The sequence below is a fragment of the Myxine glutinosa genome, chromosome 12 (genome assembly GCF_964187855.1).
Source record: "Myxine glutinosa chromosome 12, kmMyxGlut1.1, whole genome shotgun sequence".
Taxonomy (NCBI): domain Eukaryota; kingdom Metazoa; phylum Chordata; class Myxini; order Myxiniformes; family Myxinidae; genus Myxine; species Myxine glutinosa.
The window spans coordinates 477,501-737,500 of record NC_136272.1 but is presented as its reverse complement, the minus strand read 5'-3'; the positions used below and the strand labels follow the sequence as shown (position 1 = coordinate 737,500).

The following is a 260,000-nucleotide window of genomic DNA, read 5'->3' as shown; positions in this document are numbered from 1 at the left end:
TAGCAGTTTCAAGTTCAGCAGCCGAAACTGACATGTTCAATGTGCGTTGCTGGTCTTCCTCAAGTCTTGGAAGCCCGGTAGTCAGCTCCTGCAAGGTCTCATTACTTATGCTCTGGGGGGAGTACAAGTTTGTATAAAAAACCTTCAAAACAGACTTAATCTCCTGTTGGGAGGTCACTATTGGCCCATTAGCAGCACGTAGCCCATGAATCTGTTGTGATTTTTTAACAGAGTTCTCCAAACCAAACAAGGCCTTATTTGGCATATCCAACGTTAAATAACTCATTCTCATGCGTACCAGGGTGCCCATTGCTCGCTGCCGTACCAGTTCAGTCAACATTGCCTTTTTAGTCCATAGCAGCCGGTCACCTGTAGTGTCTTTCCCAGCCGTATTAATGTTTTCCTCCAGGGCTGCAATTTCAGCCTTTAATGAATCAATCGAGAGATTTTGCAATTTAGTGGCATAAAGACTATATTGTTGACAGAACGATTTGACCTGACCCTTTGTGAGGTCCCACCACAGTCGAAGGTTAGCATGTTCAAATTTGGAGGACCGAATTCTTTCCCACACGGCTCGAAAAGCCTCTTTGAATCTCATATCATTCAGCAGGTGGGTATTAAGTGACCAATACGCACTACCCCCTGAGGTCAGAGGCAAATTAAAACCCATTGAAACCAGGTAATGGTCTGTGAAACCAGTTGGGAGTATCTGGGTTGTGGCCATCACATTTAGCATTGGCTTATTCACGTAGAATCTGTCTAGCCTTGCCATTGATATCCTCCCATCATGGCATCTGCACCACGTATAGCACCGTGAAGTTGGGTGTTGCAACCTCCAAACATCTTTCAAATGCTGATTTTTGATGATGTTCTCCAAAATCCTCATAGAAGCTGGATGGGGTTCATGACCGGTCCTGTCTACGGAAGGATTGATAGTGCAATTGAAATCACCAGCAACACAGATGAAAGCGGTTGTATCCAGTCCTTTTACAAAGTCATGCAGAGTGGAAAAGAACACTCTTCTTTCCATGGGCTCACTCGGTGCATATACGTTCACAATGATGATCCTTTGCGTGTTGCAATAGAAATCCACCGCTATCAGATGTCCCTTATAAATTTCCTTAAAGACAATCTTCCGAGCAGGGATTCTATCACTCAAGGCGATGGCAACACCAGCTTTGGGTGTGGTAAACCCACTCAGCCACCACTGCCCTCGATAAAGTTTTCCCCATTCAGCAACCAGGGTGTTCGTAGCATGAGTCTCCTGTATCAGGATGATGTCGGCTTTCACCCTCTCCATCGCCTGAATTGTCTGAATTTTTCGTAAGGGGGTACAACCCCCATTGATATTCAGGGATGCGATACATATCTTTCGCAAAGCCATTTACAAAGGTAACTCACCCTCCGCCTGCAATTCCTTATTCGCCTTTGTGACCGCTTTCCGAAGACGCTGAAATTGGGCCTCCGAGATTTCCATTGGGTCATTTCTTTGCAGGAGGGGTCTTGCAGCCCTGATGAAAGTTTTCACATCGGGAAAATGGTCTTTGATCACAACGTAGCGTTGCCTAAACGTCTCGTTTAGGAAACTGATGACGTTTTCCTTTGTTGCTTCCATCTGTTCTTCTCCCTGATGATCATTCACAGACACAAGGCTTTGAGCTTCCTCATCCAGCTCCCTAACCACATCAACGTTGAAACTCCTTTGTTGTGTGTCAGGAGCAGGCACACCTTCTGTGTCATCACCACTGCAGTCTTCTTGTTGCTTCACAAGGGGCACATCTGTGCCACCACTGCTGCCTATTATAGGTCTGCTTGGACCATCATCCTTGGTCGTTTCAACCGGATGTGAGCAACAACCGTTGTCACTCAGGCCCTGGGACTGCTCGTTGTCACAAGGGACAATGGTGCCATCATCACAACCAATACTGCTGCATTGATTTTCTTCAACAAGAGCAAGGGGTGAAGTCCTACTCTCCTCTGTTTCGTCACCACCCTGCCCAGCTTGCTGAGAATCATCAGGATAGTCTGAGATACTGTTTGTTTGTACGAGTATCACTTTGCTACCTTTGTCTTCCACCTCGGCGCTCAAAAAGGTACGTTTTAGGTTCCTCTTAGCCTCGGTGCCTTTCATCAATACCTCCTCAAAGACCATATTCTCTTGAGGTTGCAGCCTCTTGTCCTCATCGACTGGGTGCACCCCTGCTGCACTAACCTCAGCAACACCGCCACCACTTTCCACACCCTGGTCTTCTGGTGTGGGCGTCTGTACTCCACCAGGCTCATGAACGGGGGGCACTGCATCAGTTACAGGGGGGGCCGACCCAGCTGCTGTAGCGTACGTCTTCTTGGCGTCTGGGCAATACTGCTTAGTGTGTCCGTGTGCTCCACATCCGTAGCAGATCAAGGTCTCGGTCGCCATGAAGATTCTATATTCATGCTCGCCTACTTTAAAGGTGTGGGAGGTGTTCAACTGCTTCGCTGCGTCTTTTAGAACAACAAAACAAAAACGTCTAAACGATTGTACGTGCTTCAACCTGCCGTTTCTCGTACGTAGAGGAACCCTAATGATTCGAGAGACGACAGTGCCAAACTCACCTAGCTTGTGTAGGATTTCCTCGTTACCTAGGAAAGGCGGAACATTGCTCAGAATGACTTTAACTGCCGGCGTGTCCATCGACGACACAGGAACAAACAGATCGTTTCCCAAGGTCAAACCATTCTGCACAACAATATCGGCCAGACTTATTTGCGAAACAAAAACCACAATTTTGTGATTCATACGAGACGCGGCACGAATGTTACTCACGTCGATCAAATCCCCAATCGCAAGCAAAATGTCATCCATTTCAACTCCCTCCGGTGGGACAAGGCACAGCCCGTGCTTACGCGATAAACCCTCATCGGTAACACGATCGGCAGGCCTTTGGCTACTCCTATTAGCCATATCGTCAAAGGAGAAACGAAGTGAAAGCAAATAGATTTGTATAATCCCAAAAAAAAAAAGAATAGAAAAAAATATATATATATTAAGTAACTAGAAACGAAAGCACGGTTTAAACCACGTTAGGAAAAAACGTGGTTCAAACAAACCCTTACCGTGCTGGCTCTCCCTCTCTCTGTCTCGAAGGAGGAGAAAAAAACGAGGGACAGGTGGTAACGAAGCAGGAAGGGAGGAAAAAGGTCAACATACACGACAAGAGTACAAAAGGAAAAAACCAAAGGAAGGGGAAAGGTAAAAAGGTTGGTGGGGAGAGGATGAAAAACAACACGAGCCAGGAGCTACAACACACAAGCACGAGCACGCGCCATCTTGCCACGCCCAACACACGAAACGGCCAGCAGGGGGCGAGAGCGAGAGAGAGAGAGAGAGAGAGATAGAGATAGAGATAGAGATAGATAGATAGATATAGAGAAATATAGAGAGATATAGATAGATAGATATGGAGATGGATATGGATGGTAGAGATAGAGATGGAGATGGAGATAGAGATAGAGATAGGGATAGAGATAGAGATAGAGATAGAGATGTAGAGGGAGAGAGAGAGAGAGAGAGAGAGAGAGAGAGAGAGAGAGAGAGATGTCGTCCAAAACATATAAAAGCCATTTCCCAAAAAGTCACAGGTGCTCTTGTGGAGATTGTCTGCACTGAGGTGCCGAGCTCAGGTGTGTTTTCATGTACAGAAGTGTTGCTGAACACCATTGTTGATGAGCCAGGGTAGAGTGAGAGAAAGGACACGTCTGAAATGAGAGTCTGCAAAACTTTACGAGGTCGCTGCCACCTTGTACTAAGCCTTGGACACCGACCTCTGTCCCAATGGTGACAATGGCCTAGAAACTAGAGTTTGGCTCAGGTGTCATCGGTATTCTGTTGCTGTGAGGATCCCTCCCCCGATGTCTCTGATCAAATTTGTGGATAACCTCCAACCGATCCTGAAGGTGATAGAGGTATTCCAATCTGAGCTTCTGACGTTTTTTTCTGGATCACCGGAAGTGGATCTAGAGGCATGTTCATTTGTCTTCTGCACACCTGTGATGCAGGGATGAAACCGGTGGACTCTTGGACTGCCGTTTGTGAAGCCATTAGCAGCAGAGGATGTTCATACTCGTGCCGCTGGTGCTGATCCACAAATAAGTACAGGTGCACCAGGATGCTCCCAAAGCTACCTTGCCACTTAGCCATCACGTTGTGCATGGAGTAAACTGGCGAGTCTTACCAATACCCTGCCCTGATCAAGGTAGAAAATATTCCTAACATGATCACTGCAACATTCCAGAGCAGCCAAATGTGAGAATAATCCAGTGAATAGAACATCGATAGGATAGGTGAGAGTAAAATAGATGACGGGGGTATCTTAGGAGTCAAAAGGGTCTGAGAGGTCTTCATGTTTTGGGGTTTTAAGGGTCCAAGGGGCCTTAAAGGGTGTTGGGGTTCTAATGGGTCTTAGGTGTCTTAAATGGTCTGAGGGTTATAAAGGGTCTAAAGACAATGCTGGATGATGTACCCCTGGGTATACCCATCTGCACAGAAAGGGTATACCCAGGGGTACACCTATCTATGGTTAAGGGTCTCAAAGGGTCTATGGGTTCTAACGGCTCTTTATGGTTTTAAGGGCATTTGGGTTGTGAAGCATCTTAGGGGTTAGTGCAGCGGGCTATCTTAAACCCCTTTTGCATGTTATTAACCATATGCAAAGCCCCGCTGCACTAACAGAGGGTTTACGTTTTGTATCCCATTGATAGGGTAGGCTAGATCTGTATCTGGATGTTCACTTACCTTATTCTTGTCACCTACCCAACTCATCCAGCAAGTTTTGTCATAACCCTTACACGTTTTAACATATCAGGTATACAATGTGTTTGGCCCTTTCTCTCAATGCTGAAGAATCACTTAGAAAATAAAAACTTGTCAGATCTGGATTCCGGTGAAGATCCGGGTCCAATCAATTCGTCTTTATCACACACCCAACCTAGTACGTGGTGTTATGTAGAATTATTATACGTAAGTGCAAAATTTGCTACACTAGTGGAACCAATGTTTTTTTGCATCTATATACCCTTGGCAACAAGACCTGAGTTGGTTCCATTTTTTTCAATGGCGTCTTCGGCGGCCATTTTGAATTTCAAAATGGCCGCCATTTTTTGCAATTTTGTATGTATTCTAATTTCTGCGGTCTAAAACGACACATAGATAACTATAATTACAATAATGAAAGAAATATGAACATTTGCTTTATTCTTTTTTATCTTACAGGTATTCATAGACAAGTTGGATTTCAGCTTCACCGCCGCATAATGTCATCGTTTGAAGAGCCGCCTTCTAAAATGCACAAGTTACGAACTTTGTGTATTCTGCCAAGAGAGAACTCCTGAACCTTTGGTTGACGTTGCTCATGCCAATTTCAAATGTGCTTCATATGAAACATTTCTTAGCAGCTTCCACAAAAGAGTGCAACTTGGCAACTTAAGCTTTGCGTCAGCTAGTAAGAGACTATGTGATGTTATGTGAAAACTTGAGAACATCCTGCCAACTGTGACTGAAATGTCTGACTGTACAATTACTGGTAACCCCAAGCCAAGTAGAAGTCCACGCAATGAAAACTTTCAACTTGGTCAGTATCAAGATAAAGTTGTTAATGCAACACAGCAAGACTTTGCATGGCTACTTTCACGGTATTCACAGAGGCACCATGAAGAGACATCAGACGGTATACCAGTTTGGTCAGCATACAATTCTCGTGTGTGCACTCCAGAAGAGAACAAGACACCCAACCTTGATCAAGATCACACAATGCCTATCATCAAGGCACCAGCTCATGAGTGGACAACACCGGTGACAGTTCTTGAGAAGCTTTCGTACCTCAATAGTTTTGTGTGTCCAGAAAACACTGGAACGATCTTAGTTACATTTGACATGGATCTTTACAAGAGGGCCCTAAAGTTAGAATATCTTCATGACCAATATGCTGGGAAATGGATGGTATGCCCTGGTGGTTTCCACAATGTCTTGTGTGCACTAAGGTGCCTTGGGAGGACTGTTGAGCACAGCGGGCTTGATGAAGCTTGGAGCAAGGATCTGTACAGCACTGTGACAGTAAATCAGATACTCAATGGGAATCACCACAATCGTGCTGTTCAAGCTCATGAGCTCACATTAGAGGTATTCTTTGATCTCTGGCTTGCAGAATTTCTGAAAGAGAAGCCTGCAGTTGTAGAAGCTCTATCTGCCTGTATGGATCACTTGATAGAAGCAAACAAGAAAGAGGTAGGCATTCAGGAAGCCCATCACCAACTTCTAATGGAGATTGAACATCTAAACTTGGAAAAGCAGCTGAGTGGTTTTGACAGGAGCCACAGTAAATTCCCAATGTATCAATGGGCACGAATGTACATGAGGCAAGTGTTGGCGCTGATTAACTTCACACGTTCACTGAAGCAGCCAGATTTCTTCCTGTACTTGGCGTCTCTAGAAAATTTGTGCTTATACTTCTTCAGCTACAACCGACTAGATTATGCTCAAAACAAGTTGTTAGCCAAAGATATTTCTCAAAAAACGTCTGTTAACTGGATATAAGTGTTCTGGTGGATTTTCTGTACAATGAATGACAAAAATTCCAGAAAAAATGGTTAATCGAAGTGTTTTATGTGAAAAGATACATACAAAATTGCAAAAATGGCGGCCATTTTGAAAGTCAAAATGGCCGCCAAAGACGCCATTGAAAAAAATGGAACCAACTCAGGTCTTGTTGCCTAGGGTATAAGGATTCCAAACATTGGTTCCAGTAGTGTAGCAAATTTTGCACTACGATGACACAACACCATGTACTGACCTGTCCACCAAGTTTCATCCGAATCCGTCCATAAGTTTTTGCGATACTTTGTTCAAAGATAGACAGACAGAGTGAGACAGACAGACTTAGTAATTCGAGAAGAAACAGAGAATGTTGATATCGGATCATTTATTGAGAAGCACAAATACCGGTGCTGTTGTTATTAGGATTTTATTTGGGGTCATGACTGTTGCATGTTCTTACAGAATGTTGTGTTTCAGGTTGCAAACCTACTTCGACTATTCAACATTCCACAAATCAGTTATGCATCAACCAGCGCAAAGCTCAGTGACAAGTCTCGTTTCGGTTCTTTTGCACGCACCGTCCCACCAGACTTCCTCCAGGCCAAGGCCATGGCCGAGATCGTACATCACTTTGGCTGGACTTACATCGCCACCATCGCTTCGGTGGGGGACTATGGCGTCACCGGAATCGAAGCCTTTGAGCAGGAGGCCCGGCACAGGAACATCTGCATCGCAATCTCCGAAAAGATCGCCACTTCCGGTATGCAGGAGGACTTTGATAAGGTCGTGCAGAATGTGCAAGAAAGAAGCGGCGTGCGTGCGGTGGCGCTCTTCCTGCGAAGCGACGACGCTCGTGGCCTGCTCATGGCCGCTCGGCGTCTCAACGCTTCGTTCTTATGGGTAGCGAGTGACGGATGGGGCGCGCTGGAGGACGTGGTGCTCGGTAACGAGCGTGTCGCCGAGGGCGCCATCACCGTCGAGCTGTCGTCGTATCCGGTACGGGAGTTTGATCAATATTTTCTGGAACTCACTCCCGACAACAGTAGAAATCCATGGTTTGCAGAGTTCTGGGAGCACAAATTTGGCTGCTCGCTCTCCGGCACCGGATCGGAGCCCTGTGAGCCGACCCTGAGCTTGCGGGAAGCGAGTTACGAGCAGGAGTCAAAGGTCATGTTCGTGGTGAACGCCGTTTATGCCATGGCACATGCCCTGCATGAGATGCACACGCATCTTTGCGGAAATGACTCTTCTGGGATTTGTGCCGCCATGATGCCATTAGATGGAAAGAGTTTGTTCAAAGATTTCATCCTGAATGTTGATTTTTATGGCAAGTACACAAACAATTGTATTTCATTTCCTCTTTTTACCTTCTTTGAGAACAACCTCCTTGATAACAGGTGCAGCATTTCAATATTGAGCTTTTACAAAATACATGTGCACCAAAAAAGAAAGAAAACCTAGTAGAGCTACATTGTTTGTGTGCCGCAGAGTGGTATCGCCAGGTCGTCTGTGCCACCGGGCAGCACATAAACACCGTATTGGGACGGAACGGTGGACAATAATTTATTAATTGCACAATAAAAAGAAACGCTAATGGTAAAATAATTAATTTATTAATCGATTGGCTAATAGCATACCTAAACCACCTCTACTTCATCCGAATCTGTAACTATTTGAAAATTAAATAATTAAGTTTAAAAAAATAAAAAATTAATCGATTTGATTGATAAAAACATCATTTATTGCCAAATCGCCTGGTGACTCTCGTGATCAAATATCAGCTTCTTCGCTCAAAATGTGCCTGAGATATCACCCAGAAAAACAAACAAACAAACAAACAAGAAGACGTCATGCAGAGCAAAATACTTGCGAAATACACCTCTCCCCACACCAAAAAAGTTTGCCATTAATACATCAAATCGTCCATTTCATTAAGATTGAAATTGACAATCTTAATCGAAGCTCGGGTTAATCGGATGAAAATTGACGATTTTTCAGATAAAAATTGATTCTTTTTCAGATGAAAATCGATGATTTTAGATGTTTGCCCTTTAGTTGACCTTTGACCTAAAAAAAATAATAGTTGTTTTTCCAATTCTGTAATTAATTATGCAATTTATGTTTAATTTTCAAGTCAATCGGATGAAAAATGATGATTTTAGAAATTTGACCTGAAGATGACCTTTGGCCTCAAAATGAATACACTTCTTCTCAGTTGTGACTACCTCAACAACTTGGTAAAGTTTCATGACGATAGGTTTCAAATTGTCACCTGCATGTGATTGCAGAATAACAAAGTCGAGCGACCGAAATATTTGAGAAATCTTCGATTTTCCAAATCAGAAGAAAACAAACGGAGTGAAAACTGAGTATTCCTTGTCGGCGCGTCATCGCCGGGCCCCATTCAGCACCTGGAGATGATGTTGCGCAGCACCTGGAGACGATGTCACACAGCGCCTGGAGATGGAATAGCGAGCAGCACAGTATATTACCAAAAATATTGGGACAGTAGGAAGTGAGCAGCGTTATTCACTAATAATTTCTCCATATTATTTTTGAATTGGAACGCAGAACCAACTCCCTGTAGAGACCAACTCCCTGAAGAGAAAAACTCCCTGTAGAGACCAACTCCCTGTAGAGACAAACTCCCTGTAGAGACAAACTCCTAAAGGTGGGCGCGATTCGGAAAATTTTAAGTCCGCTTACCGCTTATCCGCTCCGCCAGCCCGTGTAGTCCGATTCGCTTATCCGCTTCAGCGGCCGAAAATCTTAGTCCGCTTACCGCTTATCCGCTTCGATTCGATTTTTTAAAAGCGCTTCGACGTTTTTAAAGCGATTTTTGACGTTTCTAAAGGGAATTTAATGCTTTTTAAGCCTAAATAGCCATTTCTAACTACTACAAAGACAAACAAAGCTTTTAAGATCAAAAATATACATTTTTATTTAAATAAAATTTATTCAAAATTTATTGAAATAAAGTTTTCCACTCGACTCTACTCTACTCTACAGTTAATTTAAATATAATTTTAATATATGCAAGTTACATTAAAGAAAAATCAATTTGCCCGTCCTTTCTTTGACAAGAGAGTCTACTAGTCAACAGACTAGCAGTCTGTTGACTAGTCCTCGTCTTCCTCCTCCACCTCGTGGGCCTTCTTGAGGATTTGGAGGTTGCCCTTCATGAAGACGAGGGCCTCGAAGTTCGGTGCAGCCAGGGCCGACCTCTTAGGCCTGAGGATGTCCGACCCGTAGCTGAACACGCGCTCGACCGTGGCAGAGCTCGGGAGCGGCGTGTTATGCCTGAGAAATAGAGTTACCCAAGCATCACGGAACTCGAGCGGGAAGAGATTGGGCGAGAGCCCCGGGTTCCCCCTCAGCGGCTTCCTCGACCAGTTGTTGACCTCTTCCCTGATCTTCTCCTCGAGGTTCTCCTCCTGCTGCCCCTCCTCCATGGCGAACAGGTAGTCCGTACTGCTCGAGCCGGGCTGGGGTCCCTGCTGGGGGGCAGGGTCCAGGTGCTCGTCAGGCAGGACGAGGGCGAGCAGGTCCCTGATGAGCTTGTCCCTCACCAGGTCGCAGATGGCGTCGTTGTTCTGCCTCCTGCAGATGGCCCTGACCGTGGCGAGCTTGTGCTGGGGGTGCAGCGCCGTGGCCATCAAAAGGTCCATGTCCACGAAGAGGTGGCTGAACCTGAAGTAAAAGAAAAGTTATAAAACAAATGTCAAATAATTTCAGATTTGTAAATTGAAAAATTAAATGTCATTTAATTGATTTTAATTCATTTCAAATGAATCATTAGACCGGCAAGGATTTTTTAATCATTTAATAATAATATAATATAAGAAGAAAGAAGCACTTATTCATTTTCAACTCGTTGCGATAAAATATAATAATAATATAAGAACTAACCTGCCGTCAAAGCCCTTTGTTCCCTTCCTGGCGCAGGACGGCTGACGCCAGCCGCCAGCCTTGGTGCACGTGGCCTTGCTGTCCACGACCTTGAAGAAGGGGGCGATGTGCCTCCACTTCTGGCTGAGGCTGGAATTGTCTGTGTCCATTGTCACGTTGATCTCAGCCGACTCGATTGAGTCCAGCGACATCCTGCTCTCGCTGCGCGCGAGCTGAGGGGTCAGGGCGCAGGTCTCCTGACTGTCCTCCACGTCCCCCATCATGTTGACCGCCGGGTTGTGGATGTCGCTGTGCTGGGACTGCTGGTTTGCGTCGCTTGTGTGCCTGTCCCTGGCACTGCCGCTGGGCTGGAGAGTCAGAAATCTCTCCATCTTGACGTTATTGCCGCTCTAGCGTCCAATAAAATATTCAGTTTTCACTTATTATTCACTTAAATAAATATTCACAATTCTAGAGTAACGGCTCAGGCTAACAGCTGATTTGGCGAATCGCGATGCGCTTTAATTTTTCGGTAGTCCGCTTACGCTTATCCGCTTCGGTTTCCGGGGGTTGTTCCGATTCGCTTATCCGCTTCGAAAACGTTAGTCCGCTGCAGCGGATAAGCGGATAAGCGGACTTTCGAAGCGGACCGCCCACCTTTGCGAAACTCCCTGTAGAGACCAACTCCCTGAAGAGAAAAACTCCCTGTAGAGACAAACTCCCTGTAGAGACCAACTCCCTGTAGAGACCAACTCCCTGTAGAGACCAACTCCCTGTAGAGACAAACTCCTGCAGAGACCAACTCCCTGTGGAGACCAACTCCCTGTGGAGACCAACTCCCTGTGGAGACAAACTCCCTGCAGAGACCAACTCCCTGTGGAGACCAACTCCCTGTATAGACCAACTCCCTGTGGAGACCAACTCCCTCCCTGTAGAGACAAACTCCCTGTAGAGACAAACTCCTGCAGAGACCAACTCCCTGTGGAGACCAACTCCCTGTATAGACCAACTCCCTGTGGAGACCAACTCCCTGTAGAGACAAACTCCCTGTAGAGACAAACTCCCTGTAGAGACCAACGCCCTGTAGAGACCAACGCCCTGTAGAGACCAACTCCCTGTGGAGACCAACTCCCTGTAGAGACCAACTCCCTGTGGAAGCAAACTCCCTGTGGAGATCAACTCCCTGTAGAGACCAACTCCCTGTAGAGACAAACTCCCTGTAGAGACCAACTACCTGTAGCGACCAACTCCCTGTAGAGACCAACTCCCTGTGGAGACCAACTCCCTGTGGAGACCAACTCCCTGTAGAGACCAACTCCCTGTGGAAGCAAACTCCCTGTGGAGATCAACTCCCTGTAGAGACCAACTCCCTGTAGAGACAAACTCCCTGTAGAGACCAACTACCTGTAGAGACCAACTCCCTGTAGAGACCAACTCCCTGTGGAGACCAACTCCCTGTAGTGACCAACTCCCTGTGGAGCCCAACTCCCTGTGGAGACCAACTCCCCATAGAGACAAACTCCCTGTAGAGACAAACTCCCTGTAGAGACAAACTCCCTGTAGAGACCAACGCCCTGTAGAGACCAACGCCCTGTAGAGACAAACTCCCTGTGGAGACCAACTCCCTGTGGAAGCAAACTCCCTGTGGAGACAACTCCCTGTAGAGACCAACTCCTTGTGGAGACAAACTCCCTGCAGAGACCAACTACCTGTAGAGACCAACTCCCTGTAGAGACCAACTCCCTGTAGAGACCAACTCCCTGTGGAAGCAAACTCCCTGTGGAGACCAACTCCCTGTAGAGACCAACTCCCTGTGGAAGCAAACTCCCTGTGGAGATCAACTCCCTGTAGAGACCAACTCCCTGGAGAGACAAACTCCCTGTAGAGACCAACTACCTGTAGAGACCAACTCCCTGTAGAGACCAACTACCTGTAGAGACCAACTACCTGTAGAGACCAACTACCTGTAGAGACCAACTCCCTGTGGAGACCAACTCCCTGTAGAGACCAACTCCCTGTGGAAGCAAACTCCCTGTGGAGACAAACTCCCTGTAGAGACCAACTCCTTGTGGAGACAAACTCCCTGTAGAGACCAACTCCCTGTAGAGACCAACTCCCTGTAGAGACCAACTCCCTGTAGCGACCAACTACCTGTAGAGACCAACTCCCTGTAGAGACCAACTCCCTGTAGAGACCAACTCCCTGTAGAGACCAACTCCCTGTGGAGACCAACTCCCTGTAGAGACCAACTCCCTGTGGAAGCAAACTCCCTGTGGAGACCAACTCCCTGTAGAGACCAACTCCTTGTGGAGACCAACTCCCTGTAGAGACCAACTCCCTGTAACTCCCTGTAGAGACCAACTCCCTGTGGAGACCAACTCCCTGTAGAGACCAACTCCCTGTGGAAGCAAACTCCCTGTGGAGACCAACTCCCTGTAGAGACCAACTCTTAGCTCTTTCACGAGCCTCGATTCAGTATACAAAAAAAACAAAAAAAAAAAAACTCCCTGTAGAGACAAACTCCCTGTAGAGCCCAAATCCCTGTAGAGACCAACTCGCTATGGAGACCAACTCCCTATAGAGAACATTTGATACCAAATTGTAGTTGATGTCACGTGTAATATCAAACAATTACACCTTAGAAGATTCTTATTCTACCTTTCCAATCAGTTTGGCTTTACCTGTCCTCCATTTATTATTTCAACATTGGCATTGCCCGTCTTCCATTTCCGGAGGACGTTACCCACAGTTGGCTTGGGAAGGCCCTTCCTGATGAAAAAGTCCAAAGCTCCAGGTAATAACCAGGATTCCACTTTCAAAATCAGTTACCTGTTTACCTCATGTGTACATTACAACTCGCTTTCAATACCTGCTGCACACCTTTCTAAAGCACATATTGTGGGGAAACAAATATATGTAGATGTGATGATTTCTGTTTCAGGTGTGGGTTACAGGGTTCACCTAATCAAGCACAAACATCATTGTATATATAATCAGGTAATCTTTTTTCTATTACAGATCCATTTGGTGTTGGGGGAAGAACTAGATTTGATACGTCTGGGGATGGCTACGGTCGCTACAACGTTTACAACTACCAGAAGGTGGGCACCCGTTTTCAATACTTCCAGGTAGGTACCTGGTCGGAGACATTGCACCTGGACACACAGCTCATCCCCTGGGCACGAGACCCACTACCTGCGTCACAGTGCAGCGAGCCATGCGCTCCAAATGAGATGAAGAGCATTCTACCTGGAGAGCGGTGCTGTTGGCTGTGCACCGCATGCCGATTGTATCAGTATCGGCGGGACGAGTTCACCTGCGCCGATTGCGAGCCAGGCCACTGGCCGACACCTGACCTCTTGGGTTGTTACGACCTGCCCGTGCGACACATTAACTGGAGCGATAGTTGGGCAATAGGACCGCTGTTCCTGGCTTGTGTGGGCATGTCCTTCACACTTTTCACACTCATAGTTTTTATAAAATACCACCAGACACCTGTAGTGAAGGCTTCAGGTCGCGAGTTGTGCTACATCCTCCTTGCTGGGATCTTCCTCTGTTATGGAATGACGTTCTGCTTTGTGGCTCGACCGTCACCTACAATCTGTGCGCTGCGACGCCTCGGCTTGGGGACATCTTTCGCTATGTGCTACGCCGCGCTTCTCACCAAGACAAACCGCATTGCACGAATCTTTGGGAATGTCAAACACGGCACACAGAAGCCACGATTCATCAGTCCTGCTTCCCAGGTGACCATTGCCGGCGGACTGGTGTCACTGCAGGTCGGGGCGGTGGCCGCTTGGCTCGCGGTGGAACCGCCAGACACTCGTCACGAAACCTTCCCGGAGCGCCCGGACGTGGTCCTGCTCAAATGTGACGTCAGTGATTCGGCGATGCTCCTGTCTCTGGCATACGATGGAATTCTGATTGCCATGTGCACCATCTACGCATTCAAGACCCGTACCTGTCCGGAAAACTTCAACGAAGCAAAGTTCATTGGATTCACCATGTATACAACCTGCATTATTTGGCTCGCTTTCTTACCCATCTTTTATGTGACCTCCAGTGACTACAGGGTAGGTATCAACAAATACAATAATTGGCTGAAAGATACACCTTGAAGGTGATAGAGTTTGGTTTAGATACTGAAATGTTTCATCACACGATATGCCAGGACCATGTGACGATTATTCCAAAAATCTGAACTAAAGCTGTTACCTTTGGTTACAGGTGCAGACAACCACCCTGTGTGTGTCCATGAGTTTGAGTGGATCTGTCGTGCTCGGTTGTCTCTTTGCACCAAAAGTGCAGGTGATACTCTTTCAGCCTGAGCGGAATGTCGCAGGACGCAGGGTCGTCGCCCCTTCACGCGTTGCTCACACGAAGCCCGACGCAGCAACTTCCTGCCGTGAGACTACTCTTAACTCACGCAACTCTCCAACCTTAAACCGCAAACGCACACAGTTGTAGAAGGAATATCTGACACCACCTTGGATCTTAAAAAGAGAAATTAATTGAAAAGTCAGGAGAATGGTATCAAGATATGTACCTTAGATATTTGTCAGAACGTTGAATAAACAATTGGTATTAGTGAAAAATACCCACAGTATTGGGAATATAAATGCAACCATTTGGTATGCAGCTTGTGGCTGCTGCTTGCGACATTGCGGGCTGTCACTGATGTAGTGCCCCTTACAGGTTATAGCAGGAATTTCTAATTTGTTAAGGATACCGGTGAAAACTCACCCACTATTCGTGAAGGACACTGTGCGATCTTTAACGTCCACCAATTGATGTGGGCAGACAGGACAATCGTTTTAACATCCATCCGAGGGACGGCACACACGTCCACGAATCACCTGCATTCGAAACACCGAGGTGGCAGTTGATATGTGGGTCGAGATTGAAACCCGGGTGGGCTAGATGGCTCAGAGGGGAGTGGGTGTACGCCTCGGCCGTCCTGTGCTACAACAACACGAATATCACACAGATAATCATCGAGCGTGTTCATTCACTTGACATCAAACAATCACCTGTCTTCCAAGAATTGTTTTGTTTTTGTTGCTTTTTTTCCCTTTCACACTCTGGTTTGTCTTCCACCTTCCGCAGCAACGGTGAGCCGCAGGTGTGCAGAGACCACTTGTAATGGCAGAGAAATGAGCTCAACTACATCAGCACTGTAATAAGAAAGGAGAAAGAAGCAAAGGGTGAAGAATTTCCTTCTGTTGTGAACGAGATTGTTTAGGCCAGTGTGTTCACCTATATATAGTAGTATGGTCGGTGTACAAGTACATCAATTACGTCACAATTTTAGATTAATATTCTAAAATGACCAACGGTTTGGATCATTTGACACATCATGGAAGAGAGTAGACGCGTCTCACAACTTATCCTGCTTCAAACCTAATATCATGTCACAGTATAAACCTCAAATACTTAACTCCGAAGTTACATAATGACTTATTCAGAAAGTTTTCATTAAAATACTTAATCACAGATCATTAAATAAATAAATAATAACTAGAGCTGCTTGCAACTATCGATAATCCAAAGTAGTAACTCCAAGGGATGAAAGAACAAACTGAGACACATTCAAATTTTCTTTTGAAAACAGCATCAACTACAAACTGATAAAAGTTGTTGTTGTTTTTTTTGCTCAAAATTGACGTTCGTGTCTTGGTTGCTATGGACGCCATCGTGAATTTTGGAACGTGGAAATGCAGTCAGAAGTATTCAAATCCTAATCGCTATTTTGCCGAAAAGTATTATTATTTTTCAACTAAAATCTATCAACGAAAAAGTTGTTTAAAAGGTTTTAATTTGAAAATGCAAACAAGACTCGGTGGTGTAATGGTTCGAGTGACAGCAGCTAGGTGTGCTGTGGGATTTTTGCAGGTGTGGACGTACGAGGACGGATGAGCATGGGTTGAGCAGCTAGGTCTACTGTGGGGGTTTCCCAGGTGTCGACATATGAGGACGGATGAGCATGGGTTGAGCAGCTAGGTGTACTGTGGGGGTTTCCCAGGTGTCGACATATGAGTACGAATGAGCATGGGTTGAGCAGCTAGGTGTACTGTGGGGGTTTTGCAGGTGTCGACGTACGAGGATGGATGAGCATGGGTTGAGGAGCTAGGTGTACTGTGGGGGTTTTGCAGGTGTCGACGTACGAGGACGGATGAGCATGGGTTGAGCATCTAGGTGTACTGTGGGGATTTCCCAGGTGTCGACGTACGACGACGGATGAGCATGGGTTGAACACAGAAGCTATATCCACCAGAGCAGACAAGAAACAGGTCGTTTGTTCCTTCATCACCAGCGCACATTCTAAGCTGCGAAGCTCCGAAGGCTCGGACTTCGTTACAGCTTCATTAACACTCCATTCATCAAAGCTTCGTGAAACTAGAATAAGAAATGAATAACAATGTATCAGACACGGGTTTGAGTTAACAAGCAGAAAGTACGAATCCAAATGGCGCCATCTTGGTTTATCCTCGTTGACAAACATTGAGGAACTCCATCCTCACAGATTTACCGTGGATATTTACCAGGGATATTTACCATGGATATTTACCATGGATATTTACCATGGATATTTACCATGGATATTTACCATGGATATTTACCACGGATATTCACCACGGATATTTACCATGGATATTTACCATAGATATTTACCACGGATATTTACCACGGATATTTACCATGGATATTTACCATGGATATTTACCATGGATATTTACCATGGATATTTACTACAGATGTTTACCACGGATATTTACCATGGATATTTACCATGGATATTTACCATGGCTATTTACCATGGATATTTACTACGGATGTTTACCACAGATATTTACCACGGATATTTACCACGGATATTTACCATGGATATTTACCATGGATATTTACCATGGATATTTACCATGGATATTTACCACGGATATTTACCACGGATATACACAAAATGGATACACACCACCATAGGTCCTCTAAATCGCAAACAAAGGGAGTTGAAAGCAACCAGGTGCACAACGCTTCTCCCGCGTCCACTTCCGCTCTTATTTCTCCTTTCGCTCTTCACATGAGCAGAACATTAACTCGTTAAAGTGTGTGTGCATTAAATCTCATTAAATTGTGTGTACATGTAATATGTGTGTGTTTGAGCGTTAAACTCATTAAACTGTAACATTGCACTATGTGATCTAACAACTAACGTTGGCTCTGTATTGACGTCATCAGCTAACGTCTCAGTTAGAGCGTTCGCTTCTGAGTCGGGGAGGTCGGTGGTTCAAACCGAGTTATACCAAAAACATTAAATATAATATGGTATGTTATTCTTCCTTGTGTTGCACTATAACAGTATTCCGGTGTGATGGTGCAGGGTGATGAGGTAGATGGATCAGAGCAGAGTCGCCATTCCTATTCCAAATTCTTTCACTGGAATAATAATCAAAGATGCACATGAGATACCGGCCTGGTGCATTCAAACACAATATTCGCTGCAACCGGATGTGCTGTAAGAACAGTGGTGTTCACAGCAGATGGTCAGAGGCTGCATCTCCACTCATTATTATTATTCAGACTGGTTTCTGAGTTTTAATATTAATCTCATCATCATTCTGAATTGTATAATAATCACAGATATAAAACAGGAGATGCAGGCTTGGTGCCTTCCGATACGCCGTTCACGGCAACCCGAGGTGCTGTTCGAGCGACGGTGTTGCCCAGTGGTCAGTGGTTGCATCTCCACTCTTTGTTATCATTCAGGCTGCCTTCTGCATTTTAATATTAACCTCGTCATTTTTCTGAGTTTTTTTATGGGGTGGTAGTAATTTTAATGGGGTAGTAGTTTTTCTCGTAACACTCTCCCCCTCAAAAGAAATGTCGTCCCGACATTCACTTCACTTGACCGACTGTTCCTTCTTCCATCACTCGTATGTACTCCCGAGGTTTTTACCACGAGTAGACAGATACTGGTGTCAGTTTCTTGGAAGACCTCCTTCAAAATTTTCAGCACCGTTTCCCAATTCAAGTCTCAATTCAAATTTCCCAATTCAAAAAGTATTTTTAACTCGAAGGTCACAAGAAACTCATTTTGCAATAAATGTTCGTTTCCCATAAATCGTACACTTTCAAAAATCCAATCTCACCCCTCCCCTCCAAATCTTCCCCATTACCCCTCCCCTCCAAATCTTCCCCATCACCCCTCCCCTCCAAATCTTCCCCATCACCCATCCCTTTCAAATCTCCCCCCTTGCCCCCTCCCTCCTAAAATACCCCCTCACCCCTCCCCGCCAAGACGCCCCCTCGCCCCTCCCCTCCTAGACTCCTGCCTCACCCCTCCCCTCCAAATCCTCCAAATCCTATCCCATCCCTTTCAAATCCCTCCCCTTGTCCCTTCCCTCCCAAACTCCCCCCTCACCCCTCCCCTTCAAATCTCCCCACCCTCATTGCTTCTCAATTTCCCCCCTCTCACTCCCCCTCCTCAAAGCGTCCTCCCCGCTTCTTCCCCCTTCAAACTCTCACCTCCATCTCCCCCAACCTTCTGCCTCGCTCTTCCCCCTCCTCAAATAACACCTCATTGTGGCTCACCCAATCACCATCAAACCTTTTGTCCGCCCCATCCTTCCCTTTCTCCGAGCTATTCTGAAATCTCTGACACACCTTCAACAGCTCTCCCTATCTCTTCCACCTCTTCCACATCTTACCCTACCCCTCCTCCCCCCTGTTCTGTATCTGATGCTCCCCCTTCCTCTTCATTAACGGTATGGACCTCAAACATCCGGGGCCTTCGTTCAAACTTAACTGATCTCTCCATACAGGTTGCTTCTGTCAAACCAGACGTGATCTGCTTAACAGAAACTTTCCTCCTTTATGATGTCTCTGATTCCATAGTATCTCTCCCGGGCTACTCCCTCCTCCGGTATGATAGACCTGAGCCTCGTCCTGGAGGCGGGGTTGCTATCTTTATCAAAAACTCTCTTCCTCACTCGCCCTGCACTGCACTCTCTCCACCTCACCCCCAGGAATACCTCTGGCTATGGCTTCCCCTTCGCTCCCACCTCTTGTTCATATGTGTGTTGTACCGTCCACCAAACAGTGATGACTCCATCTACATCTCGCTGTCTGATGATATGGACCAACTTCTATCTACTCATCCCAACTCTCTCTTCCTCATATGTGGTGATTTCAATTGTCACCATGCCAGTTGGCTGGGTGTGGGTACCTCTCTCACCAGCCATGGCTCTTCAGCAAAGGACTTCTGCGACTCACTGGGACTGACACAATCTGTCAATTTCCCGACCCGGATCTCAGTCAACGGAACATCTTCTCTTCTGGACTTGGTTATGACTAACTTCCCTGAAAATGTCTGCTGCTCTTCTTCTGCTCCGATCGGATCATCTGATCATGTCCTTGTTAAAGTGGACATCTCTCTGACCATCCTCAGGGAGCCTGCTCAGCGTCGACGAGTCTGGCATTTCACACAGGCCAACTGGCACGGTCTTCAAGCAGCCATCAATCATCTGGACTGGTCTCCCATCTCTACCACCTCTGACATCAACTCATCCTGGGAATTCTTCCAAAGTAAATTGCTCTCTCTCATGCACAGATTTATCCCATCTCGTCTTCAGTTGTCATACCCTTCCTCCCGTCCATGGTACACGGAATCTTGTGGTGAGGCTGTTGCCCAGAAACAACTTGCCTTCGTCTCCTGGAAAGCAAATCCAACGGAAGGAAATCTCATTTCCTTTCACAAAGCCCGAAACAAGTGTGTGTCCACCCTCAGGAGAGCCAGGAAACAATATCTCTCCGTTCTCAAGACCGAACTCTCTTATCTGTCTCCCTCTTCCAAATCCTGGTGGCGTCTGGTCAAATCCGTTTCTGGTGTTTGTTCCCCCTCCATCCCCTCCCTTACCTCAAACGGCTACACAGCTGACTCCGCACGTGAAAAAGCTGAATGCCTCAACTCTGTGTTTGCCTCTAAATCTTGTGTCCCAAACCCATCCCTCTCTGTACCCACCATACCCAGTCGTACCCTGCTGCTCCTGGACTCCGTGTCCTTTCCTCCCGACAAGGTGGAAAAGTTTCTGTCAACCCTCGACTCTGATTCTGCAACTGGACCCGACGGCATCAGCCCACGGGTCCTAAAATCCTGCTCTGCCGCTCTATCTCACCCTCTCTCTGTTCTCTTCACCCTCTCTTTTGCTCAAGGTCAACTGCCATCTGCTTGGAAATCAGCCAACATCACCGCTTTGCACAGAAAAGGTGCAAAAACAGATCCTACCAACTACAGACCAATCAGCCTTCTCCCAATTATCAGCAAAGTCATGGAATCCATCATTGCTTCGGATATGAAATCTTTCCTCTTCTCCAATGGCTTGATCTCTGATCATCAATTTGGTTTCAGACCAGGTCACTCTACTCTGGACATGCTGCTTCTGCTGTCTCAACAATGGATGGAGGTCCTCAATGCCAAACAGGAAATTAGAGCTGTCTCCCTCGACATATCACGTGCCTTCGACACGGTCTGGCACCCCGCTCTGCTCACCAAACTCTCCTCCTTTGGTATCCATGGAAATCTCCACGCATGGCTGGCGGACTTCCTCTCTAGTCGTCGTCAACGTGTGGCCCTGAATGGGTTTCTCTCATCTCCTCTTCCTGTTCAGGCTGGAGTTCCCCAAGGCAGTGTTCTGGGCCCCGTGCTTTTTCTGGTCTTCATCAATGATCTCTCTGACTCTCTCGAAAATCCTCTCTATCTCTTTGCTGATGACTCCACTCTCTGCCGCTCCATTCCTCTTCCCTCAGATCGGCAGTCTGCTGCCTCCTCACTCTCTGAAGACCTGGACAAAATCACAGACTGGTCAAACAAGTGGAACATGTCTTTCAATCCTGACAAATCTCACACTCTTACTATGTCTCTCCGAAAAGATCGACTGGACAACCCTCCCATCTACTTTCTCAACAATCCTCTCCAAGAAGTTCTGTCGCTCAAGATTTTGGGTCTCACTATCTGCCATGATCTTTCTTGGGAAAACCACATTTCCAAGCTGGCCTCCAAAGCCAGTCGCCGACTGGGCATCCTCCGTCGTGCGAAGTCCTTCCTCGGCACACCTGAGCTCCTCACCACATACAAGGCTTTCATCCGCAGCTCAATGGAATACTGTTCTCCCCTATGGGCCGGTGCTCCTGCCTCACACCTAGCTCGGCTTCACGCTGTTGAAACCAAAGCTTTCAGAATTATTGGAATCTCCCGCGATGAAGCTATCTCTGAGGGCCTTTCACTCACTCACCGCAGGCAGGTAGGTGGTCTTTCTGTCTTCTACCGACTCCTCTCCGGCCTTGCACCCCCAGCTCTCTCTGTGCTCTGTCCCCCAAATATTCCTACAGGTCGCACAAGATCTGCCAGCAACCCTCTGATGGTTAAACTGCCGAAATCTCGGCTCTCTGCTCACCTTCACTCTTTCATTCCTCTTTTCTCCCGCCTCTGGAACAAACTCCCTCACTCCCTTCAATCCCACTCCTCCCTCCAGGTCTTTAAAACAGCTGTTCACCACCATCTCTTATCTTCCCCCATCCAAAACCTTGATCTTTTCTACCCCCGCTAATTCACCCCAGATCCACCTTGTTTGAAATTCCAACTTCTTTCCTGGAAGTCCTGGCAGTGTCCATATGTTTTATACCTCTCCCACCGCCCCCTTCCCATGCCCCCCCCCCAAAGCCCTCGCCCTCTCTCAGATCTCTCGATGTCTCCATGTCTCTCGGTCCCTGCTCTCAAATGTTGTGTTTGTGTCCTTCCCCCTCTCTCCCCATCTTGTCTACCGCTCCCGATGTTATATGTTTTATGTGTCGGTTTGTCTTTCTGTGTGATTAATGTTCGCTCTTTCACGAGCCTCGATCTTGTAAACAAAACAAAACGAAACAAAACAAAACAAAAAAACAAAACAAAACAAAACAAAACAAAAAAAAAAAAAAAAAAAAAAAAAAAAAAAAAAAAAAAAAAAAAAAAAAAAAAAAAAAAAAAAAAAAAAAAAAAAAAAGTCCTCCAACCCACATCCATTCTTTGCCATGCAGCCCTTGGTTATTCCATGAGCAATGCAGTGGTTTTTTCATTGTCTTCAAGCTTTCCTTCAAGCTGGTGCACATTGATCTCTGGTCAGCACTTTCCTTTATGATGAGGTAGTACACAAATCTTGTTCCTTTTTTTAGCACCACACAATCTCCAGTCTTCCTTGTGTGAATGAACAGCTCTTGTATACCGGAGCACTTCTCTTCAAAGAGTGTAAGCATTCCTGCTCCCATGGAGCAATCTCTGCTAATGCAGCATGCAAGAGTCTCTGTTGGGGGGCAGTTAACGATGTCTCCATCAACCAACTGAATCCTGGATTCCTGGGTGCTTACTATCCTTCTCACCAAAGATGGTTTTCCCAGTGACTCATAGGTCAATGTTTGTGGAGGTTTAAGCCGTCTCTTTGGTCGGGAATAGTTGCCATTGGGGGTGTCTTCTTGTACTACTTCTTCCTCCGATTCCAGGAGCTCTTGTGGTCCTTCACTGGTGTGCCCCTCTGCCTCTTCACTGAGGCCCCAGTCTTCTTGTAGTTCTTTCTGCATGACTACCGGAGATGGAGATGGATTTGGCTGTCATCGTACCCTCCTCCATGGTTGAAATGCTATTGCGTCAGGGTTGAGATCCGAGATATCCAGTCCCTCCACTGTGCCCCATTGGGCTTGGCCCTCAAAGATTTTGTCTTCTGACTCAACAACTGGCTCAACCCCTTCCACAACGGAACCTTGACGGCGTGTCCACCTTCTCCTCAGTCCTCGCTCACTCTGTGCTGTTTCCTCCCTGTGCGGTCTCTGCTGAGGTTCTGCCACAGGGAGGGAGTCACATGGCAACAGAAGATTGCGGTGGAGGGTCCTGGCTCCGCCTCTCCCATTTTCAGGTCTCACCTCATACGCTGGGCTATCTGGAGTCTTTCTTCCAACAATAACGAAACCTGGTCCTCTCAGTAGGATCGGATCTTCCCAGAACCTCCCCTCTCACCAACATTCCTCACCAAAACCCGACCACCTGTTTGTAGCTCTACACTGTAGACTCTTTTGTCATGTGACAGTTTTCCCCGAGTGGCCTGCTTGGCTGCAGTTTTGCTCGCGATTTCATATGCATCTCTCCTCCTGTTCCTCCACTTCTCAACATAGTCAGCATAAGAGCACTCTTTCCCCTCAATGTTAAGTCCAAATAGTAGATCTATCAGAAGTCTGGGAGACTTCCCATAGAGTAGGAAGTACGGTGAGAACCCTGTTGCTTCATTGCAGGTGCAGTTATAGGTATGCACCACACTTGCTAATGAGTTCTTCCAATTTTGTTTTTGTTCTTCAGTCAGAGTCCTCAGCCTTTCCAGCAATGTCCTGTTAAACCTCTCTACCTGTCCATTTCCTTGAGGGTGGTATGGTGTGGTGTGGGAGCCTTTAATCCCACTTTGTTGCTTCAACTGGGCCATCAGTTGATTTTTTAATTCTCGTCCCATATCGTGATGGATTCGTGTGGGAAAACCAAACTTCAGCACAAAGTCACTGAATATCTTGTCTGCAACTGTCCTTGCTGACTTGTTGGTTGGTGCATACGCCTGTGCAAATCGAGTAAAATGGTCCATCACCACGAGAATGTACTCATACCCTCCTTTACACGTTTCGAGGTGCAGGAAGTCGATGGACAGCAATTCAAAGGGATATGTGGTTTTTATATTCAGCATGGGTGCTCGCGTGACCCGGCTTGGTTTTCACTTCATTAAGCACTCACATTCCTGTGTTACAAATCTCTCCACATCCCGCTGCATCCTTGACCAGTAAAATCGGCCCCTGATAAGTTCTAACGTTCTTTCCGAGCCCAGGTGTCCCATATCTTTGTGCAGTTCCTTGTATACAAGTGGATGGTAGCAGCGTGGCAACACGAGTTGGGTCCTTGTTGCGGTCTTGCGATACAGGAAACCTTTACCATTTACCTGCAGCTTTGACCACTCCCTCAGCAAGGCCTTCACCTCAGGGCTTTCCTTTTCCACTGTCGCATTGCTTGGGCGCTCACCCTGGGCTTTTAGCTTCAGCACCGGGCCAATGACAGGATCCTCTCTCTGAGCTGACTGGAGGTGACTCAGTGGAATGGGATGTAATGAGGTAGAAGGCTGGTCAAGTTGAATCTCTGTGGCCATTGCATTGATGGCCAATGGACTTAGATGTGGCATGAGGTCTCTCTGTGTGGTGGACACCCCTTGAATGACAGCTTCAGCCACCTCTGGACTCATTTCTTCTGTACACCCATGAACTTACAGAAATCAAGAGGCATGCTAGACAGTCCATCCGCATCTGTGTTTGTTCGGCCTGGGTACTTGACATCAAAGTTGAAGTCCGCCAATTCAGCAACCCATCTCTGTCCAGTGGCATTCAGCTTTGCTGTTGTGAGTACATATGTGAGTGGGTTGTTGTCTGTGTAGACAGTGAAGGAGGGCGCATGGTATAAGTAGTCCCTGAAGTGCTCACATATCACCAATTTTAATGCCAGGAACTCCAACTTCCCTGAATGCAGGTTGTACTTCCTTTCTGGCGGAGTGAGAGTTATTGATCCAAAAGCTATGACCCACAGTTTCCCCTCCTGACGTTGGTACAACACTGCTCCCAAACCCTCCTGTGATACATCACAGTGCAGCACAAATGACTGATCAAACCGAGGGTAACCTAAGACAGGTGGGCCGGTGAGGTGGCTGATTATTATCTGTTCCACTGCCTGTTGATGCTCTTCACTCCAGACAATAGGACATTTACTGGACAACTGGCCTGTTTTTCTTGCGTCTGTATTTTCCTTCCCCCCATCCTCTTCCTTTCTGTCTTTGACTGTAACTTCAGGTCAGGGGCTGCCAGTACATCATACAATGGCTTTGCAATGCGTGAAAAGTTCTGTATGTAAGACCTGTAGTAGGAGAGGAAACCCAGGACCTTCCTCAGCTCCCCAACCGTGGCTGGCTTTCGGTTTTTCAATGCCCGAACTGTTGCAGTTTCTGCTGGGTCCATAGTGTAGCCCTCCTCTGACACCATCTTCCCCAGGAATCTCACTCTCCACCTGAACATATCACATTTTTGGGGGGAGAGTTTCACCCCATGCTGTTGGTATCGCTGGAGTACCATTCAAATGTGATGGACATGGTCCTCAAAGGTTTTGCTGGTGACTAAATTATCATCTGAGCATGGTAGGCAGATGTTGTCCCGAAGACCTCTTAGACACTCCTCCATGTTACGCTGGAACTCAGCCGGAGCAGAATTCAGGCCGAAGAGAATGTGAACCCGCTCATATAGGCCCCATGGGGTGATGAAGGCAGTGAGAGGCCTACTTTCTTCATGCACGCTCCCCTGGTGGTATGCCTTCCCCTGGTCCAGTACAGAGAACCATGAACTTCCGCTCAGACAGTCTAACATATCTTGAATCCGCGGAATTGGATGGCGATCTGATATGGACTTACGATTGAGTTTCCTATAATTACAGCAGAGACGCAGGGTCCCATCCTTCTTCCGTACGCAAACAATGGGCGAGGAGTAGTGAGACCTTGATGGTTTTGTCAAGTTTCAAGGCATTACCATTCACCATTCATTCACCATTGAAAATTGAAAAACATTCAAAAAATTAAAAAACAAAAACAAAAAAATTGCAAAAACATTCACCATTGAAAAAAGATACGGCATGGACAATCCCCATCCATGTGGAGGAGGAGATTTATGCTTAGGAAACGTCTGCGGTGGTAGAAAGGCGGCGCCATTGTTGTAGCATCGCTGGTACCCAGAGTGCACCAAGAAGTGATTTTTTTTGTGTACTCAGCTGAGGCTCGTGAAAGAGCTAATACTTAGAACATATAATAAGGGGAGCAGGAGACAAGAAGGGGGAGACAGAGGGAAGCACAACAACAGTCGAGAACATGGACATCGGGAGATCTGTGGAAGAGAGAGGGCTGAGACAGGATGCATGGCCCACGGGATAACAAGATGGACACTACAAGGACCTTCAGCAAAGATATCGGAATTTGAAGGAGATGGTTTTCAGGTGGATTAACGGGGGTAGAAAAGATCAAGGTTTTGGATGGGGGAAGACAAGAGATGGTGGTGAACAGGTGTTTTAAAGACCTAGACTAGAGGGAGGAGTGGGATTGAAGAGAGTGAGGGAGTTTGTTCCAGAGGTGGTGAAAAATAGGAATGAAAGAGTGAAGGTGAGCAGAGAGTCTTGATTTTAGCAGTTCCACCAGAAAAGGGTTTCTGACAGATCTTGTTCATCCTGAAGGAATATTTGGGGGACAGAGCACAGAAAGAGCTGGGTGAGCTAGGCCGGAGAGGACACAGTATAATACAGAAAGAGCTGGGGGAGCTAGGCCAAAGAGGACTCAGTACAACACAGAAAGAGCTGGTGGAGCTAGGCCAAAGCGTACTCAGTATAACACAGAAAGAGCTGGGGAAGCTAGGCCAAAGAGGACTCAGTAGAACACAGAAAGAGCTGGGGGAGCTAGGCCAAAGCGGACTCAGTATAACACAGAAAGAGCTAGGGGAGCGAGGCCAAAGCGGCCTCAGTATAACACAGAAAGAGCTGGGGGAGCGAGGCCAAAGCGGGCTCAGTATAACACAGAAAGAGCTAGGGGAGCGAGGCCAAAGCGGCCTCAGTAGAACACAGAAAGAGCTAGGGGAGCGAGGCCAAAGCGGCCTCAGTATAACACAGAAAGAGCTGGGGGAGCGAGGCCAAAGCGGACTCAGTATAACACAGAAAGAGCGAGGGGAGCGAGGCCAAAGCGGCCTCAGTATAACACAGAAAGAGCTGGGGGAGCGAGGCCAAAGAGGACTCAGTAGAACACAGAAAGAGCTGGGGGAGCGAGGCCAAAGCGGCCTCAGTATAACACAGAAAGAGCTGGGGGAGCGAGGCCAAAGCGGTCTCAGTAGAACACAGAAAGAGCGAGGGGAGTGAGGCCAAAGCGGACTCAGTATAACACAGAAAGAGCTGGGGGAGCGAGGCCAAAGCAGACTCAGTAGAACACAGAAAGAGCTAGGGGAGCGAGGCCAAAGCAGGCTCAGTATAACACAGAAAGAGCTGGGGGAGCTAGGCAAAAGAGGACTCAGTATAACACAGAAAGACCACCAACCTGCATGCGGTGAGAGAGTCAAAGGCCCTCAGGGTCAGCTTCATCACGAGAGATACCATTCATTCTGACAGCCTTCGTTTCCTACATCGTGAAGCCGATCTAGGTGTGAGGCAGGTGCACCGGCCCAGAGGGCAGAGCAGTACTCCATCAAGCTGTGGATGAAAGCTTTGCATGTGGTGAGGAGTTCAGTAGTGCCAAGGAGAGGAGTGAGGAGTTTCCGACTTCCTTCCTGGAGGTTCCAGCAGAGTCCATGTGTTTTATACCTCTCCCAACCCCCCCCCCCTTCCCACTCCTCCTACCCCCAAGCCCTCTCCCTCCCACAGATCTCCCGATGTCCCTGCTCTCAAATGTTGTGTTTGTGTGCTTCCCCTTCTCTCCCCATCTTGTCTCCCGCTCCCCATATTATATACTTTGTTTGTCTGTTTGATTTGTTTGTGTGATAAATGTTAGCTCTTTCACGAGCCTTGATTCTGCATACAAAAAAAAAAAAAAATCATTGATAAGATTAGTAAAAGCACAGGGCCCAAAACACTACCTTGACGAACTCCAGCCTGAACAGGAAGGGTAGATTCGAGAATTCCATTCAGAGCCACACGTTGACCACGACAGGAGAGGACGTCAGCGAGCTATGCTGCAGATGAAAGGATTGCATGAGGTTTCTTTGGATACCATAGGAGGAGAGTTTGGCAAGCAAGGCGGGATGCCAGACCGTATCGAAGGCACGATATATGTCAAGGGAGACAGCTCTGATTTCCTGTTTGGCGTTGAGAACCTCCATCCATTGTTGAGACAGCAGAAACAGCATGTCTGGAGTAGAATGACCTGGTCTGAATCAAAATTGATGATTAGAGATCAAGCCATTGGAGAAGAGGAAGGATTTGATGTCAGAAGTGATGATGGATTCCATGACTTTGCTGATTATTCGGAGCAGGCTGATTGGTCTGTAGTTGCAAGGATCTGTTTTGCACCTTTTTTTGTGTAATGCGGTAATGTTGGCTGATTTCCAAGCAGATGGTAGATGACCTTGAGCAAAAGAGATGGTGAAAAGAACAGTGAGAGGGTGAGATAGAGCGGCAGAGCAGGATTTTAGGACCAGTGGGCTGATGCCATCTGGTCCAGTTGCAGAATCAGAGTCAAAGTTTGACCGAAACTTCTCCACCTTGTCAGGAGAGAAGGACACAGAGTCCAGGAGCAGGTGGGTACGACTGGGTAAGGTTGGTACAGAGAATGTTGAGTTTGGGACACAATATTTTGAAACAAATGCAGAGTTGAGGCATTAAGCTTTTTCATGTGTGGATGCAGTTGTGTAGCCATTTGAGGCAAGGGAGGGGATGGAGGGGGAACAAACACCAGAAACAGATTTGATCAGACACCACCAGGATTTGGATGAGGGAGACAGGTTTGAGAGTAGAGAGATATTGTTTCCTGGCTCTCCTTGGGTAGACAGATACTTGTTCCGAGCATTGTTAAAGGAATGAACATTACCTTCAGTTGGATTAGCCTTCCATGAGGCGAAGGTAAGTTGTTTCAGGGCAACTGCCTCACCACAAGATTCAGTGTACCATGGATGAGAGGAAGGGTATGACAACTGAAGAACGAGATGGGATAAATCTGTGCATGAGAGAGAGCAATTTTCTTTGGAAGAATTCACAGGATAAGTTGATGTCAGAGGCCGTAGAGATGGGAGACCAGTCCAGATGATTGATGGCTGCTTGAAGACCGTGCCAGTCGGCCTGAGTGAAATGCCAGACTCGTCGACGCTGAGGAGGCTCTCTGATAATGGCCAGAGAGATGTCCGCTTTAACAAGTACATGATCAGATGAACCGATTCACAGAAGAAGAGCAGCAGTCATTTGCAGGGAAGTTTGTCATAACCAAGTATAGAAGAGAAGATGCTCCGTTGGCTGAGATCCGGGTCAGGAAATTGACAGATTGTATCAGTCCCAATGAGTCGCAGAAATCCTTTGCTGAGGTGCCATGGCTGATATGAGAGGTACCACACCCAGACAGCTGGAAAGTTTCGGTTGTAGTTAAGTTTCGTCGAAATCGTGTGTGCTATCAGTGAAGAAAGCAAATACCTATTATGGGGGGTCAAACCCCCACAGACCTCCTAAGACCCCAATTTTTTTTTATGCCGTGAACAAACTTTGGTACATCACGAGTGGTGAAGGTTGTGGTCAAGTTTCATCGAAATTACGTGTAGTTTCAGAGAGGAGAGCAAATACCTATTTTGGGGGGTTCAAACACTCCCACACCCCGTAGATCCCCCTAATAAGTGCAGATTTTGATGCGAACAATACACCTTTATTAGGCATGTGATGAAGCCTTTGGCAAAGTTTCATTGAAATCGTGTGTTTGGTTCAAGTGATGATGACTGAAGTCTTTCACTCACTCACTCACTCACTCATTGACTGACTTACCTGTAGACACTCCTCAATCACATTATCTCACCGGACTAAAGTCGCCGGACTAAAGATGATTTAGTCCGTCTCTCTGGACTAAATAAAAAACCACTCTGTGTCGATTTTTTTGGTTAAATTTCTTTAGTTTGTCATCTTCCCAGTCCCCCCACATGAATAATACACCGCATTCCACGAGTTTTCAATCATTTTTTTTACGACAAAAATCAGTAAAGCATTGACAAATGACAATATTGAAAGTGGAACCGTAACCGCATGCCCAGAAGGCGGGCTGCGAGGTGTGAATACTTTCTGAAGGCCTTGTATACCATCTACGGTAAAATGGTGGTGTAACGTCGGGTGGTGGAGGCTCAATTTGTCTTTAAAGATATGCAAAATATCCTTCTTGTGAAATTATATTTGGCATTAACATTATTCATGTCTGTTCCCCATAATTTTAAAAGTGAATGTTGAGCTCTGCTTGCGTGCACAGCTTTTCAAATGCAGGTTGGGAAGTGGCCGCTGGAAATAGGAGACAGACGAATACACGGACAGACACCACGGTTCGCAATATATAATAGATGACTTGCCTTCCAAGAAACTTCAACAAAGACCCCATTCGGCCCATCATAGTCAGGGCCCTTAGGGATATTTTGAGGCCATTTGGTTCAAATTCTTCCAAAAGCACCAAATTTGGCCCAGATGTTGCCCATGCCATACTCTTTCGATTTTTGACTGGCGCCAAGACGGACACCCCCCCCCCCCCCGGGGGCCCCATATTGGCAAAATACTAAATGGCCGCCGCCCGGATTAGAGGAAAATCAGTTAAATAACCAAAAGGGTTGGAATCATGTATGATACCACTTTTCAGAGGTTTTCGAGGTCGAGGAATCCAATTATGATGTTATTTTGCTGATTCGAGGTCAAGGTCAACCCTCAAGGTCATCTTAAAGGTCATTTTTGAGTCAAACATGTCGGTTTTTGAGTTTTTGTCAAGATTTACGCGAGGTTCACCATTTTATGTTTCTGGGTTGGGTAATCGAACTCTGACCTTATTTTTGACAATTAGAGGAAATATTTACATGTCTATTTCCTAATTTTCAGGGACATGCAGTTCATCAGTCTAATTACAAAAGGTACGGATTTTGATGTTTTATGAACTGTATGCCATATCCTTGTGTTTAATTTTTGTGCGATCATGATCCGGGTTCATGTATACATGTCCATTTTTTGTCTGTGACCATTTAAAAAAAAATAAAGAAAAAAAAAAAGTCATAAGTATGACGTCATAGGTCATGTGACCTGGCGGCCATATTGGATTTTATGAAAACCTTAAAAATGAATCCCTGCCTTCATTTTTCGATCGATTCATTTTGAACTTTGACCACTTATAGTACGCCATGTGATTGGATGCATATCCTAATTATGACGTCATAGGCCAGGTGACATGGCGGGATGGACCGGTATGGTCCCCGGATCATATCGCCCTTGGCACCCGTCAAAAATCGAAAGAGTATGGCATGGGCAACATCTGCACCAAATTTGATGCTTTTGGAAGAATTTGAACCAAAATATCCCTAAGGGCCCTGACTATCAGGCCTGTGCGTGCAATGGCTGTTAACCTATGACAGTTTGTCCATGCTCTATCCTTTTTCAATGTTGAGCATCAAGTAAGGAAGCAACACACACCATTTTAAAGTCTTTGATATAACTAATGACTAACTGGGATTTGTTTGAACTGCCAACCTCCTCGACTCGGAGTGGACGCTTCAACTTTAACAAATCATGTCATCAAGTTCACCGAGCATTAAATTTGTTTATTTTGGACCGCCAAAGTTTATTAAATGTTATTTTTAGGTTAGAATGTAAATGAAGATTTTTCTTACCTAAATGATCGCCATGCACTGCAACCTTTGTTTAAAGACTTTCAGTATAGGCTACTGTTATTAACAACGCTGACATGGTTTGTTCAACTTTGTGATAATCCTCAGGTCGTATATTAATGCACTGTTAAAAACTGCGATTCCATGCTGTATTTGGTGCGTTTAAAAAGTATCTCGTTTGATATCGTGCTCTTCTTCTGCGTGAATGTTGAGCTCTGCCTGGGTGTGCAGCTTTTCAAAAGCAGCACAGGAAGCGGCCGCCAGAAATGGGAGACCAACAAACGCACGAACAGACAGCATGGTTGTCATTATATAATAGATTGCAATGGGTAATTTTTAAATTGAAATTAAATCGTATCTTCCTTCATGAATGAAAAATGTCAGCTATTGCAGATTCCATTTATTCCCTTATGCAATTGTGTAATAATACCCTGAAGTGCATGTACAATATTAGATGGCAATATTTATGAGCACTCTATGTAGATGTGCACATTATGTGGCAAATTGTGTTCAGTAAGGAATCTCAATCTCACTAAACGCTGTTCACAATGTGAAACATGGGATGGTTTGTCTGAATGTTTATTTTTATTTATTTATATATTTTTTGTCATACAAGATCGAGGCTCGTGAAAGAGCTAACATTAACCACACAAAAAGTCAAAGTGACACAGAAAACATATAATAAGGGGAGCGGTAGACAAGATGGGGAGAGAGGGGGAAGGACACAAACACAACATTTGAGAGCAGGGACATCGAGAGAACTGTGGGAGGGAGAGGGCTTGGGGGGAGGTGGGAGAGGTATAAAACGTATGGACACTGCAAGGACTTCCAGGAAAGAAGTTGGAATTTTGAAAAAGTGGATCTTGGGTGAATTAGCAGTGGTAGAAAAGATCAAGGTTTTGGATGGGGGAAGATAAGAGATGGTGGTGAACAGCTGTTTTAAAGACCTGGAGGGAGGAGTGGGATGGAAGAGAGTGGGGGAGTTTGTTCCAGAGGCGGGAGAAAAGAGGAATGGAAGCGTGAAGGTGAGCAGAGAGTCTTGATGTTGGCAGTTTAACCATAAGAGGGTTGCTAGCAGATCTTGTGCGACCTGTAGGAATATTGGGGGAACAGAGCACAAAGAGAGCTGGGGGAGCAAGGCCGGAGAGGAGTCGGTAGAAGGCAGAAAGACCACCAACCTACCTGCGGCGAGTGAGTGAAAGGCCCTCGGAGTTAGCTTCATCGCGGGAGATTCCAATGATTCTGAAAACTTTGGTTTTAACAGCGTGAAGCCGAGCCAGGTGTGAGGCAGGAGCACCAGCCCAGAGGGGAGAGCAGTATTCCATTGAGCTGCAGATGAAAGCCTTGTATGTGGTGAGGAGCTCAGGTGTGCCAAGGAAGGACTTCGCACGACGGAGGATGCTCAGTCGGCGACTGGCTTTGGAGGCCAGCTTGGAAATGTGGTTTTCACAGGAAATATCATGGCAGATAGTGAGACCCAAAAGCTTGAGCGACAGAACTTCTTGGAGAGGATTGTTGAGAAAGTAGATGGGAGGGTTGTCCAGTCGATCTTTTCGGAGAGACATAGTAAGAGTGTGAGATTTGTCAGGATTGAAAGACATCTTCCACTTGTTTGACCAGTCTGTGATTTTGTCCAGGTCTGCAGAGAGTGAGGAGGCTGCAGACTGCCGATCTGAGGGATGAGGAATGGAGCGGCAGAGAGTGGAGTCATCAGCAAAGAGATAGAGAGGATTTTCCAGAGAGTCGGAGAGATCATTGATGAAGACCAGAAAAGCACAGCGCCCAGAACACTGCCTTGGGGAACTCCAGCCTGAACAGGAAGGAGAGATGAGAGAAATCCATTCAGAGCCACACGTTGACTACGACCAGAGAGGACGTCCGCAAGCCATGCGTGGAGATTTCCATGGATACCAATGGATTTCCATTGATTCCATGCATACTATGTTTCAAATGCATATTAGTCCAAACAGATTACAGACCAGACTCGAAAACTGCAAGCTTCGACAAACCAACTTATCCACAACCTGGATAGATTGCAAAAAAGCCTTTGATAGTGTCCCACATTCACGGATTCTAAAATGCATACTATTTTAATCCTAATATAGTTACACTGATAGAGAAAGCAATGACCCTCTGGAATACAACGCTGATACTACCTCACTTGGAAGGAAAAATTGAAATCCTCGGAGTAAAGCTTTGACGTGGTATTGAACAAAGTGACAGCCCTCCAACCCCCCCCCCCCCACCTCCCTCTCTGCAAAGTCTATTTTTGTTTTATTAATTAATCAATCAATCAATTAATCGATTAATTATTTAATTATTCGATTAATGACTAAAAAATTTTTTTCTTTAAGTTACAGATTCTGATGAAATGGTGGTGGTTTATGTGTTCTATGACCGAATTGATTAATTCATTAATTTTTTTAATGATTATTATTTATTTATTTTCATTATTAATCATTTATTTATTTTCTTTCTCATTTGGCCAATATCTCAGGCACCTTTTGAGCTCGGAAGCTAATATTTGGACATGAGTGACCAAGTGATGTGGCTATCAAGGATATTTTTGATTTATTGATTAATCAATTAATCAATTAATCGATTAATTATTTAATTATTCGATTAATTACTAATTTTTTTTTTTCAGTTACAGATTCTGATGAAATGGTGGTGGTTTATGTGTTCTGTGACCGAATTGATTCATAATTTATTTTTTTAATGATTATTATTTTTTTATTTTCATTACTAATCATTTCTTTATTTTCTTTCTCATTTGGCCAATATCTCAGGCACCTTTTGAGCTGGGAAGCTAATATTTGGACATGACAGTGACCAAGTGATGTGGCTATCAAGGATATTTTTGATTTATTGATTAATCATTTAATCGATTCATTACTTATTGATTAATTGATTAATCAATTAATTATTTATTTTTTTATTAATGACTTATTTAATTAAATTTCTAATAGATACATCTTCGGATGAAGCACTGGTGGTTTAGTTATGCTATTAGTCAATTGATTAAGAAAATATTTTGTGATCTTTTATTGATTTTAATTATACAATTAATCAATCAATGAGTGTACACCTCTCCCTCCCAATGCAGCCTCTGTGAGCTGCACTGCGGTATTGCCAGGTGCCCGAGGCGCCCCGGCAATGCCGCGCTGTAGGATATTTAATTATTTGGCATGGGGGCGGTGTACTTTGAATGTATCTGTTCTTGTTCAGCTTTCTTTTTGACGAGCTGTCTCTTCGACTTCTTCGACTTCCTCTGCTCTCGCAATTCAGTCTCCTCTCGGATCCGCTTCATTTCTGGAGTGGATGTTGCTACCATGGTCTTCCCTCTTTTCCTACCTCTGTTGGATACCTTTCTCTCTGGGGCCTGCAAGACAAACAAGGGTATGTATTATTCTATTAGCACTAAATGATTCTACTACAAACTACACGGGTGGATCCAAACTTCTGAAAAAGAGGGGTCTGAAGATGAAATTTGCAACCACCTGTTCATTTTCCTGGACAAATTCTCAAAAATATAAGGGGCATATGCCCCTTACGATCTCCTCTAAATCCGATATTGAAAAATGCTATTAAGAGATTTGGAGATTTACATAGGAGGTCATACCTTTGGGTAACCTTGGATCTTCTCGGGTGTAATGAAAGTTTCATCACTACTGCCATTCATGGAACTTCCAGGCAGTGGCTCAGGTCGGGATGTTGCATCTACTACTTCCTGGGGTGTTGCTGCTCCTTGAACATTCTGACTTGGTTCTGGACGATCGGTCAGTGAAGATGGAAGAAACTCATCCTACCTGAAGACGTTCCTGTTGAATGGCCAGATTACTGTAACATTAAACCCTGAGATAATGTTACTAGGAGTGGCAGCCTTAAGCCAAGCGGCACCAAACAGCTGTCCCATCTGATAGATGGTTATGGTCTTCCCTGGATTTTTCATCATCCAGCTGTTTGCCTCATCATTAAAAAACGTCTTTAGGGGTCCATAGACAGACCTGTCCAAGGGCTGGGTCTTGTGGCTTGTGTGCGGAGGTCGTGTAATGATATGAACGCCATTTTCTTTTCCAAATTCCAGTGTTTCAAATGAAAGCTGGCTTTCGTGATTGTCCATTATGAGAATGATTGGATTTTCCTTGGAGGATTGTGTTGTTTTCACAACATGTTTGATTACATTAATGAACAAGTGTGAGTTCATCCAACCAGATTCGGTGGCCAATCCAAGTGTACCCTCTGAGGCACCGGTCAGAAAGATATCCCTGAAGTTTTTCCTCGGTAAAACCATAACTGGGGGTTAGGCTACCCCAGATGCTGAAACGATTCCACATACAGTTACCAGTTCACCACGTTCACGGGAAGTCACCTGGCCCACCTGCTTCACACCCTTTTCACTTATTACTTTTGGTACTTTGTGAACAGTGGTCAGTCCAGATTCATCCAAATTGAAAATCCCAGCCCCAATGACTTTGGTTGCCAAGATTACACTCTCTTGTAGATCAAAGAATTCGCCAATGGTATGCTGATTGAATGCTGTAGCTCTTGCAAGGGATGTTGCCTCAGGGCTTTGGAGGGATAACGTGGGATTTCGCTTCAGAAAACCAGTTAGCCACTCCTTTCCAGCCAGCTTGTTCTCGGTCCAGGTGGTGGGCACGCACAGAGAGTTTCGGGCTGCCATTTCGTATGCAAGTTGTCTTGTTTGAACGGGCGTCAGTCCATGAAACATCTTTGATGCTGTCTTATGATAGTCAGCAAGGGAAAGTTCTTGTTGTCTAGTAAACACTTGACAATGTATATAATTGGGAGCCATGTAACAATTTTGATCTTTTTGATATTTAGTGACATAACGTTAATAATAATAATAATAATACATTTATTTTATATAGCGCTTTTCAAGAAGCCCAAAGACGCTTTGACAGAGAACAAAAAACAAGTGCAAAAAGACAAAAATCAATAGGTAAATAATCAAAGCAAAAGGAAGGAGAAGGAGAAGAGATAGTCAGGGGTTAAATGCTGTGGGTTAAATGTTGAATGCAGTGTTGAACAAGTGTGTCTTGAGTGATGTTTTGAATGTGGTGAGTGAGGAGGATTCTCTGATGGTGTGAGGTAGTGAGTTCCAGAGGGTGGGAGCAGCGATGGAGAAGGCCCTGTCCCCCCCAGGATCTGAATTTGATCCGGATGGGGGGGGGGTCAGGAGGTTGGTACCAGCAGAGCGGAGGTTGCGGGTGGGAGTGTGTCTGGAGAGGAGGTCAGCCAGGTAGGAAGGGGCCAGGTTATGGAGGGCTTTGTAGGTCAAGAGGAGGATTTTGTACTGGATTCTCTGGACCATGACAAAAGAGAACCATGACAATTACAACTACATGTGGGCAGGGTACAGCCCGAAGTGGAGATCGGTTTCTGAGGTTTGGGACATGGAATGTAGGGACAATGACAGGGAGATCAGGAGAAGTGGTGGAAGTATTGGTCAGAAGAAGAGTGGACATATGTTGTGTGCAAGAGACGAGATGGAAGGGAAGTGGTGTGAGAATGGTGAAGGGTAGGCAGGGACAGAAATACAAGTTTGTGTGGCAAGGGTGCCTGGAGGGCGTGAATGGTGTTGGTGTCCTGTTTTCTGAGGAGTTTGTAGACAGTGTGGTGAGTGTGACTAGAGTGAGTGATAGGTTGATGATGGTGAAAATGATGATTGGAAAGCTCTTGGTGAACGTCATCTCGGGATATGCTCCGCAGGTTGGTCGGAGCGATGAAGAGAAGGACAAGTTCTGGTGTGCGATAGAGAAGCTGATGGAAAACGTGAAAGATGAGGAAGTTGTTGTGGTAGGAGGAGACCTAAATGGACATGTGGGAAGGAGTATGGATGGTTTTGACGGATATGGTGTGAGAAATGGAGAAGGTGAAAGGATTTTGGAGTTTGCTGATGGAGCTGATTTGTTGATTTGTAATACTCAGTTCCAGAAAGAGGATAATAAGCTTGTTACATACACGTCAGGTGGGTCGACGACAACCGTTGACTACCTGATGGTGCGTAGGCGAGATAGGGGGCACCTCCGAGACACAAAGGTGATCCCGGGGGAGGAGGCTGTTTCACAGCACCACTTGGTTGTCTGCGACGTAAGGGTGAAAGGTGCGAGGAGAGCTCAGCGGGTGAAGTACCAACCGAGAATGAAGGTGTGGAGGTTGAAAGAGGTGTCAGTAAGGGAGGCATTAAAAGAGAGGCTGAGTAGGGTTGTGGATGATGTGGTTGAGCTTGAAAGTGGTTGGATGTCAATGAAAGCTAGTCTGTTGGGAGCCGTTGGTGAGGTATGTGGATGGACAAAAGGACCACCGAGGCACTCGGAAACATGGTGGTGGGATGATGAAGTTGGAAAGAGGATTGACGAGAAGAGGAAGAAGTTCAAGGAGTGGCAGAAGGCGAAGGGTACGGGAGCAGAAACAGCAGAGCATGAAAGTTATAAGGCAGCCAGGAAGGCTGCAAAGAAAGAGGTAGCAAAGGCGCAGGAGGCATCTTGGAAAATGTTTGGAGAACGCTTGGATTCGGAAGAGGGTCAGAGAGCGGTATTCAGGATTGCAAAGCAGATAGCGAAAGAGAGGTGTGATGTGATGGGGGTGAGCTGCTTGAAGGATGAAGTGGGACAAATCGTTGTCGACCCAGATGGAATTAAAGGAAGATGGAAAAGATATATGGAAATGCTGTTGAATACAGAGAATGAATGGGATGGCAACATAGAGAGTAACCCAGTGTTAAGACCAGCAGAGAAGATAACTGAGAAGGAAGTTGAGGAAGCGATAAAAGCAATGAAGGGTAGAAAAGCGGGAGGGCCGACGGGAGTTGTGGGAGATACGTTGAAGGCAGCAGGAAGTTGGGGTGTGAAGGGAATGACAGAGATCTGTAATCTGGTGGTGAAAGAAGGCCGCATTCCAGTGGCTTGGGAACTGAGTACCCTCGTCCCTCTATACAAGGGGAAAGGTGACCCTCTGGAGTGTGGCTCGTGCCGAGCGATAAAGTTATTGGAGCATGGAATGAAGGTATTGGAAAGGGTGTTGGAGAGGAGGATAAGGAAGAAAGTGAAGATCGACGAAATGCAGTTTGGATTTATGCCAGGAAGAGGAACGACAGACGCGCTTTTCATTGTGAGGCAGTTGCAGGAGAAGTACATGGAGAAGAGGAAGAAGTTGTTTCTTGGGTTTGTTGATCTGGAGAAAGCATTCGATCGGGTTCCACGCAAAGTATTGACATGGGCATTGAGGAAGTTAGGAGTGGAGGAATGGTTGATCAGAGTAGTGATGGCAATGTACAAAAGAGCGCGCACAGTTGTAAGGACGAAGGACGGGAACAGTGGTGAGTTTGAGGTGAAGGTGGGAGTGCATCAGGGGTCGGTACTAAGTCCACTACTATTTGTAGCTGTGATGGAGGTGCTGGCTCAGAACGTAAAGGAGGGTTTACCATGGGAGTTGTTGTATGCAGATGATCTGGTGTTGATTGCGGAAAGTATGGATGGACTGAAGGAAAAGATGAACATGTGGAAGGAATGTATGGAGACAAAAGGTCTGAAGGTGAATATCGGAAAGACGAAGGTGATGGCAAGTGGTAAAGCATGTGGTGAGGTGGAAAGAACTGGGAAGTGGCCCTGTGCTGTGTGTAGGAAGGGTGTCGGAGTGAACTCCATTCAGTGTACAATGTGCGCTGGGTGGGTTCATCAAAAATGTAGTGGTCTGAGAAGGTCATTAACCAGTGTGGCAGCTACATTCAAATGTAAGGTGTGCACAGAAGGAGCTGCAGATGGAGGAAATGTTGAGTTGGATCTTGGAGACGGTGTGAAGCTGGAAGGTGTGAAAACATTTTGCTACCTCGGAGACATGCTGAATGGAGAAGGTGGATCAGACTCGGCAACGGTTGCTCGAGTGAGATGTGCATGGAAGAAGTTTCGGGAATTGAGTGGCGTGCTGATGATGAGGGGAGTGTCGTTGAAGCTGAAGGGAAAGGTGTATGCTGCATGTGTGAGATGTGTTATGATTTATGGGAGCGAGACATGGGTAATGAACGTAGAGCAGCAACGAAGGTTGGAAAGGGTGGAAATGCGAATGGTTCGACGGATGTGCGGAGTATCGTTGAGAGAGAGGAAGACAAATGATGAATTGCGAAAGATGATGGGAATAGAGCCTGTGATTGATGCTATGAAGAGGAACAGGTTGAGATGGTTTGGTCATGTGTTGAGGAAGGATGAAAGTGACTGGTTGAGAAGAGTGATGGAAATGAATGTAGAAGGAAGTAGAAGACGGGGAAGACCGAGAAAGACTTGGCTAAAGATGGTGGAAGAAGAAATGCGGGCAAGGGGGTTAACAAGGAGAGATGCAGAAAATAGGGCAAAATGGAGAAGATTGTCATGGGGACCGCAAGGCTAACCCCCGCTTTAGCAGGGAAAATGGCCTTTTAAAATGCATGTTGTTGTTGTTGTATTCTCTGGGGGATGGGGAGCCAGTGAAGCTTGTAAAGGACGGGGTTGATGTGGTCAAGGGTCCGGGAATGGGTGAGTAGACGGGCAGCGGAGTTCTGAATGTATTGGAGTTTATTGGTGATTATTGAGGGTGAACCATAGAGGAGGCTGTTGCAGTAGTCCAGACGGGAGGTATGAAGGCGTGGATGAGGGTTTCTGCAGCCGTGGAGGAGAGGGATGGACGGAGACGGGCGATGTTTTTCAGGTGAAAGAAGGCTGTCTTTGTGATCTGTTTAGTGTATTTGTCGAATGAGAGGGTTTGGTCAAAGATGATGCCAAGATTCCGGATGTGAGGGGAGGTGGATACTGGGAAACCGTCGATGTTGAGGGCAAAGTTATGGGTGGATTTGGTGAGCGTTTTATTGGCCAATGATGATTATTTCAGATTTATCATAGTTAAGTTTGAGGAAGTTGATTTGAAGCCAGGATTTTATTTCAGTGATGCAGTTTGTCAGGATAGAGTGGGTGGCGGTGGAGATGAAAAGCTGGATGTTATCGGCGAAGCAGTGGAATTGGAGACCATGACGGCGGATTAAGTGACCGAGGGGGGACAGGTACAGGATGAAGAGGAGGGGGCCAAGAACTGAACCTTGGGGGACACCTTGGGGGAGGGGAGCAGTGGGGGATTTGCAGTTATTGATGGAGATGAATTGGCGTCTGTCAGAGAGGTATGATTTGATCCAAGAGAGGGCAGTGCCGGTAATGTTAAAGGTGGTTTCAAGTCGGGTGAGGAGGATGGTGTGATTGATGGTGTCAAAGGCGGCGCTGAGGTTGAGGAGGATGAGAATGTTGAGGTTGCCAGCGTCAGAGGAGAGGAGAAGGTCGTTGGTGATTTTGAGGAGAGCAGTTTCAGTACTGTGGTTGGAGCGGAATAACGTTGAAGAGTACTCTTTGATATGCCCTTGTCTTTTGCCACTTTTCGGATTCCCAGGCCATGTTCAACGACATCCTTCACGGCATCCAGCATTGCTTCTGAAGGCACGAGACCTGCATCAGTGTTTCTTTTATAGGTCCTAGGCATTGTTGTTGTTCGCCTCTGTAAAAAAGAAAGAACTTCCTTTGATATTTCTGAGAATATTCAAATTCTTTTCAAGATGTGAACTAAATGTAAACCTGTGTGGAGATGTGGGACACCTATGGGGAGAACTGGGACAACATGTCCCAGTTCTCCCCATGTATAGTCTATACAACATATAGTAGCTCACTCCAAAATGCCTAATGTAAACATCATATAACTCCTACCTAAACACACTAACCCAGATAGCAATACAATAGAGGCATCATTCATCATTTAGCTGTTTTGCTTAACAAGCACTTGAAGGAACTGCGCTCCAACGCGAGTCGAAAGAATTGACGCGACCAAAGACGGAATTCGTCCGAGTTGCTTTATTGAAACAAAACAGCTCAGGTATTCTGACAAGCCCGTTTATCGGGCAGCAATATATATACACATTTATGTCGGGAAGTTTGCCCGGCAAAAGCTATACCGGGCATGCCCGGGTGTCAAGGGCGAGCCTTGGAAAGGCGAGTCTGGACCTGCCCGGGCGTGTTTGGCTGCGGCCTGGCAAGTCGAGGCTGGGCGTGCCCGGGCGCTCTGGACGAGCCCTGGAAAGGCGATAGCGGGCATGCCCGGACGCTCTGGGCGAGCCCTGGAAAGGCGATAGCGGGCATGCCCGGACGCTCTGGGCGAGCCCTGAAAAGGCGATAGCGGGCATGCCCGGACGCTCTGGGCGAGCCCTGGAAAGGCGAGAGCGGGCATGCCCGGACACTCTGGGCGAGCCCTGGAAAGGCGATAGTGGGCATGCCCGGACGCTCTGGGCGAGCCCTGGAAAGGCGATAGCGGGCATGCCCGGACGCTCTGGGCGAGCCCTGAAAAGGCGAGAGCGGGCATGCTCGGGAAAGACGAGACCGGGCGTGCCCGGGAGGTTCGGGCGTGCCCGGGAACAGTGAGTCCGGCATGCCCGGGAGAGGCGCGTCTGGCCGTGTTCTGGCCGGTGCAAGGCGATTGTGTGCATCCAGCGGTAACTGCTACACACGCCCCTCCAGAATCGACCTGCACCGGCAGGGTCAATTTAAGGGGGGTCCGGATGACCCGGCCGAAGCGACCCCTGGAGGGTCATGGGGAGGGGTCCGACATGGTGGTGGGTGGTCGAGCGGGGGGAACTGTGGACGGGGGTGGCCTCGCCGTGGAGGAAGGGCCAACCGTGGTGGTCGGTCGATGTCCATGTGCGCCGGTTTGAGGCGGTCCACAGAAATCCGGTCCGGCCGGCCGCCGAAGTCGACGATGAAAGACTTGTCGCCCCGTCGCAGGACCCGGAAGGGCCCGTCGTACGGCGGCCGGAGTGGCCCCCGGTGCGCGTCATGACGCACAAAGACGTACTTCGCTGTGCGAAGCGCCGGGGGGACGTAGGACTGGGGGCCACCGTGGCGGGACGTCGGCACGGGGGCAAATCGTCGGGCGGCCTCCTGGAGGTCCGAGCGCTGGCGAGCGGCGGACCAGGGACTGGTAGCGTCGGGCACGAATTCGCCCAGGACGCGGAGCGGCTGGCCGTAGACGAGCTCGGCGGCGGACGCCTGGAGGTCTTCCTTGGGGGCCGTGCGAAGGCCCAAAAGGACCCACGGCAGCCGGTCAGCCCAACCGTCGTCCTGAAGGCCGGCCATGAGTGCGGCCTTCATGGAGCGGTGAAACCGCTCGCACAACCCGTTGGCTTGGGGGTGGTAGGCCGTGGTGCGGTGCAGCGTGACCCCCAACGAACGGGCGACCGCGCCGCAAAGCTCAGACGTGAACTATGGGCCGCGGTCGGACAAGATGTCCGCTGGTGCACCGAAGCGCGCGACACAGGTGGCGATGAACGCCTGTGCCACGTCGGCGGTGGTGGTGCAGGCGAGGGGCACGGCCTCCGGCCACCTGGTGGTCCTGTCCACCATGGTGAGCAGGTGGGTGAACCCCCGCGAGGGGGGCAGGGGACCCACCAGGTCCACGTGGACGTGGTCGAAACACCGTTCAGGCACGGCGAAAGGTGCCAGCGGGGCCTGGGTGTGGCGGTGGACCTTGACCCGCTGGCAGGCCGTGCAGGCGTTGGCCCAGTCGCGGATGTTTCGTCGAAGGCCATGCCAGACGAAACGCGCCGACACCAGCTTCTGAGAAGCTTTCCGGCCCGGGTGAGAAAGGCCGTGGATGGAGGCGAAGATGCGGCGCTGCCAGGAAACGGGCACGATGGGGCGAGGCTGGCCCTGGGAGACGTCGCAGAGCAGGACGGTGCCCGCGAAGGGAATGTCGGCCAGGCGGAGGCCCGTGTCCACCGCACGGAGTGCCTGCACCGAGGCGTCGGTGGTCTGGTTGGCCGCCATGAGCGCGAAGTCCACGCCGAGGTGGACCGCGTTCGCGCTGGCCCGAGAAAGACAGTCGGCCACGGCGTTGTCTTTGCCGGCGACGTGCCGGATGTCCGTGGTGAACTCCGACACGGCGGAGAGGTGGCGCTGCTGGCGGGCCGACCATGGCTCCTTTACCTTAGCCATTGCGTAGACCAACGGCTTGTGGTCGACGAAAGCCGTGAACGGGTGGCCCTCCAGGAGGTGTCGGAAATGGCGAACGGCCAGGAATAGCCCGAGCAGCTCGCGGTCGAACGTGCTGTAGTTTAATTCGTTCGGCCGGAGTTGCCGGCTGAAAAAAGCGAGTGGCTGCCAAACCCCGTCCACCCATTGCTCATGGACGGTGCCCACCGCGTAGTTGGAGGCGTCCGTAGTGAGGGCGATGGGCGCGTTGAGCACCGGGTGAGCCAGCAGTGTTGCGTCGGCGAGGGCCCGTTCGGCGCTGGCGAAGGCCGCGTCCATGGCTGCGGACCAAACAATGTCATGCTTGGCCGGCTTGCCCCAGAGGGCCTCGTAAAGGGGCCGCATGAGCTGAGCAGCGCGGGGCACGAATCGGTGATAAAAATTCACCATGCCGAGGAACTCTTGGAGGGCCTTGATGGAACGGGGACGCGGGAACGTGGTGATGGCCTCGACCTTGGTCGGCAGCGGCACGGCCCCGGTCTTGGTGATGCGGTGGCCCAAAAAGTCAACGGTCGTCGCGCCGAAGTGGCATTTGACCGGGTTGACAATTAAGCCGTGCTCGCTGAGGCGACCGAACAGTGTTCGGAGGTGGAGGAGGTGCTCGGCGCGGGGCGTGCTGGCGACGAGGATATCGTCCAGATAGACGAAAAGAAACGGCAGGTTGCGCAGCATGCCGTCCATCAAGCGCTGGAATGCCTGGGCCGCGTTCTTGAAGCCAAACGGCATCCGCAAAAATTCGAACAGGCCGAACGGCGTGATGACGGCCATCTTCGGGACGTCGGCCGCCCGGACAGGTACCTGGTGGTAGCCCCGTATCAGGTCAATTTTCGAAAAGATGACCCGTCCTGCCAAACGGGCGGAAAAGTCCTGAATATGCGGGATCGGGTACCTGTCGGGGGTGGTAGCGTCGTTGAGACGGCGGTAGTCGCCACACGGGCGCCATCCACCCCCCGGCTTTGGCACGATGTGCAGTGGCGAGGCCCACGCGCTATCGGAGCGCCGCACGATGCCGAGGTGCTCTAACGCGTCGAACTCGGTCTTCGCCACGGCGAGCTTGGCCGGGTCGAGGCGGCGGGCCCTGGCGTAGACCGGCGGGCCCGTAGTGGGTATCTGGTGCTCGATCCCGTGCCACACCGCGACGGCCGAAAACGTCGGCCGCGTGAGGGCCGGGAATTCCACGAGCAGGCGAGCGAACTTGTTCGCTGCCGGGAGGGCGCACGCCAGTTCGGTCGGCGCGGAGCTGCTCATCGTGCACGCCAGGGAGCTGAAGGTCTCGGCGTTGACAAGGCGACGACGTTTGACGTCGACCAGCAGCCCGTGCGCGCAGAGGAAGTCGGTGCCCAGCAAAGCCATGGGGACGCAGGTGGTCACAAAAGTCCATTGAAAACGCTGGCTGCCGAAGCAGAGGGTGACGACGCGTAGGCCGAAAGTGCGTATGGCCGAGCCATTAGCAGCGACAAAAGAGGGGCCGCAAACGGCGTCCTACCTGTCCTGCTCGGAGGCGGGTATGACGCTCAGTTGGGCGCCGGTGTCACACAGGAAACGCCGCCCAGACGCTTTGTCCCGAATAAACAGCAAGTTGCCCGAGTGGCCGGCGCTCATGGCTGGGAATGAACGCCGGCCCGGCCGTTTCCCGACCTGCCGAAAGTGCACGGGGGCCGGCACGTCCGAGCCTTGTGTCCGAACCTGGCGTGGTAATAACACCATTCCCGGTCAGGTGGAGGCCCCGGCCGTGGTGTTGGAAGCGGGCGGTGCGGCGTGGCAGCCGCCAGTTGCACCGGCAGTTCGGCCTCCAACCGCGCAGGGCGCTCGGGCGTCGCCTCGGACGGCGGCGGGCTCCAGGTATCTGCGCCAATGTGCTGGCCCGCCGAGGAGATCTTATCGGCTTCCCTGGCGAGGGCGCGGGAATCCGTGATCAACATGCCAGCCAGGGCGAGGCGTACCGGGTGAGGCAGCTGGCGAAGGAACAGCTCGCGGAACAGAAAATCCGGAGAGTGCTCACCGAGCAACGAGAGCATATAGTCCATGCGCTCGGACGGGCGCGTGTCGCCGAGCTCGGGCAGAGCGAGCAGGCGCCGTGCACGTGCTGCCGATGAGAGGGCGAAAGCGTCGAGGAGGAGTGTCTTCAGCGCGTCATACTTGTCGGCAGCCGGCGGGTGCTCGAGGAGGCTCAAGGCGCGGGCCACGGTGGCGGAACCGAGCGCCGCCACAACATGGTGGAAGCGGGTGTCGTCCGCGGTGATGCCTCGCAGGGCGAACTGAGAGTCCGCCTGAGCGAACCAAACAGCCGCGTGAGCCTCCCAGAAGGTAGGCAGTTTAAGCGTCACTGCCGTATCCATGTCGGTAGGTCACCAATGAAGGAACTGCGCTCCAACGCGAGTCGAAAGAATTGACGCGACCAAAGACGGAATTCGTCCGAGTTGCTTTATTGAAACAAAACAGCTCAGGTATTCTGACAAGCCCGTTTATCGGGCAGCAATATATATACACATTTATGTCGGGAAGTTTGCCCGGCAAAAGCTATACCGGACATGCCCGGGTGTCAAGGGCGAGCCTTGGAAAGGCGAGTCTGGACCTGCCCGGGTGTGTTTGGCTGCGGCCTGGCAAGTCGAGGCTGGGCGTGCCCGGGCGCTCTGGACGAGCACTGGAAAGGTGAGAGCGGGCATGCCCGGACGCTCTGGGTGAGCCATGGAAAGGCGATAGCGGGCATGCCCGGACGCTTTGGGCGAGCCCTGGAAAGGCGAGAGCGGGCATGCCCGGGAAAGACGAGACCGGGCGTGCCCGGGAGGTTCGGGCGTGCCCGGGAACAGTGAGTCCTGGCATGCCCGGGAGAGGCGCGTCTGGCCGTGTTCTGGCCGGTGCAAGGCGATTGTGTGCATCCAGCGGTAACCGCTACACACTTAACAATAACATCATGACAAGTTTTTTTTAAATAATTTTTTTAAAATTGATATCACTGTACTTGCCTAACTGATTGCAGAATTGTCCTGTTAACACCACTGAATTGAAAATATATAGAATGATCATACTCCGTGAAAAGTGTAGCCGCCGTGTCGCCATCTTGGTTAGCAGGACTCGACCGACTCGCTTCGCGGATCTCGTTTGTTTTGAACGTGTCCCGGATTTTAAAAGCCAGACAACTGTTAAAAACATTTACATTTAACAATTTTAGAATTTTACATTTTTACAATTTACAAAATTTACATTTACATTTAGATTACTGTTAAAACAAACATTACATGTACACACGTTGTACACACGGACATGTACATTCTCTCAGATGCTCACTCTGCCAACCATTTGGGCCTACTTAATAAAGTTGATTACATTTCATCACTTTAGTTTGCATTATTTTGATACGTAATAAAAGGACAGCTCATGTTTTCAATTTTGACCAAAAAACAAATCATTGTGAAATAATTCGGACAGACTCTTCGCAAGTTTCATGAAATTGTCCCGAGTTCTTCACGCTCCCAAATTAACAATATTTGTTCTCGAATTTTTTTTTGTGAAAAGGAAAGGTTAAAGGGAAGTGTTGTCGTAACTGTGATAGGTTTCCTATTGAAAAACGATCGCACAAAAGGTGAAAAAACGCAATCGCTTTTCGCTCTGAATTACGTGCAAACGCATGAGGGAAATCACCATCGCGCATCCTCCGTCGTGCGAAGTCCTTCCTTGGCACACCTGAGCTCCTCACCACGTACAAGGCTTTCATCCGCAGCTCAATGGAATACTGCTCTCCCCTCTGGGCTGGTGCTCCTGCCTCACACCTAGCTCGTCTTCACGCTGTTGAAAGTAAAGCATTCAGAATCATTGGAATCTCCCGTGATGAAGCTAACTCCAAGGGCCTCTCACTCACTCACCGCAGGCAGGTTGGTGGTCTTTCCGTCTTCTACCGACTCCTCTCCGGCCTTGCTCCCCCAGCTGTCTCTGTGCTCTGTCCCCCAAATATTCCTACAGGTCGCACAAGATCTGCCAGCAAGCCTCTGATGGTTAAACTGCCGAAATCTCGGCTCTCTGCTCACCTTCACTCCTTCATTCCTCTTTTCTCCCGCCTCTGGAACAAACTCCCTCACTCCCTTCAATCCCACTCCTCCCTCCAGGTCTTTAAAACAGCTGTTCACCACCATCTCTTATCTTCCCCCATCCAAAACCTTGATCTTTTCTACCCCCACTAATTCACCCCAGATCCACCTTGTTTGTAATTCCAACTTCTTTCCTGGTAGTCCTGGCAGTGTCCATATGTTTTATGCCTCTCCCACCCCCTTTCCCATGCCTCCCCCCCAAAGCCCTCTCCCTCCCACAGATCTCTCTATGTCTCCATGTCTCTCGGTTCCTGCTCTAAAATGTTGTGTTGTGTTGTGTTGTGTTGTGTTGTGTTGTGTTGTGTTTGTGTCCTTCCCCCTCTCTCCCCATCTTGTCTACCGCTACCGATGTTATTTGTTCTATGTGTCGGTTTGTCGGTTATGTGTCGGTTTGTCGGTTTGTCTTTCTGTGTGATAAATGTTCGCTCTTTCACGACCCTCGATCTTTTATACAAAAAAAAAAAAAAAAAAAAAAAAAAAAACCAAGATGGCGCCCGGTAGCTGCATCTCCATCTGTGTGGTGTGAATGGCAATGGTCGTTCTATATATTTTCAGTTCAGTGGTTAACACATGGAGAGGAGGAAGCGAAGGGCAGCTGAAAAATACAAGTATTGTATGGGGTGTCCCAGTTCTCCCCTGTCCCAGCTCTCCCCGGTCTCCCCCTGCGGTCGCTTTGCAGGGGACGGTCTCTGGATTTGTTCGATTTTGTTTTAGGTCTGAATCCAGATCCGGCCTACCAGTGAATATAAAACGTAAAATGTTTGAAAGAAATGTTAAATTAAAAAATGTTCTCGTTTAAAATGCAATCGATTTATTTAATAGATTAAATGGCTCTTAAATGTATTTAACTGTTTTATTTTTTTTTCTGGACCCAAGACACTGGTTTTACATGGATTTTGTAAAATGTCCCCGAATTTTCCTTCACTCCCCAATAGATTTCGCTAATCGGGTAAGTTGAGGAAAAATCGCGGGCATCATGTTGTTACCGACACAAGCTGCGGCTATTGCACCGCCATATAAGCCATCAATGATAGCTAAACGAGAGCAAAACGATTAAAAAGCAGAAAATACAAGTTTATAAAGAGCATAAAATGAGTTTTAATAATATCACAAAAACCGAAGCGTATTAAATAAACTGGATATTTCGGATCAATTCATCTCCAGATCATGGGGCCTGTAAATCGATTAATGACTCTTCATGCATGACATTGAATAGAAATCGGATGAAAATGATGAAATTGTGTTTATAGATTGAAAATACGGACGAGGTAATTTAAAAACGGAAATTGGAAATGCTTCCGGGTTGACCCGCAAACGAGTAAGTCCTCAGACCTCAATACCTCGGCGGGAATTATCATCGGTGCACGTGAGTACGGCCCCGTAGGTATGTTCGCCATCAGAGGTAGGTCGCTGTGGGCATGTTCACCGCCAGAGGTAGGTCGCTGTGGGTATGTTCACCGCCAGAGGTAGGTCGCTGTGGGCATGTTCGCCATCAGAGGTAGGTCGCTGTGGGCATGTTCACCGCCAGAGGTAGGTCGCTGTGGGTATGTTCACCGCCAGAGGTAGGTCGCTGTGGGTATGTTCACCGCCAGAGGTAGGTCGCTGTGGGCATGTTCACCGCCAGAAGTAGGTCGCTGTGGGCATGTTTACCGCCCGAGGTAGGTCGCTGTGGGTATGTTCGCCATCAGAGGTAGGTCGCTGTGGGTATGTTCACCGCCAGAGGTAGGTCGCTGTGGGCATGTTCACCGCCAGAGGCAGGTCGCTGTGGGCATGTTTACCGCCCGAGGTAGGTCGCTGTGGGTATGTTCGCCATCAGAGGTAGGTCGCTGTGGGCATGTTCACCGCCAGAGGTAGGTCGCTATGGGCATGTTCACCGCCAGAGGTAGGTCGCTGTGGGTATGTTTACCGCCCGAGGTAGGTCGCTGTGGGTATGTTCGCCATCAGAGGTAGGTCGCTGTGGGCATGTTCACCATCAGAGGTAGGTCGCTGTGGGTATGTTCACCATCGCATCAGAGGTAGGTCGCTGTGGGTATGTTCGCCATCAGAGGTAGGTCGCTGTGTGCATGTTCACCATCAGAGGTAGGGCGCTGTGTGCATGTTCACCGCCAGAGGTAGGTCGCTGTGGGTATGTTCGCCGCTCGAGGTAGGTCGCTGTGGGTATGTTCGTCGCCCAAGGTAGGTCGCTGTGGGTATGTTCGTCGCCCGAGGTAGGTCGCTGTGGGTATGTAGGCCGCCAGAGGTAGGTCGCTGTGGGTATGTTTACCGCCCGAGGTAGGTCGCTGTGGGTATGTTCGCCATCAGAGGTAGGTCGCTGTGTGCATGTTCACCATCAGAGGTAGGTCGCTGTGGGTATGTTCACCATCGCATCAGAGGTAGGTCGCTGTGGGTATGTTCGCCATCAGAGGTAGGTCGCTGTGTGCATGTTCACCATCAGAGGTAGGGCGCTGTGTGCATGTTCACCATCAGAGGTAGGGCGCTGTGTGCATGTTCACCATCAGAGGTCGGTCGCTGTGGGTATGTTCACCATCGCATCAGAGGTAGGTCGCTGTGGGTATGTTCGCCATCAGAGGTAGGTCGCTGTGGGTATGTTCGCCATCAGAGGTAGGCGCTGTGTGCATGTTCACCATCAGAGGTAGGTCGCTGTGGGTATGTTTACCGCCCGAGGTAGGTCGCTGTGGGTATGTTCGCCATCAGAGGTAGGTCGCTGTGTGCATGTTCACCATCAGAGGTAGGTCGCTGTGGGTATGTTCACCATCGCATCAGAGGTAGGTCGCTGTGGGTATGTTCGCCATCAGAGGTAGGTCGCTGTGGATATGTTCGCCATCAGAGGTAGGGCGCTGTGTGCATGTTCACCATCAGAGGTAGGGCGCTGTGTGCATGTTCACCATCAGAGGTAGGGCGCTGTGTGCATGTTCACCATCAGAGGTAGGTCGCTGTGGGTATGTTCACCATCGCATCAGAGGTAGGTCGCTGTGGGTATGTTCGCCATCAGAGGTAGGTCGCTGTGGATATGTTCGCCATCAGAGGTAGGGCGCTGTGTGCATGTTCACCATCAGAGGTAGGGCGCTGTGTGCATGTTCACCATCAGAGGTAGGGCGCTGTGTGCATGTTCACCATCAGAGGTAGGGCGCTGTGGGCATTTTCGCCTTCAGAGGTAGGTCGCTGTGGATATGTTCACCATCGCATCAGAGGTAGGTCGCTGTGGGTATGTTCGTCGCCCAAGGTAGGTCGCTGTGGGTATGTTCGTCGCCCAAGGTAGGTCGCTGTGGGTATGTTCGTCGCCCGAGGTAGGTCGCTGGGGGTATGTAGGCCGCCCGAGGTAGGTCGCTGTGGGTATGTTTACCATCAGAGGTAGGTCGCTGTGGGTATGTTTACCGCCCGAGGTAGGTCGCTGTGGGTATGTTTACCGCCCGAGGTAGGTCGCTGTGGGTATGTTCGCCGTCAGAGGTAGGTCGCTGTGTGCATGTTCACCATCAGAGGTAGGTCGCTGTGGGTATGTTCGCCATCAGAGGTAGGTCGCTGTGTGCATGTTCACCATCAGAGGTAGGGCGCTGTGTGCATGTTCACCATCAGAGGTAGGTCGCTGTGGTTATGTTCGCCGCTCGAGGTAGGTCGCTGTGGGTATGTAGGCCGCCCGAGGTAGGTCGCTGGGGGTATGTAGGCCGCCCGAGGTAGGTCGCTGTGGGTATGTTTACCATCAGAGGTAGGTCGCTGTGGGTAAGTTTACCGCCCGAGGTAGGTCGCTGTGGGTATGTTTACCGCCCGAGGTAGGTCGCTGTGGGTATGTTCACCGCCCGAGGTAGGTCGCTGTGGGTATGTTTACCATCAGAGGTAGGTCGCTGTGGGTAAGTTTACCGCCCGAGATAGGTCGCTGTGGGTATGTTCACCATCAGAGGTAGGTCGCTGTGGGTATGTTCGCAATCAGAGGTAGGTCGCTGTGGGTATGTTCGCCATCAGAGGTAGGTCGCTGTGGGTATGTTCGCCATCAGAGGTAGGTCGCTGTGGGTATGTTCGCAATCAGAGGTAGGTCGCTGTGGGTATGTTCGCCATCAGAGGGAGGTCGCTGTGGGTATGTTCGCCATCAGAGGTAGGTCGCTGTGTGCATGTTCACCATCAGAGGTAGGTCGCTGTGGGCATTTTCGCCATCAGAGGTAGGTCGCTGTGGGCATTTTCGCCATCAGAGGTGGGTCGCTGTGGGCATGTTCACCATCAGAGGTAGGTCGCTGTGGGCATTTTCGCCATCAGAGGTGGGTCGCTGTGGGCATGTTCACCATCAGAGGTAGGTCGCTGTGTGCATGTTCACCATCAGAGGTAGGTCGCTGTGGGTATGTTCGCCATCAGAGGTGGGTCGCTGTGGGCATCTTCGCCATCAGAGGTAGGTCGCTGTGGGCATCTTCGCCATCAGAGGTAGGTCGCTGTGGGCATGTTCGCCATCAGAGGAAGGTCGCTGTGGGTATGTTCACCGCCAGAGGTAGGTCGCTGTGGGTATGTTCACCGCCAGAGGTAGGTCGCTGTGGGTATGTTCACCACCAGAGGTAGGTCGCTGTGGGTATGTTCACCGCCAGAGGTAGGTCGCTGTGGTTATGTTCACCCCCAGAGGTAGGTCGCTGTGGGTATGATCACCGCCAGAGGTAGGTCGCTGTGGGTATGTTCACCACCCGATGTAGGTCGCTGTGGGTATGTTCGCCGCCCGAGGTAGGTCGCTGTGGGTACCCTGTCCGCCGCCTTTGGTAGGTCGCTGTTTGTATGTTCGCCGCTCGAGGTAGGTCGCTGTGGGTATGTTCGTTGCCCAAGGTAGGCCGTTGTGGGTATGTTCGTCGCCCGAGGTAGGTCGCTGTGGGTACGATGGCCGCCCGAGGTAGGTCGCTGTGGGTATGTTTACCGCCTTAGGTAGGTCGCTGTGGGTATGTTTACCGCCCTAGGTAGGTCGCTGTGGGTATGTTTACCATCAGAGGTAGGTCGCTGTGGGTAAGTTTACCACCTGAGGTAGGTCGCTGTGGGTATGTTCGCCATCAGAGGTAGGTCGCTGTGGGCATGTTCACCATCAGAGGTAGGTCGCTGTGGGCATTTTCGCCATCAGAGGTAGGTCGCTGTGGGCATCTTCGCCATCAGAGGTAGGTCGCTGTGGCCATGTTCACCATCAGAGGTAGGTCGCTGTGGGATGTTCACCGCCAGAGGTAGGTCGCTGTGGGATGTTCACCGCCAGAGGTAGGTCGCTGTGGGATGTTCACCGCCAGAGGTAGGTCGCTGTGGGTATGTTCACCGCCAGAGGTAGGTCGCTGTGGGTATGTTCACCGCCAGAGGTAGGTCGCTGTGGGTATGTTCACCGCCAGAGGTAGGTCGCTGCGGGTATGTTCACCGCCAGAGGTAGGTCGCTGTGGGTATGTTCACCGCCAGAGGTAGGTCGCTGTGGGTATGTTCACCGCCAGAGGTAGGTCGCTGTGGGTATGTTCACCGCCAGAGGTAGGTCGCTGTGGGTATGTTCACCGCCAGAGGTAGGTCGCTGTGGGTATGTTCACCGCCAGAGGTAGGTCGCTGTGGGAATGTTCACCATCAGAGGTAGGTCGCTGTGGGAATGTTCACCATCAGAGGTAGGTCGCTGTGGGAATGTTCACCATCAGAGGTAGGTCGCTGTGGGAATGTTCACCATCAGAGGTAGGTCGCTGTGGGAATGTTCACCATCAGAGGTAGGTCGCTGTGGGAATGTTCACCATCAGAGGTAGGTCGCTGTGGGAATGTTCACCATCAGAGGTAGGTCGCTGTGGGTACGCTGTTCGCCGCCTGAGGGAGGTCGCTGTGGGTATGTTCGCCATCAGAGGTAGGTCGCTGTGTGCATGTTCACCATCAGAGGTAGGTCGCTGTGGGCATTTTCGCCATCAGAGGTAGGTCGCTGTGGGCATTTTCGCCATCAGAGGTAGGTCGCTGTGGGTATGTTCGCAATCAGAGGTAGGTCGCTGTGGGTATGTTCGCCATCAGAGGGAGGTCGCTGTGGGTATGTTCGCCATCAGAGGTAGGTCGCTGTGTGCATGTTCACCATCAGAGGTAGGTCGCTGTGGGCATTTTCGCCATCAGAGGTAGGTCGCTGTGGGCATTTTCGCCATCAGAGGTGGGTCGCTGTGGGCATGTTCACCATCAGAGGTAGGTCGCTGTGGGCATTTTCGCCATCAGAGGTGGGTCGCTGTGGGCATGTTCACCATCAGAGGTAGGTCGCTGTGTGCATGTTCACCATCAGAGGTAGGTCGCTGTGGGTATGTTCGCCATCAGAGGTGGGTCGCTGTGGGCATCTTCGCCATCAGAGGTAGGTCGCTGTGGGCATCTTCGCCATCAGAGGTAGGTCGCTGTGGGCATGTTCGCCATCAGAGGAAGGTCGCTGTGGGTATGTTCACCGCCAGAGGTAGGTCGCTGTGGGTATGTTCACCGCCAGAGGTAGGTCGCTGTGGGTATGTTCACCACCAGAGGTAGGTCGCTGTGGGTATGTTCACCGCCAGAGGTAGGTCGCTGTGGTTATGTTCACCCCCAGAGGTAGGTCGCTGTGGGTATGATCACCGCCAGAGGTAGGTCGCTGTGGGTATGTTCACCACCCGATGTAGGTCGCTGTGGGTATGTTCGCCGCCCGAGGTAGGTCGCTGTGGGTACCCTGTCCGCCGCCTTTGGTAGGTCGCTGTTTGTATGTTCGCCGCTCGAGGTAGGTCGCTGTGGGTATGTTCGTTGCCCAAGGTAGGCCTGTTGTGGGTATGTTCGTCGCCCGAGGTAGGTCGCTGTGGGTACGATGGCCGCCCGAGGTAGGTCGCTGTGGGTATGTTTACCGCCTTAGGTAGGTCGCTGTGGGTATGTTTACCGCCCTAGGTAGGTCGCTGTGGGTATGTTTACCATCAGAGGTAGGTCGCTGTGGGTAAGTTTACCACCTGAGGTAGGTCGCTGTGGGTATGTTCGCCATCAGAGGTAGGTCGCTGTGGGCATGTTCACCATCAGAGGTAGGTCGCTGTGGGCATTTTCGCCATCAGAGGTAGGTCGCTGTGGGCATCTTCGCCATCAGAGGTAGGTCGCTGTGGGCATGTTCACCATCAGAGGTAGGTCGCTGTGGGATGTTCACCGCCAGAGGTAGGTCGCTGTGGGATGTTCACCGCCAGAGGTAGGTCGCTGTGGGATGTTCACCGCCAGAGGTAGGTCGCTGTGGGTATGTTCACCGCCAGAGGTAGGTCGCTGTGGGTATGTTCACCGCCAGAGGTAGGTCGCTGTGGGTATGTTCACCGCCAGAGGTAGGTCGCTGCGGGTATGTTCACCGCCAGAGGTAGGTCGCTGTGGGTATGTTCACCGCCAGAGGTAGGTCGCTGTGGGTATGTTCACCGCCAGAGGTAGGTCGCTGTGGGTATGTTCACCGCCAGAGGTAGGTCGCTGTGGGTATGTTCACCGCCAGAGGTAGGTCGCTGTGGGTATGTTCACCGCCAGAGGTAGGTCGCTGTGGGAATGTTCACCATCAGAGGTAGGTCGCTGTGGGAATGTTCACCATCAGAGGTAGGTCGCTGTGGGAATGTTCACCATCAGAGGTAGGTCGCTGTGGGAATGTTCACCATCAGAGGTAGGTCGCTGTGGGAATGTTCACCATCAGAGGTAGGTCGCTGTGGGAATGTTCACCATCAGAGGTAGGTCGCTGTGGGAATGTTCACCATCAGAGGTAGGTCGCTGTGGGTACGCTGTTCGCCGCCTGAGGGAGGTCGCTGTGGGTACGCTCTTCGCCGCCTAAGGGAGGTCGCTGTGGGTACGCTGTTCGCCGCCTGAGGGAGGTCGCTGTGGGTACGCTGTTCGCCGCCTGAGGGAGGTCGCTGTGGGTACGCTGTTCGCCGCCTGAGTGAGGTCGCTGTGGGTACGCTGTTCGCCGCCTGAGTGAGGTCGCTGTGGGTACGCTGTTCGCCGCCTGAGGGAGGTCGCTGTGGGTACGCTGTTCGCCGCCTGAGTGAGGTCGCTGTGGGTATGCTGTTCGCCGCCTGAGGGAGGTCGCTGTGGGTACGCTGTTCGCCGCCTGAGTGAGGTCGCTGTGGGTATGCTGTTCGCCGCCTGAGTGAGGTCGCTGTGGGTACGCTGTTCGCCGCCTGAGGGAGGTCGCTGTGGGTACGCTGTTCGCCGCCTGAGTGAGGTCGCTGTGGGTATGCTGTTCGCCGCCTGAGGGAGGTCGCTGTGGGTACGCTGTTCGCCGCCTGAGTGAGGTCGCTGTGGGTATGCTGTTCGCCGCCCGAGGGAGGTCGCTGTGGGTACGCTGTTCGCCGCCTGAGGGAGGTCGCTGTGGGTACGCTGTTCGCCGTCTGAGGGAGGTCGCTGTGGGTGTGTTTACTGCCAGAGGTAGGTCATTTGTGGGTGTGCTGTTCGCCGCCCAAGGTAGGTCGCTGTGGGTACGCTCTTCGCCGCCTGAGGGAGGTCGCTGTGGGTACGCTGTTCGCCATTTGAGGGAGGTCGCTGTGGGTACGCTCTTCGCCGCCTGAGGGAGGTCGCTGTGGGTACGCTGTTCGCCATCTGAGGGAGGTCGCTGTGGGTATGCTGTTCGCCGCCTGAGGGGGGGGGGGGGGTCGCTGTGGGTATGCTGTTAGCTGCCTGAGGGGGGTCGCTGTGGGTATGCTGTTCGCCGCCTGAGGGGGGTCGCTGTGGGTATGCTGTTTGCTGCCTGAGGGTGGTGGCTGTGGGTACGCTGTTCGCCATCAGAGGTAGGTTGCTGTGGGTGTGTTTACTGCCAGAGGTAGGTTGTTGTGGGTGTGCTGTTCGCTGCCCAAGGTAGGTCATTGTGGGTGTGCTGTTCGCCGCCCAAGGTAGGTCGCTGTGGGTACGCTGTTCGCCGCCTGAGGGAGGTCGCTGTGGGTACGCTGTTCGCTGCCTGAGGGGGATCGCTGTGGGTACGCTGTTCGCCGCTCGCCGCCTGAGGGGGGTCGCTGTGGGTATGCTCTTCGCTGCCTGAGGGGGGTCGCTGTGGGTACGCTGTTCGCCGCCTGAGGGGGGTAGCTGTGGGTATGCTGTTCGCTGCCTGAGGGGGGTCGCTGTGGGTACGCTGTTCGCCATCAGAGGTAGGTTGCTGTGGGTGTGTTTACTGCCAGAGGTAGGTCGCTGTGGGTGCGCTGTTCGCCGTCTGAGGGAGGTCGCTGTGGGTACGCTGTTCGCCGTCTGAGGGAGGTCGCTGTGGGTATGCTGTTCGCCGCCTGAGGGAGGTCGCTGTGGGTACGCTGTTCGCCGCCTGAGGGAGGTCGCTGTGGGTACGCTGTTCGCCGTCTGAGGGAGGTCGCTGTGGGTATGCTGTTCGCCGTCTGAGGGAGGTCGCTGTGGGTATGCTGTTCGCTGCCTGAGGGAGGTCGCTGTGGGTACGCTGTTCGCTGCCTGAGGGGGGTCGCTGTGGGTATGCTGTTCGCTGCCTGAGGGAGGTCGCTGTGGGTATGCTGTTCGCTGCCTGAGGGGGGTCGCTGTGGGTATGCTGTTCGCTGCCTGAGGGGGGTCGCTGTGGGTACGCTGTTCGCCGTCTGAGGGAGGTCGCTGTGGGTACAAGAAAATCTGCTGTGTTTGGTGCTTACTTTGGCAAAACGTGATCTGCTTGTACCGAAGTTGATGTGGTATTGGGGACGGTTTGGAGGAAGAGTTTGGCATGATGTGAATAAACCCGCTTGTTTCTTGTACTTTGTGCTGATTACTGAGTCTACGGACAAAACAAAATGGTCAAAATGGTTAATAAAAACAAAACTGATTTTTTTTTTCTCCCAACGCCACATTTACTTTTGAAAAATTATGTTTTGAAATGTTGTATCTGTTTGATTGATTGCGTTGTATAATCTACCGTGTTCGAACATTGTGTCGTTTCAAATGATTATCGTTCTGCTTTCTGTAGGTTGGATGCTAATGGGGGCTGCAGACCAGTCCTCGGATGGAGCGAGGTGTGATCGCCGACTTTTTGTTGGGGGATTACACCATGATGTCATGGAGCTGGAGATAAAGAAAAGGTTTCGACCATTCGGAGAGGTTGGCTGCATAACATTGAAGACTAGGAGGGATGAGACAGGTAATTATTGATGTTAGCAGTGTTTTAACCTTTGAAGTTGAGTTTGGATATTCAAGGCTATCAATGACGCTCCAAATTGTCCATACATTAGATGGAGAAAGGTAAAAGGTAGTTAATGAGGGCAGAAAATATTCTGGGTAGAGATTGAGGATTTGAGGATGATGTAATGGTGCGCTGCCATCTTGAAGGGCTGGAGGGAAGCCATAGTGTGAATGAAAAGACTGACGAAGGAGATTCCATGTACAAGTGGAACAAAAAACAATTGGTGGTGAGCATGCAACCTGGATTTTGGAAGTATTATAACGATGCAATTGCTGGAATAATGTGTGTTATATGGACGGACTTTGGAGGAATGAAAACAGCAGGTAGGGGACGAGACCGAAAATGTCACAAGGAGGGGTTGCTGGAAGAACTTTTTTTCATGTTGAAGGCTCCAGTCACAGACTATATAGTCCTCATCGAGGCCAAGCTTGAATAAAAGAACGCCATTGACAGAAAAGTGAAGAAAGAGAGAATAGTCTTAAGTTCACAAAGCTCGGAACAAGTGTGTTTAGGGATGTATGACAGGCGGACTAAGGGTCGCACAATGAAGGTTGTAGCGAACTAATGATGTCATAGGTCACGTGGTTTGGTCGCCATATTGCTTGAAGAGAAGAGCCTTAAAAAGCACTAAAAACCCTTTTTCTCCGAAACAGCAGAACGGATCGAGGCCAAACTTTACAAGCATGACCGTATACCCATGACAAACAAAAATCTCAAGGGTACTGACGTAGGTCACATGGTTTGGGAGCTATAATTTTTTTGAAGCATAAACCTTTAATACCTTCCTTCTCCCTTGCTTTTGATCATATCAAGTGGAAGCTTCACACATATGTTCCCCATGTCTGAATGCTAAAATGACGTTTTGGAATTTGCGATAGGTCATCTGGTTTGGCAACGATAAATAATTCAACAGGAATCTTAAAAACCTTGTGTCTACTGAACTGCTGCATTGATCGACGTCAAGTTAGGAGAGATGGTGGTTGGGGAATTCAAATAAAATATTGTGGGAGAAATCAGGAAGAGCAAGGAAAGCAATATTCACAAATGTATAAGGACATATACATTACCATTGTTCCCGACACGATATACCCACCTTTGGATCCTTCTACCAATTACTTAGCACCTCTACGCTAGTAGACCCAGACATCCAAAGAAATGAGAGTGCGGGAAGAAGGATTAAAAAAAAGGTAGTGAGGGGTCTTCTACGAACCCTGGCTGTGATTGTGGTCGCCCCATTGCCTTGTTGTAAGACGTTCTCGTGTATGCATACTTGGACGGAGTGGACACAGATAAAAGAAGAAAGAGCAATCAGAGATTGCAGACCTTTGCCAGGAAATGTTTTTAGTGGTTTTTAAGGCTTTTGTGTTGAAACAAATGTGGCGGCCAAACCACATGACCGATGACATCATCATCATCATCATCATCATTTTATTTTTTTCTCTGCTAAGTTATCCCCAGATGATGCTCAAGAAATTTTATCTTGATCGGATGAAGTTTTGTACTTGTCGAATTATGACGTCATAATGGAGGCACCTATGACATCATTAACATATGTTGTTCCCCAAGGAGAGTTCTTTACAATGAGCCATGTCTAAATCTTTTCCATGCAGCACTTTCGGAGATATAGAGGTGCAAAGTTTTTGGGTTTTTCCAAGATGGTGCCCATATCACATGATCTATGACGTCATAATTATCATTAAAAATTTATACAGGAGGAGGTGCATTTATGTTGAAAATTTCCTGTCAATCAGACCAACGCTTGCAGAGAAAATCATATTTATTCTGTGCAGAAACAGACAGACAGACAGACGGACAAACAAATAAACAGACTCAAATGCAATACTCGCTCCTCTGGTGAAGGTACCAAGCAAACAAACAGACAGACAAAAAAAAAAAAGACACAAGACAGACAGACAAATGAAAAATCACTCGGAGAGCGACACTTGGCAAAACAGAGCAAAGTAGAATGGCACTCGGTAGAGCATCCTTTTGACCTCTAACATAATTAGTGGTTTAATTCACTGACCTGATATGCAAATCGTCTTCAAAGTTTAAGTTAATCGGATGAAAATTGTCAATTTTTGAAAATTTGATATTGTTGATGTTTGGCCTACGCTGATCTCAAAAATTGCTGGCGGTTGAATTCAGTTAGCTGACATGAAAATCCTATTCAAATTTCAAGTCAATCGGATGAAAATTGAGGATTTTATAAATTTGAAAAAAGTGGTTGACCGTTGGCCTACGTTGACCTTTTTGACCTCAAATATATAGGTTTTAGTCAGACCACAAACTCTACCATTTGGTGAAGTTTCGTGAAGATCGGTTTAAAATTGTGAGCTTGTATAAGTGAGTGGACAGACAAACACACACACACACACACACACACACACACACACACACACACGCACACACACACACACACACACACACACACACACACACACAAGCATCACACCCAAGCATCACACCCAAGCATCATACCCAAGCATCACACCCAAGCATCACACCCAAGCATCACACACTCACAGGCACCCTCACAGGCATCCTCACAGGCACCCTCACAGGCACACTCACAAGCACACTCGCAAGCATCACACACGCAAGCATGCAGACACGCAAGCACAAACGCGCGCAAGCACAAACGTGCGCAAGCACAAACGCACGCACGCACGCGCAAGCACAAACGCACGCACGCGCAAGCACAAACGCACGCACGCGCAAGCACAAACGCACGCACTCGCAAGCACAAACGCACACACGCGCAAGCACAAACGCGCGCAAGCACAAACGCACGTGCAAGCACAAACGCACGCACGCGCAAGCACAAACGCACACACAGGCAAGCGCACACACGCGCACAGGCAAGCACACACGGGAAAACACACACACGCAAGCAAACACACACGCAAGCAAACAAACACGCAAGCAAACAAACACACAAAAAACAAACACACACAAAAAACAAACAAACACACAAAAAACAAACAAACACACAAAAAACAAACAAACACACAAAAAACAAACAAACACACAAAAAACAAACAAACACACAAAAAACAAACAAACACACAAAAAACAAACAAACACACAAAAAACAAACAAACACACAAAAAACAAACAAACACACAAAAAACAAACAAACACACAAAAAACAAACAAACACACAAAAAACAAACAAACACACAAAAAACAAACAAACACACAAAAAACAAACAAACACACAAAAAACAAACAAACACAAAAAACAAACAAACACAAAAAACAAACAAACACACAAAAAACAAACAAACACACAAAAAACAAACAAACACACAAAAAACAAACAAACACACAAAAAACAAACAAACACACAAAAAACAAACAAACACACAAAAAACAAACAAACACACAAAAAACAAACAAACACACAAAAAACAAACAAACACACAAAAAACAAACAAACACACAAAAAACAAACAAACACACAAAAAACAAACAAACACACAAAAAACAAACAAACACACAAAAAACAAACACACAAAAAACAAACACACAAAAAACAAACACACAAAAAACAAACAAACACACAAAAAACAAACAAACACACAAAAAACAAACAAACACACAAAAAACAAACAAACACACAAAAAACAAACAAACACACAAAAAACAAACAAACACACAAAAAACAAACAAACACACAAAAAACAAACAAACACACAAAAAACAAACAAACACACAAAAAACAAACAAACACACAAAAAACAAACAAACAAACTGGAGTGATCAACATACTTGTCAATTTTTATTTTTTTTTGCCAAGTATTGTTTGCCAGATCCCTGGTGTTGGGCTAGCGGCTAGGGTGCCGGCTTAGGATCCAAGGATCCTGGGTTCGAATCTCGGTCGATCGCCGAATTAATGCCAGGGGGGTTGACTCAGCCTGTCATCCTTCCGAGGTCGGCAAATTGAGTACCAGTTCACTGGTAATTCCCTGTTTGTCGTTGAAGGCGGCAAAAAGGGTTGGCGTCAGGAAGGGCATCCGGCCGTAAAACATTGCTTCAAAAAGGGGACCAAAAAAAACAACAACTACCACGGTCCCCGAAAAGGCCAACCCCCGCTTTGCGGGGAAAAATGGCCTCTAAACGGTGGTTTTTTTGTTTTTTTTGCCAAGTAACAAACAGACAAGAGACTCAAATGCACCACCTTATGCTCTGGTGAAGGTAAATAGCCATTGCAGTATGCAATTGTTTGCATAATTTAAGCTGGAGAGTGGTCAAAAGCATATGTTCAGCCTGGTCAAAAGTAGACTTTTTCTCTAGCTCCATCATGCTGGATGGCGCAGCATTCTGGTGGGTGGCATTCCCAATGCCATTCCATCATGGGATTGTTGTTGTTGTTGTTCAATGGCCCTCTGTCCAATCAAATGCTATCACCCATACTTGAACTGTTTAGCAATATAATCAGTTTATTGATGTCTAATTGTAAATCCCTGGTGTTGGGCTAGCGGCTAGGGTGCCGGCTTAGGATCCTAGGATCCTGGGTTCGAATCCCGGTCGATCGCTGAATTAACGCCAGGGGGGTTGACTCAGACTGTCATCCTTCCGAGGTCGGCAAATTGAGTACCAGCTCACTGGTAATTCCCTGCTTGTCGTTAAAGGCGGCAAAAAGGGTTGGCGTCAGGAAGGGCATCCGGCCGTAAAACATTGCTTCAAAAAGGGGACCGAAAAACAACAACAACCACAGTTCCCGAAAAAGGCCAACCCCCGCTTGCGGGGAAAAATGGCCTCTAAAGGTGTTTTTTTTTAATTTTTTAATTTTTTATTTATTTATTGATGTCTAATTGTGCATAAGCTACCCATGTGCAGGCCAACATTATTGCTTGGAGCCTTTGTCAGCAGAAACTGAGAATGAAAATGTAAAAAGTCTGGACAATTAAACAAGCTTAGAAAATGCAGCTTCTCTTTTTGCCACTGAAATAGTCTAATATTGATGTTTTATCCTCTGTAGGACACCCAATGAAGACCTTTGCCTATGTGGATCTTTGTGCAACAGAAGGACAAGTGCGCAAGTGTAAGCATTTCTACAAATCCCAATAGTGATAAAATGGATGTCAGTTTGGGTCTAATATCCCTTTGTGATGCACTCGAGTCTCAGGAAACCTGATCTCATATCGGGAATATATTTTAGGTTTTTTATTTTTAATCTTCCATCACCTTTTCTTCCATTTTTAATAATTATATTTCTCAAAGTGTGGAGATGAAAGTTGATGAAAAGACTTTATTTATTTTGAAAAGACTAAAATAAATATTTGATTTATTTTATTATCTTCTACAGGTATCAGTGTGCTCAATTGCTCAGAGTGGAAGAATAACTCACTGCAGGTGGAGCTGGCTAAAGAGAGCTTCCTGCAGCGGTAAGTTTGATTTGATTGCGCTGCAATTACTTTCGTTCCCTGTTTTTTGTCCCAGTCTTTCACCCCATACTTCCTTGTTTAAAATCTCAACTCAGAAAAAAAAAAATCCCCAAAAAATATTTCCTTCTCTGCTCTAATTCGTTTATTCGTTGTTCTTATTTGTTCATTCGTTCTTCGACCACGTTGTTCGTGATCACGTTGTTAAAAATGTTTAAACTTTCCCCTGAAGAACTGTATTCTGTCATACATTATAACACCTTTTTCTTCTTCCTCTATAAAAGGATGCTTTCGACTTACTCACCAAATCTATTCATTCCAAAAAAAAATTCCATCTCTTACAGTGCCTCATTCATACATTCCCTAAACTCTCCAGCACTCCACCCCTCCTTCAGCATCCTCAAACGTATTTTTGACTCGAAGGTCTCAAGAAACTCTTTTTGCAATAAGTGTTCGTTTCCCATTAATCGTACACTTTTCAAAATCCAATCTCACCCCACCCCTCCAAATCTTCCCCATCACCACTTCCCTCCAAAAGTTCTCCATCACCCCTCCCCTCCAAATCTACCCTCTTGCCCCTCCCCTCCAAATCTTCCCCATCACCCATATCTTTCAAATCTTCCCCCTTGCCCCTCCCCTCCAAATCTTCCCCATCACCCATCCCTTTCATATCTTCCCCCTTGCCCCTCCCCTCCAAATCTTCCCCATCCCTCCTTCCCTCCAAAACTTCCCCATCACCCTCCCCTCCAAAACTTCCCTATCACCCCTCCCCTCCAACTCTACCCCCTTGCCCCTCCCCTCCAAATCTTCCCCATCACCCATCCCTTTCATATCTTCCCCCTTGCCCCTCCCCTCCAAATCTTCCCCATCCCTCCTTCCCTCCAAAACTTCCCCATCACCCTCCCCTCCAAAACTTCCCCATCACCCCTCCCCTCCAACTCTACCCCCTTGCCCCTCCCCTCCAAATCTTCCCCATCACCCATCCCTTTCAAATCTCCCCCCTTTCCCCTTCCCTCCTAAACACCCCCCACACCCCTCACCTCCGAGACTCTCCCTCGCTCCTCCCCTCCGAGACTCTCCCTCGCTCCTCCCCTCCGAGACTCTCCCTCGCTCCTCCCCTCCGAGACTCCCCTCTCACCCCTCCTCCTCAAAGCGTCCTCCCCGCATCTTACCCCTTCCAACTTTCACCTTCATCTCCCCCAACCTTCTGCCTCGCTCTTCCTCCTCAAATAACACCTCACTGTGCCTCACCCAATCACCATCAAAACTTTTGTCTGCCCCATTCTTCCCTTTCTCCAAGCTATACTGAAATCTCTGACACACCTTCAACAGCTCTCCCTACCTCTTCCTCCTCTTCCAAATCTTACCCTCCCCCTCCCCCCCCCCCCTGTTCTGTATCCGATGCTCCCCCTTCCTCTTCATTAACGGTATGGACCTCAAACATCCGGGGCCTTCGCTCAAACTTGACTGATCTCTCCATACAGGTTGCTTCTGACAAACCAGACGTGATCTGCTAAACAGAAACTTTCCTCCTTCATGATGTCTCCGATTCCTTGGTATCTCTCCCAGGTTACTCCCTCCAGGTATGATAGACCCGAGCCTCGTCCTGGAGGTGGGGTTGCTATCTTTATAAAAAAACTCTCTTCCTCACTCGCCCTGCACTGCCCTCTCTCCACCTCACCCCCAGGAATACCTTTGGCTGCGGCTTCCCCTTCGCTCCCACCTTTTGTTCATATGTGTGCTGTACCGTCCACCAAACAGTGATGACGCCATCTACATCTCGCTGTCTGATAATATGGATCAACTTCTATCTACCCATCCCAACTCTCTCTTCCTCATATGTGGTGATTTCAATTGTCACCATGCCAGTTGGCTGGGTGTGGGTACCTTCTCTCACCAGCCATGGCTCTTCAGCAAAGGACTTCTGCGATTCACTGGGACTGACACAATCTGTCAATTTCCCGACCCGGATCTCTGTCAACGGAGCATCTTCTCTTCTGGACTTGGTTATGACGAACTTCCCTGAAAATGTCTGCTGCTCTTCTTCTGCTCCAATCGGCTCATCTGATCATGTGCTTGTTAAAGTGGACATCTCTCTGACCATTCTCAGAGAGCCTCCTCAGCGTCAACGAGTCTGGCATTTCACTCAGGCCAACTGGCACGGTCTTAAAGCAGCCATCAATCATCTGGACTGGTCTCCCATCTCTACCGCCTCTGACATCAACTCATCCTGGGAAGTCTTCCAAAGTAAATTGCTCTCTCTCATGCACAGATTTATCCCATCTCGTCTTCAGTTGTCATACCCTTCCTCCCGTCCATGGTACACGGAATCTTGTGGTGAGGCTGTTGCCCTGAAACAACTTGCTTTCGTCTCCTGGAAAGCAAATCCAACGGAAGGAAATCTCATTTCCTTTCACAAAACCCGAAACAAGTGTGTGTCCACCCTCAGGAGAGCCAGGAAACAATATCTCTCCGTTCTCAAGACCGAACTCTCTTATCAGTCTCCCTCTTCCAAATCCTGGTGGTGTCTGGTCAAATCTGTTTCTGGTGTTTGTTCCCTCTCCATCCCCTCCCTCACCTCAAACGGCTACACGGCTGACTCGGAACGTGAAAAAGCTGAATGCCTCAACTCTGTGCTTGCCTCTAAATCTTGTGTCCCAAACGCTTCGCTCTCTGTACCCACCGTACCCAGTCGAACCCAGCTGCTCCTGGACTCTGTGTCCTTTCCTCCTGACAAGGTGGAAAAGTTTCTGTCAACCCTCAACTCTGATTCTGCACCTGGACCTGACGGCATCAGCCCACGGGTCCGAAAATCCTGTCTTCCGCTCTTTCACTCCCTCTCTCTGTTCTCTTCACCCTCTCTTTTGCTCAAGGTCATCTTCCATCTGCTTGGAAATCAGCCAACATCACCGCTTTGCACAAAAAAGGTGCAAAAACAGATCCTAGCAACTACAGACCAATCAGCCTTCTCCCAATTATCAGCAAAGTCATGGAATCCATCATTGCTTCAGAGATGAAATCTTTCCTCTTCTCCAATGGCTTGATCTCTGATCAATTTGGTTTCAGACCTGGTCACTCTACTCTGGACATGCTGCTTCTGCTTTCTCAACAATGGATGGAGGTCCTCAATGCCAAACAGGAAATTAGAGCTGCCTCCCTTGACATATCACGTGCCTTCGATACGGTCTGGCACCCAGCTCTGCTCACCAAACCGTCCTCCTTTGGTATCCATGGAAATCTCCACGCATGGCTGGCGGACTTCCTCTCTAGTCATAGTCAACGTGTGGCCCTGAATGGGTTTCTCTCATCTCCTCTTCCTGTTCAGGGCTGGAGTTCCCCAAGGCAGTGTTCTGGGCCCTGAGCTTTTTCTGGTCTTCATCAATGATCTCTCTGACTCTCTTGAAAATCCTCTCTATCTCTTTGCTGATGACTCTACTCTCTGTCGCTCCATTCCTCATCCCTCAGATCGGCAGTCTGCAGCCTCCTTACTCACTGCCGACCTGGACAAAATCACAGACTGGGCAAACAAGTGGAACATGTCTTTCAATCCTGACAAATCTCACACTGTTACGATGTCTCTCCGAAAAGACCGACTGGACAACCCTCCCATCCACTTTCTGAATAATCCTCTCCAGGAAGTTCTGTCACTCAAGCTTTTGGGTCTCACTATCTGCCATGATCTTTCCTGGGAAAACCAAATTTCAAATCTGGCCTCCAAAGCCAGTAGCCGACTGGGCATCCTCCGTCGTGCGAAGTCCTTCCTTGGCACACCTGAGCTCCTCACCACATACAAGGCTTTCATCTGCAGCTCAATGGAATACTGCTCTCCCCTCTGGGCTGGTGCTCCTGCCTCACACCTCGCTCGTCTTCACGCTGTTGAAACAAAAGCGTTCAGAATCATTGGAATCTCCCGCGATGAAGCTAACTCCAAGGGCCTTTCACTCACTCACCGCAAGCAGTTTGGTGGTCTTTCTGTCTTCTACCGACTCCTCTCTGGCCTTGCCCCCCCAGCTCTCTCTGGGCTCTGTCCCCCAAATATTCCTACAGGTCGCACAAGATCTGCCTGCAACCCTCTTCTGGTTAAACTGCCAAAATCAAGACTCTCTGCTCACCTTCACTCCTTCATGCCTCTTTTCTCCCACCTCTGGAACAAACTCCCTCACTCTCTTCAATCCCACTCCACCCTCCTGGTCTTTAAAACAGCTGTTCACCACCATCTCATATCTTCCTCCATCCAAAACCTTGATCTTTTCTACCCCTGCTAATTTCACCCCAAATCCACTTTTTTTGAAATACCAACTTCTGTCCTGGAAGTCCTTGGTGTCCTTGTGTTTTATACTTCTCCCACCCCCAGGACCCTTCCCATGCCTCCTCCCCCCAAGCCCTCTCCCTCCCACACATCTCCCTGCCCTTAAATGTTATGTTTGTGTGCTTCCCCTTCTCTCCCGATCTTGTCTTCCGCTCCCTCTTTTTATATATCTTGTTTGTCTGGTTGATTTGTTTGTGAAATAAATGTTAGCTCTTTCATGAGCCTCGATTCAGTATACAAAAAAAAAAAAAAAAAAAAAAAAAAAAAGTTTCATAGATTCTTTTTGATAAATTTATTTTTCGCTCCATAAGGATTCTCATTTCCACTTGAATTTCATTTTGCTTCTGGTTCCACATCCACCCAACTCCCCCACCCCCACTCCCCTTATTTTCACCAAACTGAATCTAAATCTTCTTCTCTTAAAATGATTCAAAATCATTTCAGAAATGCGTTTCAACCCTTGTATCTCCTTCATGAATGCTGCACGTGTTTTCCTTTTCCACCACAATCTCTTCTTCTTCCCAAGGATTATTCTTCAGAACTGTCAAACTCGGAACTTCGTCCACCAACCCTCACCCTGCTCATACAGAGTTGCCACAAAGTCCATATGCACGCAGTTAGAATTTAGTTGGAATTTATCTGTATGCTCCCCTTCATGCTCCACACAAATTTGAATTTTTTGCCATGTTCTTCTGGACATCCTCTTCCATGTTGAGGGTTGGAGGTCATAAAAGCAGCCCCTGACAGCTTTTTTGAGGTCTACAACTGTTAGGTGGAGATGAGAAATTTCCTCTTTCACAATGCCCCAAAGCGAGTTGTCACATGTTGTTAAGTTCGGACTTCAAGGAGGCCACACTTTCTCACATCCACGTCCAATCCATCAAATTTGTCGTCGAGATATTCTCTAACTGTGAAAACATAATGTGCTGGTGCACCATCTTGTTGCATGATAGCTGTTGCCTCAAGACCTTTCTCACGCAGTTGTGGAACAAACTACGTCTGAAGCATGTTCAAATAAGCAGTGTGATTGACACTTGTATTGAAAAAATATGGCCCTATCAATTGATCTTCTGAAATTGCTGCCCACATCATGACATTAGGAGGATGCTGTTCAATTTCCTCATAAAAAGGAGGATTTTCTTTGCACCAAAAATAAACATTCCTGGACCAATTGCTAAAGTAAATAGCGCACTCACCCGAAAAAAATATTATTTGTCTTGATTTAATCGTGGGAAATCGCTGCAGAAGAGCCTTGCTCTAAATCGACTCAAATCAAGGACACTCCCTGTTGAAAAAGCCTTCCCCAATGCCCGCATCGTGTCACGCGTGGGAGCTGGCTTATTGAACCTCTGCGAAAATCTTGTCCTTATGTCTTCAAAACTTGCTCCTTCTCGCATGTGGTCGTGAAGCCAAATATAAGTCATCCGTCTCTCTTCTATCATGTACTCACTGTTTTTCGTCATGCTGAAGCCTTACCTGGGAAATAAATAAAACTAATAAGTAACAGAAGACACACTTATGCATAGGGACTTTGTGGCCACTCTGTACGGTGCCGCATTTCCTTGTTCCTTCAAAAAGTGATCTTATCTCCATCCCATGATCTTTATCTCCGTTTGTGAATTTGGAATAAGAATGAGCATGCACCCCCGTCCCACCCCCCAGGGGTCCCAGCCCTCCTATTTTTCCTATTTATTCCTACTTTTTAATAGGATCCTATAAATCTCCTATTTTTTGGTGGAAATTCCTATTTTTCCTATTTTTTAACCCTCAATGTTCCAAAATTTAAATTGATATATTAATTAGTAGAATTTCTGTATCTAAGCGTCAGAACAGACATTCCTATACCAATCGTCAGCCATGGAATTGCTTTCTGGGTCCATAATCGCAAGACAAATTTCCAAAACGATTTTAAGCTCAAATCCCCGAAGAACATATGTCTCTTTGTCTTTTTCTCGAAAACTGTTTGTTCGATCGATTTCACAAGTGGTGAGTGCATTTTTGAGGACTCAACAAAGTGCAGTGTTGAGGAAAAATTGAGTATGCAGTGATGACGTCACAAATAAATACTGTACGAAGTGGAGGCATGTCGTTTACACCATGGTGTAAAGTACGTGTTGTTATTGATCTCGACTGGAAATGATATGTATATCTTATGTATATTATGTTATTGTTATTTTTGACTTTGTCCTAATATTAAGTATATCCTTCCAAACAATTGTTTTACCTTTATGATTCGTGCTTCATGCTATTCAGTAACAGAATTATAAAAGATAAAATGAGATGAAAATAATATAACTATGTTTATCACGCATTTCTCTTGGATTATCTCATATACTTTGTGAAGAATGACTGAATGATACCTTGACCATTATCATTGTCCTTTGTCTTATTTCAAAAGTTCAGCTGAGCTCAATTTTTAAGGTTTGTACTTTACTTAGAGTAACAAAACCAACTGTGAACTTTGCGGTTATTCAGTTATTACTAACAACCTTTCCCTAAAGATTCTACCTGAAATTGAACTTTTCTACTAATTTGCTAAACATTGACATTTGATACTACATGTTTAACTCAATCTTTCGCTTATTACAATGAGATTGTATTTTGCCTAAAACTAATAGTATTTGGCAAAGAACTAATTCAATCGACAATTCACACATTTCATCATTTAATTGCAGATAATAAAGAAGGACCACGACACAAAATAGGGATTACAACTTAATTCTGTATACTTTCGTGTGGTAGTTGCATATTCAGCTTTTAACAAAATTACAGTAGAATTAAAATTTACATACGCAATGCTGCACAATAGGTAATGCAAGCAATGTAGGACAATAAAAAAACAAAAAAAAAAAAAACAATAAAGACTGTTAAAGTCTTGTTGTTTCATCATATTCTGAAGATAGTACAACAACAATACCAAAGATACATAATTGAATTGTCATCGCTTAGCTTGAACTCAGATTAGTGTTCAAGCTATTCAGCAGTGGAGAAAATGCAATTATCGGGTGGTAAACATGTTAGGACATGTTATTTATCATCTTTCTTGTTTCAGGTATAATCTGCAGACCGGTAAGAAATTTGTTGATTTGCCTTTAAATTACTTTGTTTGTTCTCATTATTTTACTAACTTATGTTTCAGTTTTGAAAAAAAAAACTGTTTGGTTCACAGTTCTTTCCACTTCATGCGTTAACAGGTTAGGATTTTCTATGCTAATTCATTTAATCTTATCTCATATTTGTTTTCTTTTTGACAGGTATACTCCCAGCAGTATAATGCCTGGTGGGAGAACTAAATTTAACCCAGAGTGGTTGAAAAGTGGACATGGATGTAGGCTTTCTGACTGGTGTCAGCCTAGCAAGTCCTCAGTGTTCTCAGCTTACTGCTCGTTGTGCCATTCGGAAGTGAGGTGTGACAATCAGGGTGTGAAACAACTGACACAACATGCCCAAAACAAAGGGCACCTGAAGCGTGCGAAGGAACTGCTGGGTGGGTCACAGACGTTGCTGACATTCGTTCAACCATCAACTTCATCTGCTTCAGCATCAGGGTCAGCTTCTACAGATGAGCCAAGTCGTGCAGCTTTAGTCTGTATGTCCAAAAAAGACGCTATTACAAAAGCAGAACTTCTATGGACATTGAAAGTTGTTCGTTCGAATCTGAGCTACTCTTCCTGTGACGGTTTGAAGGATCTTCTGCAGGCAATGTTTCCTGGTGTTATCCCGGATGGTTTCTCAATGAGCTCATCGAAAGTTTCATATCTCATTAGCGAAGCCACAGGTCCTTATTTTCAGGACATGATAGTCACTGATGTTAAGAATTCAGCTTCTGGCTTCAGCCTCATGTATGATGAAACCACCAATAAACAGAACTTGAAGCAACTAGAAATCCGTGTACGGTATTGGTCTGATGCCGAGGAACAGATATTAGTATTTCACCTCAAAACTTACCTCATGGGTCATGCAACTGGAGAAGATTTGTCCAGGAAAATAATCTCTGCCTTGGATGAATCGAAACTGCAGCTTCAGGATATTATCATGCTCGGCAGTGATGGGCCTAATGTGAGCACCACTGTGTGGAGACAGATTGACAAAGCCATTCTCGACAACAGGGGCCCTGGTCTCCTTGATGTAGGGACATGTACTCTCCATACAGTACACAATGCTTTTGCCAAAGGACTTGCAGAGTACTGTGGAAACCTAACTGAGCTTGCAGTGGACATTTTCTACTGGTTCAAAGGCTCTGCTGCTAGATCTGTTGATTTTCAAGACATTCAGCATAAATTGGGTGCTGTTCGAAAAAAGCCTTTGAAGCATGTCGAGTGCAGGTGGTTGACACTGGGACCTGCAGTGGAGCGGCTGATAGAGATCTGGGAATCTCTCAAAGAGTATTTCTTGGTATTTCTTCCAAAGCAGCAGCCAAAGGACATGTTTAAACCCAGGTACAAAAGAATCAAAACAGAACTACAGCGACCGGAAATAAAAGCTCAACTGCATTTCCTGAAGTTCTTGGCAGCAACATTTGCAGAGTTTCTCACCTTCTTCCAGTCAGAGCAACCACTTGTGCACATTCTATATGACAAACTCCATGACCTGCTCAAAAAACTGATCAGAAGAATTATGAAGACTCCTTCAGTTGATGCTGTGAAAGACATCTCAAACCTTGATGTTTCCATTGTTGCAAACCAGCTGGAGAATGAATCCATGGGTGTGGGAGAGGATACCCGACGGTGTATCGCTAAGTTGAAAGTCTCTGAGAGGGAAAGGATGTATCTTGGGATGAGGAAGTGCTACCAGGCAGCCATAGTACACCTACAAAAGAAGCTTCCATTGACAAACAAAATCCTGAAGAATGCCAGATGTCTGCAGCCACAAAACAGGACTGCTGCATGGTCTCTTGAATCAGCCAAGAGCCTGTCCAGACAGCTGAAGAGGAATATTGACAGTGACAGCATTGCAGATGAATGGAAGGTGTACCAAGAGGAAGCCATTCCTACTGACTGGTCCCAGGAAACACAGGAGAATGAAGAAGAAGTCTGCATGAAGAGAGTGGACAGTTACTGGGGAAAAGTGTTGGCTTTAAAAGGCTGTACGGGAAACTGTAAATTCCCCCAAGTGAGACAAATGATAAGGATTGTCCTTGCACTGTCTCACGGAAACAGTGACGTGGAACGCGCGTTCTCAATCAGTGGGAAAAGTGTCACCAAGGAGAGAGTTAGTCTGAGCAAGGCATCAATCAATGGTCTCCGTGCAACAATGGATGGCATGAGATTGTATGGTGACCGGCCCGAAATGGTCCCAGTCACAAAGGGACTCCTCTCGTTAGGACGTTCTGCTCACATGCACTATATGCAGAGACTTGAAGAAGAACGAAAAGCCAAGGAAGATGAACAGAAAGCCAGGGAGAAAACCAGGCAAGAGAAAGAAGAAAGAGAGAGAACAGCTAAGATTGCTGTAGAGAAGGCAGCGGAGCTGTCTCGTAAGAGCGAGGACTTGAAGAAAACAGAGAAATCTCTGGCAGCAAAAGAGTCATCTCAGCAGATGTCACTGACTGTTAGCAACAGTCTGCTTGATCAAGCAAATAAAAAGCTTAAGGTGGCGCTTAAGAAAGGTGACATGACTGAAATTGCAGTAGCTCAGGCCATGCTTGAGTCTGCTCAGAAAAAGATTCAAGAGACACAGACTCGTATGGTGGAAACCAGGGAGGCGCAGAGAAAAGTGGAGAAGAAAAAGCAGACTTTGATAGAGTCCATGGTGGCTGCCAAAAAGAAGAAGTCATAGTTTTTGTTGTCGATGTTAAGACGGGTGGGCCCAAGTTCATTGGGGGTGTGTCCATGCCCATACATGTACATGTATTTGCATAAATCTTGCAGCAATAAAGCTACCGATGTTGTTCCAATGCTGAAATCTGTGCTATTACTTCCTAGTTTTTTCCTATTAAACTCCTATTTTTTGTGATCAGAATTCCTATTTTTCCTATTATTTTGTCAATCAAAGTGGCTGGGACCCCTGACCCCCTCAAAGCTTCATGAATCCCCTTTCTGCATCCCTCCTCACCCCAACCTCTAAAACCTACCCCATACCCCACACTCACAAGGTCCTTCCCCCATATCCTCCACACACAAACTTTCCCCTGCACCCAAACTTTTCACACAATCAAATCCTCACCCGCACCCCACACACTCAAACCCTCACCTGCACCCCACACAATCAAACCCTCACCTGCACCCCACACAATCAAACCCTCACCCGCACCCCACACAATCAAACCCTCACCGGCACCCCACACAATCAAACCCTCACCCACACCACACACATTCAAACCTTCACCCGCACCCAAACTTTTCACACACTCAAACCCTCACCCACACCCCACACAATCAAACCCTCACCCTCACCCCACACATTCAAACCTTCACCCACACCCAAACCTTCCCTGACACCCAAACTTTTCACACACACTCAAACCCTCACCCGCACCCCACACAATCAAACCTTTGCCCACACCCAAACTTTTCACACACACTCAAGCCGTCATCCACACCCCACACATTCAAATCCTCACTGCACCCAAACTTTTCACACACACTCAAACCCTCACCCGCACCCCACACAATCAAACCCTCACCCACACCCCACACATTCAAACTTTCACCCGCACCCAAACTTTTCACACATGCTCAAACCCTCACCCACACCCCACACATTCAAACCTTCACCCGCACAACCTGCGGCGACAACTATTACTGCCAAGCTAAGTCGATCTCTCTGTGGCCTTAACATCCTCGCCATAGATGGGCAGAGCCAAGTTTGCAGTATCTAAGGTCATTTAAAGTCTGGATCTTGGTCTTGACCCAGGAGACCCGTAATCCCAGTGGCTCTGACTTTTCATTCAGCACCTTGAGGGCCCCCCCATAAGAATGTCCAGAGTCTCTGCAAAGAAGACCATCATCAACTAAATCAAGGTCAGAGATCTTGACCTTCCCAAACGATGCACCACAGCAAATATCTGTCTGACGGGAACAGCGTGAAGCCGAGCTAGCTGTGAGGCAGGAGCACCGAACGGCTCAGATGGGAGAACAGTATTTCATTGAGCTGCAGGTGAAAGCCTTGTATGTGGTGAGGAGCTCATGTGTGCCAAGGAAGGACTTTGCACGACGGAGGATGTCCAGTCGGTGACTGGTTTTGGAGGCCAGCTTGGAAATGTGGTTTTCCCAGGAACAATCATGGCAGTAAGTGAGACCCAAAAGCTTGAGTGGCAGAACCTATTGGAGCGAATTGTTCAGAAAGTAGATGGGAGGGTTGTTCAGTCGGTCTTTTCAGAGACACAGATAGTGAGAGTGTGAGATTTGTCAGGATTGAAAGACGTGTTCCACTTGTTTGACCAGTTTGTGATTTTGTCCAGGTCTGCAGAGAGTGAAGAGGCTGCAGACTGCCGATCTGAGAGATGAGGTGTGGAGTGGCAGAGAGAAGTCATCAGCAAAGAGATAGAGAGGATTTTCAAGAGAGTCAGAGAGGTCATTGATGAAGACCAGAAAAAGCACAGGGCCCAGAACACTGCCTTGGGGAACTCCAGCCTGAACAGGAAGGGGAGATGAGAGAAACCCATTCAGGGCTACACGTTGACTACGACTAGAGAGGAAGTCCGCAAGCTATGCGTGGAGATGTCCATGGAGACCATAGGAGGCCAGTTTCGTGAGCAGAACGGGGTGCCAGACTGTGTTGAACGCATGTGTTATGTCAAGGGAGACGGCTCTAATTTCCTGATTGACATTGAGGACCTCGATCCATTGATGAGACAGCAGAAGCAGCATGTCCAGAGTAAAATGACCTGTTCTGAATCTAAATTGATGATCAGAGATCAAGCCATTGGAGAAGAGGATTTCATGACCTTGCTGATGATTGGGGGCAGGCTGATTGGTCTGTAGTTGCATGGGATCTGTTTTTACACATTCTTTGTGTAAAGCGGTAATTTGTGTAAATTTTATAATCCATTATCGCTTCTGACATCAAATCCTTTTCGGGAATGCTCGGATGACGTTCCCTTGCCGATCGGCAAATGTTGTTTCTGTCAGCCCTGGCGGCGTTGTGAGCGCATGAGTCCCATTACAGCACTATCATTGTTTTACTGAGCCCTCAATTTCCTGGCTGGCCGAATGTAATAAAACCGAAGGGAAGACCACAGGAGGCAAATTACACACTGGGGAATTAATATTTAAGCCCTGGAATTAATTAGCACAACGTCACGCCTCTTATGTCGACATGCAAACGCTCTTACCCGGACAGACGGCCTACTTATGTACATCGAGATGGCTTCTTCGCATCATACGGAGCATGGTAAACCGACACGATTCTAAATTTCCTGAGGTATTTCTTTGTTTACCCCCACAAACGTAACAATATATACATAGTGCTGTGTTCAACTAAAAAATAAAATAAATTCTAATTTCAAAAACTGCACCAAATCTGATCATCAGCAAATTTCTCCTTCCCATCCTCGAGCCTTGTTTTTACAAACAGCCATGGCCAAAAATATTGGCACCCTTGCGCTTTTTTCAAACGTCGCAATTTTCTCTAAAAAAAAAGTTGAAATTGACAAAAGTATTTGGTCTCCACAATTCTTTATTTCACTGTTACCTAATTGTTACACAATTTCACTGTTACCTTACTAATTACAGAACCTTTGTTTTTTTTTTTATTCACAACTTAATATATCCTTTTAAATTCGAAAATAAAAAGAAATGGCATTGACAAAATTATTGACACCCGAGACTTAATATTTGGGAGTACAGCCTTTGGACAAAATAACTGCAGTCAAGTGCTTCCTATAGCCATGAATGAGCTTCCTCCACCTCTCTACTGGCAGTTTGACCCACTCTTCTTGTGCAAACTGCTCCAGTTCTACCAGATTTGAAGGGTGCCTTCTCCCAACTGCTGTTTTCAGATCTCCCCACAGGTTTTCAATGGGATTTACATCTGGACTCATTGCTGGCCACTTCAGAACAGTCCAGCATTTTATCTTGAACCATTCCTGGGTGTTTTTTGAAGTGTGTTGGGGGTCATTGTCCTGCTGCAAGACCCGTGACCTTCGAAGGAGACCCAGCTTTCTGGCACTGGGTTGAACATTGTGCTCCAAAATGCCTTGGTAATCTCCTGATTTCATGATGCCATGCACACATTCAAGGTACCCAGTGCCAGAGGCGGCACAGAAACCCAAAACATCACTGAACCTCCTCCATGTTTGACTGTAGGGAAGGTGTTCTTTTCTTTGAAGGCTTCATTTTGTTTTCTATAAACATAGAGATTATGTGCTTTACCAAGAAGATCTTATTTGGTATCATCTGTCCACAGGACGTTCTCCCAGAAGGATTTTGGCTTGTTCAGGTGTGTTTTGGCAAACTCCAGTCAGGCTTTCTTATGTCTCTCTCTCTCAGCAGTGGGGTCCTCCTGGGTCTCCTACCATAGAACCCCCTTTCATCGAGTTGCCGACAGATGGTGCGAGTTGAAACTGTCGTATCTTGTGTCTGAAGGTCAGCTTGAATCTGTTTGGCAGGTGATTGAGGTGCTTTCTCCACCATTTGAACAATCCTTCGCTGCAATCTTCGATCAATATTTCCGTTGTGGCCACGTCCAGGGAGGTTGGCTGCAGTGCCATGGGCCTTAAACTTCCTGATAACATTGTGGAAGGAGGACACAGGAACATCAAGGTCTCTGGAGATGGACTTTTGTAGCCTTGAGATTGTCCATGCTTGGCTACAATCTTGTGTCTGTCCTCCTCAGACAATTCTCTGGTTTTCTTTCTTTTCTCCATGCTCGTTTCACACACAGTGACACAAAACAGCAGAATGGCTCCTTTTCTCTATTCAAACTGGTTAAATGAGTGATTTTTATATTGCAGGCACCTGCAACTCACCACAGGTGAATTCAATTCCAAAGTAAAGGAGAATCACCTGCTTGAAATCTAATTATTTCTAACAACTTCTAAAAGGTGCCAATAATATTGTCCGGGCCATTTTAGGATTTCTGTGTGTAATAACCTAAGATTTAGTAATTTTTTTCAGCTGTTTTGTTTTGTTCCACTGCAAACCAAAGAAATACAAATGTGGATACCACAATATTTTTTATTTCAACAATTTTTTGGAGGAAATGGTGCATTATTTTTAAAAAGTGCATGGGTCCAAATATTTTTGGCCACAACTGTACGTGTTCTGTATAATTGCTAAAAATAATTTTTGTGCTATTTGTTCCTAATCTTACTGATTTTCCTGTGACTCAGGCTTGCTCGAGAGCGTGCAAATGGTGATCACAGTTCAAAATTCAAGGTGGCATTGAGAGAATCAAGCAATGGATTGTCTCAAGTTTTGGAATCTCCTCAAGGAGCTGAAACTCGAACTTTCCACAGGAAAGAAGTCGTACTGGATACGGATGTGCCGGACACTAAGGTATGACTGACTAAGTGCCACTTCTGTTCTCTTCCTTGGTGTGCAATGTGCATTTACCTATTTTTTGATAATTACTTTTTAAAAACAGACTCTGCATTGTGGGAAGCGGCTTCCTGTGTTATATCTAGAGTAGTCAGTTACCGTTCTCCAGTGCTTCACGTTCAAGCATTACAGCTCCAGTGCGCATTATAATTCCACTAAACGCATGCTTGTTCCTTGGCAGGGATGCGTGTGGGGAAAGTATGGACGTGCGCTTCCCATTGTGAGATACTCAAGAAAGGATATTCGATTTGAGCCTGTCTTGTGATGTGTTGCATCTGTTAAACAGCACGTAGCAAGTCGTGTTTTTTGTTTTAAAAAAAAAACAACGCTATTGTGGGAATGTGACAGGTGTTAATTGGAGTAATACGGCCTCGTTAGGGCATTAGTAAATGTGTAGTGTCGTGAAAATCAAGCTCAGACACGACTTGACCTCTGGGTAGGTTTAATATCATTTTAGATCGGTAATACATCCATTCAACTACTGGATAATGTCACAGTGAGTCCCGCTGAAAATCCGCACGCCCCGGTTGTCCCGCTCTTATAGACGGCCCCTTCCGTAGCGAGCACCCTGGGTTCACCTTGGATTCCGAGCAAACATAATTTCACTACATTCTCCCCGCCGTTAGAACTATACTGCCGCTTGGCAGGTTGCCCAAGCATCAGCAATAAACGAATGGGTCACGTCAATCCATGTCGATGGCAGGGTTACTGCATTTCAACCTGTAAGCCTGGATAGCATCAAGCCCCAGATATAGAAGTATTGAGGAGGATATCCCAGTCAAGAAGATATCGCACCGAGCAAGCAGTGGTCATCCCAGGGAGAAGACGATGAGCCCGTGGGTAGCAGGAGTCTTACCGTGGGGTAGTCGGCATAGCAGCTAGATGGATAAGGTATACCTTAGCGTTACGCAACGCATGGCATAAGGTGCGCCTTGACGAAGAGCGACTGTCCATTCGTCGCAAGGCAACATGTCAGGAAGATGTGTCAATGTGGAAGATGTGTAAACGTGGAAGATGTATAAAGCAGTAGCCCCCTTTACAGTAAGTAAGAATACCTGACAGGATGTGGAAGATGTGTAAACGTGGAAGATGTATAAAGCAGTAAGCCCCCTTTACAGTAAGTAAGAGTACTTGACAGGAGGGCGCTACAGTGAGTCCATTACAGTAAGCACTACAGGAAGTCTGTACCTGCCCTGGCTCCCAAAGGTCCATACGCATTACAAAACGCAAACTCACACGCAAATCTACCGTTGGCAGCGATCGCACGAGACACGAGCGGCCTCTGAAGGCTGTCTGGACGACCGGCATGGCTGATTACGACGACGCCCAAAACGACCGAAGCCAGCGAAGCGTGCAGAACCCCCGGGATGCATATGGCAAGCTTGTCCAGCTGCACCGCGCGCGGAGGATCGGAGAAGATCGGCAGACCGAGAGAGAGTCCCGGCTGGACCATGTTTGTCCCAGCGTCGTCCCGGATCGTTATGATTGATTGTCATGATTGTCACGCTAGACGATCCGGATGGATTGGCCATCCCGGATGTCCGACCGATCCATTAACGCCAACGTGGCAGGGCACGGATCCAGCCGGACCGCGGTTGGATCGTCCATCCACGGACGCAAAACCGCAGAGCAGCTCATTGAGGCTGCATTGGGAGAGAGAGGTGTACACTAATTGATTGATTAATTGTATAATTAAAATCAATAAAAGATTATCACAACATATTTTCTTAATCAATTGACTCATCGCATAACTCAACCACAAGGGGCGAGGAGGGAGTCGCCATACCGGACGGCACCCGGTGCGAGCAACAAGAACCTCCCGGGCCCCCCACAAGTCGCGGTGGCCCGATCACAGGGAGGGGCCATGTCGAGAAAGGGTCGCAGGGGCCATGGGTTACGGTGTACCCCAGCAAACTATCCATCGTGCGTAGGGAGTATGTGCACGTATCCTCGTGCATAGTTAAGTGAGGCCAGCGCGACCTCAAGGAAGCGCGACAGATTAGCTACACAGTAAAGTGAGACCAGCGCGACCTCAAGGAAGCGTGACAGATTAACTACATAGTAAAGTGAGACCAGCGCGACCTCAAGGAAGCGCGGCAGATTAGCTACACGGTCATATCCCTTGGACATACTATCCACAAACCGCAAGAATATCGTGGTAGACTAAACATCTGTTAAGGAGGTGGCTGCAGCGCGCTGCATACCGAAGACAGACGACCTTCACAGTCTGGGTCAGGCTGAGTCACAGTCAGACTGGGGGCAGAGGGAAATGGAATCAGATGAGACGTCTCGCAGTCTCGAAATGTACGAGGCAAGAGCTCTGTCCGATAACAACGAGCCGAGTCAAGGGCTAGCAGGCAGTACGGTGTCACCGTGTACTCCCTAAACGGTGCTGGCGCGCGACCTCAACCCCGAGGTCACGTCGTTACGTAAAGGTCAATTGGTACGTAGTTATCAAGGTACTTTGAAAGGTAAACGAATCCCCGATGAGATCGCGGGAAGCACGCCATTACGTTAATGACGCCGTGAAGCGAACGCGTCAATGACGCTGTCAAGCGAACGCGTGATATAGTCGATGACGTCATCAATTAGGTCGGGTGGGTTTAACGGCGAGTTCTAGCTGAGCGGTATCCCCAGACGGAGTACAGTAGCACACCGTAGTCTACCGTCTCGCGTGCAGCAGCATTCGAGCGAGCTCGAGATCGGCATACGATTCCGGCCGACGGTGAAAGTACAGCTAGGGCGCACCGCGTACGAGGGAAACCGAAAGTTGAGCTCGGCCTGTTGATCCAGTGCGGGTGAGCCCGCCGAGTCGAGGGGCGAGCACGCCGAGCCGAGATGGCGAGCATGCTTGGCAGCGATAGACTGCACGACTAAGGAGCGAATACATATAACGCCCTGAAGTAGCATCTCATTTGAGGTGCATTGAGCATGAAGGATGAAGAGGGGCCTTTCGGTCCGTCAAGCCTGCTCTACATCATCACCACGTTAACTCAATCCAACAGCTTATCAAATTAAATTAATAGGGTGAAACGCGGGACGCGGGGTGTGTGAAAAAGAATGATAGCATTCGGTCCACATACATTCCATGCACAGCATGTTTACACGGTCGCAGGTGTTAAACGAAAACGCCGTTTGAGAGCGGGAACACCAAATCAAGTAAACAAAGGACGAAGATGAACGAAGAAGAACGAACGAAGAACTACACATGGTAGTTCTTCCATCATAACAGAAGCATAACAGAAGCATAACAGAAGCATAAGCATCATAAGCAGAACCCGAGTGCCGTGAAAGGCTATGAAGGTCCCGCTCGACGTCCTTAGAAATTCATCCGTGCTGCGACGAGTCCTCGCATGGTGCCAAGCGAGCCTCCATTGAGGCGATTCCGGGCAGCGGAGTTCGCCGGCCTCGGGACGTAGCCACATGCAGGTGGGATTGCCGGCCGCGATCAGAATCGCCGGTGGGGCCCGCGAGAGGAACCGCAAGCAAAGGGGTTCATCCAGCGAAGATGCGGCGCGCGCAACTGGCGCGTCGTGCATTGTAGTGACTCCATCCAGCGACGGTGCGGCGCGTGACTCGCGCGTAAGAGGGGTTCCGTCGATCAGCGATAGGAATCGCCGGCGTTGGGCCGCAGAGAAGGCCGCGATGGGTGCCACGTGTGGCTTCGCGTAGGTGGTGATTCCGAGCAACGTTCGGATTCGCGGCGAGGAGGTGCTCGGAGGCAGGATGGGATTGCGGGCCTCCCAGAGTACTAGCACGCGATGGGTGCAGTGCACGACGATTCGCGTGGAGGAGGTGGTTCCACCGAGTATCGAGTGGTCGGAGTGAGCCGTTCGTGACGGCGTGATTCCGACGAGCAGTGCGCGATTCGCGCGGAGGAGAAGGGCCACCGAGTAGCGAGTGGTCGGAGTGAGCCGGTCGTGACGGCGTGATTCCGACGAGCAGCGCGCGATCAGCGCAGAGGAGATGGGCCACCGAGTAGCGAGTGTTCGGAGTGAGCCGGTCGTGACGGCGTGATTCCGACGAGCAGTGCGCGATCCGCGCGGAGGAGATGGGCCACCGAGTAGCGAGTGGTCGGAGTGAGCCGGTCGTGACGGCGTGAGTCCGACGAGCGGTGCGCGATTCGCGCGGAGGTGATGGTTCCACCGAGTAGCGAGTGGTCGGAGTGTGCCGGCCGTGTGGAGGCATGGCCGACATGGGAGACGTGATCACTCGCGTGGGAATCTCAACTCGGGCCGAGGCACGCATATCTAGGATGAATCCCTCGGACGGAGCCGTTAGCGCTTCCGAGCTGCGATCGGACGGGTCGGCCGGCGGCTCCAAGCGGGTCCGTCGTTCCGACGGGGTTTCAGCCGCAGGACGTTGCCCAGTAGCATCGTGCTCCAGGCATCGAGCCGGAGTCCGCCACGCCTGCTCTGGCGTTCGGGTCTCATGAGAGCAGGTCGCGTTTTGACGACGCGGTCCCGCAAAAAGGCTTGCGACGTCCCATCTTTCGAGGCAGGCCGGCAGCGAGAGTAGTCGGAGCTCCGTTGCTGGAGCTAGCTCGACGGGTCCTCCGCTGGGCATTCCTCTCCGAGGCGAGCAGTGCAGGAGCGATGTCAGGAGAGGGATTACGATTAAGTAATTTACGACATGGCCCCTGCGCGAAGCGATCGATCGATTCAGTCGGTTGGCTGTCTCCGCTGCGAGAGTTGATGCCGGCCGTGCACAGCGCTCCGTGTCGTAACGTAGAGGCGCTTCAGCTCGGCTAAGCGGTTGCGGTGCAAACGCCAAGGAGCAAACGCCGATGCAGATCCTTCAGCGTGTGGGTCGGCTCCGAGAATCGGCACCACGATCATCCGGTGGTCAGCCATTCGGCGAAATAAAATGATATTAAGTGTCGTGAAAATCAAGCTCAGACACGACTTGACCTCTGGGTAGGTTTAATATCATTTTAGATCGGTAATACATCCATTCAACTACTGGATAATGTCACAGTGAGTCCCGCTGAAAATCCGCACGCCCCGGTTGTCCCGCTCTTATAGACGGCCCCTTCCGTAGCGAGCACCCTGGGTTCACCTTGGATTCCGAGCAAACATAATTTCACTACATGTAGTATAAGCGTTGGTTTATGTGTGAAAATTAGGACCCGTATCGAAGCTTGTCCGTAAAGAGCTAACGGTCTATCCCCGCTATTCTGCATATTGTCTGACAACCCATTATCCCAGTGTACCGTATCTTACAAATTGTCCCTATGGTAATCTGTATATTTGTTTTCTTAACAAAAAATAAATGAACTGCTCCACTCGTTCCAGCGAACCTCCCTCTAACCACTCATACCCCCACCCTCCTCCCGAGGATGACAAAAGCAACCGCTTTGTGGCTGAGCATTGAGGTAAGGACTGCAGCCGTGCCGACAACCAAGGAAAAGCACACACCATGGACCATGACAATGGTGGGCATGTCATGGCTTAGTTGGTTCAAGGGAAGAGCCAATTGGTGCACGGTCACGAGATAATTAGAGCCCACGGGAGCTCAGATCCCAGGCAGTTGGAGCAGTTGTTGTTGGTGGAGTTGGAGCTGGAGAGAGAGACGCAGAGACACAGACAGCTTGCGACAGCTAGGGATGAGTGGATCCCCTCGGAGCCAAGCGATACCATGGTCTTAGAAAGGTAGAAGACTTAGGAAGGGAGTCTTAGGAAGGTTGTAAGGCAGGGTCTTTGACTCAGAGTAGCAAATGCAATGAATAGTTTCCCTGGAAAGTTAATGACCTCAGAAACAGTAGATAGTTTTCAAATTTAGTTTGATAAGGATCTAGAAGTAGTGTGTATAGGGGCTATATGCATATCAGACAGGATTGTTAGTGTTGTGTCAGACAGGATCAGACAGGAAATCTACGTATAAAGCAAGTCGTATAAAGCATCGGGGCCTGGCGAAGCGTGCGGGTGGACGGAGGGCTTCCTCGCGCCGGAGCTTGGAGCTGCGTGTGGACGGTGGACAAGACGACGGACAGATACCACATTTCCCCACACGAGGTTTTGGACAACTGCTGGGCTCTTGGAAGCTGAAGGCCGCATTGGACTTGACGGTAGAGAATCGAAAGGAGGCCGTCTAATCTGCTCGCTTCACGCTTGTTGTGTTTTCGACGCGCGGCGTTCTACACCGCCATTTTGGACCACTTCCCGCATGAGTGGCTACCCCAGTTTCAACAGCCGCCAAGCTCCTGAAAGTACTCTTTGGGAAGCCAAGCTAAGTGCCGGCTGAAGGGGTTTATTTTCATTTTATCTTTCCCTTGACACCACCCCCCCCCCCACCCCCCAGAATTTCCATGTTTTAAACGTTTCCCGGTGTGTACCCTGGATAAGAATAGGTACACCGTATCCCTGCGTGTCGTAAGAGACGACTAAGAGGGTTGGCGTCAGGAAGGGCATCCGGCCATAAAAACATAGCCTCAAAAAAAAGGGAACCATGACAATTACAACTACATATGGGCAGGCTACAGCCCGAAGTGGAGATCGGTTTCTGAGGTTTGGGACATGGAATGTAGGGACAATGACAGGGAGATCGGGAGAAGTGGTGGAAGTATTGGTCAGAAGAAGAGTGGACATATGTTGTGTGCAAGAGACGAGATGGAAGGGAAGTGGTGTGAGAATGGTGAAGGGTAGGCAGGGACAGAAATACAAGTTTGTGTGGCAAGGCTGCCCGGAGGGCGTGAATGGTGTTGGTGTCCTGTTTTCTGAGGAGTTTGTAGACAGTGTGGTGAGTGTGACTAGAGTGAGTGATAGGTTGATGATGGTGAAAATGATGATTGGAAAGCTCTTGGTGAACGTCATCTCGGGATATGCTCCGCAGGTTGGTCGAAGCGATGAAGAAAAGGACAAGTTCTGGTGTGCGATAGAGAAGCTGATGGAAAACGTGAAAGATGAGGAAGTTGTTGTGGTAGGAGGAGACCTAAATGGACATGTGGGAAGGAGTATGGATGGTTTTGACGGAGTTCATGGGGGTTACGGATATGGTGTGAGAAATGGAGAAGGTGAAAGGATTTTGGAGTTTGCTGATGGAGCTGATTTGTTGATTTGTAATACTCAGTTCCAGAAAGAGGATAATAAGCTTGTTACATACACGTCAGGTGGGTCGACGACAACCGTTGACTACCTGATGGTGCGTAGGCGAGATAGGGGGCACCTCCGGGACACAAAGGTGATCCCGGGGGAGGAGGCTGTTTCACAGCACCACTTGGTTGTCTGCGACGTAAGGGTGAAAGGTGCGAGGAGAGCTCGGCGGGTGAAGTACCAACCGAGAATGAAGGTGTGGAGGTTGAAGGAGGTGACAGTAAGGGAGGCATTAAAAGAGAGTCTGAGTAGGGTCGAGGATGATGTGGTTGAGCTTGAAAGTGGTTGGATGTCAATGAAAGCTTGTCTGTTGGGAGCCGTTGGTGAGGTATGTGGATGGACAAAAGGACCACCGAGGCACTCGGAAACATGGTGGTGGGATGATGAAGTTGGAAAGAGGCTTGACGAGAAGAGGAAGAAGTTCAAGGAGTGGCAGAAGGCGAAGGGTACGGGAGCAGAAACAGCAGAGCATGAAAGTTATAAGGCAGCCAGGAAGGCTGCAAAGAAAGAGGTAGCAAAGGCGCAGGAGGCATCTAGGAAAATGTTCGGAGAACGCTTGGATTCGGAAGAGGGTCAGAAAGCAGTATTCAGGATTGCAAAGCAGATAGCGAAAGAGAGGTGTGATGTGATGGGGGTGAGTTGCTTGAAGGATGAAGTGGGACAAATCGTTGTCGACCCAGATGGAATTAAAGGAAGATGGAAAAGATATATGGAAATGCTGTTGAATACAGAGAATGAATGGGATGGCAACATAGAGAGTAACCCTGTTTTAGGACCGGCAGAGAAGATAACTGAGAAGGAAGTTGAGGAAGCGATAAAAGCAATGAAGGGTAGAAAAGCGGGAGGGCCGACGGGAGTTGTGGGAGATATGTTGAAGGCAGCAGGAAGTTGGGGTGTGAAGAGAATGACAGAGATCTGTAATCTGGTGGTGAAAGAAGGCCGCATTCCAGTGGATTGGGAACTGAGTACCCTCATCCCTCTATACAAGGGGAAAGGTGACCCTCTGGAGTGTGGCTCGTACCGAGCGATAAAGTTATTGGAGCATGGAATGAAGGTATTGGAAAGGGTGTTGGAGAGGAGGATAAGGAAGAAAGTGAAGATCGACGAAATGCAGTTTGGATTCATGCCAGGAAGAGGAACGACAGACGCGCTTTTCATTGTGAGGCAGTTGCAGGAGAAGTACATGGAGAAGAGGAAGAAGTTGTTTCTTGGGTTTGTTGATCTGGAGAAAGCATTCGATAGGGTACCACGCAAAGTATTGACATGGGCATTGAGGAAGTTAGGAGTGGAGGAATGGTTGATCAGAGTAGTGATGGCAATGTACAAAAGAGCGCGCACAGCTGTAAGGACGAAGGACGGGAACAGTGGTGAGTTTGAGGTGAAGGTGGGAGTGCATCAGGGGTCGGTACTAAGTCCATTACTATTTGTAGCTGTGATGGAGGTGCTGGCTCATAACGTAAAGGAGGGTTTACCGTGGGAGTTGTTGTATGCAGATGATCTGGTGTTGATTGCGGAAAGTATGGATGGACTGAAGGAAAAGATGAACAAGTGGAAGGAATGTATGGAGACAAAAGGTCTGAAGGTGAATATCGGAAAGACGAAGGTGATGGCAAGTGGTTAGGCATGTGGTGAGGTGGAAAGAACTGGGAAGTGGCCCTGTGCTGTGTGTAGGAAGGGTGTCGGAGTGAACTCCATTCAATGTACAATGTGCGCTGAGTGGGTTCATCAAAAATGTAGTGGTCTGAGAGGGTCATTAACCAGTGTGGCAGCTACATTCAAATGTAAGGTGTGCACAGAGGGAGCTGCAGATGGAGGAAATGTTGAGTTGGATCTTGGAGATGGCATGAAGCTGGAAGGTGTGAAAACATTTTGCTACCTCGGAGACATGCTGAATGGAGAAGGTGGATCAGACTCGGCAACGGTTGCTCGAGTGAGATGTGCATGGAAGAAGTTTCGGGAACTGGGTGGCATGCTGATGATGAGGGGAGTGTCGTTGAAGCTGAAGGGAAAGGTGTATGCTGCATGTGTGAGAAGTGTTATGATTTATGGGAGCGAGACATGGGTAATAAACGTAGAGCAGCAACGAAGGTTGGAAAGGGTGGAAATGCGAATGGTTCGGTGGATGTGTGGAGTATCGTTGAGAGAGAGGAAGACAAATGATGAATTGCGAAAGATGATGGGAATAGAGCCTGTGATTGATGCTGTGAAGAGGAACAGGTTGAGATGGTTTGGTCATGTGTTGAGGAAGGATGAAAGTGACTGGTTGAGAAGAGTGATGGAAATGAATGTAGAAGGAAGCAGAGGACGGGGAAGACCGAAAAAGACTTGGCTAAAGATGGTGGAAGAAGAAATGCGGGCAAGGGGGTTAACAAGGAGAGATGCAGAAAATAGGGCAAAATGGAGAAGATTGTCATGGGGACCGCAAGGCTAACCCCCGCTCTAGCAGGGAAAATGGCCTTTAAAATGCATGTTGTTGTTGTTGTATTGTGCACGCTTTATGGCCCTAATGGCCTCATCTTGCATTGAAGTTACTTGGAACGGTTAATTGGATTCTTGTGAATATCGCTCATTATCCTGGTCTTTGTCTGAGAACCCAATGTTCCTTCATTTGACAATTTTTAAGCAAGTTGCCCGTGCCCGCACGGGATTCTCGGCAGGGTAGGGATTGAGGGTTTTTGCTCTTCAGGCCTCAAACGGCTTTTTTCTCCGAAGCGAATGTGTTGTTGTTGTTGTTGTTGTTGTTGTTGTTGTTGTTGTTGTTGTTGTTGTTAGGGTTAGAACTGTTTATTTTCAATTTTTGCTCTATTGGTGGAGGGTGATCAGAACACTTATGTCGACCTGAAACGGGAAACTTTTCATCATGTAATCATATTTTGGGACCTGTTTCGGGGTTTGTTTGTTTTTTACCATCGGTGTGGAGTTTACAGGTGACCAATATCGGACGTACATGGGGCGCCTTGGCATATTTGCAGACAACCTCGAGATAAAGGCAATTTCCGAGATGTACAATTTGACAGCAATGTTTACTTCGAAATTGAACAGCATTTCGCTGCACAACGTATTTTCATAATAGGAGGATTCAAACACACCTTAATTACCGAGGTACGATTGCATTTATCCCACAGAGCTGTGTATTCTCTTTACAAAGTGCTCCACCACCTCTAATCCTACCCATCTGTTGTGCGGAAAATATGCGGGCTCAACTAGTAATTATAAATATTGCAATGAAAGTGGCCCAAGAGATGACGGGAGGAATTAATAGAGTACAGGAGTTAGTTATGTCCTTCATACATGCATTTAGGTGGATGGTTTTGTATCTCCGTAAATAGGAATGGTTAACCTTGATTTTGTAGAAAGTATTTTTCCCCACTTATGTTCACCCAATCGCCTTTATTACTCTCAATTCAAAACACTCATTGGTTGGTTGACCATTTGTTTCTCAGTTCATGCTGTTGAGGAATTTTGGACTATGTAATTGATGAATCAAGAATTCAATGTCCAAAACCTTTTGTCAGAAGAAGGATCACAAATTTTAATTCCCGAGGAGGATATCACTTTTTGTTTACAAGGAGATACACAGCAAGAAACAATAACCCTTATCAAACCGACAAGAACATACTGCAAATCACGAAAAAGCACATTGCAAGATGCACAACAAAATCCTAAATCAAAGTCCGAAGTGAAAATCCTGGTACAGTAGAGATGTACATCAAAGAAAACATAAGGATACACAAAATACACAGTAGCATGCACAGTATACAGTATCGACAAACCAAGTGAACAATATCAACATACAGTATTTACAACCCAAGTGAAAATCCTAGCATTTGAAGTTGTCCACGTCTTTTTTTACTGGCTGGAAACAAAGAAATAATTGGGAGGAGCAAGTGAAAGGAGGAGCGAAGATGGGATTGGTCGCATGAAGAAAAGGGGAGGAGAGTAGTAGGATTGGTTGAGCAAAGTGTAGGTGAGAGGGTTTAGGGCAGTGCGGATTGGTCGGATGAAATATGAGGGGGGGCGGGGGAGGGGGGAGGGGAGGGTTCGAGAAATGGGGAAATGGGGAAATGCAATTTGATAGGTCCAGTGAATGTTGGGATGGGTAGACTTCCTGCCGTGTGTGTTAGAGATCAGGTCTGCATCTCAAATATTCTTAGTGAGGCACATCTGTTTCTTATGGTCTTTTGTCAGACCTTGTGGAGCCATCATTATTTTAATTATCCTTGAAGACTTCAAGGACATTTGAAGGTCATTCATTGACTATCTCAGTGAAGCATTTGTAAGAAATAAGTGGATATATCTTTACTCATGTTTACTTACCTTATACTATGTAAATGTAAACTACAAAAATACTTTATATATTTTACTTATTAAACTTTTAAATATAATCTTAGAAATACCTGAGTTTTACAAGCACATCAAATTCCAAACCTGCATGTTATCCGTAATTCATTCATCTTTAACATTATTGTTTTCACAGAACCTGAGTATTCTGCTAAGGGTTATCATATTATATTGCAAATTGACACAATAGTAACATGAGAACTTAATAAGTCATGTTGAAACTTGACGGCGAGGTCACGTCTTTTCGAAGCTGCTCCATGCGCTCACGCTCTCGAAGCTAAGTGATCTATCACAATCGTGTTTTTGTCGAGACTGTATCTTTCGGTGTGTGTACCTATAGCGTATCTTTTGGAAAATTTTCGGTACTAATTTTTCATACATGTATACACAATCGTCGGTTAATGGTATCGAGTATTCTGCGGCCTAGTACTCGTAGGCTTAGACTACCATACCGTCTCTGACCTTGTGGTTTTTTCTCTCAGCGATTCATCGAATGCGCTGAAATTATTTTCGTTCTCTGTTTCGTACCAGTCGTTCACCCCGTACCTCCTTGTTTAATATCTGTACTCACAAAAAAAAACAAAAAAAAACCCCCAAAAAATATTTCCTTCCCCAGGTCTTATTCGTTTATTTGTTGTTCTTTTTGTTCGTTCGTTCTTCGTTCGCGATCTCGCGGCTAGAAATGTATAATCTCTCCCCTGAACAACTATTTTCTCTCATATATTATAACACCCTTTTCTTCTTTTCCTACAAAAGGATGCTTTCGTCTTGCTCACCAAATCTATTCATTCCAAAAAATATATATAATACCATCTCTTACAGTTCCTCCTTTCTACATTCCCTAAACTATCCAGAACTCCACCCCTCCTCCAGTGTCCTCAAACGTATTTTTGACTCGAAGGTCTCAAACTCATTTTGCAAAAAATGTTCGTTTCCCATGAATCGTACACTTTTCAAAATCCAATCTCACCCCTCCCCTCCAAATCCTCCCCATCACCCATCCCTTTCAAATCTCCCCCCTTGCCCCTTGCCCCTTCTCCCCCCTTGCCAATCTCACCACACCCCACACCCTCCACACCCCACACACTAAACTCCCCCCACACCCCTCCCCTCCGAGACTCTCCCTCGCTCCTCCCCTCCTAGACTCCCCTCTCACCCCTCCTCCTCAAAGCATCCTCTCTGCTTCTTCCCCCTTCCAACTTTCACCTTCATCTCCCCAAACCTTCTGGCTCGCTCTTCCCCCTCCTCAAATAACACCTCACTGTGCCTTACCCAATCTCCATCAAACCTTTTGTCTGCCCCATTCTTCCCTTTCTCCAAGCTATTCTGAAATCTCTGAAATCTCTGACACACCTTCAACAGCTCTCCCTACCTCTTCCTCCTCTTCCACATCTTACCCTACCCCTCCCCCCCCCCTGTTCTGGACCCGATGCTCCCCCTTCCTCTTCATTAACGGTATGGACCTCAAACATCTGGGGCCTTCGCTCAAACTTGACTGACCTCTCCATACAGGTTGCTTCTGACAAACCAGATGTGATCTGCTTAACAGAAACTTTCCTCCTTCATGATGTCTCTGATGCCTTGGTATCTCTCCCAGGTTACTCCCTCCTCCGGTATGATAGACCTGAGCCTCGTCCTGGAGGTGGGGTTGCTATCTTTATAAAAAACTCTCTTCCTCACTCGCCCTCCACTGCCCTCTCTCCACCTCACCCCCAGGAATACCTTTGGCTACGGCTTCCCCTTCGCTCCCACCTTTTGTTCATATGTGTGTTGTACCGTCCACCAAACAGCGATGACTCCATCTACATCTCACTCTGATAATATGGACCAACTTCTATCTACCCATCCCAACTCTCTCTTCCTCATATGTGGTGATTTCAATTGTCACCATGCCAGTTGGCTGGGTGTGGGTACCCCTCTCACCAGCCATGGCTCTTCAGCAAAGGACTTCTGCGACTCACTGGGACTGACACAATCTGTCAATTTCCCGACCCGGATCTCAGTCAACGGAGCATCTTCTCTTCTGGATTTGGTTATGACAAACTTCCCTGAAAATGTCTGCTGCTCTTCTTCTGCTCCAATCGGCTCATCTGATCATGTGCTTGTCAAAGTGGACATCTCTCTGACCATTCTCAGAGAGCCTCCTCAGCGTCGACGAGTCTGGCATTTCACTCAGGCCAACTGGCACGGTCTTCAAGCAGCCATCAATCATCTGGACTGGTCTCCCATCTCTACCGCCTCTGACATCAACTCATCCTGGGAATTCTTTCAAAGTAAATTGCTCTCTCTCATGCACAGATTTATACCATCTCGTCTTCAGTTGTCATACCCTTCCTCCCGTCCATGGTACACGGAATCTTGTGGTGAGGCTGTTGCCCTGAAACAACTTGCTTTCGTCTCCTGGAAAGCAAATCCAACGGAAGGAAATCTCATTTCCTTTCACAAAGCCCGAAACAAGTGTGTGTCCACCCTCAGGAGAGCCAGGAAACAATATCTCAACATTCTCAAGACCGAACTCTCTTATCTGTCTCCCTCTTCCAAATCCTGATGGCGTCTGGTCAAATCTGTTTCTGGTGTTTGTTCCCCCTCCATCCCCTCCCTCACCTCAAACGGCTTAACGGCTGACTCCGCACGTGAAAAAGCTGAATGCCTCAACTCTGTGTTTGCCTCTAAATCTTGTGTCCCAAACCCATCCCTCTCTGTACCCACCGTACCCAGTCGTACCCAGCTGCTCCTGGACTCTGTGTCCTTTCCTCCTGACAAGGTGGAAAAGTTTCTGTCAACCCTCGACTCTGATTCTGCAACTGGTCCTGACGGCATCAGCCCACGGGTCCTAAAATCATGTTCTTCTGCTCTTTCACTCCCTCTTTCTGTTCTCTTCACCCTCTCTTTTGCTCAAGGTCATCTGCCATCTGCTTGGAAATCAGCCAACATCACCGGTTTGCACAAAAAAGGTGCAAAAACAGATCCCAGCAACTACAGACCAATCAGCCTTCTCCCAATTATCAGCAAAGTCATGGAATCCATCATTGCTTCAGATATTAAATCTTTCCTCTTCTCCAATGGCTTGATCTCTGATCATCAATTTGGTTTCAGACCTGGTCACTCTACTCTGGACATGCTGCTTCTGCTTTCTCAACAATGGATGGAGGTCCTCAACGCCAAACAGGAAATTAGAGCCGTCTCCCTTGACATTTCACGTGCCTTCGATACGGTCTGGCACCCTGCTCTGCTCACCAAACTCTCCTCCTTTGGTATCCATGGAAATCTCCACGCATGGCTGGCGGACTTCCTCTCTGGTCGTAGTCAACGTGTGGCCCTGAATGGGTTTCTCTTATCTCCTCTTCTTGTTCAGGCTGGAGTTCCCCAAGGTAGTGTTCTGGGCCCTGTGCTTTTTCTTGTCTTCATCAATGATCTCTCTGACTCTCTTGAAAATCCTCTCTATCTCTTTGCTGACGACTCTACTCTCTGTCGCTCCATTCCTCATCCCTCAGATCGGCAGTCTGCAGCCTCCTCACTCTCTGCAGACCTGGACAAAATCACAGACTGGTCAAACAAGTGGAACATGTCTTTCAATCCTGACAAATCTCACACTCTTACAATGTCTCTCCGAAAGGACCGACTGGACAACCCTCCCATCTACTTTCTCAACAATCCTCTCCAATAAGTTATGTCGCTCAAGCTTTTGGGTCTCACTATCTGCCATGATCTTTCTTGGGAAAACCACATTTCCAAGCTGGCCTCCAAAGCCAGTCGCCGACTGGGCATCCTCCGTCGTGCGAAGTCCTTCCTTGGCACACCTGAGCTCCTCACCACATACAAGGCTTTCATCCGCAGCTCAATGGAATACTGTTCCCCCCTCTGGGCTGGTGCTCCTGCCTCACACCTTGCTCGGCTTCACGCTGTTGAGGCCAAAGCTTTCAGAATCATTGGAATCTCCTGCGATGTAGTCAACACCGAGGGCCTTTCACTCACTCACCGCAGGCAGGTTGGTGGTCTTTCTGTCTTCTACCGACTCCTCTCCGGCCTTGCTCCCCCAGCTCTCTCTGTGCTCTGTCCCCCCAATATTCCTTCAGGTCGCACAAGATCTGCCTGCAACCCTCTTATGGTTAAACTGCCAAAGTCTAGGCTCTCTGCTCACCTTCACTCTTTCATTCCCCTTTTCTCCCGCCTCTGGAACAAACTCCCCCACTCCCTTCAATCCCACTCCTCCCTCCAGGTCTTTAAAACAGCTGTTCACCACCATCTCTTATCTTCCCCCATCGAAAACCTTGATCTTTTCTACCCCCGGTAATTCACCCCAGAGTCCTTGCAGTGTTCATATGTTTTATTCCTCTCCCACCTCCCCCCAAGTCCTCCCGATGTCCCTGCTCTCAAATGTTGTGTTTGTGTCCTTCCCCCTCTTCCCCCTCTCTTTTGTGTCCTTCCCCCTCTCTCCCCATCTTGTCTGCCGCTCCCCTTGTTTTTTGTGTTTTGTGTGTCGGTTTGTCTTTTTTGTGTGATCAATGTTAGCTCTTTGACGAGCCTCGATCTTGTATACAAAAAAAACAAAAAAACAAAAAACAAAAAAAAAACAGGCATGCAATTAAATAAGAAAGTCCTTATTTAATTGATAGGTATTTATTTCCCAATTTGTCATATTTGAGAAACCATACGTAGTTTTGTCAAGATTTTAAAACTCAGAAGACCAATTGTTGCCTCAGGGAAATCACTCGGTTGCTCTGACAACCGCATTCTTTGTCAAACTGCAAACTCATCTTTTCCCTCAAAAGTCAAAAGATCATTATAATGAATATATATATATCTCGGTCGAAGACCTCAAGGGAAGGAAGAAGAAGAAGAATCAGAGCAAAAATGTTTAATAGAATCGATTATACACACACGTGTGGAGCGAGGCTCGAGAATGTACCGCCTAACACGCAGCGGACAATTCCTCAAGACACTCGCTGAAAAATAAGTGGAAAGGCATTTCATTTATAGCAAAATATTAGACAAGAATCTGCGCTGAAGACATAGCACTACTGGACCATAAGGACAACACCTCCCATTGTCCCGTCCTATAGAAGGTCAAATTTAGACAACAAGATGTAAGCATAATGATAGGCTACGCTTTTTTTGGCTATCTATCTAAACATATCAGACCCGAGCGCAGGCCGAAGTAAATATTCTTATACACTAGGCTAAATGGTAGATGAAGATTGGATACGTCCTTGGTTTAGGAGACATACTAAACACTACGAAGATATATAATTAATTATTCCCTTTGTGAAGGAGGCGTTTGGCGCCATGTTTCCTGTACGTGGGTCGCGAACATTTTATCTACTGTTTGGCACATAATTCAAGGACTAATTTACTAGGCTACCTGCACGTCGGATCCACCCTGCACGTCGAGCCTCGAAACCACATTTTGTCCACTCACCTCTGCCTGCAGTTGAGTTCAAATCAGTTTTCAGAAGCACGATATATAATTTCAGATGTTATGATCAATTGAGTCATGGGGCTAAAACCCTAATGGCTGACAGTTCCTTCCTTTGTCTTTACAAGACACCTCCTTGGAAAGACACCGTATACCCCAGTGGTCAGCATCCCAATTAGTTACCTGCCAGGCACGACATAACGTCACGTATGCTCAAAGAGAGATACCGGCCCTAACTGGTCGTCTAACATTCAACGTATGAATTGTTAGCCATAATTCGCGACGACGGCGCCTGGTTTAAGAGATTGCTGCCGCCCGCCAGATTCCGAATCCACCCTCGCTGCAGCGTAGGTGCGACCCGGTTGCCAGCCAGATTAAGGGCCCTCTTTATGCAGGTGAGGTCCTCGCGAATCAGGGCAAACAATCGACGTCCAATGCCATCAAGCCTTGTACATGTGATTGCTGGGTGGTGTAAGTGGTGGTGAGGGTGGTTCTTCCGGATACATGTTTTGCCATCCGCTCCTTACTGCTGGTATAATAGCAATGACTTTTAAAAGAACCTACACTTTCTAAATCACAGGTTAAATCATCCCAACTAAAATCATAATCATTATCAGAATCCCAAGCATCAATAGGTTCATCGATTATCCCATATACTCCTTCCTTTTCTGCCAACAATATATCCAAAGCCACTTGATTCTGCATCACCATCGTTTGCATATGCATTAATTCGTTTTCCAATTGTAGTTCTGCGATTCAGGTTTCGTTTCCAATTCGTTCCATTACTAATGCGAGACTATCTATTTGCCAATCATTCATAATACATAAGAGGCGTTAGCCAGTACACGCAAGGGATTTTCAACACAAGTATTACAATCATCACAAACATCGATGCAGGCATCAGCCAGTAGCCAGTTCCCACAAGGGATTTTCACAGTCATCACAAAAATCAATACAAAATTCTGAAGCGCTGGTCACATCTGCCTTGTTGAAGGACCCATTCAGATCGACGGCCTCTGTGGTCAAGATCATGGTTTTCCAACGGCGATTTCTTCATCGTCCATCCTGAAAAATACTTTCTTACACACACCATGATCAATTCCTAGCCCCCCGTCCCACTAATTGGCATTTAGTTACCTTATCTCTCAGATGGTTGGCTTATTCATAGCCGCATTTCCTGTGTCGTGTCTGGAAATTCAAATGCCATATTTACTTTCACTAATTTCCGAAAATACCTTCCTTTTAATCATCTTCCCTACATCTAATAATACATGATTTACCAAATTTACCTTGGGAAAAATGGATCCCAGATAACAAGTCCCTCCCCACTGTTCGGGTAGGTATGGATATGCTTTATTTCCGCAAATAAACATTACTCCATGGGGTGGGATAAGGGCCGAGGCCATGCATTTACTGATCTCAACGCGGGTGGCGCTTGGTGTCCCCCAAGATATGGTTAGCTTGGTTACGTTATGCTGGGCTTGGTCATCTATGGTTATTACAAGGGGGCCTCCCTTTTCTCTCCATCTGGTGTCGGATGGCAGGGTATGGGTGCATTCCGAGGTTCCCATCTGAACGTGTCCCTTTCCTATAAGACACACCCGTCCCTTTTGCTCTGTCACCCAGACTGGATCAGGTGGTTTGTCTAACAAAGCCTGCTTAATGGGTGGGGTATATCGAAACTCCCGGGAACACACTGCTGGGTAGATTTGGGCCTATCAGTTCCAAGGTTGTGGTCAGACATGGGGTACGCAAGGGTCCTGAGCACATATCTCGTAGGGACAGGGGTAGCACTACCATTTCTATCCCTGTCGTACTGGTGTGGGGAAAATGCATGCACACCCAACACCGTGATCGGTTCTGTACTTTCGCCATTGCACGGGTCACAGTCCAATACGTATTTTCCTTTGGCTTTTTCTTGCTTTCGATCCGTGGGTGCGGAATTAATATGTGTGAAATGCATGGTGGCCTATAATCGTAGGGGGAGCTCTGTGACGTCATGAATTCACATTGTAGTAATCGCTTGCTTCAAACGACTGAGGGCAGCAAAACCTGTCTAAACCTACTGCCATTTAACGACGCTTCCCAGATGACGGCTCCCATACACCATTCTGGCACAAAATTGTTGCATCCCACAGATGCCACGATTATTTGAACAAACTCATTTTCCTAATCCACCCTTTCAATTTTCATTTCAATTTAAAGTCAATCCAATGTCCTCTTTTAGCATCCCATGCACCTGTTGCAGACACCTGTTTTAGCCTGAAGCGGTATATTAAACTAAATGTGATTGCCACCCCTAACAGGCGGTGGTGCAGCATCCTCGATCTGTGGTGGTGCATTTGAGGTGTCTGTGTTTGTGGGTATGGCCAACTTACAATGTGTGGCATGTACCCAGGACGACTTGCCCTCACAAAACACCGCTGTTGGTGTGATCAGAAGAACTTGGTATGGCCCCGTCCACCTTGGTTCGAGCGCAGTCTTACGGGTGAAATGCTTCACCAGCACGTAATCTCCTTCACCTTCACCTTCACCAGCACCTATGCAAAACTTTAAAAACATGTCTGTCATCCATGATAGGTAATTCAAGTCAAGAATGGTAATTCAAGTGCTGCCATATCCACTGGCGCCGATGCCGTTGACATATAGCGCACGAGCGACAGACCATGGTAACCACAGTCGAAAGGCCTGGTGCTGCCCAGGTGGAAGTGACCTGCCTCATCACCCCCCTATGGCACACATGGCCATTTTGATGCGCCATGCGTGCCAACCATGGCATTAAAGCTCGCGGTGCCACGGGTTTGTCATTAATCGTCCACATTTGTCCTTCTGCGGGGCACTGAGCTCCCAATTTAATCCAATTTTTGATGTTCTACGTTTGAGGCCGCGGCTTGTAATTGTATTACATCGAACTCTGTAGGTGCGGATGTCGGAACGTCTGTCTTGAGGTGCCAAATTAATTATGAACCCTTCATTGTTGTCCAACACATGGACCGTTCGGTGTTCAACATTGTATCGACGCCTTACTGGCGTTTTCCGCAGTCGGTCCATCATCCATGTACGACAGTACCCTGCCATTCCCAAAAATCGCAACGAACACACTAACTCTTCACTGTTATCCTTCACTTCACTTCAAAATTTCACTGTTATCCTATCAATACCTGGACAATTTTTTCCTTTCCTTCCTAGATACGCGAATTTCACATCAGTATAAACCCACTGGAAAAATTATCTGAAAAATAACTAGCCTCCCAAAACCATTTCCCTGCAAGAGCGGGGTTAGCCTTGCGGTCCACATGACAATCTTTTTTATTTTGCTCTATCACCTCCCTTTGAGCAATAATTTAATTGGTGTGATTCCCATATACCCACTCCTGGTGGAGTTCTGTTCACCTGGTCTGCAGAGCCGTGATCCAATCTTCACCAGCCCCCAATCACCTTCTTATCACAAAACAACAGTCCATAACTAACCACTTTTCTTTATTTCCCGTCTTTTCCATCAACTTTTATAATCTTTTCCCCTCCCTTTCTTAGCAAACCTTGCAAAGTCACTTGTCATTGACAAATGATCCATCTAATTCGACTTTCCTTTAACATCTTCGCACTTTCCATGACCTTCTTCACACTTACTTTAAACCTTTTCTTCAGACACAACCCACATGAGTTATGAATACAATTTCCCCTTCCAGGCACGTGTCTAGTCACTCACAAAGTGTCCATAAGACAACGTCATCATATTTCACAGAACTCCACCACTCTATTAAATCCTAAACATGCCCAATGGGCAATCCACGAAAAAATCAAAGCATTTTCAGTCCCCCTTTCAGGGAAGTCAAATCAACCACCATTAAAGCACAAAACAGAAAACGACCATATACTCAGAGTATATGCCATATACTCAGAGTGAGACCCGAAAATCAAGCAGACAGACCGACAATCGAACCTGTCTTTCGACACTGCCGAACGACAAGTTCGCAGACACTGAGGGAGTGACATTCGACCCCCAGTAGATACCGCGGACACCGCTTTGGTCCGCACCAGCAACTCCCTCAAAATCAGTGTTCAGAGACATGACTCCATAGACAGCCAGAAAGCCAGACAAATACGGACACACATACACAGAGATTAATATATTTTTACAGATTAATATACAGAGATTAATAGATTAATATAAACAATTAATATATTGTCCACATTCATCTTGGTCAACCCAACCCATTCTGGCTCTCCCCAAGAGCTCTGTGTCCGGACAGACAGACAGATAAACGGACCGGGTGAAACCATAACCATCCATCCTTCCGATTGGACTCACGTCAGCATCACATGTCATTCTTGCCTTCATTCAACGCATTCTGTCATCCCACGTCGGCCAAATACAAGCCCCGGCCATGCCGTTGAATAAACACCCTGTCGGTTGACAGCCTATTATTTTTGACTTTCACTCCCATTCTCCCTTGCTACATCTGGAGAGCCGTTAATGTGGGGATGTAATTGAACACTTGTTTTAAAGCCCTGTCTACACATGCTCTCCATAACATTCTCATTATTCCCTGCCAATTTTACTCATCCGGATTGCCCAACGCCCGTAGGCAATTTGGGGAATCCCTTGTCAGTCAATGACACACATCAATGACACACACACAATAAACACAAATACACGCTGCAATGACAGATCATTCATTCCCTTATACACAAATACCATGTGACTGACCTTTCATTCTCCATACAATACAGTATAAATTCATGCACACTCATGCACCCTTCAATCCTACTTACCTGTGAACTCTAACACATCCAGTGCGTAGCTTAACTTAAAATACTCATTATTCTACCTTTCTTGGGCTAGTCCCTCCTGGTAGTCCTAAGATCGGGTCGCCCCCCGATTCCTAACCTTAAACGCAGTTCTCACGCCGGAGTAACTTAATACCTATTATCTATCACCCACATATGGGTCTACCTGCTTCCCACGCAGGAAGCTTACCTGAGGGATACCCCTCCTTATCCCGGGCGCCCTGTATAATCGATTCATTACCCACTGCTGCTCTGGTTTAAACTAAATTTGGTTCGGAATGCAAGCCAGGTGGTACAGCCGACAGAGGTCCACACGTCCAAGCAAGGCGGGAGGCTTCAATTTCGAGGTGCAAAAATGCGTACCCACCAAATTAGATGCCGGCAGGCCTCCCTCCCGACCTGGAACGTGAGGATCCATCTCGTCTGCACACTTGGATGTATCCCACTTCTGACACCAAATTCTCGGTCGAAGACCTCAAGGGAAGGAAGAAGAAGAAGAATCAGAGCAAAAATGTTTAATAGAATCGATTATACACACACGTGTGGAGCGAGGCTCGAGAATGTACCGCCTAACACGCAGCGGACAATTCCTCAAGACACTCGCTGAAAAATAAGTGGAAAGGCATTTCATTTATAGCAAAATATTAGACAAGAATCTGCGCTGAAGACATAGCACTACTGGACCATAAGAACAACACCTCCCATTGTCCCGTCCTATAGAAGGTCAAATTTAGACAACAAGATGTAAGCATAATGATAGGCTACGCTTTTTTTGGCTATCTATCTAAACATATCAGACCCGAGCGCAGGCCGAAGTAAATATTCTTATACACTAGGCTAAATGGTAGATGAAGATTGGATACGTCCTTGGTTTAGGAGACATACTAAACACTACGAAGATATATAATTAATTATTCCCTTTGTGAAGGAGGCGTTTGGCGCCATGTTTCCTGTACGTGGGTCGCGAACATTTTATCTACTGTTTGGCACATAATTCAAGGACTAATTTACTAGGCTAAGGATCCACCCTGCACGTCGAGCCTCGAAACCACATTTTGTCCACTCACCTCTGCCTGCAGTCGAGTTCAAATCAGTTTTCAGAAGCACGATATATAATTTCAGATGTTATGATCAATTGAGTCATGGGGCTAAAACCCTAATGGCTGACAGATATATATATATATATATATATATATATATATATATATATATATATATATATATATATATATATACACACACACACACACATATATACACATATATATATATTGTTACGGAATCCAACGTCGGCCTTCCCCACTTACCAAGGGGGGATTAGTCCCCTCGCTTATATGACTGACCGACGTAGTCCTGGGGGTATGACATCACGCCCCGGTCAGCGCTGGGTAGGGTATTAGGCCCAACCGTCCTATGACGTAAATACCAGCACCTACCGGTACGCAAGGAAACACTCCACCGCCCACGGTCACAGCGTAATGGACTAGTTGCGCCGAGCGAAGCGAACTGCACCGTGAGCCGGTTACCAAGACTGACCCGATCCTGAACGTTGGCCAAATCGTGCCACAGGTATTCAATGAAGGAAATCACTAAAGCGACCGAATGTGAAGAAGACGAAGGTAGGAAGAACAAATATAATTTATTACTACTATTACAAGACCAAAAATAACCAAGGAAGAAGGAAGGATAATAAAATAAAGACAGAAAGAATGGAAGGAGACACAGTGCAATTATTAGCTTAACTATACAAGCTTAATTAATACCCCAGGACAACGTGAAAGACAGACGAACGATCACACTTACACGGGGAATGCAGGCAGGAATGAATGGCTGAAGGTGGATGGCTTGGAGAGGCAAGGAAGGTCCAGCGGGGACTGGGCACGGTCGGGCCGGAAGGCACCGCCGTCAAAAAGCCGAGCCGCGGTCGTGCGAACTCCCGTGGTTCCAAACTGCGCGGGCGAAGTTCCTTTTTCCGCACTGCTGCGTCGCGCGCTCCTTGCGTTGCCTCGATCCGTATCTCCTCTGCAGCGCGGCACGTATCTCATCTGCAGCGCGGCATGTATCTCAGCTGCTTGGACTCATCTGAGGTGGGGGCGTCTCCCGTGGGTTATATAAGCCCCACCCTTGGACCTTCGCGAACCTCCCAGATCGTTCTCTCTCCGCCCGCTCAAGCCAAACCCCTTCGTGCTGGGTTGGTTGAGCGGGGGCCGACTCACTCCTCCTTTCTATGACGAGGTGCGGAGACACGCCTTTCTTCTTCCAACCGACCGCGTGCTCAATGGAGTCCATTTGCGGCGAAAAACCGCAAATGGAGTCCATTCTTAGCTCTTTCACGAGCCTCGATCTTGTATACAAAAAAAAAAAAAACCATCCAAACCTGGCACTTTGAAGATGGGACCTACTCTTATTTAATTTGGTGCAATGGAGAGTCGACTATTGGGAAACACAGCCTTAAACTACATAGAATAAGGGAATAACTATTTAAAAGGATATATGGTGCCCTGCGTGTATGTTTATGGAATTAACTACGAGGACGACCTTCGACCTTTCTTTACTTACGGAGGGTGACATTTCCACACAACAAAACCATAATTCTCACATTCGTTATACTTTCTCAAATTCGTTACAATATATATATATATATATATATATATATATATATGTATATATATATATATATATATATATATATATATATTGTTACTGATCGCGGATTAAGATGTTATTTACCGAGCGGTGGTATTGCCGCGACCGTTACAGGATCCCTGACTCACCCGATTCACCCAGAACTTTGGCCGTATCGCGCCGCAGCTGCCCAATCTGGGAAAAAGACTAAAACGACGAAATGCAAAAGGAAAAGGAATAAAACGAGAAGACGGACAGAAGAGTAATTGGATTTATTATTTACACACGCAAAAAGGAGCAATCAAGGTTTATTTACAACACATAAGACGCAGGTGACACAGTGCAAATACTAGCTTATAGTTATACAGACTTAACTTATTCCCAGGACAGAACAAACAAAGACACTGACTCACGCGGGGAATTGCATAGTGGATCGCTGGCAGGAGGTGTGTGGCTGGAGGGGGGAAACGGCACGGAGCTGGCTGGAGCTTGATCCCGCACGGGATGTCGGGCTGGACCTCGACGGCCGCTGATGCCACCGGGCCTGTCGTGTGCGCGGGATCACGGGTCGGAGCTGCTTGGTGGAGCCGATGCGCTGGTGGGGGGGTCTGGCGTGACGGGTTCTCTCCTCCTTACGCGCTGTTGCTCTGATGACCCAGCTCTTTTTCGTCCCTCCTTGTCTCAACTCAAAGTGCATCTCTCCTGGGAACACCCCCGCCGTGGGTTATATAGGCCCCGCCCCTCAACCTTTGCGAACCTCCCCCAAACGTTCTCTCCCCGCCCTCTCAAGCCAAACCCCTTGTTCATGGTTGGTCGAGTGGGGCTGGTTCACTCCTCCCCTCTCTGACGAGGTGGGGACCCGCCTTTCTTCCCCAACCCTGCCTCGTCAATGGTGGATGAAGGGAAAACCGCCCAACCTGCAGTTGGCAATGCGAATTGCAATTGACGGAAAGGGGGGAATGGAAGTGTTGGGAGTGGGAATGAAGGGAATCTATCTCTTTCACTGGTGCAATGGAGTATTTCAATTAATGGGAGACACAGCCTTACTCTAAAAACACATAATAAGAGATAACTATCAAACAGAGGTATTCTATTATTTGGCTGACGTGTATGCTTGTGGACTAATTATGGGATGCCCTTTCACCTTTACACAGCTCCGGAGGCAGGGGGGCGCAGAATAAACAATAATAATAATAATACACAATCAAAAAATATACAGTCCTCATCTCCGCAACACTGCACCCTCCTCCTCTTAGGCACGGTCCGGGCCTACAACTTTTATTTTTAGTGTGACACGTAGGTGTAGTTCCCTCTACTTTTAACCTGACCCTGAGTGCGACAGTTTTAAAACATAAATAAATGTGTCCCGCTGCTCCATTGCACCCTGCCTAACAGACTTACGCCCACAGTTAACCGAATTGCGGAATGGTCTTCAAACTATACACTGACGGTGGGAAGCATTATTTACAATGACGCTATTTTTATTTACAAAACTAACCCAGGACCTGTGATTGTTCTTTCTGGGGGGGAGACAGTCTGCTCTGCATCGACGCACCATGAACGCACCCAAAAACGCACCAATACACGCCCAAGCACCAATCGGTGCAGTCATCACTGTTCAAGAAAATAAAACCAACAACCCCTAACCCTGCAGGTGTCTCTTGCTCTTCGGCTCCCTCTGCTGGTTATTATTATCTGTCTTCCAGATGTTGTCATTTTCATTTTGCTTTGCTTACTGGCGGCCTATTTGTATTAAAACTTGCACCCAATGTGTCCTTTTTATTTATTTTATTTATGGCCCACAGGGCCGACTAGTGTGGTTCACCTGTGGGGCATCGGTGCCCTGTGGCCAAGGTCCGCCAGCAAGATTTCGGGCCCTCATGGCCGGTTCCAGCAGAGGGGCCATGCCCCAACCCATGGGGTCCATAAGTGGTGCTCGGCCACAGGCATGTGGTCCATAATGTGGTGCATCGATGCAGACAGCTGGTTCTGGGAATTTCGGGCGCACAATGGCCGACCCACGCACGCTCCCCTCGGCACCCAATGGCGCACAGGTCATGTGGGAGACAAAAGGGGAAAGACCATTGAGCGAGGGGTAAGGTCACAAGGGTACACATCAATAAGGCAATGCAAGGCGAAATGCGTACGGAGGGCGAAGTGAGAAAGCTCGTCCCTACCGTACGTCACCCCCCTGTCACCTACCCTACCCTTGCCCTTACCCCATATGTACAAAAATCTACACATTTACAAATTCGTCACTACTGTCACGTCTTCCCCATATTTCCTCTATACCAAATTCGTCGCCACAATCCCTCTACTTCAAAATTTGCCATCACCCAATTCGTCATCAATCCTCATAAGGAGGGAGAGATGGAATTACACACAATTTCACACCCACGTCATGATGCGTCTCACAATCCAAACATTCGCACAGTAAAAATAATTAAACATGGCATGGTGCGGAGTACCTGTCACCTCAGGTGAGTGGATGCAGATGGTGCGAGGAGACTTCATCCGAACTACTTTCTAAATGACATTAACACACTTTACACTACCCGGGGTCTCTCCCTGCCAATCCATTGGCCAACTTACACTATGGGTTCTAAAAACCAATTCCCATTGACCAACCTGTGGTGCTTCTCAATTTGGGGTCTCACTCCCCCGATTCATCTCCCGGTGCCTCGCACAATTTCTGGGCTGCGACGTGTAGCTCTCCCAGCAGGTCTACCCACCTGCACACCTCCACCACTGCAGTTGCCACCCGAGCTTACCTAGCTCCTCACCCTAACCTAACTAACTGGGGAAGGCCCTCTCCTGGCTCTGTCACCCCCTGGTGCCCTCTGGCACTGGGCTACCCGGGTCCGTCCTCCGGATCCTCGGGCCGCATCCACAACTACCGGCTCCCAGAGCCCACCTGCGGCCTCACCTGGCCGACATCCTCACAGTGGTGGAGTGCCCAAACCAACTACACACACTAACAGGCTACACGCCCAGCCATTTCCACAACACTAATGCACCCATCCAAAGACCATTCTTTCACCCGCACCACAGATGCCAATATCCAACCACAATTTACCTATACCCTCTACCTAACACTTACACTACCCGCCCCGGGTACTCGTGAAAGGGGTCCACTCTTCCCCCATCCACACCTTCGCACCATGCACACCACTCCGTACCACTTACTCCAACTCTCTCCACACCAGTCATTCTCTGCTCCATATATTCCACACACCTGTACTTGCACACCTGTGCTCTCACACCTGGTGCCACCTGCACCCTTCTCTCCCCAAAGCGCATTCGCGCTGATCCACAACACTCACTACTCATACACTGCTCCACACACCTGTTCAGTTGCACACCTGTGCAGTCACACCTGTTCCATCCTCACACAGCATCATCTCATCTAACTACTCCCCTCTGAAACTTGCGCTTCCCAGTCGTCCCTTTAAACTATTGCGCTCCCTCGTCATTATCATCCACCCTAATCTACCTGCGTCCCCACTACAGGTATCAGTCACTATCTAAACTTAACGTTACCTAATGTCATCTTCGCTAGATCCCTATCAATATCCTAACCCACCCGGGCTAGTTTTCACTGCCATACACCCCATAAGCTATAGCTCCTTTGCCCCACTTGTGAGGGATGGTGGATTTGCCATCCCACCACATCGGGGGTCTCTCACTATAAATTTTGCTCGTCCAAATTCCAACCAATTCAAAAATTTTCCATTTACTGCCAATTCTACCCACTATTATAAATTTCGTATCAAATCACGATCACTATCACTATCACCCGTCTACTTATTACATCCTCTCGGTGCGCCAATTCACGTCTAAAGCTCGGCTTCGTACAGCCGAGCCATGAACGCGGGTTCTTGTGTGCCAGCGGCTGGATACGTCCCGCATTTGTGGCAGGGACGGGGGCTTACCCGGGCCGAGATCCCACGCACCACCTCGGCGTGGAGCCATCCAATGTCCCGATCTCGACCTGCCGGCACGTCTCAATAGAAAGTGGTCGCCATGACGACCCTTCCTATCGGGCTGCCCGCTCCGCCTAGTGGAGCCCGGACGCGGCCGTTCCAAGCGAGGCACAGCGTGGATCACAGCACAGCACAGCACAGCACAGCACAGCACAGTTCTTTCGAAACCGCCGTGGTTCGGATCCCCGCTGGTTCTCGCGGCACGCGAAGCCCGGCACGCACCGAGGGCCCGATTCGGCTATAAGTCGTTCTAACCTTTAACCCGGTTACCGTCGATGCCTTACCTGGATGCTTATACGCATACGCTACCCCTTTCTTGCTCATACATGCAGCCGTTTCCATGCTCCTCGTCGTACCTTTTCTTACACACCTCGGTACACTCATTCCGCTCACCGACTTGGTCACACACCTGACCACCGAACACCTTGGCACACATTCGTCGCTCGCACACCTCACCAACACACCTCTTCGCGCCCCCTCCTCGGTCACCGCCTCTGTGACAATCACAGGTGTGCTCTCACTCGCACACCCAACCACGTGCCTCACTACCAATTCCAGCGTGCATTCCCACTCACGCTCTACCATTCCAGGTGTGCATCCTTCCATTCCAGGTGTACATCCTCGCTGACCTGTCACAACCAACTCACGCTCCTGGTCACTCTCACTACTCTCACCACCACTCTTGACAGCGCACTCACCCTTACTCTCGACGGCACACTCTTTCCTCATGCACCCGTCCGTTACACACCTTTCTCGCGCACACTCTCCCGTTACATCCTCTGTAACATTCACCACACCGCGCTTCCATGTACCCCCTCGCACACGCGCTACGACTGACTCACTCTTGACGGCACACTCACTCCTCGGCGTGCACTTTTTCCTCACACACCCCATGGTCGGACATTCTCGCACACCTCTTTTTGCGCACACCAGACCTGTTGCACACTTCACCAATGGCCTTTCACGAACACCCGGATCCAAACCAATCCCCAAGCCGACCGAAGCTTTCCTCACATCATATACATTGCCACTCACCTCCGTACCTCGTCTCCGCACCTCTTTTGCCACCTGCAAACTCTTTATTCGGTTAGTGAGCATCACATCATGAGTTGAGCACCGACCTTGCACATATTCCATCACCTCCTCCTAGATTTCTCTTTTAGTTTCTGTTCGTCCCTTCTTAATTTCACTCACCTCTTCCTCCACTTCCTCTAATTTTTGTTTAACCTCTTTTATTTCTCGGTGCGTCTCCTCAAGTTCGTCCTCTAAGGCTACCGTGACCGTCTCTATGTGCATCCTCACCTGCCGGTCCTTTGTCTCCATTATCTCTGTCACCTCGTCCACCCTCATTGTCAGTTCCTCCCGTACCATCTGACATTGCCTCTGCGTCGCTATTAATTCGTTTTTAATTTCTTTTTGTGTCGCCTTTAACCCTCCTAGTACCGCAGTGTTCTTTTGAACCTGCTCCACTAGTTCTTTTTGTCCCTCCGTCAGCTGTTCCACCTCCTCCGTCAGATCTTCTATGCCCCCCTGTAACCTAGCCGTTCCATTTCTCACCTCTTTCTCCATACGCTTCTCACCTCGCTTTACCTCCTCGCGTAGCCCCGAAACCTCCTCACCCACACCTCGTCGTATCTCCTCTTTCATCTCCCCCATCTCTTTTGTAGATGCCACCCTCATCTGTCCCAATTCATCCCTCTGAGCATCCAGTTTACTTTCTAACCCGATTTGCACCTCCTCTATCTGGTTCCCCATTCGTTTGATTTCCCGGGCAGATTGTTCCCCTATTTCCCGCAATTTGTCCTCCATCCTATTTTCTAACCCCATTAACCCATTTTTCACCTCTTTTATCCCGTTGTCTAACCCCTCAAAATTATTGTCTAACTTCCCAAATTTCTTGTCTAACTCCTCAAAATTATTGTCTAACTTCCCAAATTTCTTGTCTAACTCCCCGATTTGATTTCCTAGTCGCTCCCCCATTCTGTTTTCCATTCCCTCCATTTCCCTGGCTCTTTTTTCGTTGTCGCACTTCGACTGTGCCATGTATTCGCTAAACTGTGCCATGAACTGCTGCATGTTAAAGCCCGCTGATACAGCGGGCTCGGCTACCGCGCGCTCGTGCGAGGCGCCTCTTTGCGCGCCTGAAACCTCGTGCGCGAGAGCGCCATTTTGTGCGTCTGATACACCCTCAACCACCTCATTGCTCTCCTCCTCCCTTTCCTCCACATACATTTCCCCGAGGTCCTGGGTCGATTCTACCCCGTCTATCTCTCCCACCGGCATCCCGTCGCCTTGACCAGCCATGGCGCGATTTCAAAATTCGGGTTTTGTAAAACGAAACAAATTTCGGCCGCTCCAAATTTTGACCAAATTTTTTCCTAGATGTTTTAAAAATTTGGTTCGGGCCCCGAATCTCACTCCCAGACACCAATTGTTACTGATCGCGGATTAAGATGTTATTTACCGAGCGGTGGTATTGCCGCGACCGTTACAGGATCCCTGACTCACCCGATTCACCCATAACTTTGGCCGTATCGCGCCGCAGCTGCCCAATCTGGGAAAAAGACTAAAACGACGAAATGCAAGAGGAAAAGGAATAAAACGAGAAGACGGACAGAAGAGTAATTGGATTTATTATTTACACACGCAAAAAGGAGCAATCAAGGTTTATTTACAACACATAAGACGCAGGTGACACAGTGCAAATACTAGCTTATAGTTATACAGACTTAACTTATTCCCAGGACAGAACAAACAAAGACACTGACTCACGCGGGGAATTGCATAGTGGATCGCTGGCAGGAGGTGTGTGGCTGGAGGGGGGAAACGGCACGGAGCTGGCTGGAGCTTGATCCCGCACGGGACGTCGGGCTGGACCTCGACGGCCGCTGATGCCACCGGGCCTGTCGTGTGCGCGGGATCACGGGTCGGAGCTGCTTGGTGGAGCCGATGCGCTGGTGGGGGTGTCTGGCGTGACGGGTTCTCTCCTCCTTACGCGCTGTTGCTCTGATGACCCAGCTCTTTTTCGTCCCTCCTTGTCTCAACTCAAAGTGCATCTCTCCTGGGAACACCCCCGCCGTGGGTTATATAGGCCCCGCCCCTCAACCTTTGCGAACCTCCCCCAAACGTTCTCTCCCCGCCCTCTCAAGCCAAACCCCTTGTTCATGGTTGGTCGAGTGGGGCTGGTTCACTCCTCCCCTCTCTGACGAGGTGGGGACCCGCCTTTCTTCCCCAACCCTGCCTCGTGGTCAATGGCGGATGAAGGGAAAACCGCCCAACCTGCAGTTGGCAATGCGAATTGCAATTGATGGAAAGGGGGGAATGGAAGTGTTGGGAGTGGGAATGAAGGGAATCTATCTCTTTCACTGGTGCAATGGAGTATTTCAATTAATGGGAGACACAGCCTTACTCTAAAAACACATAATAAGAGATAACTATCAAACAGAGGTATTCTATTATTTGGCTGACGTGTATGCTTGTGGACTAATTATGGGATGCCCTTTCACCTTTACACAGCTCCGGAGGCAGGGGGGCGCAGAATAAACAATAATAATAATAATACACAATCAAAAAATATACAGTCCTCATCTCCGCAACAATATATATATATATATATATATATATATATATATATATATACATATATATAAATATATATATATATATTATATATATATATATATATATATATATAAATTGTCTTGATCTTCAATGCACTTCTGCATATACACACACACACATACGCATATATATGTATATATGTATATATATATATACTTATGCTAACATTCGGGGTCTGCCTAACAGGCACATAAGACATCCGCCATTATAAAGCTTGCCGTGTTAAGTGTGGAAAAGTTCTGAGGAGATTGCGGCTGGCTCAATAGCACAGTGGGCTGTTGACGCGTTATCAACGGAGGTCCGTGGTTCGAGCCCCGCATTGAGTCAGAATTTTTTCACACTTAGCCCCTCGCAGGAATTTGATTCCTGTTTATAAAAATTGATTTAAACTTCAATGCACTTCTGCATATACAGTCACGTGAAAAAGTAAGTACACCCCATGTAAACTTTTGACTTTTTCAACATATTTCAACATACAGCTATTTGATCTTCATTTCAACAATATTGATAGATAAAGGTGATATAATATAACAAATATCATGAAACATTTACATTTTGTAGTCCATTGTATAATTGAAATAAACATCAATGCAAATTTTGCATGTGGAAAAAGTAAGTACACCCCTACATTTATCACTACAATTACCTAAAATTAGAATCGGGTGCACCAGCTCAGGTGCAAATGATTAGAACATCGTTAGAGAAGATCTTGGAGGAACCTGTCTTATTTAAACCTCAGATATTTAGTTGGATTTGCTCTTTGTTGTTGAAGTGTGCGGCGTCACCATGCCTAGATCAAAAGAGCTCTCTGAGGCCTTCAGAAAGAAGGTTATAGATGCATACAAGTCTGGGAAGGGATTTAAAAAGATCTCCAAACAATTTGAAATCAATCCTTCGACTGTCCGGAAGATCATCTACAAGTGGAGAAGTTTCCAAACAACTGCCCATTTGTTCAGGCCAGGCCGCCCCAGCAAGTTCAGCCCGAGAGCAGACCGCAAGATGCTGAAAGAAGTCTCGAAGAACCCCAGAATGTCACCACGGGACCTACAGGTAGCTTTTGCCACTGTTGATGTCAAAGTGCACGACTCTACCATTAGAAAGAGGCTGCACAAATTTGATCTACATGGGAGGTGTGCCAGGAGAAAACATTTGCTGTCCAGAAAGAACACCAGGGCAAGACTAACGTTTGCCAATGAACACCTTGTCAAAACACCAGCACTTCTGGAACAATGTGCTCTGGACAGATGAGTCAAAGGTAGAGCTATTTGGCCACAGTACCAGAAGACATGTTTGGCAAAAACCAAAGACAGCATTTGACTACAAGAACCTGATACCAACTGTAAAGCATGGTCGTGGAAATATTATGGTTTGGGGCAGCTTTGCTGCACCAGGGCCTGGGCAGCTCACCATCATATAATCCACTATGAATTCTTCATTTTACCAGAGGGTGCTTGAGGATAATGTGAGGCCATCTGTCACAAAGCTGAAGCTCAACCGAAGGTGGACATTGCAACATGACAATGACCCTAAACATACCATTAAATCCACCAAGGAATGGCTGAAAAGAAAGAAATGGAGGGTTCTGGAATGGCCAAGTCAAAGCCCGGATCTAATTCCCATCGAGATGTTGTGGGGGGGATTTGAAACAAGCTGTGCATGCAAGAAACCCCTCAAACATCGCACAGCTGAAAATTCTGCATGGAGGAGTGGGCAAAAAATTTTCCCAGTCGATGTCAGAGACTGGTAGACAGTTAGTAGAAACGCCTACTTGAGGTTGTTTCTGCCAAAGGGTGCAATACCAACTATTAGAGCCAAGGGTGTACTTACTTTTTCCACATGCGAAATTTGCATTTATGTTTATTTAAATTATACAATAGACTACAAAATATAAATGTTTCATGATATTTGTTGTATTATATCACCTTTGTCTATCAATATTGTTGAAATGAAGATCAAATAGCTGTATGTTGAAATATGTTGAAAAAGTCAAAACTTTACATGGGGTGTACTTACTTTTTCACGTGACTGTACACACATACATACGCATATATATTGTTATGAATTTGGGTGGAGGAATATCTAGAGCCAGATAGATCTGTGTATGTAGTTATTCGACTGTCGCGATAGGGAATCAACCTTGTAATTTCTGTGTTTTTGGGCAGTTTGTCAGGATAAGAGTATCTCTGTGAACATACCAGGATGTTCGGGTGTTAAATAGTGTAGGGAATAAGATAACACCCCTTGTGTGTCAGACCTGGTAATCATTCCTTTGTCCCTTATGGCAATGCACTCCTATAAACACTTAGATAGGCCCTTTAGTGCACACAGTAATTAAATCCCCTTCCCTTACAAAGATTGTGGAAGACAGACAGGAAGCCAGATCGGGGCGCCGCCGGCCGCACCACCAGCTGGCCTGACAACATCACGTAAAGACGAGCTGTGACCACGCCACAGGGAACGTGTGATTGGTTGGCGCAGCAGGCGAGAACCTCCAGCCAATCAGGGCGGGAGGCGTGAAGACGCAACTGAGGAAGAGGTTGTTCATTGGAGGGAAGGCGCTGCAAGGTTGGGTGAACGGCGGGAAGCTACGAGGCGCTGATTGGGGGGTGCGCCGAGACTGACATCACAGGCCAGGTTATAAAAGGACGCGCTGCACGACATTTTAGCAGCTCTCTCCTGGCTTCCTCGCGCTCTTGGCCCTGGGTTTTGATGGTGCAGTCGCGTTCCTCTCTCTTGGCGCTGTTCTCTCTCTCGTAGCACCCTCTCTTCGCAGTGGACCTCGTTTTGGAAATCGACCCTCGGTGATTTTGGTGCTGTGAGCGAACAGACCTCGTGTGCAACCGACGAGGGGTTTGGAGCGAGGCGTGCCGTGGAGCGGACGAGGCTGGGGCGAGTGGGGCATTGGCTTGGGCCTGGCGGAGCGCGTGGGCGAAGTGGACGAAGGGTTTCTTCGCGCCGGAGCTTGGAGCCGCGTGTGGGCAAGACGACGAGCAGATAAGGACGCAGCACATTTCCATTACAGGATGAGACATTTCTTTTCGTAATTCATTTGCCCATGTCTCGATTCTGAAGTAAGGTGTGTGGGATCCCAATTTAGGACCGTATTTATTCATCGTCGCATTCCTTGTTATCGGGTTCCGGTCAATAAATCTCTATTTTTGTACATTAAATCTTGTGTTTGTTCGAGTTCATTAATTCCCTGCAGGATCGGAGCTGCCGTCGGTTCGCTCAAGGTAAGCGCTTTTGCAGCAGCTTCCTCTTCCCTTCTTCCTCCCGCGGATTTATAGCAAAGTCCGAGTTGGTGGGCACCTCCATTAAAGTCGTTCTGGTCTTCCGCGGTCCCTGTTATTAACCGGAGGGATTCGCACGACAATATATTTACGCTAACATTCGGGGTCTGCCTAGCAGGCACGTAAGACATCGGCCATTATAAAGCTCGCCGTGTTAAGTGTGGAAAAGTTCTGAGGAGATTGCGGCTGGCTCAATAGTGCAGTGGGCTGTTGACGCGTTATCAACGGAGGTCCGTGGTTCGAGCCCCGCATAGAGTCAGAATTCTTTCACACTTAGCCCCTCGCAGGAATTTGATTCCTGTTTATAAAAAATGGATATATTGTGTCCTGTGTAGTATAAGAAAAAGTACAGGAGAAGTGCAGTGAAGAAGAAGTGCAGGAGAAGAGGAAGAAGTTGTTTCATGGGTTTGTTGATCTGGAGAAAGCATTCGAATGGGTTCCACGTGAAGTAGTGACATGGGCATTGAGGAAGTTAGGAGTGGAGGAATGGTTGATCAGAGTAGTGATGGCAATGTACAAAAGAGCGCGCACAGCTGTAAGGACGAAGGACGGGAACAGTGGTGAGTTTGAGGTGAAGGTGGGAGTGCATCAGGGGTCGGTACTAAGTCAACTACTATTTGCTGTGTGCAGGAAGGGTGTTAGAGTGAACTCCATTCAATGTACAATGTGCGCTGAGTGGGTTCATCAAAAATGTAGTGGTCTGAGAGGGTCATTAACCAGTGTGGCAGCTACATTCAAATGTAAGGTGTGCACAGAGGGAGCTGCAGATGGAGGAAATGTTGAGTTGGATCTTGGAGACGGCGTGAAGCTGGAAGGTGTGAAAACATTTTGCTACCTCGGAGACATGCTGAATGGAGAAGGTGGATCAGACTCGGCAACGGTTGCAAGAGTGAGATGTGCATGGAAGAAGTTTTGGGAACTGTGTGACGTGCTGATGAGGAGGGGAGTGTCGTTGAAGCTGAAGGGAAAGGTTTATGCTGCATGTGTGAGAAGTGTTATGATTTATGGGAGCGAGACATGGGTAATGAACGTAGAGCAGCAACGAAGGCTGGAAAGGGTGGAAATGCAAATGGTTCGGTGGATGTGCGGAGTATCGTTGAGAGAGAGGAAGACAAATGATGAATTGCGAAAAATGATGGGAATAGAGCCTGTGATTGATGCTGTGAAGAGGAACAGCTTGAGATGGTTTGGTCATGTGTTGAGGAAGGATGAAAGTGACTGGTTGAGAAGAGTGATGGAAATTAATGTCGAAGGAAGTAGAGGACGGGGAAGACCGAGAAAGACTTGGCTTAAGATGGTGGAAGAAGAAATGCGGGCAAGGGGGTTAACAAGGAGAGATGCAGAAAATAGGGCAAAATGGAGAAGATTGTCATGGGGACCGCAAGGCTAACCCCCGCTCTAGCAGGGAAAATGGCTTTAAAATGCATGTTGTTGTGTTGTTGTAGTCATAAAAATCATTAGGTGAAATTATATGGTTTAGTCATAAGTATCATTGGGTGAAATTATATGGTTTAGACATAAGGATTATTATGTGAAATGATGAGGTTTAATCATAAGGATTATTATGTGAAATGATGAGGTTTAATTATAAGGATTATTATGTGAAATGTTGAGGTTTAATTATAAGGATTATTATGTGAAATGATGAGGTTTAATTACAAGGATTATGATGTGAAATGATGAGGTTTAATTAGAAGGATTATTATGTGAAATGAAGAAGTTTAATTATAAGGATTATTATGTGAAATGAAGAAGTTTAATTATAAGGATTATTATGTGAAATGTTGAGGTTTAATTATAAGGATTATTATGTGAAATGTTGAGGTTTAATCATAAGGATTATTTTGTGAAATGAAGAAGTTTAATTATATGGATTATTATGTGAAATGATGAGGTTTAATTATAAGGATTATTATGTGAAATGAAGAAGTTTAATTATAAGGATTATTATGTGAAATGATGAGGTTTAATTATAAGGATTATTATGTGAAATGATGAGGTTTAATTATAAGGATTATTATGTGAAATGTTGAGGTTTAATCATAAGGATTATTTTGTGAAATGAAGAAGTTTAATTATATGGATTATTATGTGAAATGATGAGGTTTAATTATAAGGATTATTATGTGAAATGAAGAAGTTTAATTATAAGGATTATTATGTGAAATGATGAGGTTTAATTATAAGGATTATTATGTGAAATGATGAGGTTTAATTATAAGGATTATTATGTGAAATGATGAGGTTTAATTATAAGGATTATTATGTGAAATGTTGAGGTTTAATCAAAAGGATTATTATGTGAAATGAAGAAGCTTAATGATAAGGATTATTATGTGAAATGATGAGGTTTAGTTGTAAGTTATATAGATTATTATGTGAAATGATGAGGTTTAGTTATAAGTTATATCGATTATTATGTGAAATGATGAGGTTTAATTATAAGTTATATCGATTATCATGTGAAATGATGAGGTTTAATTTTAAGTTGTATCGATTATTATGTGAAATGATGAGGTTTAATTATAAGTTATATCGATTATTATGTGAAATGATGAGGTTTAGTTGTAAGTTGTATCGATTATTATGTGAAATGATGAGGTTTAATTATAAGGATTATTATGTGAAATGTTGAGGTTTAATCAAAAGGATTATTATGTGAAATGAAGAAGTTTAATGATAAGGATTATTATGTGAAATGATGAGTTTTAGTTGTAAGTTATATAGATTATTATGTGAAATGATGAGGTTTAGTTATAAGTTATATCGATTATTATGTGAAATGATGAGGTTTAATTATAAGTTATATCGATTATTATGTGAAATGATGAGGTTTAGTTGTAAGTTGTATCGATTATTATGTGAAATGATGAGGTTTAGTTGTAAGTTGTAGCGATTATTATGTGAAATGATGAGGTTTAATTATAAGTTATATCGATTATTATGTGAAATGATGAGGTTTAGTTGTAAGTTATATCGATTATTATGTGAAATGATGAGGTTTAGTTGTAAGTTGTATCGATTATTATGTGAAATGATGAGGTTTAGTTGTAAGTTATATAGATTATTATGTGAAATGTTGAGGTTTAATCAAAAGGATTATTATGTGAAATGAAGAAGTTTAATGATGAGGATTATTATGTGAAATGATGAGGTTTAGTTATAAGTTATATAGATTATTATGTGAAATGATGAGGTTTAATTATAAGTTATATCGATTATTATGTGAAATGATGAGGTTTAGTTGTAAGTTATATAGATTATTATGTGAAATGATGAGGTTTAGTTATAAGGATTATTATGTGAAATCATGAGGTTTAGTTGAAAGGATTATTATGTGAAATGATGAGGTTTCGTTGTAAGTTATATAGATTATTATGTGAAATGATGAGGTTTAGTTATAAGGATTATTATGTGAAATCATGAGGTTTAGTTATAAGGATTATTATGTGAAATGATGAGGTTTAGTTGTAAGTTATATAGATTATTATGTGAAATGATGAGGTTTAGTTATAAGGATTATTTTGTGAAATCATGAGGTTTAGTTGTAAGGATTATTATGTGAAATCATGAGGTTTAGTTATAAGTTATATCGATTATTATGTGAAATGACGAGGTTTAGTTATAAGTTATATAGATTATTATGTGAAATGACAAGGTTTAGTTATAAGTTATATGGATTATTATGTGAAATGACGAGGTTTAGTTATAAGTTATATAGATTATTATGTGAAATGACGAGGTTTAGTTTTTTTTTTTTGTTTTTTTTTGTATACAAGATCAAGGCTCGTGAAAGAGCTAACGTTAATCACTCAAAAAGTCAAACCAACACAAAAAAACAAGGGGAGCGGCAGACAAGATGGGGAGAGAGGGGGAAGGACACAAACACAACATTTGAGAACTGGGACATCGGGAGGACTTGGGGGGAGGTGGGAGAGGTATAAAACATATGTGAACACTGCAAGGACTCTGGGGTGAATTACCGGGGGTAGAAAAGATCAAGGTTTTGGATGGGGGAAGATAAGAGATGGTGGTGAACAGCTGTTTTAAAGACCTGGAGGGTGGAGTGGGATTGAAGGGAGTGGGGTTGAAGGGAGTGGGGGAGTTTGTTCCAGAGGGAGGAGAAAAGAGGAATGAAGGAGTGAAGGTGAGCAGAGAGCCTAGATTTTGGCAGTTTAACCACAAGAGGGTTGAAGGCAGATCTTGTGCGACCTGAAGGAATATTGGGGGGACAGAGCACAGAGAGAGCTGGGGGAGCAAGGCCGGAGAGGAGTCGGTAGAAGACAGAAAGACCATCAATCTGCCTGCGGTGAGTGAGTGAAAGGCCCTGGAGTTGACTTCATCGCAGGAGATTCCAATGATTCTGAAAGCTTTGGCCTCAACAGCGTGAAGCCGAGCTAGGTGTGTGGAAGGAGCACCAGCCCAGAGGGGGGAACAGTATTCCATTGAGCTGCGGATGAAAGCCTTGTATGTGGTGAGGAGCTCAGATGTGCCAAGGAAGGACTTCGCTGACGGAGGATGCCCAGTCGGCGACTGGCTTTGGAGGCCAGCTTGGAAATGTGGTTTTCCCAAGAAAGATCATGGCAGATAGTGAGACCCAAAAGCTTGAGCGACAGAACTTCTTGGAGAGGATTGTTGAGAAAGTAGATGGGAGGGTTTTCCAGTCGGTCCTTTCGGAGAGACATTGTAAGAGTGTGAGATTTGTCAGGATTGAAAGACATGTTCAACTTGTTTGACCAGTCTGTGATTTTGTCCAGGTCTGCAGAGAGTGAGGAGGCTGCAGACTGCCGATCTGAGGGATGAGGAATGGAGCGGCAGATAGTGGAGTCATCAGCAAAGAGATAGAGAGGATTTTCCAGAGAGTCGGAGAGATCATTGATATATAATATATATATATCTCTATATAATTCCAGCAATCTCTGTGTGTGTGTGTGTGTGTGTGTGTGTGTGTGTGTGTGTGTGTGTGTGTGTGTGTGTGTGTGTGTGTGTGTGTGTGTGTGTGTGTGTGTGTGTGTGTGTGTGTCTGTCTGTCTGTCTGTCTGTCTGTCTGTCTGTATGCGACCGCTGTTTCTCGACAACTACCGGTCCGATATACTTGAAACTTGCCAGGTATATTGCTGGGGACCCGAGGATGTGCCTTTTCAAGGTTTGAAATTAATCGGACAAGTGGTTCCCAAGGTATGGTCACCGTACTCGCAAGCCGTTCGCTTTGGCTTTGCAAATGAACCAAACCATTTCATGTAAATAGAGGGGGGGGGGGGGGGTTCTGTGGTCGTTACTGCCACGTGGTTTCAAAGTTTTTTTTTTGTTGTATGCACGCATGTTTTTTTGCACGCACGTACGGGCAAGCACGTACGGGCAAGCACGTATGTGCGGGCACGCCCTAGTATAAATAAATTAGAGATCATTGATAATAATAATAATTCATTTATTTTGTATAGCGCTTTTCCAGAAGCCCAAAGGTGCTTTGACAGAGTGGAAAACATAATGCATAACAATACATGAAAACAACAATTGCAAAAAGACAAGAATCAAGAAAACAAACAGCAGCGATATACGGCATATATATAAGACAAGAATCAAAAAGACAAGACAAGAATCAATAGGGAAATATTTAAAGCAAAAGGAGGGAGAAGGAGAAGAGATAGTCAGGGGTTAAATGCTGTGGGTTGAATGTTGAATGCAGCGTTGAACAGGTGGGTCTTTAGTGATGTTTTGAATGTGGTGAGTGAGGAGGAGTCTCTGATGGTGTGAGGTAGTGAGTTCCAGAGGGTGGGAGCAGCGATGGAGAAGGCCCTGTCCCCCCAGGATCTGAATTTGGTCCGGATGGAGGGGGTCAGGAGGTTGGTACCAGCAGAGCGGAGGTTGCGGGTGGGAGTGTGTCTGGAGAGGAGGTCAGCCAGGTAGGATGGGGCCAGGTTATGGAGGGCTTTGTATGTCAAGAGGAGGATTTTGTACTGGATTCTCTGGGGGATGGGGAGCCAGTGAAGCTTGTAAAGGACGGGGGTGATGTGGTCACGGGTCCGGGAATGAGTGAGTAGACGGGCAGCGGAGTTCTGAATGTATTGGAGTTTATTGGTGATTTTTGAGGGTGAACCATAGAGGAGGCTATTGCAGTAGTCCAGACGGGAGGTGATGAAGGCGTGGATGAGGGTTTCTGCAGCCGTGGAGGAGAGGGATGAGCGGAGACGGGCAATGTTTTTCAGGTGAAAGAAGGCTGACTTTGTGATCTGTTTAGTGTATTTGTCGAAGGAAAGGGTTTGGTCAAAGATGACGCCAAGATTCCGGATGTGAGGGGAGGTGGATACTGGGATACCGTCGATGTTGAGGGCAAAGTTATGGGTGGATTTTGTGAGCGTTTTTGGGCCAATGATGATTATTTCAGATTTATCACAGTTAAGCTTGAGGAAGTTGATTTGAAGCCAGGATTTTATTTCAGTGATGCAGTTTGTCAGGATAGAGTGGGTGTCGGTGGAGACGGACTTGGTGGAGATGAAAAGCTGGATGTCATCGGCGAAGCAGTGGAATTGGAGACCATGACGGCGGATTAAGTGACCGAGCGGGGACAGGTAAAGGATGAAGAGGAGGGGGCCAAGAACTGAACCTTGGGGGACACCTTGGGGGAGGGGAGCAGTGGGGGATTTGCAGTTATTGATGGAGATGAACTGGCATCTGTCAGAGAGGTATGATTTAATCCAAGAGAGGGCAGTGCCGGTGACGTTAAAGGTGGATTCAAGTCGGGTGAGGAGGATAGTGTGATCGATGGTGTCAAAGGCAGCGCTGAGGTCGAGGAGGACGAGAATGTTGAGGTTGCCAGCGTCAGAGGAGAGGAGAAGGTCGTTGGTGATTTTGAGGAGAGCAGTTTCAGTACTGTGGTTGGAGCGGAATCCGGATTGGAATGTTTCATACAAGTTATTGGCAGAGAGATGATGTTTGAGTTGAGTGGCTACAGCGCGTTCCAAAACTTTTGACAGAAAGGGTAGGTTGGAGATGGGTCTGAAGTTGTTTAGGGTGTCAGGGTTTAGACCAGGTTTTTTTAGAATGGGGGTAACAGCAGCAATTTTGAGGGAAGGTGGGACGATGCCTGTAGACAGGGAGGAGTTTATTGTTGCAATGATAAGTGGAGAGAGAGCAGGGAGGGAGGCTTTGACAAAGCTGGAGGGGATGGGGTCAAGAGTGCAGGTGGCAGTTTTCATTCCTATGAGGAGTTCAGAGAGGTCAGTAGGAGAGATTGGGGAGAACCGAGACAGGGGATGGCAGGACAAGGGGGGGCAGGTGGTTGGAGGGGGAGCGGGTGCGGCGGTGGTCAAGCTGTTGTAGATGTTGTCAATTTTGCGTTGGAAGAAAGAGAGGAAGGAGATGCAGTTGTCTACTGTGAATGACTGGGTGGTGGTGTTCAGGGGGCGGAGGAGTTTGTTTATTGTCGAGAAGAGTGCTTTTGGGTTTCCGGAGCCAGAGTGGATAATTTGAGAGTAGTAGGCAGAGCGGGCGCGGGAGAGGGCATCTTTGTAGTGTTGTATGTGGTCCTTGTAGGCTTGGGAGTGAACTGTGAGACCCGTTTTATTGCGGAGTCTTTCAAGTTGGCGAGCACGAGTTTTCATCAGGTGGAGTTCAGGGGTAAACCAGGGAGCAGAATGGGTGAAAGAAACTGTTTTGGTTTTTACAGGCGCAAGCTGGTCAAGGCAGGAGGAGAGAGTGTGGTTGTAGTAGTCAGTGAGGTCGGAAGGGGTGTGGAGGTCAATGAAGGGAGAAGTGGACATTTTTTCAGAGAGGGTGGATGAGAATGAGGTAGGTGAAAGAGCGTTTAGCTTACGGAAGTTGATTGTGCGATAATGCCTTGGTGTTGGGGCGGGGATGTTGATGGTCAGAGTGATGGCTAAGTGGTCAGAGAGGGTGAGGTCGGAGCCATAGAGATGGTGCAAATTTAATCCAGTGGAGCAGACAAGGTCCAAAATGTGACCACGGATATGGGTAGGAAAGTCGACATGTTGAGTGAGGTTAAAGCAGGTGAGTAAATCAGTGAAGTCAGTGGTTATTGTGGAGTCAGTGGAGTCCATGTGGATATTGAAATCACCAAGGAGGAGGATTGAGGGGGAGAGGGAACATAGCTGGGTCAGAAAGTAGGAGAAGTCAGACAGGAATGATGGGTGTGGTTTGGGAGGGCGGTAGACGACAGCCATGACTGACTGCGTGTGACCAGAGAGTTTTAAAGCCAGGTGTTCAAATGATGGAGCAGATGAGATGGAGATGAGGTTGGTCTTGATGTCTTGACGGTGGATAACGGCAATTCCACCACCTCGGCCCTCCGAGCGTGGTTTATTGACGTAGGAATATCCATTGGGTGTGGTGAGGTTGAGTGTGTAGTAGTCCAGATGTTGTTGCCAGGTTTCGGTGAGACAGAGAAAGTCCAGTTTGTTATCCAGGATGTATTCGTTCAGGATGAGGCATTTATTGTTGAGGGACCGGGTGTTGAACAGGGTGAGCTTGATGTTGTTTTGAACAGCAGGGATGAATTCAGGTGATTTAGCCAGGGTTCGTAGGCAAGAGGTGCGATCGTGTGGGTTGCTGTGACCAGGTGCGCTGGGACGAAGAGTGAGAGTGCGCTGAGCCGACCAGAGGACGGGGATGGAGTGACCTGATTGCAAATAAACAAACTTGCGACCGGAGCCACGGTGAATGTACCTGGGTCGTCGGAGGAGTCCATTTGATTTGATGGCAGAGATGCATGATGGGGTGGAGCGGGTATTGAGCAGAAGAAGCCTTGCGGCGGAGTACTTCAGAGCCATGCCAGGCAGGAGCGAAGGGACGAGTCAGAGGGTAGGGCCAAGGTCGAGGAGGCAAAGCGGCAAACGCAGCGGCAAACGCAGCGGCAAACGACTGCAGCCGCTAATCAAGACCACAGCGGCAAACAAGGCCACAAGGCCACCGGCAAACAAGGCCACGGCCACAATCAACGGGAGCGGGCCTTTCGAATTCCGTATTCCGTACCATCAAAAGCAGATTCCGTTATCCAGCCTGAGAACACGCGGCACGTGCGGGTGTGAAAAGGCAGGACAGGTGTGAGATGTCAGGTCAGAAAGGTAGAAGCAGACCCTGTACATCCATCCAGTCGGAGAAGCGGCGAATATGCAACGCCAGCGTCCTCTCGCAACCGAACCCGGAAGTCCAAGATGAAGACCAGAAATAGCACAGGGCCCAGAGCACTGCCTTGGGAACTCCAGCCTGAACAGGAAGAGGAGATGAGAGAAACCCATTCAGGGCCACACGTTGCCTACGACCAGAGAGGAAGTCCGCAAGCCACGAGTTGAGATTTCCATGAATACCATAGGAGGAGAGTTTGGTGAGCAGAGCTGGGTGTCAGACCGTATCGAAGGCACGTGATATGTCAAGTGAGACAGCTCTGATTTCCTGTTCGGCATTGAGGACCTCCATCCATTGTTGAGACAGCAGAAGCAACATGTCCAGAGTGGAATGACCTGGTCTGAATCCAAATTGATGATCAGAGATCAAGCCATTGGAGAAGAGGAAGGATTTGATATCCGAAGCAATGATGGATTCCATGACTTTGCTGATAATTGGAAGCAGGCTGATTGGTCTGTAGTTGCAAGGATCTGTTTTTGCACCTTTTTTGTGCAAAGCGGTAATGTTTGCTGATTTCCAAGATGCTGGCAGATGACCTTGAGTAAAAGAGAGGGTGAAAAGAACAGAGAGAGGGTGAGATAGAGCGGAAGAGCAGGATTTTAGGACCCATGGGCTGATGCCATCTGGTCCAGTTGCAGAATCAGAGTCGAGGTTTGATAAATACTTCTCCACCGTGTCAGGAGAGAAGGACACAGAGTCCAGGAGCAGTTGGGTTCGACTGGGAAAGGTGGGAACAGAGAGAGATGGGTTTGGGACACAATATTTTGAGGCAAACACAGAGTTGAGGCATTCGGCTTTGTCACGTGCGGTGTCAACTGTGTAGCCATTTGAGGTAAGGGAGGGGATGGAGGGGGAACAAACACCAGAAACGGATTTGACCAGACGCCACCAGGATTTGGAGGAAGGAGACAGGTTTGAGAGTTCAATCTTGAGTGTGGAGAGATAGTGCTTCCTGGCACTCCTGAGGGTAGACACACACTTGTTTCGAGCTTGGTGGAAGGAACTGAGATTGCCTTCAGTTGGATTTGCCTTCCAAGAGGCAAAGGCAAGTTGTTTCAGGGCAACTGCCTCACCACAAGATTCAGTGTACCATGGACGGGAGGAAGGGTAAGGCAACTGAAGACGAGATGGGATAAATCTGTGCATGAGAGAGAGCAGTTTGCTTTGGAAGAATTCCCAGGAAGAATTGATGTCAGAGGCAGTAGAGATGGGAGACCAGTCCAGATGATTGATGGCTGCTTGCAGACCGTGCCAGTCGGCCTGAGTGAAATGCCAGACTCGTCGACGCTGAGGAGGCTCTCTGAGAATGGCCAGAGAGATGTCCACTTTGACAAGCACATGATCAGAAGAACCGATTGGAACAGAAGAAGAGCAGCAGACATTTGCAGGGAAGTTAGTCATAACCAAGTTATAAGTGCAGGGAAGTTATAAGTTATATAGATTATTATGTGAAATGATGAGGTTTAGTTATAAGGATTATTATGTGAAATCATGAGATTTAGTTATAAGGATTGTTATGTGAAATGATGAGGTTTAGTTGTAAGTTATATAGATTATTATGTGAAATGAGGTTTAGTTATAAGGATTATTATGTGAAATGATGAGGTTTACTTATAAGTTATATAGATTATTATGTGAAATGACGAGGTTTAGTTATAAGTTATATAGATTATTATGTGAAATGACAAGGTTTAGTTATAAGTTATATGGATTATTATGTGAAATGACGAGGTTTAGTTATAAGTTATATAGATTATTATGTGAAATGACGAGGTTTAGTTTTTTTTTTTTTTTTTTTTTTGTATACAAGATCGAGGCTCGTGAAAGAGCTAACGTTAATCACACAAAAAGTCAAACCAACACAAAAAAAACAAGGGGAGCGGCAGACAAGATGGGGAGAGCGGGGGAAGGACACAAACACAACATTTGAGAACTGGGACATCGGGAGGACTTGGGGGGAGGTGGGAGAGGTATAAAACATATGTGAACACTGCAAGGACTCTGGGGTGAATTACCGGGGGTAGAAAAGATCAAGGTTTTGGATGGGGGAAGATAAGAGATGGTGGTGAACAGCTGTTTTAAAGACCTGGAGGGTGGAGTGGGATTGAAGGGAGTGGGGTTGAAGGGAGTGGGGGAGTTTGTTCCAGAGGCAGGAGAAAAGAGGAATGAAGGAGTGAAGGTGAGCAGAGAGCCTAGATTTTGGCAGTTTAACCACAAGAGGGTTGAAGGCAGATCTTGTGCGACCTGAAGGAATATTGGGGGGACAGAGCACAGAGAGAGCTGGGGGAGCAAGGCCGGAGAGGAGTCGGTAGAAGACAGAAAGACCATCAACCTGCCTGCGGTGAGTGAGTGAAAGGCCCTGGAGTTGACTTCATCGCAGGAGATTCCAATGATTCTGAAAGCTTTGGCCTCAACAGCGTGAAGCCGAGCTAGGTGTGTGGCAGGAGCACCAGCCCAGAGGGGGGAACAGTATTCCATTGAGCTGCGGATGAAAGCCTTGTATGTGGTGAGGAGCTCAGATGTGCCAAGGAAGGACTTCGCTGACGGAGGATGCCCAGTCGGCGACTGGCTTTGGAGGCTAGCTTGGAAATGTGGTTTTCCCAAGAAAGATCATGGCAGATAGTGAGACCCAAAAGCTTGAGCGACAGAACTTCTTGGAGAGGATTGTTGAGAAAGTAGTTGGGAGGGTTTTCCAGTCGGTCCTTTCGGAGAGACATTGTAAGAGTGTGAGATTTGTCAGGATTGAAAGACATGTTCAACTTGTTTGACCAGTCTGCGATTTTGTCCAGGTCTGCAGAGAGTGAGGAGGCTGCAGACTGCCGATCTGAGGGATGAGGAATGGAGCGGCAGATAGTGGAGTCATCAGCAAAGAGATAGAGAGGATTTTCCAGAGAGTTGGAGAGATCATTGATATATAATATATATATATATAAATAAATTAGAGATCATTGATGAAGACCAGAAATAGCACAGGGCCCAGAACACTGCCTTGGGAACTCCAGCCTGAACAGGAAGAGGAGATGAGAGAAACCCATTCAGGGCCACACGTTGCCTACGACCAGAGAGGAAGTCCGCAAGCCACGAGTGGAGATTTCCATGAATACCATAGGAGGAGAGTTTGGTGAGCAGAGCTGGGTGTCAGACCGTATCGAAGGCACGTGATATGTCAAGTGAGACAGCTCTGATTTCCTGTTTGGCATTGAGGACCTCCATCCATTGTTGAGACAGCAGAAGCAACATGTCCAGAGTGGAATGACCTGGTCTGAATCCAAATTGATGATCAGAGATCAAGCCATTGGAGAAGAGGAAGGATTTGATATCCGAAGCAATGATGGATTCCATGACTTTGCTGATAATTGGAAGCAGGCTGATTGGTCTGTAGTTGCAAGGATCTGTTTTTGCACCTTTTTGTGCAAAGCGGTAATGTTTGCTGATTTCCAAGATGCTGGCAGATGACCTTGAGTAAAAGAGAGGGTGAAAAGAACAGAGAGAGGGTGAGATAGAGCGGAAGAGCAGGATTTTAGGACCCATGGGCTGATGCCATCTGGTCCAGTTGCAGAATCAGAGTCGAGGTTTGATAAATACTTCTCCACCTTGTCAGGAGAGAAGGACACAGAGTCCAGGAGCAGTTGGGTTCGACTGGGAAAGGTGGGAACAGAGAGAGATGGGTTTGGGACACAAGATTTTGAGGCAAACACAGAGTTGAGGCATTCGGCTTTGTCACGTGCGGTGTCAACTGTGTAGCCATTTGAGGTAAGGGAGGGGATGGAGGGGGAACAAACACCAGAAACGGATTTGACCAGACGCCACCAGGATTTGGAGGAAGGAGACAGGTTTGAGAGTTCAATCTTGAGTGTGGAGAGATAGTGCTTCCTGGCACTCCTGAGGGTAGACACACACTTGTTTCGAGCTTGGTGGAAGGAACTGAGATTGCCTTCAGTTGGATTTGCCTTCCAAGAGGCAAAGGCAAGTTGTTTCAGGGCAACTGCCTCACCACAAGATTCAGTGTACCATGGACGGGAGGAAGGGTAAGGCAACTGAAGACGAGATGGGATAAATCTGTGCATGAGAGAGAGCAGTTTGCTTTGGAAGAATTCCCAGGAAGAATTGATGTCAGAGGCAGTAGAGATGGGAGACCAGTCCAGATGATTGATGGCTGCTTGCAGACCGTGCCAGTCGGCCTGAGTGAAATGCCAGACTCGTCGACGCTGAGGAGGCTCTCTGAGAATGGCCAGAGAGATGTCCACTTTGACAAGCACATGATCAGAAGAACCGATTGGAACAGAAGAAGAGCAGCAGACATTTGCAGGGAAGTTAGTCATAACCAAGTTATAAGTGCAGGGAAGTTATAAGTTATATAGATTATTATGTGAAATGATGAGGTTTAGTTATAAGGATTATTATGTGAAATCATGAGGTTTAGTTATAAGGATTGTTATGTGAAATGATGAGGTTTAGTTGTAAGTTATATAGATTATTATGTGAAATGATGAGGTTTAGTTATAAGGATTATTATGTGAAATGATGAGGTTTACTTATAAGTTATATAGATTATTATGTGAAATGATGAGGTTTAGTTATAAGGATTATTATGTGAAATGATGAGGTTTACTTATAAGTTATATAGATTATTATGTGAAATGATGAGGTTTAGTTATAAGGATTATTATGTGAAATGATGAGGTTTACTTATAAGTTATATAGATTATTATGTGAAATGATGAGGTTTAGTTATAAGGATTATTATGTGAAATGATGAGGTTTACTTATAAGTTATATAGATTATTATGTGAAATGACGAGGTTTAGTTTTAAGTTATATAGATTATTATGTGAAATGATGAGGTTTAATTATAAGTTATATCGATTATTATGTGAAATGATGAGGTTTAGTTTTAAGTTATATCGATTATTGTGTGAAATGATGAGGTTTAATTATAAGTTATATAGATTATTATGTGAAATGATGATGTTTAGTTATAAGGATTATCATGGGAAATTATAAGATTCAGCCATGTTGTCTCTGGGTTATTTATTTATTTTGAGCTCACCTCTTTATTTACTGTGAAAAAATGTTTCTGGGTTTGAATTATTGCGTTTTTGGCTCTCCCATTCGTTCATGTGTGTATGTTTGTGTTAATGTTGCGAACAAAAGCATCAGTTTGCCTCTCCGTACAGCTGGCACGCAAAACTTCCAGTAGTGTGATAGGTTTAACATTGCATTCGGGATGCAATAATATATTAAGTTAAAGTTAAATGTCGCTTCCTAAATTGATTGGTTTCATCTTTGCAAATACAAATGCTTGTGGGGTGACACGTGATTTCCCATCACCTTAGCTTTCTGGCATTTCAAATTTCCACGGCGTTTTTCTGCACCGTGGGATTCTTGCCACCTGACTTTTTTTCAACTTTACATTGCGTGACATTTTATGCAATCAAAAATTGCTCCATTAATGAATTGTTCTGCTCTCCAGGTTTGTCGTTAGTTTTAATACATTAATGAGTGTACCAGTCTCTGCTGTCTATCCAAATAGGCACAACTACTTTTCATAATTAATGTATTGAAATTACTCTATGTATAATAATTAACAGTATTTTAATAAAAACAAACTAATGTACATGGACAAGGGTTGCTCTTTTAATGATTGCTTACATTGAACTAATTTTATCCTTGACTGTTTCTTGCAGCACATGATGAAATCTGAACCTTCCAAGTTTTGCCACAACCTCAAGCACCTGCCAGATGTTCCAGGTTCTCCACCTATTTCACAACTCACCTGGAACCTGCAGGATACCAATGTCCCAAGAGTAAATTCTGTTGCAATTGGTAAAGAAGGGGAGTCTCGGATAATTGGTTCAGCGCGAGAAGATTATGGTGGATCTCCTCGGAAGCGGGCAACAAGACGAGTGAGAGAGACTTGTCTAGGTCAGAAGATTATTGTGCAAGCAGAGAAAAGGCAAAAAAGACCGAGTGCCGACAGCGATGCTGATTCGCTAGAGGAGCTCGAAAGGTGGGTGACCGATGAACAGTGGGGAAAACGAGGGAATGGTGAACAATTGCAAGTTGTGGCCTCAAATTTTGTTAGTAAAACGACCAAACATGAAAATGAGTACGAAGACTCGAGTGATGTGGAGGACATTGTTCAAATGATGCAGGTTGCAAAGCAGAATACAAATGACTCATTTGGGCCATGTGCAAATATCAAAATGAAAAGTCAGTCTGGAAGCTGGAAAAGTAAGGGAAAGAAGCAAGGAATAGACCTGGCACCACCGTCAAAGCATGAAATTGTATTTGGAAACGAACAACAGATTGTAACCACGGAAAATAATGAATATAACAGGACGTGTGAAAATGATGATATTGGTAAGGGGAAAGCATTCAAAGGACGGAATAAAGGAGATGTGTCAGTTGCAAGAAAGGTAAAGACTGTTGCTAAGAGGAAAGGAAAGTGTGTGATAGAAGAAGAAGAAGAAGAAGAAGAAGGGAAAAAGAGAATTCATCATAAATATTTGGAAGAAAACAAATTGGAGAGTAGGAGGGTTGAGTACGTGTGCGAGGTCAATAATGAAGTGGATATGGTTGAGTTAAGCAAGTTTGAAAATGCAGAAAAGTTTGAGGAAGGAGGAAGTGAAATAACCACGACCACCTCTTCTGAGGGTAGTGATGATGATTCTGAGGATGATGGTGGTGCAATCATTGAAATTGTGCAAAGGAGGCAAAAAGCAAGGTGTGGGGTTGGTCAAAAAGTTGATGTGCCTCCAATTTCTGGAACATCGGTGCTGCTCGGTCAAATTGGTGGTGCTTTGGCTTGCCAACGATTGAGGACTAGTTTTGATTCAAGGGGTGAGGAAGTGACATCTTCATCACAAATTTGTGTGGATCCAAAGAGCCGCCAGAATGCGGCGGACGAAGGTAACAGACGTCGTTTGGATGCATTGGAGGAGCATCAAAGAATGGCAGAAGCACGGAAGAAGCATGTGCGTGGGGCCTTGGATTTCCAGGTGTGTTTCCATTAACGTAACAGAGTAATGTTGGGTGTTTACGGGATGGCAATCTCTGATAAACCCTTGTGCACCCACAATTAACATGGCAAGACTATATTGTAACAATAACAGCTTGAGGCCCTTCTACAATCTTCAGCAATGATGTTGCCATTGAAGTGACTCGGTAAATTTGGAGATCACTTGGATAATAAAAAAAATTACCAATTACCGATAAACAAAAAAATACCAATAAACAATTGCCTTGCGTTTCATTGTTTGATATAATGTACTTGTTTGTTTTGTGTTAGGACCGAATGACTCAGCACCATCCTTCGCACATCATATTTGACACCTCTGAGGTTGACGGTGATGCACAAGATGGTTCTGAACAGTTGGAGACGTCAGAGGAAGAGTGCAGAAAGGTAGCTGAGATGATCACGTGTTGAAAACCGAATTAAATTTGTTTTGTTTCTCAAACTAAAATAAATGAATATCTTTGTACCTGCATGTTTGTCATCTGCTGCAGGCTGGAAAGCTGTTTGATAGTGAAGATGACGATGACGAGCGTTTTGAGGGTGAAGCCAAGAATATACGATCGGATGGAGATTATTTTGACTGCTTCCAAGTTAAGCCACAGTTTGAAGGAAAGAAGGGTCACAAGGTGAGGCTTGTCCATTGTTAGGTTTTTATTACCTTCGCCAGAGAAGAGGGTATTGCATTTCAGACCGTTTGTCTGTCGGTTTGTTTGTTTGTTACTTGGCAAAAGATTTTTCTTCCCCACAAGTATGTTAATCACTCCGGTTTGTGTGTTTGTATGTGTTTGTCTGTGCGCTCACTTATACTTGCCTACAGGTCGCAAGTTTAAACAGATCTTCACGAAACTTCACCAAATGGTAGAGTTCGTGGTCTGACAAAATCCATTATTTTTTAGGTCAAAAGGTCAACATAGGCCTAAGGTCGACCACTTTTTTTCAAATTTCTAAAATGCTCAATTTTCATCCGATTGACTTGAAATCTGAATAGGATTTTCATATCAGCTTACTGAAACCAACCATATTTTTGAGGTCAACATAGGCCAAATTTCTAAAATTGTCACTTTTCATCCGATTATCTTAAAATTTGAAGACTATTTGCATATCGGGTCACTGAATTCAATCGGAGATAGGCCCATCCCTATCTCCTTGAGATACTGATCAAGCTGCTGCAACCAAGTGGCACGCGGTCGGCCCGTTGACTTCCTCCATTCACGAGGCTCCCTTGCTAAGAGTATCTGGTAACCTGGATCAGCGTCCAGAAAAGGATCCACATGTCCATACAGCCACAGTTGACGCTCACTGACCATACAGGTAACAAATCTCATTTGAGTCTCTCTCAGCAACCACTTGTTGGACACAGTCTGACCAGCGATAGCCAAGGATTCTCCGGAGACTTGGTTCCAAAGAAGAACCACCTTTAGAGGCCATTTTTCCCCGCAGAGCAGGGGTTGGCCTTTTTCGGGCACCATGATCCCGGTGTGTACCCCGGTTTAGAAAAGGTACACCGTATCCCTGAGCATCGTAAGAGGCGACTAAGGGTTGGTGCCAGGAAGGGCATCCGGCCATAAAAACATTGCCTCAAACAGGGAACCATGATTGTCATGGGGCCCGCAAGGCTATCCCCTGCTCTAGCGGGGAAAATGGCCTTAAAACGATCATTCATTCATATATATGGTCCCCTTTTTGAAGCAATGTTTTACGGCCGGATGCCCTTCCTGCCACCAACCCTGTTAGTCGACTCTTGCGACACACAGGGAATTACCAGTGAACTGGTACTCAATTTGCCGACCTCGGAAGGATGACAGGCTGAGTCAACCCCACTGGTGTTAATTCAGCGATTGACCGGGATTCGAACCCAGGATCCTAGGATCCCAAGCCGGCACCCTAACCACTAAGCCAACACCAGGCTTACTTGGTTCCAAAGGATTTGTCTTATTCTCTGGCCCTTGGTGAGGGTCCAAGGCTCGCATCCGGAGAGCAAGACTGGATGCACCAAGGACTTAAAGACTCTGTCGGTATCTATGCAGGAGGACGAAAGTCAGCGCCACACCCCATGATTCAGTGAATCCATGACTCCCCAGGCCCGACCCAGACGTCGATCAACCTCTGGCTCACAACATAGTGGATTTTGCCTTGCCATTCGCGGTTTAGTCCTCTCTATTCGCGGATTTTCACGACTCGGGAACCTATCCCTCCCTTTTCCATTGAAATGATGCCCCGCAATTTGCGGTTTCGCAATTCGTGGCATTTTTCAGGAACATATCCCTTGCGAATAGCGGGGTACCACAGTACTGTATTATATATTATAACGCAAATGTGAACTGATTAGATTTTGGCGTCAGAGGTCAAAGATCATGTCAGGTAAAAATGTCATACTTGAGAACAGCTGAAGGAATTTAAATCAAACTTGGTACAATAATGCATAATGATGCAATAATGTGGGGAAGTGTAAAACACAAGGGCACTGCAAGGACTTCCAGGAAAGAAGTTGGTATTTCAAAAAAGTGGATCTGGGGTGAATTAGTGGCGGTAGAAAAGATGAAGGTTTTGAATGGGGGAAGACGAGAGATGGTGGTGAACAGCTGTTTTAAAGACCTGGAGGGAGGATTGGGATTAAAGAGAGAGAGGGAGTTTGTTCCAGAGGTGGGAGAAAAGAGGAATGAAAGTGAAGGTGAGCAGAGAGTCTTTTATCTATTATTATTATTTTTTTGTGTACAAGATCAAGGCTCATGAAAGAGCTAACTGCTAAAGCTAAGCTAAAGAGCTGAAAGAGTCTTGATTTTGGCAGTTTAACCATAAGAGGGTTGCAGGGAGATATTGTGCGACCCGTAGGAATATTTGGGGGACAGGGCACAGAGAGAGCTGGGGAAGCAAGGCCGGAGAGGAGTCTGTAGAAGACAAAGACCACCAACCTGCCTGCCGCGTGTGAGTGAAAGGCCCTCGGAGTTAGCTTCATCGCGGGAGATTCCAATGATTCTGAAAGCTTTGGTTTCAACAGCGTGAAGCCGAGCTAGGTGTGAGGCAGGAGCACCGGTATCTTAGCAGCTGAGCAATGGTTAATGCTCTTTGCTTCATTACGTGAGATTTTGTCCTTCCAGGATCATAAAATGAGGGCAACCAGAGACCGACTGTGCTTGTCAATCTTTGTCGAAGGAGCTAGAAACATCTGACTGACGATCAAACGGGTCTCTGTGAACAATTTTGGCAGATTTCCAAATGTGTTCATCAAATACAAGGAGCGCGTCTCTTCCATCTCAATGAGCATGTATATCATGAAAGTGAGCAAGGAGCCCATTACATCCCCTCGCCTTCATCACGCCTTCATCAAGTCTTGACAATTCAGTAGCATTGGCATGCTGCCAACCTGGTGGATCCTCTGTTATCAGCCAGAATAATGCATCCAGATCTACAGTCTGAGCGCTTTGACTCTGCCGGGCACTGGTTTATTTTAACGTATTGCAAAGGATTTATAGGGACCAGTGTGTGGTCTGTATTCTTGATGTATCAGGCCAATTTGGAGAAGTGCAGCGACAGTCCAATGTGCGTATCACATGTGCGACCCTGAAGTGGTCTATTGCAAGAGTGCTTTAGCATGGAGTTCCAACAACCACCACCAATTAAGATCTGCGTGATACTGCCATGTGAAAGCATAAAAGCATGAATGAATACAACCACTTTAAAGGTGGTGAGGTTAAATGCCTTGCTATAATTGAGTCGTCGACCAGACGAGCTCGGGCACAAATCCTTGAAAGTGTTCTCCATTTTTATGCCTCTGCCTACGAAGTCGCCGGAGGCATTACGTTTTCGGGTTGTCCGTCCGTACGGGCTAAACCTCGTTTTTCTCAGCAAACATATGTCTGATGGAGACGAAACTTTCAGGGTCGGAGTGACACCCATGCAGAATGTTTTTATGATAATTCTGACGTCATAGGTCACGTGGTGTGGCAGCTATCTTGTATCAAAAGCAATTGATTAAAAAAAATTCTCGGAAACCGCTGACTGGAATTTTTTTTGAAACTTGCCACATTGTCAATCTATCTATAATTCCAGTAATCTCTGTGTGTATGTTTGTATGTTTGTATGTTTGTATGTTTGTATGTTTGTCTGTGACCGCTGTTTCTCGACAACCACGGGTCCGATATACTTGAAACTTGCCAGGTATATTGCTGGGGACCTGAGGATGTGCCTTTTCAAGGTTTCATATTAATCGGACAAGTAGTTACCGAGCTATGGCGATTTCTTTACCAAACTCCGCAAGCCGTTCGCTTTGGACCAAACCATTTCATGTAAATAGAGGGGGGGGGGGGGGGGGGATTGTCACCGTACTCGCAAGCCGTTCGCTTTGGACCAAACCATTTCATGTAAATAGAGGGGGGGGATTGTCACCGTACTCGCAAGCCGTTCGCTTTGGACCAAACCATTTCATGTAAATAGAGGGGGGGGATTGTCACCGTACTCGCAAGCCGTTCGCTTTGGACCAAACCATTTCATGTAAATAGAGGGGGGGGATATAATTTTAGATATATATATAGTACGGGCATGCCCTAGTGCTCCCAATGGGGAACAAAAGCATGATACTGATGACATCATCGGTGAAGTAATATACCAGCCAAAAATGTTTTCATCAAATTCCTTATCCTAAATATCTGAAATTGCATGCACATGATCTACGACCCATTTGTATATGAAATATAAAATATATGACATCGTAGGTCACATGGTTTGGCAGTCATATTGGATTTAACCTAACTTTTCACAATTGTGTTTTTGTCGAAACTGGTCTTGTATGTACCTATTGGGGTGTCTTTAATAGTATTCTTGGCGTTGGTTTTTTGTACCTGTGTACAGAATCGTCAGTCTTTCTCATCGTGTATTCTGAGGCCTAAGTGTAGTACTAGGCTACTGTGTCCAACCTTGGCTTTAGGCTTTGTTTTTGTCTCAGCGGTTCTCCGATCACGCTGAAATTTTTTTCCGGTCTCTGTTTTCACGGTCTTTTCATCCCATACTTCCTTGTTTTAAAATCTCAAAAAAAAAAAAAAAAAAACCCAAAAATAATTTCCTTCCGTTTTTATTCGTTTATTCGTTCTTAGTTGTTCGTTCGTTCATTCTTCGACCACGCTGTTTGTGATCACGTTGTTAAAAAATGTCTCATCTGAACCCTGAAGACCTGTATTCTGTCATTTTCTATAACACCTTTTTCTTCTTCTATAAAAGGATGCTTTCGACTTGCTCACCAAATCCATTCATTCCAAAAAAAAATTCCATCTCTTATAGTGCATCTTTCATTCATTCCCTAAACTCTCCAGCACTCCATCCTCCCTCCAGCGTCCTCAAACGTATTTTTGACTCGAATGTCTCAAGAAACCCATTTTGCAATAAATGTTCGTTTCCCATTAATCGTACATTTTTCAAAATCCCATCACCCCAAAATCCCATTTCCCATCACCCCTCCCCTCTAAATCTACCCCCTTGGCCATCCCCTCCAAACCATCCCCATCACCCATCTCTTTCAAATCTTCCCCCTTGCCCCTCCCCTCCAAATCTTCCCAATCACCCATTCCTTTCAAATCTCCCCCCACACCCCTCCCCTCCGAGACTCTCCCTCGCTCCTCCCCTCCTAGACTCCCCTCTCACCCCTCCCCCTCAAAGCGTCCTCCCCGCTTCTTCCCCCTTCCAACTTTCACCTTCATCTCCCTCAACCTTCTGCCTCGCTCTTCCCCCTCGTCAAATAACACCTCACTGCGCCTCTCCCAATCACCATCAAACCTTTTGTCTGCCCCATCCTTCCCTTTCTCCGAGCTATTCTGTAATCTCTGACACACCTTCAACAGCTCTCCCTACTTCTTCCTCCTCTTCCACATCTTACCCTACCGCTCCCCCCCCCTGTTCTGTATCCAATGCTCCCCCTTCCTCTTCCTTAACAGTATGGACCTCAAACATCCGGGGCCTTCGCTCAAACATGTCTGATCTCTCCATACAGGTTGCTTCTGACAAACCAGATGTGATCTGCTTAACAGAAACTTTCCTCCTTCATGATGTCTCTGATTCCTTGGTATCTCTCCCAGGTTACTCCCTACTCCGGTATGATAGACCTGAGCCTCGTCCTGGAGGTGGGGTTGCTATCTTTATAAAAAACTCTCTTCCTCACTCGCCCTGCACTGCCCTCTCTCCACCTCACCCCCAGGAATACCTTTGGCTACGGCTTCCCCTTCGCTCCCACCTTTTGTTCATATGTGTGTTGTACCGTCCACCAAACAGTGATGACTCCATCTACATCTCGCTGTCTGAGAATATGGACCAACTTCTATCTACCCATCCCAACTCTCTCTTCCTCATATGTGGTGATTTCAACTGTCACCATGCCAGTTGGCTGGGTGTGGGTACCTCTCTCACCAGCCATGGCTCTTCAGCAAAGGACTTCTGTGACTCACTGGGACTGACACAAACTGTCAATTTCCCGACCCGGATTTCAGTCAACGGAGCATCTTCTCTTCTGGACTTGGTTATGACTAACTTCCCTGAAAATGTCTGCTGCTCTTCTTCTGCTCCAATCGGCTCTTCTGATCATGTGCTTGTTAAAGTGGACATCTCTCTGATCATTCTCAGAGAGCCTCCTCAGCGTCGACGAGTCTGGCATTTCACTAAGGCCAACTGGCACGGTCTTCAAGCAGCCATCAATCATCTGGACTGGTCTCCCATCTCTACTGCCTCTGACATAAATTCTTCCTGGGAATTCTTCCAAAGCAAACTGCTCTCTCTCATGCACAGATTTATCCCATCTCGTCTTCTGTTGTCATACCCTTCCTCCCGTCGATGGTACACGGAATCTTGTGGTGAGGCTATTGCCCAGAAACAACTTGCTTTCGTCTCCTGGAAAGCAAATCCAACGGAAGGAAATCTCATTTCCTTTCACAAAGCCCGAAACAAGTGTGTGTCCACCCTCAGGAGAGCCAGGAAACAATATCTCTCCGTTCTCAGGACCGAACTCTCTTATCTGTCTCCCTCTTCCAAATCCTGGTGGCGTCTGGTCAAATCTGTTTCTGGTGTTTGTTCCCCCTCCATCCCCTCCCTCACCTCAAATGGCCACACGGCTGACTCCGCACGTGAAAAAGCTGAATGCCTCAACTCTGTGTTTGCCTCTAAATCTTGTGTCCCAAACCCATCCCTCTCTGTACCCACCGTACCCAGTCGTACCCAGCTGCTCCTGGACTCTGTGTCCTTTCCTCCTGACAAGGTGGAAAAGTTTCTGTCAACCCTCGACTCGGATTCTGCAACTGGACCTGACGGCATCAGCCCACGGGTCCTAAAATCATGTGCTTCCGCTCTTTCACTCCCTCTCTCTGTTCTCTTCACCCTCTCTTTTGCTCAAGGTCATCTTCCATCTGCTTGGAAATCTGCCAACATCACCGCTTTGCACAAACAAGGTGCAAAAACAGATCCCAGCAACTACAGACCAATCAGCCTTCTCCCAATTATCAGCAAAGTCATGGAATCCATCATTGCTTCAGATATGAAATCTTTCCTCTTCTCCAATGGCTTGATCTCTGATCATCAATTTGGTTTCAGACCTGGACACTCTACTCTGGACATGCTGCTTCTGCTTTCTCAACAATGGATGGAGGTCCTCAATGCCAAACAGGAAATTAGAGCAGTCTCCCTTGACATATCACGTGCCTTCGATACGGTCTGGCACCCCGCTCTGCTCACCAAACTCTCCTCTTTTGGTATCCATGGAAATCTCCACGCATGGCTGGCGGACTTCCTCTCTAGTCGTAGTCAACGTGTGGCCCTGAATGGGTTTCTCTCATCTCCTCTTCCTGTTCAGGCTGGAGTTCCACAAGGCAGTGTTCTAGGCCCTGTCCTTTTTCTGGTCTTCATCAATGATCTCTCTGACTCTCTTGAAAATCCTCTGTATCTCTTTGCTGATGACTCTACTCTCTGTCGCTCCATTCTTCATCCCTCAGATCGGCAGTCTGCTGCCTCCTCACTCTCTGCAGACCTGGACAAAATCACAGACTGGGCAAACAAGTGGAACATGTCTTTCAATCCTGACAAATCTCACACTCTTACGATGTCTCTCCGAAAAGACCGACTGGACAACCCTCCCATCCACTTTCTGAATAATCCTCTCCAAGAAGTTCTGTCACTCAAGCTTTTGGGTCTCACTATCTGCCATGATCTTTCCTGGGAAAACCACATTTCAAATCTGGCCTCCAAAGCCAGTCGCCGACTGGGCATCCTCCGTCGTGCGAAGTCCTTCCTTGGCACACCTGAGCTCCTCACCACATACAAGGCTTTCATCCGCAGCTCAATGGAATACTGCTCTCCCCTCTGGGCTGGTGCTCCTGCCTCACACCTAGCTCGTCTTCACGCTGTTGAAACCAAAGCATTCAGAATTATTGGAATCTCCCGCGATGAAGCTAACTCCAAGGGCCTCTCACTCACTCACCGCAGGCAGGTTGGTGGTCTTTCCATCTTCTACCGACTCCTCTCTGGCCTTGCCCCCCCAGCTCTCTCTGGGCTCTGTCCCGCAAATATTCCTACAGGTCGCACAAGATCTGCCTGCAACCCTCTTATGGTCAAACTGCCAAAATCAAGACTCTCTGCTCACCTTCACTCCTTCATTCCTCTTTTCTCCCGCCTCTGGAACAAACTCCCTCACTCTCTTCAATCCCACTCCACCCTCCAGGTCTTTAAAACAGCTGTTCACCACCATCTCTTATCTTCCCCCATCCAAAACCTTGATCTTTTCTACCCCCGCTAATTTCACCCCAATTCCACTTTTTTGAAATGCCAACTTCTGGCCTGGAAGTCATTGGTGTCCTTGTGTTTTATACTTCTCCCTCCACCCCCCCCCCCCCCTTCCCATGCCTCCTCCCCCCAGGCCCTCTCCCTTCCACACATCTCCCTGCTCTCAAATGTTGTGTTTGTGTGCTTCACCTTCTCTCCCCATCTTGTTTTCCGCTCCCGCTTTTTATATATTTTGTTTGTCTGGTTGATTTGTTTGTGAAGTAAATGTTAGCTCTTTCACGAGCCTCGATTCAGTATACAAAAAAAAAAAAAAAAAAAAAAAAAAAAAAACCTTAAAAAAAACATCTTCTCCCAAACCACCAAATCGATCGATTCAAAACTTTACGTGTGTCATTGACTAGGCGTGGTGATTAAAAGATGATCACGAAAACATCATTGATCACATGGTGTGGCAGCCATATTGGATTGAAAGAAAATATTAAATAATTATATCTCTGAAACCACTTAACCTATCGATGCGAAATTTTACCAAAATCATCTAACACCGCTGTTGCATATAGTTTGAAAATGATGTCGTAGGTCACGTGGTTTGGCAGCCATCTTGGATAGAAAAACGAACCTCACCCGATCAACATGAAACTTCACAAACGTGATCCGTGTTGAAGCAATTGTTGCTTCAAAGTTTGAATAAATCCACTGTCCAAAGAATTCACTCGATTATTCAGATTTATTATTTGGGCAGATCTCACTCAAGAATGTCAAGTAAATACATTCAAATAACAGCATACACTTACATCAGGGATACAACAAAAAGTACACAGCACAAACGTCTTCTGTGGATCTGCTCCCAGACAGATTCAACGCTGGGATGTTATAGGATTCACAGTCGGACGGAATAATGAGGGTACATTCAATGGCGCCATTACTGTATCTGGTTATTGTCTCACCGTAAGCCGAAGAGATAAAATGCTGGGAGACATGCGTTCGAATCTGGTGTTGGCTGGGAAAGGAAATTGCTTAGCTCTGAGAAAAGAAGTTGTTCTCATTTCCCATGTGAGCCTGTCTCTCCCGGTTGTCCATACAGTTTCAGAAACCCAGTTTATAATGTACGATACATTCATAATTATCGATAGATGTATAAAATAATTATAATAAGTATTCTGATTTTGTGAACAATTCATCTGGAAGATTTTCCAAGTATTAAGTTTGGAGGTCAGCAGGAGATAACTCCTCCTACACTGAACATAGGGAAAGAATCATCTTTATGGCTGGAAGCGACCTTCTAGTAAGGGAAACATATGAAAATCTGTTAACTAAATTGTTACCAAAAAATTTCTTCACCAATATGTTTGTAAAGGTGTGTAATAACATGTGTTAAAATGTTGAAGGTCAACTCCCGTGGGAAACCCAGAAAAAAAGCTGTTGAATTCGGGTACCGAAAAATTATTTTCGAGAATTTTTATTTTTTTACATCGGCCCTTAAGTAACTTATGAGGGGTCAAATAAGGGTTTTTCATGATTCTGAGTTGATTGTTAACATTTATATTTCACCACAGACACTCCTTTGTGGAAAAATAATTTCTAAATATATCTCATTTTCTACTTTGCAGGACATGGAGTCTAGCAATATGGATGAAGACGTTACTCCACCTGTGCTCAATTGCTTCATCTGTGCACGCTCGGATACACCAGCTGAAAGGCTCATACAGGCAACTCCAAAGGGATACTCAACTTTATTGAAACAAGCAGAAACTGTCGAAAATGTTACTGTTGTGGAACGTATGAAGGAGGCTCAAAAGGAAGGAAAACTGAGGTACCACCAGAAGTGTAAAAATGATCTGTACAACAACTTTGTTGCAACCACCAAGAAGTCAGCTCAAGCATCAAAGGCAGAGAAAGAGTCATCAAAGTTGAAGAGAAGACGCACTACTTGTGAGTTCAGTTCATCAACTGGCTGCAGTTCTAGAAGATCACAGTCAGTTGACCTCCTGTATAAGGATGTATGCATTCTTTGCAACCAACCAGCCCAGCTCTACAAAAATAATCCAGCACAAGCTAGAAAGAAATACAGAGTGCCAGATAATTTGACTGCAGATACACTGAAGGCAAGCTTGCTGAAGACAGCACGGAGTCGCGGGGATGACTGGGGCACTGAAGTCACTGGACGCCTGGAAGGGATCAACGACTTGGTAGCAGAAGAAACACTGTACCATTTGCGATGCAAACTTATGTTTGCGAGAGGTGACAGTTTGTCCAAGACTGATGAGGAAGGAAAAAGGAAGAGAGGACAGAGGAGTATTGATGAGGAGCGAGAGGCAGTTTTTATTGAATTCTGCGAATGGTTAGACTCAGAATTAGAGCATGGGGTAATGAACATGGACCAAGTCCATGAAAAGCTGCAGGAGTTTGATCAGTCACCAGAGAAGAGCCTTTCTTATTCAAAGCATTGGCTAAAGATAAAACTTCTAGAAAAATACGAAGACACCTTGTATTTCACAACACAGGAAAGAAGGGCAGATGTACTCTGTCTCAAAGATGGCACCGACAATATTCTGCGAGAGCATCATGCTAATCTTGACCATGGAGATGAGAAGACTCAGATCATAAAGACGGCACTCAAGTTCATATCCAATGATATTGGCTTGATTGATTTAGGTCCAAAGTCATACCCCACCACACACAGTATGACTGACATCGATAGTCAGCTGACACTTGTTCCTGCAAGCCTTCAGATGTTCTTGAGACCGATTGTCAAGACAGACGAAAGAGTTGCCGTTTGGGGGCAGAATTTTATTAAGGCCTGTCGACCTCGGTCTGGAGTATTGCCACACCAAATGGGGCTTGCCATACAACTTGATCATAGATTTGGGTCAAAATGGATGCTCAACAAGTTCCACCGGCTGGGATACACTGAGTCTTACACGGAGACACAAAACTACAAATACTGCTTCCTTAATAGTAGGAGTGGAGATGATGTTCCAGATACTTCTGGCACTCTTGACACCATTGTGGAGGAAACCGATGAACAGATCAATGATGAGGTTGCGGTTGATGCTGCGCTTGAGGATCAATCAGTGATGACAGCCAAAGTGCCAGCCAGTGAAAGTGAATTGTCAAGTAATGATCAGGTGGTCTTTATGGAGGTTGGGGAAACAAACAATGCAGTCACTCAGTTTGTTGGAGACAATATAGATTTAAACATTGTCTCTATTCACGGAAACACTCCCTTTCACTCAATGGGTTGGATCGAAGTCACCTCTCCGGCACCACCTTTGCCAGATCCACAGACAACAGCAGCTTTCCCCCGGGTGAAGTTGAAGGCACTCGACAAAGCTAAGATCCTGAGAGGAACTGAAGTAAAGATTATTCCATTTACGAACAGGAAACAGATAGGAACGAACGCGATCATGTTTCTCCCCCTCGCTGAGCTTTCCTCTTCCCTGGTTCATGATCAGCCACTCCTCACTCCAGGTGACACACTCTGGGCAGCGGGGTGGGTGATCAAAGCCAACGATCCTGAGTTCCCACACTCCAACTGGAATGGCTGGATGAAGAGAATCCATGCTAATGATGCAAAGCAGAGCACACAGATCGAGTTCCTCATGACTGCAGAAACTGCAGTCATGATGTTGTTGAGTCTGAAGAAGACATAGACAATGACTGTTGAAACTTCTGACATTGTGAATGAGAAATAACTCTTGAGTATTATATATGTTTGTGAAATAAAAGCTACTTTGTGTGTAAATGTAAAAGTGAAAATATAAATGTTAACAATCAACTCAGAATCATGAAAAACCCTTATTTGACCCCTCATAAGTTACTTAAGGGCCGATTTAAAAAAATAAAAATTCTCGAAAATAATTTTTCGGTACCCGAATTCAACAGCTTTTTTTCTGGGTTTCCCACGGGAGTTGAACTTCAACATTTTAACACATGTTATTACACACCTTTACAAACATATTGGTGAAGAAATTTTTTGGTAACAATTTAGTTAACAGATTTGTGAAATATCTCATAAAATGCCCTTACTATTCCACATCCCCTACCCATGTATATGCAGAGGGTACATTTTTTAAGGTCATAGATCATATGTCATGTGGTGTGGCAGCCATATTAACTTGAAAGCCGATATTTAAAAAATTCCCTTCTCTGAAACTGCTTCACCGATCAATGTGAAACCTGTCATGGCTGGTGAAAATGTGATACTTGAAAACAGCTGAAGGGATTTAAATCAAACTTTTTTTTTTTTAGGACAGTGAACGATGGCATCTACCTGTTGTGGGACTATGCGGAGGCATATTGGCGACAGTCGCATTGTTCTACTTTGTAATCTGCATTTTTCTTTACAAGACCCTCAGTACTGAAAGGCCGCTCAATCTCATTGAGGTTTATCTTGTCAAGTGTTTGTATTAGTGGGCTTCTGTTATTCATTTTACACCAACAGAAAGCATTACACGTTGCAATGAATAAGCCAATAACAAAATATTGTCCAAATCATTTTTGGAGTGCATGGTTAGAAATTATATGTTTTATGAGAAGGCTTGATACCATGTTGGGCTTTTTGAGAAGTCTCAATATTTGTTTGGGATGTTTAAGAGCTTTTGGAAGACATTGAGTTGTCATAACATGTGTTGATAAATCGATGCATCTCTTGTTTTGTTTTTTTTCCCCTTTCTTTAGCTGCTGGAGTTACAGGCACGTCGAGCCGCAGACCCAAGATTTCGCATCGACTCGAGGTTTTTGGAAGATGGAGGAAAAGGTTGGATCTCCACCTCCATGTTTGTGTAGTCATGCATTAGGTTTTGGGTATTTATGTTTTTGTCGACAAGTCTTTAGTCTGTTTGCTTGATTCATGGTTTTCAGATGATGAAGACGAAGAGGAAAATGTTGGAATGCTCGTGGGAAATGATCAAGTACAATCTTCAAAATTAGAGCGACAAACTCCTCCTTCACTGTGGGCAGCATCAAAGAGAGTCTTCAGGTGGGCTATTAAAGGCTTCATTGTGGGCAGCATCAAATAGAGTCTTCAGGTGGGCTATTAAAGGCTTCATTGTGGACAGCATCAAAGAGAGTCTTCAGGTGTGCTATTAAAGGCTTTATTGTGGGCAGCATCAAATAGTCTTCAGGTGTGCTATTAAAGGCTTCATTGTGGGCAGCATCAAATAGTCTTCAGGTGGGCTATTAAAGGCTTCATTGTGGGCAGCATCAAAGAGAGTCTTCAGGTGTGCTATTAAAGGCTTCATTGTGGGCAGCATCAAATAGAGTCTTCAGGTGGGCTATTAAAGGCTTCATTGTGGGCAGCATCAAATAGAGTCTTCAGGTGCACTATTAAAGGCTTCATTGTGGGCAGCATCAAATAGAGTCTTCAGGTGGGCTCTTAAAGGCTTTATTGTGGGGAGCATCAAATAGAGTCTTCAGGTGCGCTATTAAAGGCTTCATTGTGGGCAGCATCAAATAAAGTCTTCAGGTGGGCTATTAAAAGCTTCATTGTGGGCAGCATCAAATAGAGTCTTCAGGTGGGCTATTAAAGGCTTTATTGTGGGCAGCATCAAATAGTCTTCAGGTGCACTATTAAAGGCTTCATTGTGGGCAGCATCAAATAGAGTCTTCAGGTGCGCTATTAAAGTTGGGCTAGTCTGGGCTAGCGGCCTGGTGCCGGCTTAGGATCCTAGGATCCTGGGTTCGAATCCCGGTCGATCGCTGAATTAACGCCAGGGGGGTTGACTCAGCCTGTCATCCTTCCGAGGTCGGCTAATTGAGTACCAGTTCACTGGTAATGCCCTGTTTGTCATTAAAGGCGGCAAAAAGGGTTGGAGTCAGGAAGGGCATCCGGCCGTAAAACATTGCTTCAAAAAGGGGACCAAAAAACAACAACAACCACGGTTCCCGAAAAAGGCCAACCCCCACTTTGTGGGGAAAAATGGCCTCTAAAGGTGGTTATTTATATATATATAGGTGCGCTATTAAAGGCTTCATTGTGGGCAACGTAGAGCAGCAACGAAGGTTGGAAAGGGTGGAAATGCGAATGGTTCGGTGGATGTGTGGAGTATCGTTGAGAGAGAGGAAGACAAATGATGAATTGCGAAAGATGATGGGAATAGAGCCTGTGATTGATGCTGTGAAGAGGAACAGGTTGAGATGGTTTGGTCATGTGTTGAGGAAGGATGAAAGTGACTGGTTGAGAAGAGTGATGGAAATGAATGTAGAAGGAAGCAGAGGACGGGGAAGACCGATAAAGACTTGGCTAAAGATGGTGGAAGAAGAAATGCGGGCAAGGGGGTTAACAAGGAGAGATGCAGAAAATAGGGCAAAATGGAGAAGATTGTCATGGGGACCGCAAGGCTAACCCCCGCTCTAGCAGGGAAAATGGCCTTTAAAATGCATGTTGTGTTGTATTGTGGGCAGCATCAAATAGAGTCTTCAGGTGGGCTATTAAAGGCTTTATTGTGGGCAGCATCAAATAGAGTCTTCAGGTGCACTATTAAAGGCTTTATTGTGGGCAGCATCAAATAGTCTTCAGGTGGGCTATTAAAGGCTTCATTGTGGGCAGCATCAAATAGAGTCTGCAGGTGGGCTATTAAAGGCTTCATTGTGGGCAGCATCAAATAGAGTCTTCAGGTGTGCTATTAACGGCTTCATTGTGGGCAGCATCAAATAGAGTCTTCAGGTGGGCTATTAAAGGCTTCATTGTGGGCAGCATCAAATAGAGTCTTCAGGTGGGCTATTAAAGGCTTCATTGTGGGCAGCATCAAATAGTCTTCAGGTGTGCTATTAAAGGCTTCATTGTGGGCAGCATCAAATATAGTCTTCAGGTGCGCTATTAACGGCTTCATTGTGGGCAGCATCAAATAGTCTTCAGGTGGGCTATTAAAGGCTTCATTGTGGGCAGCATCAAATAGAGTCTTCAGGTGCGCTATTAAAGGCTTCATTGTGGGCAGCATCAAATAGTCTTCAGGTGCGCTATTAAAGGCTTCATTGTGTGCAGCATCAAATAGTCTTCAGGTGCGCTATTAAAGGCTTCATTGTGGGCAGCATCAAATAGTCTTCAGGTGCACTATTAAAGGCTTTATTGTGGGCAGCATCAAATAGTCTTCAGGTGCGCTATTGAAGGCTTCATTGTGGGCAGCATCAAATAGTCTTCAGGTGTGCTATTAAAAGCTTTATTGTGGGCAGCATCAAATAGTCTTCAGGTGCGCTATTAAAGGCTTTATTGTGGGCAGCATAAAATCGTCTTCAGGTGCGCTTTTAAAGGCTTTGTTGTCGGCAGCATCAAATAGTCTTCAGGTGCACTATTAAAGGCTTCACTGTGGGCAGCATCAAATAGTCTTCAGGTGTGCTATTAAAGGCTTTATTGTGGGCAGCATCAAAGAGTCTTCAGGTGCGCTATTAAAGGCTTTATTGTGGGCAGCATCAAATAGTCTTCAGGTGCGCTATTAAAGGCTTCATTGTGGGCAGCATCAAATAGTCTTCAGGTTTGCTATTAAAGGCTTTATTGTGGGCAGCATCAAAGAGTCTTCAGGTGCGCTATTAAAGGCTTCATTGTGGGCAGCATCAAATAGTCTTCAGGTGCGCTATTAAAGGCTTTATTGTGGGCAGCATCAAAGAGTCTTCAGGTGCGCTATTGAAGGCTTCATTGTGGGCAGCATCAAATAGTCTTCAGGTTTGCTATTAAAGGCTTTATTGTGGGCAGCATCAAATAGTCTTCAGGTGGGCTATTAAAGGCTTTATTGTGGGCAGCATCAAATAGTCTTCAGGTGCGCTATTAAAGGCTTCATTGTGGGCAGCATCAAATAGTCTTCAGGTGCACTATTAAAGGCTTCACTGTGGGCAGCATCAAATAGTCTTTAGGTGCGCTATTAAAGGCTTCACTGTGGGCAGCATCAAATAGTCTTCAGGTATGCTATTAAAGGCTTCATTGTGGGCAGCATCAAATAGAGTCTTCAGGTGCACTATTAAAGGCTTCACTGTGGGCAGCATCAAATAGTCTTTAGGTGCACTATTAAAGGCTTCACTGTGGGCAGCATCAAATAGTCTTCAGGTGCACTATTAAAGGCTTCATTGTGGGCAGCATCAAATAGTCTTTAGGTGCGCTATTAAAGGCTTCACTGTGGGCAGCATCAAATAGTCTTCAGGTGCACTATTAAAGGCTTCACTGTGGGCAGCATCAAATAGTCTTCAGGTGTGCTATTAAAGGCTTCATTGTGGGCAGCATCAAATAGAGTCTTCAGGTGTGCTTTTAAAGGCTTCATTGTGGGCAGCATCAAATAGAGTCTTCAGGAGCGCTATTAAAGGCTTTATTGTGGGCAGCATCAAATAGTCTTCAGGTGCGCTATTAAAGGCTTCATTGTGGGCAGCATCAAATAGTCTTCAGGTGCGCTATTAAAGGCTTCATTGTGGGCAGCATCAAATAGTCTTCAGGTGGGCTGTTAAAGGCTTTATTGTGGGCAGCATCAAATAGTCTTCAGGTGTGCTATTAAAGGCTTTATTGTGGGCAGCATCAAATAGTCTTCAGGTGCGCTATTAAAGGCTTCATTGTGGGCAGCATCAAATAGTCTTCAGGTGCGCTATTAAAGGCTTTATTGTGGGCAGCATCAAATAGTCTTCAGGTGCGCTATTAAAGGCTTCATTGTGGGCAGCATCAAATAGAGTCTTCAGGTGGGCTATTAAAGGCTTTATTGTGGGCAGCATCAAATAGTCTTCAGGTGCGCTATTGAAGGCTTCATTGTGGGCAGCATCAAATAGTCTTCATGTGCGTTATTGAAGGCTTTGTTGTGGGCAGCAACAACTAGTCTTCAGGTGGGCTATTGAAGGCTTTGTTGTGGGCAGCATCAAATAGTCTTCAGGTGGACTATTAAAGGCTTTATTGTGGGCAGCATCAAATAGTCTTCAGGTGGGCTATTAAAGGCTTTGTTGTGGGCAGCATCAAATAGTCTTCAGGTGCGCTATTAAAGGCTTCATTCTGGGCAGCATCAAATAGTCTTCAGGTGCGCGATTGAAGGCTTTATTGTGGGCATCATCAAATAGTCTTCAGGTGCGCGATTGAAGGCTTTGTTGTGGGCAGCATCAAATAGTCTTCAGGTGGGCTATTAAAAGCTCATTTGGTTTCTTTGGTTTTTGCCATATTAATCCAAACAGCTGAGTAATTGTTTTCTGTGAGCTTCTCAACCATAACTTGCTGTGAAGGTGTTTCTAATACAAAGCTGTCCTTTAGTCGTAGTCGTGTGGTCATTATTAGTCTCCTTCCGGTTTCACCGTCCGTCTGTCTGTATTTCCGTCCCACCTGTGGTTTTCCAGATCTTGTCCCTATACACTTTAATATATTGTTATGAATTTGGGTAGAGGAATATCTAGAGCCAGATAGATCTGTGTCGGTAGGTATTCGACTGTCGCGATCGGAAATCTACCCTGTAATTTCTATGTTAGCCCGGGTTGTCGGTGTAAGCTGTATTGATGTCCATGCTACGATAGACGGGTCAATATATGAAAAATAAGGGCCTAACCCCAAAAAAAATTATAATAAAGGTTTTTTTGTTTTAGGTGTATCATTAGGTTGTACTAGACCCCTGAAAAAAAGTTTACCAAAATTTGACTCCAGGAAAGTGGTTAATTAGCATATTTTCAAAATGGCACCCCCAAAATTTTCAATGTACAGAAAAAAAATTTCTTGTTCAATTTAGACCCTATAAATGTATTACAAATAGATAGAAACATGGTTGCTTTACCTAATGAACACATCAGAAAATTTCTATGACGTCATTGTGACGTCATAATGACGTTGCTGTCTCAATTACGTCATATGATATCATGAATCATTACTGTTTTTCCTTACTACCAAGACTTAAATAAATATTTTTTGTTTCAGGATTTGAAACTGGATAACGGAGAGCTTGACGAAGACGTCTGCCCAATTTGCAAAGCGAGTTTGGAAGACGCCAAGGACACTGATGTTTCCAAACTTTCAAGGAAGGGTGTTGAAAAAATCAACAAATCAAGCCAAGAAAGGGGTTGTGATGATGTTGTCGCAAGACCAAACCAACGAGTACACAAGAAATGTCGATCCTCGTGGACAAATGAAAAAGCAATCAAACAGGCTTTAAAACGTTCTTCTGAATCATCATCACCTGTAAAGAAGAAGAGCCGCCGTATTAGCTTAGGGCCATATGACCCTAAAAAGGACTGCCTCTTCTGTGGCCATGAAATTTCTAAGGGTACTCATGGACATGATGAAAGTGCCGGTAAGATTCTCACTGACTGTTTCCCTCAGACGATAGTTAAACATTGCAAAGAAAGACACGATGATTGGGCGCATATTGTTCAGGGTCGAATTGAATATCTTGGTACAAATTTGCAAGCTTCTGACTGTGTTTACCATAAACGCTGCAATACCTACTTTCGATTGGGGCAGGAAATGCCAGACCAGTTTCGATCAGAGGCAGTGCAAAAACCAAAACACATCGGGCGGCCCACAAACGAGGACCAGCGACAAGCATTTGTGACAGTTTGTGAATATTTGGAAAGCAATGATGAAGAACAAATTACGATATCTGAACTTGTGAGCAAAATGGGTGAATACTTACTTGAAGAAGACTCTGTGCCATATGGAAGTCAATATTTGAAGCAAAAACTGATAGAACGCTACAATGATTCTATATGCATAGCGGAAGTAGAAGGGCTTCAGGATATAGTGACGATGAGGGGGAAAACTGCAAAAATACTTCGTACCTATTTCGAGACTTCAAAAGATGGTGATTCCGAAAGTCAGAAATGTGCAATCATTGCTACAGCTGCCAAGCTCCTGAAGTGCGATATAAAGACTGAAATCCCATCAGTCACTGATCGATATCCTTCTTCGCAGAGCCTCAAACTAGACACTACATTAGATTACTTGCCGATTTCACTGCGTACCATGTTGAATAAACTGTTTGTGGGGACAGATAAAGATGAAAAAGTTGCTGCTATCGGGCAGTCAATAATACAAGGTGTTCGCCCGCGGGCACTTGTAGTGCCACTTCAAATAGGACTTGCTACTCAGCTACACCATGTCTATAAGTCACGATTTCTCATTGACACCTTGTCTGTGATGGGGTTTAGCTCTTCTTATGGGGAGGTGCAGAGATTCTTGCAAAATGCTGCTGATGTGGTTGCACCAGAGTTACTTGGGAAAGGATCATCTGGTACAGTATTATTCGCTGCTGATAATGTTGACCACAATATCATAACTCTGGATGGAAAAGGAACCTTCCATGGAATGGGAATGGTGGCAGCAACAACACCAGGACAGGTGACAACCCATGTTGTCAATAGGAAAAACGTTTCCAAATTGAATGTGAAAGAAATGTCACGGGTTGATATCATTGATTATCGCTTCTCCACATTTGCACGTCGTAACATTATGTTTGAAAAACTTCCAGAACTTCACTGTCCTGTCCCAGTTGTAGACATTCTATGGGAGCTCTCATTCTGTTTCCACATGGACACACCCAACTGGCAGGGAATGATGAACATAGTTCATAGCGTATCTGACCACCCTGGAAAATCATCTGTCACATTCCTACCAATGATCGACATGTATCCAAGTGAGCCAACTTGCATACTCTCCACACTTAGTTTCATTTGTGACCTAGCAGCGAAACACAAGATTGCGCCAATCGTGACATTCGACCAACCCTTGTTCTTTAAGGCCTCGGAAATAATCTACAATTCACCAGAGTGGAGCCACCTGAAGAACATTACGTTGATGTTAGGAAGTTTCCATACGTTGATGAACGTGCTCGGTGCTATTGGCACACATCGCGGGTTTTCGGGATGGGAAAGAAAACATTCTTTGAGAAAGTTGCCAAAGGGGATGAACAGTTAAAATCCTGTGCACTTGCTTTTACCAAACCTGGCCAGACAGCGGACACAATAGAACAGCATGGTAACCAGTCGATGGTTTTACTGTTTTCCGGAAAGCAAACGGATTATCTTGCTTCTTTGCGACATTCGGTGTTTAAAAAGAAAGTGGTTTCAGCATCATCCTTTGTTGCGCCTGCTAGACTCCCACCAACTGCATCTGCGACAAAATTCCATTCCCTGCGTGCGTACTATCAAATAATGACATGGCTAGGACTTGAGAGCAATTTGGATGCCACTGACTGGGGTTGGAAAATTGAGGACAATCAATTCGCACCAGTTATGACCGCAAAAAACCCTGCGCCGGACAATTTGTTAAAGATTGTGCATTGCAATTGCACGACCGCTTGCACAACACAGCGCTGTACATGTAGGAGGTACGGTTTACCTTGCACCTCTGCTTGTGGAGAATGCCAACTTGAATCCTGTGAAAACCCAAACAACGTTCGTCCAATGGATCAAGATGACACAGAAGACAGTGACGATGATGACTAATGGTATGTGACAGTCATAACTTAAAGGCTCTTAGTGGTTTCTGATATTCAGTGTGTTATGGACGAGTTTGATTTCATTGCCTATTTCTGTAAGGACAACCAGCTGACATGATATTTCCCTTCATATGGTCATACGGTGATGCAGGGATTTGTTCCTAGGTTGCATGGTGTCATGACGTCACTACCAATAACCATGTATTATTCACAGACCTTTCAGAAAATACTGTATTGTATAGGCAGATCAAATTTTCAAAAATTTTTTTTCACAAAGTGTGTATTTGTTGAAAAAAGTTGATAAAAATGCATGTATTATTCATTGTCGTCATCATTGACGTCATAATGACGTCATAGAAGTTTTCTGATGTGTTCATTATGTAAACCAACCATGTTTCTATCTATTTGTAATACATTTATAGGGTCTAATTTGAATTATAAAAAAGTTTCCTGTACATTGAAAATTTGGGGGGGGTGCCATTTTGAAAATATGCTAATTAACCACTTTCCCGGAGTCAAATTTTGGTAAACTTTTTTTCAGGGGTCTAGTACAACCTAATGATACACCTAAAACAAAAAAACCTTTATTATAATTTTTTTTGGGGTCAAACCTTACATTGACCCGACTATGAGGGAGCAGGGCGTGCTAAATAGTCCAGGGATTATGGATAAGATTCCTTTGTTTGTCATCCCCTCTGTTGTCAAACCTTTGTCCCTTATGGCAACGCACACCTATAAACACATAGATAGGTCCTTTGGTGCACACAGTAATTAATTCCCCTCCCTTACCACGACGACTTTGGAAGAAGACAGGCAGGAAGCCAGATCGGGGCACCTCCGGCTGGCCTCGCAACCCGCCTCGTGCCAAGGCTGGGGGCCACGCCCAGGAGGACTGTTGATTGGGCAGGGGGAGGGGCGAGCAACACCACAGGCGGGAGGCACTCGGCCAATGACAGGGCGCCAGCGAAAGTGAAGATTGGAGGAGAGTCGACGAAGGTGATCAGAGGGCGTGCTGCACGACTTTTCAGCAGCTCTCTCCTGGCTTCCTCGTGCTCCTGGCGTCCTCTCTGGCTTCCTCTCTCGGCGCTGTTCTCCCTGTCTCAGCTCGCTCTCTTCGCGGTGAACCTCGTGTGGGGATCTCTGGCCCTGCATGGACGCGTGGTGCTTTTGGTTCTGCATGGTGCTTGGAGCGGTGCTCGGTGCATCTGGAGCTTGGGTTGGTGCTGAGCGGGCGGGTCCTCGTGGTGTGCAGCGGAGCGAGTCGCATTGGGGCCGAGCGAAGCGTGCGAGGCGGACGGAGGGTTTCTCCGCGCCGGAGCTTGGAGCCACGTGGGGACAAGATGACGGACAGATAAGACCACACACCACATACACTAAACATAACGAACGGTTCTTTTCGTAATTCATTCCCTCGTCTCGTATCCGAAATCTGTCGTGTGGGGACGTCCCGATTAGGACATTTGTTACCGGCGCGTGCTTTTCCTGTCCCACCTCCTTGTGAATAAACCCTTGTATTATTTTTCCAAATATATATCTGAACGCAGTTTCCGTGTGGTTTATTTAACAAGTAAGAATGCAGGGCTTTTGCGCTGCCCCCCTCGATCCTGCGCACTTTGGTGTAGCTTTTTGTTTTTGGAGTCCGCCATTGAGTTTTCGCCTCGAGAGCTAAGGCCTTCGCAATCGGCTTCCGTGACCGTCTGATTTTAATCAAAGGCGGCCACACGACAATATTTAACTGAAATGTTGTAAATGGCTTTATTATGATAAGTTGCAGAAACTTCAACTTATTCTGTAGCTTTTCATACCTCAAACAATTTGGCCGACTGTATATGGTTCACAAATGCTGAGTGCTTGGAGTGTTTCATTAGGACTGGTAGGGGACATGTATTGCAAAGCAACCCTCCCTCTTGTTTAGTCTGCTCTCACTACTTTGTGAATATTAATGGATACCTGTCGCATGGTGTTCACAATTAAGCCGTGCCCAAAATGATGGGTACCTTGTGTCCCACAGCAGATTGAACTCTTGATTTATTAAATAATGCAGACATAATTAAATGGATTTAAGAACAGGGTTGTAATATTTATTTGTATATGTAGGTCATGAAATGACTGAAGCTTTAAGTTCATTGAATGTGTCCGCCATTTCCTCAGTGAACTCTTTGTGCATCATGGAAGTCGGTGCATGCTGCTACAGTTCCTCATAAATGGACGAAGCTTTCACGGATGCTATTCTTAACTTCTCAGATTTGTGGAATCTTCACCGATAAAATGTCTCGTCTATGAAGAAGACGAGCAAGAATATCCTCTTTGGTAATCTAATCTCCAGTGCAGAAAGTGAAGCTTGTGAGGATGCAACGTTCCTTTCAAAATCCTGTAAACTGAGGTGAGTTGATCTTTTTATGTAAAATCTAGACTTCTGGAAGAGCAAGAAGCAAGAGTATGAATTGGCCTTTGTAGGCTGTGCGCAGTTCTGCAGAGAATACCCAATGTGTGGCTGCCACTGGAGGCCATTCTTGCTATATGGTGACCCAATATTGAGAGGTCTTGGTTGGAGTTCAAGATGGCATGGTCGTTACCCAATAAGTTCAAGAGAGTTGACCTCTTCCAGTTGCTGACCATAGAAGTTGATGGGTGGATAAATTTTCCGATCCTTCCAGAATGACTGGTAGTGGGGCGGCTTAGCCCAAATATTCAAAAGAATTGTGCATTTTGTGAAACAAGCACCAAATTTGGCACAAATGTACATTAATATGTTGCGAACATTTTCAGATATTGGGCCACTTGAAATTCCGTCATTTTTTTTTTCAGATTTTTTCAAATTTCGTAATTTCAAATTTTTCGGGTGACACCGTCACAATTTCGGTCTTCGAGGCCGGCCGATAGGCAAAGTGTGACCGGAAGGGACGAGGTTCTCCTGACCACGTGGCCCTCGATCTGGGAAGCGAGAGGCGTTCCATTAGTGGACGCGCCCCTCACGCCCGACTTTTGGGCGGCCCCGGCAGGCCGTTTGTTTTGACGTTCCGTGACAGGCCCCGCACCCCCACCTCCGGGCCGACCGGAAGCTTGTGCTGAGTACATCATACCTGAACAACTCAGTGAGGCAGAACACAGCAGTGCACACCAGGGTGACCCCTTCAGTGCATAAACCAATTAACCTGTCCACTGCAGGGCATATAGAAATGAAGTTATTTTCTGCATATAATAATAATATAAGTTCAGTTCTATATAACAATTTCTGTTATCACCACTACCACTACAACTACCACTACTACAAGCTTTGTCTGGAATTTTGTGGACTAACAGACAGACATACATACAGACAAGCTGGGATCAAAACATTACCTCCTTCCACCATTGAGTGTAGAGGTAAACATCATGGAAATTATATCATGCCCTAGATTTAATTCATGCTTACCCGTGTATTTGCTTCACTGGTTCACAAGGTCTTTTGCATACATGTAATTCAGACTCTCGTCTTCATTGCTGACCACACAATGTTCGCAACATATTAATGTACATTTGTGCCAAATTTGGTGCTTGTATCACAAAATGCACAATTCTTTTGAATATTTGGGCTAAGCCGCCCCACTATATCGTCCGGCCTCGAAGACCGAAATTGTGACGGTGTCACCCGAAAAATTTGAAATTACGAAATTTGAAAAAATTTGAAAAAAAAAATTACGGAATTTCAAGTGGCCCAATATCTGAAAATGTTCGCAACATATTAATGTACATTTGTGCCAAATTTGGTGCTTGTATCACAAAATGCACAACAGGTTTGCTATGCTGCTACACTATGGCTTACAGGGTGGAAACACTTTTTTTTTTTTTTTTTTTTTTTTGTATGCAAGATCGAGGCTCGTGAAAGAGCTAACATTAATCACACAAAAAGTCAAACCGACACACAAAAAACAAGGGGAGCAGCAGACAAGGTGGGGAGAGAGGGGGAAGGACACAAACACAACATTTGAGAGCAGGGACATCGGGAGGACTTGGGGGGGAGGTGGGAGAGGTATAAAACATATGAACACTGCAAGGACTCTGGGGTGAATTACCGGGGGTAGAAAAGATCAAGGTTTTGGATGGGGGAAGATAAGAGATGGTGATGAACAGCTGTTTTAAAGACCTGGAGGGAGGAGTGGGATTGAATGGAGTGGGGGAGTTTGTTCCAGAGGCGGGAGAAAAGGGGAATGAAAGAGTGAAGGTGAGCAGAGAGCCTAGATTTTGGCAGTTTAACCATAAGAGGGTTGCAGGCAGATCTTGTGCGACCTGAAGGAATATTGAGGGAACAGAGCACAGAGAGAGCTGGGGGAGCAAGGCCAGAGAGGAGTCGGTAGAAGACAGAAAGACCACCAACCTGCCTGCGGTGAGTGAGTGAAAGGCCCTCGGAGTTGACTTCATCGCAGGAGATTCCAATGATTCTGAAAGCTTTGGCCTCAACAGCGTGAAGCCGAGCTCGGTGTGAGGCAGGAGCACCAGCCCAGAGGGGGGAACAGTATTCCATTGAGCTGCGGATGAAAGCCTTGTATGTAGTGAGGAGTTCAGGTGTGCCAAGGAAGGACTTCGCACGACGGAGGATGCCCAGTCGGCGACTGGCTTTGGAGGCCAGCTTGGAAATGTGGTTTTCGCAAGAAAGATCATGGCAGATAGTGAGACCCAAAAGCTTGAGCGACAGAACTTCTTGGAGAGGATTGTTGAGAAAATAGATGGGAGGGTTTTCCAGTCGGTCCTTTCGGAGAGACATTGTAAGAGTGAGAGATTTGTCAGGATTGAAAGACATGTTCCACTTGTTTGACCAGTCTGTGATTTTGTCCAGGTCTGCAGAGAGTGAGGAGGCTGCAGACTGCCGATCTGAAGGATGAGGAATGGAGCGGCAGATAGTGGAGGCATCAGCAAAGAGATAGAGAGGATTTTCCAGAGAGTCGGAGAGATCATTGATGAAGACCAGAAATAGCACAGGGCCCAGAACACTACCTTGGGGGAACTCCAGCCAGAACAGGAAGGGGAAATGATAGAAATCCATTCAGGGCCACACGTTGCCTACGACCAGAGAGGAAGTCCGCAAGCCATGAGTGGAGATTTCCATGAATACCATAGGAGGAGAGGTTGGTGAGCAGAGCTGGGTGCCAGACCGTATCGAAGGCACATGATATGTCAAGTGAGATAGCTCTGATTTCCTGTTTGGCATTGAGGACCTCCATCCATTGTTGAGACAGCAGAAGCAACATGTCCAGAGTAGAATGACCTGGTCTGAATCCAAATTGATGATCAGAGATCAAGCCATTGGAGAAGAGGAAGGATTTCATATCTGAAGCAATGATGGATTCCATGACTTTGCTGATAATATTGGAAGCAGGCTGATTGGTCTGTTGTTGCAAGGATCTGTTTTTGCACCTTTTTGTGTGAAGCTGTAATGTTTGCTGATTTCCAAGATGCTGGCAGATGACCTTGAGCAAAAGAGAGGTTGAAAAGAACAGAGAGAGGGTGAGATAGAGCAGCAGAGCAGGATTTTAGGACCCGTGGGCTGATGCCATCTGGTCCAGTTGCAGAATCAGAGTCGAGGTTTGATAAAAACTTCTCCACCTTGTCAGGAGAGAAGGATACAGAGTCCAGGAGCAGTTGGGTTCGACTGGGAAAGGTGGGAACAGAGAGAGATGGGTTTGGGACACAAGATTTTGAGGCAAACACAGAGTTGAGGCATTCGGCTTTGTCACGTGCGGTGTCAATTGTCGCCATTTGAGGTAAGGGAGGGGATGGAGGGGGAACAAACACCAGAAACGGATTTGACCAGATGCCACCAGGATTTGGAGGAAGGAGACAGGTTTGAGAGTTCAATCTTGAGTGTGGAGAGATAGTGCTTCCTGGCACTCCTGAGGGTAGACACACACTTGTTTCAAGCTTGGTGGAAGGAACTGAGATTGCCTTCAGTCGGATTTGCCTTCCAAGAGGCAAAGGCAATTTGTTTCAGGGCAACTGCCTCACCACAAGATTCAGTGTACCATGGACGGGAGGAAGGGTAAGACAACTGAAGACGAGATGGGATCAATCTGTGCATGAGAGAGCAGTTTGCTTTGGAAGAATTGATGACAGAGGCAGTAGAGATGGGAGACCAGTCTAGATGATTGATGGCTGCTTGCAGACCGTGCCAGTTGGCCTGAGTGAAATGCCAGACTCGTCGGCGCTGAGGAGGCTCTCTGAGAATGGCCAGAGAGATGTCCACTTTAACAAGCACATGATCAGAAGAACCGATTGGAGCAGAAGAAGAGCTGCAGACATTTGCAGGGAAGTTAGTCATAACCAAGTCCAGAAGATAAGATACTCCATTGACTGAGATCCGTGTCGGGAAATTGACAGATTGTGTCAGTCCCAATGAGTCGCAGAAGTCCTTTGCTGGGGTGCCATGGCTGGTGAGAGATGAACCAACACCCAGCCAGCTGGCATGGTGACAGTTGAAGTCGCCACATATGAGGAAGAGAGAGTTTGTATGAGTTGATAGAAGTTGGTCCATGTTGTCCGACAGCGAAATGTAAATGGGGTCATCACTGTTTGGAGGACGGTACAGAACACATATGAACAAAAGGTGGGAGCGGAGAGGAAGCCGTAGCCAGAAGTACTCCTGGGGGTGGGGTGGAGAGAGGGCAGTGCAGGGAGAGTGAGGAAGGGAGTTTTTGATCAAGATAGCCACCCCACCACCAGGACGAGGCTCAGGTCTATCGTGTACCGGAGGAGGGAGTAACCAGGAAGAGATATTAAGGAATCAGAGACATCTTGAAGGAGGAAAGTTTCTGTTAAGCAGATCAAGTCTGGATTGTCAGAAGCAACCTGAATGGAGAGAGCAATCAGGTTTGAGCGAAGGCCCCGGATGTTTGAGGTCCATACCGTTAATGAGGAGAGAGGGGGAGCATCGAGTGCAGGACAGGGGAGGGGAGGGGTAGGGTCAGATGAAGGGTGAGAGGGGGATGTAGGAAGAGCAGTTGATAGTGTGTCAGAGATTACAGAAGAGTTCCAAGAAAGGGAAGGATGAGGAGGACGAAAGGTTTGATGGTGATGGGATGAGGCACAGTGAGGGGTTGTTTGAGGGGGGGCAGAGGAAAGTAGAAGGTTGGGGGAGGTGGAGGTATGACATAGAAGGCAGACGAAGTGGGGAATAGGCAGCTTTGAGAAGGAGGTGGGAGGAGGGAGAATTTGGGAGGGATGTTTGGGGGGGGAGATTTGAAGGGGAGGGGTTGGGGGAGAGTTTTGAATGGGAGGGGCAAGGGGGGAGTTTAGGAGGGGAAGAACTTCTTCCATTTGTCAGACCAGCAGAGAGCCAATGTAGCTCGTGTCTGCTGCTAATGTTGGGTGCTGCCGTGCATAATGTGGAATCATCTGCGATTGGCTTTTCCATGGTATCAGAAAGGTCATTTGTGTATTTAAGGATTCAATTTGATGGTACATGACGATATCATTTCACCCCCATCACAACCTATTATCCTTTCCACCCGCATTAACCCAACATAACCTCATCCAACACTCTTACTTGCCCGTTACTGTTTCTGCCCCTCCTTGCTCTCATCTTTTCTTGTTAATTAATTCCTTTGTTTATGTTTCGGCAATGTCTATCTGTTGCTCTTTTTATCTTCTGCCACCTCGCTATTACATGAGCCTAGATGTGGATGCAAAAATATAATTTTATTACTGGGGAGTTGGTGGGGTTAATAAACCTATTGAAAAGCCCTCTAAAAAGGCTTATTTTATTCTGGTAAACCTTCAAGATTGATTCAAAGCTGTGAGTTTCTTGATTTCCAGAAACTCAGTATACACGTATTTGAAACTGCTCCCTTGTAACCAAATTAGAATTTACAACCTTGATGTCGACAGCTGTTTCCTAGTCCGGGACTTTAAATTGATTTTCCAAATTTTATTTTTTTATTCAACGTTTTAAAATTCAACGTTTCACAGCACCACTTGGTTGTCTGCGACATAAGGGTGAAAGGTGCGAGGATAACTCGGCAGGGAAGTACCAACCGAGAATGAAGGTGTGGAGGTTGAATGAGGTGACAGTGAGGAAGGCATTAAAAGAGGCTGAGTATGGTAGAGGATGATGTGGTTGAGCTTGAAAGTGGTTGGATGTCAATGAAAGATAGTCTGTTGGGAGCCGTTGGTGAGGTATGTTGATGGACAAAAGGACCACCGAGGCACTCGGAAACATGGTGGTGGGATGATGAAGTTGGAAAGAAGATTGACGAGAAGAGGAAGAGGTTCAAGGAGTGGCAGAAGGCGAAGGGTATGGGGGCAGAAAAGGCAGAGCATGAAAGTTAGAAGGCTGTAAAGAAAGAGGTAGTAAAGGCGCAGGAGACATGTAGGAAAATGTTCGGAGAACGCTTGGATTTGGAAGAGGGTCAGAGAGCGGTATTCAGGATTGCAAAGCAGATAGCGAAAGAGAGGTGTGATGTGATGGGGGTGAGTTGCTTTAAGGATGAAGTGGGACAAATCGTTGTGGACCCAGATGGAATTCAAGGAAGATGGAAGAGATATATGGAAATACTGTTGAATGCAGAGAATGAATGTGATGGCAACATAGAGAGTAACCCAGTTTTAGGACCGGCAGAGAAGATAACCGAGAAGGAAGTTGAGGAAGCGATAAAAGCAATGAAGAGTAGAAAAGCGGGAGGGCCGACGGGAGTTGTGGGAGATATGTTGAAGGCAGCAGGAAGTTTGGGTGTGAAGAGAATGACAGAGATCTGTAATCTGGTGGTGATAGAAGGCCGCATTCCAGTGGATTGGGAACTGAGTAGCCTCGTCCCTCTATACAAGGGGAAAGGTGACCCTCTGGACTGTGGCTCGTATCGAGCGATAAAGTTATTGGAGCATGGAATGAAGGTATTGGAAAGGGTGTTGGAGAGGAGGATAAGGAAGAAAGTGAAGATCGACGAAATGCAGTTTGGATTTATGCCAGGAAGAGGAACGACAGACGCGCTTTTTATTGTGAGGCAGTTGCAGGAGAAGTACATGGAGAAGAGGAAGAAGTTGTTTCTTGGGTTTGTTGGTAGGGAGAAAGCATTCGATAGGGTTCCACGTGAAGTAGTGACATGGGCATTGAGGAAGTTAATTAAAGTTAAAGTCCACATTAAAACACTCCTAAGTGGAGGAATGGTTGATCAGAGTAGTGATGGCAATGTACAAAAGAGCACGCACAGCTGAAAAGACGAAGGACGGGAACAGTGGTGAGTTTGAGGTGAAGGTGGGAGTGCATCAGGGGTCGGTACTAAGTCCACTACTATTTGTAGCTGTGATAGAGGTGCTGGCTCGGAACGTAAAGGAGGGTTTACCGTGGGAGTTGTTGTATGAAATTCCTGGAACCTGGAAGGTGTGAAAACATTTTGTTACCTAGGAGACATGCTGAATGGAGAAGGTGGATTAGACTTGGCAACGGCTGCTAGAGTGAGATGTGTATGGAAGAAGTTTCGGGAACTGAGTGGCGTGCTGACGAGGTGGGGAGTGTCCTTGAAGCTGAAGGGAAAGGTGTTTGCTGCATGTGTGAGAAGTGTTATGATTTATGGGAGCGAGACATGGGTAATGAACGTAGAGCAGCAACGAAGGCTGGAAAGGGTGGAAATGCGAATGGTTCGGTGGATGTGTGGAGTATCGTTGAGAGAGAGGAAGACAAATGATGAATTGCGAAAGATGATGGAAATACAACATGGATGTTGTGAAGAGGAACAGGTTGAGATGGTTTGGTCATGTGTTGAGGAAGGATGAAAGTGACTGGTTGAGAAGAGTGATGGAAATGAATGTAGAAGGAAGTAGAGGACGGGGAAGACCGAGAAAGACTTGGCTAAAGATGGTGGAAGAAGAAATGCGGGCAAGGGGGTTAACAAGGGGAGATGCAGAAAATAGGGCAAAATGGAGAAGATTGTCATGGGGACCGCAAGGCTAACCCCCGCTCTTGCAGGGAAAATGGCCTTAAAATGCCTGTTGTTGTTTGTTGTATTCAACGTTTTAAAATCATTGTACGTATTTGTCATTTATTGTTTATTCTCCGGCAGGGAGGGGAGTTGTTACCTCTGCCACTGAAGGTGCACGGAGGTTATGTTTTCACCCCTGTCTGTTTGCCTGTCTGAGCAAGATATCTCAAAAAGTTGTGGACGGATTCGGATGAAATTTGGTGGACAGGTTGGACGTGTGACTCGGACGAATTGGTTAGATTTTTGACCAAGATCCAGATCTGGATTCTGTAATTTAAGTGATTCGTCACTATCGAGTAATGACCAAAAACAATATATAGCATGATATTTCAAAGTTATTGATGGATTTGGATGAAATTAGGTGGATGAGTTGGTTCAGCGGCAAGAACAAGCCGATTAGATTTTGGTCAAGGTCCGGATTCAGATCCAGCCAATTAGTAGGATGAAAAACGTAAACTGTTCAGCCTGGCAGAGGTATGCGCTCTACCAAGTGTTCTAGTTTTTATTGTTTTCTTTTCCAACAAATACAATCGCACACTATTACTACATTTCTGAGACTATCCTCTTAAAATGTTGAACCAATGTTACTTTGGTGCAGTACACCGAGAGATGTTTAAAAATACACCTTGACCCTTTTATATGCGGGAGATGCATTCCTGGAACGTGCCACGAATTGCAAAACCACTAATGGCGGGGCATTGTTTCAATGGAAAAAGGGGGGATTGGTTCCCGAATCGCGAAAATCTGCGAAAGTCGATGAACAAACCACGAATGGTGAGGCAAAACCTGTAAATGTCGAGGCAAATCCCACGAATGTTGACGATAATCAACGAATGTCGATAAAAATCCAGCAAATGTGGACGAAAATCCCACGAATGTATGCCATGCCATTGTTTCAATGGCGAAAAGGGGGATGGGTTATAGGTTCCCGGCGGTTCCTCATTGAGGAACATTTTTAAAGTTTAAAATGTTTTCGACTGCAAGTGCATGATTACAGTTTCATAAAAAATGATTGCAAAAGAACGACAACACCAGGTACAGTTTCCAATTCATTGAAGGAATGCACTCAGTTTATTAAAAGTGCTTAACCATAACGTACCGTGAAACTAAAAAACAACACCAGGTGAAAAACAACAAAACAACAACAACAAAAAACAACAACACCTTTTCAAATTTTTGTTTTACAAACACACACAGCTTTTCAAATGGTGATTATATTGGCAATGAATGAAAATCCCATTAATTAATCGAACTCTGAGAACGACCCACATGATGGTGCTGCAAAGTCGTGCACCGAGGGAGAGGCGGGAGTTGGAGCAGGTGAAGACGCTGGTGAGGATGCTGAGAGGTGTAGGAGAGGCAGGACAGGCAGGAGAGGATGCCGATGGCCTGGAGGTGGAGGGAGGAGGGTGGAGGAAATGTGTAATGGAGAGCTGGTTGGCAGATTGCCGCAGGTTTCGATGCAGCTCTTTGTTGGGGAGCAGCACATCACCAAGCCCCTCTTGAACTTGAGGTACTGCTCCATGACTGGGTCAGCGTCTTGCACGCTGTCGGCAATCATCCACATGTCCGACAGCACCTTGCCCTGGAACTGGACTCTGAGGTTGGACCTCAGCACCTCTCCCTCATCACTGCCCGCTTCCTCTTCCTCAGAAACTGTTGTAATGGTCTCAAAATCTTCCTCGGTGAGGTTGCTATTATGCGAGGCAATGAGATCCTCCAACTCCTCAGGTTGCATGTCATCAAAGCCTTCCCCTCCCACCTGCCGCGCCAACCCGACAATCACATGCCTCTCCTCTGTGTTATCGGGAAAGCCAGTAAAGTGTTTCACTGCCTGTGGCCACAGGTTGTGTCAGCACACATTGATGGTGGAGGCTCTCACCTCATCCAGTGACTCCTTGATGGTGCTGATGCAGTGGGAGATGTTGAAATTCTTCCAACACTGCCCGACGGTGAGCCCTGGGTCAGAATCCATGGCATCCAAAATCCGATGAAAGGTGCAACGGGTGTAATACGTTTTAAAAGTTGAAATCACTCCTTGGCCGAGTGGCTGGATCAGGGAAGTAGTGATGGGCGGCAGGAAGATCACCAACGTTTGGGTGAGCCAAGGCCAAGGCCCTTGGGGTTGCCAGTAGAGTTTTCCAGGAGCCAGAGAACCTTGAACGCAAGGTTTTTGTCTGACATATACCTCTCCACCTGAGCGACAAAACAATTATGGAACCAGTCCAGGAAGATTGCTGCCGTCACCCAGGCTTTCCTGTTGGACCTCCAAAACATGGGCAGAGTTTGTTTGTTCTTGCCCTTGAGAGCACGCGTGTTCAGGGAACGGTTACAACATCATGGGTTTCAGCATGAAGTCCCCTTTTGCGTTTACACAGAGGAGAAGAGATGCCCAGTCCTTGGCAGCCTTGAATCCCAATGCTGTCTCCTCGCGCTTCGAGATGAAAGTTCTCATGAGCATCTTTTTCCAGTGACAGGTTTCATCTGCATCAACCACCTGCTCTGGGAGGTATCCCTTCTTTTCGATCAGCCTCATGAGTTGAGCAGGGAACGTTTTTGCCACATCGTCATCCGCAGACGCACACTCCCCTGTGAGCTTCAAATTTTTTAGGCAGTACCGCTCCTTGAAACGATGGAGCCATCCCCTGCTCGCTGTGAATGAAGTCGCGCTACTTGTACCATTGTTCGGCGCATCACTCGTGCTGGCACCACCTGCGCCAGCGCCAGAAAGATGATTGTAAATTCGTTTGGTCTTTGCGCGAATGAGAGGTCTACTCGAAGGCATATTCTTCTGCGTGTTGTCCTCGATCCATATGCTGAGAGCTTTCTCCATCCTTCCTTATGTGACATCCCGGACATGGTTGACCACCTTCGTACTTGATGCAGTGCTCGCTGAAATACTCTCACGAATCGCCCTCTCGTTCTTCCGTATGTAGCAAACGGTGGATTCATTGACGCCGTAATGCCTGCCAACAGAGGCCGCACACTCTCCTTTCGAAAGCCGGTTGAGCAGCTCCGATTTGTTGCTCAGGGTCATCATTTTTTCTGCCTCTTGGTAGTCGACGCATCTCCGGCACTGGTCTTGCGCTTGGGATCCATGATTGAACAATGAGCAGAGCGAGAGGCAAAAACTCAGGTCAAAGCAACGGGACGAGAAGAATGACTGAGACACAGGACACAGTATGTATATGTAAGAATGCGGGCATTGTGGGTAGCTGCAGGAGGGGTGAGTAGTCTGCACATTGTTTGTGGGGGATGTTATCAGATTTGCTCTTGCTTGATTCATCTGTTCTAATAAATATTTTATTTTTGGCTTTTTCAACTCTCCTTTGCTGTTCTATCACTTGTATTTGATTTTGTCCTTGATCATTTTTGTTTCATTTCAATGTACATTTTTTTTTGCCATTGCCCTCCTCAGGGACACTTCGACTTTGCACTTTGATCCATTACAGGAAGGTCATGGTCAATTTGAGATGAAAAATCAAGCGAAGAAGAAAAGGTAACATGTTAGCTGCCCTGTAACATAGAACCGGGGAGCTTATGGGATATCTTATCAATCCGTCCATCCGCTAACATTTGCAACTTCTTCTCCAAAACTGCTGATGGGATTGTGACCAAACTTTGCTAAAATGATATTTGGCATGTTGGAACTCAAGTTTGTTCATGGCAATAAAAACATCGGGGTCTAAGTGTGTCTATTGGGGGTCAAAGTGGGTCCAAGTCCCCATCCGTCCCCCCGGCCCCCCCCCCCCGCCCTCAAAATAGGTATTTGCTTTCTTCTCAAAACTACACACAAATTTCAATGAAACTTGACCACAACCTTCATCACCCATGATTCACTAAAGTTTGTTCATGGCATTAGGAATATTGGGGTCTTTTGAGTGGGTTTGGTCAAGTGAAGGTACTCGGCAACCATTCGTCTTTTGGGTGGGTTGCCCCCGAAATTAGGTATTTTTTTTTTTTGTTTGTTTGTTTGAAGTCTTATGATTACCTTAGTATGATTGTACATGCTGCCCTGTCTCCGAGCAACCATTGAAATTGGTTCAAAATACCGGGATACTGTTTAAAATACATTTAGTCGGTGTCGTATCCTGCTTTATTCTACCATGGTTATTCAGTGGCATTGAATGTCTCCAAGGAATTGTTACCCTGCGCTCGCAAAGCAAAAACCGCAGGGTTAGGCATTTGGTTGCGTCCGTACGTGCGCCGTACGTTTCCACTTTTTTAAATTCATTTTCTCGTCAAACGTTTGGCCGATTGACAAATTTTACCATAGGAGTGCCTCCGCCTGTATAATTTTTTATTCATAATTATGATGTCATAGGTAATTTGGTACGGACGCCATCTTGGAAAAACGTTACACCTCTATATCTCTGAAACCGCTCAATGGCAAAAATTGAAACAAGGCTCATTGTGAAGTACTTTCCATGGGGAATAAGATATGTTAATGATGCTATCAGTGCCTTCATGATGTCATAATTTGACAAGTACAACACTCAATCCGATGAGTATAAAGAAAAAAAAAAAATTCTCTGCAACTGTTCGTCTGATGGACACAAAATTTTTGACCATCGGAGCACCTCCTCCTGTAGAATTTTATAATGATTATGATGTCATCAGTCACGTGGTATGCACGCCATCTTGGAAAAATGGAAAAACGTTGCACCTCTATCTCCAAAACTGCTCCATGGAAAAAATTGAAACGAGGCTCATTGTGAAGTACTTCCCATGGGGCATAAGATGTGTTCGTGAAAGGCTCGTGAAATAACGCTCGTGAAAACTCTTAAAAATGGCTCATGAGTTTGTTTCCGCCTTGCTCTCCTGCATTCAACAACATAGCTCTTCTTTCTGTATCGCTCACCTTCCTTTCCCTATTGTGCAGTGCTCGATGCAATCTCAGACAGCATTGAGAGGTCTATTTTAGTCCACCATTCTGCACACATCATGGCATTTGATGACGTCAACGTTCACCACAAGGAGTGGTTGGTACACTCTCGCAATACTGACCTTCATGGTATCTTGGCCTATAATTTCTCAATCTCTCAAAACCTCACCCAAATTGTTTCCTCTCCCACTCATATTCCTGACCGTGCTTCTGTTGGAAGATACCTGCTTGATCTTTCTGTGTTCTAATCCCGGTGATTGTGTTGCCGATGTTCTGTCTCCAATCGGTAACTCGGATTATTCCACTGTTTCTGTTTGTCCCTCCTACTCCTCATTCTCAACTCCAGTGCATCCTTTTAACCACACTGTTTCAGTTTGGGAAAGCTGATTGGGATGGATTCCGTTCATTTCTTGCTGATGTGCCATGGACCTCAGCTTTCAGCCTTGGGTCCTGATATGGCTGCCGAGGAAATATCCCAATGGATTTGCACTGGTATGGGCATTTATATTCCCTCACGTACCTATCAAGTGAAGGTCCATTCCCATCCATGGTTCACTCCGGCTTGTGCATCAGCGATTGCTCATCGCAACCACTATTTCAAGCAGTACCATGTGCAAGGGCCTCTGGAGTCCAAATGTCTCTTCTGCAAAGCAAGTAACCACTGCAAAAGAGTTCTTGAGGATGCCAAGCAACAATATGCTGCTTCTGTAGCCGATTCCATTGTGACTCAGCGGCGGTCGGCTTTCGGGACTTTTGGCAGATTGCTAACAGTGTATTCAACAGCAATAAATCTTCTATACCTCCTCTTTTTCATGGATCAGAGGTTGTTACTTCACCTCTGGATAAGGCTAACCTTTTTTCAAACCGCTTTGTTTCTAATTCAACACTCAATGATCAGGGATACCCTCTTCCTGATTTTCCATCTCGTACAGACTCTGATATTCTTGTTCCATTTATCATTCCTAAGAAGGTTGCCAGAATTATTCGTACCCTAGATGCCTCAAAAGCGACTGGTCCTGATGGAATCCCTGTGATTGTATTGAGGATGTGTTGTCCTGAACTGTCACCGATTCTTGCTAAGCTATACAACCTGTACCTGTCTGCATCCGTGTTTCCTTCATTATGGAAAGTGCCTTCTGTTGTCCCTGTTTTCCCTGTTTTCAAGGGTGTACGTGAGCATTCTAAACCAAGTAACGATCGCCCCATCAGCCTGCTTCCTGTAATAAGTAAGGTATTTGAATTCTTCATCAATGAACAACTTCTCACCCATCTGGAGGACAATGAACTTCTTACTGACTGCCAGTATGGCTTTCGCTATTCTCGCTCCACTGGTGATCTGCTATCCTTAATTACGGATCATATCAACAGGGCACTGGAGCTCAAGGGTGAAGCTCGATTAGTTGCTTTGGATATCTCAAAAGCCTTTGATAAAATTTGGCACAGGGGTCTGCTCCACAAGCTTCAGTCATATGGTGTATCTGGAGTGATACATTCAATCATCTCAGCTTTCCTTACAAATCGTAAGAGGAAGGTGGTACTTGAGGGTCAATCTTCTCCTACTTGCTCAATCAATTCTGGTGTTCCACAGGGTTCTGTCCTTGGTCCCACATTGTTCCTTGTTTATCCTGATAATGTTCTGTCTCAGCCAGCCATATATGCTGATGATTCATCACTCTACTCTAAATCTGCGGATTCACTCAATGCCACTCGTAGTATTGAGGTTGGAGTTTCTCTGGACAATGATTTGGAGAATGTGTTCAAGTGGGAGCATGACTGGCTGGTAACCTTCAATGCAAAGAAAACTAAACTGTTGTCCATATCTCGTTCTAGAAACAGGTCTTTCCCTTCTATGCACATGGGTTCTTCAACCTTAGCAGAATCATCGGAGCTTCGGTTTCTTAGTCTGGACATGTCTTCTAACCTCCATTGGGATAAGTACAGTCACGTGAAAAATTAAGTACACCCCATGCAAAGTTTTGACTTTTTCAACATATTTCAACATAGAGCTATTTGATCTTCATTTCAACAATATTGATAGATAAGGTGATATAATATAACAAATATCATGAAACATTTACATTTCGTAGTCCATTGTATAGTTTAAATAAACATAAATGCAAATTTCACATGTGGAAAAAGTAAGTACACCCCAACATTTATCACCACTTCAAATACCTAAAATTAGAATCAGGTGCACCAGCTCAGGTGCAAAAGATTAGAACATCGTTTGAGAGGATCTTGGAGGAACCTGTCTTATTTAAACCTCAGACATTTCGTTTGGTTTGCTCTTTGTTGGCTTAGCTGTTAAGGAACCTGGTGTTGGCTTAGCGGTTAGGGTGCTGGCTTGGGATCCTAGGCTCCTGGGTTTGAATCCGTCAATTGCTGAATTAATGCCAGGGGGGTTGACTCAGCCTGTCATCCTTCCGAGGTCGGCAAATTGAGTACCAGTTCACTGGTAATTCCCTGTGTGTTGCAAGAGGCGACTAACAGGGTTGGTGGCATGAAGGGCATCCGGCCATAAAACATTGCTTCAAAAAGGGGACCAAGGTGCCCAAAAAAGGCCAACCCCTGCTCCGCAGGGAAAAATGGCCTCCAAAGGTGGTTCTTTTTGTTTTTTCCTTTTGTTGTTGAAGTGTGCGGCGTCACCATGCCGAGATCAAAAGAGCACTCTGAGGCCTTCAGAAAGAAGGTTATAGATGCCTACGAGTCTGGGAAGGGATTTAAAAAGATCTCCAAACAATTTGAAATCAATCATTCGACTGTCCGGAAGATCATCTTCAAGTGGAGAAGATTCCAAACAACTGCCAACTTGTTCAGGCCACGCCGCCCCAGCAAGTTCAGCCCGAGAGCAGACCGCAAGATGCTAAAAGAAGTCTCGAAGAACCCCAGAATGTCATCACGGGACCTACAGGTAGCTCTTGCCACTGTTGATGTCAAAGTGCACGAGTCTACCATTAGAAAGAGGCTGCACAAATTTGATCTACATGGGAGGTGTGCCAGGAGGAAACCTTTGCTGTCCAGAAAGAACATCAGGGCAAGACTAAAGTTTGCCAATGAACACCTCGGCAAAGACCAGCACTGCTGGAACAATGTGCCCTGGACAGATGAGTCAAAGGTAGAGCTATTTCGCCACAGTACCAGAAGACATGTTTCGGGAAAACCAAAGACAGCATTTGAACACAAGAACCTGATACCAACTGTAAAGCATCGTGGTGGAAATATTAAGGTTTGGGGAAGCTTTGCTGCATCAGGGCCTGGGCAGCTCACCATCATAGAATCCACTATGAATTCTTCATTGTACCAGAGGGTGCTTGAGGTTAATGTGAGGCCATCTGTCGGAAAGTTGAAGCTCAACCGAAGGTGGACCTTGCAACATGACAATGACCCTAAACATACCAGTAAATCCACCAAGGAATGGATGAAAAGAAAGAAATGGAGGGTTCTAGAATGGCCAAGTCAAAGCCCGCATCTAAATCCCATCGAGATGTTGTGGGGGGATTTGAAACGAGCTGTGCATGCAAGAAACCCCTCAAGCATCGCACAGCTGAAAGAATTCTGCATGGAGGAGTGGGCAAAAATTTCTCCCAGTCGATGTCAGACTGGTAGACAGTTATAAGAAACGCCTACTTGAGGTTGTTTCTGCCAAAGGGGGCAATACCACCTATTAGAGCCAAGGGTGTACTTACTTTTTCCACATGCGAAATTTGCATTTATGTTTATTTAAATTATACAATGGACTACAAAATGTAAATGTTTCATGATATTTGTTATATTATATCACCTTTATCTATCAATATTGTTGAAATGAAGATCAAATAGCTGTATGTTGAAATATGTTGAAAAAGTCAAAACGTTACATGGGGTGTACTTACTTTTTCACGTGACTGTATATTTCTGGTATTGCTAAGAGTGCTTCCAAACGAGGTGGTTGTCTTTATCGAGCGCAGAGGTATTTACCTCCTGAGGCCATTTTTTACCTGTAAAAGACAACAATACATCCCCTCATGGAGTACTGTTGTCACATTTGGGCTGGAACACCGGCCTGCCACTTATCTTTACTTGATAGGCTCCAGAAACGCATAGTCAACCTGATTGGTGTGGAGATGTGGTCAACTCTTCAGCCACTCTCTCACCATAGGTCGATTGCCACTCTAGGTTTGTTCTACAGATATTTTCATGGAAAATGTTCTGTTGGACTTTCTAACTTGGTTCCTCCCATACGAGTGTTTGGACGTAAGACTCAGTTTGCCATCTCCGCTCACCCATATGCTACAGCTGATCCAAAGTGCAGAACGAAAGGCTATGCAGGTAGTTTTATCCCTCGTGCTGTCTCGCTCTGGAATTCACTACCTGTAACATGCTTCCCATTATCCTACGATTTACTCTGCTTTAAGAGGAATGTCAATTCATACTTCCTACATCTTTGAGGTTTAATCACATTCTACCCGACCTCTTCTACTTCTGGTGTCTTGGATGTTTTCTTGTTATTTTTAAAATTTATTTATTTTATTTTTATTTTGTTTTGCTTTATCCTTGTATTTTTTCAACTTTCTCTTAGCCACTTACCTAGAGTGGCTGTATGCCTTGTCTGGGGCGATATCCATAAAAACATTGTTTATGATGCTATCAGTGCCTTCATGATGACGTCATAATTCGACAAGTACAACACTTGAGCCGATCAGTATGAATTTTTTTTTCTCTACAACTGTTTGTCCGAGGGGCACGAATGTTTGACCATTGGACCACCTCCTCCTGTAGAATTTTTTTTTTTTTTTTTTTTTTTTGTATACAAGATCGAGGCTCGTGAAAGAGCGAACATTAATCACACAGAAAGACAAACAGACACATAAAACAAATAACATCGGGAGCGGTAGACAAGATGGGGAGAGAGGGGGAAGGACACAAACACAACATTTGAGAGCAGGGACCGAGAGACATGGAGACATCGAGAGATCTGAGAGAGGGCGAGGGCTTTGGGGGGGAGGCATGTGAAGGGGGGGGGGGGGTGGGAGAGGTATAAACATATGGACACTGCCAGGATTTCCAGGAAAGAAGTTGGAATTTCAAACAAGGTGGATCTGGGGTGAATTAGTGGGGGTAGAAAAGATCAAGGTTTTGGATGGGGGAAGATAAGAGATGGTGGTGAACAGCTGTTTTAAAGACCTGGAGGGAGGAGAGGGATTGAAGAGAGTGTGGGAGTTTGTTGCAGAGGCGGGAGAAAAGAGGAATGAAAGAGTGAAGGTGAGCAGAGAGCCGAGATTTCGGTAGTTTAACCATCAGAGGGTTGCTGGCAGATCTTGTGCGACCTGTAGGAATATTTGGGGGACAGAGCACAGAGAGAGCTGGGGGAGCAAGGCCGGAGAGGAGTCGGTAGAAGACAGAAAGACCACCTACCTGCCTGCGGTGAGTGAGTGAAAGGCCCTCAGAGATAGCTTCATCGCGGGAGATTCCAATGATTTTGAAAGCTTTGGATTCAACAGCGTGAAGCCGAGCCAGGTGTGAGGCAGGAGCACCAGCCCATAGGGGAGAACAGTATTCCATTGAGCTGCGGATGAAAGCCTTGTATGTGGTGAGGAGCTCAGGTGTGCCGAGGAAGGACTTCGCACGACGGAGGATGCCCAGTCGGCGACTGGCTTTGGAGGCCAGCTTGGAAATGTGGTTTTCCCAAGAAAGATCATGGCAGATAGTGAGACCCAAAAGCTTGAGCGACAGAACTTCTTGGAGAGGATTGTTGAGAAAGTAGATGGGAGGGTTGTCCAGTCGGTCTTTTCGGAGAGACATAGAGTGTGAGATTTTTCAGGATTGAAAGACATGTTCCACTTGTTTGACCAGTCTTTGATTTTGTCCAGGTCTGCAGAGAGTGAGGAGGCTGCTGGCTGCCAATTTGAGGGATGAGGAATGGAGCGGCAGAGAGTGGAGTCATCAGCAAAGGGATCGAGAGGATTTTTCCAGAGAGTCGGAGAGATCATTGATGAAGACCAGAAAAAGCACAGGGCCCAGAACACTGCCTTGGGGAACTCCAGCCAGAACAGGAAGGGGAGATGAGAGAAATCCATTCAGGGCCACACGTTGCCTACGACCAGAGAGGAAGTCCTCAAGCCAAGCTTGGAGATTTCCATGGATACCATAGGAGGAGAGTTTGGTGAGCAGAGCTGGGTGCCAGACCGTATCGAAGGCACGTGATATGTCAGGGGAGACGGCTCCGATTTCCTGTTTGGCATTGAGGACCTCCATCCATTGTTGAGACAGCAGAAGCAACATGTCCAGAGTAGAATGACCTGTTCTGAATCTAAATTGATGATCAGAGATCAAGCCATTGGAGAAAAGGATTTCATGACCTTGTTGATGATTGTGAGCAGGCTGGTTGGTCTGTAGTTGCAAGGATCTGTTTTTGCACCTTTTTGTGTGAAGCGGTGATGTTTGCTGATTTCCCAGAAACTTAACGCAGAAATGTGATCAACGGTGAAACTGCCAAAACCTAGACTCTCTGCTCACCTTCACTCTTTCATTCCTCTTTTCTCCTGCCTCTGGAACAAACTCCCTCACTCTCTTCAATCCCACTCCTCCCTCCAGGTCTTTAAAACAGCTGTTCACCCCCATCCAAAACCTTGATCTTTTCTACCCCCGCTAATTCACCCCAGATCCACTTTTTTGAAATACCAACTTCTTTCCTGGAAGTCCCAGCAGTGTCCATGTGTTTTATTCCTCTCCCCCTCCCCCCCCCCCTACCCGTGCTTCCTCCCCCCAAGCCCTCTCCCTCCCACAGATCTCTTGATGTCCCTGTTCTTTCCTGTTGTACTTGTGTGCTTCGCTCTCTCTCCCCATCTTGTCTCCCGCTGCCTTTATCTCATGTTTTATGTGTCAGTTTGTTTTTTTGTGATTAATGTTAGCTCTTACACGAGCCTCGGTCTTGTATACAAAAAAACAAAAATAAAACGGGACATTCACCAGCAGTTATTCGACAAGAAGGTAAAATGATGATTTGACATTTGTGATGGATTCTGATTTGGATGTAATTGCTTTTAAATTATATTTTCCCTCATTTCAAAAATGTTAATGTTTCTTTTTCGCTTGAGCAACGCCGGGTACTCCAGCTATAAATACTTCGAAACTTTACTCGAGGTACAAATACAAATACAACTTTGTTTGGGGGGGTAACATCGGCTTTGTGGCCGCGGCCTCATTCGGGGATGTGGGGGCCGGGGGAGGGGCGTACATTCGCTTTGTAAAATGATGTGATGCATTCCCTGATTCCACCTTCTGCCACCAATTTCCTGCCTGGGAGATCACTGTCAGCAGGAATAGTACACGTATTCCGAGGTTTTTATTACTCTTTAATTACCTTTTTTAAATGCATGTCCATTGGAAGTCTTTCCTCTCCATTTGGTCACCTGTCCTTCATCATTTTGTTGGTTTGTTCACCTATCATGTTGCCATAAAGGTATTTCATGAGTCCCAACGTCGTTTTTTTTGAAACAAAATTGAACTCCAACCCTCTGCTGTTTGTTGCCTCACCTATATTACATGTGATGTGCATTATGTCATCAGCACAGCATGAGTGGTAATTGAGGAAATGATAAGTTCCATATCTCCATTTAATAGCTCCCCCCCCCCCCCCCCCCCCCCTCCATTATCTAGGCTGGATCCTTGCACAGATGTGGAGCTGCTGGAAGAAAAGCCTCGCCCTGAATATAGAACACAAACATTGCCATGTGTTTCTTCAGAAACTTTCTACAACGTGTCTGCTGATCTCGAGCAGCTTTTTACCTCGGAGGTCGGAGGCAGGACTGTCAGAATATTATCGGATCATTTAGAAGAGGAGGGGTGGAAAAATGAGGAAGAAAATGCAATGGTTGATGAAGAAGAAGATGGAGCAGTTGCTGAAGTACTCTCTCGTCAAGATGATCACAACGGTGGAACTTTTAAGTTTTCCTTCTTTGACTCAGAGTCGATGAGTAACACTCGGGCAGGTGAGTGAAGATTTTATTTTTTGTGCCGAGTGGAGAGACTTGTGCATAACACCGATGTATAAATAGCGAAATTATTGATGCCCACTCCCTCTCTTCCCCTGTAAATGACTCTTTTTCCCCTCTAAAAGAGTAAAAATTTCAGTGATTATTTGGTGACCTTGTGTTGAGTGCACAATCTCATCCAAACATATAATATAAAATATAAATAACCACCTTTAGAGGCCATTTTTCCCCGCAAAGCGGGGGTTGGCCTTTTTCGGGAACCGTGGTTGTTGTTGTTTTTTGGTCCCCTTTTTGAAGCAATGTTTTACGGCCGGATGCCCTTCCTGCCGCCAACCCTTTTTGCCGCCTTTAACGACAAACAGGGAATTACCAGTGAACTGGTACTCAAATTAGCCGACCTCGGAAGGATGACAGGCTGAGTCAACCCCCCTGGCGTTAATTCAGCGATCGACCGGGATTCGAACCCAGGATCCTAGGATCCTAAGCCGGCACCCTAGCCGCTAGCCCAACACCAGGGTTCAAAATGTAGCTCATTATTACATAAAAATGTGTCTGTTTTAAAAAACACAATAATATTAGTTGTGTGTGTGTGTGTGTGTGTGTGTGTGTGTGTGTGTGTGTGTGTGGTGTGGTGTGGTGTGGTGTGGTGTGGTGTGGTGTGGTGTGGTGTGGTGTGTGTGTGGTGTGGTGTGTGTGTGTGTTCTGCGTTCTCATTTACCATGCTCGGTTATAAAGTGTCGATGCTGCCAAAGTTTTTTGCCAAGAGTTATACTGGGTGGTTTGCCATTGCCTTCCCAAACGTCGTTAGGAAAGTAATTTGTAATTTGTTAAGGATTCCAGCAATAGCTCTTCTACTCTTCACAAAGGATACCGTGGGACTTCCACTAATGCCTAAGTCACATATAGGCGGATATTTTGGCGACTACCGGCGACTGCCGGCGATCAAGATTTTTCGGTGACCACTGGCGATTTCGGGCGGTCAAATATGGTCAGGCGGCAGTATGGCGACTGCAGGCGGCCACATTGCGACTGCATTGCGACGACGCCCCGAGTGGGATGGCGACTGTTGAAGATCGACGACGACTGCATTGCGGATGCACGGCGGCAGCGTGGCGACAGTCTGGCGGCTAGATTACGACCGATAGCGGATCGCGGCGACTGCATTGGGGCCGGGTGGCGGTTTACTCCGACGTCCGCAAGACTGCAATAAGACCGCCGGCGATTGGAGACGATTCACACAACTTTTTAAATCTTTATTTCTCTATTTTACATTTCACTTTATTCATTTCAATGATGTATGACATGAAGCATAAAGATGTTTGATGTACAATAACAAAGTTAATAAAGATGTATCATTGTAATGTAATAATCAAACTTTTCTGCAGGGAGAGAGAATGGAAATAAAGTCCAACAAATTATTTCCACTGGTCCCAAGTCCCATAAATAAAGTTTCCAAAGGACCAAAGTCCCAAAAATAAAGTTCCCAAAAGTCCCAAGTCCAAACAATAAAGCCATATCCTTGTCGGCACCACAGGACCTCACTCCACGGAGACCCTCACACCATCCTGTCTTGCCATGGAATCGTGGTATGTCGTAATGCAGTCGCCAGGCAGTCGTATCTCTGTCGCCAATGGCCGTAACTCGGCCGCCACTAGTCCTACTGCTGTCGTCGTCAGTCTCCCATAGCCACAGGGGAGACGTGGTAGTTCTTCTGTAGTCGATATGCAGCCGCAACAGTGTCAGCCCGTAGTCGGGAAGATGCCGCAGGAAGGCCGTATGGCATTCACATCTCTGCCGTGCTAGCTGGTGGGGCGATTGCGGAAGACTATGAGCGACTGGGTTGCGGCCGCTTTACGCTCTTACGGATACCGACGACAGCATGGCGGTTCCATCACGACAGCATGGCGGATTTTTTTCGAGTGCGACTGAGCGCACCATTTTTAAACATTTAAAAATATATTTGGCCCCTTTGCGGCTCTTGTCGACTGCAGCCGACCTGGGGAGGATAACCACGACTACAGGCGACCGTCTATTACGGTTTCATTACGATTGTCGGCGGGTGGTGGCGATTTTTCCAGTCGTCAGTAGTCGCCGACAAATCCGCCTATGTGTGACTTAGGCATAACAAATACCAGCAGACGGGGCACCCAGTCATCACCCTGCCTGTGAAACACCAGGATGGTAATTCCAGTACTTTGCAGTAATTTATTGCAGAGTACTATAATATTTTGCTGTAAAAATACTTTTGTAGAAATACTTGAGTAAATACACTATCGTATTATGATTACTGTACTTGACTGCTGGTGTAACTTTGCTCCAGCATACTCCAACACACTGTGATTGCTGGTGTAACATTGCTTCAGCATACTCCAACACACTGTGATTGCTGGTGTAAAATTGTTACAGTATACTCCAACACACTGGGATTGCTGGTGTAACATTGCTCCAGCATACTCCAACACACTCAGATTGCGGGTGTAACATTGCTCCAGTATACTCCAACACACTCTGCTGGTGTAACATTATTCCAGTATACTCCAACACACTGTGATTGCTGGTGTAACATTGCTCCAGCATCCTCCAACACACTCTGATTGCTGGTGTAACATTGCTCCAGTATACTCCAACACACTCTGATTGCTGGTGTAACATTGCTCCAGTATACTCCAACACACTGTGATTGCTGGTGTAACATTGCTCCAGCATACTCCAACACACTCTGATTGCTGGTGTAACATTGCTCCAGTATACTCCAACACTCTGATTGCTGGTGTAACATTATTCCAGTATACTCCAACACACTGTGATTGCTGGTGTAACATTATTCCAGTATACTCAAACACACTATGATTGCTGGTGTAACATTATTCCAGTATACTCCAACACACTAAGATTGCTGGTGTAACATTATTCCAGTATACTCCAACACACGCTGATTGCTGGTGTAACATTGCTCCAGTATACTCCAACACACTCTGATTGCTGGTATAACATTATTCCAGTATACTCCAACACACTCTGATTGCTGGTGTAACATTATTCCAGTATACTCCAACACACTCTGATTGCTGGTGTAACATTGCTCCAGCATACTCCAACACACTGTGATTGCTGGTGTAACATTGCTCCAGTATACTCCAACACACTCTGATTGCTGGTGTAACATTGCTCCAGTATACTACAACACACTCTGATTGCTGGTGTAACATTATTCCAGTATACTCCAACACACTCTGATTGCTGGTGTAACACTTCCAACACGGATATGCTCCGCAGGTTGGTCGAAGCAATGAAGAGAAGGACAAGTTCTGGTGTGCGATAGAGAAGCTGATGGAAAACGTGAAAGATGAGGAAGTTGTTGTGGTGGGAGGAGACCTGAATGGACATGTGGGAAGGAGTATGGATGGTTTTGAGGGAGTTCAAGGGGGTTACGGATATGGTGTGAGAAATGGAGAAGGTGAAAGGATTTTGGAGTTTGCTGATGGAGCTGATTTGTTGATTTGTAATACTCAGTTCCAGAAAGAGGATAATAAGCTTGTTACATACACGTCAGGTGGGTCGACGACAACCGTTGACTACCTGATAGTGCGTAGGCGAGATAGGGGGCACCTCCGGGACACAAAGGTTATCCCGGGGGAGGAGGCTGTTTCACAGCACCACTTGGTTGTCTGCGACATAAGGGTGAAAGGTGCGAGGAGAGCGCGGCGGGTGAAGTACCAACCAAGAATGAAGGTGTGGAGGTTGAAAGAGGTGACAGTAAGGGAGGCATTGAAAGAGAGGCTGAGTAGGGTAGAGGATGATGTGGTTGAGCTTGAAAGTGGTTGGATGTCAATGAAAGCTAGTCTGTTGGGAGCCTTTGGTGAGGTATGTGGATGGACAAAAGGACCACCGAGGCACTCGGAAACATGGTGGTGGGATGATGAAGTTGGAAAGAGGATTGACGAGAAGAGGAAGACGTTCAAGGAGTAGCAGAAGGCGAAGGGTACGGGAGCAGAAACAGCAGAGCATGAAAGTTATAAGGCAGCCAAGAAGGCTGCAAAGAAAGAGGTAGCAAAGGCGCAGGACGCATGTAGGAAAATGTTCGGAGAACGCTTGGATTCGGAAGAGGGTCAGAAAGCAGTATTCAGGATTGCAAAGCACAGAGCGAAAGAGAGGTGTGATGTGATGGGGGTGAGTTGCTTGAAGGATGAAGTGGGACAAATCGTTGTCGACCCAAATGGAATTAAAGGAAGATGGAAAAGATATATGGAAATGCTGTTGAATACAGAGAATGAATGGGATGGCAACATAGAGAGTGAACCAGTTTTAGGACCGGCAGAGAAGATAACTGAGAAGGAAGTTGAGGAAGCGATAAAATCAATGAAGAGTGGAAAAGCGGGCGGGCCGACGGGAGTTGTGGGAGATATGTTGAAGGCAGCAGGAAGTTGGGGTGTGAAGAGAATGACAGAGATCTGTAATCTGGTGGTGAAAGAAGGCCGCATTCCAGTGGATTGGGAACTGAGTACCCTCGTCCCTCTATACAAGGGGAAAGGTGACCCTCTGGAGTGTGGCTCGTACCAAGCGATAAAGTTATTGGAGCATGGAATGAAGGTATTGGAAAGGGTGTTGGAGAGGAGGATAAGGAAGAAAGTGAAGATCGACGAAATGCAGTTTGGATTTATGCCAGGAAGAGGAACGACAGATGCGCTTTTCATTGTGAGGCAGTTGCAGGAGAAGTACATGGAGAAGAGGAAGAAGTTGTTTTTTGGGTTTGTTGATCTGGAGAAAGCATTCGATCGGGTTCCACGCAAAGTATTGACATGGGCATTGAGGAAGTTAGGAGTGGAGGAATGGTTGATCAGAGTAGTGATGGCAATGTACAAAAGAGCGCGCACAGCTGTAAGGACGAAGGACGGGAACAGTGGTGAGTTTGAGGTGAAGGTGGGAGTGCATCAGGGGTCGGTACTAAGTCCACTACTATTTGTAGCTGTGATGGAGGTGCTGGCTCAGAACGTAAAGGAGGGTTTACCGTGGGAGTTGTTGTATGCAGATGATCTGGTGTTGATTGCGGAAAGTATGGATGGACTGAAGGAAAAGATGAACAAGTGGAAGGAATGTATGGAGACAAAAGGTCTGAAGGTGAATATCGGAAAGACGAAGGTGATGGCAAGTGGTAAAGCATGTGGTGAGGTGGAAAGAACTGGGAAGTGGTCGTGTGCTCTGTGCAGGAAGGGTGTCGGAGTGAACTCCATTCAATGTACAATGTGCGCTGAGTGGGTTCATCAAAAATGTAGTGGTCTGAGAGGGTCATTTACCAGTGTGGCAGCTACATTCAAATGTAAGGTGTGCACAGAGGGCGCTGCAGATGGAGGAAATGTTGAGTTGGATCTTGGAGACGGCGTGAAGCTGGAAGGTGTGAAAACATTTTGCTACCTCGGAGACATGCTGAATGGAGAAGGTGGATCAGACTCGGCAACGGTTGCTCGAGTGAGATGTGCATGGAAGAAGTTTTGGGAACTGAGTGGCGTGCTGATGAGGAGGAGAGTGTCGCTGAAGCTGAAGGGAAAGGTGTATGCTGCATGTGTGAGAAGTGTTATGATTTATGGGAGCGAGACATGGGTAATGAACGTAGAGTAGCAACGAAGGCTGGAAAGGGTGGAAATGCGAATGGTTCGATGGATGTGCGGAGTATCGTTGAGAGAGAGGAAGACAAATGATGAATTGCGAAAGATGATGGGAATATTGCCTGTGATTGATGCTGTGAAGAGGAACAGGTTGAGATGGTTTGGTCATGTGTTGAGGAAGGATGAAAGTGACTGGTTGAGAAGAGTGATGGAAATTAATGTAGAAGGAAGTAGAGGACGGGGAAGACCGAGAAAGACTTGGCTAAAGATGGTGGAAGAAGAAATGCGGGCAAGGGGGTTAACAAGGAGAGATGCAGAAAATAGGGCAAAATGGAGAAGATTGTCATGGGGACCGCAAGGCTAACCCCCGCTCTAGTAGGGAAAATGGCCTTAAAATGCATGTTGTTGTTGTATACTCCAACACACTCTGATTGCTGGTGTAGCATTGCTCCAGTATACTCCAACACACTCTGATTGCTGGTGTAACATTATTCCAGTATACTCCAACACACTCTGATTGCTGCTGTAACATTATTCCAGTATACTCCAACACACTCTGATTGCTGGTGTAACATTACTCCAGTGTACTCCAATATACTGTGCTGGTGTAAGTTCCTCCAATATACTCCGGTTGCTACTGGAACCATTGCTTCAGTATACTCTGGTTGATACTGGAATCATCACTTCAGTATACTCTGCTGATACTGGAATCATCACTTCAGTATACTCTGGTTGATACTGGAATCATCACTTCAGTATACTCTGGTTGATACTGGAATCATCACGTCAGTATACTCTGGTTTATACTGGAATCATCACTTCAGTATACTCTGGTTTATACTGGAACCATCACTTCAGTATACTCTGGTTTATACTGGAATCATCACTTCAGTATACTCTGGTTGATACTGGAATCATCACTTCAGTATACTCTGGTTGATACTGGAATCATCACTTCAGTATACTCTGGTTGATACTGGAATCATCACTTCAGTATACTCTGGTTTATACTGGAATCATCACTTCAGTATACTCTGGTTTATACTGGAATCATCACTTCAGTATACTCTGGTTTGTACTGGAATCATCACTTCAGTATACTCTGGTTGATACTGGAATCATCACTTCAGTATACTCTGGTTGATACTGGAATCATCACTTCAGTATACTCTGATTTATACTGGAATCATCACTTCAGTATACTCTGGTTTATACTGGAATCATCACTTCAGTATACTCTGGTTTATATTGGAATCATCACTTCAGTATACTCTGGTTTATACTGGAATCATCACTTCAGTATACTCTGGTTTATACTGGAATCATCACTTCAGTATACTCTGGTTTATACTGGAATCATCACTTCAGTATACTCTGGTTTATACTGGAATCATCACTTCAGTATACTCTGGTTTATACTGGAATCATCACTTCAGTATACTCTGGTTGATACTGGAATCATCACTTCAGTATACTCTGGTTTATACTGGAATCATCACTTCAGTATACTCTGGTTGATACTGGAATCATCACTTCAGTATACTCTGGTTGATACTGGAATCATCACTTCAGTATACTCTGGTTTATACTGGAATCATCACTTCAGTATACTCTGGTTTATACTGGAATCATCACTTCAGTATATTCTGGTTTATACTGGAATCATCACTTCTGTATACTCTGGTTTATACTGGAATCATCACTTCAGTATACTCTGGTTTATACTGGAATCATCACTTCAGTATACTCTGGTTTATACTGGAATCATCACTTCAGTATACCCTGGTTTATACTGGAATCATCACTTCAGTATATTCTGGTTTATACTGGAATCATCACTTCAGTATACTCTGGTTTATACTGGAATCATCACTTCAGTATACTCTGGTTGATACTGGAATCATCACTTCAGTATACTCTGGTTTATACTGGAATCATCACTTCAGTATACTCTGGTTTATACTGGAATCATCACTTCAGTATACTCTTGTTTATACTGGAATCATCACTTCAGTATACTCTGGTTTATACTGGAATCATCACTTCAGTATACTCTGGTTTATACTGGAATCATCACTTCAGTATACTCTGGTTTATACTGGAATCATCACTTCAGTATACTCTTGTTTATACTGGAATCATCACTTCAGTATACTCTGGTTTATACTGGAATCATCACTTCAGCATACTCTGGTTTATACTGGAATCATCACTTCAGTATACTCTGGTTTATACTGGAATCATCACTTCAGTATACTCTGGTTTATACTGGAATCATCACTTCAGTATACTCTGGTTTATACTGGAATCATCACTTCAGTATACTCTGGTTTATACTGGAATCATCACTTCAGTATACTCTGGTTTATACTGGAATCATCACTTCAGTATACTCTGGTTTATACTGGAATCATCACTTCAGTATACTCTGGTTGATACTGGAATCATCACTTCAGTATACTCTGGTTTATACTGGAATCATCACTTCAGTATACTCTGGTTTATACTGGAATCATCACTTCAGTATATTCTGGTTTATACTGGAATCATCACTTCAGTATATTCTGGTTGATACTGGAATCATCACTTCAGTATACTCTGGTTTATACTGGAATCATCACTTCAGTATACTCTGGTTTATACTGGAATCATCACTTCAGTATACTCTGGTTTATACTGGAATCATCACTTCAGTATACTCTGGTTGATACTGGAATCATCACTTCAGTATACTCTGGTTTATACTGGAATCATCACTTCAGTATACTCTGGTTTATACTGGAATCATCACTTCAGTATACTCTGGTTTATACTGGAATCATCACTTCAGTATACTCTGGTTTATACTGGAATCATCACTTCAGTATATTCTGGTTTATACTGGAATCATCACTTCAGTATACTCTTGTTTATACTGGAATCATCACTTCAGTATACTCTGGTTTATACTGGAATCATCACTTCAGTATACTCTGGTTTATACTGGAATCATCACTTCAGTATACTCTGGTTTATACTGGAATCATCACTTCAGTATACTCTGGTTTATACTGGAATCATCACTTCAGTATACTCTGGTTTATACTGTAATCATCACTTCAGTATACTCTGGTTTATACTGGAATCACCACTTCTGCCCTTGTTAACTTCACCCAAATCCCTTCTGTTTCCAAATTTTGAGTTTTCCCTCCTAAGAGTTCAAGAGCTCCCTTCTGTGTCCATCTTGTCTACCCCATGTGTCTGCTCCTGCCCCCCATTCCTTCCCACACCCATTGTTTGTCCAAGTCTCCTTCTAGCTTTGACTTCAACTCTGCTGTTGGTGTTTCTCCCCTCTCTACTGTTCGTTTTTCAACCTGTTTTTGTCTTTTACCTCCTGATTTGTTCGGTGTACGAGTTCTTCCACAAGCTTCAACTATCTATAGAAAATGGAGCAAGTGTTTGTATGTATGTATGTGTCAAGAAACAACTCTTGGCTCTTAAAAGAAGTTCCACCAACAGCCTGAGAATGACGGTCTTTATTAAAACCAACTTATACAGATCCGGAGGAAAGCGAACATCTACAGCACGACTTGCCCTCATGCCACGTTCAGCCCTTCCTGAAAATACATTGATTCCCAGTTCACTTAAATAGGAACACGCTTATCAGAAAATCTCCGAGAGAACAAAGGAACTGGCGAGAGTTCCTCCCAGCGTTATCCCCAGCCCCCACCGTTATCCGCTCTGTCATTCGGGGGAGTGCAGCACGCACCTTATATCATTCGGACCAGATGTAGTTTCAAAGCTCCGAGGTGACAGAAAATGTAACTCACAGAGAGAAGAGTGCATGCTTGGCCCAGATAAGACCATTATTCAAAGGTTTGTGTATACAATCCGAGCATTTTACATGAAACTACACATTCCACGCGCGTATAAACGTCCGCCAGCCCGCGGCTCGAGGCGCCATCTGCGGACCGAATGGAGAGAGTTTATGACCGGGCTTATCTTGCATCAAGAGGGCACACGGAGGACGAGCCATCCGTCCAGCACGAAATGCATCGAGTACTTTCCCATTTATACTAAAGAGGAGCGGAAAGCCCTTTATTCACTTATGAAAATAGCATATAAGCAACATTAAAATCATAACATATTATTCAAGACGTCTTATACAGAATTCTTAGCAATAACGAATCTACGACTTGACATTCCTTCCTCTTGTCTCGTCGAGACAAAGTATCTTAAGAGACAACGTGCCACATCGGGCTTTATTGAAAAATAATTGTGTAATGCGGGTATCTCCCAAGGGCATACCGTGCGCCCATAGCGCCTCGCCCGTGCATTTGGCGAACGTGTCGTGTGGTGCGTGCTTGGAGCCTGAGGGCTCAGAACATGAAAGTCCATTAACGTTTCGGATCCACAACGAAGGCGTCTGGTCCAGATGAGGTTCTGCTCCGCCAGGGGGCCCATCACCTCCCCTGCGGAACTTGCTCCCCCCACCCTTTGCAGACTCAGTCCTTGCAGATCTTCGAAGTTAATCAACGATCATGCCCATGAGGTCCCTCACGTGCTGCTGTTCTGGGGAATACATAATATTGTCAGTATCTTGTGTCTCAATTTCCTGGTCAGGGTACAGAGCGTAAAAATCCGATTCACTTGAAGCATTTGAACTTAAAACATATGAAGCAAAGAGAGGAACTTCCTTTATGTCAAAGTCTCCCATTGGCGCCTGGTCGGCTTGCGGGTCTAGGATATCCACGTCGGGTCCCTCGACCGCCAGACCCAGCGTCGCAATCAGATCCATAGTTGGGTCGGAAGGGGGCGTGCAGCTGTCAGCTTGTAATACATAAGCAGCGTTAGCCAGTACACGCAAGGGGTTTATAGCACAAGTATCACAGTCATCACAGACACCATTACAGGCAGCAGCCAGTTCCCACATGGGATCAACACAAGTATCACAGTCATCACAAAAATCAATGCAATTTTCTGGAGCGCTGGTCGCAACTGCCTTGTTGAAGGACCCATTCAGGTCGACGGCCTCTGTGGTCAGAACCATAGTCGTTGTCGGCGGCTTCTTCAATTTCCATCCTGTAAAATACTTTCTCATACAGAGGAGGACTAGAGATTTCATTAGTGCCCCCCAAATTACTACCCCAAGTATCACAGCCAGTGCGGTCAATAACCACTTCACTATGGTGCCCGTCCATCCCCGGAACCAGTCAGTGAGCCAGCTAAATGTATAAGAATTTTCGCGCGCGATCCGATCGATCGTCAGGGCGTGGCTAGTTTCCCTTAGTCTCACTATTGCGGCTGACACTCCTTCAGATGGATCGGGTATGTAAGTGCAACATTTTCCCTCTATTATTCCGCATACCCCTCCTTTCTCTGCCAAGAGCATGTCCAAAGCCACCCGATTCTGCATCACCATTGTACGCATGTGAATCACCGTATCCAATAGTATGTCATGAGCCGTAGCGGTGTCGTTTGCCACCTTTTCTAGGGCCAAAGCCAATTTATCTATCCGGAAACTATCCATGACTGTGCCCGCTCCTGGGAAGAAGAAACCAAACACCTTTTCCCATAGGCTCCCGTGTAGTTTAGTGGTTCCATCTTCGTTCATGACTGACCTCTTATAACGCCTGTCCAAGGACTTTGGGTCTAGCTCATCCAGTATCTCAACGTCAGGAAGGACTGAACCCAGATAACATGTGCCCCCCCAATTATTTGGTAAATAGGGGTAAGCCTTGTCGCCGCATATAAACATTGTCCCATGGGGTGGGACCAGGTGGGTGGATAAGCACCGGAGTCCCTTTACCACCCCATTAATCCTACTAACCCCCCTAGAGAATGTTATAGCCGTTATGTTGTGGTTGTGTTTATCTTGCAGTACTATTCGTAATGTAATCCCTGAGCTCCCTTGTCCCAGCTTCCCGGGGAGAGTGTAGGCGCATTCTGATTCTCCCATACGCAAGTGGCCGGAACCCTGGAGGCAGACCCTCCCTTTCTGTGGTTTGACCCAGACGGGGGCAGGCCTCTCGGCCACATGGGCAATCATTGACGGGCGATAATTAAATTGTCGATTGCAACTCTTGCCGTTGTCAACCCCTTCTCTTTCCAGCGTGGTGACTAAACATGGGGAATCGATAGGTTGTGAGCAGAGGTCATTGAGGGACAGAGGTAGCACTATCATGTGTATTCCTGTGGTGCCTGCTTGGGGAAAGTGCATGCACGACCAGCAGTGTGTCCTATTTTGAATTGTTGCCACCTCCCTGGCCACTTTCCAATATGTGTTTTCCCCCCTCTTTGGGGCCTTATCCTGAGGGTGTGGCGTGAGTATGTATTCGATGCATGGTGTGTGTTTAGTTTCGCCACTGGCCGCTCCTGGGGTCCAGACGCTGCACCGGACCTGCATAGTCATGCCTTTCTCTAGGCGCGTGCGTGTTTGTAGCTTAAAATCAGGGGTTCCCCATTTGTATCCTGGTTGGGCCAAGGTCTCAATGCTAGCTTGCCCGTTTTCCCGGAACTCTCGTTGCTTTTGTAGTACAATGCCAACGCGTCCAGGCCCTGCCGACAGTGCTAGCCATTTTACGCTCACCCAATTTGTGTGCAGGGCTTTCTGTTCGAAACATGGTAGTGATACTCTTTGTCCCCATGTTACGGTGAGGTGTCGGGTTTCGTTTTCGCATCTATTGGAATCGGAGTTTCCCCTAGCTGCTGTCGCTATCAATAGTATTGTACCTATGATTAGGCCCATCCTTACTGTGGTTGCTGTGGTGTAGTGTCTGGTGCTTGTATGGCCAACTTACAGTGCGTGGCGTGGATCCACGAGGTCTTGCCCTCGCAAAAGACTGCCGTTGGTGTAGTCAGCAACACCTGGACTGGTCCCTTCCACCTTGGTTCCAAGGCGTTCTTGCAGGTGAAGTGCTCCACGAACACCTGGTCTTTTTCCTCTGGTGGAACACCTGGTCCACAAGCCTCCTGGGAACACCTGGTCTACAGGTCTCCAATTCATAGATTCAATTCATTCAATTCATAGTTTCATCCAGTCCAATTCAAATTAAATTCAATCCTTCTCTCAGCATCCCATTACCTGTTTCCAACATCAATAAAAATAAAATTATAAAAATAATAAAAATCAATCATCTCAAATCTCAAATCAAATCAAAAAAATCAATCAAAATCATAAAAATCAATAAAATAAGAAAAATAAACGAAAATTACTTCAGCTAGAGTTTCAACTAGAATTAACACAAACAAACCACCATTAACCTCCATTAACACAAACAAACCACCATTAACCTCCATTAACACAAACAAACCACCATTAACCTCCATGAACCTCCCCCTATTATTTATTTATTTTCGCGAATAAACAAATAATAGAAATAACCTGGTCTACTTCCAATTTCAATTCTGGTCAGTTCTGGTGTCTGGTCACACACAATGTTTTTCTCACCCACTGTGATTCGCTCAAAATAGATTCTCACTGTTATGTCTGAAATTCGTCTCATGAAAACCCATTCAAGAATCCGGTGTAACAGGCAGACAAACACATAGACACGCCGAAGACCCCAGGGTACCCATCAAACTAGCTTGTCCCCAGATCCACAACACAGCGAAACATGTAACTTTACTAAAATAATCACTTACTCATAACTAATACTCATAATAACTCATAATTACTTATGTAATTACTCATGCCAATACTTACTCAAAATAATGTAATATCCCAATCTTCACCCCCTATGCAAATCGAAGCACCCCGGACAATCCACAACCAATATCAACCACTGTAGCCGCCTTCCCGACTCCAGGCAGCCACACACAGCCACATACATCTCCACCCACGTCACACAAGACAACAGCCAACGAGTGTGTCCACCACACAGAAACCTTTGGCAATGCAACAACCGAACCCCCAGACAACCAACAACAAAACCCAATCCATCTCCATGGCTCATCAAGCAGTTTCAACTTAATCCAGCTTCACATACCGATTTCCCCAAAAACTCGTGAAACTTCACCCCCATTCTGGAGAAACCCTGGACTAAACCCTGACACCCTAAATAACTTCAGACCCATCTCCAACCTACCCTTTCTGTCAAAAGTTTTGGAACGTGCTGTGGCCACTCAACTCAAACATCACCACTCTGCCAATAACCTGTATGAAACATCCCAATCCGGATTCTGCTCCAGCCACAGTACTGAAACTGCTCTCCTCAAAATCACCAACGACCTTCTCTCTCTCTGACGCCGGCAACCTCAACATTTTCATCCTCCTCACCTCAACGCCGCCTTTGACATCATCAATCACACCATCCTCCTCACCCTGTTTAGACCAGCTTGTGCCTATTAAACCCAAATCAGTTCACTCCCAAGCCTACAAGGACCACCTACAGCACTGCAAAGATGCCCTCTACTCCGCCTACTACTCTCAAATTATCCACTCTGGCTCCGGAATCCCAAAAGCACTCTTCTCTACAATAAACAAACTAAATAAACAAATAAATAAACAAACTTTACAACGTGAACAAACTCCTCAGCGCCCTGGATACCACCACCTGTCATTCAGAGTAGACAACAGCATCTCCTTTCTCCTTTCTGGCACCCAAATAAAATTCTGGCTTCAAATCAACTTCCTCGAACTTAACTATGATAAATCTAAATTAATCTTCGTTTGCCCAAAACCACTCACCAAATCCACCCATAACTTTGCCCCCAACATCGATGGTTTCCCAGTATCCACCTTCCCTCACATCCGGAATCTTGGCATCATCATTGACCAAAACCCTCTCCTTTGAAAAATACACTAAACAGATCATAAAGACAGCCTTCTTTCACCTTAAAACATCGCCCGTCTCTGTCCATCCCTTTCCTTTCTGGTTCAAGATTACTCATTTTATTCAATTAATTGGAGCACGATGCATTTTTTTTTTATGAATTGTGATAAACTGATCATTTGAACACAAATTGAACAAAATTAATCGAACAAAACACTTCCATTAACTCGACATTCTTTTCACAGCACAAAGTTCACTTGAACATCCTTTTCCTGGATACTCCCTCTTTATTTTTATTTTTATTTTTATTATTTTTTACAATAAAAATAACCTAGTTTTATCATCACATTTACAATTTTCATATTTCCACTCTCACCAGTGAATACAAATGGCACCGGTATGTAGATGTCACACGTTATCAAACTGTATGGTGTTGGGATATATATCATCCACTGGATCGTAATTTCAACCATGCTTCTCCACTTGCAACCCAAATATTTTCCATGAAATAAATAAAATGAATTTTATGAATCTTCTCATTATTCGAAAGTTTACAAAATGTCCCAAATCTGTATATTATTTTCTACTGTGGTTATATTAAACCATTATTTTACAAAATCCAACTTTCAATAAACTGAAAAATGCTTCGCCATGGAATAGTCCACCACTCATATAAATAATCATAAGAGTTCTGCGAAACATCTCCATCTTTAAAACTTAGCCAACCATTTTTAAACCACATGTTTTCCCCCCAAAAAACAAGTCACATTCTTTGTATATTGCCAACATTGTTCATCGTTTAAGTATCATCCAGAACTAAATTTTTATAAACCATCAACTTGTAGATGCATTTATTTATATCCCATTAACCCAAGAACTCTCAATTGCTTGGTTATATTTTAGTAATGTCATATATCCATATTTCTTTTCCAAAATGTTCCTGATATACACATTAATCCCATCTGTCTTTGTTTCCAGATCAACTCAAATCAAGAAATCAACACCAATCCTTATTACCTCCAATCAACTCAAAATTAAATCAAACAATTCAAAACCAGATCGGATCAGCGATCAGAAATCACTTTCCAATCAACACATTCCAAACAACAATTCATTCAAAGCCACAATTATTTCAACACCAATGTACCAGATAAATCATACCAGATAAATCAACTCAGGGGCCCTTTAGCCCTTTAGCATTCACTGACACCAAGTCCAGCTCGATATCAGCAACCAAGCTTAAAAACACAACTCTCACCTTACTGTGACAAATAAGCAACCAACCTACTTCACACTAAAACAAATAACTTTTCATCACCCCTTTCTTCTCCACCGCCTCTTACACTTAAACAGATCACAATTACTCACTCATACACTGTTGCACATCATGAAATCCCAGTAGGTTGTTCTTCAATCCCAACCATCATGTGATCCCAACCACCACTTCTGACACCATTGTCGACGTCTCCATTTATTTCGTTCCTCATGGGGTTGGTGTTTTATGGCCTTTACCTCCTACCCAATCACACTGCACATCATTCCCCGTCCTTGATGGATAATTTTACATCCAGATGGGCACAGCATCCCATTTTTGGCGACCCAGCCCTGAAACAAGCCCCTGGACTCCTTGCAGGCTGGACCAAAACCCCTGGACGAGGTTGCATCCCAGTACTGACTCTGCTGCCTTCTTGCAAACCACTTCAACTCCATGAATTTTACATGTTTCGTGAACAGAACAAAGCACTCTGTAATCGTCAGATTGAAACTGCCCCAAACCCGTCCATATAAACTCCATTGTTGTCCTGTCCATCTCTCTGTGTTACATCTACCTTTCCCTGATTCATTGACCTTATATCCCATCCCAGGTCCAAATTTTGTGACTCACAGTACCTGCCTCCATGGAACAATGACGCCTGAGCACTCAATTAGCCCTCCCAGTACCAAAGACTTACAATCAGACCGACAGACAGACAAATAACAGAGGCATGTCGCCAGCCTCCGCACAGGACATCACCTTTCCAGGCAGGCACAATATAATCCACAGCATCGAAATGCCAATTTCTATCCGGAGCCTCGCAAAGCCAAAATCGGGCATGTTCACTGCATTTCAACCTCCAACCACACGGGGTGTTCCACCCTGCGCCTGCTCCACCATGCAACCCGATCTGTACTTGGTGCGCCCGGCGCCCCCTATAATCAGCGAGTTATAATAACCACAATATACTTACTTGATGTACCAATATACCAATATACAGCACCCACCTCTTGATACCACAACTTAATTCATGTTACTTGCATCTCTTTGCATCTTCCCAATTGTCCTCCATTTAACATGACTATCCCCATTGCTCGGTCACACACGTCACTGTGCTCGGCCCGGTTAAATTAAATTCAAGCGTACTGTACCTGACGCTTCCGGTCGGCACCGGAAGTCTGTTTATTTATTGAGTCCCCTGAATCGGGACATCAACGACGATTACAACAACAAAAAAATAAAAGAACTCGATATTCTCTGTTCACTAATTACGTACATGATTTCGGTTTAACCCACAATATAATGTCCCGATATTCTCTGTTCACTAATTACGTACATGATTTCAGTTTATATCCTGCCGTTAAAGCAACCTCCAGTAGACTGACAGCCTGTCGTTCTTCCAAGGTTAGTGAATTATCTCCGACCTCTTTCCCTTACAAATCTCGAACAAAGGTCAAATGAACTTTAAAAGGTCAAACTTCAAACGGAGAAAGGTGGTACCAGTTTTCATTCCACAACTAATACAAGTCCGGCGACATTCCCGTCCTTGCAAGAACTCCACATCCGGACAGACAGACGACCACTATCGTGGCTCCACATCGCAAAATGCTAGCTTCTACGAATCCAACAACCGTATAACTCCACAGACAGACAAACACAACCACATCCTCCTCGCGCCCACACCTTGGCACAAGCCACACCACATACCGACAGTTGAAACCTCGACCGTCCTCCTTCCTCGGATAAGCGTTCTGTTGAAAACGTGACATTTCTGCCTACCTCAATCAGAGATCTCTCTGAATCTCATTTATTCGCACTGTACCTCACTTACTGTATGAACAAGACTTCCTGTTGGCACCGGAAATTAATTACTGTGTCTTGAAATCCTTCATTCGACTATGATAATCACCTCAGTTTATATATACTTCGCGTACTATCCTGCTTGTTTAGTATTCCCCTTATATAAATCCATCTTGAATAACGTATTCCTCCTGTGACATTGCATGGCATGTATGTCGCAGGCGCTCACTATTCTGACATGGCTCATGACTCATGTCTGATTCTGACATGAACGTCTGACATCCAGCAAAGTCGAAATGACCCACAATGCATTTGGGCACACATCCTCCGAGCAACCTCATACAGCACACCCGTGACTCGCGGCTCGCTCGGCTCCTGCCCGAACGCACAATAACTCTACCCAAACTTCCACGGAGCCGCACGGCGGAAACACAGGTTTGTACCACACTTTAATTAAATGAACATCGCCAGGATTCTCGGATAGACGTTAATTTCACAACACACACGACAAAAATCCGATTTAAATTCAGAGATCGCCGATCGGCCTGGCACAACCAACTTCAACGCGACGACGCCACGCCGCCCTCCGTCCTGGCGCGCACCCTCGTGCCTCCACACGAATCCCAACACTCCCGCCTCGCGGTTTCCTGCGAGGCCCGTAGCCGTGGCAACCAAAACTGCGCGCCGCTCTCGAATGAGGGCCGTCATAACATTGAGCCGTCATAACAGTGAGCTGTCAGAACATTGAGCTGTCAGAACTCATCCCTAGCTCGTAAACATCGCAAAAAACAGGATCTCTGACGCTTTACCTCTCTGACCCAAAATGCACTACATGACATCAATTCGCTCCCAAACAACTCCCAAACAGATGAAAATCCGGACTCAGTTCAGGACCTCGCCTGTTCCCTCGGATAGACGCTAAAATGGACATTCCCGGCCTGAATTTCCCGCATGTCAAGCAGACCACTTACAAAGCTTCACACCGAAACCCTCTGCTTTGCATATGTCATACAGACAAATACATTGGCCAGATACACACGTCAATTAACATCCCAATATACATTCATTCCTCATTCATATACCAGTGAGTCTCCCAGACTTCGCGTGACAATCAGATCGACTCAAATCATGCCTTTCTCCAGCCACTCCCATGTACAATCTTTGCTCATTCATGTTACGTCTCTCATTCAAGAAAAAGGATTTTCTCTTGGGACGGGTTGGACGGGGTGGGTTGAGGTAAAAAAAGGAAGGCAGGGCGGGGTGTTGGGGTGTTGCCTAGAGCCCCGGGACTGAGCTCAGGTCTTGGGGGGGTGGGGGGTCCTTTTGCACGGCCCAATTCTGCGGCTGTGGAGGGGGCCCTTGTATGTTCCAGTTTTGGGGAGGGGGCCCTTGTGGGTTCCAAATTTTGGGGAGGGGGCCCTTATGGATTCCTGGACAAGCATTTGCAACATGTCGTCCTTTACATCGGCCTTCTTATCGTCGCCCATGTCCCACTGCTCGGCCGCTTCATCTAATTGGTCGGTTAGCCTCAGTGCGGTGTGTACCCCGGCCAACAACAGGTCGACCAGGGCCCCCCAATCGTCGAGGGTCTGGGCCGGGGTTGGTGCTACATTCGGCCAGCGTGCGTGTACTTTGGCCTGGTCCCACACCCGCGCGGGCAATACAGCCTTTCCCATGTGGCAGACGTCCCGCCAATCTGCGCCTGTATTTTGTATCCATAAACGCATAAGTTCCGGTATGTGACCGGGCTGTTCAGCCAGCAAGGTTCTCACCCGCTCCTGCATAGACGCCAAATCTGGTTCTTTCAAATGGTTTTTTAAAGGGACACATCTCGATTGTAGGCTGTGGGTTCTCCGATTCCGTGAGCCCTTCCACTGAGGGGTACAATACAATACTCCTAGCCCTTCTGGGGCCGCGAACCCGCTGTCCGCCCCACTAATTTCTTGTCCTCTAAAAGGGTTGCCCGGGCTAAGGTGAACCTGAGGGGCGGCTGGTCTAGTTTTCTGGGGGTCTAACCCCTGGGGGAACAGGGGCGGGGGTGGGAGAGGTGGCGCCTGTGGCCCGGGGACAGGGCTCAGGGCTTGGGGGGGTGGGGGGTCTTGGTCTGGCATCTGGTCCAGCGGCATCAACCGCTGATTTACTTGTTTAACTGCTTACTTAATTGTCCTCTGTCCTGTAGCTTCAATAACCATAGCTGCAATGCTTAAAATTTCAATATTTCAACAACCACTTCTGTCTTTCCTACCTGTGGTCACCTGGTCTTGGTTTGTTTCCATCTGGACCTACAGCTTAGTCTCGAGCTTCCTGGCTTGACCTCGTAGTCGTCACTACCTTCTTGTCAAGCTTACCTGGTACCTGCGCATTTCCCTTTTCCTGGCCATGTCCCTTTGGCCCTCTAAGTTAGCCACAGCCCTTCGTTCCCTGGCATGCAATGGCATACCCCATCTTGTCTCTGGGCTGTTCCTTCCTGGAAAGATCTTGGCTTCAACCTATATGGCTGTCCGACCTCACTTTCCCCTCCTGGTGCTAACTGTAACTTTAAGCTTACTGTTAAATCCTTACTGGTATCCTGCGCAAAATCTTATCCTTAGCTTTACCCTTAATGTTTATCCTGGCTTTAACAAAGACACGTCATTCTGTTTACCTTTTCTGTCCGGAGTGCAGGCAATACAGGTGACAGCGGAGACGAACTGTGCCTGTTCGAGGAGGGGGGTACGAATTTGGATTGCCCTCTGATAAAAAAAACAATGCTCACCTTAAACGAATCAGCGTACCGGCGTCCCGGCCTCAGGCAGCCCCCCTCGGATCGTTCAGGATTCGCCTCGACTGTCACTGTCGTTTGCTGCACCCCACTCCTGGTACCAATTGTCAAGAAACAACTCTTGGCTCTTAAAAGAAGTTCCACCAACAGCCTGAGAATGACGGTCTTTATTAAAACCAACTTATACAGATCCGGAGGAAAGCGAACATCTACAGCACGACTTGCCCTCATGCCACGTTCAGCCCTTCCTGAAAATACATTGATTCCCAGTTCACTTAAATAGGAACACGCTTATCAGAAAATCTCCGAGAGAACAAAGGAACTGGCGAGAGTTCCTCCCAGCGTTATCCCTAGCCCCCACCGTTATCCGCTCTGTCATTCGGGGGAGTGCAGCACGCACCTTATCATTCGGACCAGATGTAGTTTCAAAGCTCCGAGGTGACAGAAAATGTAACTCACAGAGAGAAGAGTGCATGCTTGGCCCAGATAAGACCATTATTCAAAGGTTTGTGTATACAATCCGAGCATTTTACATGAAACTACACATTCCACGCGCGTATAAACGTCCGCCAGCCCGCGGCTCGAGGCGCCATCTGCGGACCGAATGGAGAGAGTTTATGACCGGGCTTATCTTGCATCAAGAGGGCACACGGAGGACGAGCCATCCGTCCAGCACGAAATGCATCGAGTACTTTCCCATTTATACTAAAGAGGAGCGGAAAGCCCTTTATTCACTTATGAAAATAGCATATAAGCAACATTAAAATCATAACATATTATTCAAGACGTCTTATACAGAATTCTTAGCAATAACGAATCTACGACTTGACATTTGTATGTCTGCACTTCACCCATTGGTTGATGGCTGATGGGGGATTGTGATGGGATGGTGGAGGAGGGTAAGGTGGTCATGAGTATTTTTAGCTTGGGTGATAGTTGAAGGGGGATTGTGGGGGGAAGTGGAATGGGGAAAAGGGGTGTGGGCTTCACCCATTGGTTGGACAGCTGATCTGACTTCACCCACAAATGCAACCTGAAACACTTAATCTAAAGTACCCAGCAGACCCAAAAGACCCCATCACCCCCCCCCCCAACTCCCCCGAGGACTCAAAATACCGAGAAGACCCCGAGAACCCAAGATACCCCAATGACCCTAAATACCCCAAAAGATCCAAAATACCCAAAATACTGAAAATACCCAAAACACCACAAAGACCCAAAAGACCCCAAAGACCCAAAATAATCCAAAGACTGAACAGACCCCAAATACTGAAAAGACCCCGAAGACCAAAATGATTGAAAATACCTCAAAGACCCAAAAGACCCCAACACCGAAAAGACCCCGAATAACCCAAAGACTGAAAAGACCCTGAAGACCCAAAATACCCCAACAACACAAAAGACCCTGAAGACACAAAAGACCCTAAATACCCTTAAAGACCCTGAAGACCAAAACACCCAAAAGACCAAAAAGACCCTTAAAGGGGAACCCAATTTTTATTTCTTCTGAAAACCATTGACGAGCATTCACAGTCTAATTTGAAGGGGATTTTATTTTATTTGTGAATCGCAAAGTGCCAAAAATATCCCTAGAGTGTTGATTTTCGAGTTTGCCAGTGACATGACATTGTGAACTCACTGCGATCCTGCTGGCGACAGTACATAGAGACAGTGCATTCCGAGCTGCTCGGATTCCGATAATGATTGGGGATGTTGGAGGGGGCGGGGTGTGTGGGTTGGTCGTTGGTATTGTTAGCTGCGGTGATGGTTGATGGGGGATGGTGTGTGGTGGTCGTGAGTATCGTTGGTTACAGAGATTGTTGATGGGGTATTGTGTAGTGTTGGTGAGGGGTGGTCGTGAGTATTGTTGGCTAGGGTGACGGTTTTTGGGGGATTGTGAGGCATGGTGGAGGGGAAGAGGGAAGGGGTGGACGGGGGTGGACATAGTGTAGGTTGGTCGTGGATACTGTTAGCTGGGGTGATGGTTGATGGTTGATGGTTTGTTTGGTTTTTTTTGGAAAATTGGGATGCCTCAAAACCCAAGGCCACCCAAGTTGAACAGAGAGATGGTGTGGGATGGTCATGAGTTTTGTTAGCTCGGGTGATGGTTGATAGGGGATTGTGAGAGGATGGTGGAGGAAAGGAAAGAGAGTGTTGTGGGGTTGTCGTGGGTACTGTTTGCTAGGGTGATGGTTGAAGGGCTATTTTGAGGAGATGGCGGAGGGGAGGTTGGCGTGGGAGGTGTGGGGTTGTCGTGGGTATTGTGAGCTAGGGTGACATTTGATGGGAGTTTGTGAAGAGATGGTGGAGGGGAGGAAAGCGAATGGTGTGGGGTTGTTTTGGGTATTGTTAGCTAGGATGATGGTTGATGGGAGTTTGTGAAGAGATGGTGGAGGGGAGGAAAGAGAGTGGTTTGGTCGTGGGTATTGTTCGCGAGGGTGGTGGTTGAAGGGGGATTTTGAAGGAAGGGAGGGAGGGTGGGAGGGAGGTGTGGGGTTGTCGTGGGTATTGCTAGCTCGGGTGATGGTTGAAGGGGGATTTTGAGGGTGGGGTGGGGGGAGAGGAATGGGGTTGTCATGGTATTGCTCGCACAGGTGACAGTTTAAGAGGGATTTTGAGGAGATTGTGGAGGGGAGGGTGGGGGTGGAGGTGTGGGGTTGTCGTGGGTATTGCTAGTACAGGTGACGGTTGAAGAGGGATTTTGAGGAAATGGTGGAAGGGGGGAGGAGGTGAGTGTGGTTTGGTCGTGGGTATTGTTAGCTCGGGTGACGGTTGATGTTTGTTTGTTTTTCTGGAAAATTGAGATGCCTCAAAAACCAAGGCCACCTAAGTTGAACAGAGATCCAGCAATATTACCAAAGGAAATAATTAAGAAATCCAAGTCAAATCATTTATATCAGCAGAATATATCCTCCAATAAGTGATGGCGGAAAATGTGTTGTACGCTTGGAACAAGAACGCCCATAGGGTCGCCCGTAGGGTGGGTACTCTGCTTGTGTATACAATAAAAGCAATTTATGGACCTGAAGTTGGAGATGTCCAGAGAAGTTCAATGCAGTACATACACAGAGCAAGTGGAAACTTCAACGCAGGAGGAGCGTTGGAGGAGGAGGACGCAGGAGCACCATGATTGTTTGTCTATACACCATCCTTTTTAAATGTTGAATTAAAAGCAAATGCTTGGTATAATTCGGCTGGCTTCCCAGACTTTGGTTCGAACCATTGACCTCCCAGACTCGGATTGGACGTTCTAACCATTACACCACTGAGCATGCGGGGGGAAGAGAGTTGTAGGAATGGCATAAAATGGAAACCTCACCCATGATGATGAAAATGAGTGTTTCCATCTGCGTATTCCAGTTGTGTTAGCCCCTCCTCAGGAGGATACGTCATACTTGGCATGAACATCCCCAGTTTGAGTTATCTTTTATTAAGGCTACTGATGTCATTTCAGTTCCTTACTGACATTTAATAACTGCACATTTAATTTTCTTGTCTCTTAAATAGTCAATGTATTAACGTTTTCTTCGATGAATCTGCACAATAATTATTCACAACTGTTAGTTTTTAATATTTCAAACTATTGCTGAGACCAGTGAAGAGTAGCATTCCTCAGATTTGGTTATTCCTCAGGTGTGTCCACCCTCAGGAGAGCCAGGAAACAATATCTCTCCGTTCTCAAGACCGAACTCTCTTATCTGTATCCCTCTTCCAAATCCTGGTGGCGTCTGGTCAAATCTGTTTCTGGTGTTTGTTCCCCCTCCATCCCCTCCCTTACCTCAAACGGCTACACAGCTGACTCCGCACGTGAAAAAGCTGAATGCCCCAACTCTGTGTTTGCCTCTAAATCTTGTGTCCCAAACCCATCCCTCTCTGTACCCACCGTGCCCCGTCGTACCCAGCTGCTCCTGGACTCTGCGTCCTCTCCTCCTGACAAGGTGAAAATGTTTCTGTCAACCCTCGACTCTGATTCTGCAACTGGACCTGACGGCAACAGCCCACGGGTCCTAAAATCCTGTTCTTCCGCTCTTTCACTCCCTCTCTCTGTTCTCTTCGCCCTCTCTTTTGCTCAAGGTCATCTGCCATCTGCTTGGAAATCAGCCAACATCTCCGCTTTACACAAAAAGGTGCAAAAACAGATCCTAGCAACTACAGACCAATCAGCCTTCTCCCAATTATCAGCAAAGTCATGGAATCCATCATTGCTTCGGATATGAAATCTTTCCTCTTCTCCAATGGCTTGATCTCTGATCATCAATTTGGTTTCAGACCAGGTCACTCTACTCTGGACATGCTGCTTCTGCTGTCTCAACAATAGATGGAGGTCCTCAATGCCAAACAGGAAATTAGAGCTGTCTCCCTCGACATATCATGTGCCTTCGATACGGTCTGACACCCCGCTCTGCTCACCAAACCCTCCTCCTTTGGTATCCATGGAAATCTCCACGCATGGCTGGCGGACTTCCTCTCTCGTCGTAGTCAACGTGTGGCCCTGAATGGGTTTCTCTCCTCTCCTCTTCCTGTTCAGGTTGGAGTTCCCCAAGGTGGTGTTCTGGGCCCTGTGCTTTTTCTGGTCTTCATCAATGATCTCTCCGACTCTTGAAAATCCTCTATCTCTTTGCTGATGACTCCACTCTCTGCCGCTCCATTCCTCATCCCTCAGATCGGCAGTCTGCAGCCTCCTCACTCTCTGCAGACCTGGACAAAATCAGACTGGGCAAACAAGTGGAACATGTCTTTCAATCCTGACAAATCTCACACTCTTACGATGTCTCTCCGAAAAGACCGACTGGACAACGTCAGGTTCACTTTGTCAATAAATTATATTTCGTTCAAAATCATGGTAGATTAGCAAACCTATACATTTTTGGAAAGGTTGTAGCACAAGGAAACTAAAAATCAATGTTTGCATTTGGAGAGATACCTGTATGGCGGCCATTTTCGATTTTCAAAATGGCCACTGTAAAATACATATTTTGTTCTATTTCTGCCTCTAATTACCCTAAAAACTTTTTAAAATATACTAAACCTATATTTTCAGGGACAAGGAATCCTATGAAAGTATCAAATTAGTGCTATGGGGAATGGTAAGACACGAATCAAAGGTTTTGAATTGCAAAATACTGTCTTTATATTCGCGATAAGTTGCATAATCAAATACATGTTATCATTTTGTGCAGGCAGTTAATAACATCAAAATGTGTCACAATAATTCATATCACCAAACATACACAGGCAGTCAGCAAAATCATATATACACATGCAGTCAGTATAACTTCACATCTACACAGGCAGTCAATGACAAAATATACACAGGCAGTCAATGGCATCAAACATACACGATTACAGAATATGCCATTTAGAGTTCGTCATCACTGTCCTGTGTGTCGTATCCGACAATATAGTCCGCATCGTTTTCACAGTCCGTTCCACGCAAGCAAAGGTCGGTCAAATTGATTGGCAAATCGAATTGGTCGAATGGTCGATCGAATCGAATTCGATGAATCAAATTGAATTCGTCGAATGGTCGTTTGAAGCGATTGGTCGAATGGTCGAATTGGTCGAATGGAATTGGTCGAATTCGTCGAATCGACTTGGTCGGAATTGGCAAATGTAAACATTGATTTTCAGATTTTCCATGTAATAACGTTTCCAAAAATGTATAGGTTTGCTAATCTACCATGATTTTGAACTTAAAAACATAGTGAACCTGACTAAACCCTCCCATCCACTTTCTGAATAATCCTCTCCAAGAAGTTCTGTCACTCAAGCTTTTGTGTCTCACTATCTGCCATTATCTTTCCTGAGAAAACCACATTTCAAATCTGGCCTCCAAAGCCAGTCTCCGACTGGACATCCTCCGTCGTGCGAAGTCCTTCCTTGGCACACCTGAGCTCCTCAGCACATACAAGGCTTCCATCCGCAGCTCAATGGAATACTGCTCTCCCCTCTGGGCTGGTGCTCCTGCCTCACACCTAGCTCGTCTTCACGCTGTTGAAACCAAAGCGTTCAGAATCATTGGAATCTCCCGTGATGAAGCTACCTCCGAGGGCCTTTCACTTAATCACCACAGGCAGGTTGGTGGTCTTTCTGTCTTCTACCGACTCCTCTCCGGCCTTGCTGCTCCAGCTCTCTCTGGGCTCTGTCCCCCAAATATTCCTACAGGTCGCACAAGATCTGCCTGCAACCCTCTTATGGTTAAACTGCCAAAATCAAGACTCTCTGCTCTCCTTCATTCCTCTTTTCTCCCGCCTCTGGAACAAACTCCCTCACTCTCTTCAATCCCACTCCTCCCTCCAGGTCTTTAAAACAGCTGTTCACCACCATCTCTTATCTTCCCCCATCCAAAACCTTGATCTTTTCTACCCCCACTAATTTCACCCCAAATCCACTTTTTTGAAATACCAACTTCTTTCCTGGAAGTCCTTGGTGTCCTTGTGTTTATACTTCTCGCACCCCACCCCCCCCCCCCCCCTTCCCACGCCACCTCCCCCCAAGCCCTCTCCCTCCCACACATTCCCAATGTCCCTGCTCTCAAATGTTATGTTTATGTGCTTCCCTTTCTCTCCCCATCTTGTCTACCGCTCCCCTTTTTATATACTTTGTTTGTTTGTCTGTTTGATTTGTTTGTGTGATAAATGTTATAGTGGGCAGCTTAGCCCAAATATTCAAAAGAATTGTGCATTTTGTGATACAAGCACCAAATTTGGCACAAATGTACATTAATATGTTGCGAACATTTTCAGATATTGGGCCACTTGAAATTCCGTAATTTTTTTTTTCAAATTTCGTAATTTCAAATTTTTCGGGTGACACCGTCACAATTTCGGTCTTCGAGGCCGGCCGATAGGCAAAGTGTGACCGGAAGGGACGAGGTTCTCCTGACCACGTGGCCCTCGATCTGGGAAGCGAGAGGCGTTCCATTAGTGGACGCGCCCCTCACGCCCGACTTTTGGGCGGCCCCGGCAGGCCGTTTGTTTTGACGTTCCGTGACAGGCCCCGCACCCCCACCTCCGGGCCGACCGGAAGCTTGTGCTGAGTACATCATACCTGAACAACTCAGTGAGGCAGAACACAGCAGTGCACACCAGGGTGACCCCTTCAGTGCATAAACCAATTAACCTGTCCACTGCAGGGCATATAGAAATGAAGTTATTTTCTGCATATAATAATAATATAAGTTCAGTTCTATATAACAATTTCTGTTATCACCACTACCACTACAACTACCACTACTACAAGCTTTGTCTGGAATTTTGTGGACTAACAGACAAACAGACATACAGACAAGCTGGGATCAAAACATTACCTCCTTCCACCATTGAGTGTAGAGGTAAACATCATGGAAATTATATCATGCCCTAGATTTAATTCATGCTTACCCGTGTATTTGCTTCACTGGTTCACAAGGTCTTTTGCATACATGTAATTCAGACTCTCGTCTTCATTGCTGACCACACAATGTTCGCAACATATTAATGTACATTTGTGCCAAATTTGGCGCTTGTATCACAAAATGCACAATTCTTTTGAATATTTGGGCTACGCCGCCCCACTATATCGGCTGGCCTCGAAGACCGAAATTGTGACGGTGTCACCCGAAAAATTTGAAATTACGAAATTTGAAAAAATTTGAAAAAAAAAATTACGGAATTTCAAGTGGCCCAATATCTGAAAATGTTCGCAACATATTAATGTACATTTGTGCCAAATTTGGTGCTTGTATCACAAAATGCACAACAGGTTTGCTATGCTGCTACACTATTAGCTCTTTCACGAGCCTCGATTATGTATACAAAAAAAAAAAAAATTTCAATTCATCCCCATCTTGGTGTGTCCTCATTTCCCCTCCACTCTTTTCTTAATTTGACTGCAGATATGAATTGCACAACGAGCCGTGTCAGAAAGTCTGCACTGTCACGGTCGCATCATCACGAACTCCACAGCAGCAGCTCAGATGATGATTGCGGTGATGTGCAAAAGCTTCAAGCAGCTGATAATGGAATGACAGCAGTACAATGCTTTTCAAGCAGGTAAGGGAAGCATTTACGAAATATTATTGCTTTTGTGTCATATTAGACTTAAAAAAATACCTGCCGCTTCCTTGCTTGATCTTCAACATTTAAAGGATGTAGCACAAATAAACACCATCGGTTTTCATCGATGGGGAGGAGGAAATTTCTCCTCCATTGTCCTGCTTAGTGCAAAGAGAAACATAGTGTCGTCTGTTGTCTGTATCCAGTGTTACCGGAAGTAACGTCCCTTTCCCCAAGCTTAGCACCTGTTTGAAGTCGAGCCCGTAGTCTCATGTGTTTCAGTATGTGTGTCCATGATTCGTTTCAAGTATTTGGACAATATTTTCAAAAACACGACAATTCTGACATCGGATGCAAACACGAAGAAGCACCGGCCAAGCTGCAGATCATTGGCACTCCAAGTTTTTCAGCCTTTATTTCTTTGTATACAAGGTTGAGACTCGTACATGAGCAAGAACACTGAATGTCTAGGCTCGTGTAAGGGTTAACATCAATCACCAAAAAAAACAAACAAAAAAACGGACACAAAACATACAATAAAGGGAGCGGGAGACAAGATGGGGAGAGAGAGGACAGCACACAAGTACAACAGCAGAGAACAGGGACATCGGGAGATCTGTGGGAGGGAGGGGGCTTGGGGGGAGGAGGCATGGGGAGGTGGGGGAGGGGGGGGAGGAGAGGTATAAAACACATGGACACTGCGAGTACTTTGGATCTGGGGTGAATTAACGGGGGTAGAAAAGATCAAGGTTTTGGATGGGGGAAGATGAGAGATGGTGGTGAAGAGCTGTTTTAAAGACCTGGAGGGAGGAGTGGGATTGAAGAGAGTGAGGGAGTTTATTCCACAGGTGGGAGTAAAGAGGAATGAAAGAGTGAAGGTGAGCAGAGAGTCTTGATTTTGGCATTTTCACCAGAAGAGGGTTGCAGGCAGATCTTGTGTGACCTGTAGGGATATTTGGGGGACAGAGCACAGATAGAGCTGGGAGAGCAATGCCGGATATGAGTCGGTAGAAGACAGAAAGACCACCAACCTGCCTGCGGTGAGTGAGTGAAAGGCCCTCGGAGTTAGCTTCATTGTGAGAGATTCCAATGATTTTGAAAGCTTTGGTTTCAACAGCGTGAAGCCGAGCCAGGTGTGAGGCAGGAGCACCAGCCCAGAGGGTAGAGCAGTATTCCATTGAGCTGCGGATGAAAGCCTTGTATGTGGTAAGGAGCTCAGGTGTGCCAAGGAAGGACTTCGCACGATGGAGGATGCCCAGTCGGCGACTGGCTTTGGAGGCCAGCTTGGAAATGTGGTTTTCCCAAGAAAGATCATGGCAGATAGTGAGACCAAAAAACTTGAGTGACAGAACTTCTTGGAGAGGATTGTTCAGAAAGTAGGTGGGAGGTTTTTCCAGTTGGTCTTTTCAGCGAGACATAGTAAGAGTGTGAGATTTGTCAGGATTGAAAGACATGTTCCACTTGTTTGACCAGTCTGATTTTGTCCAGGTCTGCAGAGAGTGAGGAGGCTGCAGACTGCCGATCTGAGGGATGAGGAATGGAGCGGCAGAGAGTGGAGTCATTAGCAAAGAGATAGAGAGGATTTCCTGGAGAGTCAGAGATCAATGATGAATATCAGGAATATGACTGGGCCCAGAACACTGCCTTGGGGCACTCCAGCATTGACAGGGCGAGGAGATGAAAATATTCCATTGAGGGAAGTCAGTAAGCCATGTGTGAAGTTGGCCTTGGATGCCATTGAATGATCTGAGATGAGGTGGAGAAAAGGAAGGATTTGATATTGAATACGATGATTGATTCCATGACCGTGCTGATTGTTGGAAGGAAGCCGATAGATATGTAGAAAAGGGGACCGTTTTACACCTTTATTTATGCCACGAACATGAAGCGAAAAGCGTAGTTAAGCAATTGATTAATGTCTGTCCGGCTGTCTGTCTGTCTTTGTCTTGTCAGTTTATACTCGAGGAAGATCTTATTTCAATTGAATGTTATATTTTGAACACGAATCGGAAGACATGTATTTCGTTTTACGGTACTTTGTCTCAGAATTCCGACCGACCGACCGCCTGCACATGCACACAGAATAGTGAGATAAACGTTTTTACTCCGTCTGCCTGCCTGGTAGTCAAACAAAATTGAAAATAATTCCAAACAGGAAACTTGCTGTTTTTAAGGACGTTGTAAAGGACACAAACAACAGGCATGAATAACTAATGTAATGTGTTAGATCGGGTGGTGTAATAGACACAGTAAAACAGCTGTAAAACCCAGAATTTATTTATACACCTTTAAACCTCTTAAACATTTATTTAATTTTTTTAAATATATTTGAACACTGTAGAACACAAATCACACTCTTAATGCTTCCAAAAAGCTTCAGTTTTGCAGTACAGGCTGTCCCCGATTTACGAACACTCGGCTCTTGAACTTCCTTTCATACGAACATTATACTTCATAATCGTATGTTTCGGTCTTTTGAACGTTTAATCTATTCACACAAACACAGCTTTTTTGAACATAACTCTCCATACCCGTGGTTCTTAACCTGGGTTCGACCGAACCCCAGGGGTTCAGTGAGCCATTCTCAGGGGTTTGGCGGAGGTCCTCAAACGCATTGCAATTTGTTTTTTTTTGTTTTTTTAGTTTTGTTTCAATTTTGAATCTATGTGTAATTACGCTTATTATTAATATTATTATTTTGCTATGTATGTTACGAACGAATGGAAATGTTATTTGTAATTGTATTCCCATCCCATTCTTGGTTTCTCTAGTCTGTGTTTAAGATAGGTTGTTTCACACTGACTGTAGTAAGTTGAATCAATGAGCAACTTGCTAATTATTCTGTTGATGGTGCTTACTTGCTTACTTACTTACTGGATTTTGGACTTTGCAGGTGTTCGGAAATTCCAGTGAATAGCCTCGATTAGCTTGCCGTGTGCCGTGCGTCATTGGTCGCGCCTTACTTAGGAGTTACTGATTAATTGAAAAGTAAGTTGGAAATGTTTGTGGATATGCAGGGTGTGTTCTGAGTTATATTAAAGTCAAAAGTGGATGGTGATTATAAAATATGATTGAATTACTCAGGAAATTAGGTGGAGGTGATATAACTCCTTTGGTCGCAATTCAAAACTACCGTAAATTTCGGACTATTGAGCGCATCGTTATATAAGCCGCATCCCCTAATTTTTTTTTAAAACTGGAATTTAAACACACACAAGCCGCACTGGTTTATAAGCCGCAACCATTTATTAACCACAAAAAGTGAGAAACTCGACAGCCACAGAAACTTGTCAGACGCGCGCAAAGCACAAATTCAATCACGGTTGCCTTTTTTGTTTACAGTCCGATTGAGAGGTAGGTCAAAGGTCAGAGGGACCTCATCCATATTAATTATGTCCTGCGGAGCAATGACGTTCTCTGCTATTTTCTCCTGCGTGTAGTTCCGAAAGTTTGCGATTTTTTCTTCGAAGTCAGGAGGGAGTTGTTGACAGAGAGTCGTTCGTGCTCTGACAGAAAGACCTTTGCGTTTCATAAATCTGAAACACCATGACTGCCCGCCCTGAAATTCTTCTATTTTCTTTTCTGCAGCGATCGATCTTGCTTTGAGTCTAATCTGAACAGTAGAAACACCCCGACCATCCACTCTCTGTGTGTTAACCCAGTCTTCAAGTTCGTCTTCCAGTTCGGGCCATCGGCATTTCCTACCTCTGAAAGCCTTTGTTGACTTTTTGCAGCGAGAAAGTTCGCCCCTCTGCTTTCTCCAACGTCTGATCATGGATTCATTCACTCCAAGTTTATGAAAATTCCATAAACAAGCCGCATCGTTATTTTAGCCGCAGAGGTCAAAGTTGAGGGAAAAAGTTGCGGCTAATAGTCCGAATTTTACGGTAACAATTTGCAGTTTTCTATGTAATATTATAATGGGATTTGAGATGACATAGAGTTGAGTAGATAATAAATCCCGTCATCGTAACTATAAGTTATGTTTTCTTCGTTAAAAATTTTCAGTTTTCAGAGGGGAAATGATTATATTTAAGCATGTTCCTTTTTAAATTTTTGTCATATAATTATTTGCCCGAACTCAATTAAGATCAGTTTGCTACTTTTTTTTTTTTTTTTTTCAGTATGTCGAGTAAAAAAAGGAAGTGGTCGGAGGATTACGTGCGGTACGGGTTCACATGTTTGACGGAACGGGACGGAAGTCAGCGTCCTCAATGCATGCTTTGCAATGTCAAGTTGAGCAACTCCAGCCTAGCACCAGCAAAACTACGGGAACACTTCAAAAAAACTGCACGGCGAGGGGCAGTACAAAGACGCAACGCTGGATGAATTCAAATTGAAGAGAGTCCGATTCGACGCAAGTGCTACCTTGCCCACTCTCGGCTTCGTTCCAATTGACAAACCAATCCTCACCGCGTCGTATGAAGTTGCGTACCTGATCGCAAAGCAGGGCAAACCGCACACCGTTGGCGAGACACTCATCAAACCGGCCGCATTGAAGATGACCAACATCATGCTGGGAAAAGCTGCTGAAAACAAGTCGTCTCTCGTTCCACTCTCGAATGACACCATCAGATGCAGAATCGACGACATCCTCGCCCAGGTAGTTGCAGATTTAATCGCGAGCCCGCCGAAATTCAGCCTTCAACTCGACGGGAACGCTGACGTTTCGAATTTGAGCCAGCTCATCTTATTTGTGCGTTATGTCAAAGGAGACGAGATCAAGGAAGACTTTCTGTTCTGCAAGCCTCTCACAACCACGACGAAGGCAGCTGACGTGAAGAAGCTTGTGGACGACTTCTTCAGAAGCAACGGCCTCTCGTGGAACACGGTATCTGCAATTTGCTCAGACGGAGCTCCAGCCATGCTAGGATGCAAATCCGGTTTTGGAGCGCTGGTGAAGGCCGATGCACCACACATCGTCACGCACTGCGTCCTGCCCAGACACGCGCTGGCATCAAAAACCCTGCCTCCAAAACTGGCCAATGTTCTGAAAATCGTCGTTGAAACTGTGAATTACGTGCGAAGCCGTGCTCTGAATCATCGCATCTTCAAAGTGCTGTGCAATGAAATCGGCTCTGAATTCGAAGTCCTTCTCTACCACTCTAGCGTTCGATGGTTATCACGAGGGAAGGTAGTGAGCCGTGTTTTTGCCTTGCGTGTAGAATTAGCCCTGTTTGTGCGAGAACACCAGCATTGCCATGCAACACACTTCCAAGAGTCAGAGTTCATCCTCCCCTTGGCGTACTTGGCTGACATCTTCGACGCACTCGATCATCTCAATTGCTTGATGCAGGGCGGTGGAGTGAATGTCATCGAATCTGAAGATAAGCTGAGCGCTTTCCGAAAGAAGTTACCGTTGTGGAGGCGGCGAACAGAGAACGACAACTTCGCGAACTTTTCGCTACTGGACGAGTGCGTGAGCGGGATCGAAGATGAGTCTGAAGTTGGAGGCACTGCTGTACCGGGGGAGCTGAAGCAAGCGATTGCCACGTACTTGGATGAGCTGGGAAAGTCATTTGACGCCTACTTCCCTGACCAATAGCAATACCCGGCATGGGTGCGGCAGCCGTTTACTTTCAACATTGCAACGGTCGATGTCAACGACCAATACCTCGACGACCTCATCGAACTTCAGCAGAGCCAGCCTCAACAACAACTCTTCGGCACAACAACGCTCTCAACGTTTTGGTGCCGCCAAATGGAAGGGTATCCTCACATCGCTAAAATTGCCCTTGAGATCTTCACGCCATTCGTTACAACATATCTCTGCGAGCATGCGTTTTTGAAACTGGTGGACATTAAAACAAAGAAAAGGAGCAGGCTTGCATGCGAAAATGATTTGAGGGTGGCCCTTGCTAAAACAAAACCACACATTTCCCAGATCGCCTCCCTAAAACAAAAACAGAAAACGCATTAAGATGCAATTCTTCTTAATTTTTGGGTCAAATTTGAGGGGTTCCGCGAGTTTTCTGTGGGTTTCTTTAGCGTTCGGCGCCTTTAAAAAGGTTAAGAACCACTGCTCTAAACGCTAAATGAAAGAAATCGGACCTCAAGAAATAATTATCCATTCACCCCTCATTCACACGGACTTCACTCGAACACTCATCCACCGTTTCACATGCCATTCCCTCCACGGGTGGTGGGGTTCCTTACCGGCACGAGAGACAGCATTCTCTCTGCTGGGTTCCTCACCGGCACAACAGACAGCATTCTCTCCAAGGGGTTCCTTCCTGGCACAAGAGACAGCATTCTCTCCAAGGCGTTCCTTACCGGCATGAGAGACAGCATTCTCTCAACTAAGTTCCTTACCGACACGAGAAACAGCATTCTTTCCAGTGGTTCTTTACCGGCACTAGAGACAGCATTCTCTCCCCAAGGGGTTCCTTACCCGCATGAGTCAGCATTCTCTCCAAGGGGTTTCATACGAACATTATACTTCATAATCCTGGCACAAAGAGACAGCATTCTCTCCCCAAGGGGTTCCTTCCCCGCATGAGACAGCATTCTCTCCAAGGGGTTTCATACGAATATTATACTTCATAATCCTGGCACAAGAGACAGCATTCTCTCCAAGGGGTTCCTTCCTGGCACAAGAGACAGCATTCTCTCCAAGGCGTTCCTTACCGGCATGAGAGACAGCATTCTCTCAACTAAGTTCCTTACCGACACGAGAAACAGCATTCTTTCCAGTGGTTCTTTATCGGCACTAGAGACAGCATTCTCTCCCCAAGGGGTTCCTTACCCGCATGAGTCAGCATTCTCTCCAAGGGGTTTCATACGAACATTATACTTCATAATCCTGGCACAAAGAGATAGCATTCTCTCCCCAAGGGGTTCCTTACCGGCATGAGACAGCATTCTCTCCAAGGGGTTTCATGCAAACATTATACTTCATAATCCTGGCGCAAGAGACAGCATTCTCTCCAAGGGGTTCCTTACTGGGATGAGAGATAGCATTCTCTCTACTAGTCAGGTTCACTATGTCAATAAATTATATTTCGTTCAAAATCATGGTAGATTAGCAAACCTATACATTTTTGGAAAGGTTATAGCATAAGGAAACTAAAAATCAATGTTTACATTTGGAGAGATACCTGTATGGTGGCCATTTTGGATTTTCAAAATGGCCACTGTAAAATACATATTTTGTTCTATTTCTGCCTCTAATTACCCTAAAAACGTTTAAAAATATACTAAACCTATATTTTCAGGGACAAGGAATCCAATGAAAGTATCAAATTAGTGCTATGGGGAATGGTAAGACACGAATCAAAGGTTTTGAATTGCAAAATACTGTCTTTATATTCACGATAAGTTGCATAATCAAATACATGTTATCATTTTGTACAGGCAGTTAATAACATCAAAATGTGTCACAATAATTCATATCACCAAACATACACAGGCAGTCAGCAAAATCATATATACACATGCAGTCAGTATAACTTCACATCTACACAGGCAGTCAATGACAAAATATACACAGGCAGTCAATGGCATCAAACATACACGATTACAGAATATGCCATTTAGAGTTCGTCATCACTGTCCTGTGTGTCGTATCCGACAATATAGTCCGCATCGTTTTCACAGTCCGTTCCACACAAGCAAAGGTCAGTCAAATTGATTGGCAAATCGAATTGGTCGAATGGTCGATCGAATCGAATTCGATGAATCGAATCGAATTGGTCGAATGGTCGAATGGTCGATCGAAGCGATTGGTCGAATGGTCGAATTGGTCGAATGGAATTGGTCGATTGGTCGAATTGGTCGAATTGGTCGAATCAAATTGGTCGGAATTGGCAAATGTAAACATTGATTTTCAGATTTTCCATGTAATAACGTTTCCAAAAATGTATAGGTTTGCTAATCTACAATGATTTTGAACGAAAAAACATAGTGAACCTGACTATACTGTGTTCCTCACCGGCACAAGAGACAGCATTCTCTCCAAGGGGTTCCTTACCGGGATGAGAGATAGCATTCTCTCTACTGGGTTCCTCACTGGGATGAGAGATAGCATTCTCTCTACTGTGTTCCTCACCGGCACAAGAGACAGCATTCTCTCCAAGCGGTTCGTTACCGGGATGAGAGATAGCATTCTCTCCAAGGAGTTCCTTACTGGCACGAGCGACAGCATTCTCCCAACTGGGTTCCTCACCGGCATGAGATAGCATTCTCTCAAAGGGGTTCCTTACTGGCACAAGAGACAGCATTTTCTCCAAGGGGTTCCTTACCGGCATAAGAGACGCATTCTCTCAACTGAGTTCCTTACCGACACGAGAAACAGCATTCTATCCAGGGGGTTCTTTACCGGCACGAGTGACAGCATTCTCTCCCCAAGGGGTTCCTTACCGGCATAAGAGACGCATTCTCTCAACTGAGTTCCTTACCGACACGAGAAACAGCATTCTATCCAGGGGTTCTTTACCGGCACGAGTGACAGCATTCTCTCCCCAAGGGGTTCCTTACCGGCATAAGACGGCATTCTCTCCAAGGGGTTCCTTACCAGCACGAGAGACAGCATTCTCACATGTTATATGGAATGTTGCAGGGGATGTATGTCCGAGCATTATACACCGTTTCAGGGGGTGGGGAGAGGGGTGTTTCCAGTGCCATTACATAACGCTAATTTATCAATCAATGATAAGTTTGTTCCATGCACCCTTTTTGTGAAGATGCAAGTATTTAATGAAACACCTATTCAGTACATTAATGATATCGTCATAACCGTATATTTATGCATGTACGTACAGTACTGTTGCTTCGGCGGTTGTGCAGTTATGTTCAATCAGTGGCCATTAACTTCGTGTACATCACTCGCTCACTGCATGTACATTGTGAGGATAGTCCCATGCACTATGGTAATAAGTATCGACATGTCTGGTATTGCACTGTATATCCGGATAGGAGAATTTTTTGAGTGATTCTTCACCATGGAGAGATGGGACCAAAAACTATATATAGCACGATCTTTCAAAAAGTTGTGGACGGATTCAGACTAAATTTGGTTTGTTGAGAAGAACAAGGCAATTAGATTGTGGTTCAGGTCCAAATCCAGATCCGGCCTATCGCTGGATAAAAATTGTAACCTGTTCAGCCTGATCTTTGCTCTCTACCAAGTATCGTTCTCATGACTACAATAATTACAGAGAAGTGTAACATCAAAATACCACTAAACTCAACATTTACCAAGTTGTAGCTCAATGATTTACCATTTACCAGTTGTTATTGCCGAGTCTTTCTTCAACATTGGCCCGATTGTTCTGAACACAAGCTATTTCATGGCGTCGGGTTCATACATGTACGGTCTTGCAGCACCTTCTAAACCATGATTGTGACTATCTTCGTAATGTGAGAATTCTTGATCAGAAACATCTTCGTCAAATTCACTTTGACAAGTCTGTAGTGAGTTGTTCGGCCATTGACCATTGCGTGCTGAGACCATCGTTCCGTCGACTACGGTCACACAGATGGTGTTATGACCATGGAGGTTTTCTGGAATCTTTCGGGCCGGTTCCTACCGGATGTGCTTTTTTTATTTAACATTAACACCTCAAAAATTAGTGGAATTAAAAACCACGTTCAGTTCTTGTTTCTTACTTTAAAAAGTCAATATAATCACATTTAAAAAAAAATCTGATTCTATGGACATTTCCACACTAATGTGTGTGCAATGCTTTTATTCCAAAAAAAATAAACAAATAAAAGAACGCATCAACAATTAAGCCATTTTTATGAAGTCCTCATCAGAATAGGGGTTGTTCTTGTTGCTCCAGTCAGTTCTGGTTGAACAGACTGGCAACACAGAGATAGCCGATCGGTCTGTGCGCACGAGTGTATAGTTGGGGATGGTCGGTGTATGTGATGAGGCCTCCACCTCTGGTGTTCGGTGTGTTCGGTGTGTATAGTCGGGGATGGTCGGTGTATGTGATGAGGCCTCCATCTCTGGTGTTCGGTGTGTTCGGTGTGTATAGTTGGGGATGGTCGGTGTATGTGATGAGGCCTCCACCTCTGGTGTTCGGTGTGTTCGGTGTGTATAGTTGGGGATGGTCGGTGTATGTGATGAGGCCTCCATCTCTGGTGTTCGGTCTGTCTGTCTGTGTGTATGGGTGTTTGTTTGGGGATGGTTGGTGTTTTGTTTTTCTCGTGTAATTTGGTTTCTTGTATGATGGCGATGTGAATGTTGTTTGGGAGAATGAAGTGTTTAACTTGCATGGCCTTGCTGATGGTGTCTGTGTTGTGCTGGAAGATATTAAGGTTGTGTGTGTTTCATGGGTTGAGGAGGTTGGGGTCCCGGGTTGATTTTTATTTCTAGGCTAGAATGAGGAGAAAGGGGCGGACTGCTGCAGGGAGGTCACTCCCCAAAGAAGGAGAATGAAAATAATAAACGAGAGCTTCCAGGGAAGCAGAACTCAACTGAACTGATGGCGGCCATTTTGTGACGGATCGGGTTGGAATGCAATAGCAACCTGCCTTGTGTGGTAAGGGTTAAACATTCTATGTTTGATCAAAATCTGTTAATATTTGTGGACGCTAGAGTGTTAACGTCGTTTTCATGACCAAAAATAAAATGGTCGCCTAAGTCCGCCATTTTTCAACGGATCGGGCTGAAATGTAATACCAACCTGGTCCTTGGAGAAAGGATGCTGCATGTCAAGTTTGATCAGAATCGGTTGATATTTGTGGACGCTGGAGTGTTAACGTCGAAAAGTTGACAGACGATGGATGCCGGAGGGTTCAGTATGTGATGAACTCAACTGGACGGTAGTCTAACTTGAGTTAAAAAAGTCAATAGCCGTTTGTTGTGGATATGTGATGTGATGCGTATGTGTGAGTGAGGTGTGGTGATTTGGGTGATTATGTGCAAGATGAGTGATGTGTGGTGATTTGGGTGATGTGTGGTGATTTGGGTGATTATGTGGAAGATGAGTGATGTGTGGTGATTTGGTGATGTGTGGTGATTTGGGTGATGTGTGGTGATTTGGGTGATGTGTGGTGATTTGGGTGATGTGTGGTGATTTGGGTGATGTGTGGTGATTTGGGTGATGTGTGGTGATTTGGGTGATGTGTGGTGATTTTGGTGATGTGTGGTGATTTGGGTGATGAGTGATGTGTGGTGATTTGGGTGATGTGTGGAAGATGAGTGATGTGTGGAAGATGAGTGATGTGTGGTGATTTGGGTGATGAGTGATGTGTGGATGATGAGTGATGTGTGGTGATTTGGGTGAATATGTGGAAGATGAGTGATGTGTGGTGATTTGGGTGATTGTGTGGTGATTTGGGTGATTATGTGGAAGATGAGTGATGTGTGGTTATTTCGGTGATTATGTGGAAGATGAGTGATGTGTGGTGATTTGGGTGATGTGTGGAAGATGAGTGAAGTATGGTGATTTGGGTGATGTGTGGAAGATGAGTGAAGTGTGGTGATTTGGGTGATGTGTGGTGATTTGGGTGATGTGTGGAAGATGAGTGAAGTGTGGTGATTTGGGTGATTATGTGGAAGATGAGTGATGTGTGGTGATTTGGGTGATGTGTGGAAGATGAGTGAAGTGTGGTGATTTGGGTGATTATGTGGAAGATGAGTGATGTGTGGTGATTTCGGTGATTATGTGGAAGATGAGTGATGTGTGGTGATTTGGGTGATTATGTGGAAGATGAGTGATGTGTGGTTATTTCGGTGATTATGTGGAAGATGAGTGATGTGTGGTGATTTGGGTGATGTGTGGAAGATGAGTGATGTGTGGTGATTTGTGTGATTGTGTGGTGATTTGGGTGATTATGTGGATGATGAGTGATGTGTGGTTATTTGGGTGATTATGTGGAAGATGAGTGATGTGTAGTTATTTCGGTGATTATGTGTAAGATGAGTGATGTGTGGTGATTTGGGTGATGTGTGGAAGATGAGTGATGTGTGGTGATTTGGGTGATGTGTGGTGATTTGAGTGATGTGTGGTGATTTGGGTGATTGTGTGGAAGATAAGTGATGTGTGGTGATTTGGGTGATTATGTGGAAGATGAGTGATGTGTGGTGATTTGGGTGATGTGTGGTGATTTGGGTGATGTGTGGTGATTTAGGTGATGTGTGGTGATTTGGGTGATGTGTGGTGATTTTGGTGATGTGTGGTGATTTGGGTGATGAGTGATGTGTGGTTATTTGGGTGATGTGTGGAAGATGAGTGATGTGTGGTGATTTGGGTGATGTGTGGAAGATGAGTGATGTGTGGTGATTTGGGTGATGAGTGATGTGTGGATGATGAGTGATGTGTGGTGATTTGGGTGAATATGTGGAAGATGAGTGATGTGTGGTGATTTGGGTGATTGTGTGGTGATTTGAGTGATTGTGTGGATGATGAGTGATTATGTGGAAGATGAGTGATGTGTGGTTATTTCGGTGATTATGTGGAAGATGAGTGATGTGTGGTGATTTGGGTGATGTGTGGAAGATGAGTGAAGTGTGGTGATTTGGGTGATGTGTGGAAGATGAGTGAAGTGTGGTGATTTGGGTGATGTGTGGTGATTTGGGTGATGTGTGGAAGATGAGTGAAGTGTGGTGATTTGGGTGATGTGTGGTGATTTGGGTGATGTATGGAAGATGAGTGAAGTGTGGTGATTTGGGTGATTATGTGGAAGATGAGTGATGTGTGGTGATTTGGGTGATGTGTGGAAGATGAGTGAAGTGTGGTGATTTCGGTGATTATGTGGAAGATGAGTGATGTGTGGTGATTTGGGTGATTATGTGGAAGATGAGTGATGTGTGGTGATTTGGGTGATTATGTGGAAGATGAGTGATGTGTGGTGATTTGGGTGATTATGTGGAAGATGAGTGATGTGTGGTTATTTCGGTGATTATGTGGAAGATGAGTGATGTGTGGTGATTTGGGTGATGTGTGGAAGATGAGTGATGTGTGGTGATTTGTGTGATTGTGTGGTGATTTGGGTGATTATGTGGATGATGAGTGATGTGTGGTTATTTGGGTGATTATGTGGAAGATGAGTGATGTGTGGTTATTTCGGTGATTATGTGTAAGATGAGTGATGTGTGGTGATTTGGGTGATGTGTGGAAGATGAGTGATGTGTGGTGATTTGGGTGATGTGTGGTGATTTGAGTGATGTGTGGTGATTTGGGTGATTGTGTGGAAGATAAGTGATGTGTGGTGATTTGGGTGATTATGTGGAAGATGAGTGATGTGTGGTGATTTGGGTGATTATGTGGAAGATGAGTGATTATGTGGAAGATGAGAGGGAGTGGTGATTTGAGTGATGTGTGGAAGATGAGAGGGAGTGGTGATTTGGGTGATTGTGTGGATGATGAGTGATGTGTGGTTATTTGGGTGATGTGTGGAAGATGAGTGATGTGTGGATGATGAGTGATGTGTGGTGATTTGGGTGATTATGTGGAAGATGAGTGATGTGTGGTGATTTGGGTGATTGTGTGGATGATGAGTGATGTGTGGTGATTTGGGTGATTGTGTGGATGATGAGTGATGTGTGGTGATTTGGGTGATTGTGTGGATGATGAGTGATGTGTGGTGATTTGGGTGATTTGGGTGATTATGTGGATGATGAGTGATGTGTGGTGATTTGGGTGATGTGTGGAAGATGAGTGATGTGTGGTGATTTGGGTGATTATGTGGAAGATGAGTGATGTGTGGTTATTTCGGTGATTATGTGGAAGATGAGTGATGTGTGGTGATTTGGGTGATGTGTGGAAGATGAGTGATGTGTGGTGATTTGGGTGATGTGTGGTGATTTGAGTGATGTGTGGTGATTTGGGTGATTGTGTGGAAGATAAGTGATGTGTGGTGATTTGGGTGATTATGTGGAAGATGAGTGATGTGTGGTGATTTGGGTGATGTGTGGTGATTTGGGTGATGTGTGGTGATTTAGGTGATGTGTGGTGATTTGGGTGATGTGTGGTGATTTTGGTGATGTGTGGTGATTTGGGTGATGAGTGATGTGTGGTTATTTGGGTGATGTGTGGAAGATGAGTGATGTGTGGTGATTTGGGTGATGTGTGGAAGATGAGTGATGTGTGGTGATTTGGGTGATGAGTGATGTGTGGATGATGAGTGATGTGTGGTGATTTGGGTGAATATGTGGAAGATGAGTGATGTGTGGTGATTTGGGTGATTGTGTGGTGATTTGAGTGATTGTGTGGATGATGAGTGATTATGTGGAAGATGAGTGATGTGTGGTTATTTCGGTGATTATGTGGAAGATGAGTGATGTGTGGTGATTTGGGTGATGTGTGGAAGATGAGTGAAGTGTGGTGATTTGGGTGATGTGTGGAAGATGAGTGAAGTGTGGTGATTTGGGTGATGTGTGGTGATTTGGGTGATGTGTGGAAGATGAGTGAAGTGTGGTGATTTGGGTGATGTGTGGTGATTTGGGTGATGTATGGAAGATGAGTGAAGTGTGGTGATTTGGGTGATTATGTGGAAGATGAGTGATGTGTGGTGATTTGGGTGATGTGTGGAAGATGAGTGAAGTGTGGTGATTTCGGTGATTATGTGGAAGATGAGTGATGTGTGGTGATTTGGGTGATTATGTGGAAGATGAGTGATGTGTGGTGATTTCGGTGATTATGTGGAAGATGAGTGATGTGTGGTGATTTGGGTGATTATGTGGAAGATGAGTGATGTGTGGTTATTTCGGTGATTATGTGGAAGATGAGTGATGTGTGGTGATTTGGGTGATGTGTGGAAGATGAGTGATGTGTGGTGATTTGTGTGATTGTGTGGTGATTTGGGTGATTATGTGGATGATGAGTGATGTGTGGTTATTTGGGTGATTATGTGGAAGATGAGTGATGTGTGGTTATTTCGGTGATTATGTGTAAGATGAGTGATGTGTGGTGATTTGGGTGATGTGTGGAAGATGAGTGATGTGTGGTGATTTGGGTGATGTGTGGTGATTTGAGTGATGTGTGGTGATTTGGGTGATTGTGTGGAAGATAAGTGATGTGTGGTGATTTGGGTGATTATGTGGAAGATGAGTGATGTGTGGTGATTTGGGTGATTATGTGGAAGATGAGTGATTATGTGGAAGATGAGAGGGAGTGGTGATTTGAGTGATGTGTGGAAGATGAGAGGGAGTGGTGATTTGGGTGATTGTGTGGATGATGAGTGATGTGTGGTTATTTGGGTGATGTGGGGAAGATGAGTGATGTGTGGATGATGAGTGATGTGTGGTGATTTGGGTGATTATGTGGAAGATGAGTGATGTGTGGTGATTTGGGTGATTGTGTGGATGATGAGTGATGTGTGGTGATTTGGGTGATTGTGTGGATGATGAGTGATGTGTGGTGATTTGGGTGATTGTGTGGATGATGAGTGATGTGTGGTGATTTGGGTGATGTGTGGTGATTTGGGTGATTATGTGGATGATGAGTGATGTGTGGTGATTTGGGTGATGTGTGGAAGATGAGTGATGTGTGGTGATTTGGGTGATTATGTGGAAGATGAGTGATGTGTGGTTATTTCGGTGATTATGTGGAAGATGAGTGATGTGTGGTGATTTGGGTGATGTGTGGAAGATGAGTGAAGTGTGGTGATTTGTGTGATTGTGTGGATGATGAGTGATGTGTGGTGATTTGGGTGATGTGTGGAAGATGAGTGATGTGTGGTGATTTGGGTGATTATGTGGGTGATGAGTGATGTGTGGTGATTTGGGTGATGTGTGGAAGATGAGTGATGTGTGGTGATTTGGGTGATGTGTGGTGATTTGGGTGATTGTGTGGAAGATAAGTGATGTGTGTTGATTTGGGTGATTATGTGGAAGATGAGTGATGTGTGTTGATTTGGGTGATGTGTGGAAGATGAGTGATGTGTGGTGATTTGGGTGATGTGTGGTGATTTGGGTGATTGTGTGGAAGATATGTGATGTGTGGTGATTTGGGTGATTATGTGGAAGATGGGTGATGTGTGGTGATTTGGGTGATGTGTGGTGATTTGGGTGATTGTGTGGATGATGAGTGATGTGTGGTGATTTGGGTGATTGTGTGGTGATTTGGGTAATTATGTGGATGATGAGTGATGTGTGGTTATTTCGGTGATTATGTGGAAGATGAGTGATGTGTGGTGATTTGGGTGATGTGTGGAAGATGAGTGAAGTGTGGTGATTTGGGTGATTGTGTGGATGATTGATGTGTGGTGATTTGGGTGATGTGTGGAAGATGAGTGATGTGTGGTGATTTGGGTGATTATGTGGGTGATGAGTGATGTGTGGTGATTTGAGTGATGTGTGGTGATTTGGGTGATGTGTGGTGATTTGAGTGATGTGTGGTGATTTGGGTGATTGTGTGGAAGATAAGTGATGTGTGGTGATTTGGGTGATTATGTGGAAGATGAGTGATGTGTGGTGATTTGGGTGATTATGTGGAAGATGAGTGATTATGTGGAAGATGAGAGGGAGTGGTGATTTGAGTGATGTGTGGAAGATGAGAGGGAGTGGTGATTTGGGTGATTGTGTGGATGATGAGTGATGTGTGGTTATTTGGGTGATGTGTGGAAGATGAGTGATGTGTGGATGATGAGTGATGTGTGGTGATTTGGGTGATTATGTGGAAGATGAGTGATGTGTGGTGATTTGGGTGATTGTGTGGATGATGAGTGATGTGTGGTGATTTGGGTGATGTGTGGTGATTTGGGTGATTGTGTGGATGATGAGTGATGTGTGGTGATTTGGGTGATTGTGTGGATGATGAGTGATGTGTGGTGATTTGGGTGATTCTGTGGATGATGAGTGATGTGTGGTGATTTGGGTGATTGTGTGGATGATGAGTGATGTGTGGTGATTTGGGTGATTCTGTGGATGATGAGTGATGTGTGGTGATTTGGGTGATTGTGTGGATGATGAGTGATGTGTGGTGATTTGGGTGATGTGTGGTGATTTGGGTGATTGTGTGGATGATGTGATGTGTGGTGATTTGGGTGATTGTGTGGAAGATGAGTGATGTGTGGATGATGAGTGATTGTGTGGATGATGAGTGATGTGTGGATGATGAGTGATTGTGTGGAAGATGATTGATGTGTGGATGATGAGTGATTGTGTGGTGATTTGACTGATGTGTGGTGATTTGAGTGATTGTGTGGATGATAAGTGATGTGTGGATGATGAGTGATTGTGTGGTGATTTGAGTGATTGTGTGGATGATAAGTGATGTGTGGATGATGAGTGATTGTGTGGTGATTTGACTGATGTGTGGTGATTTGAGTGATTGTGTGGATGATAAGTGATGTGTGGATGATGAGTGATTGTGTGGTGATTTGACTGATGTGTGGTGATTTGAGTGATTGTGTGGATGATAATTGATGTGTGGATGATGAGTGATTGTGTGGTGATTTGACTGATGTGTGGTGATTTGAGTGATTGTGTGGATGATGAGTGATGTGTGGTGATTTGAGTGATTGTGTGGAAGATGATTGATGTGTGGATGATGAGTGATTGTGTGGTGATTTGATGATGTGACTTTGATGATGATGATTGACTGATGTGTGGTGATTTGAGTGATTGTGTGGAAGATGATTGATGTGTGGATGATGAGTGATTGTGTGGAAGATGATTGATGTGTGGATGATGAGTGATTGTGTGGAAGATGATTGATGTGTGGATGATGAGTGATTGTGTGGTGATTTGACTGATGTGTGGTGATTTGAGTGACTGTGTGGATGAGAAGTGATGTGTGGATGATGAGTGATTGTTTGGAAGATGATTGATGTGTGGATGATGAGTGATGTGTGGTGATTTGAGTGATGTGTGGAAGATGAGTGGTGATTTGGGTGATTGTGTGGATGATGAGTGATGTGTGGTGATTTGAGTGATGTGTGGTGATTTGGGTGATGTGTGGTGATTTTGGTGATGTGTGGTGATTTGGGTGATGAGTGATGTGTGGTGATTTGGGTGATGTGTGGAAGATGAGTGATGTGTGGTGATTTGGGTGATGAGTGATGTGTGGATGATGAGTGATGTGTGGTGATTTGGGTGAATATGTGGAAGATGAGTGATGTGTGGTGATTTGGGTGATTGTGTGGTGATTTGGGTGATTATGTGGAAGATGAGTGATGTGTGGTGATTTGGGTGATTATGTGGAAGATGAGTGATGTGTGGTGATTTGGGTGATGTGTCGAAGATGAGTGAAGTGTGGTGATTTGGGTGATGTGTGGAAGATGAGTGAAGTGTGGTGATTTGGGTGATGTGTGGTGATTTGGGTGATGTGTGGAAGATGAGTGAAGTGTGGTGATTTGGGTGATTATGTGGAAGATGAGTGATGTGTGGTGATTTCGGTGATTATGTGGAAGATGAGTGATGTGTGGTGATTTGGGTGATTATGTGGAAGATGAGTGATGTGTGGTTATTTCGGTGATTGTGTGGAAGATGAGTGATGTGTGGTGATTTGGGTGATTATGTGGAAGATGAGTGATGTGTGGTGACTTGGGTGATTGTGTGGTGATTTGGGTGATTATGTGGAAGATGAGCGATTGTGTGGTGATTTGGGTGATTATGTGGAAGATGAGTGATGTGTGGTTATTTCGGTGATTATGTGGAAGATGAGTGATGTGTGGTGATTTGGGTGATTATGTGGAAGATGAGTGATGTGTGGTGATTTGTGTGATTGTGTGGTGATTTGGGTGATTATGTGGATGATGAGTGATGTGTGGTTATTTGGGTGATTATGTGGAAGATGAGTGATGTGTGGTTATTTCGGTGATTATGTGGAAGATGAGTGATGTGTGGTGATTTGGGTGATTATGTGGAAGATGAGTGATGTGTGGTGATTTGGGTGATTGTGTGGATGATGAGTGATGTGTGGTGATTTGGGTGATGTGTGGTGATTTGGGTGATTGTGTGGATGATGAGTGATGTGTGGTGATTTGGGTGATTGTGTGGATGATGAGTGATGTGTGGTGATTTGGGTGATTGTGTGGATGATGAGTGATGTGTGGTGATTTGGGTGATTGTGTGGATGATGAGTGATGTGTGGTGATTTGGGTGATGTGTGGTGATTTGGGTGATTGTGTGGATGATGTGATGTGTGGTGATTTGGGTGATGTGTGGAAGATGAGTGATGTGTGGATGATGAGTGATGTGTGGATGATGAGTGATTGTGTGGATGATGAGTGATGTGTGGATGATGAGTGATTGTGTGGAAGATGATTGATGTGTGGATGATGAGTGATTGTGTGGTGATTTGACTGATGTGTGGTGATTTGAGTGATTGTGTGGATGATAAGTGATGTGTGGATGATGAGTGATTGTGTGGTGATTTGACTGATGTGTGGTGATTTGAGTGATTGTGTGGATGATAAGTGATGTGTGGATGATGAGTGATTGTGTGGTGATTTGACTGATGTGTGGTGATTTGAGTGATTGTGTGGATGATAATTGATGTGTGGATGATGAGTGATTGTGTGGTGATTTGACTGATGTGTGGTGATTTGAGTGATTGTGTGGATGATGAGTGATGTGTGGTGATTTGAGTGATTGTGTGGAAGATGATTGATGTGTGGATGATGAGTGATTGTGTGGTGATTTGACTGATGTGTGGTGATTTGAGTGATTGTGTGGAAGATGATTGATGTGTGGATGATGAGTGATTGTGTGGAAGATGATTGATGTGTGGATGATGAGTGATTGTGTGGAAGATGATTGATGTGTGGATGATGAGTGATTGTGTGGTGATTTGACTGATGTGTGGTGATTTGAGTGATTGTGTGGATGATAAGTGATGTGTGGATGATGAGTGATTGTTTGGAAAATGATTGATGTGTGGATGATGAGTGATGTGTGGTGATTTGAGTGATGTGTGGAAGATGAGTGGTGATTTGGGTGATTGTGTGGATGATGAGTGATGTGTGGTGATTTGAGTGATGTGTGGTGATTTGGGTGATGTGTGGTGATTTGGGTGATGTGTGGTGATTTTGGTGATGTGTGGTGATTTGGGTGATGAGTGATGTGTGGTGATTTGGGTGATGAGTGATGTGTGGTGATTTGGGTGATGTGTGGAAGATGAGTGATGTGTGGTGATTTGGGTGATGTGTGGTGATTTGAGTGATGTGTGGTGATTTGGGTGATTGTGTGGAAGATAAGTGATGTGTGGTGATTTGGGTGATTATGTGGAAGATGAGTGATGTGTGGTGATTTGGGTGATGTGTGGTGATTTGGGTGATGTGTGGTGATTTAGGTGATGTGTGGTGATTTGGGTGATGTGTGGTGATTTTGGTGATGTGTGGTGATTTGGGTGATGAGTGATGTGTGGTTATTTGGGTGATGTGTGGAAGATGAGTGATGTGTGGTGATTTGGGTGATGTGTGGAAGATGAGTGATGTGTGGTGATTTGGGTGATGAGTGATGTGTGGATGATGAGTGATGTGTGGTGATTTGGGTGAATATGTGGAAGATGAGTGATGTGTGGTGATTTGGGTGATTGTGTGGTGATTTGAGTGATTGTGTGGATGATGAGTGATTATGTGGAAGATGAGTGATGTGTGGTTATTTCGGTGATTATGTGGAAGATGAGTGATGTGTGGTGATTTGGGTGATGTGTGGAAGATGAGTGAAGTGTGGTGATTTGGGTGATGTGTGGAAGATGAGTGAAGTGTGGTGATTTGGGTGATGTGTGGTGATTTGGGTGATGTGTGGAAGATGAGTGAAGTGTGGTGATTTGGGTGATGTGTGGTGATTTGGGTGATGTATGGAAGATGAGTGAAGTGTGGTGATTTGGGTGATTATGTGGAAGATGAGTGATGTGTGGTGATTTGGGTGATGTGTGGAAGATGAGTGAAGTGTGGTGATTTCGGTAATTATGTGGAAGATGAGTGATGTGTGGTGATTTCGGTGATTATGTGGAAGATGAGTGATGTGTGGTGATTTGGGTGATTATGTGGAAGATGAGTGATGTGTGGTTATTTCGGTGATTATGTGGAAGATGAGTGATGTGTGGTGATTTGGGTGATGTGTGGAAGATGAGTGATGTGTGGTGATTTGTGTGATTGTGTGGTGATTTGGGTGATTATGTGGATGATGAGTGATGTGTGGTTATTTGGGTGATTATGTGGAAGATGAGTGATGTGTGGTTATTTCGGTGATTATGTGTAAGATGAGTGATGTGTGGTGATTTGGGTGATGTGTGGAAGATGAGTGATGTGTGGTGATTTGGGTGATGTGTGGTGATTTGAGTGATGTGTGGTGATTTGGGTGATTGTGTGGAAGATAAGTGATGTGTGGTGATTTGGGTGATTATGTGGAAGATGAGTGATGTGTGGTGATTTGGGTGATTATGTGGAAGATGAGTGATTATGTGGAAGATGAGAGGGAGTGGTGATTTGAGTGATGTGTGGAAGATGAGAGGGAGTGGTGATTTGGGTGATTGTGTGGATGATGAGTGATGTGTGGTTATTTGGGTGATGTGTGGAAGATGAGTGATGTGTGGATGATGAGTGATGTGTGGTGATTTGGGTGATTATGTGGAAGATGAGTGATGTGTGGTGATTTGGGTGATTGTGTGGATGATGAGTGATGTGTGGTGATTTGGGTGATTGTGTGGATGATGAGTGATGTGTGGTGATTTGGGTGATTGTGTGGATGATGAGTGATGTGTGGTGATTTGGGTGATGTGTGGTGATTTGGGTGATTATGTGGATGATGAGTGATGTGTGGTGATTTGGGTGATGTGTGGAAGATGAGTGATGTGTGGTGATTTGGGTGATTATGTGGAAGATGAGTGATGTGTGGTTATTTCGGTGATTATGTGGAAGATGAGTGATGTGTGGTGATTTGGGTGATGTGTGGAAGATGAGTGAAGTGTGGTGATTTGTGTGATTGTGTGGATGATGAGTGATGTGTGGTGATTTGGGTGATGTGTGGAAGATGAGTGATGTGTGGTGATTTGGGTGATTATGTGGGTGATGAGTGATGCGTGGTGATTTGGGTGATGTGTGGAAGATGAGTGATGTGTGGTGATTTGGGTGATGTGTGGTGATTTGGGTGATTGTGTGGAAGATAAGTGATGTGTGTTGATTTGGGTGATTATGTGGAAGATGAGTGATGTGTGTTGATTTGGGTGATGTGTGGAAGATGAGTGATGTGTGGTGATTTGGGTGATGTGTGGTGATTTGGGTGATTGTGTGGAAGATATGTGATGTGTGGTGATTTGGGTGATTATGTGGAAGATGGGTGATGTGTGGTGATTTGGGTGATGTGTGGTGATTTGGGTGATTGTGTGGATGATGAGTGATGTGTGGTGATTTGGGTGATTGTGTGGTGATTTGGGTAATTATGTGGATGATGAGTGATGTGTGGTTATTTCGGTGATTATGTGGAAGATGAGTGATGTGTGGTGATTTGGGTGATGTGTGGAAGATGAGTGAAGTGTGGTGATTTGGGTGATTGTGTGGATGATTGATGTGTGGTGATTTGGGTGATGTGTGGAAGATGAGTGATGTGTGGTGATTTGGGTGATTATGTGGGTGATGAGTGATGTGTGGTGATTTGAGTGATGTGTGGTGATTTGGGTGATGTGTGGTGATTTGAGTGATGTGTGGTGATTTGGGTGATTGTGTGGAAGATAAGTGATGTGTGGTGATTTGGGTGATTATGTGGAAGATGAGTGATGTGTGGTGATTTGGGTGATTATGTGGAAGATGAGTGATTATGTGGAAGATGAGAGGGAGTGGTGATTTGAGTGATGTGTGGAAGATGAGAGGGAGTGGTGATTTGGGTGATTGTGTGGATGATGAGTGATGTGTGGTTATTTGGGTGATGTGTGGAAGATGAGTGATGTGTGGATGATGAGTGATGTGTGGTGATTTGGGTGATTATGTGGAAGATGAGTGATGTGTGGTGATTTGGGTGATTGTGTGGATGATGAGTGATGTGTGGTGATTTGGGTGATGTGTGGTGATTTGGGTGATTGTGTGGATGATGAGTGATGTGTGGTGATTTGGGTGATTGTGTGGATGATGAGTGATGTGTGGTGATTTGGGTGATTCTGTGGATGATGAGTGATGTGTGGTGATTTGGGTGATTGTGTGGATGATGAGTGATGTGTGGTGATTTGGGTGATGTGTGGTGATTTGGGTGATTGTGTGGATGATGTGATGTGTGGTGATTTGGGTGATTGTGTGGAAGATGAGTGATGTGTGGATGATGAGTGATTGTGTGGATGATGAGTGATGTGTGGATGATGAGTGATTGTGTGGAAGATGATTGATGTGTGGATGATGAGTGATTGTGTGGTGATTTGACTGATGTGTGGTGATTTGAGTGATTGTGTGGATGATAAGTGATGTGTGGATGATGAGTGATTGTGTGGTGATTTGAGTGATTGTGTGGATGATAAGTGATGTGTGGATGATGAGTGATTGTGTGGTGATTTGACTGATGTGTGGTGATTTGAGTGATTGTGTGGATGATAAGTGATGTGTGGATGATGAGTGATTGTGTGGTGATTTGACTGATGTGTGGTGATTTGAGTGATTGTGTGGATGATAATTGATGTGTGGATGATGAGTGATTGTGTGGTGATTTGACTGATGTGTGGTGATTTGAGTGATTGTGTGGATGATGAGTGATGTGTGGTGATTTGAGTGATTGTGTGGAAGATGATTGATGTGTGGATGATGAGTGATTGTGTGGTGATTTGATGATGTGACTTTGATGATGATGATTGACTGATGTGTGGTGATTTGAGTGATTGTGTGGAAGATGATTGATGTGTGGATGATGAGTGATTGTGTGGAAGATGATTGATGTGTGGATGATGAGTGATTGTGTGGAAGATGATTGATGTGTGGATGATGAGTGATGTGTGGTGATTTGAGTGATGTGTGGAAGATGAGTGGTGATTTGGGTGATTGTGTGGATGATGAGTGATGTGTGGTGATTTGAGTGATGTGTGGTGATTTGGGTGATGTGTGGTGATTTTGGTGATGTGTGGTGATTTGGGTGATGAGTGATGTGTGGTGATTTGGGTGATGTGTGGAAGATGAGTGATGTGTGGTGATTTGGGTGATGAGTGATGTGTGGATGATGAGTGATGTGTGGTGATTTGGGTGAATATGTGGAAGATGAGTGATGTGTGGTGATTTGGGTGATTGTGTGGTGATTTGGGTGATTATGTGGAAGATGAGTGATGTGTGGTGATTTGGGTGATTATGTGGAAGATGAGTGATGTGTGGTGATTTGGGTGATGTGTCGAAGATGAGTGAAGTGTGGTGATTTGGGTGATGTGTGGAAGATGAGTGAAGTGTGGTGATTTGGGTGATGTGTGGTGATTTGGGTGATGTGTGGAAGATGAGTGAAGTGTGGTGATTTGGGTGATTATGTGGAAGATGAGTGATGTGTGGTGATTTCGGTGATTATGTGGAAGATGAGTGATGTGTGGTGATTTGGGTGATTATGTGGAAGATGAGTGATGTGTGGTTATTTCGGTGATTGTGTGGAAGATGAGTGATGTGTGGTGATTTGGGTGATTATGTGGAAGATGAGTGATGTGTGGTGACTTGGGTGATTGTGTGGTGATTTGGGTGATTATGTGGAAGATGAGCGATTGTGTGGTGATTTGGGTGATTATGTGGAAGATGAGTGATGTGTGGTTATTTCGGTGATTATGTGGAAGATGAGTGATGTGTGGTGATTTGGGTGATTATGTGGAAGATGAGTGATGTGTGGTGATTTGTGTGATTGTGTGGTGATTTGGGTGATTATGTGGATGATGAGTGATGTGTGGTTATTTGGGTGATTATGTGGAAGATGAGTGATGTGTGGTTATTTCGGTGATTATGTGGAAGATGAGTGATGTGTGGTGATTTGGGTGATTATGTGGAAGATGAGTGATGTGTGGTGATTTGGGTGATTGTGTGGATGATGAGTGATGTGTGGTGATTTGGGTGATGTGTGGTGATTTGGGTGATTGTGTGGATGATGAGTGATGTGTGGTGATTTGGGTGATTGTGTGGATGATGAGTGATGTGTGGTGATTTGGGTGATTGTGTGGATGATGAGTGATGTGTGGTGATTTGGGTGATTGTGTGGATGATGAGTGATGTGTGGTGATTTGGGTGATGTGTGGTGATTTGGGTGATTGTGTGGATGATGTGATGTGTGGTGATTTGGGTGATGTGTGGAAGATGAGTGATGTGTGGATGATGAGTGATGTGTGGATGATGAGTGATTGTGTGGATGATGAGTGATGTGTGGATGATGAGTGATTGTGTGGAAGATGATTGATGTGTGGATGATGAGTGATTGTGTGGTGATTTGACTGATGTGTGGTGATTTGAGTGATTGTGTGGATGATAAGTGATGTGTGGATGATGAGTGATTGTGTGGTGATTTGACTGATGTGTGGTGATTTGAGTGATTGTGTGGATGATAAGTGATGTGTGGATGATGAGTGATTGTGTGGTGATTTGACTGATGTGTGGTGATTTGAGTGATTGTGTGGATGATAATTGATGTGTGGATGATGAGTGATTGTGTGGTGATTTGACTGATGTGTGGTGATTTGAGTGATTGTGTGGATGATGAGTGATGTGTGGTGATTTGAGTGATTGTGTGGAAGATGATTGATGTGTGGATGATTGATGTGTGGATGATGAGTGATTGTGTGGAAGATGATTGATGTGTGGATGATGAGTGATTGTGTGGAAGATGATTGATGTGTGGATGATGAGTGATTGTGTGGTGATTTGACTGATGTGTGGTGATTTGAGTGATTGTGTGGATGATAAGTGATGTGTGGATGATGAGTGATTGTTTGGAAAATGATTGATGTGTGGATGATGAGTGATGTGTGGTGATTTGAGTGATGTGTGGAAGATGAGTGGTGATTTGGGTGATTGTGTGGATGATGAGTGATGTGTGGTGATTTGAGTGATGTGTGGTGATTTGGGTGATGTGTGGTGATTTGGGTGATGTGTGGTGATTTTGGTGATGTGTGGTGATTTGGGTGATGAGTGATGTGTGGTGATTTGGGTGATGAGTGATGTGTGGTGATTTGGGTGATGTGTGGAAGATGAGTGATGTGTGGTGATTTGGGTGATGAGTGATGTGTGGTGATTTGGGTGAATATGTGGAAGATGAGTGATTGTGTGGTGATTTGGGTGATTGTGTGGTGATTTGGGTGATTATGTGGAAGATGAGTGATGTGTGGTGATTTGGGTGATGTGTCGAAGATGAGTGAAGTGTGGTGATTTGGGTGATGTGTGGAAGATGAGTGAAGTGTGGTGATTTGGGTGATGTGTGGTGATTTGGGTGATGTGTGGAAGATGAGTGAAGTGTGGTGATTTGGGTGATTATGTGGAAGATGAGTGATGTGTGGTGATTTGGGTGATTATGTGGAAGATGAGTGATGTGTGGTGATTTCGGTGATTATGTGGAAGATGAGTGATGTGTGGTGATTTGGGTGATTATGTGGAAGATGAGTGATGTGTGGTTATTTTGGTGATTATGTGGAAGATGAGCGATTGTGTGGTGATTTGGGTGATTATGTGGAAGATGAGTGATGTGTGGTTATTTCGGTGATTATGTGGAAGATGAGTGATGTGTGGTGATTTGGGTGATGTGTGGAAGATGAGTGATGTGTGGTGATTTGTGTGATTGTGTGGTGATTTGGGTGATTATGTGGATGATGAGTGATGTGTGGATGATGAGTGATGTGTGGATGATGAGTGATTGTGTGGAAGATGATTGATGTGTGGATGATGAGTGATTGTGTGGAAGATGATTGATGTGTGGATGATGAGTGATTGTGTGGTGATTTGACTGATGTGTGGTGATTTGAGTGGTTGTGTGGATGATAAGTGATGTGTGGATGATGAGTGATTGTTTGGAAAATGATTGATGTGTGGATGATGAGTGATGTGTGGTGATTTGAGTGATGTGTGGAAGATGAGTGGTGATTTGGGTGGTTGTGTGGATGATGAGTGATGTGTGGTGATTTGAGTGATGTGTGGTGATTTGGGTGATGTGTGGTGATTTGGGTGATGTGTGGTGATTTTGGTGATGTGTGGTGATTTGGGTGATGAGTGATGTGTGGTGATTTGGGTGATGTGTGGAAGATGAGTGATGTGTGGTGATTTGGGTGATGAGTGATGTGTGGTGATTTGGGTGAATATGTGGAAGATGAGTGATGTGTGGTGATTTGGGTGATTGTGTGGTGATTTGGGTGATTATGTGGAAGATGAGTGATGTGTGGTGATTTGGGTGATGTGTCGAAGATGAGTGAAGTGTGGTGATTTGGGTGATGTGTGGAAGATGAGTGAAGTGTGGTGATTTGGGTGATGTGTGGTGATTTGGGTGATGTGTGGAAGATGAGTGAAGTGTGGTGATTTGGGTGATTATGTGGAAGATGAGTGATGTGTGGTGATTTCGGTGATTATGTGGAAGATGTGTGGTGATTTGGGTGATTATGTGGAAGATGAGTGATGTGTGGTTATTTTGGTGATTATGTGGAAGATGAGCGATTGTGTGGTGATTTGGGTGATTATGTGGAAGATGAGTGATGTGTGGTTATTTCGGTGATTATGTGTAAGATGAGTGATGTGTGGTGATTTGGGTGATGTGTGGTGATTTGGGTGATTATGTGGGTGATGAGTGATGTGTGGTGATTTGGGTGATGTGTGGAAGATGAGTGATGTGTGGTGATTTTGGTGATTTGGGTGATGTGTGGAAGATGAGTGATGTGTGGATGATGAGTGATTGTGTGGATGATGAGTGATGTGTGGATGATGAGTGATTGTGTGGAAGATGATTGATGTGTGGATGATGAGTGATTGTGTGGAAGATGATTGATGTGTGGATGATGATTGATGTGTGGATGATGAGTGATTGTGTGGAAGATGATTGATGTGTGGATGATGAGTGATTGTGTGGAAGATGAGTGATTGTGTGGAAGATGATTGATGTGTGGATGATGAGTGATGTGTGGATGATGAGTGATGTGTGGATGATGAGTGATTGTGTGGAAGATGAGTGATGTGTGGTGATTTGGGTGATGTGTGGTGATTTGGGTGATGTGTGGTGATTTGGGTGATGTGTGGAAGATGAGTGATGTGTGGATGATGAGTGATGTGTGGATGATGAGTGATTGTGTGGATGATGAGTGATGTGTGGATGATGAGTGATTGTGTGGATGATGATTGATGTGTGGATGATGAGTGATTGTGTGGAAGATGATTGATGTGTGGATGATGAGTGATTGTGTGGAAGATGATTGATGTGTGGATGATGAGTGATTGTGTGGATGATGAGTGATGTGTGGATGATGAGTGATTGTGTGGAAGATGATTGATGTGTGGATGATGAGTGATTGTGTGGAAGATGATTGATGTGTGGATGATGAGTGATTGTGTGGAAGATGATTGATGTGTGGATGATGATTGATGTGTGGATGATGAGTGATGTGTGGAAGATGATTGATGTGTGGATGATGAGTGATTGTGTGGATGATGAGTGATTGTGTGGATGATGAGTGATGTGTGGATGATGAGTGATTGTGTGGAAGATGATTGATGTGTGGATGATGAGTGATTGTGTGGTGATTTGACTGATGTGTGGTGATTTGAGTGATGTGTGGTGATTTGAGTGATTGTGTGGATGATAAGTGATGTGTGGATGATGAGTGATTGTGTGGTGATTTGAGTGATTGTGTGGATGATAAGTGATGTGTGGATGATGAGTGATTGTGTGGTGATTTGACTGATGTGTGGTGATTTGAGTGATGTGTGGATGATGAGTGATTGTGTGGTGATTTGACTGATGTGTGGTGATTTGAGTGATTGTGTGGATGATAATTGATGTGTGGATGATGAGTGATTGTGTGGTGATTTGACTGATGTGTGGTGATGTGAGTGATTGTGTGGATGATAAGTGATGTGTGGATGATGAGTGATGTGTGGTGATTTGAGTGATTGTGTGGAAGATTATTGATGTGTGGATGATGAGTGATTGTGTGGTGATTTGACTGATGTGTGGTGATTTGAGTGATTGTGTGGAAGATGATTGATGTGTGGATGATGAGTGATTGTGTGGAAGATGATTGATGTGTGGATGATGAGTGATTGTGTGGAAGATGATTGATGTGTGGATGATGAGTGATGTGTGGTGATTTGAGTGATGTGTGGAAGATGAGGGAGTGGTGATTTGAGTGATTGTGTGGATGATGAGTGATTGTGTGGATGATGAGTGATGTGTGGTGATTTGAGTGATGTGTGGTTATTTGGGTGATGTGTGGAAGATGAGTGATGTGTGGTGATTTGAGTGATTGTGTGGAAGATGATTGATGTGTGGTGATTTGGGTGATTGTGTGGTGATTTGAGTGATGTGTGGATGATGAGTGATGTGTGGATGATGAGTGATGTGTGGTGATTTGGGTGATGTGTGGTGATTTGGGTGATGTGTGGTGATTTGGGTGATGTGTGGTGATTTGGGTGATGTGTGGTGATTTGAGTGATGTGTGGTGATTTGAGTGATTGTGTGGTGATTTGAGTGATGTGTGGTTATGTGGATGATGAGTGATGTGTGGTGATTTGGGAGATTATGTGGATGATGAGTGATGTGTGGTTATTTGGGTGATTGTGTGGAAGATGAGTGATGTGTGGTGATTTGGGTGATGTGTGGAAGATGAGTGATGTGTGGATGATGAGTGATTGTGTGGAAGATGAGTGATGTGTGGTGATTTCGGTGATTGTGTGGATGATGAGGGTGATGTGTGGTGATTTGGGTGATTATGTGGATGATGAGTGATGTGTGGTTATTTGGGTGATTGTGTGGAAGATGAGTGATGTGTGGTGATTTGGGTGATGTGTGGAAGATGAGTGATGTGTGGTGATTTCGGTGATTGTGTGGAAGATGAGTGATGTGTGGTGATTTGGGTGATTATGTGGAAGATGAGTGATGTGTGGTGATTTCGGTGATTATGTGGATGATGAGTGATGTGTGGTGATTTGGGTGATGTGTGGAAGATGAGTGATGTGTGGTGGTTTGGGTGATGTGTGGATGATGAGTGACATGTGGTTATTTGGGTGATGTGTGGAAGATGAGTGATGTGTGGTGATTTGGGTGATTGTGTGGAAGTCAAGTGACGTGTGGTGATTTGGGTGATTATGTGGAAGATGAGTGACGTGTGGTGATTTGGGTGATTATGTGGAAGATGAGTGATTATGTGGAAGATGAGAGGGAGTGGTGATTTGAGTGATGTGTGGAAGATGAGAGGGAGTGGTGATTTGGGTGATTGTGTGGATGATGAGTGATGTGTGGTTATTTGGGTGATGTGTGGAAGATGAGTGATGTGTGGATGATGAGTGATGTGTGGTGATTTGGGTGATTATGTGGAAGATGAGTGATGTGTGGTGATTTGGGTGATTGTGTGGATGATGAGTGATGTGTGGTGATTTGGGTGATTGTGTGGAAGTCGAGTGATGTGTGGTGATTTGGGTGATGTGTGGAAGATGAGTGATGTGTGGTGATTTGGGTGATTATGTGGAAGATGAGGGAGTGGTGATTTGAGTGATTGTGTGGATGATGAGTGATGTGTGGTGATTTGAGTGATGTGTGGTTATTTGGGTGATGTGTGGAAGATGAGTGATGTGTGGTGATTTGAGTGATTGTGTGGAAGATGATTGATGTGTGGTGATTTGGGTGATTGTGTGGAAGATGAGTGATGTGTGGTGATTTGAGTGATGTGTGGTGATTTGGGTGATGTGTGGTGATTTCGGCGATTGTGTGGAAGATGAGTGATGTGTGATGATTTGGGTGATGTGTGGTGATTTGGGTGATTGTGTGGAAGATGAGTGATGTGTGGTGATTTGGGTGATTGTGTGGATGATGAGTGATGTGTGGTGATTTGGGTGATTGTGTGGAAGATGAGTGATGTGTGGTGATTTGCGTGATTGTGTGGAAGATGAATGATGTGTGGTGATTTGAGTGATTGTGTGGATGATGAGTGATTGTGTGGATGATGAGTTATGTGAGATGATTTGAGTTATGTGAGATGATTTGAGTGATGTGTGGAAGATGAGTGATGTGTGGTGATTTGAGTGATGTGTGGTGATTTGGGTGATTGTGTGGAAGATGAGTGATGTGTGGTGATTTGCGTGATTGTGTGGAAGATGAGTGATGTGTGGTGATTTGGGTTATTGTGTGGATGATGAGTGATGTGTGGTGATTTGGGTGATTGTGTGGAAGATGAGTGATGTGTGGTGATTTGGGTGATGTGTGGTGATTTGGGTGATTGTGTGGAAGATGTGTGTTGATTTGGGTGATGTGTGGTGATTTGGGTGATTGTGTGGAAGATGTGTGGTGATTTGGGTGACGTGTGGTGATTTGGGTGATTGTGTGGAAGATGTGTGGTGATGTGTGGTGATTTGGGTGATGTGTGGTGATTTGGGTGACGTGTGGTGATTTGGGTGATTGTGTGGATGATGAGTGATGTGTGGTGATTTGAGTGATTGTGTGGATGATGAGTGATGTGTGGATGATGAGTGATTGTGTGGATGATGAGTGATGTGTGGATGATGAGTGATTGTGTGGAAGATGATTAATGTGTGGATGATGAGTGATTGTGTGGAAGATGATTGATGTGTGGATGATGAGTGATTGTGTGGATGATGAGTGATGTGTGGATGATGAGTGATTGTGTGGATGATTAGTGATGTGTGGATGATGAGTGATTGTGTGGATGATGAGTGATGTGTGGATGATGAATGATTGTGTGGAAGATGATTGATGTGTGGATGATGAGTGATTGTGTGGATGATGAGTGATTGTGTGGATGATGAGTGATTGTGTGGATGATGAGTGATGTGTGGATGATGAGTGATTGTGTGGAAGATGATTGATGTGTGGAAGATGATTGATGTGTGGATGATGAGTGATGTGTGGATGATGGGTGATGTGTGGTGATTTCGATGTGTGGTGATTTGAGTGATTGTGTGGAAGATGAGAGGGAGTGGTGACCTTTTTTTTTTTTTTTTTTTCTTCTTTTTTTTGTATACAAGATCGAGGCTCGTGAAAGAGCGAACATTAATCACACAGAAAGACAAACCGACACATAAAACATATAACATCGGGAGCGGTAGACAAGATGGGGAGAGAGGGGGAAGGACACAAACACAACATTTGAGAGCAGGGACCGAGAGACATGGAGACATCGAGAGATCTGAGAGAGGGCGAGGGCTTTGGGGGGGGGGGGGGGGGCATGGGAAGGGGGCGGTGGGAGAGGTATAAAACATATGGACACTGCCAGGACTTCCAGGAAAGAAGTTGGAATTTCAAACAAGGTGGATCTGGGGTGAATTAGCGGGGGTAGAAAAGATCAAGGTTTTGGATGGGGGAAGATAAGAGATGGTGGTGAACAGCTGTTTTAAAGACCTGGAGGGAGGAGTGGGATTGAAGGGAGTGAGGGAGTTTGTTCCAGAGGCGGGAGAAAAGAGGAATGAAAGAGTGAAGGTGAGCAGAGAGCCGAGATTTCGGCAGTTTAACCATCAGAGGGTTGCTGGCAGATCTTGTGCGACCTGTAGGAATATTTGGGGGACAGAGCACAGAGAGAGCTGGGGGTGCAAGGCCGGAGAGGAGTCGGTAGAAGACAGAAAGACCACCAACCTGCCTGCGGTGAGTGAGTGAAAGGCCCTCAGAGATAGCTTCATTGTGAGAGATTCCAATAATTCTGAAAGCTTTGGTTTCAACAGCGTGAAGCCGAGCTAGGTGTGAGGCAGGAGCACCGGCCCATAGGGGAGAACAGTATTCCATTGAGCTGCGGATGAAAGCCTTGTATGTGGTGAGGAGCTCAGGTGTGCCGAGGAAGGACTTCGCACGACGGAGGATGCCCAGTCGGCGACTGGCTTTGGAGGCCAGCTTGGAAATGTGGTTTTCCCAAGAAAGATCATGGCAGATAGTGAGACCCAAAATCTTGAGCGACAGAACTTCTTGGAGAGGATTGTTGAGAAAGTCGATGGGAGGGTTGTCCAGTCGATCTTTTCGGAGAGACATAGTAAGAGTGTGAGATTTGTCAGGATTGAAAGACATGTTCCACTTGTTTGACCAGTCTGTGATTTTGTCCAGGTCTTCAGAGAGTGAGGAGGCAGCAGACTGCCGATCTGAGGGAAGAGGAATGGAGCGGCAGAGAGTGGAGTCATCAGCAAAGAGATAGAGAGGATTTTCGAGAGAGTCAGAGAGATCATTGATGAAGACCAGAAAAAGCACGGGGCCCAGAACACTGCCTTGGGGAACTCCAGCCTGAACAGGAAGAGGAGATGAGAGAAACCCATTCAGGGCCACACGTTGACGACGACTAGAGAGGAAGTCCGCCAGCCATGCGTGGAGATTTCCATGGATACCAAAGGAGGAGAGTTTGGTGAGCAGAGCGGGGTGCCAGACCGTGTCGAAGGCACGTGATATGTCGAGGGAGACAGCTCTAATTTCCTGTTTGGCATTGAGGACCTCCATCCATTGTTGAGACAGCAGAAGCAGCATGTCCAGAGTAGAGTGACCTGGTCTGAAACCAAATTGATGATCAGAGATCAAGCCATTGGAGAAGAGGAAAGATTTCATATCCGAAGCAATGATGGATTCCATGACTTTGCTGATAATTGGGAGAAGGCTGATTGGTCTGTAGTTGCTAGGATCTGTTTTTGCACCTTTTTTGTGCAAAGCGGTGATGTTGGCTGATTTCCAAGCAGATGGCAGTTGACCTTGAGCAAAAGAGAGGGTGAAGAGAACAGAGAGAGGGTGAGATAGAGCAGCAGAGCAGGATTTTAGGACCCGTGGGCTGATGCCGTCGGGTCCAGTTGCAGAATCAGAGTCGAGGGTTGACAGAAACTTTTCCACCTTGTCAGGAGGAAAGGACACGGAGTCCAGGAGCAGCAGGGTACGACTGGGTATGGTGGGTACAGAGAGGGATGGGTTTGGGACACAAGATTTAGAGGCAAACACAGAGTTGAGGCATTCAGCTTTTTCACGTGCGGAGTCAGCTGTGTAGCCGTTTGAGGTAAGGGAGGGGATGGAGGGGGAACAAACACCAGAAACGGATTTGACCAGACGCCACCAGGATTTGGAAGAGGGAGACAGATAAGAGAGTTGGGTCTTGAGAACGGAGAGATATTGTTTCCTGGCTCTCCTGAGGGTGGGACACACACTTGTTTCGGGCTTTCTGAAAGGAAATGAGATTGCCTTCCGTTGGATTTGCTTTCCAGGAGACGAAGGCAAGTTGTTTCTGGGCAACAACTTGCCTTCTGGGTTGTTTCTGGGTTGTTTCTGTTGAGTGATTATGTGGATGATGAGTGATCTGTGGTGATTTGAGTGATGTGTGGTTATTTGGGTGATGTGTGGAAGATGAGACGGAGTGGTGATTTGAGTGATTGTGTGGAAGATGATTGATGTGTGGTGATTTGGGTGATTTTGTGGAAGATGAGTGATGTGTGGTGATTTGGGTGATTGTGTGGTGATTTGGGTGATTGTGTGGAAGATGAGTGATGTGTGGTGATTTGAGTGATGTGTGGTGATTTGGGTGATGTGTGGTGATTTCGGTGATTGTGTGGAAGATGAGTGATGTGTGGTGATTTGAGTGATTGTGTGGAAGATGAGAGGGAGTGGTGATTTGAGTGATTGTGTGGATGATGAGTGATGTGTGGTGATTTGAGTGATGTGTGGTTATTTGGCTGATGTGTGGAAGATGAGACGGAGTGGTGATTTGAGTGATTATGTGGAAGATCATTGATGTGTGGTGATTTGGGTGATTGTGTGGAAGATGAGTGATGTGTGGTGATTTGAGTGATGTGTGGTGATTTGGGTGATTGTGTGGAAGATGTGTGGTGATTTGGGTGATTGTGTGGAAGATGAGTGATGAATGGTGATTTGAGTGATTGTGTGGATGATGAGTTATGTGAGGTGATTTGAGTGGTGTGGAAGATGAGTGATGTGTGGTGATTTGAGTGATGTGTGGTGATTTCGGTGATAGTGTGGAAGATGAGTGATGTGTGGTGATTTGGGTGATTGTGTGGAAGATGAGTGATGTGTGGTGATTTGCGTGATTGTGTGGAAGATGAGTGATGTGTGGTGATTTGGGTGATGTGTGGATGATGAGTGATGTGTGGTGATTTGGGTTATTGTGTGGATGATGAGTGATGTGTGGTGATTTGGGTGATTGTGTGGAAGATGAGTGATGTGTGGTGATTTTGGTGATGTGTGGTGATTTGGGTGATTGTGTGGAAGGGTATTTCTGTCTTCTACAGACTCCTCTCCAGCCTTGCTCCCCCAGCTCTCTCTGTGCTCTGTCCCCCCAATATTCCTTCAGGTCGCACAAGATCTGCCTGCAACCCTCTTCTGGTTAAACTGCCAAAGTCTAGGCTCTCTGCTCACCTTCGCACTTTCGTTCCCCTTTTCTCCCGCCTCTGGAGCAAACTCCCCCACTCCCTTCGATCCCACTCCTCCCTCCAGGTCTTTGGGGCGGCTGTTCACCACCATCTCTTATCTTCCCCCATCGAAAACCTTGATCTTTTCTACCCCCGGTAATTCACCCCAGAGTCCTTGCAGTGTTCATATGTTTTAATCCTCTCCCACCTCCCCCCCAAGTCCTCCCGATGTCCCTGCTCTCAAATGTTGTATTTGTGTCCTTCCCCCTCTCTTTTGTGTCCTTCCCCCTCTCTCCCCATCTTGTCTACCGCTCCCCTTGTTTTTTGTGTTTTGTGTGTCGGTTTGTGTGATTAATGTTAGCTCTTTCACGAGCCTCGATCTTGTATACAAAAAAAAAAAAAAAAAAAAAATTGTGTGGAAGATGTGTGGTGATTTGGGTGATGTGTGGTGATTTGGGTGATTGTGTGGATGATGAGTGATGTGTGGATGATGAGTGATTGTGTGGATGATGAGTGATTGTGTGGAAGATGATTGATGTGTGGATGATGAGTGATTGTGTGGAATATGATTGATGTGTGGATGATGAGTGATTGTGTGGAAGATGATTGATGTGTGGATGATGAGTGATGTGTGATGATTTGAGTGATTGTGTGGATGATGAGTGATTGTGTGGTGAATTGAGTGATGTGTGGTGATTTCGGTGATTGTGTGGAAGATGAGTGATGTGTGGTGATTGGAGTGATGTGTGGATGATGAGTGATGTGTGGTGATGAGTGATTGTGTGGAAGATGATTGATGTGTGGATGATGAGTGATGTGTGGATGATGAGTGATGTGTGGTGATTTGGGTGATGTGTGGTGATTTGGGTGATGTGTGGTTTGGGTGATTATGTGGAAGATGAGTGATGTGTGGTGATTTGAGTGATTGTGTGGAAGATGATTGATGTGTGGATGATGAGTGATTGTGTGGAATATGATTGATGTGTGGATGATGAGTGATTGTGTGGAAGATGATTGATGTGTGGATGATGAGTGATGTGTGATGATTTGAGTGATTGTGTGGATGATGAGTGATTGTGTGGTGATTTGAGTGATGTGTGGTGATTTCGGTGATGTGTGGTGATTTGAGTGATTATGTGGAAGATGAGTGATGTGTGGTGATTTGGGTGATGTGTGGTTTGGGTGATTATGTGGAAGATGAGTGATGTGTGGTGATTTGGGTGATGTGTGGTGATTTGGGTGATTGTGTGGAAGATGATTGATGTGTGGTGATTTGGGTGATGTGTGGTGATTTGAGTGATTATGTGGAAGATGAGTGATGTGTGGTGATTTGGGTGATGTGTGGTTTGGGTGATTATGTGGAAGATGAGTGATGTGTGGTGATTTGGGTGATGTGTGGTGATTTGGGTGATGTGTGGTGATTTGGGTGATTGTGTGGAAGATGAGTGATGTGTGGTGATTTGCGTGATTGTGTGGAAGATGAGTGATGTGTGGTGATTTGGGTGATGTGTGGTGATTTGAGTGATTATGTGGAAGATGAGTGATGTGTGGTGATTTGGGTGATTGTGTGGAAGATGATTGATGTGTGGTGATTTGGGTGATTGTGTGGAAGATGAGTGATGTGTGGTGATTTGGGTGATTGTGTGGAAGATGAGTGATGTGTGGTGATTTGGGTGATTGTGTGGAAGATGATTGATGTGTGGTGATTTGGGTGATGTGTGGTGATTTGAGTGATTGTGTGGAAGATGATTGATGTGTGGTGATTTGGGTGATTGTGTGGAAGATGAGTGATGTGTGGTGATTTGGGTGATTGTGTGGAAGATGAGTGATGTGTGGTGATTTGGGTGATGTGTGGTGATTTGAGTGATTGTGTGGAAGATGATTGATGTGTGGTGATTTGGGTGATTGTGTGGAAGATGATTGATGTGTGGTGATTTGGGTGATTGTGTGGATGATGAGTGATGTGTGGTGATTTTGGGTGATTGTGTGGATGATGAGTGATGTGTGGTGATTTGGGTGATGTGTGGTGATTTGAGTGATTGTGTGGAAGATGAGTGATGTGTGGACGATGAGTGATGTGTGGTGATTTGGGTGATTGTGTGGATGATGAGTGTTGTGTGGTGATTTGGGTGATTGTGTGGAAGATGAGTGATGTGTGGTGATTTGGGTGATGTGTGGTGATTTGAGTGATTGTGTGGAAGATGATTGATGTGTGGCGATTTGGGTGATTATGTGGAAGATGAGTGAAGTGTGGTGATTTGGGTGATGTGTGGTGATTTGAGTGATTGTGTGGAAGATGATTGATGTGTGGTGATTTGAGTGATTGTGTGGAAGATGATTGATGTGTGGTGATTTGGGTGATTATGTGGAAGATGAGTGAAGTGTGGTGATTTGGGTGATGTGTGGTGATTTGAGTGATTGTGTGGAAGATGATTGATGTGTGGTGATTTGAGTGATTGTGTGGAAGATGAGTGATGTGTGGTGATTTGGGTGATTGTGTGGTGATTTGGGTGATTGTGTGGCGATTTGAGTGATTGTGTGGAAGATGAGTGATGTGTGGTGATTTGAGTGATTGTGTGGCGATTTGAGTGATTGTGTGGAAGATGAGTGATGTGTGGTGATTTGAGTGATTGTGTGGAAGATGATTGATGTGTGGCGATTTGAGTGATTGTGTGGCGATTTGAGTGATTGTGTGGAAGATGATTGATGTGTGGCGATTTGAGTGATTGTGTGGCGATTTGAGTGATTGTGTGGAAGATGAGTGATGTGTGGTGATTTGAGTGATTGTGTGGCGATTTGAGTGATTGTGTGGAAGATGATTGATGTGTGGTGATTTGAGTGATTGTGTGGATGATGAGTGATTGTGTGGTGATTTGAGTGATGTGTGGTGATTTGGGTGATTGTGTGGAAGATGAGTGATGTGTGGTGATTTGAGTGATGTGTGGTGATTTGAGTGATTGTGTGGAAGATGATTGATGTGTGGTGATTTGGGTGATTATGTGGAAGATGAGTGATGTGTGGTGATTTTGGTGATTATGTGGAAGATGAGTGATGTGTGGTGATTTCGGTGATTGTGTGGAAGATGAGTGACAGGGTGAATGGCCAGTACATTATGGAAGGCCTTGCATCAAGCTTCCTGTTCACCATCGGGGGCCTCGGGTTTGGGATCCTCGAAGGCTCGAATGCCCCCGGCGTTCCTCGTCTCAACCGCTTGCTGCTCATGTTTCTCGGTTCCCTCTTCGTTCTGATCTCCTTCTTCACTGCCCGTGCCTTCATGGGCTTCAAACTGCCGTGAGTCAAAATGAGATCGTTTATCAATTCGCTTGGTCCGTGTTAACGATCTCAATCGGTTATTGTTTTTCCTGACCACTGTGAATCTTGCCGTGATCGAAGCTTAACATTTCTTATCGGACAATGAAAGCAGCATCTGATTGGGTAATTGTGAATACTGTAGAATTTGATGTTAAAAAAAAAAAAAATGCACCGGACAAAACGCTGGCCTTGAGTAAGCAAGCCACGTTTTATGGTTTATCATATTTATGGTTAAACTGCCAAAATCAAGACTCTCTGCTCACCTTCACTCCTTCATTCCTCTTTTCTCCCACCTCTGGAACAAACTCCCTCACTCTCTTCAATCCCACTCCACCCTCCAGGTCTTTAAAACAGCTGTTCACCACCATCACTTATCTTCCCCCATCCAAAACCTTGATCTTTTCTACCCCCGCTAATTTCACCCCAAATCCTACTTTTTTGAAATACCAACTTCTGTCCTGGAAGTCCTTGGTCTCCTTGTGTTTTATACCTCTCCCCCCTTCCCACGCCTCCTCCCCCCAAGCCCTCTCCCTCCCACACTTCTCCCTGCTCTCAAATGTTGTGTTTATGTGCTTCCCCATCTCTCCCCATCTTGTCTTCCGCTCCCTCTTTTGATATATTTTCTTTGTCTGGTTGATTTGTTTGTGAAATAAATGTTAGCTCTTTCACGAGCCTCGATTCAGTATACAAAAAAAAAAAAAAAAAAAAAAAAAAAAAAATAATGTGTGGTGATTTGAGTGATTGTGTGGAAGATGAGTGATGTGTGGTGATTTGGGTGATGTGTGGAAGATGAGTGATGTGTGGTGATTTGAGTGATTGTGTGGATGATGAGTGATTATGTGGAAGATGAGTGATGTGTGGTGATTTGAGTGATTGTGTGGATGATGAGTGATTATGTGGAAGATGAGTGATGTGTGGTGATTTCGGTGATTGTGTGGAAGATGAGTGATGTGTGGTGATTTGAGTGATTGTGTGGAAGATGAGTGATGTGTGGTGATTTGGATGATGTGTGGAAGATGAGTGAAGTGTGGTGATTTCGGTGATTATGTGGAAGATGAGTGATGTGTGGTGATTTGGGTGATTATGTGGAAGATGAGTGATGTGTGGTGATTTCGGTGATTGTGTGGAAGATGAGTGATGTGTGGTGATTTGAGTGATTGTGTGGAAGATGAGTGAAGTGTGGTGATTTCGGTGATTGTGTGGAAGATGAGTGATGTGTGGTGATTTGAGTGATTGTGTGGAAGATGAGTGATGTGTGGTGATTTGAGTGATTGTGTGGAAGATGAGTGATGTGTGGTGATTTGAGTGATTGTGTGGAAGATGAGTGAAGTGTGGTGATTTCGGTGATTGTGTGGAAGATGAGTGATGTGTGGTGATTTGAGTGATTGTGTGGAAGATGAGTGAAGTGTGGTGATTTCGGTGATTATGTGGAAGATGAGTGATGTGTGGTGATTTCGGTGATTGTGTGGAAGATGAGTGATGTGTGGTGATTTGAGTGATTGTGTGGAAGATGAGTGATGTGTGGTGATTTGGGTGATTATGTGGAAGATGAGTGATGTGTGGTGATTTCGGTGATTGTGTGGAAGATGAGTGATGTGTGGTGATTTGAGTGATTGTGTGGAAGATGAGTGATGTGTGGTGATTTGGATGATGTGTGGAAGATGAGTGAAGTGTGGTGATTTCGGTGATTATGTGGAAGATGAGTGATGTGTGGTGATTTGGGTGATTATGTGGAAGATGAGTGATGTGTGGTGATTTCGGTGATTGTGTGGAAGATGAGTGATGTGTGGTGATTTGAGTGATTGTGTGGAAGATGAGTGAAGTGTGGTGATTTCGGTGATTGTGTGGAAGATGAGTGATGTGTGGTGATTTGAGTGATTGTGTGGAAGATGAGTGATGTGTGGAAGATGAGAGGGAGTGGGCCCTTTCATGTGGACCGATTGGTGCTCTGATCGTGTGACCGCGCTGCTCCGACCAATGAGCAGGGAAGTGCGGGGTAGATTTGGGCCCCGTCTTGCGTTGGGAGGGGGGGGGGGGGGTAGAACCACCAGGAACAGGCATCGCAATTAGTTCCCCAGAAAGAGGGGCTTTAGTTTACGATCCCGACACATTGATTGGTAAGTCAAAAAAAAAAGCTTGGGTGTTTTGTTTTCCGAATGAATGAATGAAGAGATTAATTATCGATTGATTTTGTTTATCATGTTTCCATAGTGATATTTGTTTGGCATTGTTGGAAGTTTGTTGCAAAGGATGACGACTGGAACGATCCAGGGTTGATTTTGATTGTTTAGTTGATGTTGATAAAATGTTTGGACTTGTAACACGAGAGGCATTACTAAATGCGCAACCAATTTATTAACATTTGAACATGAAGTAGCTTCCAAAATATTTTTGAATAATTCACGACGTCCTTGTACGAGGTGTAAAGTGTTGATCGACTTGGGAATTTTAAAATTTGAATGCAATGATTTACCTTTTATGACTGTTCATCAAGGTGATGTTTTTAAAATTTAATTTCTCACTGTAACTTTCTTCCAAAGGCAAACTGGAATGGTGACCAAACCTCCGTTCTTCTTCTTTGCAAACGATCCCAGACTTCAAGGTGCGAAGCTGCTGAGAATCCTTTTTTTTTTTTTTGTGATGCCGTATATTTGCATTGGGAACACCACCGATATGAATGTACAAACGTTGTATATGGCAAGTGCCAAAGAGCTCACCTGCATTTTTGACTTATTTTGTTCCGCTGATATGTTTCTAACGCTAAACACTTTCCTTGTGAAAATCTGTCCAACAGAGGGCCCTGATTTATTCTGCCGCAAGGCAACGCCACAAAGAGTGGATGGCGAGTGGCAGGAGCTTGTGGTAACGCTGAGGGAGCACAGTCGGAAGCAGAGGCGCGAAGCAATAAGACACACACGGACTCGGCCACAATGGTGTGTGTGTGTGTGTGTGTGTGTGTGTGTGTGTGTGTGTGTGTGTGTGTGTGTGTGTGTGTGTGTGTGTGTGTGTGTGTGTGTGTGTGTGTGTGTGCGTGTGTGTGTGCGTGTGTGTGTGCGCGCGTCTGTTTTTTTTTTGTTTTGTTTTTTTTCTCCATTGGTGGTTTGACTGACTGCCTGGATGGAAACAAGGTTGTCTACTGATGTAGGTAATCAATTGATGTGGATACATGGTCGAGGTTATGGATCTTCTGATGTAGGTAAACTACTGATGTGGATCCATGACCGAGGTTGTGGATCTGCTGATGTCGGTGATTTACTGATGTAGATCCATGGTCGAGGTTTCGATCTGCTAATGTGGATCCATGGTCGAAGTTATGGATCGACTGATGCAGGTAATCTATTGATGTGGATCCATAGTCGAGGTTACGGATCTACTGATGTAGGTAATCTGTTTATGTGGATCGATGACCGAGGTGATGGATCTACTGGTGTAGGCAATCTGTTAATGTGGATCCATGGTCGAGATTATGGAACTACTTATGCAGGTAATCTATTGATGTGGATCAATGACCGAAGTTATGGATCTACTGATGTGGATCCATGATCGAAGTTATGGATCTACTGCTGTAGGTAATCTATTGATGTGGATCAATGATCGAGGTTATGTATCTACTGATGTGGATCCTTGATCAAAGTTATGGATCTATCGATGTGGATCCATGGTCGAAGTTATGGATCTATTTATGTGGATTAATTGTTGAGGTTATGGATCTACTGATGTACGTAATCTACTGATGTGGATCCATGGTCAAGGTTATGGATCTACCGATGCAGGTAATCTACTGATATGGGTTCATGGTTATGGATCTACTGATGTGGGTCCACGTTCGAGGTTGTGGATCTATTGATGTGGATCCATGGTCGAGTTTATGGATCTACTGATGTAGGTAATCAACTGATGTGGATCCATGGTTGAGGTTATGGATCTGCTGATGTCGGTGATCTATTGATGAGGATCAATGACCGAGGTTATGGATATACTGATGTAGTTAATCTATAGATGTGGATTAATGACCGAAGTTATGGATCTACTGATGTCGGTGATCTACTGATGTTGATACATTCCTCTCTCTCTCCATCTTGTCTCCCGCTCCCTTTATTATCTGCTGTATGTGTGTGTGTCTGTTCATGTTTTTATGTGTTTGAAGTGTTAGCTCTTTCACGAGCCTCGACTTTTGTATGTTAAAAAAGTGAATGTTTCTTTGAAAAAAAAAAAAACCTGTGTGAAATTCTCTTTTCAGATCGTCAGAGTCGAAGCAGTTTCTTGACCATGGTTTTACTGCGTCGTTTGCCATTGCCTTCCCTGTGTTTTGGACTTGCTCTGGCCTTTTAAATGCTGAGCATCAAGCAAAGAAGCAGCACCTACCATCTTAAATTATTTGGAATGACTGATGGGATCCATGGTACCACCAACCTCCCAGACTTCATAATTGAGAAAACAAAACTTAACCATGTATTATTATTTGTTTATTTGCCACATTAAATATTGTCATGGAGACATTTAAACAGTGTTGCCAGAACAGTCAATGAAGTAGTTGCACAGTCATGCCAAAAATATTTGGCACTCCTGCACTTTTTTCAAATAACGTACAATTTTCTCGAAAAAGAAGTTGAAATTGACAAAAGTATTTGGTCTCCACAATTATTTATTTCACTGTTAATATTGCAGAACCTTTGTTTTTGATTCAGAACTTAATATATCCTTTTAAATCATAAAATACAAAGAAATGGCATTGATAAAATTTATTGACCCCCTTGATTTAATATTTCGTAGCACAGACGTTGGACAAAATAACTGCAGTCAAACGCTTCTTATAGCCATGAATGAGCTTCCTACACCTCTCTACTGGCAGTTTGACCCACTATACTTGTGCAAACTGATCCAGTTCTCCAAGGTTTGAAGGGTGTCTTCTCCCAACTGCTGTTTTCAGATCTCCCCACAGGTGTTCAATGGGATTTAGATCTGGACTCATTGCTGGACACTTCAGAACAGTCCAGCGTTTTGTCTTGAACCAATTCCTGAGTGCTTTTTAAAGTGTGTTTGGGGTGACTGTCCTGCTGCAAGACCCATGACCTTCGACGGAGACCCAGCTTTCTGACACTGGGTTGAACATTGCGCTCCAAAATGTCTTGGTAATCTCCTGATTTCATGAAGCCTTGCACACATTCAAGGTACCCAGTGCCAGAGGCAGCACAGAAACCCAAAACATCACTGAACCTCCTCCATGTTTGACTGTAGGGAAGGTGTTCTTTTCTTTGAAGGCTTCATTTTGCTTTCTGTAAACATAGAGATGATGTGCTGTACCAAAAAGCTTTAATTTGGTCTCTTCTGTCCACAGGACATTCTCCCAGAAGGATTTTGGCTTGTTCAGGTGTGCAAACTCCAGCCATTCTCAGCAGTGGGGTCCTACTGGGTCTCTGACCATGGAGCCCCCTTTCATTGAGTTGGCGACGGATGGTGCGACTTGAAACTGTCGTACCTTTTGTCTGAAGGTCAGCTTGAATCTGTTTGGCAGGTGATCGAGGTACTTTCTCCACCATTCAAACAATCCTTCGCTGCAATATTCGATCAACTTTTCCCTTGCAGCCACGTCCAGGGAGGTTCGCTACAGTGCCATGGGCCTTAAATTTCCTGATAACATTGCGTACGTTGGACACAGGAATATCAAGGTCTCTGGAGATGGACTTGTAGCCTTGAGGTTGTCCATGCTTATCCACAATCTTGTGTCTGACCTCCACAGACAATTCTCTGCTTTTCTTTCTTTTCTCCATGCTCATTGTGGTACTGGTACACCCAGTGATACAAAACAGCAGAATGGCTCCTTTTCTCTATTCAAACTAGTTGAATGAGTGATTTTTATATTGCAGGCACCTGCAACTCACCATAGGTGAGTTAAATTCTAAAGTAAAGCAGAATCACCTGCTTGAAATCTAATTATTTCTAACAACTTCCAAAAGGTGCCAATAATATTGTCTGAGCCATTTTAGGATTTCTGTGTGGAATAAGCTGAGATTGAGTAATTTTTTCAGCTTTTTTTGTTTTGTTCCACTGCAAACCAAATAAATACATTTGTGGATACCAAAATATTTTTTTATTTCAACAATTTTCTGGAAGAAATGGTGAATTATTTGAAAAAAGTGCAAGGGTGCCAATATTTTTGGCCACGACTGTATATGCAGACTGCCCTTTCCCTTACCGTTTTAGAACTCTCATTAGATGTATGAAAAACTGAAGTTATGTTAAAATCCAACACACACTGCGACATTTTGTACCGACAAGAGAACTCAACACCTTTGTACCATGTGATGTTGCAAGTGGTGTTATAATTTACACAGCGCTAAAATATCCTGTTATTATGATCATGTTAAATGCTTGATATTATAAAGCAGTGTCAAATCACTAGAATTTTTTTCATGAGACTACATTTGATGACTAATATATATATATATATATATATATATATATATATATATATATATATATATATATATATATATATGTATATATATATATATATATATATATATATATACACATACACACACACACACAGTCACGTGAAAAAGTAAGTACACCCCATGTAAAGTTTTGACTTTTTCAACATATTTCAACATACAGCTATTTGATCTTCATTTCAACAATATTGATAGACAAAGGTGATATAATGTAACAAATATCATGAAACATTTACATTTTGTAGTCCATTGTCTAATTTAAATAAACATACATGCAAATTTCGCATGTGGAAAAAGTAAGTACACCCTCGGCTCTAATAGGTGGCATTGTCCCCTTTGGCACAAACAACCTCAAGTAGGCGTTTCTTATAACTGTCTACCAGTCTCTGACATTAACTGGGAGAAATTTTTGCCCACTCCTCCATGCAGAATTCTTTCAGCTGTGCGATGTTTGAGGGGTTTCTTGCATGCACAGCTTGTTTCAAATCCCCCCACAACATCTCGATGGGATTTAGATCTCGGCTTTGACTTGGCCATTCCAGAACCCTCCATTTCTTTCTTTTCAGCCATTCCTTGGTGGATTTACTGGTATGTTTAGCGTCATTGTCATTTTGCAAGGGCCACCTTCAGTTGAGCTTCAACTTTCCGACAGATAGCCTCACATTATCCTCGAGCACCCTCTGGTACAATGAAGAATTCATCGTGGATTCTATGATGGTAAGCTGCCCAGGCCCTGATGCAGCAAAGCTGCCCCAAACCATAATATTTCCACCACCATGCTTTACAGTTGGTATCAGGTTATTGCGGTCAAATGCTGTCTTTGGTTTTCGCCAAACATGTCTTCTGGTACTGTGGCCAAATAGCTCCACCTTTGACTCTTCTATCCAGAGCACATTGTTCCAGAAGTGCTCGTCTTTGCCAAGGTGTTCATTGGCAAACTTTAGTCTTGCCCTGATGTTTTTTTTTTGGTATTTTTTTTGTATACATAATCGAGGCTCGTGAAAGAGCTAACATTTATCACACAAAGAAATCAAACAAACAAACAAAGTATATAAAAAGGGGAGCGGTAGACAAGATGGGGAAAGAAGGGGAAGCACATAAACACAACATTTGAGAGCAGGGACATTGGGTATGTGTGGGAGGGAGAGGGCTTGGGGGGAGGTGGCGTGGGAAGGGGGTGGGGGGTGGGAGAAGTATAAACATAAGGACACCAAGGACTTCCAGGAAAGAAGTTGGTATTTCAAAAAAGTGGATTTGGGGTGAAATTAGCGGGGGTAGAAAAGATCAAGGTTTTGGATGGGGGAAGATAAGAGATGGTGGTGAACAGCTGTTTTAAAGACCTGGAGGGAGGAGTGGGATTGAAGAGAGTGAGGGAGTTTGTTCCACAGGCGGGAGTAAAGAGGAATGAAAGAGTGAAGGTTAGCAGCGAGTCTTGATTTTGGCAGTTTAACCATAAGAGGGTTGCAGGCAGATCTTGTGCGACCTGTAGGAATATTTGGGGGACAGAGCCGAGAGAGAGCTGGAGGAGCAAGGCCGGAGAGGAGTCGGTAGAAGACAAAGACCACCAACCTGCCTGCGGTGAGTAAGTGAAAGGCCCTCGGAGGTAGCTCTTTCTGGACAGCAAAGGTTTCCTCCTGGCACACCTCCCATGTAGATCTAATTTGTGCAGCCTCTTCTAATGGTAGACTTGTACACTTTGACATCAACATTGGCAAGAGCTACCTGTAGGTCCCGTGATGACATTCTGGGGTTCTCAGAGACTTCTTTCAGCATCTTGCAGTCTGCTCTCGGGCTGAACTTGCTGAGGCGGCCTGGCCTGAACAAGTCGGCAGTTGTTTGGAGTCTTCTCCACTTGTAGGTGATCTTCCGGACAGTCGAATGATCGATTTCAAATTGTTTGGAGATTTTAAAATCCCTTCCCAGACTCGTAGGCATCGATAACCTTCTTTCTGAAGGCCGCAGAGAGCTCTTTTGATCTAGGCATGGTGACGCCGCACACTTCAACAACAAAGAGCAAACCAAACTAAATGTCTGAGGTTTAAATAAGACAGGTTTAAATTTAAATAAGATGGGGGAGGGGAGGGGAGAGGGAGGGAGGGGGAAGTGGGAGGGGGAGGGGGAAAAGGGAGGGGGAGGGGAAAAAGGGAGGGGGGAGGAGGGAAGGGGAGGGCCAGTCAACAATGACGTTGCAGTTCTCATGGTCGGAGAGCAGCACAACAATCGCGACATCGTCCTGCATCTTCGCAACAGCACGAAGCGGATTTTGGAGACTCACCGATCCTGTGACCCACGCCCTCCAGTACCGGCGTTGCCGGGCGGGGGAAGGGAGACCCGTACATTCCCAACCCGTACATTCGCCCTCTCGACTCAAGCTCACTCGGACAAAAGCCTTGCACAAATTACACCGTGAAGGCCCAATGGTCATGTCTATGCCACAAATCAAGTACGTGAGCCAGTCGAGCACACTGAATTGAAAGTATATAGAACGCTCATACTCCGTGAAAACTGAAGCCACCGTGTCGCCATCTTGGTCAGCACGACTCGACCAACTCGCTTCGCGGATCTCGTTTGTTTTGAACGTGTCCCAGATTTTAAAAGCCAGACAACTGTTAAAATGCCATTTTGTGCGGCAATAAACTGCTCCAATCGGTTACGGAAGGGTTGTGGAAGACGTTTCACAGCTGTTTCAAAGACATTTCATTCATATCGCACAAAATCGACACAAAACACGATTTTTTTTTTTTTTTTTTTTTTTGTATACAAGATCGAGGCTCGTGAAAGAGCTAACATTAAGGGTGTAGTACTGGTGAAAAATTGAGAAAACTACATAGGTACCTTTGAGAGGCCTTTACACAAAAACAAAGTCAAGTTAATATCTAATTTTCAGTTTTTCTTGAAAGATATAATCTTGGCTTTAACTCAGACCAGTTTCAACGCTTCTTTGTCATATTACATGCATATAATTTGCATAAATTAGACCGTCAATAAAAAACAAGGAAAAACAAAGAACACATTTCTACTTCTATCTTCTATGTCACCTATCATTCTTTTCACACAAAACTTGGTACATGTATTATACATGTGTTACTCTACTACCTGATGAGGATTTTGTGAAATTATGTCAAATGTTCACTAATTAGCTAATTATGCCAATTACCAGATAAAACTTGGTTGTCCTTCAATAAATCCACAATGGCTACTCCTATAAACAAAAGCCTTCATCATTTTAAAGGAAGTGATATTCTGAATATCCTGTCCAAATTTCAGCCCAAAAGAATGATGCAAATTAAAGTTATAACAAATTTCATGCAAAATATTATATTTCTTGTAAATTGCGTGTAAAGATAACATTAGATATTTTAAAGGAAATACTGAATGAGTTTATACAATACGTATGAATCTAAACCGTAAAAACATAGTTTTTTAAAAAAGAGGCATATTGGAAAGTTCACCAGTACGACACCCTTAATCACACAAAAAGTCAAACCGACACACAAAACACAAAAAACAAGGGGAGCGGCAGACAAGATGGGGAGAGAGGGGGAAGGACAAACACAACATTTGAGAGCAGGGACGTGGGGAGGTGGGAGAGGTATAAAACATATGAACACTGCAAGGATTCTGGGGTGAATTACCGGGGGTAGAAAATATCAAGGTTTTGGATGGGGGAAGATAAGAGATGGTGGTGAACAGCTGTTTTAAAGACCTGGAGGGAGGAGTGGGATTGAAGGGAGTGGGGGAGTTTGTTCCAGAGGCGGGAGAAAAGGGGAATGAAAGAGTGAAGGTGAATAGAGAGCCTAGATTTTGGCAGTTTAACCATAAGAGGGTTGCAGGCAGATCTTGTGCGACCTGTAGGAATATTTGGGCGACAGAGCACAGAGAGAGCTGGGGGAGCAAGGCCGGAGAGGAGTCGGTAGAAGACAGAAAGACCACCAACCTGCCTGCGGTGAGTGAGTGAAAGGCCCTCGGAGTTAGCGTCATCTCGGGAGATTCCAATGATTCTGAAAGCTTTGGCCTCAACAGCATGAAGCCGAGCTATGTGTGAGGCAGGAGCACCAGCCCAGAGGGGGAGAACATTATTCCATTGAGCTGCGGATGAAAGCCTTGTATGTGGTGAGGAGCTCATGTGTGCCAAGGAAGGACTTCGCACGACGGAGGATGCCCAGTCGGCAACTGGCTTTGGAGGCCAGCTTGGAAATGTGGTTTTCCCAAGAAAGATCATGGCAGATAGTGAGACCCAAAAGCTTGAGCGACATTGAGCCTTGATCCACTCAATCACCGAGCTACACTGAAGCACAACTTGCTCTTCTTACACGTAGGATGATCGACACTCAAGGGCATTAATGTGCAAATTTTACTTCCTTTAATCGCATAAAAGGTGAAAAAACGCAATCGCTTTTCGCTCTGAATTACGTGCAAACGTGTGACGTGTGACGGGATGGAACATCACGTGATCGCTCTGAGCGAATCAGTCTGGCAGCGGGGATGGAACATCACGTGATCGCTCTGAGCAAATCAGCGAGCTGCTCTGGCAACGGCTGAGATTAGCGGGCACTTCGCTGAAATGCGCTGAGGTAAATATGAATAAAAAATATGGATCTCGTCAAATATGGTCTCGGCCATGTTCGTCCCAGGCTTAATGGCCATGTCTATGCCAAATATCAAGCACGTGAGCCTCTCCGTTTTGGAGTCTATCGGTAACATTACACACACACACACAAACTGTGTTTTATATATATATATATATCTATATATCTATATATCTATATATATATATATATATATATATATATATATATATATATATATATATATATATATATATATATATATATATATACATATATACATACATACATACATACATACATACATACATACATACATACATACATACATACATACATATATATATATATATATATATATATATATATATATATATATATATTGTAACGATTTTGAGAAGTGTGTAACGGTTTTTGAGAAGTGTAACAATTTTGGAGGAAGTGTAACGAATGTGAAAACGTTACAATGTGAACGTTACAAAAGTATGGTAACACCCTGTTAATGTAAATAATGGTCGCAGCCGTCCTAGTTAATTCCATGAAACTTACACACAGGTCACGATATATCTTTTAAATAGTGTATTTCCTTATTCCATGTAGGCTAAATATGTGTTTCCCACTAGATTGACTTTGCATTGTATCAAACAAAATAAGCGTAGGCCCTTCCAATTTCCCCAAACATCTCCGCTCTCCAAAGTTCCTTTCAAAAGGGGACTTGTTTTCAATCCCGCAGGCCGCCATTGCCCGTGTGCTTTGAGTCGGAGAAGAAAGGCGTGTCTCCACCTCGTCATAAGAGGGAAGGAGTGAACCAGCCCTAACAGCCAATCAGCACCGCGGTGAGCGACCCGGTAGGCGTGCCCTCGGAGCCGGCGGCTTGATTTCGCCCGAGGTGATAAAAGCGACTGTAAGGGACTGCTTTTAGAGATGACCTGGGAGATGAGCAAAGAGGTGGCACCAAGAGGAGCGGTGAGATGCGAAACGCTCCAAGCCAAAGAGGAGAGGTACTCGGCAAGGAAACCAGCTTTGGAGAGACGCGCTGAAAGGAGGGAGACGGCTCCACCACAAGAAGAGGAGCAGGTGTGCCGAACCAGCGCGTGACGTCTACCGCAGCGGATACGCGACGGAGGGTTTTCCCGCCAAAACCGCGAGGAATTTGAGAGCTGCTGCCTCCCGACTTTGCCTCCCTCTCAAGCAATCCACCTCAAGCCCTACCTGCCTGCAATATCCCCTGTGTAAGTGTGAACGTCCTGTCCTGCTCGTTGTCTTGGGGTTAAGTAAAAATGAATAGTGTAAGTTAACAATTCGCTGTGTTACTGCTTCTTCCATCCATTGCTTGTGTGTGTATAATAAATCTGTTCTTCCTCCGTATTATTCTTCTTCTTCTTTTTCATTCTCTTTCGGTCGCTTTAGAGGTTTCCCGATTGAATATCTGTGGGGCGATCTGGTCAACGTCGGGTGGAATCGGGTTCTAATCGGGGAGTAACTGTTCGGACGCGGTTAAATACACCACCGCTCGGTCAATATAACATCTAAAACCGCGTCTGTAACAATATATATATATATATATATATATATATATATATATATACAGTGGTACCTCGGCTTACGAGTGCCCCAACGTACGAGTTTTTCGGGATACGAGCCGTCGCTCGGGCGGTTTGTTGCTTTGGGATACGAGCCGAGATCCGATGTACGAGCTCAAAAAATTTATTTTTTTGAATTTTCCGGTTGTGGCTTCCGGTTCCGGTCACGTGGTTATCTTGCCGTGAAAGCATCTCTGCTTGGATATAAAACACGCAATCGTCGAAATACATTAGCGAGGAATCTCCTTGCTCCAGCCGGTGACGTCATCGGCGGGGATCCCCGCCTCCAGAGTGGCTGGTCACGTGACCGCCAAAGCGTGTCGCGCGTGCGGGTATAATGAGCTACACCTGTGGATCACGTGACCACGGAAGCACGCCTCGCTTGAGAGGCATGGCTTTCGGTTTGCGTTTTGCTTTATAAGGCGCGATAAATGGGCTTTTGAGTGTTAGCGGTTCATGGCGTTGACGGTTCATGGCGGTTCATGGCGGTTGACGGTTCATGACGGTTCATGGCGTTGACGGTCAAAAACCTATTACATCAATTTTACCAGGCACTGTACAGTAAGTACAGTGGACACCAAATGCACGGTGGAAGGCTAGAAGTAGAAGATCGTCCAAGACAAGTGAGAATAAGCCATACTTTGGAGATGACGTCATTCGCTGGTCCGATAACCAAAGATGTGGTATAAAAAACCAGGTGAGCTAACAATGCAGCAATGAAGGAATTCGGCCAAGGCACCGGCACACAACGACCTACCTACATCGAAAGACTCAATGCCAATGGTGACAGAAGCCAAGACGGCCGGCTTAAACACCGCCGAAAGACCACGGTGTACCAACTTACGATGCAGAACATCTTGCACTTAATATGATGACAACAGGTGCCATCCTCTGACGTACCATTACAGGTACAGGTACAGTACACGTGAGCACAGAGCAAAAGTTCACTGAAACCGAGATTAAGAAAAAAGAAAAAACACCTCGTGGTCCGTGCTCGATATCCGAGTTTCAATCTTTTCAAACACATGATGCTCTCGGTCACGGTATCTCCTGCGAGCTGCTTCTCCTTCAACCACACAAACAACAACTTCTCCATATCTTCATGGATAGAGGTCCAGTTTATTTCTTTACATTCTCTTGTATTATGTACAGTATATACGAGGTCGTGCTTGTTTATACATTATTTGTTATTTATAAAGTACATTTTTGTTATTTAAAAGCACCTAACAAAAAAAATTGGTGTTTTTTTTTTGAGGCTGGAACGGATTAATAGCATTTCAATGCATTTGAATGGGAAAATTTGCTTTGACTTACGAGCGATTTGGCTTACGAGCTCCGTCACGGAACGGATTAAACTCGTAAGCCGAGGTACCACTGTATATATATATATATATATACAGACTTGGCATTTAATATGGAATTTTTTTTTTTTTGCTTGACTTGGGTTTACTTTCTTCACTCAGTATATCAATCTGGTGAGTTTCTTTTACACTTTGGTGATTTATTTGTTAAAAGAACCATGTCACTGATTGTCTGTCGCAGCAAGAAGTCAACAACAGGATTATATCACAGGTGGCGTGGCAAAATGTACGGACAGGTGCATTTGATGATTGGCTTCACAGTCGGGTATACAAGGGTTGTTGCATTCTGTATTCGTGGAAAACAACTGCTGCACGTCTCCAAAAGTTATTTCCGCTTCCTCTGGAGATGGTCCGTCAACTCGACAATGCTGTTTGTCATGGAGTGGTGGCTTTACGAAATTACGGCATGAAACAGCGTGCTATTGCTCGGCAGTATGGCCTCACTCAAGGTGAGGTGTCAAAGATCCTGAAACGAAATGCTCAGAGTGGTGTCCCTACTCCAATACTGAGGCCAGGACGTCCCCGCAGAACCACAAGGAGGGATGATCGCCAGCTGCACCGGTTAGTCCGCAATGGCCGTACCAAGTCAGCTAATCGGCTTAGGGCTGAGTGGCAGCAACTTACAAATGTGCCTGTATCCAGAAGGCTAGTCAACCAACGACTGGTTCAAGCAGGCTATCGTGCCAGGCGTCCCCTGAGAAAGCCACGCCTGACCAGACAACACCGCCAGCGCCGATTGCAGTGGGCCAGAGAGCACCGTCAATGGCAGCCAGGACACTGGAATCACGTGACCTTCAGTGACGAGTCTAGATTTCTGGTCTATCGTCAAGATGGCCGCGTCCGAGTGCACAGACAAGTGCATGAAGCCTACAACAAAGATTGCATAGTACCAAGAGTCCAAGCTGGAGGTGGTGGGGTGACCGTTTGGGCTGCTTTTCATGCAGGGGGCAAAACTGACCTGGTTGTTCTGAATGGAAACCTGAACCAGTTCAACTGCAGGGCCATTCTGGAAGAAACATTGCTTCCATTTGCTCGTGCAACCTTTCGAGGAAACTTTGTTTTCCAAGATGACAATGCACGGCCTCAACGTGCTCGCATGATCCAACACTTTCTTGCTGACCGTGGTGTAGAGCATATGGAGTGGCCTGCCATGTCCCCGGATATGAATCCAATAGAGAACTTGTGGGCAGAATTAACGCATCAAATCGACCACTTGGACCAGCAGCCGACCTCTGTGCATGAATTGCAGCAGGCTCTTGTCACTGCATGGCAAGCGATTCCTGTCCAAACCTTGGCAAATCTCGTGAACAGCATGCCTCAACGTGTACGTGCTCTCCTGAATGCTCGTGGGGGTTACACGAAGTACTGAACTGTAATTTTAGTCCGTAATCCCAGTCGTAATTTAACTTTTGTTTTTGTTAAAAAAAAATTTGGCTAATGTGCAAAATAAAGAGATACTTCGAGAAAACGTACAGAAGTTTAACACAGTACTGTCCATGAATTGAGTTCAATATCAATTTACATCACTTTCAAGGATCAATTTATTTGTTTCGAAATGTCAAATATAGTTTTTGTTTCTTTTAAAGGTCACATTAACAAAATCTAGAATAATTTCAACATAATTCCATTGAACTTTTGGTTCTAAGACATCTTGAAAAGTAAGTTCACCCCCACGAAAAAAATATTCCATATTAGATGCCAAGTCTGTGTGTATATATATATATATAATGGTATCTGTAATCTGGTTCTCCAACCTAATGAGCGGACAGCATGACGTCATCGCCATGCATGTCCGCATTGCCTCCAAAGCTCCAGAGGAACCATCTAGCAGTGCGTCATTACAGTTTATAAATTCAGATACTGTCACAAGTGCATGCAAAACTCAGTTACCGACCTGGTTTCGCCCTTGTTGGGGCTTCATCAGGGCAACGCAGTGAGTGAGGTGATGAGTGGATACCAGAGATAACGTTAATGTGTGGCAGGTGGTGCTTATCGCTCCCAGCAAGGTGCAGCAGCAGCTGTATGGGACACCTTGCTGGCGGTTCTCCACTGATATGGGGGTCGCATAGTGACTGTTATATATATATATATTGTTGTGGATATGAGAATGTTTTTTTTTTTTATTGTTGTGGTAAAATGTTGTTGTAAAAGGTTGTTGTAAAATATCACCCCTCCTCCCTCCGTTTGTGGTTGTATAAAGGTCAAAGGGCGTTCCCGTAGTTAGTCCATAAAACATACATGCAGGACACGATATATCTTTTTTTTGACAGTTATATCCTTATTATGTGTATTAGTGTAAGGCTGTGTCTTCCATTAATTGAAATACTCCATTGCACCAGTGAAAGAGAATAGATCCCCTTTCCTTCCCATCCCCAAAATCTCCCTTTCCTTCCCATCCCCAAAACCTCCATTTCCATATTACATCCCCTCTCGTCACTGCTGAGCCCTTGATTCCCAATCACCTCCCCTCCAATAACCGCCATTGACCATGTGCTTTGAGTCGGAGAAGAAAGGCGTGTCTCCACCTCGTCAGAGGGGAGGAGGGGCGTGCCCGCCCGTCGTCATCCAGGGCGGAGCCCGAGGGTCGCGCGACCAACCAGGGCCGAGGTGAGCACCCCGATGGGCGTGCCCAAAACGCCGGCGGCGTAATCGCTGGAGGCGCTATAAAAGGCGCAAACGGAAGTGAGTAGTGAGTTGGTCTGAGATGCACAAGGAGTTGGTCTGAGATGCACAAGGAGTTGGTCACAGTGAGTTGGTCGCAAGGAGTTGGTCTGAGTCGGTTGCCAGAGGAGGGTCAGTGGTTGCGGTGGTAAGGAGTCGGTGGTCAGTTGGTTGCGGTGAGGAGTCGGTGGTGAGGAGTGAGTGAACCAAGAAAGAGTTGAGGGTTTGGACCAGACGAGTGGGACAAGGCCTGGCAAAGCACGCGACGTACACGGCAGCCAAAACAGCAGCGTGGGGCCTGGCCTGAATGGCGGCTGCTAAACGTGCCGGTTGTGCTGCGGGACCCCCTTTGGACCTCCCTCTCCCTCCAGCCATCCACCTCCTGCTTTTCCACCCTTCTTGTGGACGTGAGTTTGTTCTGTTTGTTCTGTCCTGGGAATAAGTTAAGTCTGTAGATAAGCTAGTATTTGCACTGTGTGACCTGCGTCTTATGTGTTGTAAATAAAACTTGATTGCTCCTTTTTGCTTGTGTGTAAATAGTAAATAAATTCAGTCGCATTTCCAACCTTTTTGTCTTCTTTTTTCTTCTTCACATCCGTGTCGCCTTTGTCTTTTCCCTATTGACTAGCTGTGGTGCGATCCGGCCAAAGTCCTGGGTGAATCGGGTGAGTCAGGGATCCTGTTAGGTCGCGGTCATACACCACCGCTCGGTCATCATAACATCTAAACCGCGATCTGTAACAATTGGTTGTCAGGAGTTGGATTCGGACCTGGGACTAAATTTGTTAGGCCCAAATTTTGGAACACCAATTGTGTTAGTACTGTAACAATTGGTGTCTGGGAGTGGGATTCGAGGCCCGAACCAAATTTTTAAAACGAATAGAGGAAAAAAAAAAATTGGTCAAAATTACGAGCTGCCGAAATTTGCTTTTTTTCTTTAAAAAAAACCCGAATTTTGAAATCGCGCCATGGCTGGTCAAGGCGACGGGATGCCGGTGGGAGAGATAGACGGGGTAGAATCGACCCAGGACCCCAGGGAAGAAGTGGGAAAAGTGGTGGAGGAGAGTAAACAAGGTGTGGTTGAGGGGGTATCAGGTGCACAAAATGGCGCTCGCGCACGTGGTTACAGCGGCACCAAATTTTGCCGCGCCCGTGACCGTACCACTACCAGCGGGCTTTGATGTGGGGGACTTCATGGCGCAATTCACCGAGATGCTGAGAATAGAGGGGGAGAGATTGAGTAATAAAATGGATGCTCGGAGTGAGCAAATTGAAGCAACAATAAACGGAATGAGGGCCGATAGGGAGGAAAGGGAGCAGAGGGACAGAGACCGCAAGTTGGGCGAAAGGGTCCCAGGGGTGCACGAGGAGGTAAAGCGGGTCGAAAAGCGCTGGTTGAGCGAAGTGGAGGAAAGCACGGGTACAATGACGGGGGTAGAAATCTCGACCCGGGGTTTGGAAAAGCCGGCGACCGATGAGGTAGAGGGTGTTTTATTAAAGCCAACGGTCGTCGAGGTGAACAAAGAAATTATGGGTATAGTTGAAATTGGAGAGACCGGGGACTTAAAGTTAAAAGAGCAACAATCGGAGGAAGGAATGGAAATTGCTCAAAGTCTAAATGCACATCCTGATGCTGTACTCGCTAATCCAAATGGAAGTTTGCAGGTTTTGGTGCAGGGAGGAAGAAGAACCCCGAAGTTGAGACGTGCTGTATATTGTGCGGGTAGATTTTGTAAGAGGATGTTTAGCGACAAAAGAATTTTCGCGCGCTTGGGATCGAGGAAGCATCCGGGCGTTGGTGAAGGGTCCCGTGTGAGTGGAAATGGCACGCGTGGGAGGAAAAGGTGTGCGTCGGCGAATGGGTGTGTTTTTGTGAGGGTGAAAGGGGTAGCGTATGCTTGTGAGCATGCAAGTAAAGCATCGACGGTAACCAGGTTAGCGGTTAGGGCGACGGATAGCCGATGCGAGCGCTCGGTGCGAGGGGTGCTTTGTTGGGTGCGAGGCCCGGCGTGGGTCGATGCTGCGTCGCTTCTCTTCGAAGCGTCGTTGCCGATTCGGGCTTGGCCCCGCCCCGCACGGTCGAGTCCGGGCTTTGTCGGGCGAGGCGACCGGTCCGGTTCAAGGGCGAGTGGGAGGAGGCGGAACGGTGCCCCCTCGTGGGGACGGGGTTCCGACCGGGGGAGATTGAGCCATCGGGCCCGGGACCGCAAGGTGCCGCGCCGAGATGGTGCGTGGAGCCTCGGTCCAACCAAACCACCTCCCTTGAACCGAAAGCCGGACGGATTCAACCTGCAGGCAACCAAACCACCCGAATTCATTGCTCGGCTTTACGAACCGAGTTTAATGATGTCACGGCGCACCGAGAGGATCTAATAAGTAGACGGGTGATGAGGATAGTGTTTTGGCCCCAAAATTAGAAAAAAACAAAATTTGATGATTGGCAAAGGATTGGCAGTAGTGATTGGCAGATGATGAGTAGGGATTGGCAAATTTTTGATTTGTTGAAATTTGCTGTGCAAAATTGGTAGTGGGAGATGCCCGATGTGGTGGGATGGCAACTCTGCCATCCCTCACAGAGTGGGGCAAATGCGCAATAGCTTATGGGGTGTATGGCAGTGAAAACTAGCCCGGGTGGGTTAGGTTATATTGATAGGGATCTAGCGAAGATGACATTAGGTAACGTTAAGTTTAGTTAGTGACTGATACCTGTAGTGGGGACGCAGGTAGATTAGTGTGGATTATAATGACGTGGGAGCGCAATAGTTTAAAGGGACGACTGGGAAGCGCAAGTTTCAGAGGGGAGTAGTTAGCTGAGATGATGCCGTGTGTGTTGAGAATTGAACAGGTGTGATTGAACAGGTGTGATTGCACAGGTGTGCAACTGAACAGGTGTGTGGAGCAGTGTATGAGGGAGTAGTGGTGAGGTGTGTTGTGTTGACCAACTGGTCCAGGAA

The 260,000-nt window shown here is 45.9% G+C and overlaps 3 protein-coding genes across 3 annotated transcripts in view; 2 read left to right on the top strand and 1 right to left on the bottom strand.

Annotated features, from left to right (window-relative positions):
* LOC137437280 (metabotropic glutamate receptor 3-like) overlaps positions 1–14,926 on the top strand; it is a 35,583-nt gene extending 20,657 nt beyond the window's left edge. The window contains exons 2-4 of the mRNA XM_068131650.2: positions 7,049–7,898; positions 13,478–14,532; positions 14,687–14,926. Of these exons, the coding sequence (XP_067987751.2) occupies positions 7,049–7,898; positions 13,478–14,532; positions 14,687–14,926 (2,145 nt within the window). The remainder of the gene's footprint in view (positions 1–7,048; positions 7,899–13,477; positions 14,533–14,686) is intronic.
* On the bottom strand, positions 8,959–10,851 carry LOC144888408 (uncharacterized). Its single transcript, XM_078766294.1, has 3 exons — positions 10,481–10,851; positions 9,794–10,261; positions 8,959–9,028 (listed from the first exon to the last, which is right to left on the bottom strand). The coding sequence occupies exons 1-3, from the start codon at positions 10,849–10,851 to the stop codon at positions 8,959–8,961; spliced, it is 909 nt and encodes a 302-aa protein (XP_078622420.1).
* Positions 14,927–49,372: 34,446 nt separating the features above from the next.
* Positions 49,373–246,823, top strand: NOL8 (nucleolar protein 8). The gene is made up of 16 exons (XM_068133382.2): positions 49,373–49,422; positions 57,898–58,068; positions 63,098–63,160; positions 63,425–63,503; positions 78,083–78,248; positions 128,277–129,590; positions 129,881–129,994; positions 130,099–130,233; positions 143,039–143,117; positions 143,222–143,339; positions 164,104–164,184; positions 173,209–173,540; positions 201,592–201,748; positions 242,959–243,020; positions 243,213–243,351; positions 244,659–246,823. Coding segments are annotated over exons 2-16 (3,006 nt in total). The 5' UTR covers positions 49,373–49,422; positions 57,898–57,902; the 3' UTR covers positions 244,660–246,823.
* The last annotated feature ends 13,177 nt before the right edge of the window (positions 246,824–260,000 follow it).

What these genes read in the sequence shown, in the direction of transcription:
- LOC144888408 (XM_078766294.1), bottom strand. Translation starts at nt 10,851, where the DNA reads ATGGAGAGATTTCTGACTCTCCAGCCCAGCGGCAGTGCCAGGGACAGG. An exon ending in ACAAAGGGCTTTGACGGCAG is followed by an intron (nt 10,262 to 10,480) that starts GTTAGTTCTTAT and finishes CTTTTACTTCAG; the next exon opens with GTTCAGCCACCTCTTCGTGG. An exon ending in GACATCCTCAGGCCTAAGAG is followed by an intron (nt 9,029 to 9,793) that starts GTCGGCCCTGGC and finishes TTCCATCTCCAG; the next exon opens with GCGCTGTGTGACATCGTCTC.
- NOL8 (XM_068133382.2), top strand. Translation starts at nt 57,903, where the DNA reads ATGCTAATGGGGGCTGCAGACCAGTCCTCGGATGGAGCGAGGTGTGAT. An exon ending in AATCAAGCGAAGAAGAAAAG is followed by an intron (nt 164,185 to 173,208) that starts GTAACATGTTAG and finishes TCCATTATCTAG; the next exon opens with GCTGGATCCTTGCACAGATG. An exon ending in GTACAATGCTTTTCAAGCAG is followed by an intron (nt 201,749 to 242,958) that starts GTAAGGGAAGCA and finishes TTTCTTCCAAAG; the next exon opens with GCAAACTGGAATGGTGACCA.